This window comes from Saimiri boliviensis, chromosome 6 (assembly GCF_048565385.1).
Source record: "Saimiri boliviensis isolate mSaiBol1 chromosome 6, mSaiBol1.pri, whole genome shotgun sequence".
NCBI lineage: Eukaryota > Metazoa > Chordata > Mammalia > Primates > Cebidae > Saimiri > Saimiri boliviensis.
The window spans coordinates 70,156,306-70,422,908 of record NC_133454.1 but is presented as its reverse complement, the minus strand read 5'-3'; the positions used below and the strand labels follow the sequence as shown (position 1 = coordinate 70,422,908).

Sequence of the window (266,603 nt, the reverse complement as noted above, 5' to 3'; positions counted from 1 at the left end):
ACATGGGCGTCTTCCTTTGGTGTTAATACAGCACATTAGCGTTTGGAACATCGACTGTTTCTCACTGATATCGTTACTCCTCCCATATGTTCTGTTAGACCAGGTGGCAGATAAGTCTTAGAAAACTGAGGTGACTTTAGGAAGACCCAGCAGAGCAGGAGATGAGCACTGAACAAGGACCAGGGCTGGGGCTGGGGCAAGCACTCCAGCTGATGTGGTCAGTGATGCCAAACATAGAAGATGGGATGGCTTCACCCCAGGAGCAAACCGTGGGCATAAAGTCCAGTGGTAACTGGTTTGGCAGCTTCCCAAGGCCATAGGGCTGAGAAGTGGTGGGAGAGGGACAGGAGAAAAGTCCTTGGCAGTGCCCAGAAGTGGGTGCCAGGACCAGGCTGGAGCTGGGGCCACAGACAAGGCAAGAGACCACCCAGTCATGAGTCCCATCTGCCAGTCCAGGGCAGCAGGCCAGCATTGCTTCGTCTTTGTCCTGCCATGGGCTTATAAGACAGAAATGAAAGCACAGCCAGCATCCTCTGTCACAAAAGACCTTTAATGGCCCCTATTTATTGTTCTTTTGTTCATTTGTTAGAGTTGAATAAACTATAATAACTCGTCTGACATAAGAAGAATGCCACAGGTATAACAGATAAACCTGGCAGGTGGTCCAGGAATGAGAGTGGCACAAAATAATCACTCAACACAAGGGTCACAGACCTGGAGACTCTTCCCAGCCATCTCTCACTCCTGCCCCAGGACACAACCCATGCAGGCTCCCATTCCATTGCAAGAGGCGGGTCCCACAGCATCTGTGGCTAGACCTTAACACTGAGCAGAGATGCCCAGGAAGGCGGCACTTCCTATGCTAGTTCCCAAGTGCTCTGCTCATCTACCGTGCAGGTCAGGACCACACCCCAAATTTGTGAGGCACCCGCCTCTCATACTCACCGCCTCATATGACCACCATATCCACCTCTCCTATGACCCTTGCAATCATCCCAGTGAGGTGGGAAGAGCCTGACGCTAGCCCCATTTTACACACAGGGAAACTAAGGACATACTCGGACCAATGTAGTACACTCATGTCATGCGCTTGCTGTGCCCTGAGCACCACATTTTCACCTAGAATTTCCTGGGAGCGGTGGGTGGGGGGGCAGGGCAGGCAGGATTTTGTGCCAAGGGCTGGTCCAGGTCTTACCAAAATGTCCAGGATTCCTGGGGGAATCCTGCCATCAAAGGAGGGACTTTTGTCATAAAATCCTCCCTGAGTCTGTCTTATATGTGAGCCAAGATTTCCATCCATCTGGCTTTATGTAAAGATGAATTTAACCCTAGCCTCTCTGTCACCCTGCTTCTCCTGCTGTCCAATGGGCCTGGGCCAGGAAAGTGGGGTGCCACATAGGGATGTAGACACAAGTCCTCGGTGGGGGATTGAGGCTGTTTCCTTGCTCCAGAGCTCCCCATACTTCATGGGCCAATATTGGGGTCAAGACTCACCCCACTGAGCACCAGTCCCCTATCCAAATCAAACCTCGACCAGAGCTTCGGGGTGGGTTGGCTAGAAAAACCGTCAACTCTGTGTGTGTGTGTGTGTGTGTGTGTGTGTGTGTGTGTGTAAATGCTTGGGCCTGGGTCTGTGGCCCAAGTTTCAACACAAAGACACTTTGTACTGGAATGCTGGAGCCATTCCAACATAAACAGCAAGAATAGAACCTGTGCTTGCTGGTCTAAGATCAAACTTCAAGATGGTGGTTTGAAGTTTTTCTTTAAAGAAAGCTTGAAAATGAAATCTCAGTAGGCAAGACATAAAAGCAGAGTTGTTCTGGCAGAGGTGGAAACGGGAGGAGGGCTGGAAACCTATCCTTTGCCTCCACTCCCATCTTCCCACCTGAGCAGCCCCTGACAAAGCTCTGTGGAATACCAGGGGTTCCACAGCACCTGGTTTGAAAACCACGTGTCAATGTCTACAAACCATGGGTCCCATGGACCTGTGCTTTAACTTCCCTTTTGGGGTGAGGAGTTGGGAGCATGATGGAGGGAGGATGTTTTCCCTTCAACAGGACCTCTCTTTGAAGCTGCTGTGCAGTGACCCTGTACGGAAGAGGCAGAGATGGGGATCCTACCACTTTAGTCCAGGAGGGAGGGCAGAAGTGATGGAGCTGCCTGGGCCAGGAGGACACAACACCAGGCCCAATGCAGGCCATATACATGAGGGTTCAGGAGTCTGTTTTGGTCCTTATTGAGTTAAAAAATATCTGTTTAGGGCACAGCGCAGTGGCTCACCCCTATAATCCCAGCACTTTGGGAGGCCGAGGCAGGTGGATCACAAGGTCAAGAGATCGAGACCATCCTGGTCAACATGGTGAAACCCCGTCTCTACTAAAAATACAAAAAATTAGCTGGGCATGGTGGCGCGTGCCTGTAATCCCAGCTACCCAGGAGGCTGAGGCAGGAGAATTGCCTGAAACCCAGGAGGAGGAGGTTGCGGTGAGCTGAGCTGAGATTGTGCCATTGCACTCCAGCCTGGGTAACAAGAGTGAAACTCTGTCTCAAAAAAAAAAAAAAAAAAAAAAAAAATCTGTTTAGATAACCTGATGGAAAAAATAAAATAAAATATCTGTATCAGAACAAGTATAGGCCTATGTCCATGAGACCCTATAAGAGTCTAAGACCGGGGCCTAACCACTTCCTCCTGGATGGGTGGAGAGCATCCATCCCCAGTGACCGGCAGAAGAGAAGCTGCCGCCGCTGCTCTGGGCTGCGGACACCACTGGGGGATGGATCCCCTGCGGCTCAGCTCTCAGGGCAAAAGGCTTGGATTCTCCCTGGGCCCGAAGCCCTCCCAATGTCACTGAGAACCTGTGGTGGCTCCTGCTGGTCCTGAAAGAGGCCTTACACTTTCAAGGGAAGGAACAGGCAATTTCCATTTCTCCTTGTCCTTAGATTTCTGCGGTGGAATAGTGGTGGTTTCAGCTCCCTGAGCCTGGGAGCTGGAGGCACTCTGTCACCTGGGGTCAGAGCCAAGGCCTCTTGACCTCTGTGGGGTCTGAGAGATAGAAGATGTGACACCAGGCCGAGGAGGGTCCAAGGTGTCCCCATCCATCAATCACTGACAACATCCATGTCTTCCCTCTGTGTCCTGGTTGCTGGGACCACTATTTTTGGGCATGATATTCCTGAATTGTGTCTACTCTCAGCTGGGTCATCAAAGCCAAACTGGCTATATCTCATTCTGGTTGACATCTGCCTAAGCGAGAAGCAGGGCAAGAGATGAAGGCTGGTGAGGAGGGCTCCTCCTGCAGCAAACTTCTTGTGTGACCTTGGGCCATCCCTGCAGTGGCAGGGCCACACCCGTGCAGCCATTTTCAATGTACAGAGCCCTGACCACTGACTTTCCTCTCATCTGGGCCTCATAACAATTCCTGTGTCAGGCAGGGAAGGGATTACAGTCCCATTTTACAGTTAGGGAAACTGAGCCCAAGAGGTTGAGTAGCTTGCCGAAGCCCCCCAGGTGGTTGGTAACAGCCAGGATTCAGAGGCAGCACTGGGGACTTCCAGGACAGAATTCCTTTGACTGCACGTGGGAACCAGCTTGTCAGGAACTCTCCCCCAGAACCAACAGCCAGGTGAGCGCACTCTAGCGGGTCTGAGCTCTGAGGCTGAGGAGGGTGCAGCCAAATAACGCAGTCCTCACCTTTATGGGGACTCAACTCTTCCCCTGGGTGGAACGCTGAGGAGGTCCCGCTGCTGGCCCTCTGCTTGGTGGGTTTTCCCTGGGGCATGCTCTTCCTTCCTGCCCAGACCAGTGTCCACATGCCACCCACAGGGAGCTCTGCAGAGTCCCAGTGAGGGATGACTTTGCCAGTGCAGGCCCCAAATGCTTGGTACAGAAACCACCAATACTGTGGGCTGGTGCCTGGGGGCCAGTGAGGCTCCCCCACCCCAAGTTTCACTTCGCGGTGTCACCTGGACAGGCTGACTTCAGAATGGAAAGGGGCTCTGCAGAGTAGCGCTCACTCAGCCGTGTTTGGAGGCTGTGAGACCAGGTTTGGAGCCAACCAGAAGCTTGGAAAGATGACCTGGGCCTTCCTCTCCAGGAAGAGGCTGAAGGAAACACAGCCTCTTTGGCCTGTGTGTCCCTCGAGGCTACAGCACATGGCCATGCAGCAGGGCACCTGGCCATGGGGCAAGGGGTGCCAAACCTAACCTGTGTGTCACTCAGAGCTGCATAGTCTAGTGTGGGTCTGAATCCACCCAGAAAGGGCACCGTCTTCTAATTCACATCAAGGCACCATAGGGACCAGCAGCCACCAAAGGCCCTAAAGGGACCTGCCCTCTATGACTTCCCCCTACAATGTTCCCCTGACCACGGGCTTCCTGAGGATAGGGGCTGAGACTGAGCCATCTCTGTGTCTCCTGCACTTGGCATAGAGCTGAGTCACAGAGCTGAGCAAAGGATGGTTAGGCTGGATTCAACCAAATTTGACCATTGCCTTGTGCAGTCCTGGCTTAAGGAGAAAAAAAAAAGTGCTCTGATGCTTCCCTGCAGCTGGAGAAATTTGCTACGTAACACTAAGCTAAACCCAAAAGAGTGAGTGTCATGTTGAGGTGGAGAGGAGGCTCGAGAAAACAGCCTGACAAACCCTTTCCATGCATGCATTAGGAACAAGGGAAGAGGTCTGCAGGAGAGGGGTCATCCCAGACACTAAAGGGTCTTGTGTCAGCCCCAAAGGTTTCGGAGGAAGACACGGGAGGGCGTATACTTGCCACACATTGCTCCAGCATTTCACCAGCTACGTGCCTGCCCAGATGAGATGCAGCCTGCCCAGCAAGCTCTGAGAGGGGTTGAGACACCTGCTGCTAGACCCTTAAGACTAGCCTGGGGAGTACCGCTGCCCCCAGCTGACTTGGTTCTGGTCTGGGGAAGAGCGGTCCCTTGGGTTGAGTGGTCATGAGACTCAGAAGGTGCACTGCCCGGATTGTGAAACGGGTGATTTCACCATGGGAAATAATCACACTGCCTGCCCCAGGAGTTGCTGGACTGTAAGGGATTGAGATCCCACTTGTACAAGATTTTTTTTGTCTTCTCTTTTCAGACAAGTATGGGACAGAGATGGAAGGGAGCAGAAATTGAGGAAAGAGCTCTTGTCCTGCTAATCAATATATTTGCTTGGGTAAACCTCAAAGTGTCTGCGTCCACAGCGGGCTGTGAGGTACTGAAGGCCCTATCACAAGCCCCTCAGCTAAGCCTCAGCAAATACATGCTCTTTCCCTCCTTGAGCAACTCATACTAGCTATGGCCACAGCCTGACATCGATCCCTTTCCAGTCCTGGGCAGGGGGTGGGGTTCAGGGCAGTTGGTGCTCCATAGGGCCTTGTCACCTCTGAGGTCCAGTAAGTCCCCTCTGGAGGCAGAGAGACCAGTCTGCAGCTCTCGCTCCACTCACCAGACCAGGAGCTCTAATGTTCACAGATTCTTGGTGGCTAGAGCTAGGAGGGCCCATTGCGATCATCTGGTCAAGCTCTTTGCTTTACCAAGTGAGAAACTGAGGCCCAGAGATGGAAAGGAATTTGTCCAAGGTCACACAGCAAGTTATTCGCAAAGGCCAGGCAAGGAGGTTAACTCCTAACGCTTTCTACCTCATCTCCCATCTGGCCTCTTGCCCCAGAAGTGCCCCAGGTCTTAATCGCACCAACACCAGTGTGTGTATACTGGGTACCCAGGACACTGGAAACTACCGAAGGTCATCAACTCCCCAAGAAAAGAACGGGCTTCTTTGCCCCAGCAGCCTTCTTCCCTTTGGATGAGGATATCTCAATGGATGCTGCCAGCTTTTGGGGTAGGACCCCCTTTAACTGTGGCATCATGGCCTCAGGCTCTCTCTCCCAGTCCGCAGGGTCAGTCCAGCCCTGGGAATGGCAGGGGGAAGCGGGAGACACTAGTGGCCTTGGCCCCCACTGGACCCCCAGCCTTGCTTCCTGCATGACCATGTGAAGTCCATAAGGAAGGGACATAAGACAGACTCCCCTCTCCCCTCCCTCTGCCCCCATCTCCGAGTGCCCCCAACTTTGGGAACTCTCCTCAGGAGCTTCAGCTCACTCTGCCGGGGGCTGGTGCTTGCTGAAGACCCCCTCCCTCCCTCCCTCTGCCTTTCTCTCTGTGCATGTCTCTAGACAGACCCATGCACATTAAATACAAGGTAGCTAAGATGTCACATCCTGACAGTACTGAAATAGACTTGGGCGAGTCCACGCAGCTTGCCTCAATCTAGGTAACTGCTGGTAGGAGTCAGTCCAGTTGCTTTTCTGCACTCCTGGGGTCTATGAACTTTCACCAATGTCACCGTCAGACACAGGGGGACATCAGGTGGGAAGGCGGGTGAAGGTGGAAGGTCTTTGGTGGGTCAGAACTTCAAAAAGGCATTGAGAATCTGTCCACAGTTCTGCCCCTCCCAGCCAGAAGGAGGTGGCCTTCAATGCTTCATCTTTTAGCTGCCAGAACCGTGTTAACCGGCTGGGACCGTGGACATCTTCCCTTGTGTCTTGAGCCCTCATCCCCACCCCTCCAAGCCCTCATGCCCACCACACGCATACCCCATCCTCCCCCGTCTGCTCCCCATCTCAAGTCCAATTCCAAGGCCAGAGCCCTGGAAGCTTTTCTGGGAGACAGCATGAAACGAAGGGGAGTGGGGAGGCGACGGCAGAGACGGGGTGGAGCCGGAGCGCTGTGGTCCTGTTGGCATGGTGACTTGGGGCCAATCCTGAGCCCAGAGGTTCATCACCGTGATCTGGAAGGCCACGGGGGTCCCCTGGTAGAAACTGGAAGAACAAAGGGGAGGAGAAACCAGAATGGGAAGAAGACGAATAAGCATCCGAGTGCATGAGAATGGAGCTGGAGCTGCGTGGAGGCAGGGCCGGCCCGTCTATCTGTTGTTGAGCCGCGGAGAGCCGGTACCATCCTCCTCTTCCTCCTTGTCATCCTTCATGCCTTTCAGTCTCTGACGGGCAAAGTCCTCAAATACAATGTCGTCATCACTGGTGGGAGAGACAAGGAAAATGTGGCGTGTTTGCAGGGGCAGGGAGAGTAGGCTTATCCAGAGGCCCGGCCAGATGTGACTCTCTGAGGTCTCTGGCCTCTGGGGCTGACCGTGAGCAGAAAGGCCTGCCTGGCTGGCACATGTGGATGCCACCTGTGGCAGTGGGGATGGTCACATCAGGACTTGGGCCAGTCATAAAAGGGGCAGAGAGCGGCGTGAATTTGACTCTCGTGCCTGAGGGCTGGAAAAGTAACCTGGTTCTTTGGGAGGTGTGGGGAGCAGTGTGGCTCTGTAGCCAGGGGAAGGACTCATTCCCACTGTGAGAGGCCAGGCCGCCAGTAGCTTCACAGCATGTTCTGAATCCCCCAAGAATAGCCTGGCAAATGCCACCCCACCACCCAGACAACCACCCTTAGGAAGCATTCCTGTTTCTGGACAGAAAGGAGTGGCTTGGCTTAATGGAAGAGAAGACCATGAAGAACCTTTCTCCCAGGAAGTGTCAGCTCGGATTCTACCATGGGGGATCCCGGACAGGAGAAGGATGGGGTAGGAGGATGGTGAATCTAAATAGGAGGGCAGAGGACCTGTTCGTGAGGAAGGGGGAGACCTGAATGGGGTTTCAGGACTGAGGACTGCCTTCAAGAACAGTGAGACCCTTCTATCATTAAATACATCCACTTAGGGACCTGCAGGGGTCCAATCAAGTCCCCCACCCAACAGAGTTCAGCTAGTGCATCAGGCATCCTCATGGGGCGACTTGAGACCCCCACACCCCAGATTTCTCCTCGGAGACAAGGGAAGATTGGCTTTAGAGTTGGAGCAAGAAAGCTGCTTGGCCCTGGAGGTGATCCGCGCAGTCAGCCCAGGTCCTCCCCCTCTGGCCACTGTCCGGTGACTCGATGGCCTTTGACCGCAGGGAAATCCACATCGATTGGTCCTCAGGAGTCAGAAGCAACAAGATCCCCAGTCCCCTGCCCACCCCACAGCCTGATTCCACTGGTTGGCGTGGGCAGGACAGGAGAGCCAGCCCAGGGCTGTGGACCAGCCCTGTGTGAGCCGAGCAGGCGCTGTGGATGGACGAACGGACTGACGGACGGACGTGCAAGGACGAGGGAGGAAGACAGACCCCACCAAGGCAGGAGGAAGAGGAACAGGCACGGAGGGTCCTTCAAGTCACATGCAGGCAAGCGGGTTGCTGAAGAGGCGAGCAGAGGCGGCTCTCAGCACACGGGGCTAGACCAGTGGCTCCTCAGGGGTTAATAAGCATATATGCAAATGACCCCCTCCACCCTGTGCCCACCTCCCGCGGCCCACCCACCCGGACGTCTGCAGGCAGGGTTCGGCTTACTTTGTGTCAAGTTCTATGAGATTGGTATCTACTGGCGTCTCGTTCTCTGGAACTAAACACAGGGCAGTGGGCAGGACGTCCAGGGGTTAGTGAGGGATGAGCATGGGGCGAGTGGGCACAGGCCCCCACCCTGGGACAACCAGACTAACATGAGGAGGGTGAAGGAAAAAGGGGAATGGAGAGGGGAGCCCTTGTTCTTGGTCTTGAAACACCCCAAATTATCTGGAAGGCAGGGAGGAGGGCACCAGGAGGGCCCCAAATGCCCACTGCAGCCCCAGAAGAGCAGAAAATCCTCTAGACCTCTGTTCCTTTTGACAGGTCTCCAACATGACTTATGTTAATTCCTTGCATGCATGCCTTTCACCAACTCTAAGACAACTTTAAAAAAAAAATTTCCCTTCACATTTTGACACCTCTGAACTTGGAGTGCCTTACCATCAATGGCACTGCACAGTTTAGCCACGGAAGCTCTTTCCTAACCGTACCTACTATAATGTTGCCTCTCTCTACTGAAAGTCTCGGACTCAAGGACATATGACCAATCTGGTATCACTTGAAAAACATGACAGGCCAGGCACGGTGGCTCAGGCCTGTAATCCCAGCACTCTGGGAGGTTGAGGCGGGAGGATCACCTGAGGTTAGGAGTTTAACACCAGCCTGGCCAACATGGTGAAATCCTGTCACTACTAAAAACCCAAAAATCAGCCGGGTATGGTGGCAGCCTCCAGTAATCCAGCTACTTGGGAGACTGAGGCAGGAGAATCTCTTGAACCCAGGAGGCAGAGGTTGCAGTGAGCTGAGATCGTACCACTGCACCCCAGCCTGGGCAACAGAGAGAGACTCTGTCTCAAAAAAAAAAAAAAAAAAAAAAAAAAGAAGTAGAAGAAGAAAACGTGACAATGGTGTGTCCAGCGGTCATCTTATCCGTGCAGCCCCTTCCCATACTTCCAAACAGGACCCAGCCCCTGCCTGAGTGCAAGACAGAGGCTCAAATTCAAATCGTGGCCAGTGAGCTCCCTCCTCCACTCCTGGCCTCCCTCTCCCATGGGGAACAGGAGCCATGCCTCACTGTCTCCTGGTAGGGTCAGAAGCAAATTTAGTTCTGGACCCCACAGAAGATCTGGGGACCTGAGAAAAGGGTGACTGGGCTGAGGGCAAACCCGGGGCAGGAGGTGGGTTACAGGGTCACATGGCAGCTGCTGGAGAACCCCTACCCCAGAGACCCACAGATTCTGCTCACCTTCCCGATGCGGGGGTTCCTCTTTGGGCTTGGGGTGCATTAGGGTGAAGGGCAGTTCCACAGCCACGTCGCTGAAACAGAGACCCAGACCCAGTGAGCCTTGAGCAGACTCGCAGGCTGTGGGACTCGATGCCCTGCCAGTCCGAGGACTGCGGAGGGTTTTGCTGTCAGAGTAGGTAGATCCCAAAGATGTCCTACAGCCCCAGTTCTGCCACTCAGCGCCTCGGTCTGCCTGGGAGCTGGACCAGGAGACTTCCTCTGGCTCCAAAGAGAAATGGAAGGCTCCCCTTTCCTGAGAAGGCTCCCTGAGTTCCCACAGGCTGGGAGAAGGCCAAGCGGTGGGCAAGGATTGCCCAGGGCAGCATGCACCACAGTCACTGCGGAGCTCCAGAGGGGCCCTGGAACTCCGCCCACCTCAAATCGCCACAGCCATCTCACCTCCCCCTACATTGCCCTTCCCAGCTTTCAGGTTGGAACTCCTCCTACCCTGACACCATCCCATCTCCCAACACATCCAGGGCACTCTTGTGAAAGTGCTCAGGCGACCCTAGCCCCCCTGCAATCTGGATGAAGCACGGTTGAGGTCAGTTTAGTTAGGTTTAGGATGGCCCCAGGACCAAGGCTGTCTGGGGAAAGTGGTCAGGAAGACCCAGCCACCAGCCAGTGCTACTGATGGGGATTTCTCTGTGTTTGGTCCTGACAGACAGAATAATAGCAGGTATTCACATGGTGCTGACCCTGTGCCAAGGATTACTGTAAGCGCCTTCCATAGAGTAACTCATTTAATCTCGAAACAACCCTATTATTATCCCCAGTGTACAGACTGGGGCATTGAAGCATTGAGGAGATTAAAAAATCTTGCCCAAGGCTATGCAGCTATTAATGGTAAATGATAGCAGATTCTGGCTCCATAACCACACCTTGACCACTGTGTGACAGTAGCGGGACTGAGACTAACAAAAGCAACCCCGAAGGCTCCTCTCGGCTTGGGGTGGCATCACCCTGGGAGACCCCCCAATTGCGAGTGCCTCCAGGCACAAGCCACATCTCACTGATCTTGTTGCCCAGAGCCCAATTGGGAAGGAGAAAGGGAAAGGGAACAGAGTGGTCAGAGGCACAAGCTGGGCAACTAGAAGGGTCTGCTCTGCCAGCCTCGCCACTCGCTGGTGCAGCATTCTGGCTTTGAGTCTCACTGAGCTCAACTTCGAAACCGGGATAACAACACCTGTCTTCTAGAACTACTGGAACTTCCTAGAGATGAGGCAGCTAAAATGCTAAACTGTGAAGCTTGACCAGGCACAGTGGCTCATGCCCATAATCCCAGCACTTTGGGAGGCCAAGGTGGGCAGATCCCTTGAGCTCAGGAGTTCGAGACCAGCCTGGGCAACATGGTGAGACACCGTCCCCCACCACTTGTCTCTACTAAAAGTACCAAAATTAGCTGGATATGGTAATGCACACCTGTAGTCCCAGCTACTCAGGAGGCTGAGGTGGGAGGATGGCTTCCACCCAGGAGGCAGAGGAGGTCACAGTGACCAAGTTTGCATCACTGCACTCCAGCCTGGGCCATAGCATCAGACCTTGTCTCAAAAGGAATAAAAAAATAAAATAAAAATGGGAAGCTTGTGCCTGTCAGAATCATTACTTCCCCCAGTGGGAACCTGGGGTTTTATAAGGCTGTCAGAATTATTTGGCCTTTTTTTCTTCCTTTTTTCATTTTGCTTTGGGGACTACTTCAGAATGGAGCTGGTGGAAGACCAAGTTTGCCAACATTAGGGAAAGAATCTGGACCTTAACCTTCTACCAGACCAGGAACGATAAGAGCAGGGGCACATCTCATTCCTCTCTGGGACTTTGGCACTCAGCACCAGCCTGGGCACCAGCCTGGATCGAGGAAATCCTTGCTGAATGATATTGAACTGAATTGAATTGAATGAATTTCACCTGTCAAATTAGACTACGATTTCTTAGGATGAGCCACATTGCCATCTTGTGACAGAGGGCCAAACTGCTGTGTGTAGGGTACATACATGTTTGGAATCTAAGTGCATCGAGCTGGCTGCAAGGAAGCTGTGTTTACAAAAGAGGATCTCCTAAGGACCTCTCCTTAGCAACACTCGGCCAGCAGCGGCTCATTCTCATTAGTGCAGAAGTCTGCAAGCCATGAAGTCTGCATGTCTCCAAAAGCTGCTATAATTCAGGTGATCGGTAATTCAGACAGCCCTCTTGGGGGCCACTCCCTGTATCAATGCAATCGGGCTTTGCTCTCTGTAAAGGTCCCTGTCACTCGGGTAGGATGGAAGAGCAAAGTGAGGTTTGTTAAAGAGAAACGGTGTCTCCCAGCTCACACCTGAACCTGGCAATCTGAAATGACCACCAAGATTCCTTCCAACCCAGCACCCTGTGATTCTGGTCAGTCAAGCCAATGGGCTCCAGGCCCTCCAAGAGGGTGGGTGAACCAGGCGGAAAGGAGGAATTTACCTGGATGCAAGATCTCCCAACAGGCTGGGTGGGTCAGAGGAGGCAGGAGAAGTGGTCAGGAGAGAGTTCAGAGAGGAAGAAAACAAAAAGCACATTCATTCACCACTTCTGCTGCCCCCCAGACAGAGAAGACCCATGAGACACACTCCACCCGCCCCCCGCCCCCCGCCCCGCCCCGCCCAGCCCTGACTGCTCATTCAGGGATATGTGGAAATGGCATTAGCGCTGCCCTGGGGGACTGGGATCTAGACCCAGCTCAGCAAACCCCCTGAGGCCCAGGATCCTCATCTGTAAAGGCAGTGCGAAAATTAACCCTGGTGCTCACTGCCCCAAGGGAGGCTGGGCTATCTAAAGGCAGAGGAAAGGACTCCGGGGTTGCCAAGGACGTTTGAGAGGCTGTGGGTCCTGAAAAGTCACCAGACACAGCATTTGGGATTTGTAATTTTCAGGTGTCCTATTGTAGAAGGTCAGGATTACACACTGCCATGTGCCAAGAGGCATTCTTCTAATAATCAAGGAGACCCAATGTCTAATGGGATTTAGCTTTTCAATCTTTTCATAGAAATGTATGAACTAAGTTACACACACAAAAAGTAGTTTCTTTCTTTCTTTTTTTTTTTTCCGCCCCAAGCTTCCACCAAATTACGCTCCAGGGCAGGAAAGTCTGGTCCGCTGCTGTGACCCCAGCCCGTGACCTGGGTTAGGGGAGGAGACTTCAGGCAATGTTTGGGGCACTGTTTGGGCCTCTGTTTCACCATCTGTAAAATGGGCAAGCTGACCAGCTAGCAAATCCCCAGTCCAGCTGTGTGTTCTGAGCCCTTTTAGCTGCTTCCTCAGAAAATCAGCTTGTGCATGCATGGGGGTGGGTGCTATGCCCCAAGGTGTGATGAGGGATGTGGCACTCTGGGGGACCCCACAGCGTAGACTCTGAGGACTCTGTCGCCTGGGCATGGCCAATCCTCAGCGCAAGCCCAGACCCAGGATAGAAGAGGAGAAGGAGAGAGAGAAAGAGATGGGCGGGGGCTGAGGGAGGGGCTGAGGGCCAAGGATGGAAGAGAGGGAAAGTGGGCAGGGGAGGAGAAAGAGGAACACAAGGGAGGAAGAGAAGGGACAGGAGGGTCCTCCAAGGTGGATGCAGCTGAAAGGACAGCAAACAGGCAGAGTGGGGCAGGGGGCCGTGGGCGACCGGGACGCTCCCCTCTGCACCAGGGGTCTTGGGCTGGGCTAGAGCACTCACCCGCCCCGAGACACCACCAGCTTCACTTTCACTTTGTAGGAGACAATGATCCCCAGGATCTCACGGTTGGCGCCTTCCCTCAACCTGCAAAGTGACACGGGCGGGGAGCCGGTTCAGGGGCCTCGAGGGGTGGGCGCGACCCTGCAGGGGTGGGTGTGCTGGGGGCCAGTGGCTGTCCATCCCCCATCTGGCTGGCCTCTCAGCCACCATGTCCAACAGAGCCCAGTGTGGGGCCCAGTGGAGGTGAGGAAGGCAAGCTGTGCCGTTAGGGAGCAGGGACCCAGAGCCCCAGCTGCACGGCTGGCTGCGAGGTCCGCTCGCTGTGTGGCCGTGTTGAGCCTCTCTCCCTGCCCACGCCAGCGTCCCCACAGTGAGGGCCAGGCTCCTCCTCCCCTCAGAGGGACTCTGCTTCTCTCAGCAACCTATGGGCAGAAAGGGCCAGATGGGAAGTTCACAGAGGGCGAGGCAGCTGGGGTGGGGTGGGGACCGTTCGAGAAGGACTTTTCTGTGGAGGTGGTGCCTCAGCTGGCTCTTGAAGATGGGTAGAGTGCGAGCCAGGGTGGAGACGGGGCAAAAAGCTTCAGGTAAGCGGGAGGCTGTGCAGTTGCTGGGAAGGCAGCTGAGTCCGTGCTGGGAGTGGAGGCTGCTCTAGACGCAGGCCAAAGCCCCACTGAAGGAGCACACTTGCAAGAGGGAAAGACGGCAGCCCCACGTACCAGGGCAGTGCTGGAGCGGGGTAGCCTAGAGGCATCTGTGATGACCGTGCAGCAGGAGTGACCAGAGGCCCTGGGGCCCCTGACTTGGAGGGGCACCCCATGTTGGGTTTAACTCAGCTCACCACCCTGGTCTCTCCTCAGGGATACCCCATCTGACTGAAGGCATTGGGTCAGAAGCTGTCACCTCTTGCAGGAAGCCTTCCCAGGTTGCCCTTCCCCGGGCATGGTAATAGAGCCCAGCACTGCCTGAGTGAGCTGGCCTAGTGGTCCATCTTAGTCCCTCGGTCACCCCTGGACAGGGATGGGAGTAAGGAGGTAGCTTCCCTGATAAGTCAAGCACCTGAGGACAGGCGCTGGACAAGGCTGGGGAGAGGGTAGCCTGAGCCTTGTCTTTGAACTGGGGGGATCAAGGAGGGTGAAAAGCAACGTGCACCAGGAGCCCAGGGCTAGGCGGGCAGGTCCTCACAGGGTGCTAGAGGCCAAGTTCGTGTCTTCATGCTTGAGCTTCCCATCCAGGGCGAGGCCCCGCTTCTCGCGGTTGTTGGCCAGGAAGGGGGTCAGTGTGTAGACCTTGCAGAACGTCGAGCTGGGTGCCACAGTGTCGCTGGGAAGAAGGGAAGCAGCTGTGGAGCTGGCCCTCCCCAGAGCCAACCCCAGCCCTGCTCTCCAGCCCAGCAGAGCATCTAGTCTGGCCCTGCTCCAAGCCTCCCTCTCCTAACCTCTATCCCCCCAGACACGTGGACCACTTAGGCAAGGCCAGCTCCGGAGACCACTGCCACTCAAAAGAGGCACATCCACATTCTATGCACAAACAGGACTGAATCTGGTATATTCTAAAAGATTATCATAGTCAAGCAGCACAGTGCTAAAAAGCACATTTATTTTAAAAATTACAGCCACAGTAGGCACAGCTGCTCATGCCTGTAATCCCAGCAATTTGAGAGGCTGACAGGAGGATCACTTGAGGCCAGGAGTTTGAGACCAGCCTGGGCAACAGAGCAAGTCCCCATCTCTACAAAGCATTTTAAACATTAGCCTGGTATGGTGGCACACACCTACTTGACAGGCTGATCCCAGCTACTTGAGAGGCTGAGACAGGAGGATCACTTGAGCCCAGGAGTTCGAGGCTGGCTGTAGGAAGCCAGGATTGTACCACTGTACTCCAGCCTGGGCAACAGAGCAAAACTCTGTCTCTAAACAAATTCTATTTTACTTTGTTTTTTGAGGCAGTCGTGCTGTGTCACCCAGGCTGAAGTACAGTGGTGCAATCTTGGCTCACTGCAACCTCTACTTCCTGGGTTCAAGCGATTCTCCTACCTCAGCCTCCCAAGTAGCTGGGATTACAGGCACGCACCACCACACCCAGCTAATTTTTGTATTTTTAGTAGAGATGGGGTTTCACTGTCTTGGCCAGGATGATCTCAAACTCTTGACCTCAAGTAATCTGCCGGCCTCAGCCTCCCAAAGTGCTGGGATTACAGGTGTGAGCCACCACACCTGGCCCTGTCTGTAAACAAATTAAAAAAAAAAAAAATTATAGCGACACACAAACCATAAATGAAGCTATTTGGGCACCCACCTACCCACCATCTAGGCTCAACAATTAAAACTTTCCTTGCTTTATCACATGCATCATGGACAGTGTGTTTTGATTGTCCAATGTTTGCTTGCGTTTGCTCTATCCCCCATCCTCTCCAACGAGAGAGCTGACATGCAGCAGACAGCGAGCAAGCCTTGGAGTCGGACGACCTGTGTTCCAGCCCCAGCTTTGCTGCTTGCTAGCTCGCAAGTCACATCTCTCTAGCCACTTCCTCCTCGACACACTGGGGCAGCAGCAACCCCAGCCCCACAGGGCTTCCTGAGAAGTCAACACGTCTGTGAGTGTGAAGGCCTACCCAGCCACCCCTGCTGGGATTTGTCATGCAGACGCTGGCACCATCTGCAGGGCTTGGGATATTCTACCCTTTAAGGATTATATGCTACTCCGTTCTAGATCACTTCACTTTACCATCTGGAATCCATGCCTCATGGTTCTGATTTAAAAAAAAAAAAACAAAACAAAAAAAACAACGGTGAATATCAAAAATATCCAACAACCAGAGAACGCTTGATCTCATCATAGCATGTTCACCTATAGGACATTAAAAACTGTTTCCAAGGCCATCTAGTAACATTTTTTCAAATGTTTTAAGTTGCAAAAAATACTGATTGGAATTCTATGTAAACAAATATACATACACAGTAAAATCACATCAGGTGCAACTGCCCCAAGAAATTACTTGCAGGGCCAGGAAAAAGAGTGCGTGTGTCTTTAAATGGGAACATTTACTTCCTTTAGGTAAGTAAGGATGTTTCACTTGAGATCTCTCCTCTTGCCTTAACTGCCAGCAAGCTTGGGACACAATTCAGTCCACACTCAACCATAGTAGTTCTCCTCAAAGCCAGATTTTTTTTTAATGTGTGTGTACAATTGGTCTCTACACTCCCACACACAACCCCTTTACCCAATGAGCTGGATTACCCCTTTATCAGGCAAGAAGAGCTGGGCACCTAGTGCCTTACCTACTTTGCCCTGGCTACCAGGAAGCTCCGAACAAAGTATTTCCCTTCAACCTAGGTTTCTTGCACAACGTAATTATTTTCTCTCCCCAATCCCAATCCCCTTACATTTGTTAGCTCTTGTTTTGTCATTCCAGTTTTAGCGGGTTTCTTCCTTGATTGTAACTTGCATTATCTTGTAGCTAAATCAGGTGGATGGTTTCTAAAAGGCTCTTTGGGATCATCTCCTCTGAGCGGCAAGGAGGTCTGAGGCCCAGCCCTCTGCCAGGTGAAGAAGAGACACCTGGACCTGTAACAGGACACCTAGAGCTGCTTTTTCCCACCCAGTCCCACACGCCCAAGGCCAGACGTGTGCTCACTTACTCAGCCTCTTCCATGGCAACAGGGCACTTGTACTGAGCTGTGTTGAAAAGGCAGATGTCTGCATACTGGCGCACTGGGGAGGGAATGCGGTGGAGTGAGTCTGGAATGCAGCTCCCTGGAGTCTCTCAGGCTTCCTGGGGTTGTGGATATTCAGCCCCAGGCAATGGCCAGAGGCCACCAGCGGGGACTTCCGCCTGAGACTACCTCTGTCTTCCATCCCAAGGGTAGCCCCAAAACACACGCATTTCCTTCCACAGCCAAAGCCTTCCCCTCAAGGACAGCTTTGCCCAGAACCCAAGAAACTGAAGAGAAGAGGTGGCTTCAAGAGTAAACTCATTACCTGGCCAATAAGCAGCCTGCCTGACCCGCCTCAAAAGCGGGGACCTGTGGCTCAGGGCAGGCCCAGGGCTTCAGTAGCTATTTATTATACAAGGCTGTTAACAAGGGAGACCCTTCAGCCACCCCCAGCCCATGGGAAGATTGCCCCTCCTGTCCCCTACGCTGATCATCCGCCTGGGGTACCTGAGATCTTGATCTTCTTCACCATCTTGTTGGTGTTGTTGGTGACGTGGACGTTGACGCTGATGGGTTCTCCATGGTAATAGATCTGGGGGGCATAAGAAGGGATGGTTGGGAGGATAGCAAGGTTCAAAGGAAAGAGGAGGGAGAAAAGCCCCCCATGATCTTCTGGGGTTCCTCAGACCTTGGGCATCTGACATTTGCCTTAAGTCCATCAGCTGCTTCCCATTGCTGCTAAGGTGGCATGAAAGCCACCAAGCACACTAGCCCTTCAGTTCCCTGGAGGGACCCTTGAAAGATAACGGAATTGGAAGGTAACAGTCCTGGGCTCCAGCCCTGGCTTGGCCACCAGTAATCACGACATGAGAAAAGCAGTGCGGCCTGGGGCGGGTTATCTAAGCCTCAGGGTCTCCCTCTGTGCAACGAAGAGGTTGGACCAGGTGATGTCACAAGACCCTGCCAGCTCTCAAATCTGTCCACAGAAGGATCTTCCGCCATGCCCCGAGAAGCGGGGGTGCCCACACCTCACGGAAGGGCCAGCCCGAGCTCACAGCAGGCGTCAGTCAGCTGGGTTTGAATCAGAGCTTCAGGGGTGGCCCTTCCTTCTGCAGGGCTTGTTGCCCTGATGCTCAGGGTTGGAAGGGAGGTCACGGCCTCCCCGTCCCCTCTGCAGAGCTCGCTGGCCCTCAGCTCTCAGACTGAGGCAGGCAGCTGGTGGAGGTGGAGGGGACGTCCAGGACCTTCGGAAGGGCCTGCTGCTCCCTTCTGAAGTCCCTCACATCCCTCGGGTTCATGCCCCCTCTGCCACGCCTTTAGGCCCAGGAGGTTTCTCCAAATCCCCTAGGGGAGGTCTCAGATTCCCTGAGCCCCGTGGTCCTCGGGCTGGGGGCAGGAGCTCTTGCCTGAGGCATCCCCGCAGGCCAGGAGAGAGCAGGGATCTGAGGCCAGGCCCTGGTGGAACAGCCCCCACCCCTTGCCAAATCTCCTACCTCCTTATCCAGGGAGGCCTCTAGGTGCAAGGGCTTGTCCGACATGAGGAACTGCCTCGTGGTCTCGGCAGTGGGCTGGGGGCCAGGCCTCTCTGGGGCATACTGAACTTTCCGGATGACCAGACGCACAGAATTCCTAATGGAGATGGGCGGAGTGAAAGAAGACCAGGGTCAACTGCCTGCATCCCCTCTCCTTGCGAGCCCCACATCACTCTCCTGCTCGAGAGACTGCCGTGGCTCCCCATTGCCTTAGAATCCAGCCAAACTGCAGAGGTCAGCATAGGGGTCCCGTCACCATCTGGCCCCATGCCATCCTCCCCTGTTCTGTCACAGAGCGGCCCTGTGGCCACACAGGGGTCCTGATACCCAGCAGGATGCTGAAACAGGGACTGCCTTTTCACCTCCTGCTTCCCTCTGTCACCAAACAGGTGACATTTTCACTTCCTGCCTCTCTATGTCACCTTACACAAACGTGTCCCTCTGTCATCTATTTTGGTCACATAGGAAACTATTTGTATAAGCTCTTTAAGGACAGAAAGTCGTGCCTAAAGTGTTCACAGCGGTACCCTGGGCACCTGTGCTGCGCCTGCCATATAATAAACACCTGTCAGGTATCTGCAGAGGGGACAGGTGCCCCACGAAGAAATGGGGCTTGGGGAGGTTTTGGGGTCCAGGGAGGAGATGTGGATTCAGTCAGGGGGATGCCAGCCAATGAAGGGGACAACCCCAGGGAGGGAAGAAGGCCCAGGGATGAAGCTGGCTCCATGAAGGTTACAGGGGCTCAGGGAGCAAACGAGGCTCTCGTGAGGGAGAGGGACTCGGTGAGGCCATCTCTGAGGCGTGCTGGAAACGCTGGCATCTCCATTGCTCGGATAAGCTGCCTCCATTGCCTGGAAGCAGAGAGCCAGGGTCACACTCCCAGCTCTCCTCTTACTCTGTGGCCTTGGGTACATTAATCTCTCTCTGCCTCCGATCCCTCATCTGTAAGGGTGATGATAGAAGGACCTATCTTTTTTTTTTTTCCTTTTTAAATTTTTATTTGTTTATTTATTTTGAGATGGAGTCTCACTCTGTTGCCCGGACTGGAGCGCAGTGGCGTGATCTCGGCACACTGCAACCTCCGCCTCCCTGGTTCAAGCGACTCTCCTGCCTCAGCCTTCCGAGTAACTGGGATTACAGGCATGTGCCACCACACCTGCCTGATTTTTGTATTTTCAGTAGAGATGGGGTTTTACCCTGTTGGCCAGGCTGGTCTGGAATTCTTGGCCTCAAGTGATCTGCCCACCTCAGCAAAGTGAGAGCCACTGCGCCCAGCCAGGACCTACCTCTTAGAGTTGCTGTGAGGATTAAATCAGTTCATACACACCCGGCACTGTGAATGGTGGCTGACACCTAATCAGCCCTTGATAAATTAAATGATAGCTTCTGTATCATTATCTGGATTTTAAATGTCCCACTGGTGGTAGTGTGAGAGGGTGGCTCTCAAAGTCACCTCCTCTTTCTTGTGCTTACCAAGCCTCCTCCCACATCCCACAGCACCCGTCCTTTCCCTGGTCTCAGGTCTTAAGAGGAAAAGGCAGACAGGGAAGCAAGGGAGAAAAGTCCCGTCTCCCACACACGGCGGCCTAGGCTGCAGACGCAAATGCATGCAATACACCCTACAGCCACCAGGTGGCAAACTCAGCCTTCGCCCTAAAGAGGCTGCTGTGCCCTCAGCCAGCCTTCTCTGGGAACACTGCCTCTGGATGCAGAAACATCAGCGTTGGGGCGGGGAAGAGGGGCCGGAGGCCAGCCATTCCAGGAGGCTGGCAGAGCACAGCCCGACCCAAGAGGGACAGGCATGAGACATCCGGGTCAGCTGTTTCTGGCTGCCAGCCTGGGCTCTCCGTCTGCCTGGGCGGTGCCTCTCCAGAGAACGCTTCCCCTCTCTCAGACGTGGGCCAGCCTCCCCATCACTCTCCCCTGGGTGGGTTCCCTACCTCCACTTCCTCCTCCCTCAGAAGCTGCCACTGACACACACTCCAACCCTGCTGAACACCTCCCAGGAGGAAAACTGGAAAGCGGGGATGGTCAGGAAACAGCCTGCTCGCGGTTTAACAAAATCTGAATTTAGGGTTTCTCCAAAACAAATTAAAAAGACATGCAGTTTAGAGGGGATGAAACGAGGGGCAGGGAGATGAGCGAGGAAGCTGCCACAATGGTGCAAAGGAGAAGATGCTGCAGCCTGAACCCAGGCAGTTGAAGCCACCTCCCCCAGGAAGCCCTCCGTGACCTCCTGGCTTCCAGAATGCCCTTCTCAGAGCTCCCAAGACTGGAACGTGCACCCCTCCTCACACACTTCCAGGTATTGTTACTTATCTCCTCTCGGACTTTGCCCATCCTGTCTCCCTCCTCACCCAGCAGGCGGCCCACACCCTGGCATCCTACTCACCGCTTGTGGATCTTCTCCTCCAGATTCTCTGCACAGAAGGCTTTGACTTCATAGTCCACACCGCAGGCCTGTGGGGAAGGGTTCACTGACTGCAGGGCCTTGGAGAAGCAGCATCTCCAGTGAGCAGCCAGCCCACCTCTCATTTTGCAAACGAGGACACTGGACGGGAACACCAGGCTCCCATAGCCCAGCCCTCCTTGGTCTGGAAGAAGCCGGGAAATGCCCTTGTGCTTCACCCCAGAGCTGTGCTGCCTCCTGCATCTGACATGGGACATCCCAAACCACCCTAACGTGGCTCTGCTCTTTGGGCTCCTGCCTTAGTCTGGGTGGCCATCCTCATCCAGGCAGCTGCTCAGAAATAGCAACGGGCACCTAAGCAGACTGGGTGCACCTACTTCTGTATGCAGACCTGGCCCTGGGTGGCTTGCTCCAGTACCCCTTTAGCAAGACAAGGAGGCACATGCTGTGATCTCCACTTTGCAGATGAGGAAGCTGGGCTCAAAGGTCCAGAACCTGGGACACTAGTGGTGTCACTTCTCTCCAAGCCTCAGTTTCCCCATCTGTGAAATGGGAATGATCGCACCTTGAATCAAGGTTGCCAGGGGTTACATGAGGCCAGGTGTAGGTCCTCAGAACGCTTTGATCCTGTTGCAGCCCATACCGTGACCAGCGAGGGTGACTCAGGAGGGCCTCTGGACCCACCACTGGATGGGAGAGTGAGGTTGACCCCATACCTGCTGCCCTGTCTGAAGAGAGACTGGTTGTCCAAGGTGGGACCAGCCTAGCCTAGACACAAAGACTCTTCAACAGGGAGAGGGGTACTGTGTGTCCAGCACCTCCCAGGGAGAAAGCCAGAGACCTGGGGACATGAGAGTCCTGGAGCCAGAGAGATGGTCCCCTTGGGGTGACCTACCTTCCCCGTGTCTTCGGGGCCTGGCTGCAATGTCACAGAGCATGGAAGGTTCGGAGGGATCTGTCAAGAGGAAGACAGAATGAACCACCTGTCACATCCACCACTGTCCTTTCTCATGTCTTGCACCCCAGACACTCCCATACACCCATCAGACCTGGGGACCCTCGGAACAGGCCACATCTACCCCATCAGACCATGCTAAGCCATGCCCAAGTGTCTGAGTTTTCTTTATCTGAAGGGTTTGGCCCAGCCCAGTCCTCACAGCAATAGTTTAAATAGATCTTTCTATGATGTCTACTGTGGTAGGCAGAATAATGGTCCCCCAAAGATGCCCACACCCTAACCCCCCAAAACCTGGGACCTTAATCACAAAAGTGACTTTGCAGATCCGATTAAGGCCTTGAGATGGGGATAGTATCCTGGATGGTGCTGGTGGGCCCGACAGAATCAGGAGGGTCCTTAGAAGTGGAAACAGGAGGCAGAAATGTCGGAACCACAGTGACAGGATATGCAAGACTCAGCCAGCCACTGCTGGCTTTGACCATGGAGGAAGGTGCCATGAGCCGAGGAAAGCAAAGCTGGAAAAGGTGGATGCTTCCCGAGGGCCTCCAGAGGAGCCAGCCCTGCCATGCCTCCATGGTAGCCCACTGAGACCTATTTCGGGACTTCGGACCTCCAGAGCTGTAAGCATATACATCTGTGTTATTTTAATTGCCGCCAAACTTGTGGCAATTTGTTTCAGCAGCCAGCAGCCATAGGGAGCTAAGGAAGGGACTGCATTGAATCTCAGAATCAGAGAATCTAAGAAACATGAGCCTTTTTTTTTTTTTTTTTTTTTTTTGAGACAGAGTCTCGCTCTGTTGCCAGGTTGGAGTGCAGAGGCGTGATCTCAGCTCACTGCAACCTCCACCTCCTGGGTTCAAGCGATTCTTGTACCTCAGCCACCCGAGTAGCGGGATTACAGGCCTACACCACCATACCCAGCTAATTTTTGTATTTTTAGTAGAGATGAGGTTTCATCACGTTGGCCAGGATGGTCTTAATCTCCTGACCTCATGATCTGCCTGCCGTGGGCTCCCAAAGAGATGAGATTACAGGCATGAGCCACCATGCCTGGCCAGAAACATGAGATTTTGAAATCCAGTGTCTCAAAGTCTCTGATTTGAAAGGAGGTGGGGCAGAAAGATCACCTGCTTGCCATCCCTCGCTTGCGAGCTGCGCAGCCAGGCAAGTGGGGAGCTGATCTGAGCGGGAGACACCTTGCAGTGACTCGGGCGCCAGAAAGGGCTCCTTCTTTCTCTGAAGTCCCTTTGCCCACCCCCCCCCCTTTTTCCCACCAATGACCTGGCCTCAAAAGGCTCTGAAGAGTAGCCCAGAGGTATGGGTGACACCCCCGGCAGGGGCTGAAGAACAGACACTTACCAGGTAACACAGGGGTCAGTGCCCCAGGTCCCAGCGTCCACTGGGAAACTGGGTGGCAGGGAGCAGCTGACCCTCACCGCCCCTTGTGCCCACCCCAGAGGGCTTCCTAGAGGCAGCGCTTCTGGAATGGGGCCCCAGGGATGGCAGTCCCTGACCTCAAAGGTGAAAGGGTAGGCGTGCTCGCCCAGCTTCTTGATGAGGCGCTCCTGCAGCCGTGTCAGGGGCTTCTTGTCCTCGGAGGCCGGCGGAAAGGACTGCACGTTGGCCACAAACAGGTCCTTGCGAAAGGTCAGGCCCAGGACATCCAGGTCCTCCCGGCCATAGCGGAAGGCGCAGGTCAGCGTCACATAGACTGTGGGGAGCAGGGAGCACTGAGGAGGGGCCGGGGAGAGCAGCAGGCGAGCCCTGCAGAGTGCCCGCTGCAGCCCTGAGACCCGCCCCACTGAGGACCCCAGGCCTGTCCCAAGCTCTGTGGGGATGGCTGTACTGTCTCCACCAGGAGGGGCCAGTATTGAGCACCTGGGAGGATGCCACGGCCGGGCCCCCAGGAGGAGGAGGGGCTGCCTGCTGAGCCAGCTCTGTCCTTCCCCTCCCACCTCTCCCCAGGGCTTGTGTGGAGGGGTATGGAAATGGTCTGACAGGCTTGGGGGTGGCTGGAGTAGTCTGGCAGGCCTGGGGTGAGGGTAGGGAAACCTGGGGAAGGAGCAGGGAGTGGTGGGGGCAGGGCAACCCCTGGGTGGTGTCTGGAAGACAAGGATCTTGTCACAGCCCAGTCCCCGACTCCTGTCTTCCTGCTGACCTTGGATGTGCATTGATACTGCCCCAGCATCAATGTTCTGTTTTGTTAAAGGAGACCCCGCTGCTGCCCTGCCGGCACCCCCAGCCCTGCCACACTCATGACATATTGATGTAAAAGTGCTCAGGGCATGGGGAAACCTTCTCCCAAAGTAGATCGGGGCAGGGCCGGCCCAGGCTGGAGAAGACAAGGGCAGCTGCACGGGTATTTGTTGGGCTTTCAGGGGAACCAGCAGGGATGGGCAGGGAGACCCTATGCTAGAGGTCCGGGGGGAAGAGGAGGCCCCTGGCAGGTGAGGGGTGGGGGCCACAGCCTACCTCTCCTCTCTTTCAGATACTCAGGATCCACCAGGACCACACCATCTGGGGAAAGGACAGAGAGTGAGCAGCCTCTCTCAACCTGGCCTACCTGGCCTCCCAAACCCCTGCACCCCAAACACCAGCCCAAGCCCAGATCCAACCATCTGTCCATCTAAAGGCTTCCTGAGGAAAATGGAAAGGCTGGCACCGGGCGGGTGGCACTGCCTGCCTCCACCATGCCCCACCCTTCCCCCATCCCAGGCCAGCCTTCCAGACCCAGCTGGTGACAGTCAAGCAGGTTAGTTAACATTCTGTCTCTTCATCTGTTAGGCAGAATAATAACACAGGTCTGAATCTCCTAAAACCAGGCACACTTTGGAATTCAGTAATTGTGAAGTAGAGAGAGGCAAAACGGGCTGGGCATGGTGGCTCACGCCCATAATCCCAACACTTTGGGAGGCTGAGGTGGGTGAATCACTTGAAGCCAAGAGTTCAAGACCAGCCTGGCCAACATGGTGAAACCTCATCTATACTAGAAATAAAAATTAGCCAGGTGTGGTGGTGGGTGCCTGTAGTCCCAGCTACTGGGGAGGCTGAGACAAGAGAATCACTTGAACCTGGGAGGTGGAGGCTGCAGTGAGTTGAGATTATGCTATTCTACCCTAGCCTGGGCAACAGAGCAAGACTCTGTCTCAAAACAAAACAAAATAAAATAAAATAAAATAAAATAAAATAGGCAAAATGGTACGTGTTCTATATATTCTGTAATGACCTCTGCAAGATCTGCGCCGTATTATTAAAGCCATTAATGCCTCCATAGGAAAACAATATTCTCACCAAGAGGTGAAATAAGTCATAAATAGCCTCACATCAGTTTGGGTCAGGTTTGCCAATAAATGAATCCTGCATTAAACTTGGAAGCAATGTTAGGTTTTCAGAGCTTCTTGGGCTTGGCACGTGTGGATCAGGGGTTGTGATCTGCAGTGCCTCCCCTATGGGGCTCCCGTGAGGACTGAACAGGTGCATGTATGAATGTACACACGTGTACAGCGCTTAGACAGTGCTGGGCACTCCAGAGCACTCTGCAGGTTGTGGAAGGTGCCTGAGTGCCCTGAGGCCAGCCCTTGGGGGCAGAGTCCAGTTGAACACAAAGGACATCTCTGCTCAGCACCCCGGGAGGCCAGGAACACTGGCTCAGGGTCACCCCCTTGCTGACATCCCCTGTCTATCTCTGGCCGAACCTTTCTTTCCTCTCCTCCTCCTCTACCCTCTAACCCATTGTCGCTCCCACTCCATGCTCTTCCCAGCCGACCTCTTAGAAATCTCAGAGGTACCTGGAAGTCAGAGCCTGGAGGGGTCCCAGTCCAATCCCAGCCCTGGGGAGGCGCAAGGGACAGCTGGTCAGGGGAGTGCCCAGCCTGTCCCCAGGGCCTGCCACGCATCTCCCTTGCTTTTATGGCAAAGTCTCTTCTGTGCCACATCCTTCACTGGGCACCAGGGGCTCAGAAGAAAACCAGTGGAGAGGGAGCCCCCGAAAGGGCACTCAACCTATCGGGAGTGTCACAGAAGGCTCCTGGGGGAGGGAGGCTGGAGCCAGGCCTCAAAGGACAAGTGAGCGTTATTGATTATATGATGAAGAGGGAGGCCAAGGCAGGCAGTGGGAAACAGCATGGCTCTGAGGCCTGGGAGAGCGGATTCTGGAGGCTGGTGGAAGAGGAGGGTCAGGCTGGATCACTAGAGTCCCGCTGGCCAGGCCAGTGGGCTTGGACTTGTGTGCAGGTTTGGTGGGGAACTGGGAAGCATAGGCAGGGTGTGATCAGATCAGGCCAAACGGCAGGGTCACTATGGGAGGAGCATCTCTCACTGTGAGTCCCTGATCAGCAACACACAGTGCCCCAGTGCCCTCGGGGATCCCAGGGCTCATGCAGGGCCTGGCACTGAGGGAGTATTCTGTGAACACCTGCTGAACAGCTCTCAGGGTGCCTGCGTGTGTTGGGGACTGGTTTCCTGCCCCTGTCCCTCTCCCAGCCTCTGGGCCACCTCTGCTGCTGTCCTTAGTAGGCCAATGGGCATGGACAACCCTGGCCTCAGAGGGCCCACCAGAAATGACACGCAGCCCCAGGCGAACACCAATGCCTGCTCCCGGCCTCTGAGGGGCCAGTTCAGGGAGAAGACGCCAATGGCAGAGGGACACTGGGCTTCAGAAGACATCAAACAGTATCCCAGGCATGGCTGGAGGGGAGAAGTGGGGCTGTTCTGCTCCAGGCCATGAAGGGCTCTGCTGCCAGCCCCCCGGCCCCAGGAGCCCAGTGTCCCCAGATCTTCCCCCTGGTGAGCTGAAGCCCTCGGCCGGGCTCACTCCTTTGGCTCAGGAACCACACAAATCGCTCCTGCCTTGGTACCAGGACAGCCCACAGGGACATGATAGGAGAGGCCACACTAGGCCTCACTTTAATATGCTATTTTTTTTTAGACAGAGACTTGCTCTGTCACCCAGACTAGAGTGCAGTCGCATGATCTCAGCTCACTGCAACCCCTGCAACGCTGCCTCCCAGGTTCAAGCTATTCTCATGCCATAGCCAGCCCAGTAGCAGGGAATATACGCACATGCCACCATGCTCAGCTAATTTTTTATTTTTTAGTAGAGATGGGATTTTATCATGTTGGCCAGGCTGGTCTCGAACTCCTGACCTCGGGTGATCCACCTGCCTCAGCCTCCCAAAGTGCTAGGATTACAGGCATGAGCCACCATGCCCAGCTGGTTGGCTCATCTTTAAAAAAATCATTGAACCTCTTTGGGCCTCACCATGCCCAACTGCAAAATGGAGTAATTCTAGGATTCTCTCCGCAAACAGGCATGAGAAGAGGCCATGAGACCGAGGCTCTTCCAATGAGAGCAGTGATTCTTAATCAGGGTAATTTTGTCCCCAAAGGAGACATTTTGTTACTGTCTAAAGACTTTTTTTTTTTTTTTTTTAAATGAAGTCTCACTCTGTCGCCCAGGCTGGAAGGCAGTGGTACAATCTCAGCTTACTGCAACGTCCACCTCCCAGATTCAAGCAAATCTCCTAACTCAGCTTCCCAAGTAGCTGGGATTACAGGTGCCTGCCATCATGCCTGGCTAATTTTTGTATTTTTAGTAGCTATGAGGATTCACCATGTTAGCGAGGCTGGTCTCGAACTCCTGACCTCAAGTGATCCTCCTGCCTTGGCCTCCCAAAATGCTGGGATTACAGATGTGAGCCACCACACCCCGTCTAAAGACATTTTTAGTTGTCATAACTGGAGCGTGAGGTACTCTGGACATTGAATGAGTTGAGTCCAGGGATGTGACTATCTGTCCCATAACACACAGAACAGGCCACTCCAACAAAGAACTATCCAATCCAAAATGCCAGCATGCAGAGATTGCAAAACCCTGAACTTGAACAAGACCTTGGAAGGTGGCTTCAGCCAGCCCGGCTTCCAGCAGGAACTCCATGTAAGTGAGGAGCCCGTTTCACAAGTCCTAAGAAGGATTCTCCCTCTGCCTCCCACCCTTTGCCATCACAAGGAAGCAGAACAAAGGGTTTTGCGGACTGCCAGGTTTGAATCGGGCTCTTCTATCTCCTCTCTCTGTGACATGGAGTAAGTCACCGAGCCTCTCAGTGCCTCATTCTCCTTTTCTGTAAAGCAGGGATAGTCATCACAGCCACCCCCACTGTCTGTTACATGACACGCCTTACAGTAAGTGGTGGCATCTGTCGTCATCATCACCCCCACCCTTCTTACCATCATGATGCCTTCCCTAATTGTCACCTCCGTCCTTCCCACAGTCTCTTGCAGTCCTCACTTGAGTGGGAAAGTAGCTGCTCAGTAAATGCTTGCTGCCCGAAGCAGGAAGCCATTCATCCCCATTCTTGGCACCAGGCCCCTCTGGAGAGTTGAGAGCTATTCCTGGGAGGCTGGGCCAGCCCCACCTTCCCCCAGCCCTCCTCCCACCCTCCAGGGACTCACCCACAGGGTCCACGAGGTCGATGTGGTCTACAAAGTCCCGCTTTCCCAGGTAGACGGTGAGCTGGGGAGGAGAGGCATAGGGGGCGTTAGCAGCTGCAGGCCCAGAGGACACAGGACCCTGCCCTGGAGGAAACCCTGCGAGTTGCCTCTGAAACTCTAGACCCATCCCTAACCTTTATCAAAATCCTAATTGGACTTGGGTCTTCACCCCAGCCCTAATACCAAGATTCACAAACCCTTGTAAAATGGTAAAAGCACCTCTTCCTCCCAAAACCCTGTGAAGGAGTGATTATTGTTCCTGTTTTACAGATGAGGACGCTCAGACCCAGAGAGATCTTCATGCCAAGCACCACTGTGGGTGGAGCAGCAGCGTCAGAGAAGATGGCTGAGCAAGAGTGCGGTCACCTCAGAGTGGGAGAGCCCCAGGCAGGCGGGAGCACGGAGCGCTCAGGCTGCGTTCCGCAGTTGCCCCTCCTCCCATGCTGCCAGGCAGGGATCCACTGATACAAGGACTTTTTTTTTTTAATTAATATTTTTAAATGACATAAAATGATATGTTACTTATCGTGCACAACACAATGTTTTAAAATAGATACACATTGTGGAAAGGTGACCTCCAGCTAATTAATTAACAAATGCACCGCCTCCCACAGTTAGCAGTTCTGTGCATGCGGACTTGCCTTCTGAGGCACTGAGGAATCAGGGAGCTCATGACCTGCTCAGTAGCCAGCCTGCAGGGAAAAAACCCCCCGAGAGAGAGAACTCCAGCAGCTCAAAGCCAGATCCAGAGCGTCACCCTGTGTGGTCCTGCTCCTAACAACCCCTTGATCCTCGTGACTCGACCTCCATCATACTTCTCAAGTCCATCCCTCTCCATCCCCACACCCATTCCTGCCTGGACCACACCAGCCCTTTGCTGCTCACTTGCTGAGAGCCCACTCTCTTCCTTAGCTAGACTAGTCATTCTAAAATGCGATGTTTTTTTAGACAGTTTTGCTCTTGTTGCCCAGACTGGAGTGCGATGATGCGATCTCGGCTCACTGCAACCTCCACCCCCCAGGTTCAAGCGATTCTCCTGTCCCAACCTCCCGAGTAGCTGGAATTACAGGCGCATGCCACCATGCCTGGGTAATTTTTGTATAAAGATGAGGTTTCGTTATATCGATCAGGTGGGTCTCGAACTCCTGACGTCAGGTGATCCACCTGCCTCGGCCTCCCAAAGTGCTGGGATTACAGGCATGAGCCACCATGCCTGGCTTTTTTTTTTTTTTTTTTTTTTTCTGATATGGAGTCTCACTCTGTCGGCCAAGCTGGAATGCAGTGGCGCAATCTTGGCACACTACAACCTCTGACTCCCAGGTTCAAGTGATCCTCACACCTCAGCTTCCCAAGTAGCTGTAACTACAGGTGCACGCCACCACGCCTGGCTAATTTTTGTATTTTGAGTAGAGACAGGGTTTCACCACGTCGGCCAGGCTGGTCTCAAACTCCTGACCTCAAGTGATCCACCCACCTCGGCCTCCCAAAGTGCTGAGATTATAGGTGTGAGCCACCATGCCTAGCCCTAAAATTCAAATTGAATCATGCTACTCCTGCCTGAAACCCATTAATGGCTCCTCGGTGCCCACAAGTAAGGGTGACAAATGGGTTTTGTTCTAACTGCCAACTCTGATCTACCGGTACGGGGAGGAGCTGGGATGCTGTCTGGGGCTCTGAGCTGAGAAAGAATCGAAGATGAAACCCTGGTGCAGCAGGAAATGGTGATGGTGACTGATGGTATCTGCTATGGGCACAGGAGAGAGATGTGGAAGCACACGTGGTGCTTTTTGCCAACCCAGGCCAGCTCATAAGCCCAGCCACAGGGTTCCCGTGACCAGCCCTGCAGCCTCTCAGCCTCAGCCTCTCTCTTGGCACTCTGAGCTCAGCTGCTTAAAATTCTCACAGTCCCTATGCTTTTATGTCCTGCCTACAGTGCCGTTTTCACCTTGCCTTTCCTGGAAATGCACTCCTCCTAGAGGCTGCCGCTGCCCACCAGGCTGGGTCCTGCAACCCCAATGGCCCCAAATCTCCCGCCTGCCACTTCACGCTGAAATGATGGGTTTCTGTGTCTGCCTCTGCCATCTGGCTGTGAGAGGCACAGGCTGTGCCTCATTCATCTCGGTCCACCCTACCCTGTCCCCACCGGGCTCAGCCCAGGCCTGGTGTGGAATGATGTCGGTAATATCTACCTGCTGAACTGAGGGGAGGCAGGATGGCTTCTGCTCCTGCAGGGAGAAAGAAAGAGAGAGAGGCCCTGGGAGCTGCCCAGATAAGGGGGTGATGCCAGGGTCCTTACAGCAGGGGATTCACTCCCCCACAGCCCTCGGCACTTACTGATTGGCTTGTCCTCCACGGTCACGCCCTCAGTGAAGTCTCTCTACGACAGGCCAACAGGCCATCTCTCCCCACACTAGAGCTCAGGGGAGCTGTACTTCCCCATTCAGACAAAAAGTTTCCTGAGTATGTCCCTGCTCCTTCAACTGACAGCTCCGAAAGACAGAGCTGTGTCGCCCCCACACGGCAAGTAGCACCTGCCCCCTCCCACAGAGGGGAGGAGGACATGCCATTTCCTCTGCTGTCCCAAGAGAAAATGACCAGAGTGTAAGGTCAGGGAGGTGCTGGGTGCAGCTGTAACAGACTCACCTTTCCATTCGGACTGGCCTTCTTGAACACTCTGTGGAGAGAAAGAGAGGTCAGGCCAGGGTTCGAGTATCCTGCCCAGGGGCAAGCTCCTGCGGGCCACCTTGAGGCAGGACCAGGGACCAGGGCCGAAGTCACTGACAGGCACCATGCAAGCTTGAGATCTGAACAGTGCCCATGTAATTCACGCTTATCATCTCCACTGGTAAGCCCCCACAGTAGCCATCAGAGCTCTCCCGGGCCATGCAATGGCCCCTTTGCAGTAGGGTCTTTGCACGGCAGACTGAGGGAGTCTCCAAATGCAAGTTTTCTGAGCTCAAGCGAGGAAAAGCCTGGCATGTTGTAAGGTCAGTGTGATCTACCCTCACTTCCCGGTGTCACCTCCTACTCTCCCTTGCCCATCTCCAGCCACATCTGCCCCTGGCTGGTCCTCAAGCACACCAGGGCGACTCCCAGGTTGGGGACAGTTCTCTTCTGGGACGCTCTCCCTGAGACGGCATGCTAAACCCCACTGTGCCCGTAGAGCCTGACGTCCCTCTCTTGCTCTATTTCTTCTTTTTCCATAGCACTCATCACTTTATTTCTTGAGAAAGGTTTCACTCTGTCACCCAGGCTAGAGTGCAGTGGTGCAATCTCAGCTCACTGCTACAACTTCTGCTTCCCAGGCTCAAGCAGTCCTTCATTAGCCTCTCAAGTCGCTGGGACCACAGGCACAATGCCGTCACCCCAGGCTAATTTTTATTTTTTGTATACTTTTTTTTTTTTGATAGAGATGGGGTTTCACCATATTGTTCCGGTCTCAAACTCCTGGACTCAAGCCATCTCACCACCTCAACCTCCCAAAGTGCTGAGATTATAAGTGTGAGCCACCACGTCCAGCCAACACTTACCACTTTCTAATGTGTATATATTTTACTTATTCATTATGTGTCTACTCTGCTAACATCTCACTTCACGAGGGCAGGGATCTCTGTCTCTCTTATCCACAGATGCATCTACTACAAGCATCCAGAATGGCACTGCAATCATTGTTTAATAAATGATGGGGTCAGGCACGGTAGCTCATGCCTGTAATCCCAGCACTTTGGAAGGCCAAGACAGGTGGATTACCTGAGGTCAGGAGTTCACCATGTTGGCCAGGTGAAACCCCGTCTCTACTAAAAAGGCAAAAATTAGCTGGGCATGGTGGCGGGCACCTGTAATCCCAGCTACTTGGGAGGCTGAGACAGGAGAATTGCTTGAAACTAGGAGACAGAGGTTGCAGTGAGCCAAGATCTGCCACTGCACTCCAGCCTGGGCAACAGAGCAAGACTCCATCTCAAAACAAAAACAAACACAAAAGATGAATGGCAGGTAGCAAACACTCAATAAACATTAGCTGAACAGGTGAATGAATGAATGAGTGAAGGAATCAGCTGCCTTACTTAGCAGAAATTAAAGCCCAGGAAAGGCGGAGAGTATGCCACAGTCACCCTGCAGAGCGCTGGACAAGGAGTCAGGTTGACACGTAGTCCATGACTCCCAAAAGCGGAGCTCACTTGCCTTCCATTTCTCCTCCTGCCCTCACCCCTGAGCTGCGTCTTGGGCCTGAGACCCCCTTCCCCAGCCCCCCAGAAGCTAGCTCTAGGACCTCTGAAAGTAATTGTTGGGAAGGAGAAGAGAAAATTGAAAGATGGAGACAGAGACCTAGAGATAAGGGAGGGGTCTGGGGAAGAGCAGGGGGGATTGGGACACAGGCCCTGAATGGGTTAAAATAAAAGATGGAATAAGAGAGGCTAAAACAGTCGCGGATACAAGGATGGGCAGATACACACAAGGCTGAGACGGCTTCTTGATGTCCAGTCCTCCTGCAGGAGCATGGGGTCCAGCAGGCACCAGGCTGGGCAGGACAGTGAGGCCCGCCACTGCACAGAGACAGCCACTCCTGCCTCCTTGCACAAGAAGAGGCAAGTGGGTGGTGGCTCTGCACTGCTTTCACAGCCCTGGCCCTGCCCATCCCCACTTCTCACTTCTGGGCCTGCAGGGACCACTGGTGGGTGTGAGCACAGCTTGCTAAGAAGCCTGGCACATTCCGCCCCCACCTCCCCTGGGAGTCCAGGGCTTTTCTCCTCTTCATAAATATTGATTTATTTTATAATTTTATTTTTTTGAGACAGAGTCTCACTCTATTGCCCAGGCTGAAGTACGGTGGCATGACCTCGGCTCACTGCAACCTCCACCTCCCGGGCCCAAGCGATTCTCATGCCTCAGCCTTCCCAGTAGCTAGGATTATGGGCATGTACCACCAGGCCTGGCTAATTTCTATATTTTTAGCAAAGACGGGTTTTCACCATGCTGGCCAGGCTGGTCTCAAACTCCTGACCTCAAGTGATCCACCCATCCTCCAGCCTCCAAAGGGCTGAGAATATAGGCATGAGCCACCACACCCAGCTTTCTCCTCATAAATATTTATTAGTGTTCGGAGTATGAAAATGACACAGTCAGCTGTGGTGTGATAATTGCTAAAGTGAGAAAAAATACAGATCACACAGTTTGAAGCAGCAGCTCCCAAGCTGGGGCTGGACCTGCAGAGAAGACCAGAGAAGTGGCACAGGCCACAGGGACCCCACCTGCTTCCAGAAGCCTCGGGAGCCCAAGGTCTGAGGGAAAGGAGAGGCCACAAGTGACTGAGGCCGCAAACAACTGAGTCACGGAGAGCCATTCTAGGGGCTGCTGAGAGGAGCAGGATACCCTGGTCAGGCTGGGAGGGGCAGCTTCAAGAAGGGAGGGAGAGAAAACAGAACTTTGCTGAGTAGTTAATAATTTCTCATAACAGCTTTTATCATCCTCATTTTACAGGTAATTAACTCAAGGCTCAGAGAGACACAGCAATTCGCCCAAGAACACACAGCAAGCCAGGGGCTCGGATCGGTCAGGATTCAGACCCAATTCTATCTGCCCGCCTCCAGAAGCTGGGTGCTTCATATCCAACCCAGCTGTTTTCCTAAACCGGGTGTTTTTATCAACATCGGGAATAACAATAAAGAGGGGAAATGAGGAGAGGAGAGGGGCAAGGAGCAGAGTGAGGGTGGCCAGGGTAGGAAGCGTACGTAGCCAGCAATGGGGAATGACCTGCTGCTAACCTCATCAGCAGCAGGGCCACCTCCTTCAGGAAGTGGGACTCTGATGGCTTCCTCAAACCCCAGCAGCAGCCGCCGCATTCCCTGAGAGCCCGCCATGCCCTAGACATGACTGTAAGTGTTTTTCCTAGAACACTGCCAATCCTTATGGCAATCCCATTTCAGAGATGAGGACATTGAGGCTTACTGAGGTGAAGCGTGGTCTACCTGTCTCCAGAGCTCATGTCCTTCCACTCTATCACACTGCCAGGCCCTCTGTGATAAAACTCCTCTGGCTTCCTGACCTTAACACGATCAGAAAAGAGGCCCCTGTGGGGATGTTTCGTTTCCCGGGACCCCCACACAGTTGGCTCTGCCTGTCCACTCTGAAGAGCAAGCACACACATCCAAGACTGGTCAAAGCCAAATTTCCAGGATGCTGGAGGCAGGGTCTGCCTTACCCCCAGCCCCATCTGTGCCCCAGGGCCTGATTCACAGAGCCACAGCTGGGTGCCCATACGAGAAATACCAGGAGTGTTCCAGCTGATTAAGGCTCAGTGGAGACAAGGAACAGAACGAGCTCCCTACCGCACCCGACCCCACCGCCCAAAGTAGCTCAAGAAAAAGGGGAGGCTATGTTACAAGAAGGCAAAACTCTCACGGGAAGCAGGCAGGATGCATGGGGGCTGGCGCCGGGTCCTGGGAAGCCATCCGAATCTCAGGCAGCCGCGCTCTCTGCACCTCTCCCCCGGTTGCACTGCCTTCTGGGCGGCTGCCCCATTGCCTCTGTGGACCAGCCCTCTCTGCTTACTCAGGGCTTTTCTGCTCCTCCATCCTTTCGGCTTGGATGTGACTGCCACTCTGACACTGTTTCCACTCTGCTTCTCACTCAGCTTCCCACTGTTAACGGGCTGAATGGCCCACTTCCAAACTCCCAGGAGAGAAATGTGATTGGTCAACGTTGGTCACATGTTCCACACCTGGGCCAATCATCTATGCCTATGTGTGTCACACGTCAGGTATGTCATATGGTCCAGGAGGTCTGGGCAGAAGAGGGTCTGTAGAGTAATGTTTTCCAAACAGGGGGGTCACATACCAGTTGACAATAAAACCAACTTATGGCTGGGTGGGGTGGCTTACGGCTGTAATCCCAGCACTCTGGGAGGCCGAGGTGGGCAGATCACTTGAGGTCAGGAGTTCAAGACCAGTCCAGCCTACATTATGAAACTCCGTCTCTACTGAAAATACAAAAATTAGCCTGGCGTGGTGATACGCACCTATAATCCCAGCTACTCGGGAGGCTGAGACAGAAGAATCCCTTGAACCAGGGAGGCAGAGGTTACAGTGAGCTGAGATCGTGCCACTGCACTCCAGCCTGGGTGACAGAGCAAGACTCCATCTCAAAAATAAATAAATAAATAAATAAATAAATAAATAATAAATAAATAAATAACCAACTTAAAAGATTTTTTTTTTTTAAATGGAATGGAATGGAATAGAATAGAAAATATAAGCATGCACTGCAGGTAGCAAGGTATAATAGGCATTACTATATTCACCACAATTCAGTTTCCCTCTAAGGCTGGGCATATGGGAGTATCAGAGTTTTCTGGTCCTATGAAGTTAGGCACGACTATGTGGCTTGCTCTGGCCAACGAAATATGAGTAGGAGTGCCAGATGTCAGTGCCAGGCAGATTTAAGTGCTGGTGCTGGATTCCTCATGTCCTCTGTATTTGTTTTCTATGGCTGCTGCAACAAGTTACCACACACTTAGTGACCTCAACCAACACAAACAGTCTGGGTGTGGTGGCTCACACCTGTAATCCCAGCACTTTGGGAAGTCGAGGTGGGAGGATCGCTTGAGCTCAGGAGTTCAAGACCAGCCTGGGCAACATGACAAACCACCAACCTGTCTCTACAAAAATACGAAAATTAGCCAGGCATTGTGGTGTGTGCCTATAGTCCCAGCTACTCAGAGGCTGAGGTGGGAGGATTGCTTGAACCTGGGAGGCGGAGGTTGTAGTGAGCTGAGATTGTACCACTCCACTTCAGCCTCGGCAACAGAGTAAAATCCTGTCTCAAAACACACACGCAAACACACACACACAACATATTATCTTATAGTCTGGTAGTTCAGAAACACTAAACGAGCCTCACTGAACTAACATCAAGGTACCACTGTCAGGGCTGCATTAATTTCTGGAGGCTCAAGGGATGAATCTGTTTCCCTCCCCTTCCCAGCTTCTAGGGGCTGCCCACATCCCTTGGTTCATGGCCCCAGCCTCTATCATCAAAGCCAGCAAGAGCAGGTTGAGTTCTTATCACATTGCCTCACTCTGACCTCCTCTTCTGCCTCTCTCTTCCATTTATAAGGACCCCTGGGATTATGTTGAACCTGTCTGGATAATCCAAAACTATCTCCTTATTTTAAGGTGGGTTAATTAGCAACCTTAATTCCATCTAAAACCATCATTACCATCTGCCATATGATATGTCATCTTCACAGGTTCCAAGGATTATGACGTAGACATCTTTGGGGAGAGCATTCTCTTGCCTACCATGCTCTCTTTCCTCTGCCACTGAAACCAGCAATGATCTGGATGATAAAGCCTCCATCAACCTAAATTCCAGGACTGCCCTGCTGCATGACAGATGTGTAGCATAAGGAAGAATGAAAGCTCTTGAGCCACTAAAATTTGGGGGTTCTTACTGCTGCAGGCTGACTTCTCCTGCCTGATACAAAAGGTGAGTATTGGCTGGGGGTGGTGGCTCACTCCTGTAATACCAACACTTTGGGAGGCCAAGGCAGGTAGATCACTTGAGGCCAGAACACTATGTAGCCTGGTGAACATAGTGAAACCCTGCCTCTACTAAAAATACAAAAAAAAAAAAAAAATAGCTAGGTGTGGTGGCACACGCCTGTAATTCCAGCTACTCAGGAGGCTGAGGCATGAGAATCACTTGAACCCAGGAGGTGGAGGTTGCAGTAAGCTAAGATCATCTAGCGTGAGCGATAGAGTAAGACCCTGTCTCAAAAAAATAAAAATAAAAAGGTGAGTATAATTTAGCAAAATTTTGTTTCTGGTGAAGGTGTGTGTACTAAATTATAATGTAAAATGAATTTCATGCTGCAAATTTTTAAATGTTTCAGATCCACTCTTCTAGAAAACCATGCCTAAGTCAAACATGCCCTATCAGTGTCTGTGCAGCCTGCTGGATGCTGGCTTATGATCCCATTCCATCAAGGTGATGCCACCAGGAACACAGGTAGATCAACTCTCCACGAACCAGAATGTCGGCTTCACCAGTGAGCCCAATTCCCCACCTGCAGCACACAGTATCTATGGACCAACTTTGACACTAATATTCCACTGCTTCTGTGAGCCATCTGTCCTCCCGGTGTCCCTTTGTGCCTGTCAGGGAGAGGGCTATATGACAAGGGATCCAAATGAAGCACAATCCAAGATTGATTACACCAAACTAAGAGTTTATAATTCTATATGATACAGCTAAACAATGGAATTTTTTATTTTTATTTTTATTTTTTTAGACAAAGACTCTGTCACCCAGGCTGGAGTGCAGTGGCACCATCTCGTGATCCCAGTACTTTGGGAGGCTGAGGTGGGCAGATCACCTGAGGTCAGGAGTTTGAGACCAGCCTGGCCAACATGGTGAAACCCTGTCTCTACTAAAAATACAAAAATTAGCCAGGTGTGGTGGTGGGAGCATGTAATCCAAGCTACTTGGGAGGCTGAGGCAGGAGAATCACTTGAACCCGGGAGGCAGAGTTTGCAGTGAGCCGATACCGCGCCATTGCACGCCAGTCTGAGCAATGGAGCAAGACTTTGTCTCAAAACAAAACAAAACAATAAATAAAAAACAAAAAAAAACCCACTTAACTCAAATAGACCAAAGACCTAAATGTCAACTAGAGTTTACATTTTATAGTTGCAACATATAGTTGCAACTATAAAACTCTTAGCAGAAAACAGAAGTGTAAGCCTTTATGATCTTGGGTTAGGCAATGGTTTCTTAGATATATGACACCAAAAGCACAAGCAACTGAAGAAAAAATAGACAAAATGTTTAAACTTCTGTGATTCAGAAGTCACTGTCAAGAAAGAGAATAGACAACCCACAGAATAGAGCAAATGTTTTCAAATCATTTATCTGATCAGGTCCTAATATCCAGGATATATAAAGAACTATTACAACTTAACAACAAACAGGCGAACCACTCATTTTTAAATGGGCGATGGATTTGTTTGAGTAGGCATTTCTCCAGAGAAGATATTCAAGTGGCCAATAAGCACATGAAAAGATGGTCAACATCATCAGTCACCAGGGAAATGCAAGTCAAAACTGCAGTGATACACTTCACACCCGCTAAGATGGCTATACTCAAAAGGAAGGATAATAAGTGTGAACAGGAATGTGGAGAAGCTGGAGCCTTCATACACTGCTGGTGGGAATGGAGAGTGGTACCACCACTTTGGAAAACAGCTTGGCAGTTCCTCTAAAAGTTAAACCTAAAGCTAATGTATGACCCAGTAAGTCTCCTCCTGGGTGTACACCTAAGGGGACTGAAAACATGTCCACACAAAAACTTGTGTATAAATGTTTGTAGCAGCATTATTCAAAATGGCCAAAAAGAGTGGGAAGAAAACCCCAAATATTATCAATGAATACATGTATCTTTTTACAAATCAGTCTATTAACACAATGGAATATTATGTAGCCATAAAATGGGATGAAGTACTGATTCATGGTATGAAATAATGAATCTTGAAAACATTATGTTAAGTAAGTTAAGCCAGACACAGGAGGCTGCATATTGTATGATTCCACTTAGATTAAATGTTCAGAGTAGGCAAATTGATAGACAGAAAGTAAATTAGTGGTTGCCAGGGGCTGATGGAGCGCAATACGGGGAGTGACTGCTAACTGGTACAGTTTCTTTGGGAGGTGATGAAAATGTTCAGGAATCGGATAGTGGTGATGGTTATACAAACCTGTGAATATATACAAAAACCACTGAATTTCACCCTAAAAGTGTGAATGTTATAGTATATTACATCTCAACTTAAAAAAACTTTAAAAAGACAGAGAGAATGAAGAAAAGGAAAATGTGCCTCAATTCTCACAGGAGTTAAAGAAGACTCCACCCACCCATGCACTTCTTTATAATTTTTCTGTTATACAATAAGCATAATATACTTTATAAAGATGCTTGGGTTTCCCTAACAAGATATGTCTCAAGTCTTGGAGAAAGGAGAATCTAGGAAAAAAAAAAAAAAGTATGTAAAGTAGGGAAAACCTGGACCCTAAACTCGAATACTTTGATGTAACAGTCTCTGGTTCTGTGATTTTACAATCTGGGGTCCACGTTTCTGTGATTCCTGAGATCCCTTCCCAGGCCTGATGTATTGTATACCCAATCATCCTTTCTCCAGGAAGCCTTCCCCGACTACCCCCTAAGTCTGGGTCAGGGGCCCCTCAGCTCCGCATCCAGTGTGTCCCCATTCACAGCACTTCCCACACTTTGTAATGATCTAGTAACACCCTCTGCTTCACTTTTATAGCAACAAGAAAGTAGAGATATTATTTGTGTTACATTCACTGTATTTCTGGGGCATAGCATGACACATAGGATATAGTAAGTGCTCAATAAATACATATAAGATGAATATGGTTAAATGAATGCCCCCAGAGAATTATTCAAGTATGAGGATGGATGAAGTTTAAAAAGATGGTGGTAGGAAGGATGCAGTGGCTCATGCCTATAATCCCAGATCACTGAAGGTTGGGAGTTTGAGGCCAGCCTGGCCAACATGGTGAAACCCCATCTCTACTAAAAATACAAAAACTAGCCGGGTGTGGTGGTGCATGCCTGTAGTTCCAGCTACTTGGGAGGCTGAGGCAAAAGAAGTGCTTGAACCCAGGAGGCAGAGGTTGTAGTGAGCCGAGATCACACCTTGCACTCCAGCCTGGGTGACAAAACAAGACTCCATCTCACAAAATATAAATATAAAATAAAATAAATAAAAATAAACGGATGGTGGTTATGATTCTTGTCTCTGGGTGGGTAGACTCCAGGGAATTTCTTCTTCTATCTACACTTTCGTTTGGCTCTCAGGAGCCATGGGCACTGGGCTTAGAAAATGCATTATAGGGGCCAGGCATGGTGGCTCATTCCTGTAATTCCAACTCTTTGGGAGGCTGAGCAGGAGGAATGCTTGAGTCCACGAGTTCAAGCCCAGGCTAGGCAACATAGTGAAGCCCCATCTCTACAAAAAAATTAGAAATTAGCCAGGCATGGTGCCACATGCCTGTTGTCTCAGGTATCGGGAGGCTCTGCTTGAGCCCAGGAGTTTAAGGTTATAATGAGCTATGATCAGGCCACTGCCCTCCACCCTGCGTGACAGAGCAAAACCTTGTCTCTAAAAAAATAACAAGAAAGAAAATGCTTCATAGGGACAGAGTCCACAGCCACTGTCAGGCTGAGCCAAGAATACAGCTGACACACCCCAAACAGGCCTGTGATCAGCTCTGACCAACGGCTATCCCATTCACCATTCACTCACCACTGAGCAAGCACACAGCCACTGCCAGGGCAATGCTCTGGGGGCACTAACATAAACAATGCGTGGTCCCTGCTGACAAAAGACCACAGCATAGCCTAGTTAGAGAAATCTACTAAGAAAAATGGCCACTGTACACTGAGCTCTCCCTATGAGCCAGGCGCTGTGCTAAGCACTTCACACATGTTATATTTCTTCTAAATATTCTGATTTTTCAAAGGAGAAACCAGACTCAGAGACCCTACCTAACTTGTCCAGAATCAAAAAGCCAGTATTAGAAAACACGCAGCAAAGAAACCTCATGAATGGGTCACCTATGAAAAATCATTTAGACAAGACATATGTCACTGAGAAAACTTATACTGGAAAGGCCATCCATAAATGTGGATTCAGTCCCAGTGAACTGTGCAAGCACTGGTAACAATTCCTTTCTTTGTGAGTATTAGCAAATTAATATTAGAAAAAAATTCCATAAATTCAGGGACTGTCAGAAGACCTTCAGGTATCTACTCAGCCTTCAGTCAACAGTAGAAAATTTATCCAGGAGAGGCCGGGTACAGTGGCTCACTCCTGTAACCCCAGAACTTTGGGAGGCCAAGGTGGATGAATCACAAGGTCAGGAGTTCAAGACCAGCTTGACTAACATGGTCAAATCCTGTCTCCACTAAAAATAAAAAAAAAAATTAGCTGGGCATGGTGGTGCATGCCTGTAATCCCAGCTACTTGGGAGGCTGAGGCAGAAGAATCACTTGAACCCGGGAGGCGGAGGTTGCAGAGAGCAAAGATTGTGCCACTGCACTCCAGCCTGGGAGACAGAGCAAGACTCTGAAAAGAAAGAAAAGAAAGGGAAGGAAGGAAGGAAGGAAGGAAGGAAGGAAGGAAGGAAATCCAGGAGAGAAATCAGGTCCAGTTACTGCTCCAAGTGAGTTCCAAATATTAACTGATTTATTCCTCCAACAATTCTATAATAAGTATTACCATCATCCCATTTTACAGAGGAGAAAACTCAGGCACAGAGAAGTTAAGTAATTTGCCTAGGGTCACACAGTGAGTAAGCAACAGAGCTAGTTATCAGAGGCCAGGTACTTCAGCTCCAGAGACCACACTTCTTTCTTTCTTTTTTCTTTTCTTTTTCTTTTTTCTTTTTTTTTTTTTTTTTTTGAGATGGAGTCTTGTTCTGTCACCAGGCTGAAATGTAGTGGCGTGATCTTGGATCACTGCAACATCGACCTCCCAGGTTCAAGTGATTCTTCTGCCTCAGCCTCCCGAGTAGCTGGGACTATAGGCGCACAGCACCACACCTGGCTAATTTTTGTATTTTTTAGTAGAGATGGGTTTCACCATGTTGGCCAGGATGGTATGGGTCTCTTGACCTCGTGATCTGCCCACCTCAGCCTCTCAAAGTGCTGGGATTACAGGCGTGAGCCACCACACCTGGCCAAGACCACACTCTTAATCACTCACAATACTGCCTGAGAGGTGGGATTATGTGGTTCCGTCTGGGGAGTCAAGAAAGCCTTCAGGGTTGGCACGGTGGCTCACGCCTGTATTCCCAGCACTTTGGGAGGCCGAGGAGGGCAGGTCACAAGGTCAAGAGATCAGGACCATTCTGGCCAACATGGTGAAATCCCGTCTCTACTAAAAATACAAAAATTTTCTGGGTGTGGTGCTGGGCACCTGTAGTCCTGGCTACTTAGGAGGCTGAGGCAGGAGAATCGCTTGAACCTGGGAGGCAGAAGTTGCAGTGAATCAAGATCACACCACTGAACTCCAGCCTGGCAACAGAGCGAGACTCTGTCTCAAAAAAAAAAAAAGTCTTCAAGGGAAGAGGTAGCAATGAGGAAGATCTTGAAGAAAACACGAAGGCCAGACGTGGTGGCTCATGCCTGCAATCTCAACACCTTGGGAGGCCGAGGCAGGCAGAAGGTCAAGAGATCAAGACCATCCTGGCCAACGTGGTGAAACCCTGTCTCTACTAAAAATACAAAAATTAGCTGGAAGTGGTGGTACGCATTTGTAGTCCCAGCTACTCGGGAGACTGAGGTGGAAGGATCACTTGAACCCGGGAGGCGGAGTTTGCAGTGAGCCGAGACTGTGCCACTGCGTTCCAGCCTGGCGACAGAGCAAGACTCTGTCTCAGGGGAAAAAAAAAAAAAAGAAAAGAAAAGAAGGACACATGAGGTACAGAAAGGATGATTGCACTCTAGGCAGAGGCTGGGAGAGTCCACTGGGTGCTCAGGAGACAGTGAGCTTCTGGTGTGGCTGGAGTCTGCCCCAAGTGCTTGGGAGGGGCCCCAAGGGAAGAGGCTGGGTTGGAGAATGGTCCATTCGCTCCACAGAGAATCACGGAGCACCTGTGTGTGCAAGCCCTGGGCTAGGAGGGTAGGGCTGTGAGGGACCTTCAGTGCTGGGCTAAGGAACTTGGACCCTATCCAGAAGGCAATGGGGAGCCATGGGCATTTGAAGGGAGAGAGAATGGCCAGGGCCATAATTTGGACCCAGAGATGCCGTCAATCCCATAACCTCCACCCTCCCTGCCCAATAGCAGCCAGGGCTCAGCTAGGTGGGGTGGGGAGATGCAAGGGGGCATTGGCTCAGACGCAGACGCCCTACCTTCTGACCCACTTTCCTGGGTGTGAGAACAGCCAGCAGGGAGCAGCGAGACGCGCGGAGCAAGTGGCAGCGGCTGCAGAGAGGTTCCTAGGCTCTTATCACATTCGCCCTGGTAGCAGAGTTATTTGTGTACCAGCTCATCTGCTCTGCCAGAATTTCCCAGCCCTCCCTGTGTCAGAGCGTGGCTCGCCTGTTTACCTGCCATCAGTGCACCTGCTTCTCAGGACAGCCCAGGAGGGGGAAGGAGGCAGGAAGGCAAGAAATGTCACCCCATTTCAGAGATTTCTGGAGCCTCAGGGAGCACAGTCCCACCTGCTTCATTTCCCAGATGGAGAAATCAAAGCCCGAGGGAGAAAAGAATCTCACACCAGGCCAGGAAGCTCAGGTTCAGAGAGACTTGCTGGTGTGCCCAGAGTCAGACTGCGATGGAGACTGCCAGCTTCTGAGCTTCCCATCTCCCATCATATCGCTGCTGAAACTCTTCCATGGCTCCCCTGGGCCTTCACATGGTTCCCAGGGCACAGAGCAGGGCCTGGCAGGCCAGAAGGGGCAGGGTGGTGGCTGGGGATAAGGGGTTCTGGCCAAATCAGTCTCCTGGGCTGCAGACTTCCCATAGACTTCTAGGCAGACAGCAATTCCCCAAGCCTCCAGCCGCATTTGTGGATTCACTGTTTTGGACATGAGGCCTATTTGTGAAAATTCTCAGGTGGTGCAGAGTGAAGAAAGAGGGGGCCATGGACAGAGGCAACAGTTTTTCAAAAGAGCTTGGCTTATTTTCTGTTAACCCATGAAACTGGAGATCTGAAAATCAAAGGCTTATAAACATTTTGCCAGGTTGGGTGGCAGCTAGATACCAAAGAGCCCACAGGCGGCGCCTGAGCGCTCCCCAGCCTTCCTGGGGCTGAGATTCAGGAAGGGAAGGCTGCTGGCAGCCAAAAGAGGCCAGAGGCTGAAGCAGACGGTCCCTGCCTGAGTCCAGCATGAACTCAGGCCCGTTTCCTATCCTCTCTGAGGCTCAGCTTCCTTTGCCTGGAGAATGGGGAAAAATATCCACCCAGAGGCTAGGGATATGTGTAAAAACTTGGTCCCCAGGAGGGACTCAACACAGGGAAGCTGACACTGTTGATGATATGATACTATGAAATTATCATGGTCATTATCCTGGCCCATGTCCCATCCCCACCCCCATGCTCAGGGAGAGTTCTCCCCCAAATGTCCCTCAGGTGAGAAGGCCTTGGGGGTGGGAGGAGATGGTCATGTTACCCCCGCTGGGACAGGGAAATGTTTAGGCTGTCTGTCTCCCTCCAGTCTTGGATAGAAAACACAGTTGATGATGTTATTTTCCCAGTTTATTGCTATTACTATTATTTGGAGATGGAGTCTCACTCTGTCGCTCAGGCGGAAGTGCAGAGGCGCGATCTACATCTTCCAGGTTCAAGTGATTGTCCTGCCTCAGCCTCCCGAGTAGCTGGTGCCATCACCACACCCAGTTAATTCTTATATTTTTAGTAGAGACAGAGTTTCACCATGTTGGCCAGGCTGGTCTCAAACTCCTGACCTCAAGTGATGTGCCCGCCTCAGCCTCCCAAAGCGCTGGGATTACAGGCATGAGCCACTGCAACTGGCTTTTTTTCCAGTTTGGACATCCATATTCCAGAAATTTCCAGGGGCGTACCCTGCTCTTCCCTCTTCCTGTACTACCCTTTGCATCAGTTCTACCAACTGCAGTCCCTTTGCATCCTTCACCGGCATCACCTCACCCAAGAAGCCCTCCCTGACTGCCTTGGCTTAAAGTGCTCTTGCCTTGGCTCAAAGTGCTCTTGCCTTGGCTCCTCTGCCCTTGCTCCCTCCTTTGCTTCCTTCCATTCATCTTTCTTATTTCCCTCCTTTCTTTTCTTCTATTTTTCACATCTCTGGGCTTGGAGCTGTTTTTCCCTATCTCACCTGGCAGGAGGTACAGGCCGCAGTGTCCTATCCCCAGAGCACCTACAGTGCAGCAGAAGGCAGACCCTCCAGACGGAGCAAGCCCTCCCTCAGAAGCACAGTGAGAGGGTGGGAGCAGGGGCATGCGTGATGTGCCCAGCTCTGGTCCAGGCATACACCAGGCACCCAGCACACACGTTCGTCTTTCCCTCCCTCTCCCGCTGTCCCCTGCGCCTCCGAATGGAGCCTGCACACAGCTGCTCCTGAGCGGGACGCCATGGAACCAAAATGATGGCGAATCCCAGAGAGCAGAAACTGCGCCCTCAGTCACTTATATTCCTTGGTACACAGATTTTGAATGACAAAAAATAATTAATTAATTAATTAAATAAACAAACAAAATAAAGATTTCGAATGAACAAACAAGAGCCAAGCCCTGAGCTTGAGGCTGGGAAAAAACAGGACCTGGCCCAAGAAGCAGCAGCCTTGCTACCTGAATGAGCATCATGGATGCGCAGCCTTGGCGGGAACCCATTAGCTATAGGGCGCTCCAGACACAAGACAGGCCATTATTTTCCCAGCAGAAAGATTTTATTTAAAGGGGTTTTTTGTTCGGTTGGTTTGTTTTGCCAATTTCAACATGCAGACTTTTAAATAACTATGTTAAAATAAGATATTAATTCAAAAACATTAATTTCTTCCTATTCTCACATTTCATAAAATGTCACAGCACATCCACCAAGGTAGCGCATCTCTGACTCTGTGTCCACTGCTCTGTGGACCAGTCAGGAAGCCAAGAGGGTTTTCCATGGTCAAGGACTCTGTACAGACTGAAATCTAAGGCCTAAGGTGGCAGTTCTTTCCTGAGAAATAATTTTTTGGGAAAAAACGGCCTTATATTTATCTGGATGTGGTGCCTGTGGTGTGTTGAGCGGGCTTGTACGGGCTCATAAGAGCCAAGTGTCACATTTTTAGGAATTTTGTGAGCTAGTTGTTAAACACAGCCAGTACCACTGGTTCTCAGCCCAGGGTGAATTTGCACTCCAGGGGATACCTGGCAAGGTCTGGAATGTTGTGGAGTGTCACTATTTGGGAAAGAGGTGCTACTAGCATCTACTAGGCAGATGCACAGGCCGGTCTTCCCATCCCCCCGCAAAGGATCCCCAGCCCAAAATGTTATGGTTCTGATGCTCAGAAATCCTTCCTGGAGCAGTGGCTCATGCCTGCAATCCCAGCACTTTGGGAGGCTGAGGCGGGAAGATCACATGAGCCCAGGAGTTTGAGACCAGCCTGGGGCAACATAGTGAGACCTGTCTTTAAAAAGAGGGGGAAAAAAGGCCAGGCATGGTGGCTCATGCCTGTAATCCAAGCACTTTGGAGGCCAAGGCAGGTGGATCACCTGAGGTCGAGAGTTCAAGACCAGCCTGACCAACATGGTGAAATCTCATCTTAAAAAAAAAAAAAAAAAAAAAAAAGAGGTGGGGGGGAATTTAAAACAAAGAAAAAGAGAGAGCTTAATGTGAACTTACAATTAAATAAATTCTTTTTTTTTTTCTTTTTTGTTAAAGACGGGGTTTCACCATGTTGGTCAGGCTGGTCTTGAACTCCCGACCTCAGGTGATTCGCCCGCCTTAGCCTCCAAAGTGCTTGGATTACAGGCATGAGTCACCACGACCGGCCAATAAATTACATTAAAAACAAAAGGAATGCATTTTCTTTTCTTTTCTTTTCTTTTTCTTTTTCTTTTTTTTTTTTTTTTGAGACAGAGTCTTGCTCTGTTGCCCAGTCTGGAATGTGGAATGCAAGGATGTGATCTTGGCTCACTGCAATCTTCACCTCCTGGGTTCAAGCAATTCTCACACCTCAGCCTCCCAAGTAGCTGGAATTACAAGTGTGCACCTCCACACCCAGCTAATTTTTTGCATTTTTTTTTAGTAGAGATGGAGTTTCACCATGCTGGCCAGGCTGATCTTGAACTCCTGACCTCAAGTGATCCTCCCACTTTGGCCTCCCAAAATGCTGGAATGACAGGCATGAGAAACCACACCTGGCCCAGGAATGCATTTTCAAAGCTGGTTACTTACTAATTATTTTACTAATGTCACTATCATGCCCTCAAGAATATTTATGCCTACCACACCTGTATGATGGACACACTATACAATGGTGTCTACTGTTATCTCTTCCCAACTCCCTGTTCAATGACCTCACGCTGGTAGAGTGAAATGTGAAGTCAGAGAATTTATACCACAGAAGTTGGCAGATGCTGAAATCCCCACCCTCCTTTTTTTCTGGAACACCAGTTGTTACCAGCACACTGTTGGCTGTAACCCTAAGTAGAGAAAAGAAATTCACAAACTTGATGAATCCTTCCCAGTTTCTAGCCCAGGCAGACAACTCAGCACCAGCCTGCTGTATGGAACAAGGACCCTAATGTGGTGGTGTGCACGCACTCTACGCACCATGCACAGAAAGATGCAAACACTAAACACATACACACACACATCACACTCCCCACACACATCTTGTCTACAGCCCCCCACGCATACAGCATTTACACAGCATGTAACTGACTACATGTGCACCCCACAGTAGCCCTTCAGTCAGTAGGGGAATAATTTGAATAATGAGAAAAATAAGCAAGAGAATGACAACCTTATTGACCGAATTCCTTGATGTCTGAGCACCTTCCCCTTTACTCCCTCCTCATCCTCTGCGGTCCACCCTTCCCCACACATCCCAACATTACACTGCAAAGGCAAAGGTCTCAACACCCCACAAAAGCACCATACCCATTGATCCCATTTCAGTCCTGCTGGAGGCCCTGGACACATGGCTCCCATCCCTGCTCTGTGCCCAGCTCTCGGGAGACTCCAGAGCTGAGTTTGAGCTTGGCCCCTTCCCAGAGCCCATGACAAGGAGTTCCCTGGGCAACTCCACCCACCTGACCACATCGGCTGCCACCAGAGGCTAGTAAGTACAAACCTCCGTCACCAGCTAGACCCTCTCTGATCCACACCCATCAGCCTTCAGACATCTCTACTCAATGTTCCCCAATGCCTCAGACAAGTCCCAAAGAGTCTTCCTCCCGCACTGTTCCCCCGTGTTCTCCATCCCCGCTTATGCCAGAGGCTGGTGCATAGGAAGCACTCAATGCACATCTCTTGGAGAGAGGAAGAAATCATGTAAATCCCAGAAAGGGGAAAAGCAAACTTCCTGGTGGGGCCGATAGGAAGTCTTACCCCATTTTACAGATGACAGCCCAAAGATTCAGTGGAGTGAAGAGGCCAGCCTAGGAGCAGCGCCCAGGACGTGGACTGTGAGGTTGGGGTCTGAGCTGGAGGCCGCAGGCAGCAGCAGCCAAGCCAGGGCCAGCCCGGCAGGCTCAGCTCTCCGCAGCCCCGAGTGAGGGGTTAGTTACAAAGAAAAGGAAAAGGCGTTCCTGATACGCGTCCTGTTTCCTCTCCTCCTCCGGGCTTTTCAGGCCATGGAGGGCGGATGTCCCTGGGCTGGCAGCACTCTGCCTGTACACAGACGGGCAGGGGGCGAGGGTCTCCCCAAGGATGGCAAGGGTCTCCTTAGACCCCTTTCCATTCCAGCAGTCCAGCCTGCATGGAGACAGGGGCTCACCAGAGTGATCTCTCAAGTTTCCCTTCCAGCCTGGGAAAGCTCCTGCCCCTTGTCCCCAGTGCGTACTTGTCACAGCCAGGCACCTCTTGTCCATCAGATCTCACCCAGACACCTTCACCAGGAAGCCTTCTATGTCATCCTCACTTGCTGCAGGGGGCTTCTTACAGTCTCCCGTCTTCCCTTCCTCCCTGCCCCACAGCAGCCAAGTTCATAACTGCCCCGCTCACTCCCTAGCTATTACCTGTGGGACCTGGGCTCCCCATGAATCAGGTAGGGGAAGGAGTGCTCAAAGGTGAAGGCCATAAGTGAGGTTTCTTTTTTTTTTTTTTTTTTTTTTTTTGAGATGGAGTCTCACTCTGTTACCCAGGCTGGAGTGCATTGGTACAGTCTCAGCTCACTGCAACCTCAACCTCCCAGGTTTAAGCAATTCTCCTGCCTCAGCTTTCTGAGTAGCTGGGACTATAGGCACATGCTACCATGCCTGGCTAACTTTTGTATTTTTAGTAGATGGGGTTTCACCATGTTGGCCAGGCTGGTCTCGAACTCCTGACTTCAGGTGATCGCTCACCTTGGCCTCCCAAAGTGCTGGGATTACAGGCGTGAGCCACGGTGCCTAGCCCAAACATGGGGTTTCTTTTTTTTTAAAGATGGGGTTTCATTATGATGGTCAGGCTGGTCTTGAACTCCTGACCTCAGGTGATCCACCCACCTCGGCCTCCCAAAGTGCTAGGATTACAGGTGTGAGCCACCGCGCCCAGCCTAAATGGGGTTTCTTGAGTGAGAGGACAAGATGAGCCTCCATCAGACAGAGGTCCTTCTTGAGGACAGAGGTCAGGTCTCCTCTCTCAAATAGGGAATCTTTCTGATGGAAGTGACTGCGTCTCCCCCATCGGATTGAAGGCTCCTGCAGGACGGAGGCCATGCCTCCTTCCTCAGACACACAGCTCCTAGAGGACAAGAGGGCTGTGTCCCCTCTGTTACATAGGGGGTCCCAGGAAACGGGAGCCACGTTTCCCCCATCAGACAGGAGTGTCCTGGAGGACAGGGTCATGCCTCCTCCATCACACAAGGAGCTCCCTGAGGGCATGATGTCCAACTGCTCCCTCTCCACGGAAGTTCCCAGGACAAAAATAAAAAAAATAAAAAACCATAAAGAAATTAAAAAATAGAAGTTCCCAGGACAGACTTCAGCTTAGTCAAACACATGGAGAAGGGCTTCCCTCTGGGGCAGAACTGACAGGGAGTCTTGCTCACACCCTCCACTGACCAGTCCCACTCCAACTCCCCATTTATGCCCTCCATTGAACTGAAGCCACCATGTCATATTTATGACAGCTATGTGTCTGGGCAGAGGCCAGCAACCTCTAGAGAGATGGCAAGGGGGCAATGGGGTGATCCCTGACAAGAGGATCTCAGGACAGGCCCTGGCCCCAGCTCTGGCTGGATGTGACCCAGCGTGTGACTCGGATGGGTATCCACACCTGGCTCTGCCACTAGCTGGGCAAGCCTCTTCCACCGCGGCCACAGACAGCACCATCCCCATCAGCAAACTTCATCAGCACCCACTCCTGGCTAAAGTGGAACAAAGCATGAGGAACAGGGGATAGCAGGCCCTTCCTTAGTCCCACTGTGAGGACAGCACTGGCCCTCCCTGGGTGCTGGCCCTGAGCCTGGTCCAAGCAACCTCCACAGTTGTCTTTCCTACTCACAGCCGCTCCAGGGAACTGCTATTAGTTAGCATCGATCCACAAAGTACTTTGCTGACGCTTTATGAGCTCAGTCTCACCAGAGGCCCCAAGGGCCACGAGCAAGAGGCAGGAACCAAGGCCCAGGAGCTCAGGCCACTGAGTAGAGCCAGGGAGTTGCTGAACCAGCATTTGAAACCACACCCCACAACCAAGACCCAAGCGAGCCCAGAGCCAGCACTAAGTAAATGTTTGCTGAATGGCTGTTAACCGAAAAGCAGTCTGACTGGATTTTGGTAACAATCTGGGTGTATTTTCTTATTAAGAAATTTGACCCCGCCAGGCACAGTGGCTCACGCCTATAATCCTAGCACTTTGGGAGGCCAAGGCGGGTGGATCACGAGGTCAGGAGATCGAGACCATCCTGGCCAACAGGGTGAAATCCCGTCTCTACTAAAAATACAAAAAAATTAGCTGGGTGTGGTGGCACATGCCTGTAGTCCCAGCTACTCAGGAGGCTGAGGCAGGAGAATTGCTTGAACCCAGGAGGCGGAGATTGCAGTGAGCCGAGATCGCACCACTGCACTCCAGCCTGCCCGACAGTGTGAGACTCTGTCTCAAAAAAAACAAATAAAAATTAAAATTTAAAAGTTTAAAAATTAAATAAATAAATAAAAAGAAATTTGACTAGGCATAGTCTGTAATCCCAGCACTTTGGGAGGCCAAGGTGGGTGGATCACTTGAGGTCAGGAGTTCAAGACCAGGCCAACATGGTGAAACCCTGTCTCTACTAAAAATGCAAAAATTAGCTGGGTGTGGTGGCACACACGCATAATCCCAGCTACTAGGGAGGCTGCGGCAGGAGAATTGCTTGAATCTGAGAGGCAGAGGTTGCAGTAAGCCAAGATCATGCCACTGTACTCCAGCCTTAGTGACAGAGTAAGATGCCATCATCTCAAAAAAAGAAAAGAAAAAGAAAGAAATGAAGAGAGCGAGCGAGAAAGAGAGAGAGAGAGAAAGAAAGAAAGGGAAGAAAGAAAAAGAAGAAAGAAAGAAAGAAAGAAAGAAAGAAAGAAAGAAAGAAAGAAACGGCTACAATTAAAAAAAAAATTTTTTTTTTTTGAGGAAGGGTCTTACTATGTTGCCCTGGCTGGTCTTGAACTCCTGGGTGCAAGTGGGTCTGCCATCTCAGCATCCTGAGTAGCTACAACTACAGGTACATGCCATCATGCCCAGTGATTATTTTAAGACATACCATTTATTAATTTGTCATGTGCTGAGTACTTTATGTATTTATGTTTAATCTCAAGGATAACTCAAGGAGAAAAAGCCAGTATCCTCATTGTATCAAATTGGAAACTAGAGGCCAGGGAAGGGAAGAGAGGAGTTACCCAGCTCAGGGGAAGCAATGCCAGCCTGGTGGCCCCAAAGCCTCTGCTCCTTTTCCTGCCCACACAGCTCCCTGTGCTATTAGAAGGTGGCCTGGGGAGGCCAGCGGCCCACAGACAGGTGCAGCCAGCATCCAAGGGCTCAGGCAGCCTGCCTGGCGGGCCTGACCCCACATTGCAGGGACCCCCCTGGAGGAGAGGCCTCAAGCCCTGCTCCCTAAGGGAGCTTTGCTGGGCCTCTCTGAGGGCACGTATTTCACACGCCTGCCTTGGTGGGCATTATTCATTTGAGTGTTTGTCCCCCAGGGTGGCAGCTCCTCCAGGGCAAGGCCTGTGCTTGGCACAGAGAAAGTGCATCATAAAGGAGTTAAGGGCACAGGCTTAGGGTCAGGCAGGCCTGTAGCCTCATCACCTGCACTGCAGCCCTCTAGAGTGAAATGAAGCCTGGCACAGAGTTGGAGCTCTGTGAGTAGTGAAAATACTAACCCCCACCACAACAAGTAGACCTGCTGATGGCCTTGGGCAGGTCCTTGTCCATCTTGGCTTCAGCTGGCTCACAGGCTCGCTCTCAGTGGGGGTCACGTGACCTCACGGGAGCCTGGGCAGCTGAGAGGAGATAATGGGGATGAGGAGTCCTGGGGAGCCCAGAGTGCTGAGCAGAGACAAAGGCCTGTTACTAGAACAAGGTTGAATTATCGAGCATTTTAAATAAATGCATTTCCATTACTTCCAGGAACACGCAGGCTTGCAGATAAGGTGGGCACAGCAAAGCCAACAGGGAGTCGCTGTGCCTCAGTGAGGCAAGGAGCAGCGGAGGAGCATTCTAGAGCATCTCCAGACCTTTCCCCAGACACACACTGGGACTCGGTAATATGCAACCCCCAAACCTTCCACCTGCTCCTCAAATCAGTCCCCTTTTATGGCTTCAGGAGGGGTGGTAAGAAGCCCACAGGAGGAACAGTGCTGGTCCTCTTAGCCACCAACCTATCTGGACTGACCTCCCCACAATCAGCTCTGCCTGCTGCAACCGAGAAGCTCAGGCCACCTGATCCCAAACCTCAGGGAAAACTACGCCAATGGAAATGGATGTGGGGAAGAACAACTGGGGATGGGGTCTTGATCTCTCCCCTGGCATTTAATGGCTGTGTTTGAACGTGGCATCTTACCTTTCCTGTCCTCACCTGGATAATAGGGCAACACAGCCTGCTCCAGTGTTGAGGAGGATGGAAAGCCGGCGTCTATATGTGCCTGGCAAGTAACCTGGGCTCAGCAGAGGTAGGTGAGCGCACTGAGAGGCACTGGGAATGCCAAGAGGAACAAGGCCATCCCTGGCCCTGCCTTAAAGTCTAGCGAGGGGGAAAGTGTACAGAATCGCACATAAGAACACCTGCAGCCAGGTGTGGTGGCTCACACCTGTAATCCCAGCACTTCGGGAAGCCAAGGTGGGCAGATCACCTGAGGTCAAGAGTTTGAGACTAGTCTGGCCAACACAGTGAAACCCTGTCTCTACTGAAAATACAAAAATTAGCCAGACGTGGTGGTACACGTCTGTAATCCTAGCTACTCCTGAGGCTGAGGCAGAAAAATCGCTTGAACCCAGGAGGCAGAGGTTGCAGTGAGCTGAGATCGCACCGCTAGCCTGGGTGACAGAGGGAGACTCTGTCTCAAAAAAAAAAAAAAAAAAAAAAAAAAACAAAAAGAAAACAAACAAACAAAAAAAACCAAAAAAACACCTGCAGGAGGCCAGGTGTGGTGGCTCACACCTGTAATCCCAGTACTTTGGGAGGCTGAGGCCGGCAGACCATGAGGTCAGGAGATCGAGACCATCCTGGTCATGTTGAAATCCCTTATCCACTAAAATACAAAAGAATTAGCCAGGCGTGGTGGTGCGCACCTGTAGTCCCAGCTACTCAGGAGGCTGAGGCAGGGGAATCACTTGAACCTGGAAGACGAAGGTTGTAGTAAGCCGAGATCATGCCACTGCGCTGCAGCCTGGTGACAGAGCAAGACTCCATTTTAAAAAGAAAGAAAGAAAGAAAAGAACACCTGCAGTAAGTGGAGGAGCCTTGGTCACCACGCCACATTGTTTCCAACGTTTATTTGGTACTCTCTGTGTATCGAACCAGCACCAGGCAGTGGGACATGGGCTTCCAGGGGGGTTTGGAGCATGGTGGATGAGCTTATGGAATGTGCTTCCTTAAGATCTAGACAGCCTTCCCTTCAGCACCGTCCCTTGGTTCAGATTTCACCCTCGTCAGGAAACCTCATGAGCAACACGGCCCCTAGTGCTGTCTGATTATCAGCAGGAGGCAGTGGGCATGGGCATTCATGTCACAGAGAGCAAAAGACCTGAATGATTTGGTCACCTGCTTTTAGCTCAGGTTCATGTGAATCTGATTGAGTCACTCATGAGATCTGCTCAGTTCCAGGGGCTAGACTGCCATGTGGCAACTTTGCACAGGCCAGACCCAGGAGGCCAGCTCCCCCACAGCCTTTGCCTCATTGCCTCTGTCCCACCACAACCACAGTGACCTTAAGGAGCAGATGGCTCTGTTACAAATGTACTTCCCACACAGGGTGGAGGCAGATGTGCAAACCAATACCCAGTCCACCAAAGGCACCCCAAGAGAGGGTTATAAAGAGGTCACAGGGCTGGGCGTGGTGGTTCATGCCTATAATCCCAGCACTTTGGGAGGCCGAGGCAGGCAGATCACCTGAGGTCAGAAGTTGGAGACCAGCCTGACCAACATGGTGAGACCCTGTCCTACTGAAAATACAAAATTAGCCAGGCATGGTGGCACATGCCTGTAATCCCAGCTACTGGGGAGGCTGACGCATGAGAATCGCTCGAACCCAGGAGGCAGAGGTTGCAGTGAGCCAAGATGGTGCCATTGCACTCCAGCCTGAGCAATAAGAGTGAAACTCTGTCTCAAGAAAAAATAAAAATTAAAAAAATAAAGAGGCCACAGTAATTCCAAGGAGGGAGCAGCTCTATTCTTTCTGGGACAGGCAGTGGGCTGCTGAGAAAGTTACAGAGAGCAGGTGACATCAGAGCTGGACCTGAAGCACAATGAAAAGTTTGTCAGATTGTCAAATTGCAGAAGAGAGAATGTTAAAGGAACATGTTACACATGGAATTCACATCCTCATATAGCACATTTCAAAATCAGTTCAAAATCACGATCTCACTTCACCCTCTCAGATCCCATAATGGTGTTATTAACTGCGTCTCCCACGGCCCCCCACCTGCCACGCACACGCAAACAAAATAAGTGAGGTCCAGTGAAGGCAGGTGATGAGCCCCAGGGCAAACAGTGACTGATTTCTGAGTAGAGGGAAGTCGGGGTGGACTGTGGCTGAAATGGTCCTCTTCTCACTGAAGTGGGGATTCCTAGATTCCTGTCCAGCGGCAGTGCCCCACTTTGGCCTCTGCTGGCCTGTGACACCCTCTTCTCATTCCCAACATACACACACACTCCTCCAGCCACCAGGGGCTGTCAGAAGGGGCTGGCTGAGAGCGGGTGGCTGACAGACGAACCGAGCAGCTGGGCCTGGGCTGAGGGGCTGAGAAAAAGTTGACCATTCTCGAATGTCCAGGTCAGAGGCCCTGCTCTGCCTCTTCCCCTCCTCTGAGTACTGATCACCTCAACCTCTCCCGCTGCAAGCCTCCTTCCCTGGCCTCTCCTTTCTCATCTGTTGCAGTGGCTGCTGCCAGCCTCTCCCTTCTCCTCCCCCTGCCCTCGCCCTCCCCCGGGAGCAGTGAGCTCAGCCTTTCCCAGCAGCCGTCCTTGGGAATGACGGGAAATGCACCTCCAGGAACTGAGAACGGGCCTGCCCCCAGGAGGGAGTAGGAGAAGAGGCATCAGGAGAGAGCTCAAGTCTGCCACTTCCTAGGAACCCCTGGCCGCCGAAGGCACAGTCTGCCTGTGTGTACTGCATACTGGAAAGACGTGGACTCAGACTATGTGGGCTGCCAGGGGCCTCATCTTATAGATGGGGAGACATAGGCCCAGGGAGAGGAGAAAGGGGACTGACTGCCTGTCCTGGGCATTGGGAGCCTTTCACTCGCCTTGTCTCATGTCATCCTCACAACTGCTCTGTAAGGTGTGTGGGGTAGGCTGAGGTGCCCACATCTTAATTGCCAGAGCCGTGGCTGTGTTAGGTCAGGTGGTAGAAGGGATTCTGCAGATGTGATTTGGTTCCGCATCTTGAGATGGAGAGATTATCCTGCATGACCTGCGTGGGTCTAATGTCATCACAAGCGTCCTGACAAGAGGGAGGCAGGAGGGTCAGAGAGAGTAAAGGCGATGGGATGATGGAAGCACTGAAAGACAAAAATCTACACTGCTGGCTTCGAAGCTGAAAAATGGGGCCAGGAGCCAAGGCATGCAGACAGCTTCTGGAAGCTAGCAGAGGCAAGGGAATGGATCCTCCCTAGAGTTTCCAGAGGACACAGCCCTGACCACCCATTGAAGGACTTTAGACCTCCAGAACTGTAAGAGAATACATGTGTGTTGTTTTAAGCCACTAAATATATGGTAATTTGTAACAAGAGTAATAAGAGACTAATACAACAGGAATTCTCATTCCCATTCTGTGGACCAGGAAACTGGGGCTCACAGGAGGCTCATAACTCCCTCAGGCTAGGCACAGTGGCTCACATCTGCAATCCCAGCACTTTGGGAGGCTGAGGTGGCCAGATCACTTGAGGTCAGGAGTTCGAGATCAGCCTGGCCAACATGGAGAAAACCCGTCTCTACTAAAAATACACAAATTAGCCGGGCATGGTGGCACACACCTGTACTCCCAGGTACTCAAGAGGCTGAGGCAGGAGAATGGCTTAAACCTAAGAGGCGGAGGTTGCAGTGAGCTGAGATTAAACCACTTCATTCCAGCCTGCATGACAGAGCAAGACACCATCTCAAAAAATAATAACAATTATAATAATAACTCCCTCAGGTCCTGCAGGAATCTCTATGGGCTCCTAAGGCTGTCAGCCCTTGAGTCAGGGCTTCAGGCCAGGGAGAAAGTCTGAGGAGGAGGCAGGGGTCTGCCATTGTAGGCCGAGGTTGAGGACAAGGTAGAGAACTGGAAAAAAAAGGTTAAGCTTTGTGCTTTATTACAGCTGGTCCCTCCAGATCCCATGACTAAGTCTTGCCATGTCCTGATTGAGAAGCAGGGAGGTGTGTGACACACAGGAAGGGCCCTGGCTATGCAGCTGGGATTGGTTGGCTGAGTACTTGCTGGATTAACTGAGATGAGATGAAATCCCCTACCTATCTCACTTGGATCCTGATGAAAACCCCTGTGAGGAAACTTCTTATCCTTCTGCATTACTGGTAAGGAAAATGAGTCCCCAGGGTCAGTGACTGGCCCACGTTCTCCCAGCTAGTAAGCAGTGGAGTCTGGGTATTCATCACGAGCAACAGAAAGAGCTTCCCAGCCAGGCCTGATAGCTATTGAGTGCTTCCTACATGCCTAACACTGCCTTAACAGCTGCAGGCATTTTCTGAATCATTCTAGAGGCAAACCCGATCACGTGCCTCCTCTGCCTAAAAACTCTTTTAAACCGCTCCCGAGAGCCCTTCACCATCAGGCCCCTGTCCAGCCTTTAGCCTCCCTCCCACCGTGCTCCCTGCCCCCACACACCCTCCAGCCACACTGACCTTGGTCAGTTCCCTGGAGCCACCAACTTCCTTCTTACTTCTGGGTCTCCCACAGAACTCCAGCCCTACCAGCCTGGGGCCCCACTAACACAGGATGGAAAAACCATGGGTCCTGGCCACCTCTGCTCCCCATTGTGAGTAAGAAAGGGATGGGGCCAGGAGTCAGCCCTCAATGGCAAAGAGCTTGGGAGGCTGCAGCTGAGAGGGCCCAAATCAGCTGGTCATCTTCTTAGTAAAGGTAACAGCAGACTGGATGCAGCAGGCATGGTGGCATGGCTCCTGGGGGATGCCCCCATCCCTGGAAATGCAGACCCCAGGACACTGGAGCTGAGGGGGCTTGTGGAACACAACGTGGCCCGCTAAGCTCCAGTGTCATGACAGCATTGAGGCCCACGGAAGGGCAGGACTTGCTGCAGGCCTCGCAGTATCACACTGGGAGTCAGGTCAGAGCAATGGTTAAGGCTTTGGGGTCTGGCACTCACTCACTAGCTGGGTAACTCTGACTCTTGTCTTTAAGGCAGCACTTTTTTTTTTTTTTTTTTCTTGAGATGGGGGACTCACTCTGTTGCCCGGGCTGGAGTAGAGTGGCACCGTCATGGCTCACTGTAGCCTTGACCTCCCCAGGGCTCAGGTGATCCTCCCACCTCAGCCTCCCTAGTAAACTGGGACTATAGGTGGGCACCACCACACCCAGCTTATTTTTGTATTTTTTGTATACGGGGTTTTGCCATGTTGCCCAGGCTGGTCTCAAACTCCTGACCTCAGGTGATCCACCCACCTCAGACTCCCAAAGTGCTGGGATTACAGGCATGAGCCACCACGCCCGGTCAATAGTGCCTTTCTTCACTGACTCATGTGGAGCACTGGTGCAGTGCCCAGTGAACAGCGAGGCACATGGTAGATGACAGCTGCTCTTTCCATTGAGAAAGCAGAGCCTACATTGGGGACACCTGGTCCCAGTAAGTGCTGCTTCCACCACCACCACCCCAGACTGCTGGATGGGGGAGCTCACCTGCTGTAGTGAATTTTCACCATTTCATGTCGCTTGGGCATCCATTCTGAATATGTCAGATTTTCTCGTACCAGAAGTAGGGCTCAGTCACCCTTGACACAGCTTCCAGTGCACAGCCTCCTCCCCGTTCCTCAGTGTGATCAATCTGCCTCCTCCTGGTGACCACACATCTTGGGACAGCTAGACAGAAGCCACCTGACTTGCCCATTGACCCTCACCCCCACGTGGGCTGCATGGATGTGCCGAGGTAACCCCCCTCAGTCACCATGCCTTGTGCCTGCTTGCTCTAATCCCACCAGTTATATTTACCCACAGAAACCTGCTTGGGTAACATCCTGCACCCCAACAAAGCCTCCAGCCTGAAATTCCTCCCATCTCTCTCTTGTTCCTCACTGGCTAAGCGCGGGGTCCCAGGCAGCTGCCCGCCGCTCTGCTCTCTGTGAGTAATACTCTCTGCTTCTGTTATTTCCTGCATTTCTCCTTGCTGCCTCCTCCAAGTCTCATCTGACCACGCACTCTCCTGGAGAGTGGCTTTCTTGGTAGGAATAAACTGGACGCAGGTCAGAAAAGAGCCACAGGGCCCCTTCCACTATAGGCCAGTTTCCTGTGAGAGAAATACCTGGTCATGGCAGAATACCTAGGCATCAGACCACCCACCAGAATAAAGAAGCATCCCACAAAAGGCACACTGTGGACCCCTATGACCACCTACCCTGGAACTCTCTCTGTCAGCAGAGTTAGAACATATAGCCACTCTCAGAAAGAGACCTCAAGACCAAATTGGAGGAAAATACACCCACCCCACCCCCACTCTATGATATAGCTGAGTGGGTTTAATGAAACCCCCAGGTGGGACCCCGACACAGTGGACAGCTGGAGAGGTGGCACTCAGCTGTCTCTGGAACCACTGGTTCTGGGCCTCAAAGTTGGTTACAGGCAGGGTGCAGTGGCTCACACCTGTAATCTCAGCAATTTGGGAGGCTGAGGTGGACGGATCACTTGAGATCAGGAGTTCAAGACCAGCTTGGCCAACATGGTGAAACCCCATCTTTTATTTATTTATTTATTTATTTATTTTAAAGATGGGGTTTCACCATGATGGCCAGGCTAGTCTTGAACTCCTGACCTCAGATGATCCACCCACCTCGGCCTCCCAAAGTGCTAGGATTATAGGCATGAGCCACCGCACCCGGCCATGTAAAACCCCATCTCTACAAAAATACAAAAATTAGCTGGGCATGATGACGGGTGCCTGTAATCCCAGCTACTTGGGAGGCTGGGGCGGGAGAATCACTTGAACCCAGAAGGCGGAGGTTGCAGTGAGCCAAGATTGTGCCATGGTACTTCAGCCTGGGCAACAGAACAAGACTCTATCTTTGAAAAAAAAAAAAAAAAAAGCTGGTTATGGCTGGGCGAGGTGGCTCACACCTGTAATCCCAGAACTTTGGGAGGCCAAGGTGGGTGGATCACAAGGTCAAGAGATTGAGACCATCTTTGCCAACATGGTGAAATCTCGTCTCTGACTAAAAATACAAAAAAATTAGCTGGGCATGGTGGCACATGCCTGTAGTATCAGCTACTCAGGAGGCTGAGGCAGAATTGCTTGAATTCAGGAGATGGAGGTTGCAGTGAGCCAAGATTGTGCCAGCCTGGTGATGGAGCAAGACTCCATATCAAAGAAAAAAAAAAAAAAAAAAAGCTAGATGCCCTTATCTCCTCTGGTGATCTATAGAAAAGGGGTGATCAGCCTCATTTTTCTTACAGTTAAAGGAAGAGGCTAGCACTTCCCAGGGGAATGAGCCTGAGCCAGAGGGACTCCCAATCCAAAACTGAACTCTCCACTTGCAAACCAACAGAGAGGAAAGAGGAATGGACAATTCACTGAGCACTTCCAGTGGATGGGTACCATAGGAACCTGCCATGAAACATCTTACCTAAACACCACAACAGCACAGAGGGGCTAGGCAGTAGTCTAATCCCATTTTGCTGGGCACAATGGTTTGTGCCTGTAATCCCAGCAACTCAGAAGACACAGGCAGGAGAATCACTTGAGGACAGGAGGTCAAGACCAGCCTGGGCAAGACAGTGAAACTCTATCTCTTAAAAAAATTTTTTTAATTAAAAAAAATTATTTAATTAAGAAAAAAAAATAGGCCAGGCACAGTGACTCACGCCTGTAATCCCGGCACTTTGGGAGGCCGATGCAGGCAGATCATGAGGTCAGGAGTTCAAGACCAGCCTGGCCAACATGGTGAAACCCCATCTCTACTAATAATACAAAAATTAGCTGGGCACGGTGACATGCACTTGTAGTCTCATCTACTCGGGAGACTGAGGCAGAATAATCATTTGAATCTGGGAGGCAGAGGTTGCAGAGAGCTGAGATCCCCAGGCTGGGCAGCAGAGCAAGACTCTATCTCAAAGTAATAATGATAACAATAATTGGGATCCTCTCTAGGATGGAAAAAGAAAAAAAAAAAGTAATAATCCCATTTTGTTTACAAGAAGCTAAGGTTTCCAGAGGTAAAACAATTTAAATTGTGGAACCAGATAGGAAAGCCATTCTACTCCACTGTGTCAGGTGGCCTCTGGGTGAGGGCCCTATTTTCATTCGAAATCGCTGCAGTTTAGGGCCTTTTTGAAAGAAAGGAACCCAGACCAGGGAGATGAGGCCAAGGCAGCCTCTGACCCATCCATAGCTCCTATGGCCCATCTCCTCCTCCCAGCCCCTCTCCCCTCCGATCAGCCTACCCCAGAGGCTGGTTATTAATACCCGTGAAAACAACACCTAGCAGTGCTGCTGCCTGCCCCCACTCCCCTGACGGCATCCCCACCTCCACACCTGGTTCACAGCCACTCCTGCTCTGAGTTTCGCTCCTTTGGCACTTCCAAAGCCTTTAGTAAGCTGCAACTAGGTCAGAGCCCCCCAATTGACTATCTCCTTCCTGTGCCTGCACTTTTCCCTAGGACCACGTCTCACAGTGTGCATCTCTTGCTGTCTGTCTCCCTGCTCCAGATCATAAGCCCCTTTAAACCAAGGACATGTCTGTTTTGCTGCCATGGTATCCCCGGGGGTGTGCACCGCACTGGCACCCAGCCTCAGACTCACTCCACACTTGCCTGTGCCAGGCCCCGTGCTAAGAGCTGTGCCTGGGCATCACACTTAACCCTGTCAGTGTCCCAGCAGAGTGAAAATGATCACTCTGCTGTACAGATGAGGACAGTGAGACTCCAAAAGAGGAAGTGACTTCCTGGAGGTTACCCCCTAGCCTGGGACAGAGCAGGGACCAGCACCCAGGACTAGCTACATAATTTGTGGACCCAGTACAAACTGAAAGTGTGCTCAGATGTCAAGACAAAGTCAAGTCCTGACTGGAAGTCAAAGCCAGGTTCCACCCACCGAGATGCTTAGGTCCCCTAAGGCAGTGAGTCTCACACTTGAGCTGGAGTCACAATCACACAAAGGGCTTGTTCAAAAACAGCTTGCGGCCGGGCGCGGTGCCTCAAGCCTGTAATCCCAGCACTTTGGGAGGCCGAGGCGGGTGGATCACGAGGTCGAGAGATCGAGACCAACCTGGTCAACATGGTGAAACCCCGTCTCTACTAAAAATACAAAAAATTAGCTGGGCATGGTGGTGCGTGCCTGTAATCCCAGCTACTCAGGAGGCTGAGGCAGGAGAATTGCCTGAACCCAGGAGGCGGAGGTTGCGGTGAGCCGAGATCACGCCATTGCACTCCAGCCTGGGTAACAAGAGCGAAACTCCGTCTCAAAAAAAAAAAAAAAAAAAAAAAAAAAACAGCTTGCTGGGGCCCGGTCCTAGAGTTCTGATTCAGTAGGTGTGACGTAGGCCTGGAAATATGCATTTCTTACTGTTTTTATTTTTGTTTTTGCTTTTGTTTTGAGAGATGGGGGGGTCTTACTTTGTAGCCTCTGTTGCCTCAGCTTTAGTACAGCACAATCATAGCTCACTGCAGCCTCAAAATCCTGGGCTCAAATGATCCTCCAGCCTCAGACTTCCTGAGTACCTGGGACTACAGGCACATGCCTAGCTAATTTATTATTATTACTATTATTATTATTATTATTATTATTTGTAGAGACATGGTCTCACTATGTTGCCCAGCTAGTCCTGAACTCCTGGGCTCAAGAGATACTCTCATGGCCAGGCATGGTGGCTCACGCCTATAATCCCAGCACTTTGGGAGGCTGAGGTGTGCAGAACATCTGAGGTGAAGAGTTTGAGACCAGCCTGGCCAACATGGCGAAACCCCGTCTCTACTAAAAATACAAAAATTAGCTGGAAGTGATGGCACGTGCCTTTAATCCCAACTCCTGGGGAGGCTGAGGCAAATGAATTGCTTGAACCTAGGAGGTGGAGGTTGCAGTGAGCTGAGATCATGTCATTGCACTCTAGCCTGGGCAACAGAGTGAGACTCTGTCTCCAAAAAAAAAAAAAAAAGAATTTCTCCTGCTTCAGCCTCCCAAAGCACTGGCACTGGGATTACAGGAGTGAGCTACGGCGCCCGGCATAACTGTTGCATTTCTAAAGGGGATGCTGATGCTGTGGCCCACAGACGCTGAGAACTGGGCTGTCAGGGCTGAGGATGTACAGGCTCCTTCAAACAGCAGTCAGGCCCTCAGTCCAAAGGGCCAGCCCTACTAAGAAGGAGAGGAGCATATGGGAGGAGGGGCAAGAGAAAAGGAAGAAAAAGGAAAACTTTACACAAGCGACTGTGTTTTATTCTCACAACAATCTTGCCAGGTAGATTCCATTGTCTTTATTATAGAAACAACTGTAGCACACAGAAGTCAATAATTTACCCTGGGTCCCCGCCAGGAAATCACGGAGACCAGAACTGAACCTGGTTCTATCGATGTTACGTAGCCAGAACCTGCTTTAACCACAGCTGGCTCCGACAGGTTCTAATCCCATAACCTGCTTGCCCAGGGAGCCCAGCCCAAGCCTCAGGAGGGAAGGATTAGCACAGCCGCAAGCCCTGGGGAGCCCTGGCAAGCCCCCAGGATCCTCCCCTTCCACTGCCTGCCTGCTCTCCAAGCCAGGGCAGCAGCACAGAGACTTGCGACCTGCTGAGAAGGCCAATCGCTGGTGTCACTGCAGCAGGCCGCGGTGCCCACGCCCAGATGAGAGGTTCCTCACACATGTCCTAAGTCCCAGATTAGACCACACTGTTTCAGGCTGCACAGGCTGCTCCTGCCTGGAACGCCCTTCCCACCCTGCCTCTCTGTCCAGCTGTTAGTCATCTTTCAAAATGCAGTTCGGCTATGGGAAGTGTTCCCTCAGCACCTTGTCCGCCCTCACTGCTCCATCAGGTCACCCTCTACTTCCCTGGCTGCTCCTCCAGCCATTCATTCCACAAAAATCTCATAAGATCTGCTCTGCCCCAGGCACAGCGCAAGGTACTAAGGCTACAAGGCTGATGTTGAGCTCCGTCAGGCCAGGATGTGTGCTCGTTTCATCCCTGTGAACCTCTGTGAGCCAGGAGGAGCAGACAGAGAAAGGGACCGCAAGGGTCCCCAGGAGGACCCCTGGGGGTTTGAAAAACTAGAAGTACTCAAAGTCTACATTGCAGGCCACTGCCTAGGTGGTGGGGTGGAGGGTAGCGCCTCCCAATGCCTCCAAGCCTGGAGTAAAGATGCTTGGGAAAGCAGCACAAAACTCCCACCAAACAAATACAAGGCATGCTGGGTGCATCCGTGTCAAGAGGCCCAGCTGGCTGTGAACTCCCCAGGAAACGGAGGCCCCAAGAGGGACAGGGATGAGTCCAAAGTCTCCCCTAGAGCAGGAGGCAACCGTGGAGTGGGCCTGCAGCCTCGTCTCCCAGGAGATTTGGGCTTCAACAGAGGTGGAAGAGGTGAGCTGTCCCCATCCTGAAGGACTTGCCTGCAGACCCTCCACTGGCAAAGGGGGCATTAAGAGCGCACCCTGGGAAGCCACAGCCCACAGAAGCCCCAGGCGGGAGAGGAAGGCTGCTGCCTGTCCAGCGTGGGGAGGGGGCTGGAGTGGAGCCAGGCTGGCGGAGGAAACATCTTGAGCAGCAAGTGGGAGGAAGGGAGGAGGAATGAGAGAGGAGGAAAGAGCCAGACACGCAAACTCCTCCGCCTCCTCCTTCCAACCAAAACAGAATCCCCAGCACACTGAGACCTGTGGGGAAGGAGGCGAGAAAGAAGCTGAGGCCTCCAAGGGCTGGTGGCTGGATGGCGGCCCTGAGGCTGGAGCCTCTGGAAGCTTCAGGGGCTAGGTAGCTCCATCAGAGATGAGGAGGGATCAGTCCTCAGGGCCTGCCCAGCTCTGTACCCTCAAGGACTGAAGATTCCAGGAGGAAGACGACATAGTCTCCACCTGGTAACTCTGATTCCACCTTTGAGACCCCACTCAAGTATCCAACTCTCCCCAAAGGCTTCAGACCTGATCTCAGCTGGGCTGGCTCCAGCACCGCACAAACTCGAAAACGCTGTGGAGTAAAACCCATCCCAGCCTCTGGAAAGCCCAGAATCTGCTAGGAAACCCAAGGAGCCCAGAGGAGGAAGTGCGGGCAAAGAGATGGCCCTGGACACTTCAGGTCCACTGCAAAGCCTTCACGGGTGCCTTTTCCTCTGGTGGGACAGGAGGCTGGGATTGGGAGACAGGAGGGGCCACTGGAGCTGAGGAATAGGGAGACTTTATCTTTGCCCCTCTATCCCTAACATGCACACGCACACACACACACACACACACACACACACACACACTCATGTACATTCACATACACACACTCACCACTGGGGGCTAAGAGGCTCCCAGAGACCTGGCTGTATGTCTTGGACAAATCCTTTGACTTCTCTGGTTCTCTGTTTTCCCTCACCTGCCTTCCTGCCCACCTTCCTTTCAGGAGAGACACAAGGTAAAGGTTAGGTCTCCAAGCAGGTAAGAACAAAGGCCTCTGATGTGACCTCAGCATGTGGAAGAGAATCCCTCCCCACTCCCACCCACCCCCACCTCCTCCTCTTTCCTCAGGCCTCTATTATGGCAGAGTGAGCCTGGGAGGCAGAAGCTGTGGTCAGGAAAGTAGGCAGCCAGGCTGGGAGCCCACAGGGAGAGTGATCACCAAAATAGCCCGTCTCCTGTCCAGGGGGCTTTTGTCTTCTCTCTCCCTGCTGAATGAAACCACCTTCCTTACACACATCCTCACCATCATTTGAGAGAGGTTTATTGGGATGACTTTAGTCTAGTGTTTTCCTTACAGCCCTCATCCTAGTTCCTTGAAGCTGCTGGAATTTAGGGGTCCTTCCTTCATTCACTTTTTTATCATAGTGAACCAGTTCCAAACGGCTAGAGGGCATCAGTCAAGTGACCTCCCCTCATTCAACTTGTTTCTTCATCTGTAAAATGGGATGACAGCAGTGCCCACCCCCTCAGGTTGTTTGAAGATTAAGTGAGTATAGTGCCTAGCACCTAGTAATACAAGTTAGCTCTTCTTATTATGAATATTCAACAGAACGTTTTCTTTTTCTTTTTTTTTTTTTTTTTTTTGAGATGGAGTCCCACTCTGTTGCCCAGGCTGGAGTGCAGTGGCATGATCTTGGCTCACCATGACCTCCGCCTCCCAGGTTCAAGTGATTCTCCTGCCTCAGCCTCCTAAGTACCTGGAATTTCAGGTATGTGCCACCATGCCCAACTAATTTTTGTATTTTTAGTAGAGATGGGGTTTCACTAGGTTGGCCAGACTGGTCTCGAACTCCTGACCTCATGATCCACCCACCTAGGCCTCCCAAAGTGAGCCACTGCACCTGGTCTATTATGAATATTCAACAGAATTTGTTGAGCACCTATTGCATGTCAGACACTGCTGGCCATCAGGCATATGGTGAATAGGGCAGATTTCGTGCAATGGGCCCTGTCTATTTAAGCTTCCCTTCTGGCCAGGAAACTGCAGGGCCTTGCATTACACAACTCCTTTGGTTACCATGACACAGACCACAGTGCAAACAGAACACAGAGCGCTCCTAGAAGCAGGTAACACAGCAGCCCTACAAGACAGACATCATACAAACAAGTATACAGTGACTCTCACAATAAATGCTAAAATGTAGAGCTCCAGGAGCCCAGGATGGGCACAGACCAGCCTGAGGAGTCAGGGAAGGCTTTCCCAAGAAAGTGCCATCTGGGCTAGGAGTTTAAGAAGCAGCAGTACTAACTCTGAAAGGGATAAGGGCTGGGGTGCTGAACTGAGGCAAAACCAGACCAAACCTGCCTCTGGGCGCCTGTAACCCCAGCACTTTGGGAGACTGAGGCAGGAGTTCGAGACCAGTCTAGCCAACATGGTAAAACCCCATCTCTACCAAAAATACAAAAATTATCCAGGCATGGTGGCACACGCCTGTAATCCCAGCTGCTTGGGAAGCCGAGGCAGGAGAATCGCTTGTATCCAGGAGGCAGAGGTTGCAGTGAGCCGAAATTGTGCCACTGCACTCCAGTTTGAGCAACACAGTGAAACTCCATCTCAAAAAAACACAAAAACAAAAACTAAAAACAAAACCCTACCATATGAAGTTTCTAGGGGAAGAGGTGGGAATCACTGAAGGTACAAGGCCAGCAGAGGGATGGAGGCAGGGCCTGGCCACCAGGAGGCTGGATCAGAGGTGTGGATATTACTCTACCACTGTGATACGACGTTGGTAAGGTTTCAGCAGATAATTGACACAATGCAGTCATGCGTTAGTATGTTCACTTGGCTGCTGGGAGGCAAATGGAAGGGTAGAGAGACTAGAGCAGAAGCAGAGAGACCAGTTAGGAGGCAGGTTCAACTAAGCTGCTCTGGGTTCAAATCCCAGATCTGCCATTCATTAAATGGGAAACCTCTCAGGGCCTCAGTTTTTCCTTCTGTAAAATGGAGATTACAACAGTATCTACTTCCTTGGGTTGTTGTGAGGATTAAATGAGCAACTTTATGCATGTAAAGAACTTGGAACAAGGGCCAAGCAGGGTGGCTCACACCTGTAATCCCAACACTTTGAGAGGCCGAGGTGGGTGGATCACAAGATCAAGAGATCGAGACCACCCTGGTCAACATGGTAAAACTCCGTCTCTACTAAAAATACAAAAATTAGCTGGGCATGAGAGCGCCTATAGTCCCAGCTACTCGGGAGGCTAAGGCAGGAAAATTGCTAGAACCCAGGAGGCAGAGGTTGCGGTGAGATGAGATCGCGCCATTGCACTCCAGCCTGGGTGACAAGAGCAAAACTCTGTCTCAAAAAAAAAAAAAACTTGGAACAATATGTGGACCACAGGAAAATTGCTAGAACCCAGGAGGCAGAGGTTGCGGTGAGATGAGATCGCGCCATTGCACTCCAGCCTGGGTGACAAGAGCAAAACTCTGTCTCAAAAAAAAAAAAAACTTGGAACAATATGTGGACCACAGGAAGTATTGTGTGTTTAGCTGATATTATTCAGCTGGGTAAGAAATGAGGTTGGCCCAGATTAGGGAGGTAGCAATGAGAGAGAAAGAGAGAGGTGGACAGATTCAGAAAGAAAATCAGCAGGTCTTGTTCCAGCCCTGCTTGTGCCGCCTGCAGCCACCGGAGAGACTCTGAGCCAGAACTGACCGGCAGAGCTCTTCCCAAACTCCTGACTCACAGGAACCACAGTCAGTAACAAAATGAAGGTTGTTGTTTTGAGCCACTACATTTTTGAGTGAATTGTTACGTAGCAAAAGATAAATGGAACAACCCACACTGAAATGTACCCAGAGGGGCTGGGCATGGTGGCTCACTCTTATAATCCCAGCACTTTGGGAGGCTGAGGTGGGCAGATCACCTGAGGTCAGGAGTTCAAGACCAGCTTGGCCAACATGGTAAAACCTCATCTCTATTAAAAATATAAAAATTGCCGGGCGCGGTGGCTCAAGCCTGTAATCCCAGCACTTTGGGAGGCCGAGGCGGGCGGATCACGAGGTCAAGAGATCAAGACCATCCTGGTCAACATGGTGAAACCCCGTCTCTACTAAAAATACAAAAAATTAGCTGGGCATGGTGGCGTGTGCCTGTAATCCCAGCTACTCAGGAGGCTGAGGCAGGAGAATTGCCTGAACCCAGGAGGCGGAGGTTGCGGTGAGCCGAGATCGCGCCATTGTACTCCAGCCTGGGTAACAAGAGCGAAACTCCGTCTCAAAAAAAAAAAAAAATTAGCTGGGGGTGGTGGTGCACGCCTGTAGTCCCCACTACTTGGGAGGCTGAGGCACAAGAATCGCTTGAACCCAGGAGGTGAAGATTGCAGTGAGCCCAGATTGCACCGCTGCACTTCAGCCTGGGCAAGAGGAACAAGACTCCATCTCAAAAAACGAAAAAAAATGTACCTGGAGAGGAAACCTGCTCTCCCTGCCTAAGAAAGAAGGGAAGCAGCTGAGCAGGAAGGAAGCTGAAAGGTGTGCAGGGAAGACAGGAGGGGCTGAGAGCCAAGCCTGGACCTCTGCGCCACCCAGGGTCCAGATTTCTGACTTCAGGAAGCAATGGGATAACTTCAAAGTTAATCGTTTCAGCACTATTTACAATAGCAAACACCTGGAAATACTGTAAATATCAAAGAAGGGGCTGGTTAAACTGTAGGGCACCCACCTGAGGAACAATCATTAACACATCGAGATACTATGAGTTCACAGCAGAGGAGATACTGAAGAAAAAAACAGTATTCAACTTTACCTACAGTTTAATCACAATTGTGCTTGAATATACGAACACATGCATGCGCGTGTGCGCACGTGCGCGCGCGCGCGCGCACACACACACACACACACACACACACACAGAGCAAGAAGTGTAAACACCAAAAAGTGCTAGAAATGTTCTTTCTAGGCCGGGTGTGGTGGCTCATGCCTGTAATCCATGTACTTTGGAGGCCAAGGTGGGCGGATCACCTGAGGTCAAGAGTTCAAGACCAGCCTGACCAACATGGTGAAACCCCCATTTAAAAAAAAAAAAAAAGAAAGAAATGTTCTTCCTGAATGATGAGATTCTGGATGATTACTTTCTTCTTGTCTAACGTGGAGGGTTTTGTTGTTGTTTGAATAATTACTGAAAGATAACTGTTAGTTATTTTAATCCCTCAGAACTCAGGCTTCGTGCCTTCACCCTCCCCCCAGGTCTATGGGAAATCAGTGCCAGTACCAATTGCTCCGTGAGGGCAGGGATCTTGCCTGCTTCCTTCACTGCTGGGACAGCACCTGGCACACAGCAGGCTGGAGGAACGCTTGCTGGTCAATGAATGAATGGTCTTTATCTGCCTGTGCCGAGCTCCTGAGTCCATAGCAGCCGCCCTCATCAGCCTCAGGTGGGGATGAGATCTGGTCCCACTCTATGTCCTCAGGGTTCAGAATAGGGCCTAGCACCAAGGAGGCACTAGCAAGGGCCGTGAATGAATGAAGGGCTGAATAAATGAACACCCTACCCAAAGAAGCTCTCCCTGATCAAAGCTGCCGAGCCCTGGAAGCCTAGGGAGCGTGCGGGTGGGTGTGGGTGTGGCGTGGGGGCCATTGAGAATGGGAACATAACTGGGTCTTCTGAGAACCCAGAGAGCCTGTGCACCTCCGACTCCACCTGCCTCCCTGGGACCCTTCCCTTTCTGCTTTGACTTTGCCTATTTGGTCCCCTCCTGAGACCACAGAGGAGTTCTGCAAGGATCTAACTGCTATGTCTGCACTCAAAGTGTAGCTGTTTTTAAAAGGAGAAGAGAGCAAGGCCCTTCCTAGACTTTTCTGCCTTTCTCACCACCCCATTCTCCCATCCCTAGAGAAGCCTCTAGGAGGGAGGCCAGTATGTGGGGACCCAGGGCTGGTGCTGGCGTGTGAGGTGAGGCGGGGAGGGATGCAGGTATCAGACTCAGGCAGGGCTGGGCAGGAGGGCCTTAGGGTACAGGCCTGAAGAAGACCCTGGGGGAGGAAATGGCAGGGAAGGTGTGCTGGTTGTCACAGGTGGAGTGGGACTATATGGTTCAGGGGTGACAACTGAGGCTGGCAGTGGGGAAGTGCCAACATGGAGGGGTGACAGTAAGGAGGGCCAGCAGTAGAATCAGATTGCTTTTGTCCAGGAGAGCTGAGGTCAGACTGAGCCTGAATGGCTACCAGAGGGGTGGGGCAAGAATCCCTGACCCTCACCCCAGCTTCTACTCTGGCTGCCCAGAATGCCAGGACAAAAAAGAGAGTTTACTTTTTTTTTTTTTTTTTTTTTTTTTTTTTTAGACAGGACTCTCACCCTGTCGCCCAGGCTGGAGTGCAGTGGCGCGATCTCAGCTCACAGTAACCTCCGTCCCCGGGTTCAAGCAATTCTCATGCCTCAGCCTCCCAAATAGCTGGGATTACAGGTATGTGCCACACGTTCAGCTAATTTTTGTATTTTTCATAGAGACAGGGGTTTCACCATGTTGGCCAAGTTGGTCTCAAACTCCTGACCTCAAGTGATCCGCCTGCCTCAGCCTCCCAAAGTGTTTTAATTACAGGCATAAGCCACCGTTCCCGGTCCCATTTACTTTTTATCAAAAAAATCTCAACAGGCATGACACTTGAAGCCCATCTAAAACATAGACTAGTGAACTTCACGACTCATGCTAAGAACAGGCGGGGGCTAAGGCCACCAAAGCCCCTCCCAGGACCAGGCTTGGCCATCACCTTCCAGGCCCCCTCAGGCACGTCCCAGCCTCTCTCTGGACCTCACCAACCCTGTGCGTAAAGGGGCCTCTGAGATCCCTTCTGGACCTCACACCCAGGGCTCTCTGGTTTGACCCTGCCAATGCTCAAAGCAAAAGCCCCAGGCCCACCTCAGGCTGGTGTGACTCAGAGACCTGGAGGTCAGAAAAGAGAAGAATCTCAGAGCACAGCCAGCCTCACCTCTCTCATGACAGGCAGGGAAACTAAGGCCTACGGTCTTCCCTAAGGTTCCCTCAAGTTTAGGGCACCAGCTCCCAAGCCTAGGGCATTTTCTAACACCCTGCAGGAGCTCCGCAGGGCCCCAGGGGAAGCAGTGCCTGCTCAGGCAGTTCTGGAGAAGCAGGAGGTGATGAAGAATTTTCATTAACAGCCGAGGCTGCAGGCTGCAAGGAGGAGGGCACTGCTGGAGGATGTGTGAGAGCTCCTGAGAGAGGCACTGAGCCACGCTTGCAGCTGCGTCCCCAGAAAGCAGCCCAGGGTCTGGCGCAGCGTGGGTGTGCAGTAAATGAACAAATAAATAAAAACGTGAATGAGTGATAATAACAGCAGCTAACATGTAGTACTTACTTTGTGCCAAGCACTTTACAAATATTAACTCATTTAATCCTAATGGAAACATTAAGATTCCCGTAATAAAAGATTAAGATTCTCACGATAAAAATTTTGTTATTCCGGCTAGGCGTGGTGGCTCATGCCTGTAATCCAAGCACTTTGGAGGCCAACGCGGGCGGATCACCTGAGGTACGGAGTTCAAGACCAGCCTGATCAACGTGGTGAAACCCCGTCTTAAAAAAAAAAAAAATTGAAAAAAGTAAAAAAAAAAAAAGTTTTTGTTATTCCTCTTTTATAAACAGGAAAACTGAAACAGAGGTTAAATAACCTGCCCAAGGCCACACAGCTTTGAAGTCTGGCAGTCTGCCTCCCAGTCGGCACCCTTACGGGCCATGGCCTCTCTCCCACACGCCGTCTCCAGCGGTCTCACCCTAATGCCCATGTCTCGTCTCAACCCCATCCCTTCCTAACACATGCTGCCTGCTTAAAATTATAGTCTTTTTTTTTTTTTTTTTTTTGAGACAGGGCGTCACGCCAGCCCAGGCTGGCATGCAAGGGTGCAATCATGGCTCACTACAGCTTCAACCTCCCACCTCAGCCCTCCCAAGTAGCTGGGACTACAGGTGTGTGCCACCATACCCATGCCTAATTTGTTTTTTTAGTAGAAAAAGGGTTTTCCCATGTTGCCCAGGCTTGTCTCAAACTCTCCGGCTCTAGCGATCTGCCCACCTCAGCCTCACAAAGTGCTGGGATTACAGGCGTGAGCCACCACACCCAGATTCTTCTTATTTTTTTTATTTTTATTTTTTTTGAGATGGAGTTTTGCTCTTGTTGCCAAGGCTGGAGTGCAATGGTGCGACCTCAGCTTACTGCAACCTCCACCTCCTGGGTTCAAGTGATTCTCCAGCCTCGGCCTCCTGAGTAGCTGGGATTACAGGCACCCGCCACCACGCCCAGCTAATTTTTTGTATTTTTAGTAGAGACAGGGTTTCTCCATGTTAGTCAGGCTGGTTTTGAACTCCTAACCTCAGGTGATCCGCCCACCTCGGCCTCCCAAAGTGCTGGGATTATAGGCGTGAGCCACCGCACCTGGCCGACTCTTGTTATTTTTAAGAATAATTTTATAAAATGTATTTTTTTTTTTTTTTGAGACAGAGTTTCGCTCTTAACCAGACTGGAGTGCAATGGTGCGATCTCGGCTCACCCCAACCTCCGCCTCCCAGGTTCAGGCAATTCTCCTGCCTCAGCCTCCTGAGTAGCTGGGATTACAGGCACGCACCACCACGCCCTGCTAATTTTTTGTATTTTTAGTAGAGATGGGGTTTCACCATGTTGACCAGGATGGTCTCGATCTCTTGACCTCGTGATTCACCCGCCTTGGCCTCCCAAAGTGCTGGGATTACAGGCTTGAGCCACCGCGCCCGGCCCTATTTTTTTTTTTTTTTTTAATGGAGACAGGGTCTCACTAGGTTGCTGAGGATCATCTCCAACTCCTGGACTCAAGCCATCCTCCTGTCTCAGCCTCCCAAAGTGCTGGGATTACAGGTGCAAACCACCTCAACCAACAGAAAAAATAATTTATTGAGGTGAAATTCACATAACATAAAATTTACCACTTTAAATTGAACAACTGGCTGGGTTCTGTGGCTGATGCCTGTAATCCCAGCACTTTAGGAGACCGAGATAGGAGGATCACTTGAGCTCAGGAGTTTGACAGCAGCCTGGGCAACACAGCAAAACCCTGTCTCTACAGATAAATAAATAAAGGTAAAATAAATACACAGAGCGAACAATTCCGTGGCATTTAGTACATTCACAACGTTGTGCAAAACCACCACGTCTATCTAGATCCAACGCATTTCCATCACTCCAAAGTAAAACTCCTTACCCACGATATAGTCTCTCCCCATTCTTCCCTCTGTCCGACCCCTGGCCACCGCCAGTATCTGCTTTCTGTCTTTATAGATTCCTCTATTCTGGATATTTCATAAAAATTGGCTCATCCTATAGGTGGCCTTTTGTGTCTGGCTTCTTTCATTTAGCATAAGGTTTGCAAGGTTCATGCACTTTATAGCATGGATCAGTATTTCATTCCTTTTCATGGGTGAATAACGTTCTACGGCATGAATATACCACCGTTCGTATATCCATTCAGCTGCAGATGGGCATTTAGGCTGTCTGGTCTCACTTCTTGGTTATTGTGAATAGTCAGATGCTGTGTGTCCCTCCTTCCCAAAACCCTGTGAGTGAGGAAAGTTGTTCATCCCCATTCCCTAGAAGACAACACTGAGGTTCATTTGTGATACAGATGGTGACTTGAACTGAAGCTCCTGCCTCCCAAATGACAGTGCCCTTCTTACATCCTTATCTCCCACTAGCCATTCACTCATCCCAAGTGTCACACCTTCCCTGGGCATCTGTTACCATATGCTGGGCTCTGGACCAGCTGCTGGCCACCTGGTGTGGACAGCTCAGGCCAAGTCCCAGACTCTACTATAGTCTGAAGCTGCGGAGGCCTGGAAGCTGCAGTCTCACCCTCTGGGATGGAATCCTGTCCAGCCAAGGAGTCCCAGGATCCAAGGCCAGGGGCCAGGCATACCACGTCCAAGATGCGGACAGACAGGAGTGCCCAGCTCCTGTCCTCCCTGGATCACAGTTTTCCTCAATGCAAAGACAAAGACGGCCCCCAGCAGATGGCTCCAGAGATCTGCACAGCAAACCATTGATAGGAATGGGAATGGCTGGGCTGAAAGGCCCATCAGAAAACATAGAACTCAGAGCCCTGGAGAGAGTGGGGCAGCCAGTGAGGGTTTCCCATGCAAATCGGTCATTGCACCTCTCAACTGTAAACACACTAGAAACAGCATTTCTTGGGGACTCCTAACCATCCTTTGCTGCTGTGTAACCTTTTTTTTTTTTTTTTTTTCTTTTTTTGAGACAGGGTTTTGCTCTGTCACCCAGACTGACACACAGTGGCACAATTACAGCTCACCACAGATCTCAACCTCCTGGATTCAACTGAGCCTCCCACCTCAGCTTCCTGAGTAGCTGGGACTACCAGCACGCACCACCATGTCCAGTTAAATTTTTTTGTATTTTTTATAGAAATGGGATCTCACCATGTTGCCCAGGCTGACCTTGAACTCACAGGCTCAAGTGATCCTCCTGCCTCGGCCTCCCAATGTACTGGAATTACAGGTGTGAGCCACCACGCCCTGCTGCTGTGTAACATTGAGCCAAACCTTCTCTGAGCCATCTCTGCTTAAAAGCAGAGTTCAAGATCCAGAATTCCAGATTCTAGGGTGGGAGGAGTGGGTTGTCTTTGCAGAGCCCCTCCTGTTAAAGACCACATCCAAGGCCCAGTGTGGTGGCTCATGCCTGTAATCCCAGCACTTTGGGAGGGCAAGGTGGGTGGCTCATGAGGTCATGAGATCGAGATCATTCTCGCCATGGTGAAACCGCTTCTCCACTAAAAATACAAAAATTATCTAGGCGTGGTGGCATGCACTTGTAATCCCAGCTACTTGGGAGGCTAAAGGAGGAGAATCGGATTAAACCCAGTCGGTATAGATCTCGCCGCTACACTCCAGCCTGGGAATAGAGTGAGACTCCGTCTCAAAAAGGCTATATCCACTCCAGCTGTCTCTTTGTATAGGATGATGTGGCTATGACCACTATGCAGACCACTGCCTTCCTGGCCCTTCACGAAACCACCTTCTGCCCACACGTTAGCCTGTTAATGGGACCATTCTCAGGGGGTTTCTGGCATTCCGTGTAGGGACGGACAGTCACAATAATCACTACTGGCTGGGCACTGTGCTGCATGCCTGCAATCCCAGCACTTTGGGAGATCAAGGTGGGAGGACCACTTGAGCCCAGAAGTTTGAGACCAGCCTGGGCAACACAGTAAGACCCCATCTCTACAAAAAAATTTAAAAACTACCTGGGCATGGTAGCACCTGTCTGTGCTACAAGTCTTAGCTACTTGAGAAGCTGATGCAGGAGGATCACTTAACCACAGTTCAAGGCTGCAATGAGACATGATTGCGCCACTGCACTCCAACCTGAATGACGGACTGAGACCCTGACTCGAAAAATTTAAAGTCACTACTGCCTCTCAGACCCCCTTCCTGTCACACATGGCAGAAGCCTGACAAATGTGCACTGAATGAATAAATAAATGAACGAACAATCTGTCACTCATTTCCCAACTTTTAGCCTCTCTCTTCTAGTCTATTTACCTACCCAGCTGCCATGTGAACCTTCAGATCTTGCTGCTCCTGCAAGCTGTGTGGTCTTAGGCCAACTGCTGAACTTCGCTTAGCCTTCATTCCCTCAGCTGCAAATGGGACTCTACTTGGGTAATTAGGAAGATTGAAAGAAAGCATAAGCACAGCTTCTCAAGGCCTAAGGAGAAATCCAGGAAAAACTGTTGAAGGAAAACTGATTTTCCCCTTCCCACCCCACCCCATTACACCCCACACCACCCTAATCCTCTAATCTCCTTCTGTTCCAAAGGCTGCAGGAAAGAGCCCGGCCCCTGGGCTGGTCCCTGGCTATACGTAAATGTTTATGCAAAGCCCAGCCTCCAAGGGACAAGTTATTTGCTTTGCTTGTAATTAATTCCAGAAGGCCCGGCTGGGTAATAAACTCTGCTGAAGAAATATAAACAGTTTGCACAGAGCTCCAAATCTATTGTGAGGCCAAGAGAAAGGGTCTGCTAGGAATGGAATGTTCTCCCCAGTCTCCTCCAAGCTGGAGGCAGAGAGATCACTGAAGGTCAGAACTGAAAGGACCCTTGGAAATCATTTGAAAAATAGCAGCTGGCAGCATTACCTTGTTCCAGGCCCAGCTAAGCACTTGTTTTATATGATACAGCTAAATTCCCATTCTAAAGATAAAGAAACTGAAGCTGAAAGTGACAGGCAACTTTCCCCAACTAGAAAGCGGCTGAACTGGAAGTTGAACCAGGCTGGACTTCAGGGAAAAAAAAAAGAAAAAGACAGCCATTCATTCAACAAAAATATTCTGTGTCCTCCGTGCCAGCCACTGGCACCTGGTGACACAGCTTCTGCAGCACTTGCATTCCAGCGAGGAGACGCAGATTTTACACATTGAGGACTAAAGCCTAACTTTTTTTTTTTTTTTTGAGATGGAGTCTCGTACTGTCGACCAGGCTAGAGTGCAATGGCACAATCTTGGCTCACTGCAACCTCTGCCTCCCGGATTCATGTGATTCTCCTGCCTCAGCCTCCCAAGTAGCTGGGATTACAGGTGCACACCACCACACCCAGCTAGTTTTTTGTATTTTTAGTAGAGATGGGGTTTCACTATGTTGGCCAGACTGGTCTCAAACTCCCAACCTCGTGATTCACCTGCCTTGGCCTCCCAAACCATGCCTGGCCTTGATTTCTATTTTTTGAGGCAGAGTCTCACTCTGTCGCCCAGGCTGGAGAGCAATGGTGCAACCTCAGCTTACTGCAACCTCCGCCTCCCAGGTTCAAGCAATTCTCCTGCCTTAGCCTCTCAAGTAGCTGGGATTACAGGCGCCTGCCACCAGGCCTGGCTAATTTTTTTGCATTTTTAGTACAGACAGGGTTTCACCATGTTGGCCAGGCTGGTTTCAAACTCCTGACCTCAAGTGATCTGCCCACCTCAGCCTCCCAAAGAGCTAGGATTACAGGCGTGAGCCACCATGCCAGGCCATGTCTGATTTTCTTATCTTGCCCAAATTCCTATCTAAGGGGTCTGCTCTACAAACCATAAATTCTCATTAGATGGGTTTTATTTAACCCTACATGTGGTGACTTACTTTCCAATCTGACTCTGCCAGTAACAGTACGAGATAAGGCAGAAAATCAGAATATTTTACCCCAAAACATGTTTCCCTGCCATACCTTGAAATATCTGCATCTGTAAACATAGCTAGATCTTTTTCTTCCAGGCCCTCTCAATCCTGAAGAGATTAACTAAAAGTCTAGCAACTTTTAAAGATCCGAATAGGAAATGTTTGTCATCTATTATCTCTAAGGGCAGCCACCATAAGACTTCAAAAGAACTTTGGTCTTCACAATCTTTTATCTTAACCTGAGCATTTCCTTGCCATAGATCGCAAGTCTTTAGACAAACTCAACCAACGGTCAACCAGAAAATGTTTAAATTTACCTATAGCCTGGAAACTCCCCCAATCCCACCCCCCACTTTGAGTTGTCCCACCTTTCTGAACCAAACCAACGTATTTCTTAAATGTATTTGATTGATGTTTTATGCCTCCTAAAATAAATAAAACCAAGCTGTACCCCAACCACCTTAGCCACATGTTCTGAGGATCTCAGGCCATGGTCACTCATATTTGGCTCAGAATAAATCTCTTCAAATATTTTACAGAGTTTGACTCAACGGCTCACCAGATAACGATTTGATTAGAGCAGGTGCTAACTGCTCTGAGGAAAATAACAAAGCTGCTTATCTGGAAGGGCACAGCCACAGTTGTGGGGGTGATTCAAGCTCTGCAGGACAGAAACCATACAGCAGTGATCTGGCAGGAGCACACAGTAGGTGTGTTGTAAGCAAATTTCCAGCTAAAACTTAACACTGTTTTTTGTTGTTGTTGTTGTTGTTGTTGGAGACGGAGGAGTCTCGCTCTGTAGCCCAGGCTTGAGTGTAAAGGCGAGGTCTCAGCTCACTGCAAACTCCGCCTCCCGGGTTCAAGCGATTCTTCTGCCTCAGCCTCCAAGTAGCTGGGATTAGTGCCGACACACCCAGCTAATTTCTGTATTTTTAGTAGAGACAGGGTTTCACCATGTTGGCCAGGCTGGTCTCAAACTCCTGACCTCGTGATCAGCCTGCCTCGACCTCCCAAAGTGCTGGGATTACCGGCATGAGCCACCGCGCCCGGCCTTACTGTTTTCTTTGGGCCCAGTGCGGCTTCTTGCCAATCTGTTCAAGGTGTCTTGAAGTCATTGTGCCAGGGCTGGGGAATGGAATGATCGGTGAACAAAACTCAGTCCTTGCCACCAGAGAGCGCACACCCAACTGGGGGCACAGACAAACAGAGAAGTGTAAAACAGAAGTTGATGAGGGTCATGCGGGAAGAGAGGGACAATCAGCATGTAGTGAGCACCTACTGTGTGCCAGGCACTGTGTTAAGCATGCATTATCTCATTTAAGCCTTACCACAACACTATGGGGGTGAGGAGAGGATTTTATTACCCCCATTTTAAAGATGACAAAACTGAGGTTCAGAAAGATTATGTAACCGTCTCCAGGTCACAGGCGTAACAAGCAGTAGGGGTGGGATCTGAAACCCAGCCAGACACCATGTTCGTGCTTCGCAGCCCTGCCCCTGCCTTACGGAAGGACAGAAGCCAAGACATTGCTGCCGATAAACTCCCCTTCCCTGACTCTGCTGAGGGATGCCACTGCACCCTGCCAGCCTACTTTCCTTTCTGAGCAGGAAAGGTCAGCTCAGCCTGCCCTGGCACCTCCCCTCAGGCACCAGACCAGACAGACTCCTGACCCAGTCCCAGGGGCAGGAAAAGCCTGTCCAGACTTCCACTCTGCCCCACTCCCACAGAAGGCCCCATCTCCGTTACAACAGCCCCTTCCCAGGCAAGCCATGCTCCACTGTTTTGTTGGGGTGTTTTTTGTTTGTTTGTTTGTTTGTTTGTTTGTTTGTTTTTGAGACAGGATCTTCCTCTTTCACCAGGCTGGAGTGCAGTGGCACGATCTCAGCTCACTGCAACCATCTCCCAGATTCAAGTGATTCCCATGTTTCAGCCTCCTGAGTAGCTGGGACTACAGGCTCATGCCAGCACACCCAGCTAATTTTTTGTATTTTTTTAGTAGAGATGAGGTTTCACCATGGCCAGAATGGTCTCAATATCCTGACCTCATGATCTGCCTGCCTCCCAAAGTGCTGGGATTACAGGCATGAGCCACCACACCCGGCCCATGCTCCACTGTTAATAACGACTTTCACCCTCTTGGCTAATCTAACCACCTCACCCCAGCAGCCTGTATCCCAGAGCCTAGTACCAGGCCTGGCACACAGCAGGTGAATTTGACAGACAGCAGGACAGACTGCATCTCAATGGAAGGCATGGGCTCCCTTGAACCGTCTCCATCTAGCTTCTATCAGTGTCTCCTGAGCTCCCAGGACAATCCTGGGGCTAGACCAGGGAGTTTCACCTGTGGTTCATTATTTTAACCTTTCCAGGAAGGTCTTATCTACATTGTGCAGATGAGGAAGATTGAAGCCAGAGAAGCCTTTCCAGTCCCTAATTTACACAGCAAGTGAAGCTGCAGGCTCAGCCTGCCCCAGAACTGGCTCCCCCGATGCCTTTCAGGTCTTGCTTCTGCAGGGAGGACTCTAACCAATGACAGATCTCTACCGTGGGATAAGAGCTCCCTGAGGACATGCAGCAGATGTGGCACCAACATCCCAACCCAAAGGAAAACCTGCCAGAGCAGAGCAGAGGAGAGCCAGGCTTGTGGGCCTAAAGCTTATATAGCTTGGAAGGCTTTTTTTTTTTTTTTTTTTTAAAGGAGTACAAACATGTCTTCCTTTTGCAAATTTCACAAAACCCCTGAACACGTGGACACATTGCTAGGCCTTGGAAAGGGCCCGGGAGCGTGAAGGGCTGGAAGCTGAAGCTGCGTCAGCCTCATGGTGAATCCGCCTCGGGGCTGGAGGAAGGGCCCAGAGGCGATCTGAGCACCACCCGCCTTCACAAAGGCCCTGCCTCCAGCCCAACAGACAGATGAGGCTCTGGAAGACATTCCTTCTTCTTGTTTGGAGTCCCGCAGCTACTTAACCCTCCCTGCAGAAGGTCCAAGTCTGTCTTTCTTTCTCTTGCCATGGTTTCAGAAGAAGCAGCTCTTGGCTGCGCGTGGTAGCTCACACCTGTAATCCCAGCACTTTGGGGGAGGCTGAGGCAGGAGGATTGCTTGAGTCCAGAAGTTCAAGACCAGCCTGGGCAAAGTAGCAAAACCCCTTCTGTACAAAGAATTTAAAAATTAGCCTAGTATGGTGGCGCACGCCTGTGGTCCCAGCTACTCAGGAGGCTGAGGAAGAAGGAGTGTTTGAGCCCAGGAAGTCAAAGCTGCAGTGAGCTATGATCGCACTACTGTATTCCAGGCTAGACAGCAGAGCCAGGCCCTGTCTCTGACTCAAAAAAAAAAAAAAAAAAAAAAAGCAGAGCTCAGCTGAGTCCAGGATCTGCAGGGATCTGCTGCTCCCAAGGGCAGCACCACCGATTTCTTTGTGATCCTGGGGTACATCCCCAAGAGGACCCTTCCATGCCTGGGCTGGAATCCTGGGCTGGCAAGGGCAGCCCTATTAAAAACCAAACACGTGTAGGGTATGATACAGTTTACCAAATGTTCCCACATCCACATCCCATTTGGCCCACGCAACAGCCCTGGAGGTATGGGCAGGGCAAGCTTTATTGTCCACTTTTTACAGATGGGGAAAAAAATGAGGCATACTGTGCACCTACTATGTATTAAACATGCCAAGGGGCTTTCCACATGTGACAAGTCACAGACAGCCTGTGAGAAATGAAGGCTCACTCCGTTTCTGGGCCTGGGCCTGAGAACGGGCCTGCAGCCCTGCTCTCCCATCTCCCAGCCAGTCCTCTGCCCCATCTCATCTCAGTCTGGTATGGACAGCTTAGAAGGCAGCAGGCAGGCATGCTGAGACTCAGTGGGCTGGGGAGGGAGAGGCCTCCAGCTACCAAGGCGGAAGAGCAGCTGAGGGCTCAATATATTAATAGAATAAAAAAAGTGAGAAGCAACCATGCCCTCTCTGGATGTGTCTGAGGAAGAGCACATGGCCCTTGGAAGCTTGAAACCTGTTTGAAAGCTATCACCAGCCATGCACAGTGGCTCACGCCTGTAATCCTGACACTTTGGGAGGCCAAGGCAGGCAGATCACAAGGTCAGGAGTTCGAGACCAGCCTGATCAATAAAGTGAAACCCTGTCTCTACTAAAAATACAAAAATTAGCCAGGCGTGGTGGCCTGCACCTGTAGTGCTAGCTATTTGGGAGGCTGAGGCAGAAAGATCGCTTGAACCCCAGAGGCAGAGGTTGCAGTGAGCCAAGATCGTGCCACTGCACTCCAGCCTGGGTGACAGAGCGAGACTCTGTCTCAAAAAAAAAAAAAAAAAAAAAAAAAATCACCTTACAGACTCAGAGACTGGTGTCCTCCCCACACCCTGCCAAGCCACAGATGGCCCCATCCCCACCTCCCATTGTCCACGTGCTGGGCCTTCCATACCCTTCTGCTGACTCTTCTCAGTGCCCAAGGCAGCCATCTAGTGCTTGCCCTGGCCTGTCCAAATCCCACCTCTGTCCTTCACTAATGCTTAATTCCTGGATATACCTATTCTACAAATCTTTATGAGAAGGTGTTGTAGGGTGACCCACAGTCCTGATTTGCCCAGGAATGAGCTAAGGGGTTTCCTGAGATGCAGGACTGAGACTGTCCCAGGAAAATCAGAATGGCTGATGACCCTCATGTACTGCATGCCTGGTCCTGGGCTGGGCGCTAAGGACACATTGATCTACTGGACATGGACACTGCCCTCAAGAAGCTTCCAGTCGAAGGGTGGCTACCACTCAATGAAAAACCACTGTCAAAGGCACCTGTTCAGCTCCTCACACATATGACCCACCATCACCTTATGGGGGGAATATTATCACCTCCGTGGTATGCGTAAGAAAACTAGGGCTCAGAAGGTGGCACAGTGTACCCAGAGTCAGAGCTACAAGTGACATGCCAAGGTTTGAAGTTGACCCAATGAAACAAAGAAAGGAAAGGGCAGTTTCCAGCATGCACATTATGGAGATAGAAAAAGACAGACATGTTTTAGTTAATTCATTTTTGTAGCTCCAGTGTCTGGCATGATCTAAGTATTCAGGAAATGTGTGAAGGGGGAGAGGGAGATCTAGGCCTTATTCAATTATCTCCAGGCTGGGAGATTCCATCCCCCAATTCAAAAGCTATACATTTCCCTTTTCAGTCAGCTTCAGACCAGGCATGTTGGCTCACACCTATAATGCTAACACTACTGGAGGCTGAGGCAGAAGGATCACTTGAGCCCAGGAGTTTGACACCAGCCTGGGCAGCACAGTGAGACCCCACCTCCACGAAGCCTGCAGTGAGCTATGATCGTGCCACTGTACTCCAGTCTGGGTGACACAGCAAGACCCTATCTCAAACAAGAAAAGAAAAGGAAAAAAAAAAAAAAGTTTCAATTGTTTTCCTTCAGCACCAGGACCAGAAAGGAAGTGAGAAGAGGGAAAGGATACTTCTTCTTTAAGTCAGCAGCTCAGGGCTTACTTCCTCCAGTGAATATCTTCCCTGACTTATTCTCCCACCCAGGTCTGGCCCCACACTGTGCCAGGCCCCAATCAGGAGCTGGGAGTCCAAGAGATAAAAGATACCCTCGAGCAGAGACAGCAGTCATCTACAGTACAAAGTGCCATCCCGGAAGCCTGCGTGGTGCTAAGGGAACCAAGAAGAGGCCATTCACTGGACCTGGGCAGGGAGCAGAGTCAAGGGAGGGCTTCATGTCTAGAGCTTCATTGAAATGTCTTTTTCCTTTCTTTCTTTCTTTTCTTTTTTTTTTTTTTTTTTTTTTTTTTTTTTTTTTTTTGAGATGGAGTTTCGCTCTCGTTACCCAGGCTGGAGTGCAATGGCGCGATCTCGGCTCACTGCAACCTCCGCCTCCTGGGTTCAAGCAATTCTCCTGCCTCAGCCTCCTGAGTAGCTGGGATTACAGCCACATGCCACCATGCCCAGCTAATTTTTTGTATTTTTAGTAGAGACGGGGTTTCACCGTGTTGACCAGGATGATCTCGATCTCTTGATCTCATGATCCACCTGCCTTGGCCTCCCAAAGTGCTGGGATTACAGGCTTGAGCCACCGCACCCAGCTTTTTTTTTTTTTTTTTTTTGAGACGTTCTTATTGCCCAGGCTGGAGTGCAATGGTGCCACCTCGGCTCACCTCAACCTCCTCCTCCTGGGTTCAAGTGATTCTCTTGTCTCAGCCTCCCAAGTAGCAAGAATACAGGCATGTGTCACCACGCCAGGCTAATTTCGTAGTTTTAGTAGAGATGGGGTTTCTCCATGCTGGTCAGGCTGGTCTCGAACTCTCAACCTCAGGTGATCTGCCTGCCTCAGACTCCCAAAGTGCTGGGATTACAGGCGTGAGTCACCATGCCTGTCCTGAATTGTCTTTAAGTTCAACTTAAAAATATAAGGAAGGTTTCCCTGGAAAAGGAAGGGCATTCCAGCTAAAGAGATTGGCTTGAGCAAAAGCACAGAAATGTGAAAAGTACAAAGACTGTTGAGGAAGATCCAAAAAAGTCAGTGCAGCCAGGTTGTTAGCAGTGTGGGGGAGAAGCTGGGGAAGGAGCGTGGAAGGAACACTAGGGACAGATCCTGAAAGGCCTCCAGTGCCACCTAGAGAATGGAGACTTTCCTATAGGGCATGGAGAGCAATAAATCAGGTTTTAGGCTGGGAAGGATATGGCCAGATGTGAATTTCAGAATCAGAGGATGACTTGGAGGGTTGGGACTGAGCAGAAAGAGAGCGACTACAAGGTGACTGTAATGGTCCCAGCCAGGCGTGGGGCTTGATCGGAGCCAGTGGCCGTAAAACGAAGACAACAGTACTTTGGGAGACATGTCTCTAGCACCATTCAGTTTGGATCCCCTGAACTGGGGCTGCCCATGGGAAGGAATGGGTTTCTCTTCTCCAGGGAGCTCGGCCCACTCCCATCCAGCTCTACACTCAAAGGGAAGCCGAGGCCAGAGCAACCCAGGTCTGTCTGTGCACTGGGTCAGGGCTCAGTGTAGGGCCAGGTCATGGTTCTTTGAAAGTTCTTCCTACTACAAAGTTTACTCTGCAAATGGTGAACATCAGAGGTGGCTGGATTGTTTCAAGTATGCATATTGAATCACTGCTGTCCAACAGTCAGCGCTGGGAGAAACCACGATGCATATTAACCACTTGATTATGGTGTGTAATCATTTTTTCATTTTTAGAATATAAAAAAAAAAATCTCCTTATTAAGTTTTAAAATGACTCTACGGTCCTCCCAGTACCCTGGGGCGATACAGACCCATCATAAAATCAACCAGTGATGAGCCCTGCTAATGTGCTAGGTGCTTTCATTAGCACAGCTGTAACAGAGAAAGGATAAACACATTATCCCCAGAGGCTGGAAAACTTTCCCACAGACATGCAATTACTGGTAGAAGGGAGATGAGAACCCCAGCCTGCTGCCTCTCTCCACCACTCCACGTGGCCTCAGTGTGCGCAAAGATAGCCCTCCAATCTAAAGAGAGTAGTGCACACGTCCCCTGGTTGCCAGCCCCAAAGCCTGGAGCTGTTTCTCCTAAGACATAGTTTTCCAACTGTCTCATATCCATGGGCTCCTCTGGGAGCAGCCATCAGACCTCTGCAGTGTCTCCTGGGCCGGAGGAAGCTTTGCTCTCCAGACCTTCAGCACAGTACACCCTGGTTTCCAACGCAGATTTGCTGAGCCCAGTGTCTCCTGATAAGCCCACCACCTTTTCTTTCTCCAGGCCAAAACACTCATTGTGATGCCTTGGGACAGAACTTTCACTTCTCACCCTAGTTTTTTTTTGTCCTCCAGCAGTATGCATTCCCAAGACACTCCTTACTGACAGCAGATGAAGCCAGTGCCTGACACTGTGCCGGCACATAGTAGGTCTCTCAAACCTTTGCTGAAGAAGTCAGTCCTGGTTGAAAACACAAGTCACAGCAATACACCAGGAGGAGTATTACCTCTGGCTGAAAGGAATGAACTTCCAACCTGCTCAAGGGTCCCTTCTTCTGGGGAGCTGCCTCTGATCCTTAACCTCTAGCCCTGCTATAAACAGATCCCCAACCTCTAGCCCTGCTATAAACAGATCCCCACTACCCCTCTTTTTTTTTTTTTTTTTTTTTTTTGAGACAGAGTCTCACTCTGTCATCCAGGCTGAAGTGCAGTGGTTCAGTCTCGGCTCACTGCAACTTCCGCCTCCCGGGTTCAAGCAATTCTCCTGCCTCAGCCTCCTGAGTAGCTGGGATTACAGGTGCATGCCACCACACCCGGCTAATTTTTTGTTTTTAGCAGAGACAGGGTTTCACCGTGTTAGCCAGGATGGTCTCAAACTCCCGACCTTGTGATCCTGCCGCCGCTACCTCCCAAAGTGCTAGGATTATAGGCATCAGCCACCACACCCAGCCCCCACTACCCCTCTTCTGGCAGTTGTTGTGATCATCTATTTCCTCTCTCCCAATACTTCTGAGCAGCATGAGGGCAAAGACTTGTCCGGGTCCTCTTCGTATTTCAGGTACCCAGCACAGGGCCTGGGTGTGGCACAGAGAGGTTCCTTGGAACCTCCTCGGGAGGACAGCGGTGGCCTAACAGAAACAATATAAGCTACCCTGAAAACCCCTAGCCCGAGGTCCCGGGAGGTAGTGTTCCACGTCTTGAGGTTCCTTGCCACCCAGAATCCGGGAAAGCCAGGCCCCCAACCTCAGAGAAAGGGCAGTCTCAGACAGGAGGCAGAGCACCGCTGCTCCATGATCGCCTTCCCACTCAGAGAGAGACACACCACTGGGCCAGGCCAGGCCAGTGCTTCACTTCGGGAGATGTCTCGCATGGAGGCAGAAATGTTTGTGGAATTGAATGGAACAAACTGTGAAATGCTAGCTATTTGTTCCTCTGGCTGCAGAGAGGCCAGTTGCCCTCTGGGGGCAGTTTGCAGTCAAATTATCTCAGGATGTGGCCTGTTTCCTCTAATGAGGCTTCTCCCTTTTGCAGCTCTGCTCCCAGGAGGGTTGGAGGGGACAATCGTCAGAGCCAGCCCCAGAGGCCTGCACTGAGGAAGCACACACGGCTCACCAACCTACAGCGTGTGGGCGGTACTACCACTATCCAAAGCAGGGGGTGCTCCCCACAACCTTCTGGGCCCAGCAATTCTGAGCAAAGCAGCACCTCCTCCAAGGCCCCTCTGGGGAGACCTGGAAGAAAGGAGCAGGGAGGCATGCTCAGTTACATAACCAGCTGCCTTGGAGTCAGAGGCCCAGGCGTGTCTCAGCCCCGCGCTCCCAGGAGAGGCTGTGGGGGCTAGGTGGTCTTTCTTCTCTTTCGCTGCCTCCTCCAGACCTGGCAGACCCTGTAGCAGGCACTGCTTTCCAAATGCCTGAGCTCCAAGCCGGCACCTCCTACTCGGGGTTGGGAACCAGGAAGGCTGTTGTTTTCCGAGTGTGTGAAACAGTGGCCTGCTGGCTCCCTTGGCAGAAAGCCAGGCTCAGGGCTCTGCACAGGGGTGAGGGTTAAGAAAGAGGAGCCTGGGGCCAGGATGCCAAGGGACTTCCCTCCACAACCACCCCCAGCTTCCTGCTCCCCAATCTCTCTCCACTTCCTCCTAGAGAATCGGCCGTGGGTGAGGGGCCCCAGCTGCCCTAGCACCACACTGCTGCTGGCGGCCCTGGGCAATCTCACTTCCCTTCCTGCCCTCCTTAGTGTTTCTCCTCTGGCTGGCACAGCCCCCACCCCCATGCACTCAGCTGTGTGCACAGCCATAGACCATGGAAAAGAGGGATGAAAGAGGAGGGAGGGAACATGGGAGAGGGAAGGAGCTGAGATCCACTCTTGATCTTGAATTACAATGGCTTTTTTTTTCTTTTCTTTTTTGAGACGGAGTCTTACTCTGTCACCCAGGCTGGAGTACAGTGGTAAGATCTCAGCTTACTGCAACCTCTATCTCCCGGGTCCAAGTAATCCTCCCACGTCAGCCTCCCTAGTAGCTGGACTACAGGTGTGTGCCACGACACCTGGCTAATTTTTGTATTTTTAATAGAGGTGAGGTCTCACCGTGTGGCCCAGGCTGATCTCGAACTCCTGACCTCGGATCATCTGCCTACTAAGCCTCCCAAAGTGCTCGGATTATAGGCATGAGCCACCACACCCGGCCAACAATGGCTTTTTATGAAGCCCTTATCCTCTCTGCCCACAGCAATCCCATTAATATTATTATACCTATTTCCCAAAGGAGAAAACTGAGGCCAGAGAGCTTAAGACCCAAGCTGAAGGTCATGGAGCTAGCAAGCGAGCGGTGAGCGGTAGAGCAGAGTCTGTCTGACTCTGAATTCCAAACTCCAAACCTCCTGGCTCTAGCTCTGGGAGCCCCTCCTCCACACACTCTGAGGGTGCTACTTGGGAAATTCCTACACAGATGGAAATGACACTGCTACGCTCTGGGGAGGGAGCTCTGGGCCTTGAAGAGTCCCTCCCCGAGGACTAGTTTGGGAACCACAGGACAGTCCCGAAGACAGGACCAAGGCTCAAGGGTGGGACATGCTTGGGGAGGACGTCCCCAAGTTGCTGCTCCCAACTGTCTTCCCTTCAGACCCAATCTCAGGCTGCATCAGACTCCTACACTCTCTGCCACTTCCAGAAGGCAGGGCTGCCAGAGGCCAACCCGTCCTGCACAGAGCCACGCTGCACCTCGCGTCCTCTGCCCTCCTAACTAGAGAAGGAAAGGGTCCTAGGGAGCCTCTGGCCAAAGCCTCTCCTACTTGACACATGGAGAAACTGAGGCCCAATCAGGAGAAGCAGCTTGCCCATGGCAGCGCCGGGACAGTGAAGAAGTGGGATCCCTGTCTCCCAGGCCAGAGCCCCTGCCCTCCACTCACCCCACGTGGGTGCTCTCCCCAGACGGCACCTTTGGCCATCTGCCTGTCCGTCTCCCTGCTTCTCACCCTCCCTCTGCACTTCCTGCTTCCCTCTCCCAGCCCTGCTCTGCAGACCCATCTCTGAGCCTCCCCTGTTACATCTCTTCCCAGCCTCACCACCCCAACCCCCTTCCCTCTGCTCTGGGCCAAGGAACAATGCTTGGGTGGTTTAATTAGCTGATTATGACCGCAGCCTGCTGGATGCAGTGCCCAGAATTCTGTCCCCAGTAATTAGGTGGGTTCTGAGTACTTGCCCAGTGGGGAGCCGATGGGGAGCTCTGTGCTCTGCCAGCCAAGGGAGGCTGTCCAGCTGCATAAAGAGCTCCTTGATCACTGGTGGGTCATCGGAAACCAAGGTCCCTTCCTCAGGCCAGGTCAAACCACACTGGAGAGACTGCAGCCAGACCCAGATGTCCAGCCTAAGGAGGGACTCCCTACTCTCCCATGTCACTGTCCACACCAGGGAAAGGCTCAGAACATGACTAAGGATGAGGAGGAAGAATGCAGCGTGCCCCCTGGAGCCCAGGAGAGAATGGCTCCGTGGCCGGGGCACCCATTTAGGAACTAGGATTGGAACAAGCACAGAACTAAGATGGCATTCGAGACGGTAGGAGCAGCAGAAACAAAGTCCCAGAGGCAGGAATGAGCCACCAATCCCCTTGCTAGATAGCTCTGGTTTTTAGAAAACACATTCTCCCAGCAAGGTAAAGCTGGGCATCCAGTAACCTCTGCCCTTCACGTCGCAAAGAATAATCTAATTCCTATGGCTCTGGGCTACTTTTGAGATATTTTGAAATCAACAATGATGGCCTATGGTCCTCACCAACCACACTGTACCCCCCAGCCCCCAGAATATCTCCTCCCAGTGAAACACCTTGGCTGAACAAATATTGATGGCGTTCAGTGGCATGCCAGGTCTGCACAAGTGCTGGAGACAAGCAGATCCAGGCCAAGTGCTCTTGAAAAGTTCTTGACCTCACAAGAGGACATCACGCGCGCCAAATAACCAGGACCTATGCAGGGAGGGAGGAGGGAGTGCTGACAGAGAGAGACCACAAGAAGGTCACAAAGTACTGGGAATCAGTGAGGGCTTCCCAGAGGAAGAGGCACACGTATGTGACCCAGGCCTTGCAGGATGGGAAAGGTGTTGCACATGGTTAAGTCAGCAATCGGATACTGAAAGCCAACGATAATACAGACTTGTACTGGGGCCTTAGGAGACTCAAAAAATGAATTAAAGAGGGCCCTTCCCTGGGGAAGCTCACAGCTGGGTGAGGGAGGCAGGCCTGGTGAGAGGTCATATAAACAAAACAGCCACGTAACACTGACCTTGCACGGGGACTTTCTTTGCTTTATCTGACTTAATTTTAACTCAATCCTCATGACCACCTACTATCCCATTTTACAGATAATGGAGCCACAGCAGCGAAAGAGTTAAGTAATCAGGGAAGCCACCCAGCTGGTGTCAGAGCTGGGTTTGGAAACCAAGAAATCTGGTTCTTCCAACAGCCTAACCTCTGTGCTAATCTGCTAATAATCCATGCTAATCAGATCACCGAGGGGGCTGCAGGAGGCCAGAGGAGGCCAGAGGAGCAGCAGAGAAGGCTTCCTGGAAGAAGAGCTCCTGAGTTGAGTCTTAAAAGGAAGAGAGGGAAGGGCGTTCCCGAGGAGCGAACAGCCCGAGCAAAAGGCCTACTGGTTACTACAAATGCTTTGTTTATTTTTAATTTTTAATTTTTATTTATTTATTTTTTTTTTTGAGACTGAGTCTTACTCTATCTCCCAGGCTGTAGTGCAGTGGCACAATCTCGGCTCACGGCATCCTCTGCCACCTGGGTTTAAGTGATTCCCCTGCCTCAGCCTCCTGAGCAGCTGGGACTACAGGCGCACACCACCATGCCCGGCTAATTTTTTTTTTTTTTTTTTTTTTTTTTAAGTAGAAACGGGTTTTCACCATCTTGGCCAGGATGGTCTCGATATCCTGACCTCGTGATCCATCCACCTTGGCCTCCCAAAGTGCTGGAATTATAGGCGTCAGTCATCGCACCCAGCCTATTTTTAATTTTTTTAACCATATTTTATTTTATTTTATTTTATTTGAGACAGAGTCTCATTCTGTCACCCAGGCTGGAGTGCAGTGGCACAATCTTGGTTCACTTTCACCTCCTGGGTTCAAGCGATTCTCGTGCCTCAGCCTCCCAAGCAGCTGAGAATACAGGCGCATGCTACCACGCCTGGCTATTTTTTGTATTTTTAGTAAAAACGGGGTTTCTCCATGTTGGCCAGGCTGGTCTCAAACTCCTGACCTCAAGTGATCCGCCCCTTGGCCTCCCACAGTGCTGGTATTACATGCGTGAGCCACCGCCCCGGACCTGCTACAGGTGCCTTATGTCCCCAGAGGGGAGCACGGCTGCTGTTCAAGGACCTGACCCCATGGGAGACAGCACCACCCTTTCGAGCAATAGCCAATTCCTTCCTGGCCCTCAGCACCCAGCACCCATCCCCACCCAGGACACACTCCCTGGTGGTCTCAGTCCCACTGATCTGTGGCAGAGGCCTGAGTTGCTCAATCTTCTACTTTGGCCATCCAGAAGAAAAGCCACTCCCGGACCTGCTAGCCGAAGGGCTTCTCACGTGATTTGACTCCATAGGGACAGTAGGACCCAGAAAGGGTGCATGTCATGCCCAAGGTCACACAGCAGTAAGTAAGCAGTAGAGCAAACCTCTGGAACCTTCTGAGATGGTGAGCCCCAGCAGTCTACTCCCTACTCCTTCCCTGGCCCTAGGCCAAAACCTGTCCATGCCCATTGCCCAGGCTGGGGCAAGGGTGAAGAGGGAACGAGCCTGGCAGAGATTTGCTTGCCCTCTGTCCTCCAACCCTCTGTTCTCTAACCGCCTACCAAACCAACCCCCTCTGACTCAAACCACCCCTGGGACAGACCCATCCTGTACACGGGAAGGCTGAAGGGAGGGTGCCCAGGAACCGTCTGAGATGATACCTGTTCTAATCCCAGGGCTCACTCAGGAGACAAGGCCCCAGCCTCAGGAGCCCCCCACGTGATGGGGGAAGAAGGGAAGAGGGAGTTCAGTTCAGTTCAGTTCAACAAACCTCTGCAAGGCTGAGGGGAGAGTGTGGCCGCACAAGGACCAAGAGAGCTGGTTGTGGGCTACAGGCCCAGGGCCAGCATGAAAGGGACCTCCTGCCTCATCCAGGACCACACTGAATGGTCCAGACATTGCATCCTGCCTCCCACTGACCCGACATCAGTCATAGTGCCCCCATTGCTGGAGGCCCTTCAGACCCTTCAGACCAGCAGATCCCTCTACAGGTGCAGGGAGGCGGAAGTGCCACCTCGGCCTCAGCCAGGTGCCACCCAGCTCCAGGCAGAGGAAAAGCTGTTCAGTTCCTGCGGTGACCTTAGTCACACAGAACTCTGGGGACCTGTCTGGTCCAACTCCCAGGGGCCTCATCTGGCACCAGGTCTCCTGAGAAGGAACAAGCAGTTCTTCTGGAGTGGGACTAAAGATGGGGCCAGTCCCAGGAAGGAGGAGGCGCGTCTCCAGAGAGATGACCCTGCCAGGGCCCCTTAGGGAAGACGGGAGGGGGCTGGGACAAGAGAGTCCTTTGTTACTCTCTCAAAAGCAGCCACCCCGTCCTGCCAACCCCCGTTCTCCAACTCCCTACTAGGACTCAAGCCACCCCTGAGACAGGACTCATCCTGTACATGGGAGGTAAGGACGCAGGGTGCCCAGGGACCGTCTGAGGTGATACCTGTTCTAATCCCAGGGCTCACGTGGGAGACAAGGCCCCAGCGTCAGGGACCCCCATTGTGATGGGGGAGGCATCCTCCTTCAGAAGCCTCTAGTCTGAGGAGGAAGACATGGCTCCCACTTGCAGAGGCCAATCAGATGAGGGAGTCCCAGGCCTCCTGCTCAGGTGCCCCATGCTAATAGGGGTGGCATATCCCTGTCCCTGAGGACTTTCCAATCTGATGGAGGAGTCAGGACCCCACCCCTCTCTCCTGAGCACTTTGCCTATGTGGGAAATATCGCTTTCAATCTTAGGGCCTTTCACTAATGGGAAAGGCCCAATTTCAGCACTTAGGGAGTCCCTGGGCCGATAGCAGAGGCAAGAAGGGAAGAAAAAGTTCAGTCCAGTTCAGCAAACCTCTGCCAGGCATCTCCTGGGAAAGCAGACCCAGCAGTGGGTAAGGAAGCATCAAATGGGAAACAAAAATAGCCCTGAACCACAAGGAGCTTACCAGCTGGGGAGCTCACTCAGCCTGAGGTATGAATGAATAAGCAAGTACCTTGAAACCACCCACTCCGGCATCCAAGGCCTGCTGGCCAGGGCTGCCCCTTCCTCCACAGCCTCACTCCTCACACTCCCACACCTGCCGCACCTTGGCCTAGGCTCTTCCTTCTGTCTAGATCTTTCTCATACACCAGCATCCAGCTCCGAGGTCACCTCCTCCAGGAAACCTTCCTCCAAGTCCTCCACCCGAGTCAGATGCTCCTTCTTTCTGGAGCCAGCACATTGCATGTCTTCCCCAAGACCAGCTCACACTTCACAACCCCCCAGCCTGAGCCTGAAAGGACACAGCACAGGGCAGTGGTCTTTTGCCTCTGGACATAAGGCAGAAGGAGGGGCTGAATGAGATAAAACCCTCAGTTCCCATACCCACAGTCTTTACTGCCCACCGCCATACTGCCCCCAGCCCAGGGTCCCACGCCCTTCCTCCAAGAGACTCCAGCCTTGCTCCAGGCCATGTAGAAAAGCAGGGTCTTCTCCCACTCTCCTCTGCCCCCTGTAGCCTAGCTTTGCCCTCCCCACTCCACCAAAACCCCATGCTACCAGCTACAGCCTTCTGGCTGAATCTGAGGGGTCTTGCTCCGGCTCAGCCTCTGTGGGTCTGTCCCTGCTTCTTTGGCTCCAAGAACACGGTCTTCCCTCAGTTTCCTCCCTCTTCTCTCCTGCCCGGGCACTGGTGCTCTCAAAGGCCCTGGCTCCCCTATCAAGCTGCTCCCAGCCCTGCAGGCCTCAGCCAGATGGTCGGCACGGGCACTCTGGCAACAGCGGAGGATGGCTGGGTGGAGGCAGGACCTCACTTGTGATGTGCTGACCCCCAGCCTGCTCTTCTACTGCCACCACCCCAAAGTGTCAGAAGCCCTGGAAGTGGCAAGCCCACACCTCAGGGCCTCTGGACTCATGCCAACAGGAGGCATCGGCCTCAGGCAAGGAGACCCAAACTTTGGAGAAAGAAAGCTGTGGAGAAGTCTGAAGCCCAGAGGCTGGCTTGGAATCAGGGCTCAGAGACAGTGGGCCAGGCTTGACGCACCACTCCCAGCAGCCCCACGAGCAGGCCTGGCCAAAGCCACAGGACTTCCCCATGTTCCAGCCAAGATGGGTCACGCAGGGCTTAACCACCAAGAGAAATGACAGCCAAAGTTCACAGAGAGCTGGTGGTTACATGTCCCCATCACCCTCCCTTCTCTGAAAAAAGAAGAATTCATAAACATATGCAGGAAAGGAAATTCCACTCCCTTCCATTGCCTCTCAGGAAGTCCCTCCTGTTGTCTAAATCTGATCCTTCATGTTGTCTGTTGAGTTAGTGGGAACAGCAAGGCCCAGAAAAGATGCACAACCTGAGGCCAACTGTGAGCCAGCCAAGGCCTCCTCACTTGGGCAAAGCGTCGAGGTAGCAGAGAGCACTTTGTGGGCCAACCGACCTGAGTTCTTATGCCTGCTGGCTGAATGGCAGTGGACAAATACTCTCTCCTAGTCTGTTTCCTCATCTGCAAAATGGGGACAACCCCACATTACCAGATTACAGTTTAATTCATTGAGATTATGTGTGTAATTCTAACACAGACCAGATACCTGGCAAAGGGCCAATCGGCCAGCAAGATTGATGGACTCCACCTCCTAATTCATATTCATATTTCTCAGCTCTGTCCTCTCTGCAGCCTACGTTCAGAGCTCGCAGCCTTAGTTCTCAGGTTTCTCCCCAGCCTCCTCACTGGTCTCCCTGCTTCCAGGCCTGCTCTTCCCATCCATCCTCCTTGGCGCTGCCAAAGACATCTCTCTGAAATGAAAACATCTGCTTCCATCCCTCTGCTGCCTCACACTCTTCTCTGAATCACCATCCACTTCAGGAGAAAATGCTCTCTCCTTAGCCTAACACTCCCAGGCTGCTGGTGACCGGCCTGTGTTTACCTCTTAAGGCTCACCCGTCATCCCCAGCCCAGGCCCCGGGCTGCACACCTTGCTTCCTGCCTCCAAGCCATTGCAGATTCTGCACCCTCGGCCAGGAATATCATTCCCAATCCCACCCCCTTGGCCTCCTCATCCTTTCAGATGAAGCTCAGTAGTTCTAACACCACCTCCTTTCCAGGAAGGCTTCCTTGGCCATGCTCCCTGCCTGGGCCTGAGTTGGGGACTTCTCCTTTAGCCTCCCACAACACATGTCATCCTGCCTTATAACGACCTGCTCTGCTCTAAATCCGTGGAGGACCGTGTAGACTCTTTCCTCTCTGAATCCCCAGGCCCTGGGCACTCAGAAGGTACTCATCAACATTTGTTGAATGAATACAAGATTGTTCCCAGAGCACCTTACAGCAACCATCATACTCCTGCCCTGTAATTAACCCTGTCCAGGTATTTTGTTTTTATTTTTTCACTTTCTCAGGCTGGAATGCAGTGGCATGATCATGGCTCACTGCAGCCTTGATCTCCGGGGCTCAAGTGATCCTCCCACTTCAGCCTCCTGAGTAGCCAGGACTACAGGCATGCATCATCATAATCAGCTGATTTTTATATGTTTTGCAGAGACGAGGTTTCGCCATGTTGCCCAGGCTGGTCTCGAATTCCTGAGCTCAAGCAATCTGCCGGCTTCAGCCTCCCAAAGTGCTGGGATTACAGGAGTGAGCCACCATTTGCAGCCCTGCCCAGGTATTTGTTTTAACACCTAGTTCCCCTTGGCCCTGGGAGTTCCTAGAGGGCAGTGACAGTTTCTGATTAATTTTCATTATCACTTTCATATGGGGGTGCAATTCCAGATGGAGGGATGGATTCGATAGTTCCTGATGTTCAGTTTGAGATATCTGCAGATTCCTCTTCTTAGACACAGATAAAGTAGAATATCACGGCTTACGGAAAAAGACAGGGTACAGCCCATTCCTAATTTTGCCCTTCTCTTCCAAATTACTTGGCAAACTGTCTGAAAAGGGAGAGAAAGTCCTCATAGGGCTGCAGGAGAGTCTGAGGGGGAGGTCAGGGCCACTATCAGGTGGGTTTAGCCGGGCCTTGGCTCTAGGCTTCAGGCAGTGCCTCTACCCCTGCCCAGCAAAGTCAGTAAGTATACAAGGGGAGCCCTAAAATGGAAGTATTGATAGCTCCAATTTACAGATGGGAAACTAAGGTCCAGAAAGGTAAAGGCAATTGTCCAATGTCCCAAAGGTCCACCAGTGGGTTCAAGGCAGGGCAGGGGGAGTCATGGAAAATACCCTGGCCTCAGAGACAGAGTCTCCAGCAGGTGCCTGGAAGCCCATGGTGTCCTCATCTTTCTAACAATCCGTGTCAGCAGGATAGCAATGACACTTATCCCCCAAGTCACAGAGAGATACAGAGAGACCCAAGAGAGGCTGAGTCACCCCGATCACAAGGCAGCCCAGGAAGGACAAGGGAGGGGAGAATGGCTCAGACTCCCTGCTATGCCCTGCAGGAAGAAAAGCCCGACCTCATGGGTCAAGAGGGTCTTAATTTCGGGGCAGATGGATGTGGCTGGGGAGGGAGTCACACAACTTCCTCCTGCGGACAGAGGCCTAGGGCACAGTGCTGGCCAGCCAGATGCAATGGGGACTAGCCATCGAGGTGCATTCAGACACACCATGATCTTCTGCAATCTCCCCGAAAGGCCTGGGCTTCCAGCACGGAGCAGAGCACCCCTCCCTGGCACATGAGGGGCCTGGCAGTGCCCTAGAGCCATACACAGAGACATGACCAAGTGGACTCCAGCCTTCCGCCCTGCCTCTAACCCATCTTGACCCTAAGCAAATCACATGACAACTCTAACCCTCTGGTTCCTCTGCTAGAAAACAGGAAAAGGAAAATTAACCTGCTGGAAGAGCTGTCAGGAGGATGGCTGGAGAGTAGTTTCTAAACATTAAGAGCTTCAGTTGCCTCAGAGACTCAGTTTCTTCCTCTAGAAAGTGGAAATAATCTCTGGAAGCCGTTTCTCATGCTATTGAGAGACAGCCTTAGATGGCAGTGAGTGAGAAACGGCTTTGTCAGTGACCCCGATAGGCGGTGCCCTCTGGGGTGGTCTCTCTAGTTTGTTAGCTACTTCAGGGGAGGAAAGGGCCTTGCACATCTTTGCTCCCCCACAATATGCCTAGTATACAGTAAGAGCTCAATAAATAAATGGAAACGAGGAGAGGGGAGGGAAGGGAGGCGGGAGAAGTTGGACACAAGGATAGGAGGGGAGGAAGACAGAAAACAATGAGAAAGAGGGACGGAAAGGGGGTAAGCAGGGGACCCCAGGGAGAGGCTATGTGCAGACTTAGTGGGTAGGGAGGGCAACGGGGAAAACGGCGTGACAATGCTGAACCCCTGAGGAGTGCTGGTCCTGTCTGAAGGGCTGCCCCCAGGGGCTACCCTGCTCTAGCCCCTTCCCCTTTTATTCCAGTTTCTCCTTTCAGAGGCATAGACTGCCTCTTTCTGAGTCTTTCAGGCCAGGTTCCAGGAGAACAGGAGGGGTTCTCCCAGCCCTAGGTTCAAAAGAGCTCCTGGCCAGCCACTCCTCAGGAGGTCAGAGAAAAGGGAGCAGAGTGCATGGATGGGATCTGGATGGGACGGGAATCTGTCTTCCCCAGGATGGTGGTGGCGGGGAGTGCTCTATCCTGTGTGATGTGTGTATTTCCACTTCTGGCCATGTGGGGCCTGAAGCATGTGTGTCAGCGGGCCTCGGAGCTGGCAGCTTGTGCCTGTAGGGTGCCAGTCTTTGCAGGCATCAGTCTGATTGTGTCTGTGGGGGTCAGTGTTGGTGTGGCTTTGCGCTCCGGTGTGTTGGTGAGACGTGCCAGCAGCACAAGTGTGTGTGCCAGTGAGAGTGATGTGTGTGCCAGCAAGGGTGTTTGCTACAGCGAGTGCAGGTGACAGTGTGCATATCAGTGTATGCCCGCACGTGTATACCAGCACTAGGGTGTGTTAGAACTGGTGTGTGTTGGAGTGTGACCTGTGCATGCCAACCAGGCTGTCAGCAAGAAAGTGTTGACCGAGGCGTGTGTGACGGCGTGCCACTGCGTGTGATGAGCGTGTGCCAGCGGCTGCCAGTGTGTGCGCCAGCATGCATGTGCCACGGGTTAGTGTGTCCGTGCGTGTATTGTGTGTCAACCTGCCTCCGTGCGTCTCTGCGCCTGCTGGCCAGTGCTGGGTGTCAGCGAGCTGCGAGTGTGTCCGGGCCAGGAGCCGCGGCCCACATGGGGCGGCCCGTCCCTTGCCCTTTAGTCTCCGCTGCCCACGGCCCTGCTGGAGACCATACAGGAGACCTCGGGTGGAGGAGAGCGGGTACTTGATCCCAGGGTGGCCCCGAACGCAGAACCAGGACGCAATCCGACCCCCCGCCCGTGCCCTCGCCGAGGTCGCCCCCACGCGCCCCGCGCCGGGCGGTCGCCCTGCACTCACCGTGTCCCTTTGTCGCCCATGGTCCGCGACGGCCGCAGGGAGGTCCGCGGCGTCAGCGCCCAGGCTGGAAAATCCCCGGCCAGCAGGAGGAGCGCGGGCCAGCCCGCTCCCGGCTCCCTGCTCCGCCTCCTCCGCTCTCCCGGCGGCCGCCGCCGCCCCCGCCCCCGGTCCCCGCCCGCTGCCTGCCGCGCGGAGCCGCGCAGCGCCCGGGCCGCGGCCAGGGGCGTGGAACCACGCGGGGTGTGTGCGTGTGTTTCTGTGTGTGCGCGTCTGCGTGTGCGCGCACCGCCCAGCGAGCCAGGGCAGTGCGGCCGGACGTGTCAGGGCTCCAAGGTCGGCGTTTGGGGGTGTCCTCCCGGGTGCGCGTCCGTGTGTGTGAGCCTGTGTGTGTGTGTGTGTGTGTGTGTGTCTCTGTGTGTGTGGTGGTGGTGGTGGTGGTTTGGTGTACGTGAGGGCGCACGGCTGTGTGCGGGCCCTGCTAGGGAGTGTATTGGTGTGGATGGAGTGTGCACGTCTTTGTGCAGTTGTGCGTGTGTGCGCACGGCCGTGGGTGCGAGCGCGCTCTCCCGCGCATGCCAGGGCAGCCTTTGTGTGTGCGGGTGATTGGACCCCGAGGGTCTGGAGACCCGGAGGCCGCGCTCCCTGCGGCGCCTCGCTTAGCAGAAGACCCCGGGATGTCTGGCAAGGCCTTCGCCCTGTGCTCCACCCTTCCCCATCCCACCCCACCCCACCCCACCCCGTGCTTCTGGAGAGATAACACCCAATCACCCAAGAGGGACAGGAAGAAGGGGTGGGGGGGACAGTAGACGGCCTTGACTCTGGGGAACTGAGCAGAGACCAGAGGCTAGCAGGGGCTGCAGGAGGCCGCCCGGGAAGAGGAAGCTGCGAGAAAGGAAGAAAGCAGAGCCGGCCTGCTGCTCCGGCTGGGTAGCACCGTGGAAAGCGTCCATGCCCAGCTCCATGGCCTGCTGAGGGTGACCCTGTACACCAAGCTTCTGAGAACCCATGTCCAGACCTGTAAAGTGAGGATACACTAATATCAGCCTGCAGAATTGTTCATAGGTTGAAAGAACTCGCTTGTGTTTGCTGGCCTCCCCTGAGTACCTGCATATAGTAGGTGCCCAGCAGATGCTAGCCCACTCCTCTGCAGGCTTCTCGATGTCCTGTGAAATCTTGGCTGGGACCCTACTTTGTCTGAGGTGCTTTCCTGCTTTGCAGGTAGTGGGAAATTGTAAGGTTTTCCCCACACCCTCACTACTGAGATTTGGCTAATTAGCCCTGATAGGTCCCTGATATTTGAGTATTACGGGAAAAGGAAGCTATCATTTACTCTGATGCTGTTGTAGGTATGCAAACATCTCCTGTAATTATGTCCAGAAGCAGTTACCTACACTGTTTATATGCAGCATAATTACTATAATTTCATCCAGATTTGGCAGAGGGGCAGGGGGAGGCTGATGGGTAGGCAGGGTGGCCCACCTCCGGGCAGTGTTAGGAGCTAGAGAATATAGATGAACCCTCCTCCTAGTCTTGGTCTCTGGGCTTCACCCTCACCCCCAGAGGGAAACAAGAGGAAGCCACCTGTTTCTGCAGAGGTCAGAGACCTGGAAAGGAGCAGACCAGACTCTTCCTTGATGACAAGAAGTCCCTAACCAGGATAGCGAGGCCAGGTCCCGCCACACTTCGCATCAGTTTCCCCACTTATAAAATAGGTTTGACCAAAAACCAGATGATCTCCAATGGCTCTCCCCATGCTGATGCTCAAAACATCTAAATTTATTTATTTATTTAATTATTTATTTTATTTTTTTGAGACGGAGTCTCAGTCTGCCACCCAGGCTGGAGTGCAATGGCATGATCTCGGCTCACTGCAACCTCCGCCTCCGGGGTTCAAGTGATTCTCTTGCCTCAGCTTCCCCAGTAGCTGGGATGGCAGGCACTCTTCATCATGCCCAGCTAATTTTTGCATTTTTGTAGAGACAGGGTTTTACCATGTTGGCTAAGCTGGTCTCGAACTCCTGACTTCAGGTGATCCGCCCACCTTGGCCTTCCAAAGTGCTGGGATTACAGGCATGAGCCAACGTGCCCGGCCCTAAATTTCAAAACTCACGCAAATTCTTCATTCCACTAAATATTTGTATTTGTTTTACTGTAAAAATGATGTTTTTAATTACTTCCGAGCAAAAGAAACAGTCCAGAAAGATGCATCAGGTGGTTTCAGGTAACCCCTCCCTTCTCACTGCTTGGAAAGCAGGGCTCTGGCATTTAGGGACACTGAACAGACTGGTAGACTATGGAGTCAACAAGCAGGACTCCAAATACTGGACATCCCCACAGGCCTGTAAACTCCATGAGGCGGGGCTGTGGTGCTACTTGATACAAGTCTATGACATAAGTGCCTTCTTCCATTTTTCTTTCTTTTTATTCCCCCCTTGTTGAGGTCTCACTGTCACTTAGGCTGAAATGAGCTATGATCATGCCACTGCAGTCTCCAACTCCGCACCTTAAGCTACCCTCCAGCCTTGGTCTTCCAAGTAGCTGGAATTACAGATGTGCACCACTACACCAGGCTAATTTTTAAATTAGTTTTTGTAGACATGGGGTCTCACTATGCTGCCCAGGCTGGTCTCAAACTCCTGGCCTCAGGCGATCCTCCCACTTTGGCCTCCCAAAGTGCTGGATTACAGGCATGAGCCACCATGCCTAGCCGCCTTTTCCCTTTTTTATAAATGAGCAAACTGATATTCAGAGAAATTAAGTCACATGCCCAAATCCATAGCCTCCTCTGGGCCTTGCCTCTGACCTCCTATCCTCTGGCCTTCTCCCAAAGGGAAGCTGATGTAGAAATCAAAGTAGAAACTATGATTTCATTTACTTTAAATTCCAGTGAAGGAGCAAGGATGGCAGAAGAAGAGTCAAGAGGACAATTTTGCTTTACCTGCTGGGCTCTATGAAAAACATATTTATGTATTCCTGGTGTAATCAAAATTAATAAATTGGCTGGACATAATGGCTCATGCCTGTAATCCTAGCACTTTGGTAGGCTGAGGCAGGCAGATTACTTGAGTTCAGGATTTCAAGACCAACCTGGCCAACATGGTGAAACCCCATCTCTCCTAAAAATGCAAAAAAAAAAAAAAATTAGCCAGGCTTGGTGGCAGGCGCCTGTAGTCCTAGCAACTTGGGAGGTTGAGGCAGGAGAATCACTTGAACCAGGAAGCGGAGGTTGCAGTGAGCCGAGATTGCGCCTCTGCACTTCAGCCTGGGCAACAGAGCCAGACTCCATCTTAAAATAATAGTAATAATAAAATGTAAAAGTGATAATGTTGAGAACTCTTTATATATCCACAATATAATCTCAGCCAGTAACAAGTGTTACGAAGAAAATAAAACAATAACAAAACAGGGTGACAGGGGCAAGTAGACTAAGGAAAAGGCCCTCCAAGGAGGTGAGCTTTGAGCTGAGACCTGCAGAAAAGGAATCAGCGATGTGAGGGGATGGTCAGGGAAGGAGCTGCCCAGGCAGAAGGAACGGCAGCTGCAGAGGCTCAGGAGCAAGGACAGCGCTCCTGGTGTTGGTGAACAGGGAAGGGGTGGTGCAGGTGAGGCAGCAGGGTTGGGGGGCACACAGGACTTATAGTGGGGGTGAGGAGTTTGGGAAGCCAGTGAAAGGTTTAAGCAGTAGAGTACCAGTATCTGCTATACATTTTTTAAATTTTTTATTTTTATTTATTTATTTATTTATTTATTTATTTATTTATTGAGATGGAGTTTCGCTCTTGTTACCCAGTCTGGAGTACAGTGGCACAATCTCGGCTCACCACAACCTCCGCCTCCTGGGTTCAAGCAATTCTCCTGCTTCAGCCTCCCGAGTAGCTGGCACTACAGGCACGCGCCACCAAGCCCAGCTAATTTTTTGTATTTTTAGTAGAGACCGGGTTTTACCATGTTGACCAGGATGGTCTCGATCTCTTGACCTTGTGATCCACCTGCCTCAGCCTCCCAAAGTGCTGGGATTATAGGCGTGAGCCACCGCGCCCGGCCTTTTATTATTTTTATTTTTTTAAGAGATGAGATTTCACTTTGTTGGCCAAGATGGTCCCAATCTCCTGACCTTGTGATCCGCCCACCTCGGCCTCCCAAAGTGCTGGGATTACAGGCGTGAGCCACTGTGCCCTGCTCTGCTATACATTTTTAAAGGTCACTCTGGCTGTTGGATAGAGGTGACCTGGTATGGGACAAGAGCAGAGGCAGGGCGTCCCATCATTACAGTTGTCAGGGTGGGGTTTGGGGCAAGAGTGGTGACCGCAGACATGAAGGAAGTAAAAGGGTTTCAGGATATATTTGGGAAGCAGTTTTGTTGTTGTTGTTGTTGTTGTTTGTTTTTTTGTTTTGTTTTGTTTTTTTTGAGACAGAGTTTCACTCTGTTGCCCAGGCTGGAATTCAGTGGCACAATCTTGGCTCACTGAAACCTCCGCCTCCCGGGTTCCAGTGATTCTAGTGCCTCAGCTTCCTGAGGTAGCTGAGATTACAGGTGTGCACCACCATGCCCGGCTAATTTTTGTATTTTTAGTAGAGACGGGTTTTTGCCATGTTATTCACGCTGGTGTTGAACTCCTGGCCTGAAGCAATCCTTTCACCTCAACCTCCCACCCAAAGTACTGGGATTATAGGTGTGAGCCATCGCACCTGGCTGGGTTCAGGATATATTTGGAAGTGGAGCCAGCAGCAGCTACTGAGGGACTGTCTGTGGATAATGGAGGATCCAGGATGACTCAGAGGTTTGGGTCACGGTCCTTCTGTTCCAGCTCTCCATGTATTTCTCCAAGGGAAGTCACAGTCGAGAGAACTGGAGGGCTCCATTCTTCATGGCAACCCATTTGTCTTATATCCTCCACCTGAGCAACAGAGTGATTCTGCTCACAGGCAGATAGATTCTATAGCTGAGGCTCATAGGAGATGGTCATCTCCAACTGTGTTCCAACTAGGGCTAGTCACATGCCTGAAATTTACCACTCACAATCATTTCTTATTAAAAAATGAGAAAGGGGGTTTCTGGGTGTGGTGGCTCATGCCATAATCCCAGCACTTTGAGAGGCTGAGGCAGGAGGATTGCTGGAACCTAGGAGTTTGAGACCAGCCTGGGCTACATAGTGAGACCCATCTCTACAAAAAATAAAAAACAAAAAAATTAGCTGGGTTTGTTGGTATGTGCCTGTAGTCTTAACTACTCAAGAGACTGCAGAAGGAGGATCCCTTTAGCCCAAGATTTTGAGGCTGCCATGAGCTATGATTGTACCACTACATTCCAGCCTGTGCAACAGAGCAAGACCCCTGTCTCTCTCTCTCTCTCTCTCTCTCTCTCTTTCTCTCTCTCTCTCTTTCTTTCTCTTCCTTCCTTCCTTCTTTCTCTTTCTTTTTTTCTTTCCTTCTTTCTTTCTTCTTCCTTAAGATGGAGTTTTGCTCTTGTTGCCCAGGCTAGAGTACAATGGCATGATCTCGGCTCACTGCGACCTCCACCTCCTGGGTTCAAGCAATTCTCCTGCCTCGGCCTCCTGAGTAGCTAGAATTACAGGCATTGGTCACCACACCCAACTAATTTTGTATTTTCAGTAGAAATGGGGTTTCTCCCTGTTGGTCAGGCTGGTCTTGAACTCCTGACCTTAGGTGATCCGCCCACCTCAGCCTCCCAAAGTGCTGGGATTACAGGCATAAGCCACCGCGCCTGGTCCAAGTCTCTTTAGAGAGAGAGAGAGAGAGAGAGAGAGAGAGAGAGAACACAAAACTTTATAAAGGAAGTTGCCTAAGCCAAGGGCATAGCATATATTTGGAAGTGAAAAGCAGAGCAAGGACTCAAACCCAAGGCTTCTGCATAGCTGCTCAGATAGCTGAGTGTCAGACTAAAGCCAGACTAAAATCAGACCTAAGTGTAAGTGAGTAGATGAGTTCTTAGCTCCTTGTTCAACAAAGGACTTGAGCTGGGTGCGGTGGCTCACGCCTGTAATCCCAGCTACTCTGGAGGCTGAGGCAGGAGAATCTCTTGAACCTGGGAGGTGGAGGCTGCACTGAGCCAACATCATGCCACTGCACTCCAGCTGAGGTGATAGAGTAAGACTCCATCTCAAAAAAAAGGACTTGAGGCTGACTGATAGGCTCCTTTGAGATGTTAGAAATTGACAAACTAAGGAACTTCCCCACCTCTGCCCAACCAGAAATCTGAGTGTGATCCTTGGCTCCTTTCTTGTCCACCTCAATCCGTAGCTATCCAGTCCCAGACTACCTTCTAAGTGTCTCCCAATAAAGTTGGAGGGGCAACCAGGAACAAGAGGGTCATGTAAGCAATGTGTTCTTCATCCAAGAATCAACGAAGAGGCTGAGCAGAGAGGTGGCACACTCAGACATGCATTTGGAGAGGATGCTCAGCTGATGTGTGAAGAATGGGTGGGACATGCACCAGAAGGGAGGCAGACAGGAAGACCAGTTAGGACATGGTGTCAGCAATTCAGAGAGAGAAATGATAACCACATTCCAGGGAGAGGACACACAACAGCTGCAAAGCCAGGAAGGGAGGAAAGGGCACAACGCTTGCGGGAATTCAGTTGGATCTGTGGCCAAAGCAGAGGAGCAGGGAGGGCCTGGAAAGGAAGATGGAGCCCTATCCTGAGGAAGCAGGCTCAGACAGGGCAGCTCCCCAGTGTGGCTCAGGGCCTGTTTTAGGTTTGTCTAACAAGCTCTCCAGTCCCCATTTTCCTAAGGTGGGATTGTAGGTACTTATCACTAGGCGGACATTTCGAAGTTATTGTTTGTAATCAACAAAAACCAATTCTGGCAAACTTAAATATACAAAAAAGAAATATATTGGCCATATATTCAGGTAGCTGCCACTGCTGAACAATGGACACCAGAGTTCACATCCACACTATCTCCAGCACCAGACCCTAGAAACTAGATATGGCCACTGCTGCCTCTGTCACCAGGATGTATTCTTTGCCGGCCCTGAATCTTTGAGTCAAAGTCCCCCATGCATTTGATTGGCTGAGCCTAGCTTATGTGTTCCCACCCTTGCTGCAAGGATGCTGAGAAACTGTGTAGATGGCATTTGTGATTTTCATTCTGGGAGGTGGGCTTTGACTTACTGCAAGACTCATGGGATAGAGAATTTCCCAAAGATAACAAAAGAGTTTAGAGGTTGAGCAGCCAAAAACATTCAAGTATTCACTTCACTGTGAAGTGCAACTGGGTGAATTATAGGAATAGTTTAGAATGAGAGGCAACATGAAGGGATAGATGCCCTTGCTAACAGAGAGAACTTTGCCAGGATGCCTTATTTTGCCAGTATTGCTAGCTTGCTTGCTTTTTCTCTCTCTTTCTTTCTTTCTTTTTTCAGATGCAGTTTTGCTCTTGCTGCCCAGGCCTGGAGTGCAGTGGCGTGATCTCGGCACAACCTCTGCCTCCCAGGTTCAAGCAATTTTCCTGCCTCAGCCTCCCAAGTAGCTTGGATTACAGGCATGAACCACCATACCTGTCTAATTTTGTATTTTTAGTAGAGACAGGGTTTCTCCATGTTGGTCAGGCTAGTCTCAAACTCCTGACCTCAGGTGATCTATCCGCTTCGGCCTCCCAAAGTATTAGGATTACAGGCTTGAGCTACCATGGCCGGCCTGTATTGCTAGCTTTCTAAAACAGGGAGAAAATGATCCTGACTCTGATAATGGTGGAGTATTATCCTCCACCCTCTTCCAGATAACAATATAAATGTTGGCCAAAATATAAAAGCGAGGATTTGGCTGGGCATGGTGGCTCAAACCTGTAATCCTCATGCTTTGGGAGGCCAAGGCAGGAGGATCACTTGAGGCCAGGAGCTCAAGACCAGCCTGGCCAACATAGCGAGACCCTGTCTCTATTTAAAAAAAAAAAAAATGAATTAACCAGGCGTGGCATGGCAATGTGCACCTGTAGTACCAGCTACTTGGGAGGCTGAGGCAGGAGGATGGCTTGAGTCTAGGAGTTTGAGGCTGCAATGAGCTGAGATTGCACCACTGCACTCCAGCCTGAGTGACACAGTGAAACCCTGTCTTTGAATTAAAAAATGAAAACGAGGATTTGAAAGCACTGCAGAGCAAACAAAAACAGTCTGAAACTAGAGGAGATTCCTTGTTAAATGGGAAACACGCTGGGGAAATCTCCTTTTCTATACTTTCCTTCTGAAGGCACTCCCCAGTCTGGGCGGTGCTCAGAAGCTAGGACTCAGACAGAAATCTTGAGGAAGGAGGAAGCTGCTTGAGATATTAAAGGGTGGAATTAGGGGCTGCTAAAATGGATAGAAATTGAAGGGGAAATCCTGGAAAGAAGAGGAGCACAAAGTGGGTAAGTCTCCAAATAAGTCTATAGGCATATATACACATATTTGGGGCCTTACCCACTCCGTGCCCCTCTTCTTTCCAAAGATCTGGCCTGACCCTTTAACATATAAGAACAGAGCTGACTCCAGGGAGGCCAGTGGAAAGCAGAAGATAGAAAGCCAAAAGAACTGAGCAGAGATTTCAGATGTTTCCCACCACATGGGTATAGAATTAGAAGTTTGAATCTCTCCAATTTACAGAGATTTGGTAAACACCCCAGGCTTTCCACTGAAACCTCAGAAGTGCCATACCTTAACAGTAAAGGCTGTTTCTCAAGACTAAAGGGTCTGGCCCAAGATTCATTGGCAAAACAAAATAAACCCAATAGCCAACAACTGGAAACAACATAACCGTCCGTCGGCATGGATGAACGAAACACAGGGGAAAAATGCAGTACAGGCTGACCATCCCAAACCCAAAAGTCCAAAATCTGACATGCTCCAAAGTCCAAAACTTTTTAAGGACTGACATACAGCTCAAAAAGAATGCCCACTGGAGCCTTTCGGATTTTAGATTTTTGTGTTTAGGATGTTCAGTCAATAAGTATAATGCAAAGATTTCAAAATCCAAAAAAATCAAAATCCAAAACACTTCTGATGTCAAATAATTTAGATAAGAAATACTCAACCTTTTTTTTTTTTTTTTTTTTGAGATGGAATTTTACTCTTGTTACCCAGCCTGGAGTGCAGTGGCATGATCTTGGCTCACTGTAACCTCTGCCTCCCAGGTTCAAGCAATTCTCCTGCCTCAGCCTCCTTGAGTAGTTGGAATTATAGGAGTGTGCCACCACACCTGTCTAATTTTTGCATTTTTAGTAGAGACGGGGTTTCACCATGTTGGCCAGGCTGGTCTCGAACTCCTGACCTCAAGTGATCAACTTGCCCCAGCCTCCCAAAGTGTTGGGATTACAGGCATGAGCCAGCATGCCTGGCCAAAAAATACATATTTAAAAAGAACCAGATAGAACATTTATAATTCAAAATACAATATTTGAAATAAAAAATTCACTGGTTGGGCTTACTATCAGAAGAAGAAAGAGTGAGTGACATTGAAGATAGATCTAAATTATCTAATTTGAAGAATAAAAAGAGAGAAAAGATTGTCTCACTGACTTGTGGAACTTAAGTCATGTAATTTCAGTTCCAGAAAAAGAGATGAGAATGGGACAGAAAAAGTATTTGAATTTCATAAATTTGATGAAAAACCTCATTAGAAATCCAAAAAGTTTAGCAAAATCCAAGTATGAGAAATACAAAGAAAACAATACCTAAACATGTCATAATCAAACTACCAAAAACCGAAAAGAAAGAGAACGTCTTGAAAGTAGCCGCAGAAAAAGACCTATTTTAACAGACTGCATATAGAGAAACAATACACATGAAATCTGACTTCTCATCGGAAACCATGGAGCCAGGAAACAATAAAATACCATCTTTAAAGTGCTGAAAAATAAACAAAAACCTGTCAGTCTAGTGAGATAAAGATCTTTTCGGATAAGTGAAAGCAGAGAGCATTAATCGCCAGCAGACCTACAGAATAAGAAATGCTGCTGGAGGCAGTGGCTCACTCCCAGTCATCTCGGCACTTTGGGAGGCTGAGGAAGGAAGATTGCTTCAGTCCAAAATGTGCCACAATGCCTGGCTAATTTTGTATGTGTGTGGAGACGGAGGGTCTCATGTTCCCCAGGCTGGTCTCAAACTCCTGGGCTCAAGGGATCCTCCTGTCTCAGCCTCCCAAAGTGCTGACATTACAGGCATGAGTCACCATGCCTGTCCCCCAAAAGTTAGATCTGTAGAAAGATATGAAAGAACACTAGAAACAGTGAGTATATGGACAAATATATGAACAAATTTTTTTATCTACTTTTAATTGACTGGTAAACAAAATAATATTTTGTTATGGAGTTTTTTTTTTTTTTTTTTTTTTTTTGAGACAGAGTTTCACTCTTGTTACCCAGGCTGGAGTGCAATGGCGCGATCTCGGCTCATCGCAACCTCCGCCTCCCGGGTTCAGGCAATTCTCCTGCCTCAGCCTCCTGAGTAGCTGGGATTACAGGCACGCGCCACCATGCCCAGCTAATTTTTTGTATTTTTAGTAGAGACGGGGTTTCACCAAGTTGACCAGGATGGTCTCGATCTCTTGACCTCGTGATCCACCCGCCTCGGCCTCCCAAAGTGCTGGGATTACAGGCTTGAGCCACCGCGCCCGGCCTTGTTATGGAGTTTTTAATGCATGTAGAAGTAAAATGTGTGGCAACAATAGCATAAAAGACAGGAGATAAATTGAATTCTATTGTTAGAAGGTTCATATCTTTTTTTTTTTTTTCTTTGAGACAGAGTCTCCCTCTGTCACCCAGGCTGGAGTGCAATGACGCGATCTCTGCCTCCCGGATTCCAGCAATTCTCCCACCACAGCCTCCTGAGTAGCTGGAATGACAGGTACCTGCCATCATGTCCGGCTAATTTTTGTATTTTTGTAGAGATGGGATTTCATCATGTTGCCCAAGCTGTTCTGTTTTTTTTCTTTTCTCATGGAACACTTCACAAATTTGCGTGTCATCCTTGCACAGGGGCCATGCTAATCTTCTCTGTATCATTCCAATTTTAGTGTATGTGCTGCCAAAGCAAGCACATTTTCTTTTTTTAAAGACAGAGTCTTGCTCTGTTGCCCGGGCTGGAGTGCAGTGCACAACGCCCAACTACATTTTGTATTTTTAAGCTGACATGGGGTTTCACCATGTTGGCCAGGCTGGTCTTGAAACTCTTGACCTCAGGTGATCTGTCTGCCTCAGCCTCCCAAAGTGCTGGGATTACAGGTGTGAGCCATTGTACCCAGCCCATATCTTTTACTCTAAATAAACTGTGATAGGTTATGGATGTGTATTGTAATCCCCAGAGCAACCACTTAAAAATACAGGAAGTAAGTAAATTTAAATGAAGTACTAAAAATATTTGATTAACCTGAAAGAGGACAGAAAGAAAAAAGAGAACAAAAAACAGATGGGACAAAAAAGAAACACAGCAAAATTGTAGATCTAAATCTAAGCGTATAAAAACTGCATTAAATATATATGGACTAAACATTCTAATTAAAAGAATAAAAAAGTAAGACAACTTTATACTGCCTTCAGAAAATGCACTTTAGGCAGGGCACAGTGGCTCACACCTATAACCCTAGGACTTTGGAAGGCAAAGGTGGGCTGATCACCTAAGATCAGGAGTTCAAGCCTGGCCAACATGGTGAAACCCCGTCTCTACTAAAAATACAAAAATTAGTTGAGCATAGTGGCGGGCACCTGTAATCCCACCCAGCTTCTCGGGAGGCTGAGGCAGGAAAATTCCTTTTTTTTTTTTTTTTTTTGAGACAGAGTTTCACTCTTGTTACCCAGGCTGGAGTGCAATGGCGCGATCTCGGCTCACCGCAACCTCCACCTCCTGGGTTCGGGCAATTCTCCCGCCTCAGCCTCCTGAGTAGCTGGGATTACAGGCACGCGCCACCATGCCCAGCTACTTTTTTGTATTTTTAGTAGAGATGGGGTTTCACCATGTTGACCAGGATGGTCTTGATCTCTTGATCTTGTGATCCACCCATCTCGGCCTCCCAAAGTGCTGGGATTACAGGCTTGAACCACCGCGCCTGGCCAGGAAAATCCCTTGAACCTGGGAGACAGAGATTGCACTGAGCTGAGATCACACAACTGTGCTGAAGCCTGGGCGACAAAGCAAGACTCTGTCTCAAGGAAAAAAAAAAAAAAAGCACTTTAAAACACAGATTGTTAGAAAATAAAAGAATGGGCTGGGTGCGTTGGCTCACACCTGTAATCCAAGCACTTTGGAGGCCAAGACCGGTGGATCACCTGTGGTTGGGAGTTCAAGACCAGCCTTACCAACATGGTGAAACCCGTCTTAAAAAAAAAAAAAAGAGGCCAGGCGCGGTGGCTCAAGCCTGTAATCCCAGCACTTTGGGAGGCCGAGACGGGTGGATCACAAGGTCAAAAGATCGAGACCATCCTGGTCAACATGGTGAAACCCCGTCTCTACTAAAAATACAAAAAATTAGCTGGGCATGGTGGCGCGTGCCTGTAATCCCAACTACTCAGGAGGCTGAGGCAGGAGAATTGCCTGAACCCAGGAGGCGGAGGTTGCGGTGAGCCGAGATTGTGCCATTACACTCCAGAGCGAAACTCCGTCTCAAAAAAAAAAAAAAAAAGAAAGAAAGAAAAGAAAAGAATGGAAAAAGATATTATGAAAACTGTGAGCAAAAGAAGGCTGGTATAGTTAAATTAATGTCAGAGAAGTAAAACTCAAGACAAAGATTGTTATCTGAGATAAAGAAGGACATTCCAGGCCGGGCGCAGTGGCTCATGCCTTTAATCCCAGCACTTTGGGAGGCCGAGGCGGGTGGATCACGAGTTCAAGAGATTGAGACCATCCTGGCCAACATGGTGAAACCTTGACTCTACTAAAAATACAAAAATTAGCTGGATATGGTGGTGTGTGCCTGTGATCCCAGCTACTTGGGAGGCCAAGGCACGAGAACCACTTCAACCCAGAAGGTGGAGGTTGCAGTTAACTGAGATTGCATCACTGCACTCCAGCCTGAGCAACGGAGCAAGAGTGTCTCAAAAAAACAAAAAAACAACTAAATGGTACTAGTCGAAGGACAAATAGGTTAATGGGATGGAAACAGGCCCATGAGAATACGGTCAATTGTCAGCATCCCCTTTTGGATTGTAAGCTTTGTATCTGGGTCTGTATTTGCCTGGTTTCCGGCTGCATCCCCAGAGCCTAGAACAGAGCCGATTACTTAGTGAGTATAAAGTAACTGAATAACCAGAGCCTAGTACATAGTAGGTGCCCAATAAATATTCATTGAATAAATGCATTTTAAGAAATGGGGTGGGCAGGGCCGGGCGCGGTGGCTCAAGCCTGTAATCCCAGCACTTTGGGAGGCCGAGGCGGGTGGATCACGAGATCAAGAGATCAAGACCATCCTGGTCAACATGGTGAAACGCCGTCTCTACTAAAAATACAAAAAAGTAGCTGGGCATGGTGCGCGTGCCTGTAGTCCCAGCTACTCAGGAGGCTGAGGCAGGAGAATTGCCTGAATCCAGGAGGCGGAGGTTGCAGTGAGCCGAGATCGCGCCATTGCACTCCAGCCTGGGTAACAAGAGCGAAACTCCATCTCAAAAATAAATAAATAAATAAATGGGGTGGGCAACAATCTGGTCCTCTCCCAGGGCCAAACTATATGCTTTTTACACATTTTATTTATTTATTTTTGAGACAGAGTCTCGCTCTGTCGCCCAGGCTAGTGTACAATTGTGTGATCTCAGCTCTTTGCAACCTCCACCTCCCAGGTTCAAGCAATTCCCCTGCCTCAGCCTCCTGAGTAGCTGGGATTACAGGTGCCCGCCACCATACCCAGCTAATTTTTGTATTTTTAGTAAAGACAGGATTTCACCATGTTGGTCAGGCTGGTCTCAAACTCCTGACCTCAGGTGATCCATCCCCTTCAGCCTCCAAAGTGCTGGGATTACAGGTGTGAGCCACCGCAACTAGCCCAAACTGTATGCTTTCAGATATGCTCATTCTGGAGGATGAGTGATCACCCTACCTTACTGGATTCCCACTTCTAGTTCCCTTTTCTGGAATCCTCTCTTTCCTTTCCTTTATCCAGAAAGTCAGCACTACTGGCTCCCTGATCTGCACTGTCCCCAACCCTCCACCTACTGTGGATCCTCCAAAATTCAGAAAGCAGATCATGCTAGGGGCTCTAGAGATTCTCCTCCAGCAGAACCAAGATGGAGGAAGAATGAGAGACTGGGCCAGAATTGCCCCCTTGGTAGGGTGATTACCTGCACAGGGTTGCCCAGATGGCAGTGGGTAGGGGTTTCCTGGGACATAGGACTATGAGTTTTTAAACCAGGACAGTCCTGAGCAGGATGGTTGGACACCACCCCTCGTGGGAATCCTCCAGCCTCCTTGATCAGAAAGGGATGGACTATACCTCTCCCATGGCGGGGACTGCCAACCCTAGGGTCAGCAGTCTTTTTGCAATGATTGGTTTAAATGTCCAGAGCAAAGATGGCTCCATATCCTCACCCCAAAACTGGGTCTGAAGCTTAGGAAGAGCTAGGTAAATAGTTGGATGACAGCATGCTTAGGAGCAGAGAAAAGGCCCTGCCCTCTGGGACTCCCTAAACCCAAGGTGGGCTGTGTGTTGACAGCTACATCCCCTCCTTCCTGCACACTTCGCACCTCTCCCAAGCAGGGAGATGCCTTTCTTTCCCCATCTAGCCCCATTGTACCCCTGCCCACCCTGCGCATTGTATCAAGCACCAGCATATTTCTGCAGTCAACATTTATGGACGTTTTAATTATTTTTATTAAAGTATTTTTTCAAAAGTTTCAATATAGAATGTTAGTAAGGGAAAAGTCAAAGCCCCACCCCACCCATCCCACACCGCCCTATCCCCTCCCTCTTAAAAACACTTCATTTTCACCTTTTCTGCTTTTAGCTATGATGGCTTGTGCCACAAATCCAATTGATATGCATATACCTCAATTTCTTGATTTATCCATTTGAATTAACATTTGATAAATTAATTAACAATTTCTCGATTTATCCATTTGAATTGACTCTTCTCAAGAAAAAAGATATGTGCTCACTTATGTTAATGCTCATCTCCCAATCCTTGTTACAGTGTTAGTTTATTCTCCTGTTGACTGATGATTGCTTAAAACTTTTATTTCCATTTCTATCCACTTTATAGTATCTGCCTTTTTTTCCCCCCTTTTCTTTTACTTTTATTTTATTTTTTTGTAATACAGATGGGGTCTCAACATGTTGCCCAGGCCGGTCTTGAACTCCTGGGCTCAACTGATCCTCCTGCCTTGGCCTCCCAAAGTGCTGGGATTACAGGCATGAGCCAGTATGCCTGGCCAAGATAGTATCTCTTGATTTATGCTATGTAAAATGAAAAAGTTAGCATCTGTGCGATGTTTGATCTCTTTTCCTGTACTTCAGCCTTCTGACACTGATAGTTATACTCTTATATTGCCAAGAGTTATAATATTTACATATGTTCCATAACTATAATTAAGTCTTCCATGTTTTATCTAGAGAGTAATCCCACTCATTTAAATCCAATAAATAGCATTTTCAATATTACAATAAGAAAAAAATTCTAATTTGAGATTATATTGGATTCATAAAACAAGAAAGGGCATTATGCTAATAAAGACATCAATTAGACAACATCAAAGAGTCCTGGGAAATAAAAAACATGATTGCCCAGATGAAAAATAGAATTAAAAAGTATAGAAGCTACGGCCAGCAAATGAGGAAGTACTGAAAAAAAAAAAGGAACCCGAAAGAGCTCTCAACAGCCAAAACCGGAACAGTACAAGCAAAAAAATAAATGATGTCATATTGGATTGTAACCCAAAGTATAAAATAAATAAACATGAGTCTGGAGTGATCTAAATACATGGTTGAATAAATAAATACACGGTGGGAAAGGACAGATCTTCCTTACAGAGGAATACCAAATAGTATATAGATATACTGTCCCCTCCAGATGGAGCTGAATTGGCCCTGCCCCCTTGAATGTGTCCTGGACTTAGTGACTCATTTCCAAAGACCAGAGTACGGATAGGGGAAAAAATAGTAACTTTAAAGTGGAAAAATCTGGCAAACGCTGCTTTAATCAAGTGATCAAGGTTATGTCACCAGCTGATGGCATGTGATGAGCTGGACACTCCACCTTTGTTATATTCTCCCCCAAAATGCCTAACTCCAGTCTAATTACGAGAAAAATTCCAAATTGAGGAACATTCTATGGAATACCTTACCAGCCCTCTTAAAACTGTCAAAGTGACTTTAAAAAACAAGGAAAGACTGAGAAATTATCACAGAGAAGACCAAGGAGACATGAGGACTAAATAGAGTGGGGTATACGGGATTGGGTCCTGAAACAGGAAAGGACATTAGTAGGAGAACTAGTGAAAATCTGGAGCTTCATTAATAGTAATACATAAATGTTAGACCAGGCGCAGTGGCTCACGCCTGTAATCCCAGCACTTTGGGAGGCCGAGGCGGGTGGATCACAAGGTCAGGAGATCGAGACCATCCTGGTTAACATGGTGAAACCCCGTCTCTACTAAAAATACAAAAAATTAGCTGGGCGTGGTGGCGCGTGCCTGTAATCCCAGCTACTCAGGAGGCAGAGGCAGAAGAATTGCCTGAACCCAGGAGGCGGAGGTTGCGGTGAGCTGAGATCGCACGATTGCACTCCAGCCTGGGTGACAAGAGTGAAACTCCGTCTCAATAAATAAATAAATAAATAAATAAATGTTAACTTCTTAGTTTTGATGGAATGCGGTTACATAAGATGCTCACGTTAGAGGAAAGTGGTGAAGGGTATATGGGAACTTTGTATATTATCTTTGCAACTTTTTTTTTTTTTTTTTTTGAAACAGAGTCTCACTCTGTTGCCCAGGCTGGAGTAAAGTGGCACCATTTCAGCTCACTGCAGCCACCTCTGCCTCCCAAGCAGCTGGAACCACAGGTGCCTGCCACCACGTCCAGCTAATTTTTGTATTTTTAGAAGAGATGGGGTTTTACCCTGTTGGCCAGGCTGGCCTCGAACTCCTAACCTCAAATGATCCACCTGCCTTGGCCTCCCAAAGTTCTGGGATTACAAGTGTGAGCCACCATGCCCAGCCTTCTTCAAATCTAAAATTATTCCAAAATAAAAAATTTACTTTAAAAAGTGGCTGGGCACGGTGGCTCACGCCTGTAATCCCAACACTTTGAGAGGCCAAGAGAGGCGAATCATCTGACGTCAGGAGTTTGAGACCCTGGCTAATTAGAGAAACCCCATCTCTCCACTAAAAATACAAAACCTAGCTGGGTGTGGTGGCACATGTCTGTAATCCCAGCTACTCGGGAGTCTGAGGCAGAACAGAATTGTTTGAACCTGGGAAATGGAGGTTGCAATGAGCCAACGGCACTCCAGCCTGGGCAACAAAATGAGGCTCTGTCTAAAAACAAAAGTTATATAGTTCTCCAAAAATATAGAAACAAAAAATAATGTTTTATTTTACTTTCTGTTTTTGAGATGGAGTTTCACTCTGTCGCGAGGCTAGAGTGCAGTGGCGTGATCTAGGCTCGCTGCAACCTCCACTTCCTGGGTTCAGGTAATTCTCCTGCCTCAGCCTCCTGCATAGCTGGGATTACAGGCACACACCACTATGCCCAGCTAATTTTTGCACTGTATTTTTAGTAGAGATGGGTTTTGCCATGTTGGCCAGGCTGATCTCAAACTCTTGACCTCAAGTGATCTACCTGCCTCTGCCTCCCAAAGTGCTGGGATTACAGGCGTGAGCCACCACGTTAGCCCACTTTTTTTGTTTTTGTTTTTGGTTTTTTTTTTTAAAGACAAGGTCTCACTCTGTCGCCCAGGCTGGAGAGCAGTGGCACAGTCATGGCTCATGGCAGCCTTGACCACCCAGGCTAATATGATTCTTCTACCTCAGCCTCTCAAGTAGCTAGGACTACAGGTGCATGCCACCATACCTGGCTAATTTTTTACTTTTTGTAGAGACGGGGTCTCACTATGTTGTCCAGGCTGGTTTTGAACTCCTGGCTTAAGTGATCCCCTGGCCTCAGTTTCCCAAAGTGCTGGAATTACAAACTTGAGCCACCATGCTCAGCCATAATTTTTTTAAATAGGGGGAAAACATCAAGTCATAAAGCATTAATTAAGGAGATCTGATACCTGTTTAATGAGAATTCCAGAGAGAAAAAAGAAAATAGAGGTAAGAAAATAATCAGAGAGATAATAGAAGAAAATTTCCAAGAGCAGTAACAACAAAAAAATGAGTCTTTAGGTTAAAAGTGTCCATTGAATGATGAGCAGAATCCTAGGGATTCATGAGGTTTCAGAAAGTCTAAGCCCTTCTGGAAAGTAGAAACAAACAAACATGATCTGTAAGGGAATAAAGATCAAATTAGCACAGGGCTTCTCTGAAGCTAGAAGCTATAAAACAATTGTCTGCATAGTTCTAAGGGGAAATGGTTTTGAACAGCTAAGCCACAACACAAGTTTAGGGGCAAAATTGTGAGAACTAATAAAATTTACCTCCCACACATTCTTTTCTTCTTCTTTTCTTTTTTCTTTTTTCTTTTTCTTTTCTTTCTTTTTTTTTTTTTTTTTTTTTTTTTTTTTTTTTTTTTTTTTTTTTTGAGATGTGGTCTCACTCTGTCACCAGGCTGGAGTGCAGTGGCACCATCTCAGCTCACTGCAACCTCCAACTCCCAGGTTCAAGAGATTCTCCTGCCTCAGCCTCCTGAGTATCTGGGATTACCGGCAATTGCCACCAGGCCCGGCTAATTTTGTAGTTTTAGTAGAGATGGAGTTTCACTGGGTTGGCCAGGCTGGTCTACGAACTCCCGACCTTGTGATCCACCCGCCTCGGCCTCCCAAAGTGCTGGTATTACAAGCATGATCCACATGCCCGGCCTTCTTTTCTTTTCTTTTTTTTGAGACTTGCTGTGGCCCAGGCTACAGTGCAGTGACACCATCACAGTTCGCTGCAGCATCGACCTTCTGGGTTCAACTGATGGTCCCACCTCAGCCTCCCAAGTAGCTGGGACTACAAGTGTGCATCACCACACCCGGCTAATTTTTGTATTTTTTGTAGAGATGGGGTTTCTCCATGTTGCCCAGGCTGGTCTCGAACTCCTGGTGCTCAAATGATCTGCCCATCCCAGCCTCCCAAAGTGTGAGCCACTGCACCTGGCCCACCACATGCTTTTGCTGAAAAAAATTATTTCAGATTGTAATCCAGAAAAAAAACAAAAAATCAGATATAATGTAGTGCTTTGATTCTCAAAATACAGTTCCAGAAGCAGCATCTGGGAAGATGTTAAAAATGCAAACGCAGCCGGGTGTGGTGGCTCACACCTGTAATCCTAGCACTTTGGGAGGCAGAGGATGGCAGATCTCAAGGTCAGGAGTTCAAGACCAGCTTGGCCAACACGGTGAAATCCTGTATCTACTAAAAATACAAAAATTAGCTGGGCGTGGTGGCAGGTGCCTGTAATCCCAGCTCCTAGGGAAGCTGAGGCAGGAGAATTGCTTGACCCTGGGAGGTGGAGGTTGCAGTGGGCTGAGATCACACCACTACACTCCAGTCGGGGCAACAGAGTGAGACTCCATCTCAAAAAAAAAAAAAAAAAAAATGCAAATGTAGGGCCCATCCCAATCTATTGAGTTGGAAACTCTGGGGGTTGAGGGCAGCAGGCTGTGTTTTACCAGCCTTCCAAGTGATGTGGCACATGCTCAAATTTGCAGACCCCAGAGTTGTGGATGGTGCTGTCAGCCCCCTTAAATCCCCTTTACCAGACTGCTGCACCCATTCCCAGCTGCTGTGAGTTCCTGTGCAAAATGCCCCCTGCCTCAAGGTGGGACCAGGCGGAAGCTGGTCTCCAGCCAAGAACACTTCCTAGCTGAGCTTTCTTCCCCTCCGTATCCTGCTTCCCTCCCTCCTCTTCTATTGAGATCACTCCCTCAGTTGGTCACTGTCACCAAAATCCCTGTCCCAGCCTCTGCTTCCTGGGGAGCCTGACCTAAGTCCCATAGTCACCAAGAAACAACATAACCAACTCACATACACATTGAAAAAGAAATCCCACAATAATAACTGCTAGGAAATATTTTATTTAAATTAGAACATGGAAGCAGAAGACTCCAATAACAGTCTAAAACGCTTTTAAGAAAAAGTGGATTTCGGTCCATAGATAGTACAGTTAAGACGCTAGAAGCTCTTAGTCATATGGTAAAGAAAGAACACAGTCCTTCTCTCAAAAAGGAATAGGAAAAGTGTAAGAAACTCCAGGAAAAACACAAAACTATACCAGAAAATTGTGATCCAAATATGAAACTGTGCCATGATTTTAAGCAATTGATATGTAAGGACAGAGAAGAACTTAAACTGAACATTTAAAATATTTCATTTTTTTCTGTATTGACTTTATTTGATTTGACTTTGAGAAAAAGTTCAACATATGCCAAAGTAGAAAATAAATTGCAAAATGAACGTGGTGTACCCATCATCACTCAATTTCAGTGGTTAGCAAGATCAAGTCAATCTCAAATATCTAGTCAATTTTCAAATTTCCCTAAATATCTTATTTTATTTTTCTTTTTACTGTTGGCATGTTTAAATCTGGACCCAAAGTATATTTATCACATTTAGTTTATGTATCTCTCTTATATCTCTCCCAGGCTACAGTTGAACACTCCCATTTAGTCAGCCTCAGTTTAGGGACCTGGAATTATATGTGCTTCTCTACTGATCCAAACCTCATCCAAAATCTACAGTGACTGTTTTGTTCCTGCTTAAAGGCCAAATTCCTTGTCTTAGTCACTATGCCTCTTGAAATAACCATTTGAATTGCTTCCAAGTTCAGACTGCTTTAACCTTTTTCAAATCTTCAGGTTTTTTTAGAGTCAAAAGATTATCTCCACTTTCTTTAGGTCTTAAAGGACCTTTTCTTGGTGGTCCAGTCAATATAGAAATTTGAGATCCCCTGTTCCTGCAGAAACACTGAAGCAGGTGTCCAGGGTCTAGAAATTTTCTGTATCTTTCTGTTTACCAAACTTTGTTAAGAGCTCCCCTGGTTACACAGGCTATGGATACTTGAGTGCCAGATGGGATTAAAGATAGCAAAACAATGCTCTAATTTATATCTGAACCTCTCAGAAAGTTCAGAAAGTTTAGGTTAGGAGCCAAAAGGTGTTTGGAGCTGTATCCATAAAAGATCCTCAGGAAGAAGCCGGGCGCGGTGGCTCAAGCCTGTAATCCCAGCACTTTGGGAGGCCGAGGCGGGTGGATCACGAGGTCGAGAGATCGAGACCATCCTGGTCAACATGGTGAAACCCCGTCTCTACTAAAAAAAAACACAAAAAAATTAGCTGGGCATGGTGGCACGTGCCTGTAATCCCAGCTACTCAGGAGGCTGAGGCAGGAGAATTGCCTGAACCCGGGAGGCGGAGGTTGCGGTGAGCCGAGATCGCACCATTGCACTCCAGCCTGGGTAACAAGAGCGAAACTCCGTCTCAAAAAAAAAAAAAAAAAAAAAAAAAGATCCTCAGGAAGAATCTTCAGCTGGGGACGCCAGGTTTTGTTGTAAAGAGCCCTTGACCATGAACATGAATGAGATGGCTGCCTTCGGGCACAGACTGCCTCATGGAAGCTCTGCTTCCTGCCCTGCCCTGAGTCCTGGGGTCTGGACTTTACCTCTTCTCTCTCTTTATTGGGGTGGTTGGTTATGAGGGGTGGGGAGCAGGAAGGGCATACAGGGCTGGAACTACATGAAAGGAGCTTTAGTCTCAGCTGTCCAAGACCTCCCAGCTAGTAAGTTGTCAGGCCACGATTAGAACCCAGACTGGTCTGGTTTCAGATTTTAACCCCTTGTCCCTTCCCTGAAACCTGAGAGACCAGGAAGCAAAAGCCATAATGCTGACTTGGGTATTCACTCACTCAGGGACTCCCCGAATCAGAATGGCCACGTTCCTTGCAGTTAAACAGTTGACTTGCAAATATCAACAGACACACCCAGACACATGAAAGCAAAAGTCAACAAACCAGCTAACAAAAGCGGTCCTTTGGACAGATGAGAAAATTCAAATAATTACTCAGGTCAACCTCTTCACTGTTGTTCTAGATGCTTGGGGAACTGAAATCTTAGCCAGCTAATTTTTTGTTGGGGGAGGAAAGGCGGGTAACATTTGGAATGTTCCAGACACTGTGCTGAAAACTGGGACAGCAAGATGAGAAGAGACAGTCCCTGCCCTCGAGAAAACTGTTCCTGTGCTTTATTCCTGTGAGCAATGAGCTCCTTGACAGCAGGGACAATTTTTCATCTCATCTCCATCCTCACTGCCTGCACGGGGCTGGTCTGGCACAAAATTACCACTCACTCCGTGAATGAATTTCAATTCTGAAAATTTTCCCATTTTCTCTGACACTTAATAATTCTTCAAGTATTTGGTAATTTTGTAAATTGTTAGAAAAGAGGAAATTGTACTCAGGGAAGGGAATTTAGAGGTAAAAGGATGCAAGCTGCTTGGTAGACATACTTTTCCTTTTCCTTTTTTTTTTTTTTTTTTTTTTTTTTTTTTTTTTTGAGACAAGGTCTTATTATGTTGCCCAGGCTGGTCTCCAACTCCTGGGCTCATGTGATCCTCCTGCCTCGGCTTCTCAAAGTACTGAGATTACAGGTGTCGGCCACTGTGTCAGCCAAGACATACTTTTTTTGTTTTTGTTTCTGAGATGGAGTCTGGCTCTGTTGACCAGGCTGGAGTGCAGTGGTGCAATCTCAGCCCACCACAACCTCCGCCTCCCAGGTCCAAGTGATTCTCCCGAGGCCTCAGCCTGCTGAGTAGCTGGGACTACAGGTGCACATCACCACGCCCGGCTAATTTTTGTAATTTTAGTAGAGATCAGGTTTCACCATGTTGGCCAGGCTGGTCTCAAACTCCTGACCTCAGGTGGTCCACCCACCTCAGCCTCCCGAAGTGCTGGGATTACAGGTGTGAGCCAACACGACTGGCCAAGATATACATGTTTTTGTTTGTTTGTTTGTTTGTTTGTTTTTTAAAGAGAAGGGAGTTTCACCATATTGGTCAGGCTTGTCTCGAACCCAGCTGATCTGCCCACCTCGGCCTCCCAAGTGCTGGGATTACAGGCGTGAGCTATCACGCCCAGCTTTTATTTTTATTTATTTATTTATTTAAAGATAAACTTTTGTGATGCCTTCCTGAGTATAAAGTAAGGGAAGCAGAGGTAGAGAACAGCCAGGCCTTAGAATGGCACCCTGGCCAGGCACGGTGGCTCACACCTGTAATCCCAGTGCTTTGGGAAGCTGAGGATCACAGGTTTGAGAACACTCTGACCAACATGGTGAAACCTTGTCACTACTAAAAATACAAAAATTATCAGCGCGTGGTGGTGTGCGCCTATAATCCCAGCTACTCCAGAGGCTGAGGCAAGAGAATTGCTTGAACTCAGGAGGTGGAGGTACAGTGAGCTGAGATTACACCACTGCACTCCAGCCCAACTACAGAGCAAGACTATGTCACACACGCACACACACACACACACACACACACGCATGCACACATGCACGCACACAGAATAGCACCCCTGTATATGCTGAGGAAAAAGCGCCATGACTTCTGGAAGAGGCAATGGGACCATCTGCTGCTTTCAAAGATCTCTAAGGATCCACAGCCCTGTGGCTGGGAAGGAGACAGAGTTTGAAACGATTGTCAGAAATAAATCTTCAAGCATCCAGGAGTGGGGTCATTCATTCATTCAAGATGTATTTATTGAGTACCTACTCTGTGCTATGTCCTTGTTTGAAGGACTGGGGATTCAACAATGAGTAAAAGTTTAAGAATCCCTAGGCCGGGCGTGGTGGCTCAAGCCTGTAATCTCAGCACTTTGGGAGGCCGAGGCGGGTGGATCACGAGGTCGAGAGATCGAGACCATCCTGGTCAACATGGTGAAACCCCGTCTCTACTAAAAACACAAAAAACTAGCTGGGCATGGTGGCACATGCCTGTAATCCCAGCTACTCAGGAGGCTGAGGCAGGAGAATTGCCTGAGCCCAGGAGGTGGAGGTTGAGGTGAGCCGAGATCGTGCCATTGCACTCCAGCCTGGGTAACAAGAGCGAAACTCTGTCTCAAAAAAAAAAAAAAAAAAAAAAAAAAATCCCTGCCGTCCAGGCACAGTTGCTCACGCCTGCAATCCCAGCACTTTGGGAAGCCGAGGCGGGAGGATCACCTGAAGTTGGGAGTTCAAGACCAGCCTGACCAACATGGAGAAAACCTCGTCGCTATTAAAAGTACAAAATTAGCTGGGTGTGGTGGCATATGCCTGTAATCCTAGATACTCAGGAGGCTGAGGCACGAGAATCGCTTGAACCTGGGAGGCGGAGGTCGCGGTGAGCTGTGATCACACCATTGCACTCCAGCCTGAGCAACAAGAACAAAACTCCATCTCAAAAAAAAAAAAAAAAAAAAAGAATCTCTGCCCTCCTATGGATCTTACATTCTAGTCAGGGAGCAGGAAAAGTTTAAAAATTAATACATAAAATTGTAAATGCACTTACTTGACCCAGAAACCTCACTTCTGAGGCTTTAGCCTAGAGCTTTGTCTGCACAGTAAAAAATGATGCAGGCACAAGGTTACTCATTGCAGTTCTGTTTGAAAGAGCAAAAGACTGAGCCCAGCTTTGAATTTTGAACCGCAAAACATTATCCATTCAAAGCAAAAGAAAAATTTAGGAAATTGTATAGGTTTTGTTGGATGGCGATAAATGTGTTATGGAGAAAAATGAAGCAGGGAAGAGACTGGGTAATGATGATATTTGAAAGTGATTGCTAGGGAAGGCCTAGCAGAGAGGGCCTGCGTGTGAGTAAACATCTGAAGAAGGTGAGTATACAGTGGCGCATTCCTCAGGCAGAGGGAACAGCAAGGGTCAAGACTCTGAGGCCTTTCAATGGCTGAAGAACAGCAAGGAGGCTAGAGGGAGCTGGAGTGGCCTGGGGGACACAGTACAGTTTTTTTTTTTAAGATGGGGTTTCACCATGATGGCCAGGCTGGTCTTGAACTCCTGAACTCAGGTGATCCACCCACCTCGGCCTCCCAAAGTGCTAGGATTACAGGCGTGAGCCACCGCGCCTGGCCTGACACAGTACAATTTTGAGCAGTTCCCTAGCGTTGGACATTTTGTGCCTTACAATATTTTGCTGTAGTGAATACTTTTGTGCATACCCAAAATCTCACCTATAGGAATGTATTTGCAGGATGATTTCCTAGAAGCACCAGAAGCGCAACTGCTGGGTCAGAGGGCAAGTGTATTTCAAATGTTTAAGAATATTACCAAATTGCCTTTCCTGTCAGGGCACTGACTATGTCATTTTATGACCATACAGAAACTATCTTTTTTAAAATTCAGAGAAAAATATAACACAGTGGTTGTCCTTGGTAATAAGAAACCATCATTTATGAAACATCTACTAGACATGTGTCAGGAACTTTACACATATTGCCAAAACCACTCAGGACACCTTTGAGGCACAGTAAATCAAGCATTCTGTCCAAGGCACCCACAAAGGAGGTGGCAGAACCGGAAATCAAGCCTCGGCCTCTCGGGATCCTCAGCTTGGGCCTGGACTTGCTCCTTGTCACCATGCGGAAGCTGCCACCCTGGTATGAGGAACTGGATTCCATCGTAACTCACAGCGATGCCACGTGACAGGTGTCTGCAGGGAAGCCTGAACCAAGAGCTGGAACACAGGCCCAGAGCGCAGGACGGGTCTGGTGGCAGTGGAGTGGCTGAAAGGGCTTCACAGAGGCGAGAGCCTTGAGGGTGAGGCCTGAGGGTTGAGGGAGCAGAGTTTGCTGGTGAAAAGGCTGCTCAGGGGAGAGGGCTCCGTAAAGACATAGAGGCCTGAGGTCAGCTGGGGAAAGAAGAGCTGGTGTGCACAGAGCAGAGGTCGGAAAGATTTAGAAACTTCGATTTTAGAAAGTTAGCGTTTGTTTAGCTCTTACTATTATAATTAAAGTATCTAATTTAATCCCCACATCAATCTTACTGGACAAGTACTCTTGTTATCCCCATTTTCTAGATGACAAAACTGAGGCCCAGAGAGAGCTTTAGGCTGTTTTCCCAAGGCCACACAACTAGAGTCCACACCCTGAGGGTGAGGCTGGAAAGCTAGGGTGCAGGCAGGGGGCGAAGAACGCCTCGAAGGCCGCTCAGCGGAGCTTGGGCCTTCCAGTGGGGGTCTCACTATGTTACACAGGCTGGTCTCAAACTTCTGGGCTCAAGTGATCCTTCCACCTCAGCCTCTAGAGTAGCTGAGACTACAGATATGAGCCACCATGCCCGGCTGAAGTTTCGTTTTAGAAAGCAGCTCTGGGCCGGGCGCGGTGGCTCAAGCCTGTAATCCCAGCACTTTGGGTAGGCCGAGGCAGGCGGATCACGAGGTCGAGAGATCGAGACCATCCTGGTCAACATGGTGAAACCCCGTCTCTACTAAAAAATACAAAAAATTGGCTGGGCATGGTGGCGCGTGCCTGTAATCCCAGCTACTCCGGAGGCTGAGGCAGGAGGATTGCCTGAACTCAGGAGGCAGAGGTTGCGGTGAGCCGAGATCGCGCCATTGCACTCCAGCCTGGGTGACAAGAGCGAAACTCCGTCTCAAAAAAAAAGAAAAAGAAAAAGAAAAAAAAGAAAGCAGCTCTGAAGGGCCAGGTTGCGCTTTGCTTTTGCAGTGAGGCATTGATCTGCCCATATTAAAAAAGAAAAGAAAAGAAAGCAGCTCTGATGTAGCAAGGAGGAGGCCTGATGGGTGAAGGGAGAGACAGCCTCCAGGAAATGCGTGTGGGAGGTGTGGGCTGGCAGGGCTGTGGGCAGGGCCAGGAGAAACCCTGGGCCTAGCCATCTCTCAAGGATGCTCTGAAATTCTCCTAAGCCTTTGGTCCACAGCAGGTACTCACCTGACTAAAATTAAGTTATCAATAGCCACAAGTGGCTACTGAGCCCTTGAAATGTGACTAGTCCAAATTGATACTAAATCTTTTGACACTAAAGACTTAGAATTGCCGGGCACGGTGGCTCACTCCTGTAATCCCAGCACTTTGGGAGGCTGAGGTGGGCAGATCATGAGATCAAGAGATCGAGACCATCCTGGCCAACATGGTGAAAACTGGTATCTACTAAAAATACAAAAATTAGCTGGGCATAGTGGTGCATGCCTGTAGTCCCAGCTACTATGGCGGCTGAGGCAGGAGAATCACTTGAACCTGGAAGGTGGAGGTTGCAGTGAGCCAAGATCATGCCACTGCACCCCAGCCTGGTGACAGAGCAAGACTCTGTCTCAAAAAAAAGAAAAGACTTAGTATCAAAAAAGAATGTAAGGTGTCTGAATGATTTTTAGACTAATGACATGTTGAAATGAGAACATTTTTGGATATATGGGGTTAGATTGAAATACAATTAAAATTCAAGACACCTGTTTAATTCTCTTTCTTGAGACAGAGTTTTGCTCTTGTTGCCCAGGCTGGAGTACAATGGTGCTATCTCGGCTCACTGCCTCTGCCTCCTCGGTTCAAGCGATTCTCCTGCCTCAGTTTCCCAAGCAGCTGAGATTACAGGTGTCTGTCACCACGCTTGGCTAATTTTTGCATCTTCAGTAAAGACGGGTTTCACCATGTTAGTCAGGCTGGTCTCGAGCTCCTGATCTCAGGTGATCAGCCCACCTCGGCCTCCTAAAGTGCTGGGATTACAGTGTGAGCCACTTCGAGGCCCCTGTTTCATTCTTCCATTCTTTTTTTTTTTTTTTTTTTTGATTCTTTTTTTGAAACAGAGTCTCACTCTGTTGCTCAGGCTGGAGTGCAATGGCGCAATCTCAGCTCACTGCAACCTTTGCTTCCTGGGTTCAAGGGCTTCTCCTACCTCAGCCTCCCAAGTAGCTGGAACTATAGGAGTGCACCACCAGGCTCTGCTAACTTTCGTATTTTTAGTGGAGATAGGGATTTCACCATATTGGCCAGGCTGGTCTTGAACTCCTGACCTCAAGTGATCCTCCCATCTCGGCCTCCCAAAGTGCTGGGATTACAGAAGTGAGCCACTGGGCCGGGCCTACCCTTTTTTTTTTTTTTTTTTTTTTTTAAGTAGCTACTAGAAAACTTGAAATTACACACGTGGCTCATGTTGGACGGAGCCACACATCCCGCCTGGCAACCTGCCTGCCTTCCCTTTCACAGAAGCTGTGTGCTCCGCGGCGAGGGCTCCACATCAGAGGAATCCTCCTGGGGCCAGGCTCTTTCTGGGTTTGCTCCTGCTGCAGAACCACAGCGCGGCTCCAGCAACCTGCGGGTTCTCCTGTGCTCTGCCGTCCCCTAGCGGCGCCTCTTCTAAGCTGCCCTCCCCCTCTTCCGCGACATCCCCTCTTGGTTGATGTGACCCTGCTGCACTCCGTTATCGTGAAGCACTTTGGGGTCCCAAGGCGTTTATTTGACTACCTTCTTCTTTCTTTTTTTTTTTTTTTTGTTTGTTTGTTTGTTTGAGACGGAGTTTTTCGCTCTTGTTACCCAGGCTGGAGTGCAATGGCGCGATCTCGGCTCACCGCAACCTCCGCCTCCTGGGCTCAGGCAATTCTCCTGCCTCAGCCTCCTAAATAGCTGGGATTACAGGCACGCGCCACCACGCCCAGCTAGTTTTATGTATTTTTAGTAGAGACAGGGTTTCACCATGTTGACCAGGATGGTCTCGATCTCTCGACCTCGTGATCCACCCGCCTCGGCCTCCCAAAGTGCTGGGATTACAGGCTTGAGCCACCGCGCCCGGCTATTTGACTACCTTCTATCCTGTGTTGATGTTAGTTGAAAGCCACTTAATATAAAGAATTTAATGAAAAAAAAAAAAAACAGTTTAAGGCATGTCCTTGTTCCAGGTCTCAACACAACGAAAATATCTTAGGTATCTTTGCTTTGATTTTGGCTTCTGGTTGGTGAAGAGTAGTCAGTGATGTCTGGAAAACAATATTGTGCCTACCCCATTAAATTCTGGATGCTAATAAATAATTTGATTTATGGGACCAGATGTTTGGTCTCAGAAGGCAGTTTCCTGATTTCGGTAAAATAAGTTAGTATAGAAATCAGGTAAACTGCACCCTGAGGATTATGGGCCAATAATGTATATAAAGTACTGTGCCTAGTACATTATGAACTCTCAACAAGTGTAACCAGGCTGGGTAGTGGCTCACCCCTGTAATCCCAGCACTTTGGGAAGCTGAGGCAGGCAGATCACCCGAGCTCAGGAGTTCGAGACCAGCCTGGCCAACATGGCAAAACCCCATCTTTACTAAAAATACAAAAATTAGCCAGGCATGGTGGTGCACACTTGTAATCCCAGCTGCTCCAGAGGCTGTGCCAGGAGAATCACTTGAGCACAGGAGGCAGAGATTACAGTTAGCCAAGATCATGCCACTGCAGTCCAGCCTGAATGACAAAGTGAGACTCTGTCTCAAAAATTAATGAATGAATTTAAATAATAAATAAATATAAACAACAATTGTTTGTAGGTTTGGGGAATGTCCCTGCATGCATGCTAGGACCTTAGTTCAGAACCCTTTTGACGAGTTAACAAAGAGTGGAAAGGAATTTTTTCTTTTTGAGACGGAATCTCACTCTGTTGCCCAGGCTGGAGTGCAGTGGCACAATCTTGGCTCACTGCAACCTCTGCCTCCCAGGCTCAACCGATTCTCCTGCCTCGGCCTCCTGAGTAGCTGGGATTACAGGTGTGCACCACCACGCCTGGCTAATTTTTATATTTTTAGTAAAGACAGAGTTTCACCATATTGGCCAGGCTGTTCTCAAACTCCTGACCTCAGGTGATCCACCTGCCTTGGCCTCCCAAAGTGCTGGGATTACAGGTGTGAGTCACTGTGCCCTGGCAGGAACTAAATTTCAATGGGTCACTGGGCTGGGAAAACACCCAGCTGGTCAGGATCTTCCTGGAAAATTACCCAGTGAGACCAAACCAGAGTCAGCTTGGTCACCCAGGGCAAGGGGAGCAAGTGGGAAGAGGCCATGGATCAACTCCACAGAGAACTCTGGGTATTCTGGCATATGTGAAGACATTCCCAGGGTCATGCAGAATGGAAATATAAGCTCAGGAAGAAAATGAAACAATAAAAAATGTTCAACTGTTCAAGAAAAGCTTATTTGTGTGTTTTTTGTGTTTTTTGTGTTTTTTTTGAGACGGAGTTTCGCTCTTGTTACCCAGGCTGGAGTGCAATGTCGCGATCTCAGCTCACCGCAACCTCCGCCTCTGGGTTCAGGCAATTCTCCTGCCTCTGCCTCCTGAGTAGCTGGGATTACAGGCACGCACCGCCATGCCCAGCTAATTTTTTGTATTTTTAGTAGAGACGGGGTTTCATCATGTTGACCAGGATGGTCTCCATCTCTTGACCTTGTGATCCACCCGCCTCGGCCTCCCAAAGTGCTGGGATTACAGGCTTGAGCCACCGCACCCAGCCTATTTGTGTATTTTTTAAAGTGGATGATTGTGGGTATCAAATCACTGGTGGCATTTATAATCCCATGGATACATTTTAATAAGTAACTGACTGCTTTATTTTATTTTATTTATTTTTTTTTATTTATTTTATTTTATTTTAGTGATGAGGTTTCTCCATGTTGGCAAGGCTGGTCTTGAAATCCTGAACTCAGGTGATCTGCCCACCTCGGCCTCCCAAAGTGCTGGGATTACAGGCGTGAACCATCCCGCCCGGCCTGACTGCTTTATTTTAAAGTGTTGACATTAGAATAGTGCTGGAAATTATAGACTTTGCAAGTTTATTTAAACTTATAGTGAAAAATTCTACCTATATCAAGGTTCTACATACCTTTATTTATTTATTTACTTATTTGTTTATTTATTTTTTGAGATGGAGTCTCACTTTGTCGCCCAAGCCAGAGTGCAGTGGCGTGATCTTGGCTCACTGCAACCTCTGCCTCCCAGATTCAAGAGATTCTCCTGCCTCAGCCTCCCGAGTAGCTGGGATCACAGGCATGCATCACTGAGCCCAGCTAATATTTGTGTTTTTAGTAGAGATGGGGTTTTATCATGCTGTCCAGGCTGGTCTCGAACTCCTGACCTTAAGCAATCCAACAGCTTCGGCCTCGCAAAGTGCTGGAATTAGAGGTGTGAACCATCGCACCCTGCCCAAGGTTCTACATAACTTTAAACACACAAAAGAAAATTCTTGGAGGGGGGAATGTGAGCACCCAGAGCTCAGGCTGTCTACCTGGGAGTGGAGCATCTGGCTGTAGGACTGCACGATCAACATTCCTTAAGGAGATATCAGACCCCACAAAGCAGCTGTGCTGTTGTGTTTCCCCCCAGCAGGCTCGGCAAGATCTGTTGTTCTACATCCCCCTGAAGGGCGCCATCCCGAAATATGCCCGATTGGGATATTGATTATTGTGAGATGAAAACACTGGAGAAATTGCAGTTTCTGAAAGGGTAGCTGACCTGTCTCTTGCTACATGCAGCCAGCAATAAAGATTCCTCTTGGTATCTTCTCCATACCAGAGACAGAAAACAGCCCTATCACCAGAGACTGGGAATTGGAGGTTGCAGTGGACCTGAATAAACATACTTAACGGTAACCCTTATCTTCCACTTGGTTCCCACCTCCCCACCACCATGTGTGTCCTAGCGACTTCCCTAGAAAATCTACTGCCCCGTAGCCAGATTTTCTTAGCCCTGTCATTTCTTCTCAAATGTATCACTCTATCTAAAAAGTATAAAAGTATCCTCCTTTGGCCACTTCTTCGGACTTCACCTTCTTATGAAGATCCCCACATACATATAAAACAAATGTAATTTGTATACTTCTCTCTTGTTAATCTGCCTGGTGTCAATTTGGTTTATAGATCCAGGGGAAGAGCTCACTAAGGGCTAAAAGAAGGGATTAGAGGCGATCTCTGGCTCTCCGACACACCCCAAGCCTCGATGACGGGGTGAGGGTCTGCAGCATGCATGAGGCAGACACATGCGTCATCTCTCTGGAGAAGTCCAAGCTAAGCAGAGGTTACTTAGAGACAGGACCTCAGACTCCCAAGCCTGGTGAGTCATGTTTTGGGTCTGTGTGTGTGTGTGTGTGTGTGTCTTGCTTTTTGTTTTTTTTAGAGACAGGGTCTTGCTCTGTTGCCCAGGCTGAAGTGCAGTGGTGCAGTCCTGGCTCACCACATCCTCAAACTCCTGGGCTCAAGCAATCTCCCCGCATGAGCCTCCTCAGTAGCTAGGACTACAGGCATGGGCCACCATGCCTGGCTAATTATTATTATTATTATTATTATTATTATTAGTAGTAGTAGTAGTAGTAGTAGTAGTAGAGATAGGATCTCACTGTCTTGCCCAGGCTAGTCTCAAACTCCTGGCCTGAAGCAATCTTCCTGCCTCAACCTCCCTAACTTCTGGTAGGTGCGAGCCAAGGTGCCTGGGCAAGAGTCAAGGTCTGAACTAGATTAGATGGTTCTAATAGCTGCTCTTTACAAAAGCCCTCAGCATTCACTTCGAAGTTAAAGCTGTTTCTTCCGTGTCATACCTGGCTGCCACCCCTCCCTGGTCAGCTTGGCAGCATGCCAGTCCTTGGCTCTTGCCCTCCCCGCATGCCTCCGAGCCAACCAGCTGCCTGTTCACACAGTTTTATTCTGGGTAGGAAGCTGCGAAGTTTGTAGTTGGCTTCTTAGCCTCTTGTTCCTGTCCTCTGGCCACCTCGGTGGAGTCACACACAATATTCAGACCCATAGGTGTGAATTTCACTAGTCAAATCCTGGGAAGCCAGTCTCCTGCCGGCTGTTTCTGTGGGGCATGCCCAGCCCCCACTATGTGCTGTTCCACATACTCAGGCCGTCGAATGGAGTTTGAGTGGGGTTACCAGCGATGTCCACTTGGCTGGGGGCCGGGTTTGTAATGGATGTGGAGAGCAGCAGCCCTAAGCCTCTCTGGGACACAAATTGACCTCGTTGCTGTAGTTGGTTACTGTGGCCAGCAGAGGGCGCAGTATGCACCGCTTTGGGAGAGCCAGTTGGCGAAGGGTGGCATTTTAAACCTTCTAAAATTAAATGATAGGAGAGACAGAATTGATGATGAAGAAAAAAATGAAAATGAAATCAAACTGGATAAACTTACCATCTCTGGGTATTCCAAGTGTGTTCCTTGTCTTCAACCTGGGCTCAGTAACAGCCTTCCAAGAAGGGTCCAGCTAGTCTTCCTTACCCGGCTGGCCACTGAAAGTGCCCTCCTGCTCCTGGCCCTTATTGGCCCTAGGAAGGCCCTTGTTGTGGCTGCCCTTCAGCCCCAGCTCTCTAGATGCTGGTCCCATGCCCCTGCATGAAGCTGGATGGGGTTGGGATATCCTTGGCCTTTCTGTTCCAGCAGTCTGATCTCCGGCTGACTTCTTCCCATGTTTTTCCTTTGAAGAAGCTTTCTCTGTCCTCTACATTGTGGTAGTGTGGTCCTTTTGCCTGTAATGGAATACTGCCTGGTGCGTGTGACAATGAAAGGCAGTGGTGTCTTGTGGTTGTCAGCTAAGAGGAGAGATGTGAGCCACATGTTTGTGTTGGGTAGGACTTGTCGAAACTGACTCACTAACCCAAAACACTGAAGATGAATGTAAACCTAAATGCCAAATTGTTTGTCTGCATTAAAAGCAAGGATAACCCGTTCCATCTAACAAGGATTCAACATGTGCTAAGCAGTAAGCTAAATGCTTTACAGATACCATTTAATTCAATCATAGAAAATCTATGAAATTAATGATAATTTCTCCACATTGTGAATGAAGAATCTTAGAAAGGTTAAGTGACTTGCCTGAGATCACAAAGCTAGTAAGTGGCAGTACTAAGGTAGGAAACAGACTGAGCTGGCGTCCAGTTTCCCCACTGTCCACCTCCACCTGAGCTGCCCACTCCCCTTCCACCTTCCAGGCATGGTGCCAGCATCCCTCACTGCCTGGCATATTGTGGCACCCCCATTCCAGTGATATTGCAGGTGCACATTGACTCCTCACAGTGGATAGCGACACCTAGGGAGACATCTAGAAACTTGTGTACCTCGTGTTTACACTGCCTTACTAGAACAGTGCCATTTTTATTTTCCTGGGGCTTATTTATTTATTTATTTATTTGAGATGGAGTCTCACTCTGTCGCCCAGGCTGGAGTTCAGTGGTGTGATCTCAGCTGGCTGCAAACTCTGCCTACCAGGTTAAAGTGATTCTCCTGCCTTAGCCATGCAAACTCTGCCTACCGGGTTAAAGTGATTCTCCTGCCTTAGCCACCTGAGTAGCTGGGATTACAGGCACATTCCACCACACTCAGCTAATTTTTGTATTTTTAGTACAGAGAGGCTTTCGCCTTGTTGGCCAGGCTGGTCTTGAACTCTTGAGGTCTCGAGCTCTTGTTCTGCCTGCCTTTCATCCCATTTTACAGAGGAGGAAACTGATGCAGAGATAATGCACCTGAGGTCACCTAGCAAGTAACTATAAAAACCCAGACCAGGTTGGGCGCAGTGGCTCATGACTGTAATCCCACCTCTTTGGGAGGCCAAAGAGGGCAGATCACAAGGTCAAGAGTTCGAGACCTGCATGGCCAACATGGTGAAACCCCAAATCTACTAAAAATACAAAAATTAGCCAGGCATGGTGGTACATGCCTGTAATCCTCACTACTCAGGAGGCTGAGGCCGGAGAATTGCTTGAACCTGGGAGGTGGAGGTTGCAGTGAGCTGAGATCGCACTACTGCACTCCAGCCTAGGGGAGAGGGCGAGACTGAAACAACAACAAAAAAAACCCAGACCAGGAATGTGAGACCAGGCTGTCAGGCTCAAACGTATGCCACACTGAAGAGGTGCTTGGTAATGCTTTGCTACATGAAAAAACCTAGAGTTTCTCCAAAGTATCATTCAATCTGAAAAAGTATTTTCAATATAGCCAGGGGCAGTGGCCACACCTGTAATCACAACTATTTGAGAGGCTGAGGTGTGAGGACGGCATGAGGCCAGGAGTTCGAGAGCAGCCTGGGCAACATAGTGAAACCCTGTCTCTAAAATAAAGAAAGAAATAAAGAAAATTTGGGTGTTGGGGGGAGACGAGAATGTTTTGAATAGCCCCCAAGGCAGCAATTTAAATCCACACCCCAGCCCACTGTGTGGATCCAGTGGCCACACAGCCAGTTTGTTCAGGAAAGCCTGAACAAGGTTAAGTGGTTGCTCTCACTGAGTCCACCTCTCCTCGTTTACTAAACCATTTGGACCTCAGTTTATAGAAGAGAAAGCATGTGTCTGTGGGCAGGGCACTGTGGTGTCTCATTTCCCTGGCTAGGGCTCCAGGCCTCCTCAAGCAATCCTGAACCCCTTTAATCTGCCTCTTCCATCCTTGTAAAGGTGATCTTCTAGTTCAGGGTGAGGTCCCAGGAACTCACCTGACTATGAAACTTAATTGTGAGTTTGCCATCAACTGTCTCTAAAAAAAGAAAAAGAAATGGACACAGTCACCCCAGCCTTTAACAGCCACCAGCCTGATCAGTCAGCAGCCATCAACATTAAGGCAAGACCCTCCACCAGCAAAAAGATTATGACTCACTAAAGGCTCAGAGGATCATTAGCATTTTTAATCAATAAAGTATTTTTAATTAAGATACGTACATTGTGGTTTTAGACATAATGCTATTGTACACTTAATAGAACACAGTTAAGTATGCAATAGTGCAATATAACTTTTACATGCACTATAGGGTAAATCTAACTTTCATATCCACTGGGAAACAAGCAAAAATTCATGTGACTCACTTTGTTGTGATATGTCTGGGACCAACCTGCAGCATCTCTGAGGCATGCTTGTGATTCTAAATGTCCTAGTAGCAAAAAGCAAAAAGAAACAGGTAAGCTTAATTGTAATAGCATTTTATTTAACCCAATATATCTAAAGTTTTATTGTTTCAACATGTAATCAATGTAAAAATATTAGGCCGGGCGCGGTGGCTCAAGCCTGTAATCCCAGCACTTTGGGAGGCCGAGGCGGGTGGATCACGAGGTCAAGAGATCGAGACCATCCTGGTCAACATGGTGAAACCCCGTCTCTACTAAAAACACAAAAAATTAGCTGGGCATGGTGGCTCGTGCCTGTAATCCCAGCTACTCAGGAGGCTGAGGCAGGAGAATTGCCTGAACCCAGGAGGCGGAGGTTGCGATGAGCCGAGATCGCGCCATTGCACTCCAGCCTGGGTAACAAGAGCAAAACTCCGTCTCAAAAAAAAAAAAAAAAAAAAATTAATGAGGCATTATATTATTGTTTATATTTCCAAATCTGATGTGTATTTTATACTTAACAGCTCTTTTCCATCTGGACTAGCCCAGGGGCCAGTGGCTACGGTTTAAGTCAGACAAATTTATAGTCTGATTAAGAGATTCTGAGTTTTCTTTTCTTTTCTTTCTTTTTCTTTTTTCTTGAGATGGAGTTTTGCTCTTCTTGCCCAGGCTGGAGTAATCTCGGCTCACTGCAACCTCCACCCACTGCGACCTCGGCCTCCCAGGTAAAAACGCTTCTCCTGCCTCAGCCTCCCGAGTAGCTGGTATTACAGGTGCCTGCCACCACGCTAATTTTTTTTAGCTGGGATTACAGGCACCTACCACCATGCTAATTAGCCTGGCACTGGCTAATCTTTTTTTTTTTTTTTTTTTTTTTTGTATTTTTAGCAGAGATGGGGTTTCACCATATTAGCCAGACTGGTCTTGAACTCCTGACCTCAGGTGATTCGCCTGCCTTGGTCTCCCAAAGTGCTGGGATTACAGGCCTGAACACCCAACTAATTTTTGTATTTTTAGTAGAGACAGGGTTTCACCATGTTGGCCAGCCTGGCCTTGATTTCCTGACCTCTGGTGATCCACCCACCTCAGCCTCCCAAAGTGCTGGGATTACAGGTGTGAGCCACCACACCAGGTCCTGAGACTCTGAGTTTTCTATCATAGAACACGTTATAGCTGAAAAGAAAAATTAAAAAAAAAAAAAAAAATTGGGGCTGGGTGCCGTGGCCCATGCCTGTAATCCCAGCACTTTGGGAAGCCAAGGCAGGCAGATCACAAAGTCCAGAGATTGAGACCATCCTGGACAACATGGTGAAACAGGTCTCTACTAAAAATAGAAAAACTAGCCAGGTGTGGTGGTGCATGCCTGTAGTCCCAGCTACTTGGGAGGCTGAGGTGGGAGAATCGTTTGAACCTAGGAGGTGTAGGTTGCAGTGAGCTGAGATCGCGCCACTGCACTCCAGCCTGGGTGACAGACAACAGAGCAAGACTCCACCTCAAAAAAAAACAAAAAAAAAACAAAAAACAAAATTACAAAAAGAGAGACTCTGAGTTTTCAGAAAAAAGGATGATGCTATTTGGTGTTGACAAAGACATCCACATTGTTTCACAAGTGGCCATGTGATCGGAAATTCATATATGTTCTTGTCTCCTTACTTTTTTTTCTTTTTTGTTTTCATTTCACAAGTGATACATGAATATATTTTCTTCTTTTCTTTTTCTTTCTTTCTTTTTTTTTTTTTAAAGATGAGGTTTCACCGTGATGGCCAGGCTTGTCTTGAACTCCTGACCTCAGGTGATCCACCCACCTCGGCCTCCCAAAGTGCTAGGATTACAGGCATAAGCCACTGCGCCCAGCTTCTTTCCTTTTTGGTTTTTTGAGACAGTCTTGCACTGTCACCCAGGCTGGAGTAAAGAGGGGCAATCTGGGCTCACTGCAACCTCTGCCTCCCAGGTTCAAATCATCCTCCCCGCTCAGCCTCTGGAGCAGCTGGGACTACAGACCCATGTGCCCGGCTAATTTTTGTATCTTTTAGTAGGGATGGAGTGTCACCATGTGGCCCAGGCCCATCTAGAACTCCTGAGCTCAAGCAATCTGCCCCCCTCAACATCCCAAAGTGCAGGGATTACAGGTGTGAGCCACCACACTCAGAGTCAACATATTTTAAGAAAAGTCAAGCCATGAATTGCTCCTTAACCTCCTCTAATACTGCTGCATTCCCCAGAGGTGGCCTTAGTTCTCTATCAGTTGAGTATAAATCCTTCCATGCATTTACATGCATAGATATGTTTTTTGTTTGTTTATTTTGTTTTGTTTTGTTTTGTTTGAGAAGGAGTCTTGCTCTGTCTCCCAGGCTGGAGTGCAATGGTATGATCTGGGCTCACTGCAACCTCCACCTCCTGGGTTCAAGTGATTCTCCTGCCTCAGCCTCCTGAGTAGCTGGGATTACAGGTATCCGCCACCATGCTCAGTTAATTTTTTTGTATTTTTAGTAGAGATGGGTTTTCACCACGTTGGCCAGCCTGGCCTCAAATTTCTGACCTCTGGTGATCCACCCACCTCAGCCTCCCAAAGTGCTGGGATTACAGGTGTGAGCGACTGTGCCTGGCCACATAGATATGTTTTACTATATTTTACATAAATCTTATACAGTAATATTGTTTGCAACTTGCTTTTTTTTCACATAGCAGTATTACTTGGTGTTTTTTCATGCAAGTACATAGATCTATTTCTCTTTTTTTAGTTATTACATTACATAATATTCCATAACAATTTTCCTACTGCAGGGCTTTTTGGTTGTTTATAATTTATTTTTCATTATTACTAATAATGTTCTAATAAGCATTCTAATAAGCATTATTACTAATAATGTTCTAATAAGCATTCTTGCCAGACATATAAGCATTCTGGCAAGAATGTACATCATCCCATGTACATTGTGTGAGTGTTTTCTGAAGTAGATAAAAAGAAATATATTTTCTGGGCCAAAGGAAATCTACATCTTAAATTTTAGTGGATGCTGCCAAGCTGCCCTCCGAAAAGGAAGTACCAATTCACACCTCACCTACAGAGTGAGGATGCTTGTCTCATCACACCCTTCCATACACTGAATCTTATTTTTATTTTAAGTAGGGGTATTCAGAAGTGTGAGTCTTTTAAGCAATGATACAAAAGCAGTAAAAAAAGATCTTTTCAAATGTATTTGACAGCATTCTTCTATGAATATGCAGAGACTCAATTTGAGGCCCAGAGTGGTCACCGATCAATTTTAATCAAATCACTGAGAATGTGATGACATCATTGCGTCTCTCTGGGGGCGTCAGACCTAAAGTGAGTGATAACTGAATATGGTCCCTATTACCCTAGAACAGTTATCCCTTATCAGATGCCCCAGTGGAAGCCCATGTACCCTCTCTCTGTGAACACAAGAAGTTCCTGTCTTCTTACCTTCCTCTGAGCCGCTCACTCTGGAACTGCAAAGCAGGCACACCCACCCTTATCTCCAAGACTTCAGTTCTCTCTTTCTTTGCCAAGCTCCTCCAGCTGGATTTAGGTAAGTTTTTCCTTCGTCTTTCTGAGATGGTGTCTTGCTCTTGTTGCCCAGGCTGGAGTGCAGTGGCGCAGTCTCGGCTCACTGCAATCCACCTCCTGGGCTCAAGCGTGTCTTGTGCCTCAGCCTCCCGAGTAGCTGAGTCTACAGGTACACCACCATGCCCAGCTAATTTTTGTATTTTTAGTAAAGATGGTGGGTCGGGGGTGGGGTCTTATCATGTTGGCCAGGCTGGTCTCGAACTCCTGGCCTCTAGTGATCCACTTGCCTCTGCCTCCCAAAGTGCTGGGATTACAGGTGTGAGCCACTGTGCCCAGACTTTGGATTCAAGTAAATTCAATGCTTTCTATGACATTCTACTGTTTTCAAACTGTTCCCAGAAACTGTAGGTTGTATTCATTCGACCAGGGCAAGTATCACCTTTGGTTTTCAGAAATTTCAGGAAAATACCTTTGTGGTGCTCACAGGGTCCAGAGATGGCCCAGGTGTGGCCACAAACCCGTATGTTTCTCAGACATATAGTGTCCCCTCTTCACAATCCCAGGGACAATTCTGTGACTCTGTGGGCTAAAGCACATAAAGCCTTGTTTTCGTTTTGGATATCCAGGGAGAGATTAAGTTACTCTCACTGTCCTGCTCTAAATTACAATTCAATGTATTGCGACTACTATTGCTTTCATGGCATTATTTTGAGTACCATATTGCCTTTTGCTTAGAATAGTCTTAGACAAAGGAAGGGCAGTATGATGAAGACAAAGACTTGCTTCATCATGGACTTTCTCCTGGGACTGGGGAGTGACACTCAGGCAGGCAGCCTCCTGGCATGGCTGGGGAAGGAAGGGCAGCAGATGACCTACCACATCATTAAGAGGTGCCGTTTACCTCAGGGAACTTGCCACTGTCATCCTCAGCTTTCAGTCTCCAGAATTTGGTTTTCTGAACATCCCAGATAAGATATAGCATGTGCAGGCAAATTCATATTAGTTCCAAGCTACGGGGAACTATCTAAAAACCAGAATCCATGCATTGATTTGTTTGCTCTTCGAACTTTGACTGACACTGGGCCTGAGCCTGTCCAGATCCAAGCTCTGAATAGAATGAATAAAATAGGCACAGTCCAGGCTCTTACATAGCCTACAGTCTACTGGGAAAACACACAGACCATTCCAACTTAGTGAGATGAGTGTTACCGGAGGGGATGCCCACAACGCTGTCGAAGCAATGAGAGGAGGCGCAGCCCTGAAGAAGCGGAGTATTTAACATGCGGGCAGCAGGGAAGGGAAGGAGCCAGTATGAAGCAAGATTAGCACATGCAAGGGGGAGAATGATCGCTAGAGCAAGGTCTCAGGGAAACAGAACTACACTGGGACCAGAACACAATGGGAAGGTGGGCCTTGGGAAGAAAGAGGGTCTGTTTCCTAAGCGGGGAGAGAAGGAGAGAAGGCTAGCCAAGGACACACAGGATGGGCGGAAGGCAGTTCCCGACTGCACCATCTACTAGCGGGGCAAGGGGTTAGGAGGGAGGTTGACTGCTGAAAGTGAGGAGGACGTTCTGGGGTTCAAGCTTTGCCAACGGTTATTACAGGGACTGTGGAAGAATGTGAGGCATATGGGAATGAGGAAATAGAGGGACTAGGAGCCCTCTGTGACTTTGCTCTGATCCCAGCATGCAAGGTGGGGTGCTCTCCATCAGTGCCCACATCTCTAGTGAAGACATAGGAAGTCAGGCAGGCGGATTCACCAGGCTCACGTTTTCAACAACTTGGCACCACTCTATATGCAGACCAAGGAGCTGGATGAGGAGGCACATGAAGAGCAGAGAGAGATAACAGATGGAGGGGGGTGGGGACAAAAACAACCTATTCCTAGGTTCCTCATCTTGGTGAGGGTTGTCACCAAGCATTCACGACTGAAGTCAGAAACTAGGGCATCCGCTGGGTATGGAGGCTCACACCTATAATCCCAGCACTTTGGGAGGCCAAGGTGGGTGGATCACCTGAGATCAGGAGTTCAAAACCAGCCTGGCCAACAATGGTGAAACCTCGTCTCTAGTAAAAACACAAAAATTAGCCAAATTAGCCAGTAGTGGAATGTGCCTGTAATCCCAGCTACTTGGGAGGTTGAGGCAAGAGAATCGCTTGAACCTGGGAGGTAGAGTTTCAGTGAGCTGAGATTGCGCCACTGCACTCCAGCCTGGGCAACAGAGGGACACTTTGTTTCAAAAAGAAAAAAAAAAAAAAATGACAAGACACGATGGCTCACACCTGTAATCCCAGCACTTTGGGAGGCTGAGGTGGGCAGATCATGAGGTTAGGAGATGGAGACCATCCAACATGATGAAAATCTCATCTCTACTAAAATACAAAAATTAGCCGGGCATGGTGGTGGTCACCTGTAGTCCCAGCTTCTCAGGAGGCCGAGGCAGGAGAATTGCTTGAACACGGGAGGCAGAGGTTGCAGTGAGCCAAGATCATGCCACTGCATTCCAGCCTGGCAACAGAGTAAGACTTTATCTAAAAAAAAAAAAAAAAAAAAAAAAAAAAGCAAAAAAACCACAACTCTATCAGATACACAGCTACCATCTCCTTAGTGCTTTGATTCATCCACTTCTTTTCTTTTCTTTTTGAGACGGAGTCTTGCTCTGTCCCAGGCTAGAGTGCAGTGGCTGAGATCTCAGCTCACTGCAACCTCCGCCTCCGGGTTCAAGCAATACTCCTGCTTCAGCCTCCCAAGTAGCTGGGATTACAGGTGTGCACCATCATGCCCAGCTAATTTTTGTATTTTTAGTAGAGGCAGGGTTTCACTATGTTGGCTAGGCTGGTCTTGAACTCATGACTTCAGCTGATTCACCTGCCTCAGCATCCCAAAGTTCTGGGGTTACAGCCATGAGCCACTGCATCCATCTATTTCTTGTCATCTTCCCTGGTCCCTCTGCTTAGCTCCTATAGAACTCTGTTAATTCCACGATTATAGGTCAGGTCACTTTACATCAGAGTTGTTTTCGTACTGGAATTATTAAACACTCCAGTGGCTTCTAGGACCAGAAAACAATTGAGTGGTGCTGCCAGGGAGTGTGGCACATTGAAAAGCCTCTTTTCGGCCGGGCGCAGTGGCTCACGCCCATAATCCTAGCACTTTGGGAGGCCGAGGCGGGTGGATCACGAGGTCAAGAGATCGAGACCATCCTGGTCAACATGGTGAAACCCTGTCTCTACCAAAAATACAAAAATTAGCTGGGCATGGTGGCGCGAGCCTGTAGTCCCAGCTACTCGGGAGGCTGAGGCAGGAGAATTGTTTGAACCCAGTAGACAGAGGTTGCGGTGAGCCGAGATCATGCCATTGCACTCCAGCCTGGTTAACAAGAGCGAAACTCCGTCTCAAAAAAAAAAGGAAAGCCTCTTCGTGTAACAGGGAAGGAGAGCACTGCCCATGAAGAAATGTAGGCTCGCTATTTTGCTTGATCTTTCTATATTCTTTAAAACACCTGAAATAGTTTTAGAGAGAAATACCCTGACCTTTAAATAAAGAAAACTACTCAAACTTAAAATAAAACTGTTACTGAATTATTATTATTATTATTATTTTGAGACGGAGTTTTGCTCTTATTACCCAGGCTGGAGTGCAATGGCACGATCCCGGCTCACCGCTACCTCCGCCTCCTGGGTTCAGGCAATTCTCCTGCCTCAGCCTCCTGAGTAGCTGAGATTACAGGCACGCACTACTATGCCCAGCTAATTTTTTGTATTTTTGTAGAGACGGGGTTTCACCATGTTGACCAGGATGGTCTCGATCTCTTGACCTCATGATCCACCCACCTTGGCCTCCCAAAGTGCTGGGATTACAGACTTGAGCCACCGTGCCTGGCCCTGTTACTGAATTATTCAGGGTTAAAGTTTACCAATGCCTGCAAATGACTTTGAAATGTCTCAAAAGACGTATTGGTAGGTGGCTAGAGGGATGAGTAGATATGAGATAAAGCAACAGCAAAATTTTAATTGTAGCACCATTCTCAATTCCCCCTCAGCTCGGTGATGCACAGGTTTTTCAACTTTTCTATAAGCTTGGAAATTTTCATAATAAAATGAAGGGACTTTTATTTTTTATTTTTTTTGAAACCGAGTCTCCCTGTGTTGCCTGGGCTGAGTGCAGTGCTCAGTCATGGCTCACTGCAGCCTAGACCTCCTGTTCTTAAGCAATTCTCTCACCTCAGCCTTCAGAGTTGCTGGGACTACAGGCACACACCACCACATCTGGAAATTTTCTTTTTTCACTTTTTGTAGAGATGAGCGCGTCTCATTCTGTTGCCCAGACTGGTCTCAAACTTCTGGCCTCAAGCGATCCACCTGCCTTGGCCTTCCAAAGTGCTGGGATTACAGGCCTGAGCCACTGCACCTGGTCAGAATTTAATTGAAAAAGAAGGCTGGGCATGGTGGCTCATGCCTGTAATCCCAGCACTCTGAGAGGCCAAGGCGAATGGATCACTTGAGGTCAGGAGTTCGAGATCAGCCTGGCCAACATAGTAAAACCTCGTCTCTACTAAAAATACAAAAACTAGCTGGGCATGGTGGCATATGCCTGTAATCCCATCTACTTGGGAGGCTGAGGCAGAAGAATTGCTCGAACCCAGGAGGCAGAGGTTGCAGTGAGCCGAGATTGTACCACTGCACGCCAGCCTGGGCAACAGGAGAGAAAAGAAAGAAAGACGAAGGGGAGGGAAGGGAGGAGAGAGAGAAAGAAAGAAAGATAGAAATGCACACATGAGCCACTCTCTGGGACTTCTGTTACAAACTATAATGGACTTGATCAAAGTAAGGTGGGGTAAATGAGAACAAAAAGGACACGGAACACAGTCCCTAGGATGCTTAGTAAATATCAGGTTTTATTATTATCATTTGGAACGGAGGAAATGGGCACAGACTGGGGGACATGAGTTTTTTCGTTTGTTTGTTTGTTTTTGAGACAGAGTCTCACTCTGTCGCCCAGACTGGAGTGCAGTGGTGCAATCTTGGCCCATTGCAACTTCCGCCTCCCCGGTGCAGGCAATTCTCCCACCTCAGTCTCCCTAATAGCCGGGATTACAGGCGTCCCGCACCACACTAATTTTTGTATTTTTAGTAGAGACGGGGTTTCACCATGTTCTCCAGGCTAGTCTCGAAATCCTGACCTCAAGTGATCCGCCTGCCTTGGCCTCCCAAAGAGGAATCTTAAATGAGTCTCACTGAGGGCTTTCAGCAGATTTTCATTACAGTGTTGACCCATAGGGGCCAGAGTTCCACGCTGGTTAAACTCTGTTGCTGTGTTAACTTATACCTGTAATTTCCACCTCTGCACCTCACATTGCTTGTTTTTAAACTAAGAGAATTTGAACACTTAAGTTCCCCTGCAGTTTAGAAGTCCTGCTGGATGAACCCCCTTTCTCGTTCCTGCCTGCCGGAGGGAGATACTCTTTCCCCAGACGCCTTCTACGTAAACACTACATTTCCCATGAACACCCACAGGCGTCCATGTAGCGCAGCCTTTGGTCGTCGCTCGCGCTCTTTATACGTATTTCCGCCCGCGAGCCACTTCCTTTCCTTTCGGCGGAGCGCGGCGGAAAGATGGCGGTGCAAATTTCAAAGAAGAGGAAGGTGAGTCTCTGGGGTCTGTGCTTGGGAAATGACGGCGTCACGCAGGTCAAGGGCTTCCCGAGGTGCCATTGCGAGGCCTGCGGCTCTGTGTCCTGCCCTAGGAAGCGGTTTAGGCTGCCTGGCGTTCCCACGGGCCGCGGATCGAGGTGGATTGAGTGAGAGGCCCAGGCCCGAGCCAGGCGAGCACTGTGAGGCCGGGAAAGGGAGAGACCCATTTTTTTCCGGTTCCGAGTGAAGCTCAGAGAGATGGGCACCAGGCGCCTAGTCTGTCCCGGAGAAGGCGTTTGTGAGCATTTTTTTTGGCCCACAGAATTAGTAAACACATGAGGGCATGTGTCATTTCCCTCATGTGTTACCCGGTGGTTTTGGGAAGGAGAAGGCTTCTTACCTTCTTACTGGTCGTGTTTGGGTGCAATCTGCTGGCCCCAAAACCTCAACTGACGGTTGCTTGTTACGTCTGAGGACCCCGGGAAGAAGCTGCCTCTGATTTAACAGCTTATCATTCCACGAGAAAAAAACTGTAAAAATCATTAGCTTTAAAAATAGATGGTTTGTCATTTTGTATACGAACACTTCGATGTTAAAATTAAGTCCACGACTCTGTAAGTTAGGATTTGCCACCTCTGTGTACAGTTAAATCAACAGGTACTGTAAGGCCAAATAACATGGCTGGGATTCTTTAGACGGTCCAGGTTGTGTCTACAAGTGAGACGGCTTTTATGTTAAGTTCACTATCTTCCTTCACGGTGACAAGTACAGTGTCTTTGCTGTGCTGAGTGAAGTGTAAATGGGCCATTTTAGAGCAGTTTCTTGTTTTGCACGTGGAACTGTTTTAAACCCTTCGATGAAGAGATGATGACGAGTCTGACTTGGAGGTGTTCTCTTTGCCCAGGTGGCCTACTCTGTGCTGCGTTCTGTGGCACAGTTTAAAGGGCCCTGGCTGAAGTAACTTCCTAAAGATGACCTAGAGGCATTTGTCTGAGAAGGGTTGCTGCACTCCTGTTGGAACAAGGGTTTGGAATTATTGGTTGGAGGTATTTAGTTTTGGTGAGGAATGCATTGACAAGTAAGACTAGACTGGCTCAGATGACAGTGAACCTACACCGATGTCCTAATTTTGAACTTTGCCTTTTTGGGTAAGTTTGTCGCTGATGGCATCTTCAAAGCTGAACTGAATGAGTTTCTAACTCGGGAGCTGGCTGAAGATGGCTACTCTGGAGTTGAGGTTCGAGTTACACCAACCAGGACAGAAATCATCATCTTAGCCACCAGGTAAAACTCACTTGTCATCTTTTTACAACAGATGACTGCCCATCATCTATTGTAAATGCTGAGTTGGTTTATTCTCTGTGAACTTAAGGTACAAACAACCAATGAATCTGGGCTTAGTGAATATAACTGCTTCTTAAAAGCTGCATTTTAAGGCCAGGCGTAGGATTGCAACTGCATTTTTAAAATTTTTTTTTTTTTTTTTTTTTTTTTTGAGACGGAGTTTCGCTCTTGTTACCCAGGCTGGAGTGCAATGGCACGATCTCGGCTCACTGCAGCCTCCGCCTCCTGGGTTCAGGCAATTCTCCTGTCTCAGCCTCCTGAGTAGCTGGGATTACAGGCACGTGCCACCATGCCCAGCTAATTTTTTGTATTTTTAGTAGAGACGGGGTTTCACTATGTTGACCGGGATGGTCTCGATCTCTTGACCTCGTGATCCACCCGCCTCGGCCTCCCAAAGTGCTGGGATTACAGGCTTGAGCCACCGCGCCCAGCGCATTTTTAAAATTTAACTTTTGTTTTTGTTAAAAAATTTTATGCTTTGTGGCAGAGATTTTTGCTACCACACATATATGCAAGATTGAAAGTTACACCTAGCATTGTAAGAGTTATGAATTGTCACCTTTTCCCCCAGAACACAGAATGTTCTTGGCGAGAAGGGCCGGCGGATTCGGGAGCTGACTGCTGTAGTTCAGAAGAGGTTTGGCTTTCCAGAGGGCAGTGTAGAGGTGAGTTGTTCTGGCATGCCAGAGATGATGGCGCTTCAGAATGATACTTCTAAAAACTTTCAATTTGGAGACTTTAATTATTTGTTTATTACAAATGGACTGGTAGAATTTTGTTGAAATTCTTCTAATGAATAATGGGCTTAACTTTGCAAGCCTATTCTGCAAACGGATGGTGGTTAAAGGATTTTACGTTCAACTTGGGCATATGATGGATTGACTATCCGCATTGGTGCCCTTGGTGTGGCTAAAGGAGCTAGGGTGGGAGGGCAAGGAACCTGCACTGTGTGTAGGTGGTAGAAGTGCTTTAGGAATTGAGGGATACCGAAATTACATGCAGTATGTGATGGTGATATCCAATCTTTTGGCTTTCCTAGGCCACATTGGAAGAATTGTCTTGGGCCACACTAATGATAGCACAAAAAATCATGATGTGGAATTTGTATTGGGTCACATTCAAAGCTGTCCTGGGCTGCATGTGGCCCGTGGGTTGGACAAGCTTGGTGTAGAAAGTGATGCTTGTATGACAAATGTCAAATTTTCAGCTTTCAGTTGAAAACAGTGGTGACTGGTAACACTGTGTCCCTTGCTTTCTTTAAAGCTTTATGCTGAAAAGGTGGCCACTAGAGGTCTGTGCGCAATCGCTCAGGCAGAGTCTCTGCGTTACAAACTGTTGGGAGGGCTTGCTGTGCGCAGGTAAGTATCCTGAGACCTAATGGTCCTGACCTTTTGTGTGTATCAAAATATATGTCTGCCATTTGTTAATTAAGCAGATGAACTGTTACAAAGTGACAGGATCTGCTAATCTCCCAGGATTATAATGAGCTACTAAGCCATGCCCTTCACTGAACTGGCAGACTAACAAGACTGCTAAAGCAGCAAGAACCATAAAGGGTATATTCAGTTTTGTAATGGAGAAGTGTTATGGGTGCTTTGGGAGTTAAACACAAATAGAACTGTCCAAGGAGGGGACCAACTCCTGTTGGTCTTCTCAGGGATGCCTTCTAAAGAGCCCTGTGGTGAGTGGTGGGCAGTGGGGAATAATTTAGGCCTGGTACTGGGTATGTGTTATGTATCCCTAGGTAGAAGTGCCTTAGTACTTGTGGGATACCATGAAACTTAGAACAAGCTAGTAGGTGTCATTCAAATCTACTTAGTGTGTTCACTCTTGAAATGGTACTGTGAAGAGATAAGACCTGCTGGGAGAGAGCTTAAAATCTAGACGCTTAAAACCTCTGAGTTGCATGCAGGTAGTAATGTGAGGGTCTGCTGGTAAGGTTTCAACTGGAAGTTCTTTGTGCAGTTTGTATGTAAAGGCATTGGAATGCCTGGCCTAGAGGAAAGCTGTGCTGTAGGAAGGTTAACTGGTAGGGATGGGTGGTGTAGGTCAGGCTCTATGTAAGGACCTAGAAAAGACTGCTTACCTGGTTTGAGTTCCAGTTCTGTTGCTTAAAACAGTGGTTCTCAGAAGTTTTATGTCAATCCCAGACCCACCAAATGGGAAACTGGATGTGTGACTCAGCAATCTGTCTTAACTCTCCCCTACATGGGCTTTGCACACATTGAAGCAAGTTAATGAGCTTCTGAGTCTAGGATCCCCTCTATCTTTTAAGGGGGACCATTATACCACCTCTCAGTTGTGGAATAGTAAGAAAGATAATGCGAAAGGGCCTAGAGGTGGCTAGCTCTTCAGTTAGTATCTTGCAGAGCGTAAACTACCGAATGAGTTGCAGGTAGGGCATATTTTAAAATGTTTTATCAGCATTCTTTTTTTTTTTTTTTTTTTTGAGACGGAGTTTCGCTCTCGGCTCACTGCAACCTCCGCCTCCTGGGTTCAGGCAATTCTCCTGCCTCAGCCTCCTGAGTAGCTTGGATTACAGGCATATGCCACCATGCCCAGCTACTTTTTTGTATTTTTAGTAGAGACGGGGTTTCACCATGTTGACCAGGATGGTCTTGATCTCTTGACCTTGGGATCCACCCGCCTCGGCCTCCCAAAGTGCTGGGATTACAGGCTTGAGCCACCGCGCCCGGCCCTGTTTTATCAGCATTCTAATAGCAAGGTAGCCAGGATCCTGTGTGGGTTAGCTTTTCATAGTGAATGAGACTTCTGGAGGTTGCAGAATATTTCAAGGGACCACAAAGTGGGTACTTGTAAAAATGTGGATCTCAATTTTGGTTATATGTGAGAAATCACCCAGGGAGCATTTTTAAATACATAAGCCTGGACTTTGCCCATTTAATTGGCTTAGAATAGGGCCTAAACATCAAGGTTTCTTTTGTTTATTTTAGCTTTCCGAGGTGATTCTGATAGGCAGCCAGGGTTGGAAAGTACTAGGTTAGGAGCTTGACTTGCTTGATGAATATTACCCTAAGATTAGGTACGATAAGCCTGGAAGAGAATTAATATTTGGGGGCCAGATTCTGGTCAGATTTATTCTCCATTAAAGGAACATTGAAAACTAATTTTTCTTCTGTTTTTTTTTAAAAACTAGGTGGGGGTTGTTAAATAAATTCGGTCCTTGATAATAACACAAGTGGATCTTTCCTGTTCTTCTGAAGGGCCTGCTACGGTGTGCTGCGGTTCATCATGGAGAGCGGGGCCAAAGGCTGTGAGGTTGTGGTGTCTGGGAAACTCCGAGGACAGAGGGCTAAATCCATGAAGTTTGTGGATGGCCTGATGATCCACAGCGGAGACCCTGTTAACTACTACGTTGACACTGCCGTGCGCCATGTGTTGCTCAGACAGGGTAAGCAGCTGAGAGTGCTTGGCAAAGGGCATTTGTGGACACATTTGGTTTTCCACAGACATCTTAAGTATTTGGGGAGTTTATCATGGAAGTGGCTGGGCATGGTCATACTCCTTGGCATATGGATTGCCACGTTTATCTGTAAGTATTGAATTGCTGATACCTGTTAGATCCAAGAGTTGGTTTGTCCTTGTTTTAGCCATCTGTGTACCCTTCAGTGATGACACGATGACGAGTCAGAAAGGTCACTTCCTGCTCTTGGTCCTTGTCAGTGCCATGTTTTGTGGTGCTGTTCACAGATTCCTTTTGCAGAAGTGTCCTATTCATTGATTGATTTAGAGGCATTTGTCTGAGAAGGGACCAGACCCAGGGTTGCTTGAGTAAACTGCTTGCTCTCTTTGGTCTTGTGTGGTAGGGGCCGGTGAGACCCCAGCTGTGTGCTAACAACTGTGGTGTCTTCTAGGTGTGCTGGGTATCAAGGTGAAGATCATGCTGCCCTGGGACCCAACTGGTAAGATTGGCCCTAAGAAGCCCCTGCCTGACCATGTGAGCATCGTGGAACCCAAAGATGAGATACTGCCTACCACCCCCATCTCAGAACAGAAGGGTGGGAAGCCAGAGCCGCCTGCCATGCCCCAGCCAGTCCCCACAGCGTAACAGGTATGCCTGCAGGGGCAGGGGACTCGGGGGGGGCAGAATAGGGTCCTTCCTAGTCTTTCTGTTAATACTTGTATCCCATACTCTTGTGAGCATTTGGTGATGTGGGAGAATACAAGTTGAAACCTGGGGTCTCTTTAACCCTCAGTTCCATTGGGACAGGTGTTTGCCTTTATTTCAGAAAGAAGTTCCTGCTTTTACTCCTGTGTATGAAACAGTTTTCCCTTAGTTGCTCAAATACTTTATTGTATTTTTTCGAGACACAAACTTGCCCTGTTGCCCAAGCTGGAGTGCAGTGGCAACCTCTGCTTCTCAAATTCAAGCAATTCTAGTCTCAGCCTCCCAAGTCGCTGGGATTACAGGCACATGAAATCGTGCCTGGCTAATTTTTATATTTTTAATAGAGACAGGGTTTCACCATGTTGGCCAGGCTGGTCTCAAACTCCTGACCTCAGGTGATCCACCCGCCTCGGCCTCCCAAAGTGTTGGGATTAATAGGCGTGAGCCACTGTCCCTGATTGCTCAAGATTTTCTAGTTACTTTTGCTAGTAATTGGCTATTCTGTCCTTTAGCAGTCCCTGTAAAACAAACCTGTGGTCAACATTTGAGGAGTTTTTTGTTTCTAGATGTTTTTTATTTTGTGTCTCTAGGAGCCTTGTAATTTTTTTATGGGAAAAAGGACAAACCCTTATGCATGTATTTTTTTGTTAGTATTGCTAAGTGGGAGTTTGTATCTGTTTGGTAAATGAAGGCTTAATAACTCTGGTTAAGTTTCTTAATTTTGTGGTTTATTTGGTTTCAGGGTCTCCTTGGCAGCTGCATTCTGCAGTCTGGATGTTGCTCTGTAACGACCTTTAATAAAATCTTGTACAAAGACGCAAGGCCTGACTAGACTGTTCAGTATTCAGACTGAGGGGCATGTTGACCTGCAGAACATTACATATCTTCTTGGTTTTAGCTATACTTGGGGTATTTGCAAGGGCCAGAATAGTAAGACCCAAGCAAAGGCAACTAGAGAAGTTTATCTTTGTGTGATAGCGAAGGCTGATGGCAAGCGAGGCAGCACCTTGATTCGTTGTCCTGTAGTTCAGGATTGTATGTTTAGAAGAGGGATATATTGAGTTTTTCTTGTGTGTAAAGTGATCCACGCTGCACATACAAAGTGAGTATAAATCGCCATTATGTTTCGTGTCATGCTGTTTTCTTTTTTATTTTTTGAGGCGGAGTTTCGCTTTGGTTACCCAGGCTGGAGTGCAATGGCACAATCTCGGCTCACTGCAACCTCTGCCTCCTGGGTTCAGGCAGTTCTCTTGCCTCAGCCTCCTGAGTAGCTGGGATTACAGGCACGTGCCACTATGCCCAGCTAATTTTTTTGTATTTTTAGTAGAGATGGGGTTTCACCAAGTTGACCAGGATGGTCTCGATCTCTTGACCTCGTGATCCACTCGCCTCGGCCTCCCAAAGTACTGGGATTACAGGCTTGAGCCACCGCGCCTGGCCGCATGGTGTGTTCTAAGTGTTCTTTGCATACGTACTCATTTAATCAACCTCTATAAAGTGTTAAGGAAATTTGCTTGTGCCACCATATTTAAGGATCAGAAGTAAATTTGCCTAAGCAGTAAAAAGCTATCATTAGAATCCACATTCCTAAGTCGTGTTCTCTAGACCATTATGTTCTGGAGAACTATAAAGAACATTTAAACTGTCTCTGATTTTATCTGTCAGTGTTTTGAAGTATTTTCTACTATTAAGTATTTTACAAGAAATTGGGCACTATTTACTCAGGAAAAACTAGTGAGGGAGAGGTTGGCTTGTGAAAATCATGAGACTGGTCATAAATCAGATTCTGGTTGATCACAGAGGGGACTTCCAGGGACAGCTGTTACGGCCTGCAAGGCCAAATCGAGTGGTTGCTTCCTGGTGATGCACCTTGGCTGGTGAGATAACCCTGGCTCCATAGATGGTTTAGTTAGCAGGTGCTATGATTATGTGGTTGTCTTCTCATTTAGACTGAGCTGCACATGGCATTTTTATTTATCAGCACGTGGTAAGGGCTTAATACTTGAGATACGCACACTGTAGGAAACACACTGACAAGCGTCTCCCTTTTTATCTCATAAATTGGTCATCTTAATCATTTAAGTGTACACTGATATAGTGATAGCCCTCTGTCCAAGGGTTTTGCATCTGTAGATTCAACCAACTTTGGATCAAAAGTAGTCAAAAAGGATGGTTGTGTCTGTACTGAACATGTAGACTTACTTTTCTTATTGTCATTTGTCACTTATTGTACACTGCAGTGTAACAGCTGTCTACATAGCATGTACATGAGGTATTAAAAGTAATCTAGTGGATGTGCCTAGGTTACCTTAGATATAAATACTGTTCCATTTTATATAAGGAATTTGAGCATCTGGGAATTTAGGTATTTGAAGAGGGTCCTGGTACCAATGAATGGTACTGCAGGAAGACTGCTGTATATTCCCATTGTACAACCGTCTCCAGTACTTAATCTTGCAGATGTGTTGCCCCTCCCCTACCTTTTTGAAAACACCTTTGATGTTTATACAGAGTCCTGTCCTTTTTATTTTTTTTTTTTTGAGTTTTGGTCTTGGCCCCCAGGCTTGAGTGTGGTGGTGCTATCAGCTCACTGCAACTTCCGCCCTGGATTTAAGTGATTCTCCAGCCTCGGCCTCCTCACTAGCTGGGATTACAGGTGCCTACCATTATGCCCAGCTAATTTTGTGTTTTTAGTAGAGATGGGGTTTCCCCTGTTTATCAGGCTGGTCTTGAACTCCTGACCTCAAGTGATCCTCCCCACCTGGGCCTTCCAGAGGGTGTGAACCACTGTACCCAGCATCTGATCATCCTCAGATTGAATGCTGGGAACAGGTTAAGACTATCATGTGCTGTATATTATCTTTTAAATTCCTCATTTTCGCCAGTCCACTTAAAATTGGAACTTCAGCCAGTGGGATAAAGTAGTGCTGTTAATTCCCACTAGGTGTTGCTGTAACAAAGGAAATGTGCAGTAAGAGTAACAGCTTAAGGAGAAAAAAATAAAGGTAGTGAATTGTGACAGAAAAGTAAGCAGATTAGTGTATAGATACTGAATTATTGGGAGAAAGTAGTGCTGTTAATTACCACTAGGTGGTGCTGTAACAAAGGAAATGTGCAGTAAGCCTAACAGTTTAGGAAGAAATTTAATTTTGACAAAATATGCAGATTATTAGTGATACATTATTGAATTATCAAAGCGAACATCCCTATGTGACCATTTAAAAGCGCCAATGTGTCCAGCTGTGGTGGCTCACACCTGAAATCCCAGCACTTTGGGAGGCCAAGGCAGGTAGATCGCTTAAGCCCAGAATTTCCAAGCCAGCCTGGAGAAAGTGGTGAAACCCTGTCTCCACCAAGAAATTTTAAAAATTTGCCAGATGTGGAGGCTGAAGTGGGAGGATGGCTTAATCTGGGAGGTGGAGGCTGCAGTGAGCCATAATAGTGCCATCATACTCCAGCCCAACCTGGGTGACAGACCCTGTTTCCAAAAAAAAAAAAGACCCCCACATTTGCCCCCTCCCTTGTAGCTAAGAAAGTATGGGAGGCCAGGTGCACTGGCTCAGGCCTGTAATCTTTAGGAGGCTGAAGTGGGAGGGATTTTAAAATATTGACAGTCTTGCTCTGTCACCCATGCTGGAGTGCAGTGGCCTGATCTTGGCTCACTGCAACCTCAGTTTCCCAGATTCAAAGTAATTCTGCCCCAGCCTCCTAAGTAGCTGGTACCCGTTACCACACCTGGCTAATTTTTGTATTTTTAGTAGAGATGGGTTTTCACCATGTTGACCAAGATGGTCTTGATCTCTTGACCTCGTGATCCACCCACCTCGGCCTCCCAAAGTGCTGGGATTACAGGCTTGAGCCACCGCGCCCGGCCCTGTTTTTATTTTAACTTGTGAAGATTACATGTGTTCCAAATGATATCTTTTTTTTTTTTTTTTTTTTTTTTATGAGACGGAGTTTCACTCTTGTTACCCAGGCTGGAGTGCAATGGCGCAATCTCGGCTCATTGCAACCTCTGCCTCCTGGGTTCAGACAATTCTCCTGCCTCAGCCTCCTGAGTAGCTGGGATTACAGGCACGCGCCACCATGCCCAGCTAATTTTTTGTATTTTTAGTAGAGACGGGGTTTCACCATGTTGACCAGGATGGTCTCGATCTCTTGACCTCGTGATCCACCCACCTCGGCCTCCCAAAGTGCTGGGATTACAGGCTTGAGCCACCGTGCCCGGCCCCAAATGATATCTTTTAAAAACAAGTTAGTCTGTTCATAAATATGGTAAAAATTCAATAGTATAGAAAAGAAAAATCAGCCCCTCTCCCACTGCCAAGCTCACCCTCTGCAGAGGCGTTCTCCACTGTTTCCTGTGTATTCTTATAGAAGTGTAGTCTGTGTATACACAACTGAGTGTGTGTGTATTTTTATCTTTTCCGTGATGCTATTACCTTAAGTATGACAATACTGGCAGCTTATGCATGATTTTTTCAGAAGCCGTTTTAGAAAGAGCAGGCCTGCCCTCTCAGGATCACTTTACCACAACAGGATTTTAGGAAAGACCCCCACCTGTCCACAGCAAATGAGGCATTGTATCTGCAAGCAAAAGAAGAAACTGGCCAAAATAAGCAGCACAGAACTTTACTGGAAGGATCTCAGGTAGCTCAGAGTCCACGAGAGGCCTGGAAAACTCAGCTCTGAATTGAGCTCTGGGGAGGCTGGCGTCAGGGAATGCAGCCAAGGTCATAGCTGAAAGCAGCCTGGTTTAGGGTGTTGTCACCATCACCAGACTCTCCCAGTGAGTGATTTTTCAGCCGTCCCTTTTTTTGTGTGACTCTGAGGTTCAAAGTTGTGGGTGTGAGCATCTGATTGGCCAAGCCTGGTGTCTGACCCAGCTGCTGAAAAAGATAGCTTTGGCTTCCACAGTGGAAATGAGGCCCAGCCCACTGCCATACTCACTGAATGCCCCTCTCCCCCAACTAGGCAAGGTGTTGATGCTGGGTGGCCAAAACCATGTTGTGAAATTGTCCTTAGAACCCACTGGTAGAAATATGGCTGTTGCCAACATGAAGACAAGAGCTGAAGCCTTTCTCCTAGAATTACCAAAGGTTACCGGCAGACTGAAGAGTTAGGTTCTAGTCATTAGGTTTCCTGGCAGCTGGTGACAGACTGGGAGCTGCTGAACTCATCAGCTTGCACATCAGACAAGGAAGAGAACCCAGAGTATGAGCCAGAGTCAGGGATGAAAACACCACTGTTAGGGAAGAGAACCAGGAGAAGCACAGTAATGTGTGCTGAGAAGACAGTGGATAAAGGGTTTTTTGGGAGATTAATTCCCAGACAGAATCTGGGCTGCTGAAACCCCCAGCGGAATGTGATAATCTAGAGCCTGCTATCCACCTCTGTGATCTCACACTCATTAGGGGAGGGCCAAGAAATTTCAGCCACAGACCCCACCCAACTCACCACCTTCAGTCAGCCATTCTCCATACTCCTACCTGGGAAATTAGGCAAAGACTATGAGGATGTCAGTGCTGCTGTGGTGATGAGCTGAGTGGGGACACCTTCCTCTGCAGTGCTTCACTAAGGAGACTTGAGGTGGGGGAGAAGCTGAGCATTGCAGTCAGAGACCTGGGATCAAATCTTGGCACCAGCACTGATTCAGTGAGTGGGTGACCTTGGACCTTTCTGATCCTTGGTTATCTCACAGAGCTGTTGTGGGAGTTAAAGGAGATGTAACTATCAGTATGTGTTTTTGTGTTTCTTCTCTAGCGTTCATTGTCTAGTATATTCCCTTTGTTTGGAGACATAACAGAGCCCAGGTCGGGCTAGGTGCAGTGGCTCACACCTGTAATCCCAGCACTTTGGGAGGCCTGGCCTGGTGGATCAGTAGAGGCCAGAAGTTGGGAGACCAGCCTGGCCAGCATGGTGAAATCTCATCTCTACTAAAAATACAAAAATTAGCCAGGCGAGGTTTGGTGGCACATGCCTGGAATCTCAGCTACTTGGGAGGCTGAGGCATGAGAATTGCTTAAACCCAGGAGGTGGAGGTAGCAATGAGCCAAGATCGTGTCACTGCACTCCAGCCTCGGTGACAGAGTGATACTGTGTCAAAAAATAAGACAACACTCATTGTAGAAAACTTGGACAATAAAGGAAAATACGGCTAAGAGAAAAAAAAAAAGCCCAGCTCTTTTAAGTCTGACAGTTTGGATTCAGCACCAGGTATACAACTTAGCAGTATGAGTGCAAACACATCCATTACCTCCTTGTGGCTCCCTTTCTTTGTCATCTGCATGTAGAGTGCTTAGCACAATGCCTGACCTACCCCAGAAAGTGCTAGCTATTACTATCACCACTACTTAGGCAGATCCTCTTGGATTTTAATAGCTAAATTCATGATAGTGCATTCTGCCCATCCCAAACTGCATGTGCCCTGACTACAGGTGCCACACTTTCTGCTTCTGCTGAAAGGTGGGCATAGCTGGGCAGATAATCAATATCCACATTTTATTATTTTTTAAAATTTATTATTTTTTTCAATGGCTCAATTTGAAATTGGATGACTTTTTTTTTTTTTTAAGATTAAAAAAAAATATATGGACTGCTTCGCGAATTTGTGTGTCATCCTTGCTCAGGGGCCATGCCAATCTTCTCTGTATCATTCCAATTTTAGTATATGTGCTGCCGAAGCAAGCACAATATCCACATTTTAAAAGATGGTGAATTTGGCCGTTTACTGTGCCTTGTTCCATTTTCCATCTTGAATATTTCTTTTTGTTGTTGTTTCTGAGACAAAGCTCACTCTGTCACCTAGGCTGGAGTGCAGTGGCACAATCTTGGCTCACTGCAACTTCCACCTCCCAGGTTCAAGCAGTTCTTGTGCCTCAGCCTCCCGAGTAGCTGGGATTATAGGCATGTGTCACCACACCACACCCTGCTAATTTTTGTATTTTTAGTAGACACAGGGTTTCGCCATGTTGGTCAGGCTGGTCTTGAACTCCCGACCTCTGATGATCTGCCCACCTCTTCCAAAGTGCTGGGATTACAAGCTTCCCTCTAGTGATTCTGAGATGTTATGTTGCTATGTATAAATGCAGCTGTTGTACTTCAAAGTAGGGCCTGCCAACATAAGAGGCTGGAAAACATTTAAGTGTAGAGAGTGAATATTTTCAACCTCAAAGATTGTTTTTCTAGGCCGGGTGCAGTGGCTCACGCCTGTAATCCTAGCACTTGGGGAGGCCGAGGTGGGTGGATCACCTAAGGTCAGGAGTTCAAGACCAGCCTGGCCATCATGGTGAAACCCCATCTTTAAAAAAAAAAAAAAAAAAAAAAAATGTTTTTCTTACTGTTCTCAGGGACATCAGATTTTGATATTATTTTATTTATGAAACCATTTGCTCTTTATTTTCCCCCTTATAATACCCAGACTAGTCTGACGCTGTTATTAATCAAAGCTACATTTATAGGATAAGCATGACCATGGTGAGAAGGTAATTGTTACATGTCCTGAGCTTGCTATAAACATTTAATCTTCTTGACATCCCTTATAATGGACAGATTTCATCACCTCATTTTACAAGTTTAACACATACTTAGGGGGAATTTGTGATTTTTCTTAGGCTTTAAAAAATATTGGCAGGGTATGGTGGCTCACATCTTTTATCTCAGCACTTTGGGAGGCCAAAGCGGGAGGATCACTTGAGCTTAGGGGTTCAAGACCAACCTGGGTAACATAGCCAGACTCCATCTTTAAAAAAATTTAAAAATTGGTCGGGCTTGGTGGCACATGCCTATAGTCTCAGTTACTGGGAGGCTGAGGTGGGAGGATCGCTTGATCCTGGGAGGTAAGAAACATTGGCTGATCTCTCCCGGCCCCTCCTGGGCCCTTGCTGAGCCCTCCTGGCCCCTTCCCAGAGCTGCAGCCCCAGATCCTTGTTTTCTGAGGTGCTGCTTGGCCCACACCCCTCAACTGCTAGTGGTGTGTCCCAGCTATAGGACACTGCCACCAGAAACTACACCTGTAAGGGGATGCTGGAGTCTTGGGAAGGAAGGTGACTGTTAACCTGTGGAGATGAGCTACTGTGTGAGCATTGGCCAAAATGACCAGGCTGCCCAGCCTCAGCCCAGATCAAGATCTAGAGATCAGGGAGGAAGTGGGTCTACCTCCCCGATGTGGCATGCAGCTCGTCAGATAAGAGGTGGAGCTACAGGTTCCACCCCTCCAGGACCACCAGCACCCAGGGAGTTTGTAGCCTCACGGCCTGGTTTTCCACAAGTCTGCCCCACCCCCGTGGCCACACAGCTGAAGCTTTGGCTCTACTTTCATTCGAGGGATGAGTAGGCTGGCATTGGGCCAACTGCCACCCCTGGCCCTGGACTCTCGTGACCATGTGATCCAGCTGGCTGGGACAATGCTAGGACCACCCTACCCATTTCAGTGTCCTAATTCTTTTGTCTGCTATTGTGGCAATGTGGTAAGTATAACCTTTTGGCAGAGTTTTTGAACTGCCTGGAACCCAAGATCCTAAACATTTTTTAACCATATTTAGGTTATGTTTTATTTTGGTTTTTATCTCCAATGGAGAAAGACTAAGATGGAAAAAAATATAGGATGGATGGCAATGGTGATGTAGGGAAAAAAAGTTAAAAAAATTTTTAATGAGAATAAAATACAGGATGAAGTGAATTGAAAGACTGGTTTAAATGCACTTCAAGGACAGTATTTCTGTGTTCGCAAAATTTGAGAATAAATTGGTCTTGAATTTTAAAAAATACGTATTTAGAATGTCAAGATCCTGACTTCCAATTTGAGAACAAGTAACCTGACACCTTCAATTGGGAGTGACTTGTGTGATCCCAAACTCTAATTTTCACAAAGAAGATGGAGCCCCAGTAGCTCTGAAATTCACATGAAGCCACGCCTCTGCTGCCTGGTCCAGTGCTGTGCTAACTGCTCAGCCTGCCCAGGTACAGCTGCGTCTTTGTCTACGGAGGAGGGAGTTCCACTGTGATGTATGCATCTCGCCTGCATGGGCAGGCCATTGACTACCCCCGCAACCAGTCTATGCCCACAGCCCTTTGTGTGGCAGGAGAGCTGGACTCTGAGCCCTCAACTGCTTAGAGAGAGGGTAGAGCTGGCCTTTAAGATGCTTTTGCTTTTTAGAGAGAGCAGAAGGGGAAGCATCGCACAGCAATAGGGCCACTTCCCTGCCAGAGGGGGTGGATGCCAAAGGTGCTGGATCCTTTGCTCACTGGTTTACCCTCAATATGCCAGGAAAAATAGTCATCCCAATTCACTGGTCCAGGTTTTTATCACACAGTATTGTGTGATGAAATTCTTCCCGTAGAATTACTTAACTGGATGAAATTACCATGTTTCTTTTTTGTCTTTAGAAATGTATTGCTCTGAGGCCGGGCGCGGTGGCTCAAGCCTGTAATCCCAGCACTTTGGGAGGCCGAGGCGGGTGGATCACGAGGTCGAGAGATTGAGACCATCCTGGTCAACATGGTGAAACCCCGTCTCTACTAAAAATACAAAAAATTAGCTGGGCATGGCGGCATGTGCCTGTAATCCCAGCTACTCAGGAGGCTGAGGCAGGAGAATGACTTGAACCCGGGAGGTGGAGGTTTTGGTGAGCCAAGATCACGCCATTGCACTCCAGCCTGGGCAACAAGAATGAAACTGTCTCAAAAAAGAAAACCAGGCTGGGTTCAGTTGCTTATGTCTGTAATCCTAGTACTTTGGGAGGCAGAGGAGGTCAGGAGTTCCAAACGAGCCTGGCCAACAACATGGTGAAACACCCATCTCTTCTAAAAATACAACAACAACAACAACAACAAAACATATATATATATATATATTAGTGGGTGTGGTTATGCATGCCTATAATCCCACCTACTTGGGAAGCTGAGGCAGGAGAATCACTTGAACCAGGGAGGCAGAGGTTGCAGTGAGCTGAGATTTCGCCACTGCACTACAGCCTGGGCAACCAAGTGAGACTCCGTCTCAAAAAAAAAAAAAAAAAAAAAAAAATCTAATACATTCATATGGTAATGAATGTTTCATTTTGTTTTTATTTTTATTTTAAATTTTTGAGACAGAGTCTCTCTGTTGCCCAGGCTGGAGTACAGTGGCACAACCTAGGCTCACTGCAACCTCCACCTCCCAGGTTCAAGTGATTCTGCCTCAGCCTCCTCAGTAGCTGGGACTCCAGGCGTATACCACCACACCTGGCTAATTTTGGTATTTTTAGTAGAGATGAGGTTTCGCCTTGTTAGCCAGGCTGGTCTTGAACTCGGTCTTGAACTTCTAACCTCAGGTGATCCACCCACCTCAGCCTCCCAAAGTGCTGGAATTGTCTTTTTTTTTTTTTTTTTTTTTTTAAATAAATTTTGTTCTTTGGAAGACCACTAAGAATAGCCATAAAATATCAATCCTTACATATTGAACCGCTCAAAAAAGAAACTCAAAACTAAATTTGGGTTCAGTGGCTTCTGAGGGTATACCACCAGTGAAGTCTCTGTTTTCAACAAGGGAGCGAATGGCAGACCCGCACACCTGAGGGCTCAGTGCTCTCAGAACTCCTGGCCTGGCTTCCTGCTGAGTGGCAGCAATCCCTCTCGTTTATTTGGAGACAAGAACCATGTCTCCATCTAGCTGCAGGCCTCTAGGGCAGGGACAGTATCCCGTCGGACTGGGATTCCCCATGGTGGCAATGACGGTCTCTCCTCCTTCCACACAACTGTGCTGCACTCAGGCTGTTTGTCAGGTTAGCAGAGCCTGGGGGAGACAGCTGGGACCTGGTCTGAATCCAATGCTAAGTCTCTGTTAACTCATTTGTGAAGGGGCAGGTGGGCAGCAATAGTGCCTGCCTTACAGCTATTACAAGATGTAGTATAGTCAATGGGAAGCCTTGTTCCAGGCATTGGAGGACACAGGGGAAGCTGACACCTTTCCTGCCTCAAGGAGCATCCTATGAGTGTGTCAGGAGAGACTAGAGAGGTCACATAAAAAGAAACGCCTGGCCATGTGTCCGGTGATAGAGAGGGCAGCAGATAAGGAAGAGGCACAAGAAGAGGCAACTCGGGTTGAGGTTATGAAGTGGGCCTGGGTGGACAAAGAGGAGAGGGCGTCGGCACTTGCATGAAAGCACACTGGAGGCATGAACAGTCAGTGCAGGGGAAATGGGGCGCCCTGCCTGGCATGCCGGAAGGCTCCAGCCAGCTGAGATGCCCGTGTCTTTGGAAAGAACATGCCCTGGCTCTGCCCCTACCTTTTTCCAGAGTAGACCAGTGATATGGTTCTGCCTTTGCTTTGTCCTGAGCACTCCCCATGGGGTGGGAGCAGGCAGGCTCGGTGTGCCCACTCCGCTCCCCCTGCTGCCATTATCAGCTGCGTCCAGATGGTCACAGGCTCCCTAATCTGGGATAATCGGCAGGTCGGAGCTCAGCTGGGACCCGGGCCTTTATGCCTGCTGTGATGGGTCAGCCCCCGGCTGGAGAGACCCTGTAGACAGGGCCCTGGGGCTTTGGAAGAGGGGGTGGGATGTGGGGCTGGCCTTGTGCTGGAGGGAGACGAAAGAAGCAGATGATCATTCCTCTCCCAAAGGCAATCTGAGTACAAATGAGGGGGAGCCTGCAGCTGGGGCCTGGCCAGCCTCTCCAGGCCTCACAGCCACAGGCCCAGAACCTCGCAGAATCAATCTATGGTGTCTTTTGTTCCCTTTCTACCCAGCAGTTTGTTGTTGCCCCTAGAGCCCCAGACGTTTTGTTTTGTTTTGTTTTTGAGGTGGAGTCTCACACTGTTGCCTGGGCTGGAGCACAGTGACGCGATGTAGGCTCACTGCAACCTCCGCCTCCCAGGTTCAAGCGATTCTTCTGCCTCAGCCTCCCAAGGAGCTGGGATTACAAGTACCCACCACCATGCCCGGCTAAATTTTTGTATTTTCAGTAGAGATGGGGTTTCACTATGATGGCCAGGCTGGTTTCGAATGCCTGACCTCGTGATCCACCAACCTTGACCTCCCAAAGTGTTGGGATTACAGGTGTGAGCCACTGTGCCCAGTGCCCCAGGTGTACAGTGCCATCAGGAACTTGTGCCCCCGTTGACACTGGGCAGCTCACAGGATCTGGTGCAGAGCAGGGTGACTCTATTCTCAGGGACCTGTGGTTGCGGTGCCCCCACCCTGAGCCTGCAGTTTGTTGTGAGCCTCCACTCCGTGGTTGCTCAGGGATTCATAACTTTTTGTTTTAGCCTCTTCCACGAGTGGAGGAGCCCCGACACCACCCCCACCACTTGTACCTGGCTCCTAGCAGTGAGTGCTGATAATCTCAAATTTAAGGACAGCAACTTCATCTGGGAGGAGTGTGGGAAGGGATGTGTTTGGGAATGGACACAGGCCTACAGAGGTGTTTGTAACCATGTCTTTTTAAGTGGTGGGAAACAGACATTTTAATTATTCTCTAACTGTTTACATATATAACAGGTTCTTTTTATGCATGAAATATTTTATAGTTTTTAAAAAATGCCCACACTACTCTTTTGAAAGTAAGTGAGATAATGTATATGTCAGAACCTAATACCGAAAGTGATAGTAAGAGGTAGGGCCTTAGGGAAGAGATGAAGTTGCTTACGAATGGGGGTAGGGCCTTCCTGAGTGAGGTGAGAGCCCTCATAGAAGAGGTCGGAGGGAGCTGCCTGGCCTCCCTCTACCATGAGAAGACTCAGCAAGAAAACACCATTTATGAAGCAGAGCACCCTTGCCAACACCAGATCTGCTGGCCACCTGATCTTGCACTTCCCAGCCTTGAGAACTGTGAGAACTAAGTTTCTGTTGTCCATAAATCACCCAGTCTAAGGTGTTTTGTGATTGTAGCTCAAATAGACTGCAATGGTATGAAAGTGCCTCATAAAGAGTAAACACAGGGAGCAGATATTGGACATTCCATCTCCAGGAGGGCAGACTGCAGCTGGAACACAGATCCAACAAAGTTGTTGGTTTTTTTGTTTGTTTCTTTGTTTTTGAGATGGATTCTTGCTCTGTCGCCCAGGCTGGAGTGCGGTGGCACGATCTCGGCTCACTGCAACCTCCACCTCCTGGGTTCAAGCAATTCTCTGCCTCAGGCCTCCCAAGTAGCTGGGATTATAGGCGCCCGCCACTACACCTGGCTAATTTTTATTTTTTTATTTTTAGTAGAGACGGGGTTTCACCATCTTGGACAGGCTGGAAAAGGTTTTATTTCTGCAAGAAAAGGGACCATTAAGTTAAGGGCTGTTTGTGTGAAGGTGCCATGAGGGAGAAGAGTGTACACCTGAGCTCTGCTTGCCGCTCTGCCTCCTGGCTCAGGCTGTCCAAGTCTGAGTCACCTGCCCAGGTTCTGGACGATGGTGACACAGCCATGGGAGCTGGTGCAGCGCTGCAGGGATGGCTGGGCCTCCACCTGCCCACTGCTGGGGTCAAAGGTGAAGACCTTATCGGTGCTTTCTCCGCGATCATCCCGCCCACCAAGGATGTGGACCTTCCCATCACACACAGTGACTCCACAGCTCTCCTGGGTGGACAAACAGAAACACAATTAACGATCAGGTCCAGCCTGTGCTCCCTCTGTCTCTACCTGGCCAGGCCAGATAAGAGAACCTTGACCCACAGACTGTGAGCAGGCAATCCGGACTGCAGAGAGGCAGGACACTGGATGGACCAGAGTTCGAGCTCTGGCTTGAGCCTTACTCAGCGAATGGCCTTAGGCAAGTCACTTAACCTCTCTGGACCTGTGAGTTTCCTCATCTGCAAAGGGAGAAGAACAAGAGTGCCTTCTTCACAGGATTCCCTTAACAGTTAATGGGAGTTAAGCATATAAAGCATTTTACATAGAGCCTGGAATATGGTAAGCACACCAGTAACAATAATCTCCACTGCCACCATCTTAGAATCTCAGACTCAGAGAAGCCAGAAATCTCACTCTTAAGGTCACTAAAGGTCAGAACTGGCAGAGACCACCAGTCCAGCCATACCTGTGTAGTCTCTGGAATTTTGGGGGATGGAGATGAAGGTAGGGGAGGCAAGGAACTGCAGGGGCCAGAGCTCCCAGGACTTGGGCCTCATATCACTAGAGAGCAGAACTTAGTCTCTTTCCTACCTCTTTCCCCATAATTGGTTACCAGCAGTGGCCTTAGGGCAGGAGAAACCGCAGGGTCATTTAGACCAAACTCCCACTCAAAGCTACAGCACTTGGAACTGCAGAGTTCTAGGCTCTGCCTTAACAGGGGCTAGGTGCTGAAGCTCTCTAAGGCCAATCTCCTCATCTGTGAAATGCATGGTTCGCTATCACTGAGGACAAGGCTAGAGAACTATGTATAACAAAACCACCAAGCATGGAGTCACACCAGATTCACAAGCTCCAAGAACCAGAGCCTTAGAAATGGCTTCTGCTCTCCTGCCTTGAAGCTTCCACTTACCACAGGGCTGGGGAGGACAGCTGCCTCCCCCCACACATCTGTGCCTGGATCATAGGTAAAGATTTTGCTCATGAGACCCCCCAGGACATAGATGGTGTCATCCAGGGAGACAGCCTCGAGACACCGCTGTGAGAAGGGTGCTGGTGACCGCAGGCTCCACTGGTCTTCCTTGGGGTCAAAGCACTGCACCTGAGGGGCAAGAGGAGCAGTGGTGATGAAGCCTCACCTCCCCCCCACCCCCCCGCAACTGCCCCACTGCCCACACGCTGCCACCTCTCTCCCCAAGGGACACTCATTCAAAACAACATTTGCCAGATGTCCACCAGGCCCAAGCCAGCATCTGGGAGGGAGGGGGAGAGCCACGGTTCCTGCCCTCAAGGGCTCTCCATCTAGTTCTATGTTCTATCCTCTGCCTCTGGACTCCCTTTGTCAAAAGCCTCATCTTTCAAGGTCCTGCTCAAATGCCACCCCATCCTTACAGGCTTCCCTGGTGTTTCCACTCCTCCTCCCCTTGCGGGAACAGCCTCCCTCTGATGGAGAACACAGTTGCGTCATGTGAGATGAATCACAGGGGCACATCACACAGAGCTGGGAGAGGTACCATCTGCTTTAGGGTTATAAAGGGTTATAGAGCAGACCCCCCCCACAGGGATGTGTTCCTGGCTGAATACACTGCCAACTCTTTTCCTGGTGCTCTCAGGTCATAAGATTCCAATTGAGGTGTCTTGCAGTCCTATTCCTACAGCTGTTCACATGCCCATGGGTGTTTCTGATGCCCTTAACAGTTTTTGTACAGTTCCCTGCTCACCTCACTCTATTTCCTCAACTGTTTCCTTGGAGACCCCCTACAGCAGCCTGTAATAAATTTGTGCCGCATGGGATGGTGTTAAATGGGGCCTCCCACCATGAGTGCCCATCACTCCACTCCAGGAGGGTTTGCTGGAAGAATGTGGTCAGGGAATTAAAAAGGCTGGGCACCCTAATTTGGGAAATAGGTCTCAGGACCACAGGCCTATGAGCCATCAGGGGAGGAGGGAACTGCTATAATAAAGATTTTTATTTGCAAAAAGCCTAAATGTCCAACAATAAAAGATGAGTAGACTCTAGTTCATCCACCAAGTGGAATAGTACAGACATTGAAATAACAGCTGTACAGTTGCTAAGCACGTGGAAAGTGCTCATACTTAAATTAGAATAAAAAGCAGGATGCAAAATTCTACTAACAGTGAGAACACAAAACTGCAAGAAAAACAAAAATCAATTCGGTGGAAGCCTGGAAGGCAATGCATCAAAATATTAATAGCAGCTCTGCCTAAACAGGGGGATTATGGGTGATTTTTTTCTATTCTGTTTTCTCTAAGTTTTCAGTAATGAGTGTATTATTTTTGGAATGGAACAAAAACATTTTAACTATCTTGCCCTTAATTTTTAAAATCTATGAAACTTACATGGCACCAGCCCAAACATTTGAGTCTTGGTATGCTGCTGACCCATTGTGTGACCTTGGGGTCATTTTTTCTGCTCATTTCCTTGCCTGAAACATGGAGGTGATTTGTCTGGGCTGTTGATGGGATTAAGTAAAGAAATGGACAAGGGCATGGAAATGCCCAGCTCTGCGCCTGGCACACATTGGGCGCCGCAGCCTCCCGATGCCCGCGCCCACCTTGTCCGTATTGACGCCGTCCTGCCCGGCACCCCCGATCACAAAGAGCTGGCCCGCGCAGGACGCCACCGCTGCCGAGCTCACGGCCTCCGGGAGGGGCGTGGCAGCCGCCCAGGTGTTGGAGAAGGGGTCGTAGCGCTCCACGCTGCGCAGGCGCCTCAGGCCGTCGAAGCCACCCACCGCGAACAGCTGCAAGTGAGAACATGGGCCATGGCGCCAGGAGTCAGGGCCTTAGGCCCCTCGGGCTCGCTGCTTCAGTCTTACAGTCTTTGAGCTGGAAACTAACCTGTCCCCAACCCAACTTCAGGACCAAACCGACCCGGAAGCCCAGCGCTGCCACCACCTGGGCGTCCTCCACCTAGTTGCTGTACCTCCCTGAGCCGGTTTCCTCTCATTTACCGGGGATAATGAGACCTTTCTCTAGGATGGGTACTGAATTCGGGTTAGAGCTGTAAAATACCTGACACCAAGCTGATGCTTAATAATAATAGCTAGTATTAGACTTTACCACCCCACTTAATTGATTCTAAGCAGCATTTTTATTTGTGTTTCTGGATTCGGGATGTAGCTTACAAAGATAATTGACAGATTCTTTTTGTCTTGAGTGGCAGAGTCAACCTCTGAACCTAGACTGTATGACCCCAGAGCCTACACCCTTGACCATCAGGCTGTTACTGTTACAGTAATTGCTATTATTATTAGCATCAGTATTATTATGTGACCTTGGACAAGTCTCTTTCTTTTTCGGGGGGCCTCAGACCCTTCTTACAAAAAGAGGGTTTTAGAGCACCTCCCTCCAGGACATCCACAGATCTGTACCTTGGGTCCCAGGGTAGCAGGTGCAGCTCGTGCCTACCTGCCCCTGCACAACTGCCATCTTGTGCCGCCACCTGCCCTTGTGCAGAGAGGCTACCTTGATCCAGGTGTGCAGATGGGAGCTAAACATCCACACATCGTGACTGTTGATGTGGCCTCCTAGGGAGAGAGAAGCACCTGTTGCCCACAGCTGTCTTGCTGTCCCCAGCACCCCCAAAGAGCTAGAAACTAGGGCCCCCAGATCCAAAAGAAGGGTTACGGGAAGGCAGCAGGAGTTCCCCTTGAGCTGGTGTAAGACTCTGGGTCTATGACCCAGACAGTGTGCTCTGAGTAAGTGGTGAGAAGGTCTGAGTTAGGACTCTTGAAGGGAGAAGGCTGAAAGATTCAGGAAGAAGGGGCTAGTTTTCATTGGGCAGTGGTGGTGGTCTGTCAGGCTCTGTGCTCAGAGAAGCAAAGGAGGGACTGCTGTACTAAAGGTAAGAGTGCAAAGGGTACCCAAGGCAAGCATCTGGAATGTGCTGGGGACCCAGGAAAAGCAGAGCCACCTGCACTGGGAGCCAGGAGGGGTAGAGGGTGGCCCAGTAACTCTCCCTTCCTTCTGCCTTCACCTGCACAATTTCATTTCTGATCTCATCCCTCCATGAGGTGTTGGGAATACTACAGCCAATTTACATATAAGAAACTCAGATGAGACTTAGAGACCAGCAATGACCTGAAGACTACACGGCCTTTTGTCAGAGCAATGGGCAGAACCAGAGCTTCTGGCTCCAGACCCAGCATTGGTGCTGCTGGAGGACATGGCATGCCCTATAGGACCAGACACTGGGGACGCAGGCTGTGGACTTTTTCTTCCCATGCCTAGCCACCCTGGGGATCTTGGTCGGGGATTCACCTCTGAATGGGGGCCTCCCTGCGGACAACCCTAACTGTACCCCTCAGCCTGAGCCTGTGACCACAGCCACATCTGTTTGGTAGTCCCATCTTTGTATATTTCTAGTGGCACCCAACAGAGGCCCCACATGTTGCTCAGAGCCATTAACGACCTTGGATAAACCGTCCAGTGGTAATGTGTGGTCTCTGAGGCCTCCACTGCTTATTTTCTTGCTCCTTATCCTTTGCAGGCACCCATAACTCACTACAACATCAAGTTCAATCTACTTATCTCCAGACTCAAAGCCTCCCTGATCCGACTCCTGCCTCATCTATGATACTCAGCCTGTGCTTCAGAGCCCCAAGTGCCCACGGTTCCTTTCTGCATGTCTTTGCCCTTGTGCCTCTGCCTATACTGTTCCCTCCAACTTTCAAGGTCCAGCTGAAAAGTCATCCCTTCCATGAAGCTGGGATAGATTCCCTGAGTGGCATTCCAGATCATCTGGGGACTCTCAGAGTTCTGATCACATTCTGCCTGGTGGTAAAGTGAAGTCTGTCTCTCCTCTCCAGGAAACCAGGGGAGCAAGGACTGTGTTTTATGCTTCTCTGAGTCTTTAGGGACTGAGCCTCAGAGAGGACACAGTTTGTTGGTATCAAACAGCTTTGTGTTCCTCCTAGCTTTGCCATTTTTGAGACAATTGGGGAAATTCTGAGCCTCTCTGAGCCTTCCTCATCCGTAAACAGCATTGTATGGGGATTAAATGATAACCAATGTAAGCTGCTTAGCATAATGTTCGGCACACAGTAGGCTAGATGAGGTGATTATTAATACTAACACGAACTGAAATCCCTAGGAAACCGGCTCAGAACAAAAAGCAACCATAGGAATTGAAGTTGACATTGCTGAATAAAGGGGGCGTCACACCCGTAGTTTCTGCTCACTCCAGCCAGTAACTAACTGTAGGCTACCAGGAAACATCCCGCCTTCCTCTCCCGATTGGAGGGAAAAGCAAAGGGGGCGGATTGCGAGAGGGGACTAGCCAATCCCGTGAGCTCCCGTTGCGGCCCCACCCTCACCAGAGACGTAGACGTCATTGCGGAGAGCACAGGCGGCGAATTCTGAGCGAGTGTAGCCGGGCAGGCTGGGCAGTGGGGTCCACCGCTGGCTCTCTGGGTGGTAGGCATCGGCGAAGGGCAGCTTCAGGAGACCTCTGCGGTCGCAACCGCCGATGACCACGATCACTTCAGCTAGGTCCATGAATCTGGCGTGCGGATAAGCCCAGTGCCTGTTGGGCCGCACCCAAGTCCGGCCCTCTCACCCTCTCGACCACAATACACTGTCTCGCTTCCTTTCATGCGCTTCTGCCACCACCCCACCCACCGGCCCTCAGGTCCCACTCCCGCTGGACTCTGCCACTTCCAACTTTCCCTGCGGGTATTAATGGGAAGAGAATCACTAATTCTTACTGCATTCTGCTGACCTCTAAACTACAGAAAAAACAATCCTTACAGATCCCTTGCCCTCACCTAGAAAAATCACCTTGTTTAATCCGTATGACAATTCTATTAGTAGGGATTATTACCCCTTTCACAGAGGAGGAAACTGAGGCTCACATATCATGGCGTGCCCAAAGTTATGCAGCCATTAAGCGACAGAGCTGTAATTCAAGCCCAGGTTTGTCTGTGGGTTAACTCATCAACACCCTTTTCTCACGTGCAACCTCTGATTCTGCGGCCTCCCTCCTACTACGACATCCCTTCATCCTTAATTCCATTGAGCCAGATAACTCACCCTTTCAGCAAACCATTCTTCCCTCTCACTGACCCCTCAGGCATCTGACCCCACCAGAATTTCCATACCCTTTAGCCACTGGTTTTCTAATTCCTTTGGCACATACTAAGCATCTGTGTCCCAGGCCCTGGGCTTAGCGTTAGAGATAGTGTCGTTCCTGGGGGCGTGACTGAGGACTACTCTACCCAGAGTCTCCCAGTCCAGCTTTCCATGGGCGAGGCAGGCCGCTTTCACTCTTTCCCCACGCCCCTGCCTATTTCCATCCCTCATTAGTCTGTGAGCTCCCAGAAGGCGTCCCTGTACCCTGCACAGAAATTTCGTAGAGTAGTAAGTACTCTCACGGTTGCAAGGAGGAAAGAAAGTGTGCCCCAGGTGTGGGATCTCTGCATCTCCCTGACTGGCCTGTTAACTAGTCAAGGGCAGAATTCGAAGCAAAGAGACTCTAAAATGTTCAACGAATGACTGAATATAACCAAGAGGCAGTACTAAAGGATGGTGAAGGAATGAATGAGCGGTGGAAGAAGGTGGGAAGAACGGAGGGCGGGAGGCTAGGAAACGGCGGCCGTACCTCCGCGGCCGGGCCCGCAGCGCGCCGGCCTCGCGGCCCAGGATGAAGCAGGCGCGGGCCTCGAGCAGCAGTGGGCGGCACTCGCCGCAGGCCTGCAGCAGCTCGTCCGCCTCCACCTTCTCCAGGAAGTAGGCGGGCGCCAGCAGCGGCAGGCGCACGTGCTCCAGCAGGCGTCGCAGCTGCCCGCGGCGGGCCGGCGCGTCGTGGCGCACCCAGCGCATGGCCGCCTCGAACACGGCCTCCTCGCGCGCCACGCCCAGCGCGGGGTCCGCCAGCAGCGCCGCCACCTCTTCAGGCGCCAGCTCCAGGAAGTCGGCGTGGCGCGCCACCTCGGCGAAGGCCTGGCGCAGGACCCGGCCGCAACGCTCGGCCAGCGGGGCCAGCGAGAAGGCGGCGGCCACGCGGCGCAGCGCCAGACTGTTGGCGGCGCGCAGGCGGCGCTCGAAAAAGCGCACGCAGGCCTCGCGCAGGCCCGCCACGCCCAGCCGCTCCGCCAGCGCCAGCACGGCCGCCGCCTCGTCCTCCGCGCGCAGCCGCACGCCCGCGCCGTACACGTAATCGAGCACCACCGCTAGTGCCTCCGCCGCCCCGGCCGGGCCGGAGTCCGGCGCGTCGGGCACCACGGGCACCACAGCTGGGACGTGCTCGGGTCGCCCGGCCGCGAACAAGCTGCGGAAGTAGGCGCTGCCCGCGCTGAGCGCCGCGCGGTGGCAAGGGAAGTCGCGGCCCCCGGCGCGCAGCACAACGTCGGTGAGGGTGCCGCTCCGCCGGTACGCGTTGAGGGTCTGCAGCACGCGCTGCGCGTGGCAAGGGCCAGCACAAGGCGCCTCGCAGCCCGGCTCCGACTCCTCCGTCCCAGGGGCTTCCCGCATCCTGCCGGGGAGAGAACACAAACAACGTCGGGGAAGCCACCTGGCTGCGCCCGGGAGAGGGAACCGCCCTCATCCGTTTGTTCCCTCCCTTGACCATTCGTTCAGCGACTCCCCCCTCCGTCCACCGTCCAGGTTCCTTATGGCAACAGTGACCCAGGCCCGCCTCACCACTACATTCTGCCCTGCGTACCCACTCAGACACAGTGCCCTTTTCGGTTCTTCAAACTCGCTAAACGTTTTCCTATCGTTATCTGCAGGAGACAGATGGCGCGCTCTCAGATAGGGTAATCGGAGGAGGGTCTAATAAAGGAATGATTTCCAACAGCGGAGGAGGCGTTAGGGACTCCAGCAGGGGTAGGGCAGTCCAGCAGGCTGCTAACAGCAGGGCGCCTTGGCCGCCCCGGGGTCTGAATCGGGAGGTAAGCGAGGTTACTGGAACCTGGAAATACATCTGTGTAAGGAGGATCCCATGACGCGCTGAAGCCCTGGGTCGAGGGACTCAGGCTGCCCTACAGAGACCCAGTGTGTGCGTGTGCAGGGGAGAGAGGGTACAGTAACTCCACAGTCCTCTGCTCAGTCCACCCTGTCTCCTGTGGATGTCTGGTAGGTGCTTGGCGCTGACCACACCCTGAGCACTCCCCCGACAGACAGAATTCATACACACAGCATTCGAGCAAACGGTTTCAACAAGTATTGGGAGCCTTTTCTGTGCCAGGCAGTGAGAAGGACAACCATAGTTTGGGTGTGCCCGGAGCTCCCAGCCTGGCGGGGTTGCCTCAGGCAGGCACCGAGTGTTGGGGGAGTTCTTAAGAAGGGGCGCTGAACCCGGGTGGAGGGGAGTCAGGGAGGATGTCCATTCCAGCCGAAAGGATAATTCTGAAAGGAGGGCGGGTTAGAGCCCAGGCTGAGGGAAGCTGGCCCTGTGTCTAGTGAGTTCTGTTGGTGTTCTCCAGGTAGCAGCGTCAGGAAGTGGAAAGAACTCTAGGGACAAATGGGGATTCTAACCCTGTCCCTGCCACTGGCTCACGGTGTGGCCAAGGCAAGTCCCTCCTCTCACCTGCCCGCCTTGGCCTCAGTTACCTCATCTGAAATGGGATAATAATGCCTACCTCCCAGGGCTGTGGCTTCATGACTATTACATGGGCTGTATGAAAAGTGCTAGCACATAGTAGGAGCTACATGAGTGTTTCCCTACATTGTTTTTACTCAAGAGGAAGGGAGGACACTGTGTGTGCCAGCTGCTTTTATAGACATTATTTAATTTCATCCTCACAACCCTGAGAAGTTTCTTTAGCCCACCCCTGCCCTTTCAGTTTAGTCATAAGGGAAACAAGCACACACAGGACACCTGCCCTTCAGAGGTCTGCAGTCAGGCTCGGCGGAGGGTGTTGTGAAGGCACTCTGCAGACTGAGGGGCTGGGCCATGCTGGTTATGATTTGGCCATTATGAACAGGCACCTCTGCTTGCACACCCCCAGGGACAGGGAGCTCCCTCCTATCCATCAGCTTACTCTAGAAAGCTCAGGACCACCCTCTGAGCCCTGCCTTTCCCTCCATCCTCCTGCTCCCAGCTGCTCTGCTGCCTCTGGAGGTCACATCCTGCCCAGTGTCAGCCTGGCTTTCATGCCCTGGTCATCCTGGGCAGCGGATCCCCTGCCCAGCATCATGAGAAATGAGCTCCCTGGTGGACAAGAAAGTTAACTACTTGTTTTTTTTTTTTTGTTTTTTTTGTTTTTTTTGTTTTTTTTTAAAGATGGGGTTTCACCGTGATGGCCAGGCTGGTCTTGAACTCCTGACCTAAGGTGATCCACCCACCTCGGCCTCCCAAAGTGCTAGGATTACAGGCGTGAGCCACTGTGCCCGGCGAAAGTTAACTACTTTCGCCCAAGTGGAGAGGCTGGATCCTGAATGCACCTGGCTCCAGAGTTTGCATGCCACACTTGCCAGGATGGGGTATGTCCCAAGGAGCAGCCAGGACCGGTCATGCTGCAAACAGTCTGTCCTCTACTGGCCCAAAAAGCAACTACGCTCTGAGTTGAGACCCAGGAGGACAGGTCTCATCAGCATAAGGATGTACTTCTTCCAGAGGTGTCCCACAGCACAAGCAGTTCCCTGGGGAGGGAGAGTCCCCTCCTAGAAGTGTGTCAGTATTTTTTCATTTTACTTTCTACTGCACTGGGCGCTCTGGACACACAGGGTCATCAGATCCAGCATTCACTCTGGGGATCCCCAGTCTGGGGGCTGAAGGACACCCAGTTGGAACATGGAAGGTAAAAATTCCCAGGTAGGGCTCAATAGGTATCCTCCCTTCTAGGCTGAATCTAGGCACTTCAAGCCAGGGGTCATGATGCAGACTGAAGGGCCCAGGCTGTAGAAGTTAACTCGAACATGCCACTATCACTGTCTTTTTCTCACACCCACATCCACTCACACAAACCCACACTCGGACTTGCAGACACCTCGCAGCCGGCAGCCCTGCAGCCTAAGCCTTGCCCCTCACACCTGGCGCTTACCTGGCCACGCCCTCTCCCAAGTGCTCCGCAGCTGCTGCTCTCAGGTATCACTCCCGTCTGTGCCTGCCGCCCACACCCCTGGCAGCCCAGGCTCCAGTGTTCCTGACGCTGTGCCTGACTCCTGCTCGGGCTCAGCTGCGGGAGGACAAAGGGGCTGGACGCCAGGAGGAAGGGGGAGGGAGGGGAAGGGAGATGCGAGTGGGGAGGGGGATGTTGGGCTTTTGTTCCACTCTTGGACTAGCCCTGGGAGAGAGGCAAAGAAAGGGGCCGTAAGAGTGGGATTGACTGTGTGTGCAACTCCAGGATTTGGCATGCCTGGGTTTGGGGGTGACCTGGTGCTGGCCTTGTTCCTGAACGAGGGCGGGTTTGAAGGTGTATGGTGCTGGAGTAGGGATGTGGGAGGGGTGTCATCATGCAGTTGTGGGCATGTAGGTTCCAGGGTGACTGTGTGCGATTGTGGAAGTGCATGGAATGAAGTGACGGTGTAGCATTGGCTGGGTGTGGACATGTGGCTGTGTGACCATGTAGATGCCAATGTGACTAAGCATGTGTGGGGGCACAGTGGCTCTGAGTCTCACTCCTTTAGCCCAGAGAGAGGTCAGAGCTTACCTCTGCCCCGGGAGGCAGAGCACTTGCCAGGCACTCAGTAGCACAGGCAGGAGGGCAAGTCCTCAAGGCTACTGTGGGGGTCCAGTGGAGCGTCCAACATTTGCAGGGGGCTTTTTTCCTTTTTACCTATAAAGTGCCAGAATCTCCTAGACTCAAGAATTCTATTCAGAAGATCCCTGTTTGGAAGAGACATACCACTTGGCTCTCAGGAAGCATGGAGTTAATTTGATGCAGGCTGAGGCTGGGGCTCAGCTTCCCCCTTTTCCCTCAGGACACACCCATGACCAGGACAAAGAGGGGAGTTACAGACCTGCTCCAACTCCACCACTGACCCCTGCCCACAGACAGCAGAGGCCCCAAGGGCTGAAAGGAAAGGACGCCTGTGGTCCCAGGGCTGTACTTTGGCTTTCAGCCCAGGTGCCCTCAGTCCTGGGCATGGGCATGGGCCCGCCTCAGGCAGGTCCAAAGCTCGGAGAAGTCAAAGCCAAATCCCTGCCAGGAAGAGGTCTCCCTGAGCGAAGGGCTTGTCCCAGCATAGCCAGGAGGTTCACAAAGCCTTTGTGTGGCTTCGAGGGCACCCGCCAGTCCCACTGCCAGCCCTACATTGGACCCAGGAGCCCTCCCACTCTGTGTGTCATTCCTAGCCGCTTATGGGAGGCACACACATGCGCCGGGGCCAGAGTCTGAGTGGGATTTTGGCTTGGCCTGTTCTAAGTTGTGTGGCCTTTGGAAGTCACTTTACCTGTCCAAGACTGTCTCCCTATCCACCATGTGAGGATACCAGCTCCCAGCCATGGGCATCATTGCGGACCCAGGGAAGAGGAGGCACCATCCTGCCACTTTCCCATTCATTCCTGAGAATGGTTCCTCCTCAAATCATAGGATCAGAACTGAAACCTAGACCCAGCACACTTGACCCCCACTCCTGCTGGCAATTCAGAGACAACACACATCAAGATGGCAGCTTTAATCGTATTGGCCAAGGCCCTTGGGTTCCCTCTGTTGTGGGCCTACTTAGCCACATACCCACTCTGACCATGTCCAAAACACTTTTCCCAGGTGAGCCCTGTTCTGTGGCCACTGATGTGGGAACCTGAGGTCACATCAGTCTGTGGACTCCTGGGTTGGGGGACCCTTCTGTCCTGGGCTCTGCTGGACACTTGGGCATGGGATTCAGTAGTCCTGAGCTCTCACTTCTGGCCATCTCCAGCTGCTCCCAGGGGACATGGCTCAGGCCTGCTCCTGGGGCAGGGGGCTGGCGGTGGCATGAGGTGGGGTGGGGAGGAGGACGTGTCTCCACATTGCAGCTGGCTTCCTCCTGGGCCGAGCCTCCTTGTGCTTCGAGACTGACAGGAAGAGCAGAGTTGCTTCAAGTAGAGGCCTGGCCCAGGCCCGTGGGGCAGGATAACAATGGAGAACTCAGTGGCCTCATGGCAGACAGGACAGACGGCACAGGTGAGCATCCGCACCCTCCATTGCCACAGGGGGTACAGCATGGCCCATGACCCATCAAAGCTTCAGGTTGGGATACAGGAGAGGGCCTCAGAAGGGGGGGACCAAGCCCTAAGTCCCATACTTCCCAGAAGGAGCCCCAGGCCTGTGGGGGCATCTGAGAGGCTTGAGTCCTGGCCCAGCTGGGCTCAGGGGACAGGAGTATCCCTCAAGAGAGGCTGTGGCTGACAAGGGGCTGCAGCCCACGAGGAGGCTGTGGAGCCTGCTCCCAGAGCACTCCGAGTTCAGACACGCTTCTGCCAGCTCTCCTAGGCTCCCCGGCTTCTGTGTCAGGTACAGGTGGGACAGACATGCCTTCAGCTAACGCCCACTCCTCTCTGTGAGGGTCTTGGCACGGCTGCCACCCCCTCGGGGGCCCACAGGGGTGGCGGTGCTGTTGGCGTATGTGTCGTAACTGTTGTCTGAACACACGGAGAGCTCGTCGGACACCTCTACGCCATCGCTGATCTCTGCTGGGCCAGAGGGAGACAGAATGTGAATTGGGGAGGAGGCAGTCATGAGAATGGCTGACAGATGGGGCGGGAAGGCTGCACCACCCAGCCAGGCACTTGGAGGCAGATGAAACCACTGGGCTCAGGTTGACATTGAGCCTGGCACTCAAGGCCCGTTTGGTCTCTGCTGAGCACTCTAGCTTCGCCTCTGTCTGCTGTCCCCTGGGACTCCACTTTGCAGCTACAGAAAACCACCTGTGCCCCTGAGCTTGACACCCATGTGTCCACTCTCCTCAGAGCCTTGGTGTGTGTCGGCCCCTCTCTCAGGAGTGACTGCTCCAACAACACCTCCTTTTCCTACAGTCTGGCTCAAGTCTTCTCATCTGTCACTCAGCCTCCTGGGAGCCTCATCGGAGCCCCAGGCTGGGTTGGAGCCTCCTTATGGCCACCCCAGCCCCTGCTTCCCTCTGCCTGGCCACATTCTGTATGGTTGCTGCCTGGGCCCCCAAAACACCTCACGGACAGGGGTGTGCTCTGGGCATCTGTGTCCCCAGGGTATGGTAGAGTGTTGGGCACAGAGCAGAGGCTCAAGAAAGCTCTGCTGAGTAGATCTCGGCCCCATGGAGCTGCCTCACTTCCTTCTTGGTGCCCAGGCAAGCGGTGCTCCCTTGCCACCTCTGCACACATGCCATGCCCATCTGGAATGTCCTTCCTTCCCTGAGCTCACTCAGCCCTCATCTTGAAGCCATTACCCAAGCACCTCCTCCACATCCTCCCCATCTCAATGTATCAGGCACCCAATGCCTTCCTCACTGCCCAGGCAGTCTGACCATGCCCTCCCCCAGCACTCCCATCGCAGAACTCAACTTCCCATGCCTCTGTTAATGCAGCTGCTGCCTCCATCAGCCTGGGAATGTTGACAGGGACTGGCAGAGAGCAAGGATGAGGCCAATATTGTAGGATCCGAGTACAAACCCGGCAAAGGGGGATGGGCCTTCAAAACAGACTCCTCCCCCTGCCCCACCCCTGCCCACCAACCAGGACACCGAGCCATGGTGGATGACACTGAGTGGATGACTGTGTGTGGCGGGGTGTGTGTTTCCACACTTGTGCTTGTGCCTTTGTGCGTGGGTATAATACCAGTGGGTTTGTGTATGTCTGTGTCCGTGTCCCTACCCATATGTGCTGCATGTGAATGTGTGTGCGTACACATCTGTTTGCATGACGGGGTGTAGACAGCTGAGCCCAGGGCCTGCCTCAACCTGTCTACAGGGCTGCGCACCTGAGAAGATGAGTTTCTCCTTCATGATGCTGACGTCCCGGCTGGTCCGGCGCACTGCGGCGCTAAGCATGATCTGCTCAGGGTTGTAGCTCCGTATGCCACCCAGGCGCCACCTGCAGAGACGGCCCCATGGGCATCAGGTCCCTCCCACCCCTTCCTTGGAGCAGGGACCCTGCCTACTTCCAGAGCTTCTCTGGATGTGGCCTGAGAGGCCAGCAGGACTCTTGTCCCACTGTACAATGGGGAAACAGGCCCAGAGAGGGCGGAGCTGGGGCTTGAATCAGAGCCTACTGACTCTCAGCCAGGGCTCCCCGGCTTCCCTCTTACCTCCAGAGCTGTCAGTCGGCAGCCCTGGCCCAGGACTAGGTTTGGTTAGTTCTGTCTCGGATGTCCCCAGTTATGCACCTGGCTCTCTGAATGCGACAGATTTGGGAGCAAGCAGGAAGAACTCAGTAGGCATTCTGTTGAGTGTCCCCCCCAAGCTGGGGCACACACCAATCTCGGAGTCCTAGCTGATTGATGTCTCCGATAGCTCCACCATCATGACCAGGGTAAGCGAAGCCAGAGGGGAGACCCCCTGAGTGGAAGGGAAGGAAAGGTGGAGGCAGGCAGTAGGGGGCTTTGCCCAGAGCTGGTCTGCACAGGTTCCCAAGGCAAGGGGGTTCGAGTGACTTGGAGTGGGGCCAGTTGCAGTTCTAATGGGGAGGGGAGCATGACTCCTCTGATGGCAGAGACAGGTGCAAGGTAGGGGTAAACTGACTCAAGAGTGGGCTGGGAGGTGAGGTGTGCACAGGGCATGCAGGGACCAGGCACTGAGTGGAAAGGACTCAGGGTTCTGTGCCCAGCCGAGGCCACTGTCTTCACTACTGTGGTTCCTCTGAACTAGCCCCAGGTCCCTGGCCTCTGAACTTAGACCCTTCCTGGGATCTAGGCAGAAGGATCATTGGACTCTTATCCCTGTCTCCTCCAAGAGGAGTGGGTGTTCAGCTTGGAAACAAGAACCCAACTGCCTCAGGGACTGAACCCTGCTTGGGGGATGGAGGGAGTCAAGACTCCACAAAAAACCAATTGTAAATTTCTAGGTGGGGTCAGCGCAGCAGAAGTGGACAGACAGATGGACAGGCCGATGGATGAGCAGAGCAGGCAGACAAGGAGAAAGCAGGAGTTAGGGGTGGCACGGACACTCTGGCGGGGCTGGCTGCCCTATGAATCATTGAGGGCAGCGAGCAAGTCTCTCTCTGTTCATTGCTGTGCCCGACACCATCAGTGCCTGCCGTGTCCCGGAAGCCTGACCTGTGCTTGTTGAGTAAATCAATGGAAGAATAAGGCCCGAAGGGAAATGATATCCCTCCCCCGGCCTTGTCACCCAGGGTCTCTTCTGCCATCAGGCCTCTCCTGATCCCTAGGAAGCAATGACACCATCCTGGATGTCTGAGCAAACCCAGCATGTCTGCGCCAGCCACTGAACCTCCATGGGGTGGCCTCCCTGGCACTCTGGGGCTCCGCATGAGAAGGCCCTGCTGCAGGCACAGCACTAGACCCAGCAGCAGCCAGCATGTGCAGGTGCTGGTCAACTGGACAGAGGAATGACTCGGGGAGTGTCCCACAGCCAGGGACAGCGTCTCCTCCTAGAAGCTGGTTGGTGAAGCTGCCTGACCCAGGAGGGCCTAAGGCACTAGACAGAGGGAGACTTGGGTCCCTAAGCTCTAGGTCTCATCCTGGAAATTCACGTTGAAACCCAGGACAGTGTCAGGCCAGGGTCTCTCAGCCAGGCACATCCAGAACCGGAAGCTCAGCCACTGTGGGATCCCCTCAGGGGAATGAGAAAAACGCTGTGTGTGGGGGAGCAAAGCCGGGATGGGTGTCAGAGACAGAATGTAAAGAAGAGACAGAAAGAGATGGGAGAGGCAGAAAAAAGATAAACAGGAAGAGTAAACAGTGGGAGAGGCAGAGCCAGGGAGGGAGAATATTGGAAGAGAGAGACAGAAACTTGGTAGGGTCTGCCCTGGGCAGGTTGTGAAGGCCCTGGTGAGTGCCAGAGGCAGGAGGATGGGGGTGCCCAGGCAGGGTCCCCTCTCCCAGAGGGAGACACTTTGGTGCAGAGACAGGCCAGGTCAGGAGGCTGTCAAGGAAACACTGGTCCCCACCTGCAGAAATGGCCATGGGAACAGGGAGCAGAGGGACACACACGGTGGCAGGAGGCAGCGGGACAGGAGGAACAGAAAAGGGGATTGCAGGGGTGAAGGAGGCTTCAGGCGAGGGCAGTGTCTGCGAGGTGACCCAGGCACAGGGCTTGGTGCACGGCAGGTTTTTAGACAGAACTGGAGAAGGGCATGGCAAGAGGGAGAAAGAGGAACAGGAGGAGGAGGAAGACCACACCGGAATTACCTGATCAAGTGATAGCTGTGAGATGCCAGAGTGCAGCAGAGAGAGGGGGAGGGGGAGAGAGGAGGGACATGCGCCGATCAGAGCAGGATGGGACAGAGAGAGAACGTCAGTCAAGAATAAAATCCCGGCCCCTTAGTTCATGGCTGGGTGGGGGCCCGGGGCTGGCCCTAGACCCTCCCTGGGACCAACCACACCTCCCCACTGTGAGCACTCCCCAGCTACCTTGCTGAGGGCTGGTGGGAATCCATGCCCTGGCTAACGGGTGAGCAGGCCAACCCAGAGAGGAGCTGAAATTCATCTAAGCCCACACAGCCACTCAAGGCAGAGCTTGGCTCTGGACTCTATGTTCATTCCAGAAGCCACCCAGCCTCTGTCCAAGGGAGGGAGGGAGGATGGGGCCACCGGAGTGTTGCTTCTCCCCTGTACAGGCCTGCTCCTGGCTGGGGGCCCAGAGCTCAGGAGCAGGTTCACCTGGCTGGGGCGGGGGCTGGGCCTGCTGCAGGGTAGTGACGGCCACGGAAGTGGTCAGATCCTACTCACTTCTGGAGCACGAAGATGCCCACGATGAGGGTGAAGGAGATCAGGTCGGCAGTGACCCACATGAGACAGTACTCGTCCGGGGGCTGTGGACAGACGGCCCAAGGCCAACTTCCAGTCATGGCCAGTCCAGACTGAGGCTCCAGACTGAGGGTCCGTGGGCCAGAGGACCCCACATGGCCATTGGGGAAGGGCAAGGGAGGACCCTGAGGGAGTCTGGGGGCAGAAGATTTCATTTTGCAGGCGTGGGCTCCGGGTGCTGTGGGCCTGGGGGCCAGGGTGTGTCTGTTTGCATGTGCGCTCTCAGGGTAGCAGGGGACTGTATGGTGCTCAGGGCAGAGGGGCCGTGTGCTAGGCCTGCAGGTCTGAGTGCCCAGGGGCCTCAAAGCAGGAGACAGATACTGAAAGACAGTGGCCTAGCCCTCCATCCCTCCCGACTCATCCCAGCAGTCTTGCCATCTTTCTCCCGGCTGCCTTCCCTTCACCCTCCTCTCCCACATAACCATCCACACTTGGGTCTGAGTCATCGGCACTGCATCCTCTCAGCCATAAGGACACCCTCTATCTGCCTTCCGTGTGCTCAGGGAAGTGGCAGTGGAGCCACTACCCCACTGTCAGAAGGGAGGTCAAGAGCCCCCCCAGCCCCCTGGGGCAGAACAGGGACGGGAACCCAGCTATCTGCAGGGGTTCGGTCAACCAGCTAAATAGCATTTTATTTGCTGTTCTCTGAGCAGATTTTAATGTTTCCTACTCTTTTTTTTTTTTTTTTTTTCCCTTGAGATAGGGTCTCATTTTGTCACCCAGGCTGGAGTGATCACAGCTCACTGCAGCCTCCACCTCCTGGCCTCAGGCAATCCTCCCACTTCAGCCTCCTGAGTAGCTGGGACTACAGACGTGTGCTACCATTGCCAGCAAATTAAATTAATTAAATTTTTTTTTCTTTTTTTCTTTTTTTTTTTTTTTACAGACAGGGTCTCACTATGTTGCCCAGGCTGTACTCCTGGGCTCAAGTGACCATCCTGCCTCTGCTTCCCAAAATGCTGGGATGATAGGTATGAGCCTGGCCCATGCTTCCTTTTCTGCCCTATTGTTACCCTCCAATCCAAAGAGACCCAAGCAGCTCTTTACTTCTCTAGAGCCCTGAGTGATGCCTTTCTCCCTGTGGATCAGGCCCCAGGTCCCAGAGGCCATGAAATCCTCCTCACGCCTCAAGCCTGCAACCTGTCCACGGACTCCCTACCGCTGCAGAGACCTCCCAGGGTCAGCCCCAAGCACAGAGCTTGCCGAGTTGTCAGAGCAGGCCATGGGCAGCTCCACCACTGCCCCCAACTCACCATGATCCAGAGCGGGGAAGGCACCTGGGAGAGGGTGTGGGAGTTGTCAGAGGTGACGGATGGGACCCCTGCACACCACAGCAGGGAGAAGAGCCACGGCGCGTTGACTGTGTAGAGGTTCACACTCAGGTTCCAAGACGCGTAGTCCCTGTGTGGCAGGGAGAGGCGGGTCAGCATGTGGACTCTGGTAGCTCCAGGCCCAGTGTGGGGGCTGAGAAAGCACGTCCTCTTCACGACCTCACAGCCATGGCCAGAGAAAGGAACATCACTCCAGAGGGCCACGCTCGGGGATGCGCTCACCCACTTTTCTCTGAACCACATGGGCATGATTCCCATGTGCCCATCCCTGTGCCCGACTGTGTGTGTGTGTGTTGGGGGGTGGTGGTGGCAGAACTGGGGGAGACTCAGTCCCACACTCTCCTGGAGGAGCCCGGGGCATGGCAGGCACCTGAGCTCCTGGCTGGACACCTGAGTGTAACGCAGGTTCAGCCGCTGGATGTGGCCTTTCCGCAGGCTGGTGACCGCCTCCTTGAGGCCTGATGTCTGCTGGAAGCCGGGAGCCACCTTCCGCACCAGGGTCCTCTGCTTGTTAGGCAGCCACAGGACCTGCAGGCAGGAGAGGGGCAGCCTCGGACTTCTCTGCACAATGAGGAAAGAGTACCTACCCTTCCCAGAGCACCTGTGGGGTGAAGAGATGGGACCTGGCGGGCGAGGAAAACTCATTAGCAGGGGAGGACTCTGTCCTAGCCAAGTCTGCAAAATGCACTGGCAGCAACTCAGGAAGCTTCCCTCTGGCCTGCTGTTAGTACAGGACGGAAGCCCAACAGCCACTACTCTGCACGTGGCTGCTAGCACCTAGTGTGCCGTGCTAAACTGGCGTCAGATTTCTCTGGCCCCAAGTTATTACACCACATGACAGGGCAACCCTTCACTGAAGTAACTTGACAGCCTGGACCTTTATATATTTTAAAGTGTTTTCTTGTTCCCCTCTTGTCCCACGATGACCCTGGCAGGGAGGCAAGGGGTGCGTGATCCCCGCTTTACAGATGGGAAAGCTGAAGTCCGGAGGGCAGCAGGGAGAAGTTAGGCAGCAGCAGGGCTCCAGCCAGGCCAGGGCTCTCAGGGCAGAGCGGTGCTGCAAGGCCTCACCTGGTGCTGGGGGAAGCCAGAGCGCAGCACGGCCTCCAGAGTGACGTTGAGGAAGCTGCTGCGGTAAGGGTGCTCCCGGGGCGGGTCACGCAGGTTGAGCAGCAGTGTGGCATTGCCTTTGGCCAGCTCCAGGAGCTCTGCCAGGCTGCAGATGGACTGGTTCTGGGCCTCTCTGTAGTCAGAGGGTGACAGGGAGCTTGCCGTCCAGAAGGGGTCAGTCTGGCAGGGACAGGGACACACACTTGGCTGCATCACCAGCCCTTTGGGGGCCCCCACATGCCCTTCTGGCAATCAAGCGTGGAGACCCCTGGGCTGCTAGTCTGCTGGGGTCAGGCAGATTGATGGCTGTGGCCATGTGAAGGCTGGAGGAGGCCCCAGCCCTAACCTTCCTACCTCACACCCTGCTTACCAAGAGGATGGCTTGCTTGGAATAGCTCCCACACCCCACAGCATTTCTCCTTCTGGAGCATTGCAGACCAGGCAGCCAACCCCTCTCCAGAGTTTTACAGAGTTAATGCTATTCACTGCTCTCATTCCTGTCAACTTTTTCTAGTGAGGGAAACGGACCCAGAACAAGCAATGACAACCATGAGATATGGCAGCAGTGGCAGGAGCCCAGGAGGCCACCAAGCAGCTTGGGTGGGGTTCGGGAAGCTCTGGGAGTGGGGGTCTCAGGAGCAGATGGCCACCATTGCCTCTCACTCCCTGGAGTCCTGCTGGTATTTTCCAAGCCTAAGACTGGGATCAGATGCAGCCAGACCTTCAGGAACCACTGGCCAGCGTTGAGCCTCTGCAGGGTGGTCCAGTTGAGCATGGAGGCAGGCCTGCGGGCGAGCTCTGGGAACTCCTCCTCCACGTTGGTGGTACGCCGCAGGGTGGTGTCATGCATGAGGAAGGGCACGCCGTCCAGGCTGCAGGGAGGGTGGGCCGCCGAGTCACTGACCCCCCATCCCTCACCTGCCCACCAATGACCGTCACCCCCACAGTCCTCCCCACCCAGCACAGGATCTGGCTGGCTCTGCCCCTCTCTGGGCCTCAGTCTCCCCATCTGCACAGGAAAGACAGTGGGCTGGTGGATAACCCTGAAGGCCTTTTGGCTCTCTGTGAGGGTCAGATGGGGGTGGGGACTGCCGAGAAGGGCGGGCTGAGAAAAAGCTGGACCTACTTTCTTAGCAAGCATGGAAGGTAGGTGCTGCCTCATTTGGTAATGAAGAAACTGAGGGTAAGAGAGGGAAGTATCTAGCTCAAGGTCCACAGCCTGCACGTGGTGGAACCGGGTTTCAGACCAAATCCCTGTGATGCTATGAGAGCAGTGCAAATGTAGACCTCTTCAGCAAACTTCACCCAACCCCAATCCTTGTCTGTTCTCCCAGGGCCGCCAATAGCTCATAGGGTGCCTTAGTGTGAAACAGTAGAAGGCACCCGTGCCCTCTGTTCCTCAAGGCATTTTACCACCATCTGCTAGAAAGTTACAATAAATACACAATTCTGTATCTATCCTGGGAACAGTGTCCTCATATGTGTGATGTCCTTGTTCAGTACATAACCTGTGCAACTATATATGGCAGTTCTGCCCTTCTTCCCTTTTCAGATAACCTCTGTTATGAGATTGCTATGGATTCTTCCTGCCATTTATACTAATATCTACTTATATACGTGCACGGAGAAAGTGTATACGTCACTTTTTTGTGGTCTTTTAAAATGTAACTGGAATTACAGTGAATGTATCACTCTGCAACTTGCTTTATTTCACTCATGAGAGTGTTAGAGTTCTGTCATGCAGAGCCATAGAGATCTAGTTTTCCCTTCAAGCTGCTCTGTGGCAGGGCTCCAGGTCCCCACCCCCACCCCTGCTTGCACTAACAGCATTTGTTCTTTCTTCTATTTCACAGCCTGGAGCCTGCAGGACAGGGTGACTGACCTGCTGTGGATAATCTAAGCCTCTATCCACCCATCTCAGAGGCTCTGAGACCAGAGGTTTCCCTAGCAGAGACCCAGGTAGATGCAGATGTGTGTGGGAGGGGTTAGAGGAGCTATTTTTCCTCCGCTACACCTACCTGATGGTAATGTCAGCCTGGAGCCCATATATCTTCTGCTCGAGGGCCTTCCGGAAGGACATGAGAGTGTGCTCTGGAGCCAGCTAGGGAGGAAGGGGTGGTGCAGGGAGAGCCAAGAGTCAGCTGATATATCCTCCCCAGCCAATGGAAAGTCTTCCATGTTGGGAGTCTGGGCCGGGCATGGTTTTAATTCTTGCCCCTCCATGGTGTAGCTGTGTGACCCTGGACACCCACTCAGCTTCTCTGAAGTTCAGCTTCCTCATCTGTTAAATCATGCCTACCTCACTGGTTTCACTGCGGGGCAGGGGAGGTAGGGCTGGTGGGTGTTGATGAATATAAATGCCTGACAGGTAGCTAGCACTTGATACCTGGTAGCTATGGTCACTATGTTTTCATTGCTGTATCCTAGCCACTGAGCTAGACACTGGGGCTGGAGGGCTTTTTTACAGTCCTCTGTGACGATCTGGCAGTCTTGGGCTGGGGCTGAAAGTAAAATTCCCTTTTGGTTATACCCTGAGACAAGTCCAGGGGGAGAACTGGAAGAAGAGCGGGTGGATGGGATGGTAGAGTTTCATTGGGGACCTGGTTTCCTCATCTGTACAAATATGACAGTTCCATTTCCCTCCCTGGACTGCTACTTGAATTAAAAGCCCCTAGCACCCTGCCTGATATATATAGTAAGTGCTTAATAAATGGTAACTGTTTTGCCCTTACATCATCCTGGTTCTAGCATTTTTTGTTTGTTTGTTTTATTTCTTTATTTCTTTTGTTTGTTTTTTGAAAATAAAATTGCACTTTGTAGGTACAGGTTCTAGCATTTTTTTAAGAGACAGGGTCTTGCTGTCACCCAGGCTGGAGTGCAGTGACGCAATCACAGCTCACAACAGTCTCAAACTTCTGGGCTCCAGCTATCTTCCTGCCTCAGCCTCCCAAATAGCTGGGACTACAGGTGCATGCCACCACACTGGGCTCTGGTTCTAGATTTGACTCTGCCATTAACTATTGTTCTGACTTTAGGTATATTTCTCTGTGGATCTCAGTTACCCATGTGCCCCTTAGAGATGTGTATTCATGAGGGTCCTCATGCTTAGGAGAGTTGGGGTTCTAAGTCTCCCTCCCTAGTGCCATCTGCTCTGAGGATTCTGTCATACCCTTTGCTGCCACTGGGGGTCAGCACCAAACCAAGGATTGGGCTAAGACCAGGTCTATGAGGGAAGGAGGTAGGGAGGACACCCCTCTTCCCCCAGCCCTGGTCAGTGAAAGGGTGAGGTGGGAAGGCTGATCTCATTCATTCCTACAGACAATCCTGTTTCCACCTTCTCTCCCTCTGGCCACGATGTTCCCCAGCCACACCCCTCTTCTGTGACACAGCCTAGCACTGGGGAGCCAGGGAATGGCAAGGACTTTGGAAGGGACTGAAAAGGTGCAATTCCACTTCCCAGACACAGCTGGGGCTTCAGTTTCTTTAGCTATAAAATGGGCTAACACTGTCAACCTCATAGGTGAGATAACAAATGTCAGAGACCCTAGTCCAGGACCTGGCACACAGCAGGGTCTCTGTAATGAGTTCTTTCTTCCCCTGTCCCTGGCACAGAGCACCCTTAGACAACATGCTACCTGTCTCCCAGTCCACTGGGCTGTGAGGCACTCCCAAGGGGAGCAGGACTATAAAGGCACCAAGAGAGAGGCATAGACTCAGTGGAATTCCACCCATCTCTAAATATCCTGTGATATCTAGACATGTGGACTCAGAGGCAGAACCCCCAAGGCAGTGCACAGGGACACACAGAGGGGACCTTTACCAGACCCTCAAAAACTACCATCAGGGTGCGATCATCCAGATGCACAATGTGAAAAGTTTCACAGGACAAATGACTCTGTTTTTCAGGACAAATTAACAGCATAAGGGAAAAAAGGGAAGGGGATTGTTATAGACCAAAAGACACTCAGGAGACATGCCCGCCAGATGCATGCTGTGGACCTCATTTGAATCCTGTTTTGTTTTGTTTTGTTTTGTTTTTGAGATGGAGTCTCGCTCTTGTTGCCCAGGCTGGAATGCAATGCCCCAATCTTGGCTCACTGCAACCTCTGCCTCCTGGGTTCAAGTGATTCTCTTGCCTCAGCCTCCCAAGTAGCTAGGAATACAGGCACCCGCCATCACACTCAGCTAATTTTTTGTATTTTTTTTTTTTGAGACGGAGTTTCGCTCTTGTCACCCAGGCTGGAGTGCAATGGCGCGATCTCGGCTCACCACAACCTCCGCCTCCTGGGTTCAGGTAATTCTCCTGCCTCAGCCTCCTGAGTAGCTGGGATTATAGGCACGTGCCACCATGCCCAGCTAATTTTTTGTATTTTTAGTAGAGACGGGGTTTCACCATGTTGACCAGGATGGTCTCGATCTCTTGACCTCGTGATCCACCCGCCTTGGCCTCCCAAAGTGCTGGGATTACAGGCTTGAGCCACCGCGCCCGGCCAATTGTTTGTATTTTTAGTAGAGATGGGGTTTCACCATGTTGGTCAGGCTGGTCTCAAACTCCTGATGTCAGGTGATCCACCCACCTCAGCTTCCCAAATTGCTGGGATTACAGGCATGAGCCACCATGCCCTGCTGAATCTTGACTTTTAACAACTGTAAAAAGATATTTTTGAGACAATAAAGGAAAACTAAACAGGGATTCCATTTTAGATAATATTAAGGAATCATTCTTAATATTGGCTGGGTGTAATAACAGCATGGTGGTTATGTATCTTTCTAAAGTCTTCATGTGTTACAGATACTTCCTGACATGCGTATGGGTAAGACATTAAGTTACCTAAGATTGGCTTTACTACCCCAGAAAAAAAGTGGGGACATATGAAGCAAGAATGACAAAATGTTGATAAATACGGGGTTGGAGTCATTACATTCTTCTTCATTATGTGCGTCATTATACAATTTTTTTTCCACTTCTGCATATGTTTGACATTTTTCTACTAAAGAAAACTATCCTCCCTGGGGCCACCTCGCCCACCCATCTTCTTGCTTCAGGACACTGTCTGTGTCCCCTGGCCCTAGAGGGAGCACGGAAGATGGTAATCTGGGTCATGGAGACAGGAGGGGCCATAATTTTGAGCTCCTGAGAAGAGTCCCCCTGCCCCCACTGGGAAGGCTGGGCTCCAACTGGTCCTCACAATAGCCAGTGGCATAGGCATTTACACCTCTGAGACACAGAGAGGACTGGTGACTTCTCCAAGATGCACAGGCAGCACGTGGCCAAACTGGGCCTCAGATCCAGATCCCCACTGGCTGCCTCTGGGAGGGGCTGGGGCCAGCAAGGGGGTCCAGCTTAGGGGCTAGAGTCTTATCTAGAAAATAACACCCACCACATGCAGGGGGCCAGACGTCCAGGGTGAATGGCAGCCCGGCAGACCCAGCACCTCCTTCTGAAGCAGTTATGTGAGGCCCCCTTACTACCCTGAGGTCCTGCAACAGCCTGGAATGCCCGAGAGGCCAAGCCCTCAGGAAGTACCCACATGCCCCCTCGGCAGGGTGGAGGTGGTACTACCTCTGCTGAGAAGGCCGGGTTCAATCAAGGCTTTGGTGGAGGAGGAGACCCTGGTCCAGAAAGAGGGCCCTGCCCAAGGTAACAGCAGTGTGTACTTGTTACTTTCTAAGTGTCGCATGCATATCTGGGCACTGCTCACATGCTAATTCCTGCTCCTTGCAGCCCCACGGCAGGTGCTCTCACCAGTTCCATGGTACAAGATGAGGGAACCAGGCACAGAGATGGAAACTGCTGTGCCTCTCACAGCTGGCCGGGCTGTGCCGGGATGCTGACTCAGGCAGCACAGCTCCAGAGCCTGCCCCTCGCCAAAGCTCTCCTGCAGGGCCATGAGGTGCCTTGGTGCAGAATGTGGCGCTGACTTTGATCCCTTCCTCTCTCTCTAACTCAACCTGGTTTAGCCGGGTGGGCTCTGAGCTGCCTCCCAGCTCTCCTGGCAGGTTCTGATGCCTGCTGGCAGCCCCCAGGCCCTACACTCAGTATCCATCTCCCTGCCCTTCCTAACCTGTACCTGGGTCTAGCCTGGGCCTAAAACCCTCCTGCATCTCTACAGGGCACTTAGGACAAAAGTGAAATCTTTTTAGCAAGATGCCTTCAGGACGCGTCAAGATGTGCTTCCATCCCAGCACTCCTGGCCTTTTCACCCGTTCTTCCCATGTACCCTCCACCCCAGAAAGCTACAAATGGTTGCTACTATTACATATATCCATTTTCCAGGAAGGTCCTCCCATCTCACCCCCCCGTACAGGGCTGTTAGGACCCTGAGGTAGTACTCACCATGGGGGCCCCTCGGTGGCCAATGAGGGCGGGCTTGGGGCCAAGGTCCTTCTTTTCCATGATGCAGGGAGAGGAGATGGTGAGAGGGACCAGGTAGAGGGCAAACACCACGGTGAAGAAGGTGCAGAGAATGGTCACCTGGGAGGCTGCAGACAAGGGGCCATAAGTGTCACCTGGTGAGCTCTGGGTAGGTTGGGGTGCGATGCTGGACCCCTCTACCCCTGATAGGTCAGGACTCAGGTGCTCTGGGAGTCAGCCCTCCCTCATTCTTGCTGGGAAGGTGAACCCTGCCTCCAACTCACACAGACACACGCGCACGCATGCAGAGAGAGACATGAGGAGGAATACAGTGTGATGCTGACCAAAGCTTCAACCCTCCGTGGACTCTCTGGGCCACTCTGAGCCAGAATCCCCCTCACTGAGTGTGGGGGCCCCACCCCATCCCCAGGCCACTCAGGGAAAGCCCAGGTCAGGGCAGCGCCAGCTGGTCTTGGCACTTGCAGGAGTTGGAGGGGCAGGCCCTTCCAGTCCTACTCACAGGTCCGCTCTGTGCGGGCAAACTGTCCTGCCACAATCCAGGAGAGCACAGTGACTGCGGCCAGGGCCCCCACGTGCAGGAACGGCGCTGTGCCCTGTGCGGGGAGAGGTAAGGGAGACCAGTGATGCCCAGCTCTGCCCAGACTCTGTGGCACCAGCTTTCTACCTCTACCCATGGGGCAGGCAACCCTGTCTTCATCTGCCAAGTGAGGACACTGGAGCCTCAAGACGCTGCCATCCTCCCTAGCTCTGACCTGCTCTGTGACCTTGGGCCCCTCCCTGCCCCTCTTTGGGCCTTGGTCTGGAGAAGGGGAAGTGGCAGAAAGGCTCTTGTTGTGGGGGTCCTGGGGGAGCAGCCACCCAGGCCCCCTCCCCACTCACCTGCAGGGAGATCAGCAGCACCTCCCACTCGTCCTCCCACAGCTGGGCCACAGCCGACATGGCCACCACCGTGGAGGCCAGGATGACCACCAGGGCAATCTGGAGGGGGAAGTCACCAGACAGAGGCTCAGAGTGGGTGGGAGGGTCCCCAGTGTGTCTGAGAAAGGGGCCAGAGGGAGAGACGGGCGAGAGCAGGAGAGGCTGATGGAGCAGGGCAGAGGGGAGGGAGGAAAGAGACAGGCGTGGGATCTGAGGAAAGCAGACACCGGCAGACGGAGATGGCAGGGAAAGACTGAGGAAGGAGGAGGCCGGCAGACGCAGGGAGGAAGGGACAGTGAGAAATGGAAGGGAGGATGGAGACAGGAGGAGGAGGGAGATGTGAGGAGGGAGGACATTCAGTAAGGGGGACCTCTCCTGGGGCTGGCAGGTTAGCGACATTCAAAGTCCGGCCCAGCCTCCCTGCCACCTCAGCACGGCACAGCAGAGGAAGAAACCCACTTGCCCAGGCCATGCCTAGGCCTCAGGGGAAGGGGGCTGAGGACCTGGGTCTGCTGCAGGAGCCTGGCACCCTGGGCTGGGCTCACAGTGGCACTTCAGGCAGGGGCGGGTGGTGAAGCACAGCTCCACCCGCCCCATCTCCATAGCCTGCCCTCTCCTGGCCTCCCAGCATCCAGGTCCACCATGATGGAGGCCGCCCTCCTTGCAGCCTCCAGAAGAAAGCAGATCACAGCTCTGAGGGAGGATGAGGTGGTACCTCCAAGGGACAGAGATCTCTGGGGACAGATGAGACCTGAAATCTTCAACCATGTGAAGCTCATGAAGCTTCAGCCTCTGCAAAGCCAACGTTTTTTGGCTCTTCAGCCCCCAGCTCCTGGACCTTGGCCCTGGATCTCACTCCACCCACACCCAGGCATCCCCACCCCCAGGCCAGCCTCCCTAAAGGCCAGGCTTCGTCTCTCCTCCAAAGCCTCCCATAGCTCCCAGGCTCTGGAAGGTCAATCAAAGCCACCACCTGTCCCCATGGTTTCTCCAGACTCATCTCCCACCTCCCTACAAAGGCCTGTCCTTCTCCCTGGAGAAGGCCGGTTGCCCTGCCTCCCTGGAGCCGCTCTCGCTGCTGGCAGGACCCTCACCCCTTTTCTCCCCAGGCAATCTTTCCCAGAGGCAGCAGCAGCCAAGTACCCTCTGACACCCGCTGAGCAGGGACAGTGGCATTTCTAGATGATGAGGGTAGGGTTGTGGCTAGCATCTCTGCTCCCTGGGGACCTTCACTCGCTGGGGGCGGGGAGGAAGGCTGCGTCTCGCCTGGGATGAAGTTTCCCTTTGGAGGCTTTTCATTCCAGCCCATCAGCCTGGAAATGAATGTTCCCCCAGGAGGCTCGAGAGGCCAGAGACAGGTGAGGGGCCGGAGGGGCTGTGACATGCGGGCTCAGGGTGGGAAGAGGTTCAGGCGTGCCTGGGCCGGCAGGAGTGCTTTGCGTGGTCCCCAGGTTGGTTCTGCGGAGGCGTGGGCATCCTCATCTTACACACGGGAAGCGGGGTTCAGGGGTGGAATGGCTGGCTGGGTCATGGAGCTTTGAAGGGGCACAACCAGAAACGAACATCTTCTGCCCATCTCAGGGGGTGAGGGGCTACGCGCTCTCTCGGACGAAGAGTGGCGGGTTAGTGTGTCAGGGAGGCTGAGTGTCAGGAGGTGTCAGGGAGGTGTCAGGGAGGCTGAGCAGCCTCTGGGAGGCCCGGCTGTGCCTCCGAAACCCCTGAGAACCCCGCCCTTGGCACTCAGGCCCCTCCGCCGGGCTGCCCCAGGCGCGCAGCTGCCCCCTTGTGACCGTCATGGGAGGAGGCCCTGCACACAGCGAGTGCCTTGGAAGGGTGGTTTCTGGGAGTGTCTTATCACAATACTTAACTGCTAATGGAAATGACTTGCAATAAAACTGATTCCCCAAACCCTAATACAATTAAAAATGTTATTATCTCTGAGTTCCACGGTTGCTTTGGCAGTAACCATCACGCTCAGCAGCATCACTGCACGGCTGGTGTCTGTGGGACTTTTCCTGCCTTGTATCATTAAGCCATAGCAATAGCACTGATACCCAACAACATAACCACCATCACTCCTTAAATCTGACTGAGAAGGATGAATCCCACCTTAGGGCCCAGAGACAGACTACCGCCCTCCTCTGAGAAAACGGTCTTGGGTTCTCTGTCCTCATGGGACTGTGGCTTGTGATGGCAATGGCGGGAATGAAGGATACAATAGCGCCTTTCATTCACTCTATGAGTCTGGCCTACGTGCTGGGACCCGAGAGGAGGTGGAACCCCGCCTAATAGAGGTGCAACGGCTGGCCTCTTGGGGGTACCTGACCTCTGGGTTCTGCAGTCCAAAGGGCAGACAGTTGGCCCAGGGTTAAGAGTCTCACTTGAGGCACAGTCCTCAGTCAAATCCTGGCTCTGCTACCTACTGGGGATCTTTCCATATCTCCCCAGGGACCTTCCCAGAGCTGTGAAATAGGGATAGCAAGTAGCTACCTGGAAGGGGCTTGGGGAAGATCAATGAGGAAATGCAAGTGAATTGCTTAGTACAACGTTGGTCAGAAGCAAATGCTAGCTAATTTCAGTGGTATCATTTTTAAGAAGTGGGCATGGTATCAAGGCAACAGGATTATTGTGAGGAGTGAAATGATTGTGAAACGATGGTTACTGCTGTTATGGTGAATGCAGTGCCTGGCACATGCAGGAGGCTCTCAGAGAATGTGTCTTCCTTAAGCTGCTGCTGGAGGGACAGAGGCTGGACACCAGGAAGAACCTTCAAGCTGGGGCCAGTGCAGGGAGAGAAGTCTGGATTCACCAGGAAAGGTGATGAAATAGACACAGCAGATGGCAGGTAGAGGCTGACAGAGCCTTGGTAGGAGGCAGAAGCCCCAGACCCAGCCCAGCCAGTAGCTTGCCATGAGGCTGTGTGGCACCCAGTGCTCCTCTCTGGGGCTCAGGTTGGGTCCCTGACAGATCCCTTCTCTGTGCAGGTCCTAGGCTGGGGGCTGCTGCCACTGAGGCAGGGGAGTCAGGCGAGGACACAGGGCAGTGCAGGGTACCTGGGGCAGCTAGGGAGGTGCGAGCTGTGGCCAGAGTGCCTCCCAGAGGGTGGTGGGCAGGGCAGGAAGGGAGGCATCTCAGGGAAAGGGCCTCCTGTTTACTGCAAAGCCCCCAAGAACCCTTCAGCCTGCTCCCTCACCTCCTGGGTACCTCAATTTCTCCTGAACGCTCACCTGGAAGAGATTTCTGGGAAATGGAAGATTTGGGCAGACTAGGGAAGAGGAGGAAGGTCCCTACATGGGCACCAAATCCACCTCCAGCACCAGCCTGCTGTGAACGGCTCCCTCTCACCCTGTCCTGAGCACCTCTGTCCTCCCCTCCTCAGGACTCAGGGGAACCAGAGACTCTCAAAATAAAGTTCATGATTAAAACATACTATAAAATTGTGGTCTTTAGAGCACTGTGATACTAATATAAGACCAGATAGATAAATGAAAATAAGTAAAAAGTTCAGAAATAGATCCAAATACATACAGAAAATTTAGTATATGGTAAAAGTAGCGTCTCAAATGAGTAAAGGACAAATTCTCAGTAGAGAGAGTTGGGAACACTGACAAACCATCTAAAAAGAACAGAGTAAGATCACTCTATACCCCAAAATAGCTTCCAAAAAGAGAAAAAATTAAATGTTAAAAAAAGTGGAAATATATAATTACCAAGTGACACCATAGAGAAATTTTCATAATCTTAGAGTGGGAAAGACCTTTCTGAGTCTGACATAAAACCAAGGAGTCATCAAGAGATGACAGATTCAAGTGCATAAGAATTAAAAAAAAAAAAAAAACCCATGGAAGAAACACAAGGAACAAAGTCAAAGGATGAGCGACAAACTGGGAAGAATTATTTGCAGTTTGTTAGCCAAAGGGCGAAATTCCCACATCTCTAAAAAGTTCCAGCAAATGGGGCCGGCCCGGTGGCTCACGCCTGTAATCCCAGCACTTTGGGAGGCCGAGGCGGGTGGATCACGAGGTCAAGAGATCGAGACCATCCTGGTCAACATGGTGAAACCCTGTCTCTACTAAAAATACAAAAATTAGCTGGGCATGGTAGCACACGCCTGTAGTCCCAGCTACTAGGGAGGCTGAGGCAGGGAATTGCTTGAACCCAGGAGGCGGAGGTTGCGGTGAGCCGAGATCGCGCCATTGCACTCCAGCCTGGGTAACAAGAGTGAAACTCCGTCTCGGAAAAAAAAAAAAAAAAAAAAAAAGAGTTCCAGCAAATGAACAGGCAAAAAGCAATGGCAAAAATGGCAAAAGTTACGAAGAGGCAGTCTTATAGAAAAGAAAACACAAGTGACTCAAGCATGTGAAAAATGCCGAATCTAACTCATCCGAAGGGAAATGCAAATGAAAACTACAGCAAGGGACCACTTCTCACCCATCGAGCTGGCAAAAGCCAATAAGTCAGCTGATGCTTTCTTTATAGGCAAGGGTGTTTTCATAGAACAACTATCCATTGCTAAGAGAGCATGAATCAGTGGCACTTGGCAAGGAGGCCATTTGGCAAAATCAGGGTGATGAAAGCACACATTCTTCACCCAGAAATTCCTCTCCCAGGTCACCGCCACATTGTCCTGGCAAAAGACAGAAGGCAACTGGATGTCGATCCGGTCTATCAACAGGGAACTGGCTGGATGCCTAGGGAATCAGGGAATATCCAGACCAGGGAGCAGGAGCCAGGGATGGATACCAACCGGGATGCTTTTAATGAAGCGAAGAAGGAGCTCCAAGAACTGTGTTAAGGTGCGGAACAGAGGGTGGAGTAGGCGACTGTTTGTGTTTAAAGAAAAAAGGAAAAGGCAATGCATATGTACATGTGCGTGTGCTTAAAATACGCCTGGAAGGGTAGTAAGGAGACTTTCTTTGTATACTTTTTTTGGCTTTTGTATTTTGAGTCATGTCAGTGTATTACATGGTCAAAAATTAATTAAAGCAAAACAAAAAAGAATAAAGATTTCTTAGAATTTTAGAATCAAATGACAGAATCTTAGAAATAGAAGAGAATTTCCAGGCTCTGCTGGAATACTCTGAGCTCTGGGGAACTCCCTCCCTCCTGGTGGGGCGGGTCCGGCTCTGGGTCAGCTCCACCTGGAAGGACCTTGCTTGTGCTGCGATCTCACAGAGGGGGCAGAGGGCAGAGGAAGGCACCCCAGGAGCTGGCACCAGCATGGACGATGGGATCTGCCTCCCTGCATTGATCTGCCACCTCCGGCTGGCTCAGCGGCTCTGTAGACCTCGCCACTAGAATCAAGCAGGTGTGACCTTACCTGCTGAGAGCCAGGCATGGCCCCAGGAGGTGACCACAGCATGTGCCAGCCCCACCTGGGATGCCAGCTGGTGCAGTCCTTTCAAATGCCAGCTTTGCAGCCAGGAGAAGAAAGTCCCTCACAGAGGGGATGGTGGAAGCCCAGAGGAGACCTGTGAGTAGAGTGAGGAACAGGAGGAAGGTGGGGGGCCAGGGGCTGCTCATGGCTCCTACCACTCTAAGATTTCAGTCTCCGGGGTCTGACTCCCAAGCTCCAGACCTGTGTAATGAACAGGTCTCGCTGCCTCCCTGGATGCTCACAGGCACCCCCTACTCCACACAGCCCAACCCAGGCTCATCACCCCTCTTCCTTTTCTGATCCACATCCATCTTCTAGCTAGGAGTGAGCCCTTCCCTAGGAGTTACTCTGGACCCATCTCATGGGCTCATGGTTGTTTCTGAACATTTCTGCCTTTTCCTAAATGGCAGGTCCATGGGGAGCCAGGCTCTGGGGAAAGGGAGATGACCCAGATGTTCCTGAGAGGGAAGGGCTCTGCCTCGGTCAGCTGTGTGCCACTCTGTGCCCACCAGGGCTTCAAGAAGGCCAGGCATCAGAAACACACTTCAGCACTGTGCCTGCCGCAAACGTAAGCCAGAGAGTTAAGGCTCTGGAATGGGTGAAGCCTGTCTGCTTTGGGCCCAGCCCTGAGTGGGGCACTGGGAACAGGGAGATGGAGGTTAACTCTGGCCTGCAAGGAGCACCTCAGCTGGGTGGGTTGAGGCAGGGAGCCAGATGAATACTGAAAACCCAGTGGTTCAGACATGTAGCAGGGGAGGCTTCAGGGCCACAGAAGCCTGGAGAGAGAAGCCTGTGTATGTAGGGGAGATACTGAAGAAGCAGTCCGAGAGAGAAAGGGAAGGCAGGAGCAAAGCGCTAAACAGGGGAAGGAGGCAGAGATGCTGGGAGACAGTGAGATGTCTCATGCAGCAGATGCTGAGGGTGACTGTCCCACGACGGGTTGGGAGATCCATAGGGACCAGATCATGCCAGGTAGGGAAGTTTGGGTCATCCTGGAAGCGGTGGGAATGGTGGAAAGGCTTTAAGTTGGGGAATGCCATTGCCAGATCAGGGTTTTCTAAACAGCCCACCAAAGAAGGAAGAGGCATGTGAGACCCAAGGCAGGCCCGCAGACGGTGGGTGCCAGAGTATGAGCTGTGAGCTCTGCTGGTTAATCGCGTGGCTACGGGGCCAGGGCCCTGGATCTTCCATTTTTAAACTGGGAGAGCTTGGGCAAGTGACTTAACCTCCTTGTACTTCAGTTTCCCCAACCACAAAATGGAATGGTAACAGTACCGACGTCACGAGGTTGCTGTGGGGGTGAGATGAGTGAATACAGGTGAGGTTGTGAGAAAAGTGCTTGGCGCAGTGAGGGCTCAGCGATAACTATGAGAACAGTTCTAACGGCCATCCAGGGGAGGGACGTGGTGGCCAGGCCCTTCCTCTGCTGCTGCCGCCTCCAGCTTCCCCTGCCCTCTCCCAGCTCCAGCCAAGGCGGCCCTTACCTTGTGCAGCCAGTGCAGGTTCATCTGCTGTCCCACAGCGATGTGACATAGTGCCAGGACCTGAGGAGGGGCCCACAGGGTCCGTGTCAGGCCCGTGTGGATGGGAAGGCTTTGCCAGTTTCTCAGACACCCTGTTCCCCACTGCTGCTCTGGGCCTGACCCTGGGCAGAGGCAGCAAACCCACTCCAGGCGATGGGAATGCCCAGCCCAGACTAGCCAGCCTGAGCCTGGCCTCCTCCCAGCTGATTCCAGGCCTCTAGGCTCCTCCTCTGTGAAATTCCTCATCAAGAGGTCACTGGGTGCTGCTGCACTTGGACTACCCAACTTAATTCATCAAACATTTTGGGAGTTCCAGTCCCTGGGATTCTGAAACAGACTTTGGCCTGTCCCCAAGGAGTCCCCAGTCCAGCATGGGGGATCCATCTGCATCTCAGTGAGTAGGATATTGGGAACAAGAACCCAAAGCAGAGGCTCCTGGAAGAGGAAGCCTGTAGTGAGCCCTCACAGCCAGGACAGCTCTTACCAGGTCCGGGGAAAACATACCAGGAGAGACTGGCAAAAGCAAGAGGACCTCCTATCTTGGGGGACCCAGGGCTCAGAGGTGCAGCAGCCCGAAAGGCCCTGGGCAAAATATGAATTAATTGCCATAGGGAGCCAACTTCCTACTAGTGGCACAAAAGAGCTCCCAGTCATTCACTCTTATAAATTAACATAAAAATGAAAATTTTATACATATCTTTCTGCATTTTAAATTATTTCCTTAGGATAGATTCTTACAAATACAATATTCCTACAAATACAGCTTCCCCCTTTACACCAGGGTGGGCCCCTCCATCAGCCCGGCACAGGCCAAGTCTCCCTTCCCCTGGGAGCAGGGCCACCTGCCCCCTTGAAGCAGCCCCACGTACCAGGAGGCCAGCAATGTACGCGAAGGCAGCGGCTGTGGTCACAAGGATGGGCATGGGCCAGTCGCTCCAGTAGCCCATGCGGTTATAAAGGTACCTGCCAGGAGGAGAGGGGGCAGAGGTCAGACCTCCACCAGGCTACTGCCTGGCCTAGGAACCAGAATGTTCTCAGCCCCCACACAGACCACAGGCTGGGCTCAGTGACCAGGCCCTGCCCACCCAACAACAAGGCTACATGGTAGAGCATTTGCCTGACGCTCTACCATGCCTGCTCACGGCAGCTACTCAGAGACCAAGAAATGTAAAGGAGAAAATAATGCCCCACAATTCTATCTCCCAGAAGTAATTATGACCAAGACTGTGCTGGAGGTTCCTTCTGTGGGTTCCCCTGCCCCGATGCCTATATGTTTGTATAAACAGCAAAGCCAGGAGCCCATTGCACAAAGCAACACAGTCAGGAACACAGGCTTTGGAGTGAGGAACACGCACACAGGCTGGATTCAAATCTCCTCTCTTCTCTGCTTCTCACTGTCTTGTAGGACCTTGTGGAGGTGACAGCCTTCACTGAGTCTAAGATGCCATCAATTGTGACTGCCATCTCAACTTCAATGTTAAAGTGTGAAAATTGGGGGTCTTAGAATTGATCAAATGTCATACTTGACCTCTCTGAGCCTTAGTTTCCTCACCTATAGGATGGAGACAAGAAGAAAGTCCCTTTCATGAGGCCTCATGAGGATGGAGCGAGGTGAGATGCATGGTAAGTATTCAGTACACTCTCTTTGTTTTCATTTGTTTGTTTGAGACAGGGCCTCTGCCACCGAGGCTGGAGTGCAGGAATGCGAACACGGCTCACATAAGCTTTGACCTCCTCGGCTCAAGCGATCCTTCTACCACAGCTGGGACCATAGCTACCCACCACCATATCTGGCTAATTTTTTGTATTTTTTGTTGAGGCAGGGTCTTGCCATGTTGCCCAGGCTGATCTCAAACTCCTAAGCTCAAGTGATCCTCCCACCTCAGCCTTCCAAACTGCTGGGATTATAGGCGTGAGCCACCATGCCTGGCCAACTCTTCTCAACACGAGCATTTACTCATGCCAATAAAAATCCTGAGAAAGGCCGGGCGCGGTGGCTCAAGCCTGTAATCCCAGCACTTTGGGAGGCCGAGGCGGGTGGATCACGAGGTCGAGAGATCAAGACCATCCTGGTCAACATGGTGAAACCCCGTCTCTACTAAAAATACAAAAAACTAGCTGGGCGTGGTGGTGCGTGCCTGTAATCCCAGCTACTCAGGAGGCTGAGGCAGGAGAATTGCCTGAACCCAGGAGGCGGAGGTTGCGGTGAGCCGAGATCGCGCCATTGCACTCCAGCCTGGGTAACAAGAGCGAAACTCCGTCTCAAAAAAAAAAAAAAAAAAAAAAGAAAAAAAAAAAATCCTGAGAAAATGTGATTTTTAAAACAGCCACATGGCTTTCCACTGAATTAATGTGCCATATGTAGCCAACTTCCTACTAGTCGCATGAAATAGTTTCTAATTATTCACTATTATAAATTAACATAAAAATGAAATTTTTATACATATCTTTCTGTATTTTTGATTACTCCCTTAGGATAGATTCCCACAAATACAATTATAGGGTCAAAGAGAATGAACTTCTTTTTGAGACAGGGACTTGCTATGTTGCCCAGGCTGAAATTGAATTCCTGGACTCAAGCAATCCTCCCGCCTCAGCCTCCCCAGTACCTGGGACTATAGGCACATACCACTGTACCCGGTGGGAATGAACTTTTTAAGGGGCCTGATAGATACTGCTTAGATGCTCTCCAGAAAGAATGAACTACTCACATCCTCTCTACAAAGGGGGAAACCGAGGTATAAAAGAGGCAGCAACTTGTTTAAGGTCATTAGAGAATCCAAGCCAGTTCCAGGCAGCTCCAGCCTGCTATCATCTGGGACCTTGCCAGGGAGCTGGGAAGGGATACCAGGAGGACCCCATGGGGTGTTCGCCCTCCCTGGCCCTCACCCTCAGAGTGAGGGGAAAATCTACTGCCTGGCAGATCACTGAATGTACTCACCTTACCGTACAGTTGGGAAACTGAGGCCTGAAGAGGAGCAAGACTTGCTCCTGATAACTATTCCAGAAAGACATTCTGCTCCCATTTATCTCTCAAGTGTGACCACTTTTGTCAGGGAGCCGTTCAGGACAGCAACTGCCCAGAGGGCCCTCCCTGACCTTCCTTATCCAGTGCTGAACCCTGGCTGTCGCTCACATTCTCTTACTGTATGAGTTATTCCCAAAGATTTTTTTTGAGATGGGTTCTGTGTTGCCCAGGCGGGAGTGCAGTGGTCTCCCAGCTAGAGATGTTGTTTCCCAGGAAGCAGCCCTCACCTTTAGGTAGAGCTCTGAGCTCTCTTGTGTCCATCAACTTGGTTCATCCTCAGAAAGACCTGATGAGGTCAGAGTTACCCCATTTTACTCTGAAAGGGGTAAAATGGGATCTTGGCTCACTGCACTGCAACCTCCACCTCCCAGGCTCAAGCAATCCTCCCACTTTATCCTCCCAAGCAGCTGGGACCACAGGCATATGCCACCACATCTGGCTAATTTTTTGTAGAGATGGGGTGTTGCCATGTTGCCCAGGCTGGTCTTGAACATGTGGACACACATGATCTGCTTGCCTCTGCCTCCCAAAGTGCTGAGATTACAGGCATGAGCCATTGTGCCCAGTCCCCAGAGACTCTTGAGACCATCAGGACTGGGACAAGGCACCCTGAACCCCAGCACTGACTCCAAGAAACTGAGGTGACAGGCTGAAGGAGCTGCAGGTCTCCAGGCATCCCTAAGTTCCAGGCAGGGCTTCCATTGCCACCTCCCTGGCAGGGCAGGAACCCATCCTCTGCTTGAATCTCCCAGTGACAGGGAGCTCACTCTCTGGGTAGAGTGGGTGGCTCCGTGGACGTGATAGAGTCAGGTAGGCTGAAGTCCCTGTCCCAGATCTGTCTGCTTCTTGCTGTGTGACTTTGGAAAGGCTACTTAACCTCTCTGAGCCTTGGTCTCTTCAGTCTGTCCTCAATTCATATTTTTGGCACTAAACTGGTTGTGTGACCATGGATGAGTCTTGCCCTTCTCTGGGCTTCCATTTCCCCATCTGTACATGATTGGGGTAGACCTGATGATCTTCTAGGCAGCAGACCTCCAGTTCAGAGGAACTGCCCGGGTCTGCAGTTGAGGGCCAGTAGGGAACATTCCCATTTACTCATGATCGTGTCCATGCTTTGGACATCTGCAAAGATGAATAATTGATTTATGGCATTTAATAAAGGCCAGAGGCCACCTCTGGGACTCAGTCGGGGCTCCGGCTCATCTTGCTTGGAGGCTGCAGGGCAGGGGTGGGACCACAGCGTGTTCTTGATTGTGTTCATTAATAACAGAGGCATGGCTTAGTGCCATGCAGGGAAAAGCGGATACCCAGCTCCATGAATGGAGTCCCAGGATCATCACAGAATGCTAGAACCACAGCCTGTCAGAAGCCCGGACTCCTGCAAATCCCAAATGCTAACATCATGCAGCCTCCCGGCTAGAGATGTGGTCTCCCAGGAAGCAGCCCTCATGTTTAAGTAGAGCTTTGAGCTCTCTCATGTCCATCATCTCAGTTCATCCTCAGAAAGACCTGATGAGGTCAGAGTTAACCCATTTTACAGAAGGAGAGGCTCAGAGAGCCCTGGAGACTTGCTCACAGTCATGCTGACCTGAACATATGATCAAAAGGAAGGAAAAGCAATGGATGGGGAGGAGCCAGGCTTCCAAGCCCCAGCTCAGCCCCCCTCTGGCTGTGTGACTTGGGCCCGTTTCCTTATTTGTCATTGAAACCCTGGGTCCTTTCCCTCTTCCCATGGCGTCCCACTGCTTACCAAAAGGCAGGCAATGGAACAGTGAAGAGGAAGAAACCCCCCTGTACCCAGGTAAGTGGTTCAGACAGCCCTGCCTTTGGATCTGAGGTACTCACAAAGGACCCTAAGCTATCCCCAAACTCATCTGCCAGCCTTGCCCAGGGTCTAGCTAAGGGAGTTAGGAGGCCTAGGATCCGGGGCTACCCCTCTGCAGAGACCTTGGTCTCTCTGAGCCGTGGATTTCTTGTCCACAAAGTGGGTGACCAGAGGCCCCAGCCCAGGCTGAGCCCTGGCCCAGCCTTAAGTTCCTATTTTCCACGGTTGCAGCTTGGGGAAGGAGCATTCTGTATCTCTCCAGGGGGTTTCGGCTCCTGTAAGCCTTTGTTCTTGGAGGCTCCCCTCCACCTCTTCAGGGGGCCAGGAATGCAGGCTGAATCATCAATGCAAGCACCAAGGGGTCTCCAAGACCAGCAGCTAAAGTTCCCCAGGTTTCAATCCTAGCCATTCTTTAAGGTCTAGTTCCCATGCCTCCTCCTCCAGGAAGCCTTCCCTAAGTCCGCAGGAGGACTCCCCTCAGGGCAGGAGAGACTCCCCTCTCATTGTTTCCTCCTCCTCTTTCTTGCCAGCCTGTGATACAATCCTTACCCATACCCCGAGCACTTCCCATTACAGTCCCACACCAGCCTCCTCACCAAAGCCCTGGAGGTGGGCAGGACAGAGGCTCCCAGGGAGTAGGCCCTGGCCAGGGCCACACAGAGAGCTGGTGGCGGAGCTCAGAGGGCCAACCTGGGAGAGAGGCTCCAACTCCAGCCCCCAGGTCCCAGCTATGGTACTGGATACCCAGCTCCGGGCCCTGTCCTCCCCCGCCCCCTGCCCCCACTCACCAGTTGAATTCATCATAGTCATTGTGGACTTCCCACCAGAAGTAGAGCCAGGTGAGCGTGAGGCCAAAGGTGAAGGTGAGCAGCAGGAACCAGAGGCGCTCCCACTGGAAGAGCAGAGGAGGAGGGGGTTAAGTGGGTCAGGCAGGGGCCAGCCTCTGAGGCTGCCTCCCACCAGAATGTGTCCCCCTCCCTCCCACTTTTTTTTTTTTTTTTTTTTTTTTTTTTTTTTTTGAGACAGAGGAGTGCAGTGGTGGCATCTTGGATCACTGCAACTTCTGCCTCCTGGTCCAAGCAATTATGTCTTAGCCTCCTGAGTAGCTGGGACTGCAGGCATGTGCCACCATGCCCAGCTAATTTTTTGTGTTTTCAGTAAAGACGGGGTATCACCGTGTTAGCCAGGATGGTCTTGATCTCCTGACCCTGTGATCTGCCTGCCTCAGCCTCCCAAAGTGCTGGGATCACAGGCGTGAACCACCACACCAGGCCTCTCCTCCCTCCCACTTTGCAGCCAAACCTGCCAGGCAGGAATTCCTGCCCTCTTTACCCTTGGAGAAACTGAGGTTCAGAGAGGGAAGTGACCTGTCCACCATTACCAAGCCCAAAGTCACAGAACAGCGGAGAGCCGGGCCAGGCCAGGGCTGTGATCTTTTAGCTGCAGTTTTTCCACTGTGTACTGCTCTCCCCATTCTGAGATGACCCCTTGGTGCTGGCACCGTGATCGTGATCGGCAGTCTGTGAAGTCACATTCCTCACACATGGCTACAAAGCAGGCATTGTTCTTCTCCACCTTTACCCCATGCTTCCAAGAAAAACACTGAAGGCCAGAGAAGCCAAGTCACTTGCGCAGGTCACACAGCAAGTTAGCAGAGGATTAAGGACCAGCGCCTGGTCTCTGGACTAGAAAAACTGCAGAAGTGCTGTGTTCTGCTGCCTGCATTGAGCCAGATACCCGTCTCCAGCCAGGTGGAAGTGGGGTGGCGGGGGACACTGACACCATCACTGCTGTTTCCGGAGGGGCCAGCTCAGCCTCTGCAGGTGCTTCCTCCTGGCCCTCTGGTTTCTCCTTGCTTTCATCCATCCCCTTATCTTGGAAGCACAACAAGCTTGGAATATCCTGCATCCTGGGAAACTGCTGAGATCATCAGAACAAGTCAACAGCCCTTGAGGGGAGGTCAGTGTGAGGAAGGACCCAGACTACCTTCCCCCTGAGGGTGTGAAGTCAGGGATGCAGGCCTACCTCCAGGCTCCCTGCTACGTTTCCAAACCACCCCAGTTTAACCTCTTCATGGCTCCTTACTTATAGCCAAGCAGGGAAGTCTTCTGGGTACGGCACCCTGACCTCTCCAGCTTCCACCTTCACAACCAGTTCCTTCAACCTGGAAGGGCCACTGCCTCGGGGCTTATTCTCTGAACATTCCCACTCAGCCTTCAAGTCAGCTCAAATATCACTGCTTCTGGGAAGGCTTCCTGGATCCACCCTGCCACTGCCTCTGTGAAGCCTTCCTGGATCTACCCTGCCACCTCGAACCAGCCGTGGTGCTCCCATAGCATCAGCATCCCTCTGTCTAAACTCATGCTTTGCACACCGTGACCTGCTGTGTCCCCTAGACAAATGTGGTTTCCGCAAGGATGGGGACCGAGCCGACTTCCACTCCATTAGTACTTTAGGACGACATGCAGGAATGAGCAGGAAGGAGGGAAAGTCCTCTCACTGTGCAGAATCCCTCCGTCCCACACCATGCGGAGACACCATCAGTCTGCTCGAGAACCTCAGATCTCTGTTACCACTTACAAGCCGTGTAACCTTGGGCAAAGTACTCATCCTCTCCGTCACTTAGTTTGCACTAAGTGAAATGAGGGCACCACTAGTACTTATGCCATGGGGATGATGGAGAATTAAAAGAGATAATATGAGTCAGGTGGTTTGGCGAGCACTTAGCACACTATCAGCGTATCTGTGGCATCCTCTGCCTCTCCAGAACATACGAAAGACCTGCATACCCTAATGGTCCATGACTCCACACCCACTAAGTGCCCACTCCGTGCCTTGTCTGGGCAAGAGGGGTGGTGCTTGGGTGACCCTTCTGCCCAGGTGGGTCACCCCAGTTGGGCCACTCATGCTTGGGTGAGCAGCTGCCACCACTCCTTGTCATGTGCAGAACCAGACTGCCTTGCTTAGCCCCACTTTGTATATAAACAGAGAAGCAAAGGTGATGACATGCTGAGACCCAGTCTTTCTAGCAGGTTTAGGTTTTGGGAGGTGGCTTCTCAGAGGGTAGGGCACTTGTGTGTACCCCACCTGGACACAGAATAGCACAAACTCCAGTTGCAGGCACAGCAAGACCCAGCCTCAGTCAGGAATAGGGAAACCCTGGTTAGGAGCAGGGCAGGTCATGTGCCCTTCTGGAGCAATGGAACCGTAGGAGCCACCACCCAGAGAATGGCTGGGACTATCTAGAGCTGAGTCTAGGGACTCAGTCCTGCCTCCCATGGCAGGGCGGTGGGGCTGGCCCAGACTGCCATGTCTAAGTCAAGGCTGTCTGGCGCTGCACACGACCATTTCCCCACCACTGTCCAGCCAGCACCCCAGGACTAGTCCTCAGAATCCCTCTTGCCACCTCAAATTCTTATTTGCTCATAACAACCTTCATTTCCTGCAGAGTGCAGCCGGTGAGTCCCAGGCCAGCTTAAACAGCTGAGTCTCCCAAAGGGTGAGCCATGTATCTTTAGACTGACACCCATCTGGTCACATCATGCCCCAGCTCGAGAGTCCCATTAGCCCGAGCTTCTCAGTAGACGTCAGGGCCCACTCTGTCTGGCCCAGGCCAGCCTCTGTGTTTTATGTCCCATGCACAGAATTAAATATGGTTCCCCAAACAGACTCTCCAGACTCCAGGCCTTCACACAGCCAGAGCCTCCATCTAGAAAGCGTCCTTTCTCTGCTTCATGAGGCAAACCCCTACTCCTTCCAGAGTGCCCCTCCCTGAAGATTCCCCTGTTTCATAGGGTGAATCCCATCTCCTCAGAGCTCTGTAACCCATGCAAGCATCTCACTTACAGCTCAGAGCCCACAGTCCTAGAACTGTCTCTATACATGTTGGCCTCCCTGCTATACATAAGTGCCTGAGGTCTGGGGGGTCTTCGTGCTCCAGGTGGCACAGGAACTTGAGAAAGATTTGATAATAAAATTACAGGTGAGGAAACACCCTTTCTTCTGCCCTGCACAAGTACATACACCCACCCAGGAGAGATTTCCCTGGGGCTTAACACCACATCCCCGCAAACAAGTGCCTAGTCTCTATACCACCCACGCTAGCAGTGCTCATGCCTGTCCATTTACAGAGACCATGCTGCCTCCTCAGGGGTAAGACCTATGTGCCTCTAACCAGTAGAGAAGGTTCTGAGAGGGACCTGGGTGAGGGGTGAGCCTGGGTCTGGGATGAGTCTGGTCCCAGGCAAGTAGCCTGGAGGGGAGAAGGTAGAGAACCTGCAGTAGGTGCTGGGAAGATGTCCTGTGGCCAGGGGCATGCAGGGCCCAGGGGCAATGCTGACAGGGGCCAGGAAGACAATAGGGCCCAGGAGGGCCCATGACAGCCAGGGTCCTATGCCCCAAAGGCCGCTGTCCTCACGTGTCCAGATCCTTAAAGTGGGGAAGGGCAGGGCAAGACTGAGGGGCTACACCTTCCACCCCTGGGTATTGGCCAAGACTAGAGCTGGCGGTGGTGAGAGGGGTGAGGTGCCCAGGCATGGCAGGAATGTGGGCAGGACCTAAGCAACAAAGAGCCAGGAACCCCATGATCAGAACTAGGGCATGAGCTGGGGTTGGGATGACCTAGGATTAAAGTCCTGGGAGCTGAAGCTGGAGGCCACAGGGAGCCTGCAGATGAGGGCGAAGAGGCCCCAGCATAGAGGGAGGCAGGCAGTGGGGGTCACTCTAAGAACAATCAGAGGAAAACACTGAATGGCAAGGGCTGGGAGGAAGGGAAGGGGAAGGGGAGGAAGTGGCTGCAGGAAGTGGCCTGTGGAACAGCTCCACTGATAAAGAGGCTCCAGTGGCACTAATGGTCCTTGTCAGGGCACGTTACAGCAGAGAGAGGCCTGCCTGCTTCACCCATTAGCAAGCCAATCTGGCCCTGCTCCCGGAGATGCGGAGCAGTGATCGCTACCCCAATGCCATGGCCACAGCCCTTCTTCATCTCTCATAGTCTGCACAGCACCACAGGTTGTTTATTTAGGGATATCTACCCCCATTGCACAGAGGCTCAGGGAAGAGCCCCCACATATGGCTGAGCAAGTCATGCATTGCCCCCTAAGAAGTGCCACTCAGGTCGTGGTGACCATTTGCTGGCACATGGTGGTCATGTCCTAGGAAAGGGGTGCTTTTTCATAATTTGCATAAAGGCTCAACACGGGTGAGTAGAGGGGAGTCAGAGGGGTCAGCAGGTAGGGGAGGAGTGGGGATAAAATGTGAACCCAGGTATACTGACTCCACCTTGGGAGGCAGCCTGCACAGCCCCCATCAAAACCCACCCTTGCCCTCTGGGACCCAGTATGGCTATCCCAGGCCCAGCCTGGCTCCCTAATTTCTCCCCTCCATCTCTCTGATCCCAGGCCAGACCTGTTGCTCCTTCAGGAAGCCTTTCCATTCCTCCAGGCCTCAAAGCCCCCCTGACAAGCCATCCTGCACAGACTCTTGGCACCCACCACTGTGACCCTCAATCAAACTGTAAATTGTGGAGATGGAAAGAATACAGGCTCTGAAGAGCTGGCTCAGCCACTCAGCACGTCACTTGGCCTCTCTGAGCCACAGTCTCCTCACTGTAAATGGGAATAACAGCCCCTCCCTCGGAAGGAGGCTGTTAAATGAGCTGAAGGGATTCAGGTGGCACACAGGAGGTGTCTTAATAAGGGCTGGCTCACTGGTCTGCAGGCTCCCTCAGGTCAGGGATGGCCTGAGCTATCTTTATGTCCCCTGGGTCCAGCATCACACCGGGCATGAGGTGGTGGTCACCGGTGGCATAAGGGTCAGAAGGAGGGATGGATGTGAGACAGGCTGACACAGGGATGCTCAGCACCACCAGCAGGCAGCGCCTTTATGCAAGCCCCAGACATCCCCTGAGAGAGCAGGAGAAAGGCTGAGGGGGCTGGGGTTGAGAGAGCAGCTGCCTCCTGGGGTGGGCACCAGGAGGAGTGTGCTGGAGGCTGCTCAAGGAAGAACCAGATAGGGCAAGCAGCTGGGGCAGGAGTGGCCCCTGGCTGTCGATGGGGTAGGATGCTGATTCCTGCTCCAGGGGATGGAGGCTGAGGTCGAGGCTACTGTGATGGAGAATCCTGAAGGCCCCACCCCAGAGGCTGCTGCTTCTCCTTCCATTCTTCCCCTAACCCTTCAGGAACAAGAGCCCGCTCCTTAGCAATCTGGGCAATTGTGGGTCAGTTTCTCTGAAGGCCAGTCCTCCTCATTGTCTCCTGATGACAGTCATGTCTTCTCTTCACCTCTCCTTGTCTCTGTCCTGTCCCTCCCACCCCTGAGCCCTGTGTTCAGAGAAGAATGTAGAGAAAGACCTCATTAGTGACGGGGGCTCCTACAGTCACAAAGCACGACTGCGGCGCAAACGCCGGTCCGACACAGGAAGCACGGGGGCACGGCGCGGCCGGCTCTCCTGCTGCCTTTTGCCACTGGCTACAGGCCCCTGCTGCTGTAGACTGTGGCCCCAGGACAAAATGCACACAGCTGCCCCTCCTACTAGTAGGGACCCTGAAGTATATGGAGCACCTCCCCTGGGTCCCTAAACAGAACCTGGGGTCTGAAGTCTACACACATCACTCTGAACATTGCAGACTTTCAGAATTACAGAGCTCTCAGAGCCAGAGTGGAGTCTTGCTCCACTCCTGCTCCCCGGCCTGTCCCCCTGCCCTGGGGCAGAGAGCATGTCTGCAGCCTCCAGGACAGGAGCTCACCCTGCTCTACTCCACTGGCTCCTGGGAAAGGGCCTCTTCTTCCAGATGCTGCCTGGTCCTCTGTAGACTCAAAATTATTCCTTCCAAGACATGCAGCCTGACAACAGGAGGCTAGGTTGAGGGAGTCTAGCAACATTGGGTTTGAATCCCAGACTGGCAAAGACTGAGTGACCTTGGGGAACACATTTACCTTCTCTGCACCCCAGGTTCCTGCTCTCTAAAATGGGGACAGTATCAGCATGCTGCACAGACCACTAAAACCTCCCATGCACAGTGTCTGGTGAGGCTGATGTCCAGGCAGGGGAGTTAGTGCCCTCCCTCCCCTGCCAGAAGGTGGAGCTGAAATCTGCCTCCTCCACTGCTCCCCTGCAGCTGGTTCTCTGATACCACACAGAACAAGGCCAGCCAGAGGCTAAGAAATATTGGGGTCAAATAATCACTGAGTGGAGAATACACAAAAGAGCTGGATTTTTCACCTGGCCCTTCTTCCCACTGGCTACCTGGCTGTGGGCCAATTGCTCAGGACCTCTGACCTCAGCTTCCTCCTCTGTTCACAGAATGACATCACCACCACCTCACAGGAGGGCTGCCAGGCCCCAGCACGATTACAGATGTAAGCTGTAAGTCGCCAAATCCAGGATCGTTCCTGTAATTATCATTTCACATTGGACAGCCCTTTAATTATGTGAAGACAGTGATCAAGCCTTTCCTCCCTGTTCTATACCACATCTCTCCAGCTGCTGAGGACAGCCAGGTTGATTGCCGGCCTCCATCCCAGGGTGGGTGCCATGGTCAGCCAGATGCAGTGGCCAGGCTGGCTCCTGTAGGCTGCAGCCCTGGGAGCCAGCACCAATGGAGGAAGAAGACTCTGGTACGGCAGCTACCTGATCTCACTCACAGGCTGCATCCCGAGCCTGAGGAACAGAGGCCTGCGTTAGCTCACCATGGCATTGGGGTTGGGTAGGGATGCTAGTCCTAAGAGCCCTCTACTTGCTCCATCTCATCCTCCCCACAGTTCTGCAAAGCAGAGGAAACCAGCTCTCAGAGAAGGAAAGGGACTTGCCCAAGGTCACAAATAGCACACATAACGGTGGAACCACAATTCACACCCAGGTTTGTGCACTTCCAGTATCCCCCAGCTGTTTCGGAGCAACAAAGAGCAGGACATGTAAATTATCCTTGTCTGACCAAGGTGGAAACAGGCTTAGAGGGACAGGGCCTTGCCCAAGGTCACACTTAAGAGTCATAGGCAATGCCAGAGCAGGGACCCTGGGATTTCAGAGTTAGCTAAGATGTCAGAGATTATCTCGCCCCATCTCCTAAAGATCCAACTAAGAAATGGAGGAACTGCAATCTAAAGAAGGAGAATGGCCTGGAAATGTGGGCAAGAGCTTAGGATACTGGTATTGTTAGTGCAAAAATAAATGGGGAATTCAACTTATGGTGTTGGGACTTCTGGACATCCATTTGGTAAAAACTATAATTAGACCTCTTCCTCACACTCTGTACCAAACTAAATCTCAGTGTCTCTCCTCCACATCCTCACCACCCTTCTCTTCCAGTCATCTACATACGTGTGTTGAGCCCTTAGACACTCAGAGATAAATCAGGCCACCCTGAGCCAAGACTGGCAGCAAACAGACAGCTCCAATCCTGGGAATTGGTATGGTGAGTGGGGTAGACACAGGTTGCTAAGGAGCTCAGAGCCCAGATCCTTAACTCTGTCAGTTATAGGAGGAGGGGTGAGCTAGAAGGCTTCCTGGAGGAGGAGGTACCTGCAGCAAAATGGAAGGAAAGAGCTTGTTGAGAGGACAGGGTTGGGGAGCCTCAGTCCACACAGAGGAAAGGAGCAGAGGGCAAAAAGGCACAGAGCAAAGCAGGCCTTGTTCTGGGGAACTGGCTCATTATGGGCCTGTAAAAGCTTTCCCTATGTGAGAGTATTAACCTTAATACACACTGTATATTTTTTCTTGTATGTTACTTGAAATAATTTTAGCATGCTTTCTGAAAGTACAGGAATTTAAATTTTTATGCAGTCAAATTTATCCCTCTTTTCCTTTATACATTTTGCCTTTGGTGTTGTGTTTAAGAAAGGTGGCCCAAGATCATATATTTAATATTTAATAATTTTACACCCACAGTTTCTCGGTTTCATTGTTTACATTTCAATCTGCAATCCACCCATCCATCTACATCCATCTATATATAGTTCCATACGGATGTCACGTGTGTGGAGAGAGGTTTGAAAGCCTTAACTCTAAAGCATGAAGACTAGAATTTCTTTTACATCTTTCCAAGTTGTTTAAATTTTTTCAACAAATGTATGCCTTCAAAATAGGAAAAAAGTTTAAAAATAGAAAAAAAATACATCTTAATCCATCTGGAATTTATTTTGGTGTGAAGTAAGAGGCAAGGATCTAATTTTACTTTCACCAAATGGATGCTTCAGCTGTCCCTACATCATCTGTGATACTGGTAGTAATTTCCACATTCGTTCACCACACAGTGAGTTCTCAGACGCCTGCGGATGTGTATCCAAGTTTTCCAATCCGGCCCAAGGCAGCCCTTTCCCCCTTGTGCGGGCCCTGCCTGGCACAGCTCCTTCCTGCGCGGCCAAGTCCTGCCCCCAGTGGTTCCAGTTCTTCTTTGAGATCCCAGCGCCCAGATGTGCCCTCAGCACATGGTCCTACAGAGACCAAGACGGGGAGACTGAGGAGTGCCTACTCCTGAATCTGCCACCTGCAACCGAAATCTTGGGCACCTCAGCTCTTCCAATGGTCAGCCTGTTCCACCTTCACCAAGTTCCAAATGGGGGGACTGATGCATGGGAAAGCCTGGGAAAAGTCAGCTGGAAAAGGTGCAGAGAGCTCCCAAAAGGGAGAGATGGGCAGGTTCTGGCAGGATTACCCTGGCCCTGATCCGGGAGATTTGGGGGAGGTGGTGGCCTGGGGAGGTCAGAGAGACATTGCAGCATTAGGGCCGAGCAGGGAAAGGGATTAGAATCCCCACCCCCAGCTGGCTCCTGACAGCCTAAGAGGCTGGATTTATTTTTCTGAACTACAGAGAGCTGGGCAATCAGGCCTCTGTCCTTGCTTCTGCTGGGGTACACTCAGAGCAGTTCATTAGGCAGGAGAATGCAATTAAGTCCTGCCTGGAGCACCCTGTCTCTCCCAGCCTATTCCTTGGCACTGGCATCAGCCCCTTGGGGAGACATAAGCAGAAAGGCTGAGGGGCCCTTAGGAAGGACCATCTCACAGCCCTTCACAGGACCCTGACCGCATCACATGGTAGGTGGCCATAGTCCCCTGGTAATGCCCCATCTCCTGCCCTACCTTGGCTCCATAACCTGACACTCAAGATGTTCACAGAGTGCCATCAACAAGACCTAGCCGCTTCCCCTAGAGCGTGGTGTGATCATGCCAGGTGCCCCTGGCACTATTCTGAGAGGAGCTAGGCAGGGTGTGGGGGTTTCCGAAGGCAACAGACAACATGGCTTTATTGCAGCGATAAATTCTCACCTTCTTGTGCTGCAACAAACTGGCCCTCCTCCCTCTCTCTCATGAATGTAATAATATAATCTCCTAGTTTCTTATCCTTACAGCAACTCTGCAACTTCAGAAGTGAGAGAAATAAAGCTCAGAGGGCCTCTCACCCCTGCCGGGTCTGTTTTCCTCAAAGCACTGGAGGAGAGAAAGCCATCACTTTGACAGTTTGTAGGGAGGGCACGTTTTTCTGCAAGGTTAGAACAATGATCTCTTTGGTACAAGACAGGAGGCACATTCCTATCCATGATCTAATTGGATCTGTAGGACATAGATTTGTGCCTCCACTTAACCCACAAGCAAGCTCAAGTGCAGAGAGGGTCTGGGCCTGACCTGAGATCACACACTCAGTTACTGGGAGGCAGGGTGAAGTTGAGGCTGCAGTTCCCTTGCCAGGAATGCCCAGTGGCATCTGGCTCAATCCAACCACACCCTGGAGCCCATCTCAAAGGCTGCTTCATCCCTGAAGTCTGCCCTGATTTCCTAAGTGGGATCCATTCTTTCCAGTTCCACTTCCTGGACACAAATCCACATGGTTGATAGGACAAAAAGTGGGAGCCAACTGGGAAACTCATCTCTTCCTTTCTCTTGTGGACTGGCAGAGCCCAATCCCAGCTCCAAGGGTGATCTAGTAGGTCCCTCTGAATGAGGCAGCACCCTCCACTGCCAACCACAGCCAGGAACATAGGAGGCAGCACCAAAAACACAACACACACCCGTCCACACACATACGCCTATGTTCTCTGCCAGCTCACTGGGGGTCTGGCCGCCCCACCTGGTCAGCAAGATGGCAGTCACATCTCCTAACTGCTTCCTCACTCACTCATGAACACATACATTCAATCCTCCTTCCACTCGTTCATTCAGCAAATCTTGTCCTAGGACCTCCTCTGAGTCAGGTCTCTGCAGTGTGCAGGCCTAGGCCCTGTCCTAAAAAGAGTCCAGTGGAAAACAGAAAATCACAATCCACATGGCCAGCACAGGCCAAGGTGCTGTGGGACCCCAGGGGAGCAAGGAAGGGAGGGAAAGAGAGCAGTGGGGAGAGAAAGGAAGGAGGAGGGCTATTTTTTGACAGAAATTTGGGGCATGGAGGGGGATTTGCAATCAGTCTTAAGGGGCAGAGAGGAGAAAGACAGGACATTCCAGCTGGGTGTGGTGGCTCTCGCCTGTAATCCCAGCACTTTGGGAGGCTGAGGCGGGCAGATCACCTGAGGTCAGGAGTTCAAGACCAGCCTAACCAACGTGGAGAAACTCTGTCGCTACTAAAAATACAAAATTAGCCAGGCACAGTAGCACGTGCCTGTAATCCCAGCTACTCAGGAGGCTGAGGCAGGAGAATCACTTGAACCCAGGAGGCAGAGGTTGTGGTGAGCTGAGACCATGCCATACACTCCAGCCTGGGCAACAAGAGCAGAAAAAAAAAAAAAAAAAAAAAAAAAAAGACGGGACTTCCAAGCAGGGGGAATGGCAGGAGCAAAGGCCCAGAGCTGTGAAGGGTGAGGTTATCCTGGGGATGTGGGAAAGCTCAGGGTGGCTGGCGTGGATGAGCATGGAGGGGAAGGGGCAGAAGAGCTGGGGATGGATTTCCCTGCAGCGAGTGTCTTCCTGCCAGGGCAGGGTGACAGGGGGCTCTCATCATATCCCATCATAGGAGGCAGGCAACTGGGGCTGGGGAGGTTTATTTGTCTGCTCTGCCCACCCCTCCTGTGCTATTCCTGGACTCTACCAAGACCTCTCCTCTCACTTGCTCCTGGGGCACAGCATGGGTTCCCAACTCCAGGTCTGGCCTCCAACCACCCAAGCTGGGCATCACAGGAGGATGGGAATCACCATCAGACACTGCTTCCTCTGAACCTCAGTCCACAACCAGTCCGTTGATTATACCTTCTAGGTGTCTCTGGAATCCCTCCCCTGGCCTATCCCTGTGTATGCCTCCCTGCTCCCCACACAGACACCTGAGGCCTCACTGGCCCTCCCACCTCCACCTGAGGGCCCTCAGAGCATCCTCCACAATCGGACCGCAGCGTTCCTCACACAGCCCGAGCCTGGCTCAGGCCCCACTGCCCAGGATGAAGCCCAGGCTCCTCAGCTCAGCTCAGGCCCACGGAGCAGCACCCTTCCCCCTCCCTGCACCTGAGCCAGTGGACTGAGTTTCTTTCAGTTCCTGAACACAAGACACTCTCTTGTGCACGAAGTTCCCCCTGCCCCAAACACTTCCCTACTCTAGGAGACGGGGCTAACCCTCCCAGTACACCAGCTCAGGCACGCCTTCCCCGCACCCAGGGTTTCCCTAGGCCTCCAAAATAATCACCCTGGGTGGTCTGGGTGCCTCTGTTCTTGTCTGTTCCCCCACAAGCCTGGGGGCCCTTCAAGGGAGGAGAGAACCAGGTCTGACATGCTTATGACCCCAGAGCAGGTAGCAGGGCCGCTTTGTTGACTGAATACCTAATCAGGGCACTCCGGACAAGACTGTTTGGTGTGGAATAGATGAGAGAGCACAGGCCTGGGGGTGTGAGTGGGGCAGTGTCGGCTGTGTCTTCAGCCCCTTGGCCTGAATAACTCCCCTACTCTTCCTGAAGGAATCAGTTAAGATTAAAGCAGCCTTCAAAAGGTAAATGTACTACGGAAGTGCAAGAGTCGGCTATCATAGTCTGTCTCCTTAGGCGTCTCTGGCCGGGAAGTTCCTCCAGGCATCTGACCTATATCTGTCTCTACAGAGAAGCTGGTTTTGACACTGCCTTTTGCAGACACAGTCTTCAGGGGACCCTGTGGGGAAGGCCAGAGAACAGTCTTCTGTCCTACCAAGTCCTTAATTGGCAGTATTAGAGTAATGAGTCACAGACAACAACCAATTAATTATCCCCAGTTATAAAAAGCTCTGCTTCCCCTTCCTGGCTGTGGAGTGAGCCTGGCCTCCTGCTGCCAGGCTCCTCCACTCCTCGGAACTGGGGGCAAGAGAAGAGGCCATTTCACCTCTCTGGTCCTGGTTTTCTGCTTATTTATTTGTTAAGTGTGTGTCCTGGGGGGCTGGGGGGCAAAGGAAGAGGTGGGGATGTGTTAGGCTGGGTGGGGAGGAAGGAGGGAGACCAGTGTGGATGGAGAGGAAGCGGACCTTCCCAGGCTCTCTCCACCCAGCCTCTCCACTCCCTAGGATCCACCTCAGGGGCCAGGGCTGCACCAAAACCAGGGAAACACTGAGGGTTCCAAGCCTGGCATTCAAGGCCACTCCCCATCTTGTCCCAAATGTTCCTGGTCCAGTGCTCTTTCTTATCCATTAGGCGACTTCCCAAGTCCCCCTGCCTTTCTTCTTCCAGCAAACTCTCATTTAAACCCACATCCTCAACACACGTTGCCTTCCCTAGTCTCCAGCAGCTTAGGCTGCAGAGCTGTCATCAGCCTGTGTGACTGATTTCTCCATCTGCAAAACGGGCACACAATTAAACATGCCCCATGGAGATGTGACAATAATGACTAGGGCAATGCATGTAAACCATTTGCACCCTGCATACAGTAGGTACTCAATAAATGTTAACAGATACTATTACTTTCACACATCATTTTCCAGCCTGAGGATGAGAATAAAATGCCTCGTGACTCTCCCACCTGTCAACCCATTTCACAGGTAAGACCCAGAGAGATGGGGTTTCACAGGAGTTGAACCAGGCTTCTCTGAGCTGGGAGATAGAGAGGGAGAGTCCTCCCCTGGGGCAGGTGTGGTGAGAATAAGGAGAGGCACCAGGCTCACTGGCAGAGGCCTCTCTACCACCCCTCAGCCCAGGCAGCTCTCCTCTCCCTGCCAGCACCCTCGGAGCTCAGGCAAGGCCTCTATTTGTTCAGAGAAATTTCTGGAGCCCCTACCCTGCACCAGCCCTGTCTTTGAGATACCAGATCACTATTCCTTTGTTTTTGACAGGCTGGTGAGTCCAGCCCCACCGCTGCCCTCACACAGCTGCCTCAGGGAAGAATGAGGAGAGAAAAGAGAAATAGGGAGAGAAAGAAAGGATGAGGGGCAGACGCTGGGAACCAGGAAGTGGGAGACGGGGGCAGAGCAAAGTAAGCGATTGCAGGGAGAAAGGGGCGGGGGAGGAGAGGATGCTCATCTTCAGCTGTGAATCTGGGGTCACCTGAGGTGAGCTCAGCCCTTCCTGCAGAGGCACTGCCACCCAGAGCTGCTGCAAAGCCCTATACCAACCATTTCTAAGCTTGGCTCATGGCCTCCTGCTGACCCTCCAGCAGGACGGTCCAGATCGTAGCCTTGCAGGGCACGTTTTGCTCTGGTTCTTAGTCAGCTCCAAACCAGCCTCGGCCCACTTCCTCCACTCTGGGCCCTGTGCTGGCCACAGCCGAGACCCTTCACTTTCTGACTCCACCGCCTATGACTGGCCAGCCCTGGGCCCACCAAAGGCATGAGGCTCCTGGGAGATGCGCCTTCCCCAGCATCTGCCCTGATGGCCACGGGCTTCCTGCTTGGGAGCTCGGCCATCCTTCTCGCTTTAGCCTCAGCTGTCTCACCACCCATTCCCACCAGGGGCTGCTGGGCCTCTATGCCCAGGTCCAGATCCAGAACAGAGGGTGGAGGAAGGCAGAGTGGCCACGGAATTCTGAAGCCAAGATCGGAACCTAGCTCCCATTTCAGAGATGGAGAAGCTGAGGCTTGGGCATCTGGAATGGCATATCTCAATGGCTTAGTGACAGCTGGCACCGCGCTGCTCACATCACAGCCCTCATTGCATGTCGTGGCCCAGCGGCTCCTTGAGAGGGGTGTGTTTCCCCTCCAGTTCACAGGTGAGGGAGCTCACAGGCAACTAGATTCAAGTAGAGGATGCACTCCCAAAACCTGAATCCATCTGACTCCAGAGCCCACGGCCTGTGCCCCTCCACATTAGAGGGAAAGCTGTGAGAGCATCTCACATGGCTTCCCAGCAGGGGCCTGAAGTAGAGAGACCAGGGCTTTAGTCTTGGCATTGCCAAGGCCCTGCTCTATGGACTTGGGTAGGCCTTTCCCTCTCCTTTGCCTCAGTTTGGCCACTTGACTCCTCTGTGGCTGGGAATGGGGACATGGCAATGAATCAGGCCTGGTGCCCACCCTGGCAGTTCCTGTTTTTCACTGTTTGGGGGTCATGAACCCAGGCTCCCCAGTCTACACTTATCCCTCACCAGCACAGGCAGAGGAGAGCAGACAGGTGGATAAGCTTCCCTGACCTCCCCAGACAGATAGCCAGGCCTACTGGGCCTCTGACATCAATCACAACCACAACCCCTAAACCCTGCCACCCCCGGCCACTCCAGCCTCTTCTGGGGCTGGTGGAATTTAGAGGCTGGCTTCTTTGTTCAGACAAGCAGGAAGGAGGAGGAAAGTTGTTCTCCAGACAGTAAAGCTTTTAGATAAACACCACACAGGAATTGGTTCCTTCAGAGAAGAAACTAGATCCACTGGCTGACAGCGCTCCAGGGACAGGAGTGCAGCTTAGGTCTGGCCCAGGGAGCCCGGCACTGAAGGAGGCTTTCTTCATCCGGCTATGCACCTGCCGCCAGCTTGACAGGCCTGTGGCTCAGGTGACTGAGTCCCAGTGCCAGGCTGTAACCCTGCCAGCTCCCAGGCTCCAGGATGGCCGGGCCCACCTCCTAACCCTCTCCTCTACCACCCGCCTGTTTGCCTGCCTGCCTTTTGGGATCTGCCAGGAAGCTGAGGACTTCCGCTCACCTTGGGGTGACCCTTTCCTTCTGGAGCAGCCTAACCTCAACAATATCAGAGGAGTGTTAACAACTCGTCAACAGGATGAACTCCTTCCCTGCCCTCCTGGCTGTCAGATTTAGGAATTACTATGAGGCCATTTGACAGAAGAAACTGAAACCCAGAAAGGCCATTGGCCTGTCCAGAGCAGAGACAGAGCTAAGAGTTCTCCCCCAGCCCCTCTGGCTTGCTAGGGCCCACTGGGTCCCTCCGACCCCGTTCTAGTGTGGCTCACCGGCGTGGTATCATCATGCGAACGCTGGTAGCGCTTCCAACGGCAGCCATAGATGCCCGTGAGGCAGGAGAGGCACAGCTGTGGCTCATAGTACTGCAGGGGCTGGTGTCTCACCATACTCGTGCCCACGGCCCTGGCGCCTGACCCTCAGGCGCCCATGGAGGCCCCCAGCTGGTCCTGCAGGAGGAAGCATAGGGCAGTGAGGCTGAGGAAGGGTGGGGAGTCAGGTACTACACAGCAAGTCATTGTAGCCTAGGTCAGGGAGGGTTTCCTCTGCACTGCAGTGGGGCTCCATCTCACTTGGAGTCACAGGCCCACCTTTGCAGATCCCCAAGGATTTGTCCCCTGCCTCCCACCCAGGACCTCATCCTCCCTACTCCTTCTCCTCTGGCCACACTGATTTCTTCCATATTCTTCGCTGGCCTGGCATGCTGTTGTTCCCACCTGGAATGCTCTTCCCTTAGAAACCTGCATGGCTCTTTCCCCTCCTCTCTTCAGGTCTCAAATGTCCTTTTTTTTTTTTTTTTTTTTTTTGATATACTCTTGCTCTGCCACCCAGGCTGGAGTACGGTGGCTAGAGTGCAGTGGCACCATCTCAGCTTACCACAACCTCCACCTCCCGGGTTCAAGCAATGCTCCTGCCTCAGCCTCCCAAGTAGCTGAGATTACAGGGGCCCACCACCACGTCTGGCTAATTTTTGCATTTTTGTAGAGACAGGGTTTTGCCATGTAGGCCAGGCTGGTCTCGAACTCCTGACCTCAGGTGATCCACCCACTTCAGCCTCCCAAAGTGATGGTATGACAGGCATGAGCCATGGCGCCCGGCCACATGTCCTTTTCTCAATGAGACTGTCCCAGATCACCTTCTGTAAAACCGTACCCCTTTCCCACATTCCCTAAGCTCCTTCCCATATTCTCAGCTTTGTTTTCTCAATCATGTCCTTAAATATAACTTACTTATTTTTCCTGTCTGTCTGCCCTACTATAATGCAGTTTTCATGAAGGCAAGGATTTTTGTCTGTTGTATTTTCTGCTGTATTCCCAGTAACTGGAACAGTGTCTAGCACGTGGCAGACTTTCAAAATAAACATTTTAGAAGAAATTATCATAAAAGCTGAGATGTGTTGGGCATTTAAAATACATCTGGCACCATTTAAATACTTTACATTCATTGTCCCATCTCATTAGCACAGCCATCAGAAGTGGCAGGTTCTGTGTCCTAAACCCATCTGACAGTTCAATAAACTAAGGCTCAAGGAACAATGGGCAATGCCTGGCTGCTGTCCCATAACTGCACTGAGCTCGATCTAGGAACTGCTCTAGTGCCCCAAAGTATTCATTCTCCAGACACAGGGAGCTCCCCGCAGCCTGGTGGGGCCTGTGGGAGGATGGTGCCGCAGCCAGGAGCTACTGCCCCAGCCCTGCTTGGTACCCTGGAGATATCTGTGGGAGCCTCAGCCTCCGGGGGCCAGTTTTGGTTGAGTGTGACAGGTGGCAATGGGCTTGGGGCACCTCACACACCCTGAGTATCAGGTGTCATCCAGTCCCCCACACCACTGTGAAGTAGTTATTTTGTTCCATTTTGCTGATGAAGAACCTGGGGCTCAGAGCAGAAAAACAATTTGCACAAAGGTGCACAGCTATACTGAGGTGTCAGGACCCCAGCCGTGGCCTGTGGGGCTCCAGAAACTCAGTCGTATGTTCTATACCAGGCCCTGTCTGAGGCCCTGGAGACAATGTGAGCAGTACACACAAAGGCCCCCAGGACCAGAGAGGGGAACAACCAGGCATTGTTCCTGGTGCTTTCCATGCATAAACTAGAACAGCAGCCCTAGGAAGGAAGTATTAGCATTTTAGAAACAGAGATATAATTCACATGCCGTACAATTTACCCTTTTAAATTATGCAATTCAATATTTAATATACAGTCTTCAATTTCTGGTATATTCACAAGTTGTACAATCATCACCACTATCTAATCCCAAAAGAGTCTCACCATCCCAGCAGCACCCCCACCCTCGTTCTCATGCACTGTCACTCCCCATTTACCCTGGCCTCACCCCTCTGGCCCTGGCAACCACTCATCTACTTTCTGTCTCTATGGACTTGCCTATTCTAGAGACTTCGTATCAATGGAATCATACAATATGTGGCCATTTGTGTCTCGTTTCTTTTATGCATCGTTTTCAAGGCTCATCCATGTTGTAGCCGGAATCAGCATTTCACTCCTTTTTATGCCTAACATTCGGTTGTATGGATCTAACACATTTTGTTTATCTACTGATCAGCTGATGGACATATGGGTTGTTATCACTTTTGGGTTGTTATATATAATGCTTCTGTGAATGAGTTTTTTTGTGTGTGAACATATGTTTTCATTTCTTTTGGGTACACACTTTAGGATCGAATTGCTGGGTCACAGCACTTTGGGAGGCCAAGGCAGGCAATCACTTGAGGTCAGGAGTTAGAGACCAGCCTGGCCAACATGGTGAAACCCCATCTCTACTAAAAATACAAAAAATAGCTGGGCTTGGTAGTGTGCACCGGTAATCCCAGCTACTTGGAGGGCTGAGTCAGGAAAATTGCTTGAACCTGGGAGGCAGAGGTTGTCAAGATCACACTGCTGTGCTCCAGCCAAGGTGACAGAGCGAGACTGCATCTCAAAAAGAAAGAATTGCTGTGTCATATGGTAACTTTTTTTTTTTTTTTTGAGATAAGGTCTTTCTCTCTTGCTCAAGCTGGTGTGCAGTAGTGCAATCATAGTTCACAGTAACCTCAGACTCCCAGGCTCAAGAGATCCTCCTGAGTTGCTGGGACTACAGGTGTGTGCCACCACACCTAGATCATATGGTAATTTTTATGTTTAACCTTTTGAGGAACTGCCAAACTATTTTCCAATGGGATTGCACTATGTTATATCCCCAGAGTATCATCATCATCATGATCATTCCCATTTTACAGATGAGAACTCTGAAGCATAGAAAGGTTGAGCCGCTTACCAAAGGTCACCCAGAAGAGCCAGGATTCACACCCAGGCAGGCTGGCTCCAGGGGCCCTGCTCTAACCCACCGGCCTGCCAAATCCGATCTGCTGCCTATTTTTGCACAGCCCGAAAGCTAAGAATAGCCTTTATGTTTTTAAATGGTGGTGAAAAGAGTCAAAACAAAAATATCTTGTGACACATGAAAATTATATGAAAGTCAAATTTCAGTGTCCATAAATAAAGTTTCATTGGACACAGCCATGTTCATTCATTTATGTATCGTCTACGGCTGTTTTAGCTGTTGTAACTGCAGTATTGAGTAGTTGCCACGGAGACCATATGGCTTGCAAAGCCTCAAATACTGACGGTCTGGCCCTTTAGAGGGAAAGTTTGCAGACTCCTGCAGTCACCATGCTCTGATGGCTCACGAGCCTTATGGTAACTGCAGTGTATGATGGAGGGAGGAAAGGGAGCCTGTGGGCACCGACCCCTGTGCAGGTGCCAAGTATGCTTCCCGGAGTCAGCACTGAGCCGAGGCCTGTAAGATGAACTCCTAAGACGCTGCCACTCCCCAAAGGTCCAGCGGTGGCACTGCACCGTGTAAGAGCTTGCTGAGCTTCAGGCTCACTCACTACTTCCACCACTAGGCCTCACTCAGGGCCTCTGCCTGTCCCTCCAATACCACTACCCAAGGCTGACCTCACCTCGGTGCAGAGATTACAGCCTCCAGTCTGAGGGGAAGATGCATTAGGGGATTGCTTGGAATACTGAATAACCCGAAGTCTCTTGAGTGCTGGGAATTGTCTGGTGCAGCCTCTGTCCGGGGGAGCCCTGGGGAGGCATGTGGACTAAGGTGCAGCTGCTGGGGCTTCCCTGAGCCAGGGCCTTGGGGAGAGGCTGGGGTGGGGACACAGCTTGGCTCCCATGGGGCTGGGGAGGCCGTGGGTGGGGGCTGCTATGGGGTGCTCTTGCTCCAGAAGATTTGGGGAGCATTGTGTGCCCACATAGGCACTCCCACATTTACAGCCTTCCCGCAGGGGTGGTAGGCCAGGGTCCACAGCCAAGGGAGCCAGATCTCACCCTGTGCACTCCCCAGACTGGAGTCTCTACTGTCATGTCAGCTCCCACATCTGCCCTTGCCTCCCCAGGAATGGAGGAGCCAGGTGCAATGTGGAAAGAAGCCCAGGTTTGTGCTGCCTTGCCTGGCACTGATGTGCTCTGTGGCTGGGGTCACTCAGGCTCTTCCCTGAGCCTTGGGTAACAGCTTCTGCCTTGACTTCTCTATAGGATGCACAACTCGGGGCAGGGAAGGAAAAAGGTGCCAGGAGGTACTGCAATGCTGAGGTATAGCAGGTGGACATCCTGCACGTGGGAGCCTACCCCAGGTTACCCTTCCTTCACATTCCTTTCCTGGGACTCCCCTGCCACTGGGACTCATTCCCGAATGTCCTCTGTCTGCCCCTCCCCTGTCCCCACAACTGTGTATTAACCCACCCAGGAATGGAAATTCCACCTCGAACCTGGGAAAGAGGGAACTAGAAGTTCATGCATCATGCCTCGGCCCAGGACTTCGCTGATTCTGGCTCTCAGAGTCTCCTCTCCCCCAGGTGCATTTCCTCCTGTTCATAACCGTAGGGGATTCTCTGGGAGGCAAATTTCTTCTCTTTCTTCTGTGTGCTCTCCTCTCCTGGCTGGGGCCATCTTGTCCACTCCCATACCTTCAGTTACCAGATGCTGCCAAGGCCACCCAGGCCCTGCCTCTGATTGAGGTAGCCCGCAGCTCCTGGACATCTCCAGGGGAGTCACCCAGGCCCTGCAGACCCAGTACAGCCACACTGCCCTCCTATCACCCCCAACCTGTTTCTAATACCCCTCAAGGCCCCTTTCTCACCATCCCCTCAGCCACTTCCCATTCCAGGCCTCATCTCCTCTGGCCGGGGACTCCTCCAGATTCCTTGCTGTCAGCCCCATCCCTCCAATCCAAGCTCTTACCTGCAGCCGGACTGAAATTCTTAACCGGCAATGGCCAGGATCTGACCCCTACTGCTCTTCCAGCCTGGCCTCCCTTCACCTGGTGAACACCTCCTGATCCTTCAAGTCTCAGAGGTTCCCTTCTCCACAGAGCCCCAGTTTGGTTAGAGGTCTCCCTAGCCTCCCATATCCCTGGCATGTCCCTCCCTCTTACCTGGGTACACTGTGAGAGCACTGTGGACATGCCTGCCTCCCCCCACCGGGATGGCCTGCGTTAACCCCATGTCCCCAGGGAGCGGCACAGGGCAGCAAGAGGAGGAAGCACAAGGGACTTCCTGGATCATACTTCAGAAAAGTGTCCAGAAGTTCTGCTAACAGAGGCATGTTACTCACACCACACTTGGCAGCTAGGACAAGCTCGGAGACGGGACTCTCCCCGCCATGCCCCACCCGCCCATCACATCTCCTCCCCCACTGCCAGGGCTAATGGCATTACACAGGTCCAATCGATTTCTCTAAGCCACCTCCCAGGACTGCTGATACCAGCCAAGTTCCCAAGAAATCCCCTGCCAAAAGCCACTGCTGGCTCTGGGACAAGAGAACACTCTTACCTCTGAGCCTGACGTCCAAGGCCCCTCCCCAACCCAAAGTCCTGTTTTCTGTTGGAATTCCTGACCCCTCCCCTGAACTTGCATAGCCTCCTGCTTGCACAGGGAAAAGCCTTGCAAGAGTCCATGCCTAAGATGGAGTAATGCCCACTATGAAGTGGAGGCAGGATGCTGGGGATGGGCGTGCACCTCTGGGGTCCTGTCTCAGCCTCACGTCCAGGACATACCTGCCCGTTTCCCTACCCTTTCTCCCTCCCATAACGGCCAGGCCCGCACTGTGCCCACTCCCCCACCCCCCGCCCGAGCCCTACTGCATTGCACTGCTCCCAGCCCCTTTTGTAATCATGGAGTCCCTGGATTCTAGCCTGGTCACCCTCAACTGACTTGCTATGTGACCCTGGACCTCTCTTTCCCTGAGCCTTACTTTATGCATCCGGGGAATGAGGACTAGATGGGGTAACACACGGAAGTGCCCAGATCTGCAATAAAAAGGAGTAAAACACTGAGGCATAAGACAAGAAGAATCTTGAAGATGTCATGGTAAGTTCACAAAAGGCCATATATTATATGATTCCACGTATAAGAAATGACAAGAATGGGCAAATACTGAGACAGAAAGTAGCTCAGTGAATGCCAGGGGCTGTGAGGACTGGTGGGGGGAAAGTGAGAGTGACTGCTAAAAGGTATGGAGTTTCTTTTTAGGCTGATGAAAATGACCCTGGCTGGGCGTGGTGGCTCATGCCTGTAATCCCAGCACTTTGGGAAGCTGAGGCTGGTGGATCACTTGAGGTCAGGAGTTTGAGAGCAGCCTGGCCAACATGGTGAAACCCCATATCTACTAAAAATACAAAAATTAGCCAGGTGGTAGTGGACTGCACCTGTAATCCCAGCTACTTGGCAGGCTGAGGCAGGAGAATTGCTTGAACCCGGCAAGTAGAGGTTGTGGTGAGCTGAGATGGTGCCACTGCATTCCAGCCTGGGTGACAGAGTGAGACCCTGTCCCCGCAGCCCCCCAAAAAGAAAGAAAATGTCGTGGAATTAGATAATGGTGATGGTTGCCTAACCTTGAAAATATACTGAAAACCACTGAATTGCACACTTTAAATAGGTGAATTGTATGGTATGTGAACTTTATCCCAATAAAACTGTTTTTCTGTTTAAGTGCCCAGGTCTGGAAGTCACACAAACATCTGCACTAGTTGTGAGGTGCTGTGAGGCCAGCGGCAGCTGCACCAGAGGAGACAACGGCCTGGAAACCTTAGCTGTACCTGGGCCCCCTCCACTCCTACCCAGGCGTGGGTCTCCAGACCCCTCAGATTCTGGAAATGACTCTAGTTCCTTCTAATTGTTTCTTCTGAATTGTTTCTGTTGTTTGCAATCCCAAGCCTTGATTGGTATGAGGATATTCACTGTGTTGTCAGCTTTTAACAGGTTTTAAGCACTCAGTAAATGTGTTTAAGAACTGGCTGAGGGCCGGGCGCGGTGGCTCACGCCTGTAATCCCAGCACTTTGGGAGGCCGAGGCGGGTGGATCATGAGGTCAAGAGATCGAGACCATCCTGGTCAACATGGTGAAACCCCGTCTCTACTAAAAATACAAAAAAATTAGCTGGGCATGGTGGCGCAGGCCTGTAGTCCCAGCTACTAGGGAGGCTGAGGCAGGAGAATTGCCTGAACCCAGGAGGCGGAGGTTGCGGTGAGCTGAGATCGCGCCATTGCACTCCAGCCTGGGTAACAAGAGCGAAACTCCGTCTCAAAAAAAAAAAAAAAAAAAAGAAGAACTGGCTGAGGTCAGGTGCCATGGCTCATGTCTGTAATCCCAGCACTTTGAGGAGGCCAAGGCAGGAGGATCACTTGAGGCCAGGAGCTCAAGACCAGCCTGTGTAACATGGTAAGACCTCCATCTCTAAAATAATTAATAGTAATAATAAAAAGAACTGGCTGAGCTAACATAGGTACAGTGTGAGTACTACCAGCCACAGTGGTTACTGTTTGTGTGCCAGCATTTGCTGCTGGGTGATGCGGGCACTCCGGTTCATTACTGGGTACCATGCCAAGTATACATAGGCATCACCTCCCCTTGACAACCTTCCTGAGTAGTGGCCAGAGGTCTTAACAGATTGCAAATATGGGCCTGAGTGAATGGGTAAACCAACCACAGTGCATCACACACAATGAGGAATATTACTTGACAATAAAAAGAAGTCAGCTACCCAGCCACAAAAAGCAACAGAAAGACCTTGAAAGCATATTGCTAAGTGACAGAAGCCAACCTGGAAAGCTGCATACTGTATGATACCAACTAAGTGACATTCTAGAACAGGCAAAACTATGGAGGCAGTAAAGAGATCAGTGGCTGTCAGGGACTCAGGGGGAAGGGAAAAATAAGTGGAGCTCAAGGAATTTTGAGGGCAGTGAAACTCTTCTGTATGACACAGTAATAATGGACACGTGTCAAACCCCACAGAGCGAACCACAGCACGAACTGTGGACTTTAGTCAATCATAATTAACCAACATTAGTTCATCAGTTATAATAAACATGCCATATTACCATAAGACGTAAAGAATACGCCAGGGGAGGGGAAAGGGGGAGGAGGGTATATGGAAATTCTCTGTACTTTCCAATCAACTTCACTGTAAACCTAAAACTGCTTTTGAAAAGGTATATTAAATACACACACACACACACACACACACACACACACACCCTAACAGGTTAGGTAATTCACCCAAGGCCAAACAGCTAAGTATGGAGGAGGGAGGATTTGAACCCAGGGTTGCTGACTTAAAAGTCCAGGCTCTCCATGGCTGCAGCCCCACAGGGCAGGCCTATTCACCTTTCTATCACCTTCCATGTCAACGCCAGCTGCAGCACCCGTATAGCTGCAAATTGTACCTCAAAGGGCCAAGCTCAATATTTTGGTTGGTATCAGGAAAGCATAGGCACAGAATGAGTCTAGGAACATTAGGGAGGAAAAGAACCCCCCAGAACAGTGCCAGGGCTGGTGGGGGTGGGAGGCCGACCTTTGGCAGCATGCTAAGGCCCTGGGGAAGGGGGCAAGCATGCAGATGGAGAGACACCCCCCTTCTCCTCAGCCATGGCTGCCCTCACTGGGCCTCAACCCCAGCCTAGCCCTGGGATGATGGTCTGAGGCTGAGCTCAAACACCAAGAGATCTGAGTGACCGCCCCAAGCCTCTAGCCTCAGTTTTCCCATCTTTATCATGGGAGGATTTGAACACCCTCGGCTGATCTCCAAGGGCCTTTCTAGCACTCAATTTCTAAAACCCTTTAGCTACCCACTCTCTCCTCACCCCCAATAGCAAAGTAGAGAGGGAACTGCTCAAGGAAAAGGGAAGGCCAATCCCTGATCTCTCCCTGGTCTGACTGCGGAAGAGCCCCCTCCACTCCCATGGCTAATCACTGGGCATCCTGATGGTCACCCTCCTGGGATGCAGTTCAAAACTTGGATGAAAGTGGCAGGAAGGCCTATAACAAGGTTAGGTGCCTGGTCATCCTGAGCACCAGGCGTGAGCTCTGGCCTTGCCCAGGCGTCCACCATTTTTGACAGGGGTCAAGGTGTTAGGTGCATTGTAGCCTGGATGACTCACAAACAGTGATGACCCCAAACATCCCTTACGGTAAAACCCCAGGCATGAAAGGTGCAGGGTCGTGGTGACTTGTTTCCACAGCGCTCTGGGATCACGGCCTTGGAGCAGGACCAGGCCTTTCTGTGGTCCTTCCTCACTGCTTCATCCATCCCTGCTCCCGAGCCAGGTGTGCCTATGAAACCACCTTAGGCCTGGAGCCCCTCCACCTATCCTCAGTGCCTTGCAAACTCTTGCTCATATCAGCTCAGGTAGCCCCTCCTCCAGGAAGCCCCTCCTGACTTGTCACGGTCCCTTATGGATCCCACAACTCTGTGTTTCCTGACTACAGTGTAGGGGCTTCCGGGAGAGGGTGGGATCTACACAGAATTCAGAAATGAGGAAAGATTTGCAGCACAAAGGAGAGAAGGAGGGAGACCGCACAATGGAAGCCTGGGTGGCAGGGAGGGCAGTGACTGGGGCTTCTCCCAGGGTAGAGGCACCCCACGCAGCTCACTCACTGGATCGTTTCCAAAACAAAACAACCAAACCCAAACCTACAAAAGGAATCTCTGGCCCCAGGGTGAGGGCTGGAAATGGGAGAGACAGAAAAGATTCTGAAAAACGCCCAGCCAGTGAAATGTGGAACCCACCCATCCCTGGTCCTGCTATTGCTCTCCAGCCCCAGCCTCCTGCAGGTTGCTTTTCCAGGGTGCTCACAATTCAGTCTATTTTCCATTGCATAGTCTCATTCAATAGCTTGAATGGAGAGATCATGGCTGCCACCATCTCACTGTGCAGCCTTGGGGAAGTCCACCTCTCTGTACCTCAGAGAAAGTCCTAGATTCTAATAGAATCTGTAGAGAAGGTAACCAGACCTAGGGGCAGGAAGGAAGTCTAAGTTACAGAGGCAGCTGCCAGTGAGGAAAGGCTCGGCGAGGTGCCTGGAAGGAAGCAGGGTAAGAAGCCTTGAGGGGAAGACCAGGTGGGGCCTGTGGCACCCAGGCCCTGCAAGCCTGCTCATTCTCTGGGGAAATGTTACTCAGTGGGCAAGGCTGGGGCTCAGCCAGAGCCTCAAAGAATCAATCACAGCATAATTAGGGTCACTATTAATCTCTTTCCATGATGATGCCATGGCATCCTGTTTACCCAACACTTCTGTCCCAAGAGTCCTCTGATTGCCATTCCTCTCGGGAGGAGGCTGGCAGGACCCAGAGACGAAGGTAGACTAGTTCTTCTGCAGCTCAGGAGCCTGCCTGGGGGCCTCCAGCTCTCTTGGCACAGAAAGGATTTCTCTTTCCCAGGTCAGGGCTATGAGCTTGAGCTGAGTAGTCACCAAAAGTGACCTGGCCTCTGCCCCCAGAGGGCAGAGCTTAGCATCTCATAGCTCAAAATCTCAGGCTGTAAATGCCCCAAATTGGAGCTCTAGAATCACTTCACCCAAGACTCACAGAGTCATGGAATCCTCATTGAACAATTCAACTAGCATCTTCAAACTATCCCTGGATTTCAGACTGCTAAGTCACAAAACATCGGCACCAAAGTCCTGGAGGCATTCCATCCAGCCACCCCTTCCATTCAGCAATCCCCTGTGCCGCTCCTACTCCTGGTTCTCCAGCCTCTCCAGACCGGCCAGTGGCTTCCCTAGGCTTGCATACTTCTAGTGACAGGCCCCTCTCTCCCTGGAGGGCTGAGTGATTCTCACCAAGCCATCAGGACTGTAGGAAAGCCATTCTAAGAAGAGATCCTGCCTCCATCCCCTTCTCTCCCACTGACACTGACAGGTGATCTGGGAAAAGGCAGAGCCAGCAAAGGGCCCCAGGACTACTACTCGATGGTAGTGGAGACTTCCAGCATCCCTCACCCTCAGTTTGACTTGTGCAGTCCCCTTCCAGGAGCCCAGGGATTCAGCCCCAGGGGCAATGCTGGCTTCTTCTGATGGCTCTTCCTCAGTCCCAGGGATGGGGGAGTGGGAGAATGGAGCACACCAAGTCAATGAAGGAGGGAGGAGGAGGAGGAGGAATGTGATTTTAGGAGAGGCTTGTACACAGCAATCTTGTCTCTGTCTTCCCCTGCCCATCCTTGCACCACGGTGCTCCAAGGACACCACCTACCCAGCTTTCCCACCTCCAGGCCTTCGCTCAGGTTGGGCCCTCCACCAGGCAAGCCCTCCCCAAATCCCAATCCAAATCCCATGCATCTTAACAAACAGACCCTGTGCAAAGCTTGGGCTAATTCCCCCCAACAAAAGCCCACTGCCTCCTCCCTTTGTGCTCACATCATCTGGCAGCGCTCCTGAGAATGATCACAGGCCTCAGTGTGCTGTAATTATCTGCTTCCGTGGCTGCCTCTCCTGCCAGACTGAGAGCTTCTCCAAGTTCAGACTTCTGATCCACTTGGCCAAGCTTTTCTGAAGACCTATAGTGTCTGCATCCCACACCTGGTGATGGGGACACAAGATACGCCAGGCCCTGTCCTTGCTAGAAGAGTCACTGTATAGGGGACCTATGTCCCCTGCATTGGGCTGGGCACCAAGGAGGTACCTATTTAGTTGTCAGTCAAAAAGCTGGTTAAATGCAAGAAAGAAGAAAAGAAAGAACCAATCAAAGCCTCTTACACCACAGAAATGCAGAGCCACTTCTGAGCCGGGTCTGAATTCTATCTCTGAATAATAATTAGCCTTTTCCCAATTTACAGGAAAAAAAAGTTACAAAAAAAAACAAAACACTCAAGTAGGTACTTTTCTCTCACAAGTTTTTCTTAAACCTCTGATATCCACTTGCACGTTTCTGTACCAGATCTAGTGTAAGATGACCTCAGATCTAACACAAGATACTGATTTCATCATTGTCACGAACATCGCCACTCTTCACAGTCTTCTGCAAAGAGCAGCAGTCTCTGCTTCCAGGCACATCTAAGAACCTGGAGGCTAAACTTTTCCTCCCTTCCTTCAAATGTCCAAGTTTCCCCTTGGTAACCTATGAAAACTGACCGTGCTCAAATGCTGAGGAAGAAAGTCTCAGGTGTTGATTGGCCTTCCTTGAAAGTTCATGCCAGTTCCATGATACAAGGCCTCCAAATCCACTATTTGTCACTCATTCCTTTGGAGGAAGCATCACTTTCTCTAGGATTCTCTTTTAAAATACAAATCTTCTCTGGAGTTGGGAGCCCACTCAACCCTCAGATGGGAGGTCAAGGAAACTTAGTTTACTGCTGGGCTCTTAAGAGGCAGTAAATCATAGGGGTTGTGAAGAGGTCAGTCTGCCTGGGTTTTTATTATTTTAAATTTTTTTTTTAGAGACATAGTCTTACTCTGTCACCCAGGCTGGAGTGTAGTGGCACAATCATAGCTCACTGCAGCTTGAACTCCTGGGCTCAAGTGATCTTCCTGCCTCAGCCTCCCAAGTAGCTGAGACTACAGGTGTATGCCACCGTGCCCGGCTACCTGCCTGGGTTTGAAACCTAGCTTTACCATGTATTTAATGGGGCAAGTTTCTAAATGCCTGTATGCCTCAGCTTCCTTACCTATAAAGCGGGAATAACCATGGCATCAGCCTCAGGGGCTCTCAGACAAGTACCTGGAACGCTGTACTAAGCAAGAGACAACTCTACTCAGAGCTTCAGTTGCTTCCTGTCCATAAAATGGGATAATAATCCCACTTATGCCTTTTTCATAAACTGTAGAGTGCTGCCCCCATGGGAGAGGTGGACATTGTGTAAGAACCCAGTGATCTGCCCTCTGCAGCCTGCCTCTAACTCCTTTCTCCATCCCTCCTTTTCTCTTTACCTGGAAGAAGGTACCAGTGGCTGTGAGCTGGGCTCCAGGGGGTGTCCTGTCCACGGAGGTGGTGATATCACTTCACGGGGAGAGCTGAGGGGACAAGGAGATAAACCCAGTGAGCTCATTCATCAGTCCACCCTGCCTTCTACCATCCCACTTAACCCTTAGTGAGTTCCCATCCTCCTCCCTCCCTGTGCTGGGTGTGAGACGCACAGGACAGGTGACACCAAATCCCTGTCCTGGGAGGTCACAAAGCTGGTGGGTGGGCTGGCAGGACATACATGATCTAATCCCCAGCCACGAAACCCGGCACATGCAATCTACCTCCACGCATGCTGCCCACAAACCAGCCCCAGGCCCAGACAACCTGTTCCCTGAACCACTCCTTCGCTCTCCAGGACCACAGACCCAGGATCCAAAGTCCAGCCACCCTGGGGGCAGAGGCCCTTTCACACTGCCCAGGGACCTGCTTCTCTGAAGTAGCTGCCAAACCAGCTGTTCTTCTAAAGCAGTGGCTAAGGGAAGGTTGGTAGCCCGGAGGTGGGATCTGGGGCACCACAATTACGTGCCTGAGCTCTGACTCATGCACCACCTCCCCCACCGCCAGCTCCTGCAGCCAGCAGGGCTTCTGACAGGAACTGGGAGAAGAGATGGTACTGACAGGCCACAGGGAGTAGAGGGGCCAGGAGAGGTGAGGAGGAGACTGCAGGTCAGCATTGCAGGCTTCAGAGGAGCTAACACCTTGTCTACTAGGGGACACCAAGGCTGCAGGGATGGAAGCCTACCTACATCACACAGAGGCAGGGCCAGGGCTGGGACCTGAGCCTCCTGGTGCTAATATAACAACTTTCCCCAACCCAACTGGATTCTAGAGCCATACACCGGCAAGAAACACACAGCCAAACATATGCCTCTGTGTGTGAACCAGGGGTGGACAGAGCTGGACTCAGAGACAGCTTAGAAATGACAGCCACTGAGAGACCAGCACTTGGGACACTCCGAGGCCTACCCCTCTGTACCTCCAGTCCCCAGGTTTCTCACAGTGCCCCAAATGTACAGCACTTTACAGTTTATAAAATATACTTATTTCCTCTACCTCCTACAATGACCCTAAGGGCTAAGTGGCAGAGGAAATATAAATAGACCAATGGCTTCTCCTTTCAACTTTGATGTTTGAGAAGCCATTGGTCTATTTATATTTCCTGGGGCCTGAGACCTTGGAAACCTAGGGAACTTGTTAAAATGCAGTCTGACTTGGTAAGTCTAGGTAGGCTAAGGCCTGAGATTCTACATTTCTGATAAGCTCCCAGGTGATGCTGATGCTGCAGGTCCCTGGACCACAATTTGAGTAGCAAGCCCAGAAGGAGTTAAGAACATGGGACCTGGAGTTGAACTACACAAGTAAGAATCTTGTCTCTTACTGTGTGACCTGGGCAAATTACTTAACCTCTTTGTACCCCAATCTCCTTACGTATAAAATACTACTACTAATAAAACCTACCCCATAGGGTCAATGTGAGGATTAAATTAGCTACCATATGTAAAACACTTGAAGTGATTATTATTTTAGATTTTAAAACAGAGGTTCTGAGAGGTGAACACGCCCAGCAAAGTGGCAGAGCCAGAATTCAAGCTCAAACCGCCAAGCTGCACAAAATGTCACAGCCATAAACCCCTCCCCACGTCAGACAGGCAGGGGTACTGAGGCCCAGAGAGGGGCAGAAAACCAAAATGACCACCAGAAAGTTGGTGTGAGAAATACATGTCCATGACTCCATCCCAGGGCTCCTTCCACCATACCTTACTGTCTGTCAGAAAGGAAAGTACCATGGCGTCTCCCCAGGGCTCAGCTCTGCTGTCAGCCTCACCCGGGCCCACAGCTGCCCTGGAAACTATGTGTGGGGTTGGCTGGATGTGGAGGCTGCCCCCATTCCCACTCTGTCCTCTCTGGAGCCCCTGCCCACAAGGCTGGGTGAGGCAGAATGGTCTCACATCCTCCTGCCATTCCCCACCTCCTACCTCCAGCCTGTGCCCACTGCCCTGTGTCAGGTCACCCAGCTGGGTTCACAGGCAGAGGGTGACACAACCGGGTCTGGCTCCACCCCCACCTTGCCTTCCCAGCATGGGGCCAGTGGGAGCCTGTGAGTCACCTGAAGGAAGTGCTTGGCCCCAAACAGGAAGCCGCTCTTCAAGCAGAACTCCCCCCTCCCTCCTCCCACCCCTTAAGATCCCCCAGCGCCCTGGGGCAGATGGCTGGGTAGTGGAAGCTGGTGAAGGAAGGGAAGCTGATTGGGACACAGCAACATCTACTCAGATTTTACCTGACATTTAAACTTGGCATTTGCTGTCTGCTTTTTGCTGCCTGGCCTGAGCACTTTTCTGCTATGGACTGGTTGTGTGTCTTAGACACATCAGTGCCCTCTTTGATCCTCACCAAAAGGATCATGGGCTGCACTAAAAGACTGCTATGGCCTGGTAGTCTAAATGAAATGAAGGATTGGAGCAAGTGAATATAGGGTTTTATTTTATTTTATTTTATTTCAAGTGATTCTCCTGTCTCAGCCTCCCAGGTAGCTGAGAATACAGGCACGTACCACCCCAGCTAACTTTTGTATTTTTAGTAGAGACGGGGTTTCACCATGTTGGCTAGGCTGGTCTCCAACTCCTGACCTCAGGTGATCTGCCCACCTTGGCCTCCAAAGTTATGGGATTACAAGCGTGAGCCACAGCACCCGGCAAATGTAGAGTTTTAAATGAATGAACACATGCACATGAGTGAAATGAATGAGTGAATTAAGATACCTAGACATAAAACTCTAGCTACAGCATAAGAGCTATAATTTGTCTATTGTTCATTGTATGATAGAGAACTCTTTACTGGCAAGAAGACCCACCCCCAAACACCCTTGGACAGGGAAAAGGGGCCCCCACACATCACACACACACACACACACACACACACACTCACAAATCAATTCATTAGCGTACACAGGAGCCTCTGTCACGTTACACTCATGTGACCTGTAATCCTAAACATTCGCTCCTGACTAACACCACTAAGGCCCCAGTGAAACTCTTCTCTGTTTCTTTTTTTTTTTAAGGCATGAGGTAGGGACTGGGTCTCACCATGTTGCCCAGGCTGGAGTCCAGTGGCTATTCCTAGGCATGATCATGGCATACCACCACCTCGAACTCCCAGACCCAAGCAGCCCTCCCACCTCAGCTTCCCCGAGTAGCTGGTATTACAGGCATGGTACCAGACCAAGCCTCTCCTTTTCCTCAACTTGAAGAACAAAAGGTGGTTTTGTTAAGATGCTGTGAAGGTCTATGGTTTGTGTTGCTGCTGAGGGTGGAGATGGATGCTGCTTCGGGGAGGGGTGTAGCAGGAGGGGCCCGAGTGGCAAAAATATATAAGGGGAGACAAGTTAGCTTGTCAAAGCCTTCCTCCCAGACAGCAGCCAGCACCAGCTTCTTGCATAAGCAAGCATCTCTATTCCAGTCCTGCTGCACATCCTTTATTTTGGAATTTCTTCCTGCTCCAATTTGTGGTTCTAAAAGTACTCATGAATTAGTGTGATATTCACAAAAATGCATGTGGTGGCTGGAGAACATATTACAACATTCAGCAACTCACATTACTCAAACTAATGTGATGCGAAGTCTGGTATTAATTCTTTAACTTTGCAAGTAGATGGACATGGAATGCTAAAACTGAGTAGTTTCATTTCTATAAAATCTTCAAAAATTGAATTAATATTTCATCTCTTTAAATACTTTATTTTAAAACTGATCTTCAATAACTGTGATGGGTAGTGTTTTAATTTTGACAGATAATTTTATGGAATAAAAACACTTTTGAAAACATAAAATAAATTTTCCTGTGTTTACATTTACATTTGTTTACTTTTTTCTTTTTTGAGACAGAGTCGCACTCTGTCACCCAGGCCCGGGTGAGGCTGACAGCAAAGCTAAGCAGTGCAGTTGCTTGGTTCACTGCAGATCTTGGTTCACTGCAACCTCTGCCTCCCAGGTTCAAGTTATTTTCCTGGGTCAGCTTCCCAAGTAGCTGGGATTACAGGCATTGCCACCACACCTAACACATTTTTGTATTTTTAGAAGAGATGGGGTTTCACCATGTTGGCCAGGCTGATCTCCAACTCCTGACCTCAAATGATCTGCCTGCCTCAGCCTCCCAAAGTGCTGGTATTACAGGCATGAGCCACTGTGCCCAGACACAGTTCAATTTTATTTATCCCATAAAATGTATTTTATTATTTTTATTTTAGCAAGATTACTAATTATATTGCTATAAGCAAGATTTTTATCACTTGTGTTCTATTGATGGCAATAATCTAAAGGATTAAAAATAAAATGTGATTATATTTAACGTATATAAAATTTGACGGCCAGATGTAGTGGCTCATGCTTATAATTCCAGCACTTTGGGGAGGCTGAGGTAGGGAGATTGCCAGAGGTCAGGAGTTTGAGACCATCCTGGCCAACATGGCAAACCCTGTCTCTCTACTAAACATACAAAAGATTAGCTGAACGTGGTGGCATGCACCTGTAATCCCAGTTATTCAGGAGACTGAGGCAGGAGAATCACTTGAATCCAGGAGGCAGAGGTTGCAGTGAGCTGAGATAATGCCACTGCACTCCAGCCTGGGCAACAGAGTAAAACTCCATCTCAATAATAACAACAACAAATGTTATATATTTTAAATGCCACACACACACACACACACACACACACACACACATATATATATATGTATATATATATATATATAGAGAGAGAGAGAGTATATACACATATATGTATAATTTGAGTGTATATTCAATATAATCCCAGCTACTCAGCCTCCTAAGGCAGGAGAATCACCTGAACTTGGGAAGCAGAGGTTGCAGTGAGCTGAGATCGTGCCACTGCACTCCATCTTGGGTGACAGAGTGAGAATCTGTCTCAAAAAAAGGAAAAAAATAATTGTAAGTCTTATTATTTTTCTGAACTAATCATCAGCTAAATATGATAGTTGATAATAATTTATCAACTAACCATCATCAGCCTAACAACAAAATACCCAGAAATGTGCAATAATTAAATTCAGACATTCTTGATATTTTTATCACTCTCCAATAAAACTATAACTTTACACATGTATTTCAATGTACATTGTGAAGGTATATTTGTCAAGGTGGGAAAATCAAATCTATTTAACACTCTGCTGGCTTGCTTTACAACCTTCAAATATTTGACAAAGATGTATGTATTTGTATTTTTGCTCTCAGTTCTCCAAATTTGGGGAGCGGCCTGTCCACTCCCCACCTACCACCTCTCATATTGTAGGGCCCAGGCCATCTATGCTGGTAACTTCAAATCTGTGAGCAGCCGCTCGTCTGCCAGCCAGCCCTACCTGCCCCAGTCCGCCTTTTAGAAGTGTTCTCCACACGGAAGGTCCTTATGCTTATGTCTTATGCATGAGGCCGTATTTCCAGGGCAGTAAGCACTCAGATTTCCTCCAGGGCAGTGACTGCAACTTGACTGGCCTCTCCCACAGACCCTGTACTCCTTAAAGTCCCTTCAGCTCCAACACCACCCTGCAGGGGAGCCAGGGTACCCAGGATCTTCCATCCCCAGTTTTTGTTAGGCCATACCCCTGGAAAGGGAGCCGGCTAGGCTGGAAGGGCCCAGCAGCCTCTGCTGCACCAGGCTGGTAGCCCCCGCCAGTTAGCCGGACAGTGGTCTGGGTGACCTGTGGCCCACAACTGTTTTCCTCCGCCTCTGCACCCCCACTCAGTCTCCCTCCTGCCCCTTTCCTCCTGCCCCCTTCCTCTGGACTTACTAGTCACAGTGACCCATTTTGGGCTAAAGCCACCACAATGTGTATCCTCAGTACCCTGACACCTGGCCCAGCAAATCTCCACATTCCTTGCCCACTACCCTTCCTAGCATCTTTCACAAAGAGCTCCAGAGAGCAGGAAGGGAGTTCGGGAGGTGCGGGAGCAGAGGAGCGAGCAGGAGAGGAGAGCCAAGAGACCTGGCTTCTCTTCCTGGCTTGACTACTGGAAGTTAGGTCAGCATCTTCCTATGTCAAATGGGGATACTGGCACCTGCCCAGACCCTGTCTTGGGATGACAGGGAGAACCAGTGAGCAGGGTGGGTCAGGGCTGTATAAACTGCGCAGTGTGCAGTGGATGTAACAGGGGCTGGACCCTATCTCCCACGTGTTTCCTGCTCAGCGTGGCACAGTGCTGAGGGCCCACTTATTGTAATACTGCCCACCATTTACAAGGGCTGGCCATACTCTCTGTATGAGGCCAGGGTTTCTGTGTATGTTATCTTACTCCTCTTAGCCTCTCGCTGCAGATTTTTTTTTTTTTTTTTTTTTTTTTGAGATGGAGTCTTATTCTGTCACCCAGGCTGGAGTGCAGTGGTGCTATCACCGCTCACTGCAACCTCCACCTCCCAGGCTCAAACGATTCTCCTGCTTCAGCCTCCTAAGTTGCTGGGACTATAGGTGTGTGCCACCTAACCCAGCTAATTTTTGTAATTTTTTTTGTAGAGACAGGGTTTTGCCATGTTGCCCAGGCTGGTCTTGAACTCCTGAGCTCAAGTGATCTGCCCACCTTGGCCTCCCAAAGTGCTAGGGTTACAGGCATGAGCCATCACGCCCAGCTGCAGTATTTTTATAGATGGTAAGCAAAGGATTGAGAGGGTTTGGGGTCTCTTGTAGTCATACTCTTACTACCAAGCCAGTCTAGACACTAAACATCCAGTCACCAACACACATTTCTTGAGCTCTCCTGTGTGCCTAGCAGACAGATGGGGCCCCTGCTAGAGAGGCCCACAAGCTAATGGTGTAGACAAACACACCAAGCACATTGCGTGAACAAAGGCGGCAGGACATGTAAAGGGTAGAGGCCTTGACGGTGGATTAAAGCTGTCTCCCCGCCTCAACCCCAGCCTGGCACAGTGCTGGACCCACCACAGGCAGCAGTGAATACCCAGGAGTGAACAAACTTGTTTCCACCGCCCCAACCTAGCCACTCCCTGCCTGCCTCCTGGACAGTGAGGGGGCTCTAGACTTTTTAGACCACTCTCTCCTCTGGGACCACCACCCTAAGGGCACCCTCACTCTTGGTGCCTGCAGGTGCCCCAGGCCTTTGCAATCGATTGTACGTTGAACCTGGTGAAAGCAAAACTATACTTATCTGAGCACAGAACCCCTTATATAATAGATACTCAATACATGGGTATCAGATGAGTTAATAAGTTCTTAGCAGTGACTGACCACTTCGGTGCCTGGCTCAGTTCATCCTGACCACTGAGGGCTTAATTCAAATTCTGAATCAAAAAGGGGCTGGGGGGCCAGAGCAGAGCCGATAAAGAGTAAGATGCTCACTTAACCGGCTGAGAGGCTGCGAGCAGGTCCTGGCCCTCTCTGCCCTTTTGTTGTACAATCACTGGCAAATCACTTCACCTTTCTGGGTATCCACTGAGTTAAGCAGGGATTAGTACCATGTTACAATCTCCTGATTTTAGGGGAACACAAACAAAACTGGTTACAAACATAACGCCCTGAGGATCAGAGATAGGAGGTGACTTAGCCAAGGTCACACAGCAGGTCACAGAGTGTTGACTAACACCCAGGCCTGTCATGCTCTGTTGGAGAGGGAGTGAGGAGGTTGACTCCCAGAGGCCTGAGTGGGGAGGCCAGATCATGGGTAACATCTCTTGTGATGTCACAGGGGATAGGAGAGGGTAAGAGCAGGTGCCATGAGGGCTAACCCAGGCGGACATCACCAGTGAAGGTGAAAGTCACGTAGTCAGAGGCTTAGGATTTAGTCAGTACAGCCAGGAAGGGCAACCTGTTTATTCGTTCCTAGAATATGTTGACCAACGCAAGTTCCCCTAAGCTATCCCTGAGCACCTTCTATGGAAAGATGGAATGGGTGGGCAGGGAAGAAAAGCCAAATTCAACGCAGGTGGGGATCGGCCACAAGGGCCTCGATTTCTTCTGTGGGCATTTGGTGCCTCCATGGCCTTGAACTAACAACCTCTGCCCTTAAGCCTTGTCCACCTCCTGCTCATCAGTGATGCCCTCTGGGCTGGGTGGATGGGCTGGGGAGGAAGAACTACAGCAGGGCACCAGGGCCAGCCTCTAGGGCTGGGAGGGACCTGGACTGGTTGGAGAGATTGCCCAAAGCCAAGTCATCTGGGAGAACAATGAGGGCAGCAAATCTGTGGGATTTGCCTCTGGGAGCTGACAGAGAAAGACCTGGAGCTGGAGGAGCAGTGGAGCACCCGGCGGCTCTCAGAAGGCACTGCCCCTTGCTGACCACACAGCCTGGGATTCCCCCTTCTGCACACCCCTTTCTAACAGCTGTCTCTTGCTGGTGCCAGTTCCTGGGCAATCAGCATCTTACATGCTTTATCTTATATAATCTGTGCACTAATCATCCGCAGCGGACTGTCACACTCCACCCACGCTCCACCCACATTCAAGTCGTGGGGTGCACTGGGTTTCAAGCACCTGGCAGTGTTGGGGTGGGCCACCCTCAGGCTGCTGGGCTTCCTTTGCCCACAAGCAAGGCCAAGACAGCTCCTTAACCAATGACTGAGGAAGGAGAAGCAGAAATTCTCCACCATCTTTGCCCCTGGAGGGCCAGCCGCAGGGTATGATCTACAGTGTCCCCACCAGAGTTCCTCTGGAAGACAGAGCCAAAGTTTCTTCTACAGAGCTTGGCCAGAAAGAGCCTCTTGCATCTCCTCCTTCTCTTTCGGCTTCTATGTTTTCTATTCCCTTAGCAGGTTTCCCTTAGGAGGGAGGCTTCCTAATGAATCACTGTCACACGAATCCTTGTCTCAGGGTCTGCTTCTAGGTCACCCAAACTCAGACACCTGAGGTGGGTGCCATTAATGTTTCTATTTCAGAGACAAAGAAACAAGCTCACAGACATGAACAGTGTCCTGTGAAAGATCCCTATCTTGCAAGCAGCAGAACACGCACTTGAATTGACATCTGCCAAGTGCAGAGCCAAGCACTGACCCCTCCCCTTGGGCCCTGCCCCTTCATCTGCTGACAGCATCATCTACGCAGGTTTACATCCCCAAATGCCACTGTCCCTTCCTGGTCATTGAGGTTAACTTTCCTTCTCTCTCTTACTTTTTTTTTTTCAACTGGAAGGAAAGGAGAAGAATGTGCAGATGATCCAAGGGGGATGACTAAGTCCTCAGATTCCTCTGGTTGGCTCAGACCCTGTTTTGGTCAATCCTTGTGAATCAGGGCGGGTCTGACATTCTGGGAATGCAGGGAGACTTCAAACCATCTTCATGAAAACAAGTTGTAAAAACACTGGCCGCCACTCCAAGTGGCCAGCTGATAGGCTTGGCTCCATGGAGCAGGGTTGAACAAGTTCACCAGACGGGAACGCACAGCAGGAAAGACCTAGGCTAGACCCAAAGGAAGAACTTCCCTGTAATTGGGAGCTGGGCCCAGAGATGGGGTTGGGTGTGGCCTCTTTGGAAGCAGGCCATCCATGTCCTGACCTTCCCAGGCCTTTCTTGTTTGCAGCGTCTATGAAGCAGCTTTGGTGAGCACGGAATATGCAACGAACACCAGAGGCCAAGCCTGCCCAGCCCTGAGCTTCAACTCCCGGCCTGAACCTGGTTTATGAGGATACTCTGAGCTTGAGGGGCTTCTGCCTCCTGGGATCCTTCCCACACCCCAGTGTGGCTGCTACCACCCTACCCTGCTGATGTGAAGACTGGCAGAGGTCAGAGTAGGACTGAAGGCTGCCCACCCAGCACTGAACCTCCTCCGTGCTCTGCCCTCTACAGTCATTCTTCCAGAAAGCACCACCCCCTGCAGGCACCCTCCCTGCCCCCGGCATAGGACTAGGCGGGTGTCTACAGAGGACCAGCTCACCCTCCTCCCTCTGGCCTCTTCTCTCCTCTTCTGGCTCCTTCCAGTCAGCAGTGAGCAGGCCTGGGGCTCAGGCAGTTCATCCCCTCCACCCCTTCCCAACTCTCTTCCCTTTCTCTCCTTCCTTCCTTTCCATCCAAACTTCTGAGAGTTGTCTATACCCATATCTCCACTTCCTACAAAACCCACTGCCCTCTGCTGCCACCAGGTTCAACAATGGCTTTTATGTGGGTAGATCCACGGGGCACTTCTCCATCCTCAGTCGACACTGCAGACCTCACCCTCCTAAAAACAGCTTCCTTCCTTGGCTTCCAGGGCATTGATTGCCTGGGTGTTTGTCCCCCTTTCTGGCCCCACCTCACCAGCCCCTTCACTGGCTCCTCTCTCTGCCCAGGCCTGAATGCCGCTGCTCTCAATCCTAAGCCCCCTTTCCCACCCTTGCCCTTCACATTCTTTTTGGCAGTATCGTCCACCCCACGGCTTTAACCACCTGTCTCTACCTGGACCAAGCTCAAGATCCAAGTATCCTGTAATCCTCTGGTCATCTGCACCTGGACATCCCACAGGAAGCTCACACCCACAGTCGCCAAATGGGAACTCTCCTCCCTTTCCACATATCTCAGGGCACCTCCATTACCTCCAACCTCCAGGCCTGGAAGATGAGAATCACCTCCCTATCTCCCTCTTCTTCAACCTCCACAGTGCCATCTGATGCCAAGCACAGCTCTGTAATCCATCTCCTTCCTCTCATCTCCCACCAAAAAGCCCTGGAGTTGCCACTCAAACTCCTCCTGCAGGAAGCCCTCTCTGACTCCAGCCATGCCTTCACCTGTTTTCATATGCCCTGTATAACTATCCATTCAGCAGCCAAGCCAGTGTCCAGCTGCACAGCTGACTGCTTGGGCTGGCTCTAGAAGGTAGGGGGTGGGTCTGATCTGACCCTGGATCCCCAACACCCAGGCCAAGTGCAGCATGAGGGGTCCCAAAGAGGTTTCTTAAATCTGGGAACTTGTATTTCTGCTGAGTTTGCCACACTGGTGAGGTCTGGATCTTCCCTCGGACCACAGCCCCCCAGAGGCAAGGCCTGTTCCCTGGCTTGGCCCTTCATCACACTTAGCCCCTTTCAGAGCACCCTAACCTGCCTGCCATTTATGAGGAGATTATCATGGGGGCCCTGGAGAGAGCCTAAGAGGCCCGCCTCATACTTGCACAAACGTGTGAATATACAGAAACATCCAAAAAGACAGAGAGCACGTATTCACAGACAGACACAGGTGACACGAATGAGCACATGGCGCAAGCACACAGGCTCCCAGAAGTACAAGCAGTCGTGCAAAGACAGGTCCACAGAGACACAAACGTCCTGGAAACAGGGACTCAGGCCATGGCCTCGCTCAGAGTCACCTGCTCCAGGGGTGAAGCATTTGGCTTAGCCAGGGCTCCAGAGCAGGGGCTCAAGGAGATGTGGCAACAGCCCCCTTGGACAGTCTGGCCTGTTGCATTTGGACTCTGAGGCTGTGATCAGAGTGGGGAGGGATGCTAGGAGAGGAGAGGGTGAGGGAACAGGAGCTGCTCTCCATAGACAGGGTTAGGGGCAGAGGAGGAGGCCACCAGTCCTGCCAGGCTCCACCAGATCCCTCTGCAAAGGTAGCTACACTCCCACCCTCCCCTACCAAAGAGCCAATCTGAGCAGAGAACAATCACGAAGTTTATAATATACTGGAAGGGGAGGGAAAGCAAGCCATGGGAGGTATGCACATCACATTCAAAGCTGATGTAAATAACCTGCGCCTAACACCTGGGTGTGAGTCCCATCAGTCCTGACCTCTCCCTACACCTCCAAGTCTAGTATCTCCCCAGACCCTGTCGATTTGGCCTCATAAATGGCTTCCTCATGATGGTACTCAAGCCTCTCATACTGCTGCCTGAGAAACAGAAGGACACCCTGGAACCTACATGCAAAACTTTTATCAACCTGCCCCTCAACTCCCTTTCCAGGCACTTCCTTCCGTCTTCACCTCAGGGTAGCCCCGCCACCTGGAGCTAACTCGCTGCTCCAGGTACTCCACTCTCCAACACGTTTACAAAGTTAATTTCTTCTGTGTAGAATGTCTTTTCACTTGCTTCAGTTTGGTAAACTCCTAGAGATCCCTCAATACCCAAATGGGAAATGCTGCTATTCAGTGGATTGGCTTCCATAGTGGCAGTCACGTCCTAAAGTCAGCACATCACAAATAAGTTGCATATGGTCAAAACCCCGCTTGGCTTTATAGAGTAACCATTTCTGTACAATCCCAGGCCGCCTTCTAGGCATTTCCTGCTTTTACTCATCTAACTCTCACAACTGTAACAGATTGTATTTCCAAAGACATCTGCCATCTCCCACACTCTCTTCTTACAAAGTGATGCTGACATCAGTCCCATGGAGAGAGGTGGAGTCCCTGTTACCCCCACTTGAATCTGGGAGGGTTTGGGAGTAATGGCTGAGGTGACACTACTCCACTTCCAAGGATAGGTCATCGAGTGTGATGCAGCTTCTGCCTCCTTCACTGGGACGCTCCTGCTGCAGCCCTGCACCACTGTGTAGACATCGTGACTGCTGTGAGACTGCTTGCTGTGGGAAAGCTCAACCACCTCGCAGAGAGGGAAAAAAGGCCTAAGACTCCACAAAGAGCAAGAGAAGCTGGGCTAAGCTCTGGGTGCCCCAGCTCCTCCCAACTATAAATGCCACCTGTCAGAAACTACAGGGGACCCTGAGCCAGAGTTGCGGGGGTGAGCCCAATTTAAATTCCTGGCCTATAGAAACTGTCAGATAATGATTGTTCTTTCTTTCTTTCTTTCTTTCTTTATTTTTTGAGACTGAGTCTCACTCTATTGCCCAGGCTAGAGTGCAATGGGACAATCTCAACTCACTGCAACCTCTGCTTCCTGGTTCAAGCGATTCTCCTGCCTCAGACTCCTGTGTAGCTGGGATTACAGGTGTGCACCATCATGCCCAGCTAATTTTTCTATTTTTAGTAGAGATGTGGTTTCATCATGTCGGCCAAGCTGGTCTCGAACTGAACTCCTGACCTCAGGTGATCTGTCCACCTTGGAAAGTGCTGGGATTATAGGCATGAACCACCATGCTCAGCCATGATTGTTCTTACATAAAGGCACTAAGTTTTGGGGTGATTTGTTATGTGACAACAGTAACTGGAACAACTATAAAGTATGAACTATCATTCTCACCACTTCAGAGAAGGATCTGAGGCAGAGAGGCTAAGGAACTTGTCCAAGGGCACAGAGGCAGTAACTATCAGAACCAGGATTTGAAGCCAGGCAGTTTAGCCTCAGAATCCGTACGATTCACGACTATGCCATACTGAGTGCCTCCAAGGTCTGTTGGTCTCCCATCCCGCAGCAGGCCTCAGGGAGTGGTTGCTGAATACATGAGTGAAGGAAGGAATAGGCAAATGAATGAATGAAAGTGAGCAAAAGTAGAGTGAGCTCCCAGGTGTGAGGGAAAGACCTTAGATAGACTGCACCATGCAAATGGGTCTGACATGAATGTCCTTGCTGCTGAAGCAGCTCCACTGTCCACAGACCTGGGGGAGGTCAGGTGATCAGAGGAGACTGGCAGGTACCACTGGCCTCCACCCACCATAGATGCTCATCTCTTGAGCCTCCTGAGATGTTGATCTCCCAGTCCCCTGCTTCCCCCAGCCCTGAATGCTACAGGATTAGACAGAGGCCCCTGGGGAGCTGATCCCTCCTAAGGACAAGGCTTGCAGATCTCAGGGACTGCAGGGGGAAGGTCCCCAGGCTGGGAGTCCAGAAAGCCAAGTTTAATCCTAGCAAGGCCATTGACTGGGCTATGTGAACTTGGGTAAGTCCCTGCCCCTCTCTGTGCACAGGTGCTCTCCAGCTCCAGTATTCTAAGACTCGCCAGGTGCTCAGCTGGCCTCAATGGATGGGGTGCAGGTGAGCTGTGGGTCCTATAGCCATGGGAAAGAGGGACCTGTCCCTAGATGGAAAGTGGATAAGAGAATAAATCCCACCTACTATTCCCTGCAAGCCTACTGTATGCCACACGTTTCAACATGAACAATTTCTACTCCTTGCAGCAATCCCACTGGGTACAGTGGCAAGTAAGGAGAGTCTTAGACTCAGCTAAAGGAAGGCTAAAAGCCAGGGTCCAACCCAGGCCCATCCGACTTCAAAACTCCCTCTTCTGTCACAAGAGCCAAGAAGTAGAAGTAACCCAAGGGTCCATTGACAGGTGAACGGCCAGACAAAGTGTGGTCTAATCACATAACGGAGCAGCGTTCCACCTGAACAAAGATGGGATCCCACCACAGGCTACAGCGTAGATGAACCATGAGGACACTATGCTAAGTGAAATAAGCCAAATACTGTATGCTTCCACTTATATGTGGTATCTAACATAGTCAAACTCAAACAGAAAGTAGAATGGTGGGTGGCCAGGGCCAGAGGAAGGGGAAATGAAGAGTAGCTGTGTGACAGGTATAGAGTCTCAGCTTTGCAAGATGAAAAGCTCTAGAGATCTGCTGCACAAGAATGTGAATATAGATAACATATGGAACCATATTTAACACGGTCAGGATGATATATTTTATGTTTGTTAGCATAAAATAGTACAATTTTAAAAAACACTCTCACTTTTGAGGCAGATGGGGAAATTAGAAAGGATATTAGGAAGGGGAGACCAGAAAGGCTTCATAGAAGAGGGGCATTTGAGCTGGGCAGGATTTGGGCAAGTGCAGATGGGCCTGGGGCACTACAGACAGAGGCTTGGACCTTTGGCCCCTGGTCTCCCTCTCAGGATCCAGCTGCCTCCACCCCGTGCCACCCCCAGCCCTCCAGATCACCACCGAAAAGCAGTGCTCCAGAGGAGAGCAGGCGTTGGCTTGGAAGAAGGGATTTCCTGAACACCTACTATGTGCTCCCAGTCCTTCTCACTGATTTGGGCCAGTCCTTGTCCTTTTGGGGCCCCTGTCTTCCTGTCTGTATCATCAGAGAGTGACCTGTGATTCCCAGGTGTCCTTCCAATTCTCACACTGGGGATCATCTCTGAGCAGGAGGTGGGAGGCACCAGAGACCTGCAGAGAGGGGAACCAGGATACTCACTGGTCAAAAGACCAGGAATCTGGAGCTGCAGCCTCATGATCCTGCCCCAGGCGGCCTCTACTCACTTCACAGAAGGGAAATCTGAGAGCTAAGTGGGTTTGGTTTAATTCAAACTTAACCAACATGTGCCAGCACCTACTATATTTGTGATAGGGCTACAATTCCTCCCTCAGTCCAGCACTGTTTCTCCTATTCCATGCTGCCAAAAGTGGAAAAGACTCTAGCAGAAGGTAAAGCATGAATCATTGCAGTCAGAGACAAAATCTTCCATGCCTACGGCTCTCTCCAAGAATTCTGACTCTTGCCTCTTTCCCCTGGCTCTCAGGAACCCCCAGTTCCTCCCCCAGAAGGAAGAGGGTGGGGCACTCCTTGGTTCTAATACCAGCTCCACCAAGTACCAGCTGGGTCTTTGTGTCCTCATCTGCATCACTGGGCTAAGGACCCTTCTCAGAACCCCTTGGGAGGGTTGGATACGGCAAAAGCACAAAATGCTGAGCCCAGGGCTTGGCACACAGTAGGCATTCAATAAAAGGTGGCCATAATCTGTTCTCTCCTTTTCAGACAAAGACATTTTCATTGATCTGTTGGTTCCTCACAGCAATGCTTTGTTTGTTTGAGCTCTTCCCAGAAGACACTCCCTGCAGGAACACTGGGTGATGCTCCTCAGCCAGCCCCAGGGAGGACGAAGGAGGAGGGATGAACTTACTTGATGGAAAAAGGAAAATTCACCATCGAGTAGTCACAAGAGAGCAACCCTGGGGAAGCCCAGAGGCTGCCCCTCCACCTAGGAGGACCCAGGGTGGCCCCAGATCCCATTTAATAAGCTCCCTGGGGCCTGGCTGGGAGGCCTGATATGATCCGGCTGCTACTTAAATCACACAAAGCCTTCTATTCTTAGCTGAGCAGGGGCCTGGTTCCATCCCAGCTGTCCATTAGCACTAACCAGCCCCAGGAACACCATTACAGTGACCAGTCAAGACCACAAGGAAGGGCAGGGGCAGCCCTGTGATCTGACCAAAGTCTGAGGCCTACCTGAGGGGGCTGAAGAGGACTCCCCAGTTATCAGTGTTCACAGAGCCTGAGAGGGGCTCACTGGCCTAGATGAGGGTTTGGATTGTGACCCCAAGGCCACCTCCAAGTCTGGATTTCATATCACCAAGATTCTATGGTTCCATGACCCTGTGCTTCCAAGATGTGGAAATTGAAAGAGTCCATGGTTCCAAGGACCAAGGTTCCAAGATGCCAACAAAGACAGAATGGACGCTGGGCTCTAGAGATGCACCCTGCCCCTGCCCCTCTCCTCCGTCCATCCCTTCAGAAGTAGAGGATGGCCAGCTCTATCCGAATCCTGGGGTTCCCAGGCAGGGCAGTGGCACAGACAGCATAGTGGACTCGGCACTGAGGTCAGCAACACTGTTTCATGCCACCCCTAATCCCCTGGGGCAAGAATCCCTGGAGAACTTCTGGGCACTGTAGGACATACAGGGAAAGAAAGAGGGGAAGGGCCAAAGCTGCCCTGGGGCCCACCAATGCCAGCCACTGCTGGGCAGGGTGTTCAGTGTCTGCTCTGTGCCAGTAGGGCCGGCATACCCCTCTTAGGTGAGCATGGGGAGGCTGGGTGGGCTGCCCGAGGTCACAGGCTGGAAAGTGCAGGAGCTGGGCCAAGAACCCCAGGCTGGGCTTGCTTCAGAGATTACTGCTCCCCTCACTCTGCTTTGCTGTAGGCCACAGCTTCCTGGGACCACTTCTTCCAACATCCTCTTTTAGAGGGGAAAACTGAGGACCAGAGGGAGGAAGGGCCTATGATCAAGGTCACACAGAGAATTGGTGGCAGAGCCGGGCATAATCCTTCCCTGGCTGGGGGCCACTGGCTGCCTCCAAGCCCCACTGGGTCACAGCCACCGAGCCTTCTCTGCATTCCTCCTTTCCAGCCTAGACTGGGGCTCCTAGGGCAGGGCTGTCTCCTGTTCCCTTAGTCTCTGATACAGTGGTTGCCCCCACGAGGCCATCTGAGTGACAAGCCAAGAATCAGGGGATGGGACAGTGGGCTGATGCCTCACACCCAAGGCTTGCCAGCTGAGCACACACATGGTCTGAAGAGAGCTGATCCTGTCAGACGCTGGGGACACTCACAGGGACACTTGTCAGGAACACTGACAGGCTAATTAAGCAGCTGTCCCATTAAGGTAAGTAAATTAGGCTCCACTGCATTGACCATCACAAAGCCTGCCAGTCACTAGAACGGGACACCAGCCTCAGCTGCTTGAGCCCTTGACCTGCGCCCTGGGCTGTCATCCCCCAACACCCATCCCCAGCACCCCCTATCAGTTGCTTTTTTTCTTTTTCCCAATAGGATTTTATAGATTATTTTTCATCTAAAGCTCAAAATGAGCCTGAGAATTAGGTACTTGTTCACTCCAATTTATAGGACAGGGTGGACAAGGGACTCCCCCAGGTCACCTGGCTAATATGACAGAGTCAGAACTCACACTCAGTGGCTTACCTGGTCCCAGAGGAAAGGTCAGCAAATACCTGGGTGATCTGGAAGTCCTTTTGATGGAGTCACAAGGTATAAAAATGTGTCTAAGCTACACTGACCATTTTGAGGAAGTTGACAAAAATTTCCTCTCTCCTGCTTAGAGAGACCGCAGGTCAAGTATCTAAAAACATCCAATTTCTTTGCTCTGGTCTAGCATTAGATCTGCCCAGCACATTGGTTGCTTGCCACACAGCCAGTGCCCTCCTGGGTGTCCCACCCACTGGGTTGATTTGATCTTGCACCAGCCTTGTGACATTGGCCTTATCATCGGCATCTTAAAATGAGGCTAGCTAAGGCTCAGAGAGGCCCAGATACAAATTCAAGCTTGTACAGGCACAAGGCTGGAGCCAGGACAGGAAGCCAGGTGTGTTCCTGCTCAGCCTTTTTAAGACAGGAGGAGAGTTGGAGGAGGATAAATTGACATTTGTTCACTGGGACCTTTTTAAAATAATCTGCTTAAGTTTACATCAATATCCCACTATATCTTTCTTCCTGCCTGCCACTCTACCTCCCCCACTGTGGCCCCCATGCCAATCTAAGCAGAGGGAGCATCTGTGATGCCTCTGGGTGCCAGCCTCACCAGCTGTCTGCCCCTACTCCCCCCAATAGGGCCAGGACCATCTGGAGCTGCTCAGGAACAAGGGCACTGAGAGGGACCCCCAGAATTCCAGGAGAAGGGATGCTGGGACAACCTAGCCTTGTCCCTGCAGCACCTACCATGGGCAGGTGGTTTTCACCCAGCATGCTGTGACAGGCTGCAGACCTCCCAGAGTAGGTATTCCAGGCCCTGATGAAATAAAGCAGTGTCCACATCGAAGACCTTGGTCTCCTGACTGACACCTCCTGACATGAACAGGGAGGTGGAAGGGATGAGGAGTGACTGTCTTGTTCTCAAGCCCCTGAAACTATGCCCACCAGCCACCCAGGGACGTAGGACACAGAGGCTCCTGTATGTGGGCAGGCCATGTTAGACCCAGACTGTAAACAGGACAGACAAGTACATGTGGGGGTTCCTGACATGTGCTCCCAGCCTTCCCCAGAGGCCAAAACTTAGGGTTGCAGCCAGGAAAGGGGTGGTATCTGGTTCCAGGACCCAGCAGACAGGTGGGGCAGCACCATCTTTCTTTCTGTTCAAACACACAGAGACAGGGCTGCAGACACACAGTTCTGGCCTGTGTGTGCAACTTGTACATAATTCACAGGCTCCTATTGCTCTGACCTGGATAAAATATACCAGCAGGGGCAGGTTGCACAGAGAACAGTGAGCGGATGCCCGGGAGCACTTCCTGAAAAGAGGCGAGTGGGCCAGAGGCTTAGGGGATTAATAGAAATTGGACAAATGAATATTGTTAATAACAAGAACTGTTAACTTGTCATTAACAAGTAAAGTTTGTGGGGTAAGTCAGTATACAATTCATGTCCACAAACTTTATCTCATTCAGTCTTCATAAAAGCCCAGTGTGGAAGTTACTTTAACAGGCAAGAAGGTAGAGGCTCAGAGGCTGAGTTACTTGCCCATTTTCTTTTCTTTCTTTCTTTTTTTTTTTTAATTTGAGATAGAGTCTCACTCTATTGTCCAGGCTCCCAGGCTGGAGTACAGTAGTGTGATCTTGGCTCACTGCAACCTCCACCTCCCAGGTGCAAGTGATTCTCCTGCCTCAGCCTCCCAATTAGTTGGGATTACGTGTGTGCCACCGTACTTGGCTAATTTTTGTATTTTTAGTAGAGACGAGGTTTTGCCATATTGGTCAGGCTGGTCTTGAACTCCTGACCTCAGGTGATCCACCCACCTTGGCCTCCTAAAGTGCTGGATTACAGGCGTGAGATACTACACCCGGCCTAGTTTTTTGTATTTTTAGTAGACACAGGTTTCACCACGTTGGTCAGGCTGGTCTCGAACTCCTGACATGAAGTGATCTGCCCGCCTCAGCCTCCCAAAGTGTTGGGATTACAGGCATGAGCCACTGTGTTCCGATCCCCATTTTCACATAGATGGAAGCAGAGCTCCCTCCCTGTGCCAAGCTGCAGCATGCATTCAACCCCACTACCACTCCCAGTCACCGGTCACCAAGGAATGTCCTTCTGGGCTCAGAGGACCAACTGCTGAAGGGAGAGCATGAGGGGCAAACTTCCCTGGCAGTGGGAGGGCTGTGTGCCCCTCAGGGTACCATGGCCCCTGCCCTGCTGGGGCAACCCGGAGGACCCTGAGGCAGGGAACAAGGGGAGTGGTCAGGCCTTCCCTTGCACAGGCATCGAGAACTCCTGAGAGCTCTTCAGAGTGAGAAGGGAGGTGCCAAGTGACCCTGCTTGACTACGAGTGTGAGGAACACGACACCTACAGAGGAAGAGTCCAGAAAGTCCACAAATGCCCACTGGGCACCACCTAGGTGCTGGGGACACTGGGATGAATGTGACCAGCTCTGAAGAGGTTCCTGATCAGGCAGGCACCTGCTTGGTCGATGCTCAGACCCTCACAATCCACTCCAGAAACTTTTCCAGTCCCATCTGACCTCCTTTCCCTCCCCCTGCTCTCATGGCACCTTACAAGGTTCTAATGACACAGTGTCATGTGCAGCCTCCTTTCACCTCTGCTCCCACTGTTGCTCTTCCAAGAGTGCCCTTTCCAGCCAGCTGGAGCCCATCCGCCCCCTCTCCACCATCTCTTCTTCTCAGAGCCTCACTTAAGTGGCCCCCAGCCCCATGCTCAGACTGATGGACCCCAGGAGGAAGCTCATTCCCTTCTTCCTCTCCCTGCCTCAGGGCCTCCCCATGCTTTTGACCTCCCTTGCAACATCTGTGCACTCTGCTCAGGCTAATGCGTCCTGGAATTGCCTCACTCTCTGCCCCTCAGGACCTGGGACTAAGAAGGTGCAGCTCCACTGAACTGCGTAAATGTGTCACCCACTCAATGCAACGTCCCAGAGCAATTAACAAATCACTTCTTCCTTTTAAGGCATGCATTTAAGGCTTGTCTTTCTTTAAAAACCCTCGGTGGGCATGGGAAAATGCAATGGAAGAGTCTTAGTCAGATTTGTCTTGGCATTTCCAAGTCCTGGCTCTGTTCCTGGCACACAGTACATGTCTGAGATATGCTGGTTTGGTGCATGACAGAATAAAAATATCTCTACCTGCCACTTGAGCCTGCTGCCTGAAGTTCCACCATTATCACCGAATCTTCCCTGGGGCTAAAAAGTATTCCCTGTGATGCTCTCTCAAAATGCAGTCCTGGGGCAGGAAACCAGCTGGAGGCTTCCACGTGCAAAACAGCAAGGTCAGGTTTGCCCATGAGATCTTCTCAGTGTTTTCTTGAGATCATGTGTCCAGACTCTGCTCTTTAACCAAGGAGTTGCATGTTCAAATGATCTTAGGAAAGGTTGACTGCATACTGGGCCACCCATTGGGGTCCCTAATTCATATTAATACATTGAAGACCCTGAGAAGGCTTGTTTGGATTTATGTGACCTAGCGTTTCTCAAATCTGTATGTTCATACATCCTCAAATCCGTTGCCACCCCACGAGACCAGGGCTCCTGAGGGGACAGTTTGGGAAGTGTGGACTAGAGAGCGGGCCTGGGTCCGAGTGGGACAAGGTCTGCAGGCTGAAGGGTGTCTGTGGCTGCCACGCAGCCAGGCCCGCACTCCCCTGTGCTGACCATTTTACAGAGGCAGAAGGTCCAACCTCAGCCACCACCACCAATAGTTCATGACAGATACAGATAATGAACATGGATTCAGATAGCTTCCAAATGAAGCACAAAGGAGGCAGAAGGTAACAGGGCCGGTTAGAGACCTGAGTGAGTTCCAACTGCGATTTTGTGCTCATTGCTGGCCACTGGGCAGGGGAACCCATCCTGCTAAGCTTTGCTTTCATCATCTGCAAAATGGGGATAATGCTATTCTTAGGGCTGCTGTGACAATTCAGTGTGGTAAGGTAAGCAGAGGCAGATTATAAACTGTCAAATCCTGTGCCAGCATTTGCTATACACATAATTATTTCACTGCATACAGGGCCAGAAGGGTGTGGTCACGTCCTGATTGATCACAAGCCACTGCAGAGGTCCTCAATCAGGACAGATGGATGGATGCATGGATGAATGGACAGGCAGAATCCCCAGTGTGATACTGGCTCACCAATGGCTGGTTGAATAGGTATGAATGAATACACGAACCAATTCTAATAAGGTCAACTGTTCCATTTCTTAGACTCCAATTGGTAGAAGCAGCAAATTGGGAAGAACACACACAAACGCAGGAGGGGAGAGGAAAGAGGTGCAGCCCTCTGGAGACAAGTCTGTGGGCAGCAGGATAAAGGAACAGACAGGGTTGGAAGAGCCAGAAACCAGAGTTAAACATGTGCAGTAGCCCAGGGTCACCTGGCACAGGGGTCAAGCAGTGTTGGCATTCTCAGCAAGGCAGGCGGGGTTCCTAAGGCCCGTCCCTCCAGCCATCCATGTCAGCATTGTTGAGGGGAAGGAAGTGATCAATCCCTTTTGCAAAGGTTTCCGACCAAAACTGTTAGAGTTGTTTTTAATGGGATAGAGAGCAGAAAGAAGTCTTTAGGGTCAGGTGCAGTGGCTCATGCCTGTAATCCCAGCACTTTGGGAGGCCGAAGCAGGCAGATCACCTAAGGTCAGGAGTTTGAGAACAGCCTGACGAACATGGAGAAACCCATCTCTACTAAAACTATAAAATTAGCCAGGCGTGGTAGTGGGAGGTTGAGGCAGGATAATTGCCTGAACCCAGGAGGTGGAGGTCGCAGTGAGCTGAGATCACACCATTGCACTCTAGCATGGGCAACAAGAACGAAACTCCGTCTCAAAAAAGAAAGAAAGAAGACTTTAGGGCAAGAAGACAGAGCCCTTAGCTGCTGCTTCTGGAAAAATGCTTCTTACAGTTTATATGAATTCATCAACACATATATGCACAGGACGAACATTTTTGAAGTGCCTACTATATGCCAGGTAAGTGCTGTTGGGCACTGGGGACACAAGGCCACATCCAGACAGCATCACACATGGAAGCTTCTGGATAAATGAGGTGTCGGGTCACTTGAGGATGGAGAGGGAGGTTTTGTAGAAAAATTCACAGACAAGAAGTCTGGAAGACCGAGTTAAATGATTACATGACCTCAGACAAGTCACCGTCCTTCTCTGGGCCTCCATGTTCCCATCTATAAAGTGGGGCTGATGAAAATCGTGAAAACTATTACCTGGCACCAGACACTGACCCAGCAGTTACAGATGTTCTTTTAATGCACACAGCCAGCAAGGCAGGTATTGCTAACAATTTGTCGTGGGGTAGACGTCCCTTTCACAGATGAGCAATCTGAGACTCAGCTGCTTACCAACAAGCCTGAGGTCAGAGAGTTGCTGGGAGTCTGGAAGTAAGCTCCGGTGTGTCTGACTCCAGAGCCCACACTCTCCCACCCTCCCAAACAAGTCCCACACTTCCTCCTCACAGACCGCTGTGAGGATGTGATGACATCATAGATATCAAAGTGCTTTGTAAAGTTAAACTATTATGTGTCCAAAGACAACAAGAAGTTAGTCCTGACTCCTCCGTGAAAGCAAACACTGAAGTTCACAGGGGCACTCAGAACTGGCCACAGACCAGAACTCCTGGGTTTCTTGCTCTCAACCTCTGGCATTCCTCAGCTAACTTCCTCCCAGGGAAAGGGACCCGGCAATCCCCAGGAGCCCCAGATGACCCCTCAAGGGCCACAGAGCAGAGTTCCTCCTAGACCAGGAAACCACCTGGCTCGTAGCCTCCTTACGCTTCTTCACTTCCCACCTGCCAAGGACCTAGAGTTCACGGCCTAGCCCAGGTGCCATGGGAGCTGTCCCAGGGACCCTTGCTACTCCCCGCTGACAGGCTGTGGGACCTCGGGCCAGTCGCCTCACCTCTCTGAGCCCCAGGTTTCCCACCTGCAAAATGAGGGTTGAAAGCAGATTTCATGTGCAAAAGGGTCCACTCCAAGGAGAGACTCCAACATGACTGCCCTTGAGCTGGGTAGATCAGCTGAGTGGGCAGGAAGGGGAGCGCGAGGCTTTTAAAATCCCTGGTTTGAGGAGGGAGGTACAACCCTGCCTACCAGGAATTATCCATCTAATCTTGAATTCTCGGCCTGTCCTTGGCAGTCCTGGTCTGAGAGGTGGACTCAACTGCTGCCACCAGCAGGACCCAATGTGCTGACTTCCAGGTTGGCTAGGGTTGTAGCAGAGGAAAGGCAGGAGAAGGGTCTTCAGGCAGAACTACGTATGTCTTCAGTGGAGGGCCCTGGGCCCCAGAGCACAGACATCCTTGCAGGCCACGGTGGCCCAAAAGGGTTGCTAACTGGCTTCAGCCCATACAGTGAGACAGAGGTGCCAGGATCCAGGCCTTTAGGCCCAGCCCAGGGCTCTCTGTACTGGCCCAGACTCACCCCTTTTGGAGCATGGATTAAGCAGAGAGAGGAACAGTGTGAAGAGTTAGGATGATGCACTCCCCTATCCTGCCCCAGTAAAGAGACTCTGGCCATTGACAGCTGGGCCCCCAAACCCCAAGGTGAAAACCAACACCTGGTCACCCCATTCCCTGATTCACTCACTGCAGGCACTGACAGGGCACATCTGGATGAAGGAGGGGCTAAGTCTGCTTCTGCAGAGTCCCAGCAAGAGGAAGAGGGCTCCAACTGCAGCAGAATGGACTTCGTCCCAAGAAGAACTCCCTGCAGTGGCATGAAGCATGACCACCACACAGAGAAGGGCGGCACAATGAGGACAACTGTAGCATCTCCTCTGAAATACAGGATGCTGTCTCCTCCATCATGTCATTTTACTTTCAAACCAGCCTGGAAGGTAAGTGTTGCTGCTCTAACTTTATAGGTGAGAAACTGAGGCTCAGAGAGGCTAAGTGACTTGCCCCTGTCTTCTAAGTTCCACTCAAAAGAGGCAGAGCCAGGATTCAAAGCCAGAACTCTGACTCTGAGGCCCACACACCTCCCTTCTTGGGAAGCACACCTGCCATGGGCATCTCCCTGCGCCGTCTCAGATGCTCTGGTGTGAGCTGGTGGAGATGCCACAGGCATTCCTTTCAGGAAGGAGAGGGAATGCTCACTTGTGGCCAGCTGTAAAGGGCTCTGTGTCCTAGGCCTGCTGGCTGTGCCCCTGCAGAAAACACCCAGTGGGGGCCTCCCACATGCTTTCCATGCAAAGTGCCACGTCTTCTGTCCTTTCCCCGACCAGGCCTCCTCTTGGGCAAGGCTCAGTCCCTGGCACCTCCTCTGCTCTTAAAGAAGAGCAGTTTGAAGGGATGCCCATGATTACATGCGCAGGCCTTCTCTGTCCTCTGCTCCCTGCTTGGAAGGAACCCCACCCCCCACCCAACTCCACACCCAGACTCCCCATCACAGGGCCCAGCAGCATTTGGTGGCATCTGCTACACAGCCTGTCCCAGGCCTGCCCTGCCCCACATTCCTGTTACCTGGCATTCATAGGCTCCTGGGAGACCCTCTGAACTCAGAGTGGCATGGCTCATGGCACCCTGGACATGGGGGACATGTTCTGGGTCCAGGGCTGTCCCCAGAACTGTGGCAATGATAGCCCAGCTCTAAGGAAGGCATGCAAAGTGGCCATATCAGGGCCAACTCTGGGCTGGGGCCGCCGCTCTGTGCACCTGAGTTCACCTGACAACAATCTATCTGTGACTTCTGCTCCACTCCAGAGATTCCTCTGTCCCTGACAGGGTCACCCCAGAAGCCACCTGTAGCTTCCTTTGAGGGAGGAGGTAGAGATAGACAGATGGGTACCTCCAAAACTCTTCTCCCTGAGGGGTCTGTGGCGGGTGGGCTGCTGACTCATCTTTGGGGTGACGGCTGAAAGCCCTCTCATTAAGAGGTACAATAAAAACAGACGATCTTTAAACTGTGTCCTAAGAACCGTGTGTTCAGTGGATTCCCCGGCTTTCGACAGACAGAGTGAGGAAGTGTCTTTGCTTTGCCTCTCCTGAGCCACTCTCCACTTTGCTTGTGGAACTGACCTCCATGGACTGTAATGGGCTCTGTGCTGCTGGCTTCCAGGGAGGTGCACCCCACAGGAAGCACCAATGCAGGACTGAAGGAAAGAGGAAAGAGAGTTGAGGCCTCTCCCCTGTGAGGCCTCCTGGGTTGACTGGGCCCGGGCGCTGATGGTCACAGCTCCTGTCCCTATAGCTGCCTACTTCTCTTGCTCCTTCAGCCGTGAGTGGTAACTGTTCCCAGCCACTGCTAGTCCCTTGGTGCTGCACTGTCCCATGTTAATTTGTCATATGCCTAATGCCTGAACCAGTCACTCTGGGTTGACGCACCCTCACTGGCTGTGCCAAGGCAAGGAGACCAAGCACTGCCACCAACGGCCCCTTTTGGAGCCTTCCTCTTTATAGCCGTCAGGGCCTCCTCTGCTCTTAAAGAGGAGCAGTTTGAAGGGATGCCCATGATTACATGTGCAGGCCTCCTCTGTCCTCTAACTTGGCCTGGGCCTGGTGGGGCTGGGGAGGGGAGCAGGTTGGGGGAGTGCTCAGACCAGCCAGTGAAGAAGGAAGGGGCAGGAGGCAGAGGTCAGCTCCCCAGCAAGTGCATTCGCCAACAGCTTTTGAGTGTTTAGTATATGGTAGGCACTGTGCTCCACATACCAAGAACTTTATTTGCTTCTCAGGCAATCCCGGGAAGTCCTTCCACTTAATGCATTTTACAGGAGGGACAACTGGTGCTCAAAGAGATAAAATGATTCTTCCAGGGTCATCCTGCCAATAAGTGGCAAAGCCAGGACTCAACGTAAGTTTTTTGTCTTCTGTACGGTAGACACATTGGACAGCGATAACTGGACTTGAACAAGCCCTGAGAATGACCTCAATATGGCAGACGCACCTGAATGCGGTTTGGTTCTGAGCTAAGGAATCTGGGAGTAGCCAACCCAGAGATCCATTCCTTATCTATGAGGAACATCTGAGCCCTCAGCCCAACCCACTGAATGTGTGGGCCAAACAGAGGATTCAGGCCTGCTGTTTTGCAGCAAATGAAGGTTGCTAGGTGAAGGTTGTTAGGGGGAGGTGCTAAGTGAAAATGCTCTAGAAACTGCACACTTTTAGGCTGGGCCTGGTGGCTCACACCTATAATCAGAGCATTTTGAGAGGCCGAGGTGGGTGGATCACCTGAGGTCAGGAATTGGAGACCAGCCTGACCAACAAAGTGAAATCCCATCTCTACTAAAAATACAAAATTGGTCGGGCGTGGTGGCATACGCCTGTAATTTCAGCTACTTGGGAAGTTGAGGCAGGAGAACTGCTTGAACTCAGGAGGTGGAGGTTGCCGTGAGTTAAGATCACGCTATTGCACTCCAGCCTAGGCAACAAGAGTGAAACTCTGTCTCAAAAAAAGGGGGCAGGGGTCAGGCGTGGTGTCTAATGCCTGTAATCCCAGCACTTTGGGAGCCAAGGTGGGCAGATCACAAATCAGGAGTTTGAGACCAGCCTGGCCAACATGGCGAAATCCTGTCTCTACTGAAAATACAAACATTAGCTGGGCGCAGTGGTGGACACCTGTAATCCCAGCTATTCGGGAGGCTGTGGCAGGAGAATTGATTGAACGCAGGAAGTGGAGGTTGCAGTGAGCTGAGATCGCGACATTGTACCCTAGCCTGGGCGACAAGAGCAAGACTCTGTCTCAAAAAAAAAAAAAAAGTAACTGCACACTTTTTGCGAGTGGCTGTGGTTCTTCGGTCTGGCTGGCAGCCACCAGACTCTCTCCCCTACACGTGAGCCCCAGTAAAATCCCATGTCTTGTTCACTGGCTCTGGGTCTCCTCTTTGGCCTCTTGAACCTGGTGCCATCCTCACTGTCAATAGGGGTCTGCCGCAACACCTGGGCACTACCTTGAAACTATTTTAGTGAGCTGGCTCACAATCACAGCAGAGCTGGATGAGTTAAGTGGGATCAATTATTGGTGAGGACTTGCACGGAGGCCTCCAATGTTCCCTGGACACCCTCCCCTAGATTAAAAAAAAAAAAATCCTTTGACATTCTTCAGTTCTCTCAGGTGGGACAGAGGCCCCAAGCAGGCAGTACAGTTGGGTGTCCAGGTTGGAAAAACAAGCAGATTTAGACAAGGCTTCATTGTTAAGGAGAGTCTGACATTTTGACCATTAAATCAAAACCAAGCAAAACAAAATACTTACTGCCTTGTCTTATCTTAGAAGGGGAACAGTGGGAAGGGCCCTGGGCTGGGTGTTGATCCCAGCCCAACCAGAGCCAGTCTCAGAGATCTGGCCTCAAGTGGCTGGGGCAGGGAGTTTAGGGTGTTAGTTCAGCCCAGCGTCAGGTATGGTGCGGGTGCTTGCCATGTGTGGCCTTGTCTGGCCTCTGTGGCCCTTTCAGAGAGATCACTGTTATTGTCGTTTTTCAGAGGAGGAAACCAAGGCTCTGAGAAGACATGCAGGAAGCAGCTGCATGCTAGAACCCAGGTTAACTGGATTACCAAGTCTTTCCACTCCCCTCATCTCTCCAGGGTCTTGGGGCGGGGAGGGAGGGGAGGGGGCAGCCCCGGAAGGAATGAGCTCCTTGTCCTGGGGATATGCAAGTATCATCTTGGGACACTGTGGGAGGCAGGCTGCAGAGGGCAGCTCTCAAACTGGAATTACCAGGGGAACTTCAACAACTACAGATGCTTGAGTCTTGCCCCAGAGGTTGTGGGGCCTGCAGGACTGTTAAAAGTTTCCCAGATGATTTTAATGTGAAGCCACCCTTCCCACCTCTGTTTTTTTTTTTTTTTTTTTTTTTTGAGACGGAGTTTCGCTCTTGTTACCCAGGCTGGAGTGCAATGGCGCAATCTCAGCTCACCGCAACCTCCGCCTCCTGGGTTCAGGCAATTCTCCTGCCTCAGCCTCCTGTAGCTGGGATTACAGGCACGCGCCACCATGCCCAGCTAATTTTTTGTATTTTTAGTAGAGACGGGGTTTCACCATGTTGACCAGGATGGTCTCGATCTCTTGACCTCGTGATCCACCCCCCTCGGCCTCCCAAAGTGCTGGGATTACAGGCTTGAGCCACCGCGCCCAGCCCCCACCTCTGAAAATCCCCAGCCCCACACCTCTCTAAGGAAAGAAGGGATTTATTACCCTGACCCCATTTTACAAAATGGGCAGAAGTCAAGCAAAATATAAGGGTGTTCTCAAGGCCCCACAGCCAGCGACAAATCAAGGGAGCATGAGGGGTTCCCTGATTTCAGACCGCCCATGGGGTGAGCTCCTTCAAGACACTTGAGGGGTCCCAGCTCCCTTGTCAGTGGGAGAGAAGTTTCTCTTTGAGCCTCCTGGGTGGGAGGATGAGACACATACTTCACGGCATTTTTTTTTTTAGAAGAGTCCACTCGTTCAAAAGCTAAACAGCTGCAGGATTAACACTGGAAGACCCCTCTGCTTGCTGGCGTGCCTTGGGAGCAAAAAGATAAAAGAACTCAAAGCAGGCCTGTTTATCATTTTCTGTAGGAGATTTGGTCACAAGCCTAGGAAGAGCTGGGTCTCTCAGACCAGCAGCCCACACTTCCTCCCCACCTGCCTTTTCACCTTCCTCATGCCCTGAAAGCAGAATGTCACAGATGGAGAGACGGTGTGGGGTGGTGGGAAGTGAGAGGCCTGTGGAGTCCAGTGGTCCTGGGGTCTGCCCAAGCTCTCCCCCTTGCCAGCTACCTTTGGAGAGGAGCTACTCCTCTCTCAGCCCGTTCAGTGCTGACCTCACAGCGGTTCAAACTCAGCAACACCAGCACCACCTCCAGGAAACCTTTCCTGACTCCCTCCCCAGCCAGCGCTGGGCAACCCCAGGCCCCTGGCCTTCCCTGTCACATTCTGTATTGTCACTGCTTCTGTGTCCTCCCATCCCTACCAGGCTGTTCATTCATTCATTCCACAGAGCAGCTGCCCTCTGCCTGGGATTCATTCCAAATGCCTTTCCTAAGCACCTGTTTTCTCTAAGATCCCCTGCTAGCTGCTGGAGATACAGATCCTAACAGCTAACCTGCACTGAGTGCTCATTATGCGCTAGGCATTTTTTTTTGAGTGCTTTACATGTATAATTCATTTCATCCTCACAACTCTAAGATGAAGATGCTATAATTATCCCCATTCGACATAGGGGGAAACTAAAGCCCAAAGAGGTTAAATCACTTGCCAAGTCATTTAGCCCTACTCTGTGCCACCAGCCACGGATACTGATGGGCCCAGCCCCTGCCTCAAGAGCCTACTTCTTACAATTTGGAAGTTCTGCATCTGTGTGTTTGCTTGTTTAATGCTGTTCCCCCACAGACCAGAATCTCCAACCATGTTACATTTCAGTTGGATGTGTGTGTGCGCTGGAGGGTACAGTGGAGGAGACCAAATACATGCTGCTTCCCTTTAAGGAAGAACTCACACTCTCTGCCCAGCATCTGCTAGCTGGACACCAGATGGTTCCTCCCACCTGGGTCATTTCTGCTATGGAAGCCTGAGAAGAAAACTCAAGTCACCAGTTTAGTCCTGCTCCCTGCCTGAACCTAGCTCAGGACCTTCCAGGCCAACAGTGCCTGCTTACACACCACTGTTCATAGGGAAAGTGGTGGGAATTGTGTTTCTGCAAACCCCAACTAAGTCCCCCTAGGGGAAGGCCTCCCTGCCACCTGGCATGCCCTCCCTCCTGCCATCACCCACTGGACTCTTCCATCAGCTTCTTACTGAGTCGCTCATTCACGAAGCCATCAAGAGGATGGGCAAGAGGACTCATGCTGATGGAGTACCCACCTGTGTGCTAGGCCTGGACAGGCATCTCACTTTCTTCATCTCATTTAATAAGTTATTACCAGCCCCAATTTACAGGGGAAAAAAGAGAGGCACAAAAGTTGAGCAAGCTGTCCAAGGGGCAGCTTGCACTGCCTCCCTTGGCCCGAGGGGTGCAGCTCTGTGCCAGGCACGCTGCTAGGCACTCAGTGGGACGGGAGGATTGGGGGCGCATAGAATCTAGTTTTGACAAGCCAGCAAAGGAAGCAGACCAAGCAGAACCCCAATCCACAGACCACAGTCAGTGAGCAGAGGGCTGTGGCTCAGCAGCAGAGGAGGCTTGAATTCCACCTGCATGGGAGGAGTCCTGGAAGCTTATAGAAGGTGGCATCTTTGGGCCTGGTTGGACTCCTTACTGCTCCTTCCCATGGTCACAGCAGGAGAAAGGGCAAGCCTTGGCCTCAAAGCTCTGGTGCCCAGTGTGTGTTTGCCACCACCCCAAAGGGGGCAAAGGGAGGCGAAGCTGGCTGCCCTGCCAGTGACCCCACTGTGGCCCGGTCAGCCTGCCTCCAGTCCTGCCAACCTGGCCTGGCCCAGCCAGCTCCCAATCACAGGGTCTTCTCTGCCAGCTAATGACCATGCTGTCTGCAGCTCAGGCCACCACCCTCCTTCGGGCAAGGGAGCAGCTACCCACAGAGCCTGCTGGCCCAGACAGCAGCCAGGCCAAAAATCACAGCTGCCTGTCACATCACATCCTCTGGCCCTGGTGCTGTGGTCTCCTCCTCCTCCTTCCAGGGTCACGAAGGACGCTGTAGAAAGCTGGGGCTACAGGGGAGCTCAGATCTCACCCTCCTGCCCCTGGACATGGGCACACCGGACCCCAGAGAGGGGCCGACTCATCTCAGGTCACACAGCCAGCCTGTGCACAGCCTGGGGCCCACGTCCTTCCTGGGCTCCATGCTCACTCCAGCACTGCCCTTCCTTAGCCTTGAGAAAAAGCCTTGTCCAGGCTTTTCACATGCAAAGTATGCTTTCGAGGTACTTGTGTGGAAGTGAGACAGGACATCTTCTAAGCACAGATTTACAATTCAAACAGATGCAGCTTGGCTCCCTGATCCCCACCTCCAAGCTGTGTGACCTTGGCCAAGATCAGGTACCTCTCTGAGCTCCAGTTTCTAGGGGATAACAGTAGCTACCTCAGTGAGTTTGTGTGAACAAGAGTGTCTATAAAGCATTTAGCACATTGTCTGGCTCATAATAAGTACTCAGGAGTATCTGTTACTGTTGGTATCATCACTGTAGTATTGTGTGGATATATTTTACAAACTGCAAAATGTTATGGATGGTAGGTATTATTTTTTACTATTACTGTTGAACGCTGAAGATTCAGAGGGGGCATAGCCAGAGAGTTGGGTAATCCAGGAATGTTTCTGAGGGAATTTACGACCTGAGTCAGGTCTTGACAGGTGGGGAGATGAGTGGAAAAGAGGCAGGGATGGCGGTTCTGACGGGAGGAACCACAAGCAAAGGGGCTGCGATAGAGCCACATGTGGTGTGTTTAGAAGACAGTGCAGAGCAGTGAGCCAGAGGGCAGGGCAGAGGCCACGGTGGGCAAGGACCTGAACACGATAACTAGGGCCTGGTCTTCATTTTACAGTTGGTAGGGAGCCATAGAGGCTTCTAAATGGGGCTCCATTACGCTTTGTGAAATGTGAGTTCTGTCCGACATTCACGGCCCTCTCCCATCTGAGCTTTTACCCCTCACTAACTCCACCAAGCCAGCCTCCTTGCCCCAAGTTCTCCCTGCCTCTTGGTTTACCACGCCATCCCACCTACCCCGCCACTGGCCCACCCATGATTCACACTCACGATGAGGCACCCCCTTGTTGAGTGTCTATAGTGTCATATGTTTCACACATGTGACCTCAAGATCATCCATAACAGCCCTGAGAAGTGGACATCACAACCCTCATTTCACAGAGGAGGAAATGGAGGCCTGATGGGGTCATGTGTCTTGCCCATGCTCTCACGGTGAGCAGGTGACACAGCCAGAATTCATTCTTGGAGGGATGTCAGGACCTTGCTCTCCACTTAGAGCAAGTGGCCTCCAGCCCCTGCTCAGACAGCCACCTCCCTGACAAAGCCTTCCTGGTTACCCCAGTCCTCAAGGGCCTCCCCTCCACCCCTTTCCACCCTCTACTCCCCTTGCCCCTCCCCCTCACCACCTCTCTGGAATCAGAGGCCCACTTGATTCTAGCTCAGCTAGCCTGGTTCCCAGAGTCACCTGTGGGACCATCTGGCCCCCAAAAGGAGAGACAGGACATCAACCCCAGCTCTCTCCTGTCGGGGACCAGATGATACTTTCTCCCTGTCCTATCCTCCCTGCGCCCCCATATCCAAGACTGCTAACAGCACTAGACAGGAGCCCCCACCTCCTCTGGTGGGGTTCAGAAGCTCACTGAGCACAGAGCTATTTCCAGAGCCTGCCCCCAGCTGAGGGGAGTAATAAATTATTCACTGCACCTTGGTGCCTAGGGAGGTCAGACAATGGGCGGGATGGAATGGACACCAGGTCCAGGCACCACAGCCCTGCCAGCAGGAAGCCAAAGGAAGGGGTAAGAATCCAGAGCCCCATGCCAGTGTCCCCAGGCAGACTGATTCTAGAGAGTATGAGACTAGGGGAGTGTGACCCACAACACAGCCTGAGCTGAGCAAATTTAGGCCTCTGAGCCTGCAACTGTATCCTGCGTTCTAATCTAAGGCAAGTCTGAGAATTTCCCCAGACTTCCTGATCAAACTTCAAGCTTCCTTTTCTTCACAGGGATGGAAACGGATATTTGGCCAGACACTGCATCTTTGTAGCTCATTTAGTCCTCACAACAACTTGCTAAAGGAGGTATTCTAATTTTACAGGCTCAGAGGGATGAAGTGATTTGCTCAGTGCCACTCAACTAGTGGGAGGCAGAGCAGACTCACGCCCACCTGGTCTGTCTGATTTACCACTGTCTGGGGCTCACCAGTTACTGTGGCTCAAGGCTACCGCTTCCCCCATCTGGGTAACTTCCAGGGCATCTGGTATGCAGTTGGCACTCAAACAGTTCTGCAAGCAAACTCAAAGTCCCTGAGTATGTGGTTTCGCCTCTCTAAGCTTCAGTTTCCCTCTCTGAGCTTCAGTTTCCCATACAAGACTGAGCCATTAATAACCAGCTCAATCTTGGCAAGTACAACATACCCCTTAGCACTTGACAGCTGGAGGCGATGGACCCACTAACTGAGCAGGTAACACACAGCCTGCCATAACCCATTTTAAGATGGCATTTGGAACCATGGATGCATCAAGAGGTCCCAAGCAACTCCACAACCCTCCTCTGCTCCACTCCAGGTTCCAGGCTCTCTCCACATTATAAAAGGAGCTCACAGGTGTAAAATTATTCCATCAAAGAGCTTTGTTTAGATATAGGGATTATTGTGAGGATTTGAATCCCTGGATGGAGGGAAGAGGTAGAGGGAATCCCAAGCCCCTCAGTCACCTTCTCTTTTGGGTTCCGCCAACCCCTCCAACCCCAGGGATTGAGATTCCAGACTTCCACTGACCTCTCACCACCCTCCTCCACCTTACAAGGTGGTTTCCCCTTGACTCCAGGGAGTTGGGCACATCAAGGGTTAACTAGTCCTAGCCAAGGCCACAGGGCCAGACCAAGGCCATATCCCCTCCCCCTCCCCACACAGAACAAGAGCCCACAGAGTCCATGCCAAGGGCTCTTTCACAACACCCCTCTCCCTACATGCCTCAGGGGCAGCAGAAGCATCCCCAGCCTGGGAATCAAGACACCTGGGACTGTGCCCCAGCCCTGGAAGCCTTGGGACCTTGAGCAGGCCCCTCCCTTCCTGGGCAGAGGTATCCTCCAGATTCCCATGCCCTAGAGACAATGAGGTTGGACCTTCCATTTGGGCCAAAGGCTATGGTGGGGCTGCAGGCATTCCTTGGGGCCCCAGCACCAACCACACTGAGTCTCACCACAGCCTCATACATGATGGCCCAGATCTCACATCAGGGATAGGGAAAGCCCCAGCCACTTATCCAGAAGATCCTAACTAGGGAGGAGTGTGGATATCTTGAAGGATGCTCAGGAAGGTTTTCTCAAGTCTACTACTGGCTCAAGGACTTAGTGGCTTTAGGACCAGACAATTGACACTCCCCTCAGGCGGGCCTCAGTGTCCCCATTAGCAATGTGAGGGAGGTAAGCCAAGTGAGCCCCATCTCCAGCCACCCCAGAGGGGCCACATCTCCAGCTCTGAGGGACCCTTACTTGGGGATCTCTGCAGTGAGTTCACCAACAGATAAGCACACCTCAGGACCTCCAGAGTGTCTTAGAGACCCTAGAGTCTGACACACAAGGACCAGGAGCTGCTGCTCTCACATCCTGGGCACACAGGGTGGGAAGCTTTGGAACTGGGAAGCTTCCCACCTCTGCCTTCAACTCTGGGTCACCTTTCCTAGGGGGTGACATGGCCAGGAAGCGGGAGGCGAGAAGAAGCCGCTTCCTCAGCCTTAGGATCAGCGCTCCAATGCTCTGCTTCTTCCCCCTCTATCCTCTCCCGCTTCCCCAGTCTCCTCCCCGCAGTGAAAAGAGGTCATTCAGCCCCGTTAAGCCTCAGTTTCCCCATCTGCAAGCACCGATAACAATACACAACACCTATTACAGGAGCAGCAGTGAGCCTTAGGCGGGGCAGGTCGCGGACCCGCACACAATGGGCGCTCAATAAGTGCCCGTTTTCTCTCTCCCCTCCCCTTCCCGCGCCCTCTCCCAGCTAGTTCCAGCCTCTGCCTGTTCCCCACGACCGACAATTCCTTCGGTGCCCCATGCGCTGCCGCGATGGGGTCGGGGACCCCTCCTGTCCCGCATCCGGGGCTCTCACCTGCAGCCTTGGCTCTCGCGGGCCGCCGGGACAGAAGGGGTCCCCTGTGTTATCTTCGGGGCAGGCGCTGAGTCCCCCGCCAGAGGAGGGAGGAAGGGGGCAGCCTGGGCTCGCGGCACCAGCCCGGCAGTTCGATCCGATTGTCCTGCCCGCCTAGGACCCCTCACGGAGCGCACGACCCGGCTTCCCCCGCGCTCGCGCGGTTCTAAGTCCGAAGCACTCGGGCGGCGGCCACTGAAGGTTGGGGTCTCGTGGAGCCAGAGGCGGGGGGCGTCCGGGGTCCCGCGCACCGGAGTCGAGGGCCTGGGGCCACCCTGCGCTGGCCCCGGGGCGGGGGCTCCGACCCTCACTGACGGAACAGCGCGGAGCGACCCCGCAACCACGGACCGCACCGCGGGGTTGGGAGCGTCCCGCCCCGGCGCAGCGGGTCAGGGCCGGGGCTCCGCGCGTCCCGGCCGCACACCCCGGACCGCGGGGCTGGGACGGGCAGGGCAGGGCAAGGCAGGCGCCGGCGGGGAGGCGCGGCGGCCGGAGCCCGGCGGAGAAGTCTTTCCAGGTCCCGACTCTGCTCGCTTCGCAAAACGGAGCGGACCTCGGCGCGGCGGCCGACTCCCGAGCTCCCTGCCGCGGATCCACTTCCTCCTCTTCCCCCGCTCGCTCAGCAACGCGCCGCCGCCACCTCCGCTGTCAACCCCGCCGCCGACCCCCACCGGAGCCGCAGCCCGAGCGCAGCCGAGGCAGCGCCGCCCAGCGCCCGAGCGCCCGAGCGCCAGGCAGAGCGGCCCCGCCCGGAGTGGGCGGAGTCAGCAGAGACCCCGCCCCGGCCGGCTGCAGGCAGGGGCGGGGCGCACGCCGGCTCCCCTCCCCGGCCCCGCGCGTGGGGCCGTAGGAGCCAATCCGAGGGTGGGAGCTGAGCGGCGCCCTCCGAACGCAGACTCTATCTCGGAGAGGGCGGGGCGGACAATGGAGAGGTGCGGCTGCAGGAGGACAATGGCGGGGCTGGGGGTTCGGAACGGACCCAGCCGGGGAGGGGTTGGCCTCGGGACCCGGATGGAAGGAGAGGTGCTAGGGCTGGCTCGTCTGGGACGGGAGCGCGGGGACTGCTGTGCGGGAACTGCGGGGGTCATGGGAAAGGAGCACTGGGCGGGGCCGCAAAAGAAGCGGGGGCGAGGCAAGGTGGAGGCGAGGGGGGATACTCGGGGGCGCGGTCCCAGGGATGCTGCAGCGAGCCCGCCGGGGTGGTGGGATGTCACCGTCACCTTGCTCCTCCCCAGTTTCTAGTACTCGGCGCTCAGAGGTGAGAGTTGGGCTGGGAAATGTTCAAATGTTCATATTCCAGGAAGCGGTGAAAAATAAGTTTTTGGAAATAAGGAGTGAAATTGTCTTCCACAAGTCTCCCTTCCCCGCACCCATCCCCGGGAGGAGCGTCGTGGCCAGTTTTAAAAATATGAACTC

The 266,603-nt window shown here is 51.0% G+C and overlaps 4 protein-coding genes and 4 non-coding genes across 13 annotated transcripts; 3 read left to right on the top strand and 5 right to left on the bottom strand.

Annotated features, from left to right (window-relative positions):
• Positions 1-529: 529 nt before the first annotated feature.
• Positions 530-98,426, bottom strand: ARRB1 (arrestin beta 1). Of its 4 annotated transcripts, none has more exons than XM_039470753.2 (16): positions 98,315-98,426; positions 31,026-31,056; positions 28,344-28,404; positions 24,366-24,410; positions 23,408-23,604; positions 21,831-21,890; positions 20,918-20,985; positions 18,487-18,622; positions 17,501-17,585; positions 16,979-17,051; positions 14,523-14,660; positions 13,341-13,424; positions 12,104-12,127; positions 9,623-9,693; positions 8,383-8,434; positions 530-7,032 (listed from the first exon to the last, which is right to left on the bottom strand). In XM_039470753.2, the coding sequence occupies exons 1-16, from the start codon at positions 98,332-98,334 to the stop codon at positions 6,921-6,923; spliced, it is 1,257 nt and encodes a 418-aa protein (XP_039326687.1). In that variant the 5' UTR covers positions 98,335-98,426; the 3' UTR covers positions 530-6,920. The 4 variants fall into 4 exon arrangements, with proteins under 4 accessions (XP_039326687.1, XP_003923523.1, XP_039326688.1 ...); XM_003923474.4 differs by lacking the exon at positions 98,315-98,426 and adding an exon at positions 48,481-51,561; XM_039470755.2 differs by lacking the exon at positions 530-7,032 and adding an exon at positions 7,039-8,229.
• Positions 98,427-109,240: 10,814 nt separating this feature from the next.
• Positions 109,241-109,347, bottom strand: LOC120364752 (U6 spliceosomal RNA). Its single transcript, XR_005579899.1, has one exon. It is a non-coding gene; the product is annotated as a U6 spliceosomal RNA (small nuclear RNA).
• A 33,912-nt stretch (positions 109,348-143,259) lies between these two features.
• Positions 143,260-149,636, top strand: RPS3 (ribosomal protein S3). The gene is made up of 7 exons (XM_003923477.4): positions 143,260-143,359; positions 144,501-144,631; positions 145,263-145,356; positions 145,955-146,049; positions 147,916-148,103; positions 148,567-148,763; positions 149,563-149,636. The coding sequence occupies exons 1-6, from the start codon at positions 143,330-143,332 to the stop codon at positions 148,758-148,760; spliced, it is 732 nt and encodes a 243-aa protein (XP_003923526.1). The 5' UTR covers positions 143,260-143,329; the 3' UTR covers positions 148,761-148,763; positions 149,563-149,636.
• LOC120364800 (small nucleolar RNA SNORD15) lies at positions 144,199-144,346 on the top strand. The gene has a single exon (XR_005579939.1). It is a non-coding gene; the product is annotated as a small nucleolar RNA SNORD15 (small nucleolar RNA).
• Positions 148,316-148,461, top strand: LOC120364799 (small nucleolar RNA SNORD15). The gene has a single exon (XR_005579938.2). It is a non-coding gene; the product is annotated as a small nucleolar RNA SNORD15 (small nucleolar RNA).
• A 5,768-nt stretch (positions 149,637-155,404) lies between the features above and the next one.
• LOC120364744 (U6 spliceosomal RNA) lies at positions 155,405-155,511 on the bottom strand. The gene has a single exon (XR_005579892.1). It is a non-coding gene; the product is annotated as a U6 spliceosomal RNA (small nuclear RNA).
• Positions 155,512-162,028: 6,517 nt separating this feature from the next.
• On the bottom strand, positions 162,029-170,036 carry KLHL35 (kelch like family member 35). The gene is made up of 6 exons (XM_039470720.2): positions 168,979-170,036; positions 167,696-167,880; positions 165,789-165,907; positions 164,933-165,121; positions 163,270-163,458; positions 162,029-162,365 (listed from the first exon to the last, which is right to left on the bottom strand). Exons 1-6 carry the CDS (start codon positions 169,848-169,850, stop codon positions 162,177-162,179), a joined length of 1,743 nt encoding a protein of 580 aa, XP_039326654.1. The 5' UTR covers positions 169,851-170,036; the 3' UTR covers positions 162,029-162,176.
• Positions 170,037-173,924: 3,888 nt separating this feature from the next.
• On the bottom strand, positions 173,925-265,922 carry GDPD5 (glycerophosphodiester phosphodiesterase domain containing 5). 3 transcript variants are annotated; one of them, XM_074400913.1, is made up of 18 exons: positions 265,149-265,922; positions 229,885-229,968; positions 216,949-217,125; positions 201,480-201,583; positions 196,708-196,801; positions 195,800-195,859; positions 188,900-188,998; positions 188,520-188,613; positions 187,982-188,127; positions 183,663-183,745; positions 182,366-182,516; positions 181,606-181,824; positions 180,905-181,062; positions 180,457-180,604; positions 179,126-179,208; positions 178,586-178,600; positions 176,198-176,310; positions 174,470-174,933 (listed from the first exon to the last, which is right to left on the bottom strand). In XM_074400913.1, the coding sequence occupies exons 3-18, from the start codon at positions 217,063-217,065 to the stop codon at positions 174,785-174,787; spliced, it is 1,833 nt and encodes a 610-aa protein (XP_074257014.1). In that variant the 5' UTR covers positions 217,066-217,125; positions 229,885-229,968; positions 265,149-265,922; the 3' UTR covers positions 174,470-174,784. The 3 variants fall into 3 exon arrangements, 2 of the variants coding, with proteins under 2 accessions (XP_003923525.1, XP_074257014.1); XM_003923476.4 differs by lacking the exon at positions 178,586-178,600 and having other exon boundaries at positions 173,925-174,933; XR_012518065.1 differs by lacking the exons at positions 178,586-178,600; positions 179,126-179,208 and having other exon boundaries at positions 174,847-174,933.
• Between the last annotated feature and the right edge of the window lie 681 nt (positions 265,923-266,603).

What these genes read in the sequence shown, in the direction of transcription:
- RPS3 (XM_003923477.4), top strand. Translation starts at nt 143,330, where the DNA reads ATGGCGGTGCAAATTTCAAAGAAGAGGAAG. An exon ending in AAATTTCAAAGAAGAGGAAG is followed by an intron (nt 143,360 to 144,500) that starts GTGAGTCTCTGG and finishes TTTTTGGGTAAG; the next exon opens with TTTGTCGCTGATGGCATCTT. An exon ending in GGAGGGCTTGCTGTGCGCAG is followed by an intron (nt 146,050 to 147,915) that starts GTAAGTATCCTG and finishes GTTCTTCTGAAG; the next exon opens with GGCCTGCTACGGTGTGCTGC.
- KLHL35 (XM_039470720.2), bottom strand. Translation starts at nt 169,850, where the DNA reads ATGCGGGAAGCCCCTGGGACGGAGGAGTCGGAGCCGGGCTGCGAGGCG. An exon ending in CAATGACGTCTACGTCTCTG is followed by an intron (nt 165,908 to 167,695) that starts GTGAGGGTGGGG and finishes CTCTCTCCCTAG; the next exon opens with GAGGCCACATCAACAGTCAC. An exon ending in ACGGCGTCAATACGGACAAG is followed by an intron (nt 163,459 to 164,932) that starts GTGGGCGCGGGC and finishes CTTGCCCCTCAG; the next exon opens with GTGCAGTGCTTTGACCCCAA.
- ARRB1 (XM_039470753.2), bottom strand. Translation starts at nt 98,334, where the DNA reads ATGGGCGACAAAGGGACACG. An exon ending in AGGCCAGTCCGAATGGAAAG is followed by an intron (nt 28,405 to 31,025) that starts GTGAGTCTGTTA and finishes TCTCCTCCCCAG; the next exon opens with CTCACCGTCTACCTGGGAAA. An exon ending in TTGGGAGATCTTGCATCCAG is followed by an intron (nt 9,694 to 12,103) that starts GTAAATTCCTCC and finishes TCTCTGTTTCAG; the next exon opens with CGACGTGGCTGTGGAACTGC.
- GDPD5 (XM_074400913.1), bottom strand. Translation starts at nt 217,065, where the DNA reads ATGGTGAGACACCAGCCCCTGCAGTACTATGAGCCACAGCTGTGCCTC. An exon ending in GCCACCGAGGGGCCCCCATG is followed by an intron (nt 183,746 to 187,981) that starts GTGAGTACTACC and finishes CTTCCTCCCTAG; the next exon opens with CTGGCTCCAGAGCACACTCT. An exon ending in CTGGCCAGTGGTTCCTGAAG is followed by an intron (nt 181,825 to 182,365) that starts GTCTGGCTGCAT and finishes TGTCCCTGCCAG; the next exon opens with ACTGACCCCTTCTGGACGGC.